Source organism: Typha latifolia, chromosome 14 (genome assembly GCF_019914945.1).
Source record: "Typha latifolia isolate L0001 chromosome 14, TyphaL0001v2, whole genome shotgun sequence".
In the NCBI taxonomy this organism is placed as follows: Eukaryota; Viridiplantae; Streptophyta; class Magnoliopsida; order Poales; family Typhaceae; genus Typha; species Typha latifolia.
The window spans coordinates 3,099,142-3,338,920 of record NC_133099.1 but is presented as its reverse complement, the minus strand read 5'-3'; the positions used below and the strand labels follow the sequence as shown (position 1 = coordinate 3,338,920).

The 239,779-nt window shown below is 36.3% G+C and overlaps 27 protein-coding genes and 3 long non-coding RNA genes across 46 annotated transcripts; 17 read left to right on the top strand and 13 right to left on the bottom strand.

Moving 5' to 3' along the window:
* The first annotated feature begins 6,086 nt into the window (after nucleotides 1-6,086).
* Nucleotides 6,087-11,480, top strand: LOC140801221 (homeobox-leucine zipper protein ROC6-like). 3 transcript variants are annotated; one of them, XM_073156233.1, is made up of 9 exons: nucleotides 6,087-6,134; nucleotides 7,281-7,501; nucleotides 7,581-7,698; nucleotides 7,869-8,516; nucleotides 8,604-8,705; nucleotides 8,783-8,986; nucleotides 9,865-10,039; nucleotides 10,110-10,480; nucleotides 10,817-11,480. In XM_073156233.1, exons 2-9 carry the CDS (start codon nucleotides 7,287-7,289, stop codon nucleotides 11,213-11,215), a joined length of 2,232 nt encoding a protein of 743 aa, XP_073012334.1. In that variant the 5' UTR covers nucleotides 6,087-6,134; nucleotides 7,281-7,286; the 3' UTR covers nucleotides 11,216-11,480. The 3 variants fall into 3 exon arrangements, with proteins under 3 accessions (XP_073012334.1, XP_073012333.1, XP_073012332.1); XM_073156232.1 differs by lacking the exon at nucleotides 6,087-6,134 and adding an exon at nucleotides 6,500-7,188; XM_073156231.1 differs by lacking the exon at nucleotides 6,087-6,134 and adding an exon at nucleotides 6,886-7,188 and having other exon boundaries at nucleotides 7,260-7,501.
* Nucleotides 11,481-25,853: 14,373 nt separating this feature from the next.
* LOC140801021 (small nuclear ribonucleoprotein SmD3b-like) lies at nucleotides 25,854-29,575 on the top strand. The gene is made up of 5 exons (XM_073156000.1): nucleotides 25,854-26,165; nucleotides 28,408-28,460; nucleotides 28,533-28,599; nucleotides 28,685-28,741; nucleotides 29,279-29,575. Exons 1-5 carry the CDS (start codon nucleotides 26,007-26,009, stop codon nucleotides 29,336-29,338), a joined length of 396 nt encoding a protein of 131 aa, XP_073012101.1. The 5' UTR covers nucleotides 25,854-26,006; the 3' UTR covers nucleotides 29,339-29,575.
* Nucleotides 29,576-35,139: 5,564 nt separating this feature from the next.
* Nucleotides 35,140-39,430, top strand: LOC140800783 (E3 ubiquitin-protein ligase At1g12760-like). 2 transcript variants are annotated; one of them, XM_073155632.1, is made up of 5 exons: nucleotides 35,140-35,875; nucleotides 36,656-36,775; nucleotides 36,878-37,010; nucleotides 37,317-37,484; nucleotides 38,967-39,430. In XM_073155632.1, the coding sequence occupies exons 1-5, from the start codon at nucleotides 35,343-35,345 to the stop codon at nucleotides 39,138-39,140; spliced, it is 1,128 nt and encodes a 375-aa protein (XP_073011733.1). In that variant the 5' UTR covers nucleotides 35,140-35,342; the 3' UTR covers nucleotides 39,141-39,430. The 2 variants fall into 2 exon arrangements, with proteins under 2 accessions (XP_073011733.1, XP_073011734.1); XM_073155633.1 differs by having other exon boundaries at nucleotides 35,177-35,875; nucleotides 37,320-37,484.
* Nucleotides 39,431-41,256: 1,826 nt separating this feature from the next.
* LOC140800782 (uncharacterized) lies at nucleotides 41,257-42,291 on the bottom strand. Its single transcript, XM_073155630.1, has one exon. The coding sequence runs from the start codon at nucleotides 42,102-42,104 to the stop codon at nucleotides 41,499-41,501; it is 606 nt and encodes a 201-aa protein (XP_073011731.1). The 5' UTR covers nucleotides 42,105-42,291; the 3' UTR covers nucleotides 41,257-41,498.
* Nucleotides 42,292-46,936: 4,645 nt separating this feature from the next.
* On the top strand, nucleotides 46,937-51,898 carry LOC140800781 (V-type proton ATPase subunit e1). The gene is made up of 3 exons (XM_073155629.1): nucleotides 46,937-47,067; nucleotides 48,136-48,183; nucleotides 51,591-51,898. The coding sequence occupies exons 1-3, from the start codon at nucleotides 46,970-46,972 to the stop codon at nucleotides 51,652-51,654; spliced, it is 210 nt and encodes a 69-aa protein (XP_073011730.1). The 5' UTR covers nucleotides 46,937-46,969; the 3' UTR covers nucleotides 51,655-51,898.
* A 3,792-nt stretch (nucleotides 51,899-55,690) lies between these two features.
* Nucleotides 55,691-57,424, bottom strand: LOC140800869 (heat stress transcription factor B-2b-like). Its single transcript, XM_073155767.1, has 2 exons — nucleotides 56,834-57,424; nucleotides 55,691-56,741 (listed from the first exon to the last, which is right to left on the bottom strand). The coding sequence occupies exons 1-2, from the start codon at nucleotides 57,083-57,085 to the stop codon at nucleotides 55,986-55,988; spliced, it is 1,008 nt and encodes a 335-aa protein (XP_073011868.1). The 5' UTR covers nucleotides 57,086-57,424; the 3' UTR covers nucleotides 55,691-55,985.
* Nucleotides 57,425-62,209: 4,785 nt separating this feature from the next.
* Nucleotides 62,210-63,007, top strand: LOC140801124 (uncharacterized). Its single transcript, XM_073156132.1, has one exon. It carries the CDS (start codon nucleotides 62,210-62,212, stop codon nucleotides 63,005-63,007), a length of 798 nt encoding a protein of 265 aa, XP_073012233.1.
* Nucleotides 63,008-63,299: 292 nt separating this feature from the next.
* On the top strand, nucleotides 63,300-71,121 carry LOC140800900 (cell division protein FtsY homolog, chloroplastic). Its single transcript, XM_073155818.1, has 11 exons — nucleotides 63,300-63,714; nucleotides 63,803-63,907; nucleotides 64,247-64,320; nucleotides 64,427-64,485; nucleotides 64,995-65,032; nucleotides 68,095-68,215; nucleotides 68,310-68,378; nucleotides 68,450-68,532; nucleotides 69,949-70,017; nucleotides 70,684-70,746; nucleotides 70,872-71,121. Exons 1-11 carry the CDS (start codon nucleotides 63,409-63,411, stop codon nucleotides 70,983-70,985), a joined length of 1,101 nt encoding a protein of 366 aa, XP_073011919.1. The 5' UTR covers nucleotides 63,300-63,408; the 3' UTR covers nucleotides 70,986-71,121.
* Nucleotides 71,122-71,878: 757 nt separating this feature from the next.
* On the bottom strand, nucleotides 71,879-76,850 carry LOC140801001 (bifunctional UDP-glucose 4-epimerase and UDP-xylose 4-epimerase 1-like). Its single transcript, XM_073155979.1, has 9 exons — nucleotides 76,446-76,850; nucleotides 76,309-76,358; nucleotides 74,231-74,366; nucleotides 74,052-74,153; nucleotides 73,696-73,923; nucleotides 72,945-73,026; nucleotides 72,765-72,847; nucleotides 72,589-72,680; nucleotides 71,879-72,288 (listed from the first exon to the last, which is right to left on the bottom strand). Exons 1-9 carry the CDS (start codon nucleotides 76,650-76,652, stop codon nucleotides 72,195-72,197), a joined length of 1,074 nt encoding a protein of 357 aa, XP_073012080.1. The 5' UTR covers nucleotides 76,653-76,850; the 3' UTR covers nucleotides 71,879-72,194.
* Nucleotides 76,851-77,986: 1,136 nt separating this feature from the next.
* LOC140801185 (histone-lysine N-methyltransferase ATXR6) lies at nucleotides 77,987-79,962 on the bottom strand. The gene is made up of 5 exons (XM_073156187.1): nucleotides 79,465-79,962; nucleotides 79,084-79,385; nucleotides 78,800-78,900; nucleotides 78,493-78,705; nucleotides 77,987-78,408 (listed from the first exon to the last, which is right to left on the bottom strand). Exons 1-5 carry the CDS (start codon nucleotides 79,721-79,723, stop codon nucleotides 78,249-78,251), a joined length of 1,035 nt encoding a protein of 344 aa, XP_073012288.1. The 5' UTR covers nucleotides 79,724-79,962; the 3' UTR covers nucleotides 77,987-78,248.
* An 890-nt stretch (nucleotides 79,963-80,852) lies between these two features.
* On the bottom strand, nucleotides 80,853-86,554 carry LOC140801381 (uncharacterized). The gene is made up of 3 exons (XM_073156470.1): nucleotides 86,081-86,554; nucleotides 84,550-84,698; nucleotides 80,853-81,137 (listed from the first exon to the last, which is right to left on the bottom strand). The coding sequence occupies exons 1-3, from the start codon at nucleotides 86,264-86,266 to the stop codon at nucleotides 80,999-81,001; spliced, it is 474 nt and encodes a 157-aa protein (XP_073012571.1). The 5' UTR covers nucleotides 86,267-86,554; the 3' UTR covers nucleotides 80,853-80,998.
* Nucleotides 86,555-93,721: 7,167 nt separating this feature from the next.
* LOC140801180 (E3 ubiquitin-protein ligase PUB23-like) lies at nucleotides 93,722-95,256 on the top strand. The gene has a single exon (XM_073156182.1). It carries the CDS (start codon nucleotides 93,816-93,818, stop codon nucleotides 95,031-95,033), a length of 1,218 nt encoding a protein of 405 aa, XP_073012283.1. The 5' UTR covers nucleotides 93,722-93,815; the 3' UTR covers nucleotides 95,034-95,256.
* A 2,300-nt stretch (nucleotides 95,257-97,556) lies between these two features.
* On the bottom strand, nucleotides 97,557-105,718 carry LOC140801345 (BTB/POZ domain-containing protein At3g05675-like). Of its 9 annotated transcripts, none has more exons than XM_073156413.1 (4): nucleotides 105,593-105,718; nucleotides 105,382-105,504; nucleotides 103,662-103,710; nucleotides 97,557-99,110 (listed from the first exon to the last, which is right to left on the bottom strand). In XM_073156413.1, exon 4 carries the CDS (start codon nucleotides 99,037-99,039, stop codon nucleotides 97,732-97,734), a length of 1,308 nt encoding a protein of 435 aa, XP_073012514.1. In that variant the 5' UTR covers nucleotides 99,040-99,110; nucleotides 103,662-103,710; nucleotides 105,382-105,504; nucleotides 105,593-105,718; the 3' UTR covers nucleotides 97,557-97,731. The 9 variants fall into 9 exon arrangements, with proteins under 9 accessions (XP_073012514.1, XP_073012515.1, XP_073012512.1 ...); XM_073156414.1 differs by having other exon boundaries at nucleotides 105,382-105,499; nucleotides 105,593-105,707; XM_073156411.1 differs by having other exon boundaries at nucleotides 105,382-105,523; nucleotides 105,613-105,707.
* A 2,444-nt stretch (nucleotides 105,719-108,162) lies between these two features.
* Nucleotides 108,163-109,560, bottom strand: LOC140800620 (uncharacterized). Its single transcript, XR_012111284.1, has 2 exons — nucleotides 109,433-109,560; nucleotides 108,163-108,758 (listed from the first exon to the last, which is right to left on the bottom strand). It is a non-coding gene; the product is annotated as an uncharacterized lncRNA (long non-coding RNA).
* A 744-nt stretch (nucleotides 109,561-110,304) lies between these two features.
* Nucleotides 110,305-111,439, bottom strand: LOC140800618 (protein yippee-like At4g27745). Its single transcript, XM_073155380.1, has 3 exons — nucleotides 111,301-111,439; nucleotides 111,067-111,183; nucleotides 110,305-110,793 (listed from the first exon to the last, which is right to left on the bottom strand). Exons 2-3 carry the CDS (start codon nucleotides 111,157-111,159, stop codon nucleotides 110,566-110,568), a joined length of 321 nt encoding a protein of 106 aa, XP_073011481.1. The 5' UTR covers nucleotides 111,160-111,183; nucleotides 111,301-111,439; the 3' UTR covers nucleotides 110,305-110,565.
* A 13,214-nt stretch (nucleotides 111,440-124,653) lies between these two features.
* LOC140801229 (oligopeptide transporter 7-like) lies at nucleotides 124,654-130,213 on the top strand. The gene is made up of 7 exons (XM_073156241.1): nucleotides 124,654-124,855; nucleotides 124,936-125,420; nucleotides 126,137-126,234; nucleotides 127,674-128,243; nucleotides 128,477-128,732; nucleotides 128,802-128,984; nucleotides 129,147-130,213. The coding sequence occupies exons 1-7, from the start codon at nucleotides 124,801-124,803 to the stop codon at nucleotides 129,762-129,764; spliced, it is 2,265 nt and encodes a 754-aa protein (XP_073012342.1). The 5' UTR covers nucleotides 124,654-124,800; the 3' UTR covers nucleotides 129,765-130,213.
* LOC140801230 (uncharacterized) lies at nucleotides 127,505-128,605 on the bottom strand. Its single transcript, XR_012111395.1, has 2 exons — nucleotides 128,466-128,605; nucleotides 127,505-128,346 (listed from the first exon to the last, which is right to left on the bottom strand). It is a non-coding gene; the product is annotated as an uncharacterized lncRNA (long non-coding RNA).
* Nucleotides 130,214-145,358: 15,145 nt separating the features above from the next.
* Nucleotides 145,359-147,348, top strand: LOC140800678 (uncharacterized). 2 transcript variants are annotated; one of them, XM_073155451.1, is made up of 2 exons: nucleotides 145,359-146,084; nucleotides 147,201-147,348. In XM_073155451.1, exons 1-2 carry the CDS (start codon nucleotides 145,434-145,436, stop codon nucleotides 147,213-147,215), a joined length of 666 nt encoding a protein of 221 aa, XP_073011552.1. In that variant the 5' UTR covers nucleotides 145,359-145,433; the 3' UTR covers nucleotides 147,216-147,348. The 2 variants fall into 2 exon arrangements, with proteins under 2 accessions (XP_073011552.1, XP_073011551.1); XM_073155450.1 differs by lacking the exon at nucleotides 147,201-147,348 and adding an exon at nucleotides 146,765-147,115.
* Nucleotides 147,349-149,004: 1,656 nt separating this feature from the next.
* Nucleotides 149,005-153,174, top strand: LOC140800677 (ras-related protein RABA4c-like). The gene is made up of 2 exons (XM_073155449.1): nucleotides 149,005-149,524; nucleotides 152,526-153,174. Exons 1-2 carry the CDS (start codon nucleotides 149,277-149,279, stop codon nucleotides 152,998-153,000), a joined length of 723 nt encoding a protein of 240 aa, XP_073011550.1. The 5' UTR covers nucleotides 149,005-149,276; the 3' UTR covers nucleotides 153,001-153,174.
* Nucleotides 153,175-153,512: 338 nt separating this feature from the next.
* LOC140800675 (uncharacterized) lies at nucleotides 153,513-154,869 on the bottom strand. Its single transcript, XM_073155445.1, has one exon. It carries the CDS (start codon nucleotides 154,867-154,869, stop codon nucleotides 153,679-153,681), a length of 1,191 nt encoding a protein of 396 aa, XP_073011546.1. The 3' UTR covers nucleotides 153,513-153,678.
* Nucleotides 154,870-154,950: 81 nt separating this feature from the next.
* On the top strand, nucleotides 154,951-159,943 carry LOC140800676 (vacuolar protein sorting-associated protein 22 homolog 1). 2 transcript variants are annotated; one of them, XM_073155447.1, is made up of 8 exons: nucleotides 154,951-155,112; nucleotides 155,465-155,526; nucleotides 155,645-155,755; nucleotides 157,742-157,877; nucleotides 158,751-158,905; nucleotides 159,081-159,188; nucleotides 159,316-159,405; nucleotides 159,501-159,943. In XM_073155447.1, the coding sequence occupies exons 2-8, from the start codon at nucleotides 155,476-155,478 to the stop codon at nucleotides 159,615-159,617; spliced, it is 768 nt and encodes a 255-aa protein (XP_073011548.1). In that variant the 5' UTR covers nucleotides 154,951-155,112; nucleotides 155,465-155,475; the 3' UTR covers nucleotides 159,618-159,943. The 2 variants fall into 2 exon arrangements, with proteins under 2 accessions (XP_073011548.1, XP_073011547.1); XM_073155446.1 differs by having other exon boundaries at nucleotides 155,462-155,526.
* A 502-nt stretch (nucleotides 159,944-160,445) lies between these two features.
* LOC140801511 (putative F-box protein At2g16290) lies at nucleotides 160,446-164,654 on the top strand. Of its 3 annotated transcripts, none has more exons than XM_073156690.1 (4): nucleotides 160,446-161,736; nucleotides 161,869-161,911; nucleotides 164,008-164,118; nucleotides 164,202-164,654. In XM_073156690.1, exon 1 carries the CDS (start codon nucleotides 160,542-160,544, stop codon nucleotides 161,625-161,627), a length of 1,086 nt encoding a protein of 361 aa, XP_073012791.1. In that variant the 5' UTR covers nucleotides 160,446-160,541; the 3' UTR covers nucleotides 161,628-161,736; nucleotides 161,869-161,911; nucleotides 164,008-164,118; nucleotides 164,202-164,654. The 3 variants fall into 3 exon arrangements, with proteins under 3 accessions (XP_073012791.1, XP_073012789.1, XP_073012790.1); XM_073156688.1 differs by having other exon boundaries at nucleotides 161,822-161,911; XM_073156689.1 differs by having other exon boundaries at nucleotides 161,822-161,911; nucleotides 163,998-164,118.
* A 1,047-nt stretch (nucleotides 164,655-165,701) lies between these two features.
* Nucleotides 165,702-174,090, bottom strand: LOC140800843 (uncharacterized). Its single transcript, XM_073155735.1, has 5 exons — nucleotides 173,652-174,090; nucleotides 171,921-172,221; nucleotides 168,365-168,523; nucleotides 167,064-167,359; nucleotides 165,702-166,246 (listed from the first exon to the last, which is right to left on the bottom strand). The coding sequence occupies exons 1-5, from the start codon at nucleotides 173,847-173,849 to the stop codon at nucleotides 166,124-166,126; spliced, it is 1,077 nt and encodes a 358-aa protein (XP_073011836.1). The 5' UTR covers nucleotides 173,850-174,090; the 3' UTR covers nucleotides 165,702-166,123.
* A 7,323-nt stretch (nucleotides 174,091-181,413) lies between these two features.
* Nucleotides 181,414-184,244, top strand: LOC140800585 (protein TILLER ANGLE CONTROL 1-like). The gene is made up of 5 exons (XM_073155334.1): nucleotides 181,414-181,667; nucleotides 181,771-181,837; nucleotides 181,923-182,581; nucleotides 182,805-182,923; nucleotides 183,860-184,244. Coding segments are annotated over exons 1-5 (852 nt in total). The 5' UTR covers nucleotides 181,414-181,661; the 3' UTR covers nucleotides 183,861-184,244.
* A 752-nt stretch (nucleotides 184,245-184,996) lies between these two features.
* On the top strand, nucleotides 184,997-186,574 carry LOC140800884 (probable 6-phosphogluconolactonase 4, chloroplastic). Its single transcript, XM_073155794.1, has 3 exons — nucleotides 184,997-185,374; nucleotides 185,461-185,596; nucleotides 185,915-186,574. Exons 1-3 carry the CDS (start codon nucleotides 185,013-185,015, stop codon nucleotides 186,401-186,403), a joined length of 987 nt encoding a protein of 328 aa, XP_073011895.1. The 5' UTR covers nucleotides 184,997-185,012; the 3' UTR covers nucleotides 186,404-186,574.
* A 4,981-nt stretch (nucleotides 186,575-191,555) lies between these two features.
* Nucleotides 191,556-199,923, top strand: LOC140801323 (rab GTPase-activating protein 22-like). Of its 2 annotated transcripts, none has more exons than XM_073156374.1 (5): nucleotides 191,556-192,299; nucleotides 193,542-193,677; nucleotides 193,838-193,887; nucleotides 198,136-198,189; nucleotides 198,483-199,923. In XM_073156374.1, exons 1-5 carry the CDS (start codon nucleotides 192,139-192,141, stop codon nucleotides 199,717-199,719), a joined length of 1,638 nt encoding a protein of 545 aa, XP_073012475.1. In that variant the 5' UTR covers nucleotides 191,556-192,138; the 3' UTR covers nucleotides 199,720-199,923. The 2 variants fall into 2 exon arrangements, with proteins under 2 accessions (XP_073012475.1, XP_073012476.1); XM_073156375.1 differs by having other exon boundaries at nucleotides 191,763-192,037.
* Nucleotides 199,924-201,172: 1,249 nt separating this feature from the next.
* Nucleotides 201,173-209,102, top strand: LOC140800784 (heat shock 70 kDa protein, mitochondrial-like). The gene is made up of 6 exons (XM_073155634.1): nucleotides 201,173-201,429; nucleotides 203,786-203,862; nucleotides 203,955-204,033; nucleotides 204,128-204,694; nucleotides 204,770-205,390; nucleotides 208,201-209,102. The coding sequence occupies exons 1-6, from the start codon at nucleotides 201,355-201,357 to the stop codon at nucleotides 208,816-208,818; spliced, it is 2,037 nt and encodes a 678-aa protein (XP_073011735.1). The 5' UTR covers nucleotides 201,173-201,354; the 3' UTR covers nucleotides 208,819-209,102.
* A 4,636-nt stretch (nucleotides 209,103-213,738) lies between these two features.
* LOC140800586 (cytochrome P450 78A9-like) lies at nucleotides 213,739-215,750 on the bottom strand. The gene is made up of 2 exons (XM_073155337.1): nucleotides 214,675-215,750; nucleotides 213,739-214,556 (listed from the first exon to the last, which is right to left on the bottom strand). Exons 1-2 carry the CDS (start codon nucleotides 215,668-215,670, stop codon nucleotides 213,933-213,935), a joined length of 1,620 nt encoding a protein of 539 aa, XP_073011438.1. The 5' UTR covers nucleotides 215,671-215,750; the 3' UTR covers nucleotides 213,739-213,932.
* Nucleotides 215,751-222,902: 7,152 nt separating this feature from the next.
* On the bottom strand, nucleotides 222,903-223,733 carry LOC140800602 (uncharacterized). The gene is made up of 2 exons (XM_073155357.1): nucleotides 223,392-223,733; nucleotides 222,903-223,303 (listed from the first exon to the last, which is right to left on the bottom strand). The coding sequence occupies exons 1-2, from the start codon at nucleotides 223,731-223,733 to the stop codon at nucleotides 223,058-223,060; spliced, it is 588 nt and encodes a 195-aa protein (XP_073011458.1). The 3' UTR covers nucleotides 222,903-223,057.
* On the top strand, nucleotides 223,060-224,015 carry LOC140800603 (uncharacterized). The gene is made up of 2 exons (XR_012111277.1): nucleotides 223,060-223,199; nucleotides 223,425-224,015. It is a non-coding gene; the product is annotated as an uncharacterized lncRNA (long non-coding RNA).
* Nucleotides 224,016-239,779: the final 15,764 nt, after the last annotated feature.

Genomic DNA, 239,779 nt, shown 5'->3' with positions numbered 1-239,779 from the left:
TATACTTTGACTGTAAAAACCGTTGCATATTTTCGTCTCATTTATTTTTGTGACACTTTAACTCTCTTAATTACCTAATATTTTTCTCCCTAGCAATATAAACGGGCAAACGGCAAACATCAAATGACATAAAACAGTGTTTTAACTTGATTTTCTTGATGAAAAGGCATTGGATTGTTTTATATAGTTATGAAAGTCAATGTGTTATAAAAAAAAGTAAACGAGATAGGTAAAAATAGGTAATAGTTTAATGGGTCTACATATAATTATTACTTATATAATAAAATGACTACAACTTTCAAAATAGTTTTAGGCACAGAAGCATGAAAGCATGAAAAATAAAAGACCGAGGAAGGATGGAGATCCTTCTTATGTGCTTTCTTGTCTCCTTGGCCTCTTTCTTCATAGACTAACCAGGCGATTTAACTGGCCAAATATAAACCTTTTTTTTTTTGAATTAATTCCTCTCAGGGTACGTGAAATCATTAGTTTCTTTTGTCTTTCTCTTCTGGATTTCAAGAGATCCGAGAACAATAAACTCTGAAAGTATCCAAAAGAAGAGAGATGCTATTTTGCTGGCAGTAGACATGAGAAATAATAAGAGAGTGAAAGTCTTTTGATCTAACTCTAAAGAAAGAGCCTGACCACAATTGTTTTGAATTCAACCATGGACACCCTTCATTTCAATTAAGGATGAGACATGGCCACGAGCTACAGTGCAATATGATTGAAATGTCTCCATTCTACTATTTATTATTATTATTATATTACTTTGCTAAGGTAGGGGGAGAAAGAGGTCCTTTCATAAGGACAAAGGCTATGATTGAAACTATAAGGTCTCCATAGATTGGGATGTGAGCTGACTAGAGTCAACATAGCATAGATATATAATATAACTTCTCAATCATTTATGTCATTAGTGAAGTTTTCTATAGCCTTTTATAAGGGCATATGATATCTTTTTTATTTAAAAGTTTAACCATATTTCGTTAACAAAGTCAAAATTTTCTAGAAGTCATGAGAGCTCAATCTAAGCCTACATATGCTTAGATTTAGAACATTGTGAGATAGTTCAATTCCTATATATGGTGGTAATATAATGATATATTTTACTGTCATAGTGCATCGTCATAAGTTATCAGAGAATGTAAATTTTAATTATTTATATTGTAAAACTTTCTCTCGTGGCTCGAAATATTTTTAATAGTGTGCGCAGACGATAGTAATAGATTAGGCTAACCAGCGAGGTTTAAACCTGTACCTCTAAGAAAAAAAAATTTAGTTCTAATACTATGTTAGGTATGTTAGGTAATCCGTTGGCATAAAATCTTAAATTGTTAGTATATAATTCATACTTTAATCTAAAAGGTTTTAATCATTTAATATATTAGTACATAATTCATACTTTCTATACTTGATTGAAGTAACGTGATCCTTAGGATTGAAATTGATGCATCTTACAATTTAGTATTTGTTATATTTGAAAATTATGCAGTGAAAAGAAAGGATGAATGAGATTTGTAAACAGTAGTACAAATTTACTTAATGTACGTAATATAATAATGAAGAGCCAAACTTTAATTCTCTCAGATGCAACTAAGAAAATAGTACGTGTTCTTTAATAAAATTAAAGATTATTAATTTTTCCTTCTTTCATATGCACTAATGAATAGTTATGATTAATAATCTTGACATCGATAGGTTAAATTATTCGTTTATTCATCGTGTGGTCAGTATTACTGATTTTTCTTAATTAACGTATTAGTTTGAAGTTATTCTATTTTGCTTCTTTTTTTTCACAGAAGTGAAAACTTAATAGTGTTATATATATTTTTTATTATCTGAGCACTAGGAGATTAGCTAACTTATTAATTTCAGTTTGTAAATAAATTAATAATATAGATCATAATGAATTAATGATGTTGACTGTGAAATTTTCAGAGTTTAATGGATTCAAGAGGCTACTTTTCACGTAGAAAAATATACGAACTTGTATTTATATGAATGTATGCAGACACGAAGTAATGAAGATCTAAGCATAAATAGATTTGCATGATTCAATGCAATATAGACTATATAAACCAATTAATTGGTCTTAAATCTTAATTGTTTATTAAATTAATGTATTCAGGAATTATGAATTTTGGCTGTTCCAGTTGTTTGTTGTTCAACAAACATATGTGGGATATAAATAGCTTACTTCAATATACACTATTCATTATTAATTTTGCAACATTTGAGTTAGTACTATTGAGATAGATATTTCTCATCCTTTTAAATGTATTAATGTATGTTTAACATGGATGCTCATGTTATATATAGCGAGCAAATATGAAAGAAAACTATTTTAATTAGACAACACTACTAAATGAGTCTTAAAACCACTAAATGAGTTCCTCATATCTTAATAAATATATATGAACTATATTACTAGATTTTTATGATGGCCTTCTTGTAAAGATATTCTCCAAAACAAATTATTGTTGGATATTTATAAATTTAGAGATTATTACATGAATAGAGTCCATGAATTATTGTCACATTAATATTGATCTCCTAATCTATTTTTTGTGACACATTGATCCTTTTAGTTACGTAAAATATCTAAAATGTACATTCCGTTAGTTCTTCGTTAGATTTTTTTGATAAAAATATTATGCAATTACTTATCACATAATCAGTTCTACGTTTCCTAGAGACCACTCTACTCTTAGTTTAGAGAAAAAGAGATGAAAATTAAAGATAAGACGGTCATTTGACGTTTTCTTTAACACCATCGAGGACTAAGAGAAATTAAATAGTTAAAATGGCAAAGTGTTGCAAAAAATAAATAATGAGGTATATGTGAAAATGAACTATATTTCGAGGGGTCTAGATATTATTACAATTTTCTTATTCTACTTTCTTTTTACCTCACAAACAAGCATGCCATAAAGATTAAAAGAAATTGTAAAGTTTAATTTCTCATGCCCTTTCCATTTTACTTTGTTAGAGATGATAGATATGGAGTTTGATTAGTTACAAAATTTTCAATTTATTTGCCCTTTCTTCAAGTTATTTTGGGCATATCTTCGAAAAAAAAAAAACTATCATCATACAAACTTACTTTCTGCATTACAATGTTCAAAATGAATCTACAGATGTGTGGTAGGTAACATTTTTTTTCTTTTTGTCCTTTGAGTTCATGTTCAAAAAGATGCTACTATGCAACTATAGCATTGACTAAACCAAATAAATGTACAACTAAACGTCGTACTCATAGTTTTATGACTTGAATTATTAATAGTATTTATGGTGGAAATTACTAGAAAAAAACCCACTATTATTGATGTGTATTACTATGTCCTTAGAGATTAACTTATTACATATGCAATGTGTAACAATTAGGGTTTTCTTTAACTAAATAATAGGGGTAATGATTACAATGGAAAATGAAATGTGCACATCACATGCATAAGTCAGCATTATTTTATTATTATTATTATTATTGTTGTTGTTGTTGTTGTTGTTAGGTTTTTATTATTGATAATTGTGAACAAAATATTCTAAGTATTTTTATGCATGTATATGAGCATTTATACAAGTCTAGAAAGTATTTGTTTTGAAAAATTGCAAGATTAATGGAGAAGAGTTTGTGAGTTCATATCGCATTCACACCGCGTTCATAGGGCGTTCACACAGACAGAGCAGCCGTTCACAAGCGCGTTCAAACGCGAGCGTAGGCGATCGCATAGACAGTAACACCACGTTCACAAGCGCGTTCAATCGCGAGCACACACGTTCGCACAAACAGTAATAATGCGTTCACAAGCGCGTTCGAACGCGAGCGCACGCATTCACACAGACAGCAACACTACGTTCACAAGTGCGTTCGAACGCGAGCTCACATGTTCGCACAGACAGTAAGTGTGTTTCTGCGCGCGTTCGAACGCAGCCTTGGCCGTTCGAATGCAACCTATGAAAATCAAGTCGCCGCGTTCAAACGAACTTGGGCCTGTTCGAACGCACCTGAGATCAAGTTAGGCCGTTCGAACGTACCCGGGCCGCGTTTGAACGCACCTGTGAAGTTTGCAATTTTTGAACTTTCGTGAGTTCGGATAAGACTTGAATTTGGCTCTATCTTGGAGATCTTATATAAGTATAGTGATGCCCTAACTCTAGGGTGGTTGGTTGAAGCAATTTGAAGTCAACTCTTAAGGCTACATCGTTTCTTCAACCAACAAGGTCCTGCTCTTCTACAAATCTTAATCTTTCGTCTTAAGGGCTATCTAGACGAAAGATCAATCTCAAGGGTTATTGAGGTTGGATATCAATCACGAGAAGCGGTGAATCGTGGGTTCTAGCGAGCAAGACTGAGAGGAACAAAGTCGTTTGAATCGACGGGTTATTTTGTGAGTCAGTCTTGTAACTGCTACTATTCTAGTGATTGGTTTTGATCCGAGTTTGGATCCATGGTTTTTTTTCCGTTTGAGTTTTTCCACGTTAAAATCTTGGCATTCATCTCTGCTTTTATTTTTTTAATATTTCTTCTAATTTTATTGAAGCAAACGAGTGATATCATTGTCTAGTGTTTAGATACATACGTGTGTCTAGATATTTTTTCAATTATTATTATTATTGTTGTTGTTGTTATTGTTGTTGTTGTTGTTATTATTATTATTAAGAGAAAAAAAAACTTAATAAGGTCCTAGCTTTTGAAGCTAAAAATATTTTGATTCTTCATTGGCAAATACATTTTCAGTAAAATACTTAAGCTTGCCAAATATGAAGATTCGATTACCCCCTTACGTTGCAGCATGACTGATTTATTGCAGTCTTTTCACATATACATCGTCTGAACAGATTGAATCTATTGCGATCTGTATGGATTCATCACTTTTAATAAAGAGATAAAAATGTTACCTTGTCTAGCCTTTTTGTCTAGATTCCAGTCTATTACATCATTGATTCATCGTTTTTAATAAAGAGATAAAAATATTACCTTGTCTAGCCGCTTTATCTAGCTCTTTGTCTAGCCTCTTCACCGACAAGTATTAATCATTTTCAATGAAATGCTTAAGCTTGCCAAATATGAAGATTCGATTACCCCCGTTACACTACAACAGGGTCAATTTATTGCGGTCTTTCCACATGTGTGTCATATGCATATATCTGGACCGATTGCGATCTATATGGATTCATCGTTTTTGATAACTAGATAAAATGTTATCTTTTGTGACCCCTTTATCTAGACTCTAGTCTACTGTATCATTGATTCATCATTTTTAATAAAGAGATAAAAGTATTACCTTGTCTAGGCTCTTTATCGAACTCTTTGTCTAGCATCTGCACCAACAAATATTAATTATTTTCAATGAAATGCTTAAGCGTGCCAAATATGAAGATTCAATTAACCCCCTTACACTACAACAGGGTCGATTAATTGTGGCCTTTCCACGTGTATGTAGATTTGGATCCGTTGAGATCAGTATGAATTCATTGCTTTTAATAAAGAGATGAAAATATTACCTTCTCTAGCCTCTTTGTTTAGACTAGAGCCTATTGCATCATAGATTCATTGCTTTTAATAAAGAGATGAAAATATTATCTCGTATAGTTTCTTTGTCTAGCCTGTAGCTTACTGAGAAACGACTTACCAACAAAGTTCATCCAAAACCCTAACAAAAAGAGGGGCAATCTAGTCAATTCCTTATAAGAACAAAGGATTGAAATAAAAAAAATCCTCACCCCTCCCCCCCATGTCATCAGTCATCACCCATTCCCCCATGCATGCATCTTTCTCAAGGACAGGTGGGCAGTGAGCTTGCAAAGGCGCGTCGAGAATGCATGCAGCCGTGCACCCGCGCGTGGAATAAATTAATCCGACAACCTGTTATCCTCCCTCGTATCCGGATACCGTATTCACACCGCTCCCCGCATTTATTCCTCCCACTTATCCTTCCATTTTTATCCACCCCACCCTTTTCCGCCCACTTACCCTTTACTCAGTTACTCCAAACCCATCGGGTTAAAATGGTAATTTCGGTCGCTTGGTTATATACTCTTTTCTGATGTCTTATAGACTCCCTCCCCCTATTCGCTGTATCTATTCCTGTGCTATCCCACATCCCTCTATTCGCTGTATCTATTCCTGTGTAAGTCCCTATCAATCCCTCTCTCTCCCTCTCTCTCTCTCTCTCTCTTAGCTTCTCTTTTCTTGGGTGGATAGTAGAATCACATATAATAGTCGTAACAATTATTTGGTAATAATCTTTAATTTATCTCCATTGTTTTGTTCCCGTGTACTCTGTCTGAAAAGAGGGAAGGGGTGGACCAGTTGACCAAAAGAGTGGAGTGTTTTGGGCTCTGGAGTCTTCGGAAGTCAGACCCACCAGCTACTTATTCACACTGAAACCCTATTATAATTTTGTTTTCTCTCTTGGGTTCTTTTGCTAATCTTTTTTTTTTTACTGGGGATGAAAGTTTCTTTTTAATTTATAATGTTATATGGTGTCTTCTTGTTATTGATTTGCGTATTATCTATGAGGAGTTCGTAGAGTCCACATGTCCGGTTTTATCTTGGCCTTTCTGCCCACCTCCTGCCACTTCTAAGCTTCTAAGTCTCCTCCATTAAATTCTCCTCCTAGAGAAGAGAAAGAGAAGGAGAAACAGATGGAGTTCTTGGAGTTGTTTTAGTTTTCGAGGATTAAGGTAGGGACTAGGGAGACGGGGAGAGAAGGAGGTTGCTAAGTTTGCGCTTGGGCTTCTTTCTCTTTCTTTCTACCCCCTAGAAGGAAGGAGGTGTTTGTAGCGAAGCCCATGCCTTTAATTGTCTTCTCTTTTTGATCTTCTATTTTGGGCACTTGCTCCTTTTGCTCCCTCCATGCCCAAGGAAAGGTTTTTGCGAAGGAGAGTGTGAGTAAAGGAAGCAACTAGGCAGTACAATTGTGTGTGTGTGTGTGTGTGTGTGAGAGAGAGAGAGAGAGAGAGAGAGAGAGAGAGAGAGAGATAATTAAGAGGAGGAAGAAAGGATTTTTTTTTTTTTTTTTGATGAGTTTCGGGGGTTTGTTCGATGGCGGATCCGGTGCTATCCCTTATGGCGGAAGCACCGCGATGCCGGCCGGTGCCGTGGCGCGACCCCGGCTGTTATCTCCGGTTATTATCCACAAACCCGGGTTTAGTAATTCACCAAGCCTTTCTCTCGGCCTGGTAAGCTGATACCTGGATATAATCCTCAATTAATTGTTTCTTTGGAAATGGGTCATGGATTTCTTGCTCAGCAAACGAATCTGGACGCCCAGGGGGACATGAGCCGGATGGGAATTCTCGGAGGCGGAGGCGGAGGAGGAGCGGGAAGCGGCGACGGTGGATCGATGGGCCGGAACAAGGAGGACGAGAACGAGAGCCGATCGGGGAGTGACAACCTCGACGGCGTCTCCGGGGACGATCTGGAGCAGGAGAACCCTCGGAAGAAGAAGAGATACCATCGGCACACCCCTCAACAAATCCAAGAACTCGAAGCGTATGTTAGCCTTCCGTTTTCTTTTACCATCCTCTCTTCTTTCTTTCGAAAGATCTCATGGCGGTGGTGATGGTGGTAGTCTTTTCAAGGAGTGCCCTCACCCTGACGAGAAGCAAAGGCTGGAGCTCAGCAAGCGGCTTTGCTTGGAGACGAGGCAGGTCAAGTTCTGGTTCCAGAACCGGCGCACTCAAATGAAGGTAGGAGAGAAGCAATCAAATCCAACTTAGTATGATAGTATCTCTCTCTCTCTCTCCTTCTCTCTCTCTCTCTCTCTCTCTTCTCTCTCTCTCTCTCTCTATATATTATCTAATTTCCTCTCGATTGATTCAATCTATGATTGTTTTATTATTATTTTTTATAATAAAAGACCCAAATCGAGCGGCATGAGAACGCGCTACTGAGGCAGGAGAACGACAAGCTCCGAGCGGAGAACATGACGATTCGCGAAGCCATGCGGAATCCTATCTGCACCAACTGTGGCGGCCCGGCGATGCTCGGCGAGGTGTCCTTAGAGGAGCAGCACCTCCGGATCGAGAACGCACGCTTGAAGGACGAGCTCGACCGGGTCTGCACCCTGGCCGGGAAGTTCCTCGGCCGCCCGATCTCCTCCCTGGCCTCCCCGATCCCGTTCATGCCGAGTGCCGCGCTGGAGCTCGGCGTCGGGACCAACGGCTTCGGCTCGCTGCCCAACTCCTTCTCGTCCATCCCCGACTTCGTGAACGCGAATGCCACCGGTAAGGAGCAGGACGGCTCGCTCGAGCGGACGATGCTGCTCGAGCTCGCCTTGGCGGCGATGGAGGAGCTGGTGAAGATGGCCCAGATGGAGGAGCCCTTGTGGATCCCGACCTTGGACCTCGGGAACGGAGGAGGGGAACGATTGAACTACGACGAGTACCACGCGGCGTTCCCCCGCGTGATCGGCCCGAGGCCGGGAGGTTTCATATCGGAGGCTTCGAGGGAGGTCGGCATGGTGATCATCAACAGCGTCGCCCTTGTGGAGACCCTCATGGATGTGGTATTATATCAAACAAAATTGTAACATTTCTTCTTTCTCTTTTTTAAACTTACTACTAAGAGGAATTGATTGGTCCTTGTGTTGCAGACTCGTTGGGCAGATATGTTCCCTTGCATGATCGCTAGGGCTACCATCACTGACATCATCTCCAGTGGCATGGGTGGTACCAGAAATGGAGCTCTCCAACTTGTGAGTCATAAAATCGATAGCCTAAGAAGATTACAATCTCATTGAGGTTTGGAGTAATTGACGATTAATGGTTTCAGATGCATGCCGAGTTCCAAGTGCTGTCCCCTTTGGTCCCAATCCGAGAGGTGAACTTCCTCCGGTTCTGCAAGCAGCATGCAGAAGGAGTTTGGGCTGTAGTGGATGTCTCCATTGATGCGGTTAGAGGAGGAGTTCTCCAACCATCAACCAGAAGGTTGCCTTCTGGTTGTGTTGTTCAAGACATGCCCAATGGCTACTCAAAGGTAATTATTTTATCTCTCTTTCTCTAGGTCAGAAATGGTACAAAGTTTTGAGTACCCAAAAAGGCTCGTTAATCTTTGAAATTTGGGTTATTGTTAATGGTTTGGTTACCTTAAGTAGCATAGATGTGACCAGAAATGGGCTCCAAAGGTCAGTATATTTTATGTTATGAATCTTTAGGGGTTGGGTTGCCTGACGACTCGGGCTTGTAATGAAAGTTAGGGGTAGTAGAAGTATATGTTTATTAATTACTTGTTAGAATGAGAAGGCGTCACCTCCGCCAAATTCTCTCCACAGAGTATTTACGAAGGTTTTAAATGGCTTAGACGCTTCTTCTACTTCCTTGGTAAAGTAAACATCACAAAACCAAGCTGCTTCTTGTCTCCATTGCATTTAATGTGGTGATGCCCTAGAATTCCTAGGGAAACACTTTGGGTATTTAATTTCCTCCTCCCTATACTACTTTGGCTCGACGGTTCCTCTCTCTAGATAGTTTACAGCTAACTTTGGATACCTTGTTCCCATCTCTCCTTTAGCCATTTTAGCTTCCTTATATATATATATATATATATATTATTTTTCCAAGATAAGGAGGGAAGAGAAGAAGAAAAATAAAAAGTAAAACAAGTCTCTCTCTCTCTCTCTCTCTCTCTTCTGAGGCGTGTTGGTGTTTTCTACTAGTCAACCCCTCTATCTCCGGCTTGTGTTATTATCTTTTTCCGGTACGCTTTGTCCTCTTATGGTGGCGTAACCTGGCATCCATGTTATCGTGTCCCGGTCTAGTCCATCAAAACAGTAATAACTAATTAGTACCAAAATCAAGATCTTTTCTTTTATTATAGTTATTGATTAGAGATTTAGTAATGGATTATTTTTTTAGGTCACTTGGGTCGAACACGCCGAGTATGACGAGACTCCGGTGCACCGCCTCTACCGCCCGCTGCTCCGCTCGGGCTTGGCTTTCGGCGCGCGGCGATGGGTCGCGACCCTGCAGCGCCAGTGCCAGTGCCTCGCCATCCTCATGTCCTCCTCCGTCCCGTCCCGTGACCACACCGGTGAGTAAATTTGATAAGTATATTCAAGAATTTGATCGTTTGAATTGATAGTTTGACATGGATGCCGTAGCGATAACGGCGAGCGGTCGGCGGAGCATGCTGAAGCTGGCGCAGCGGATGACGGACAACTTCTGCTCCGGGGTCTGCCCGTCGGCGGCGCAGAAGTGGCGGCGGCTGGAGGAGTGGGGGTGCGTCGGGGAGGAGGTGCGGGTGATGACGAGGCAGAGCGTCAGCGACCCCGGGGAGCCACCCGGGGTGGTGCTGAGCGCCGCCACGTCGGTGTGGCTCCCTGTGCCGCCGGCGCGGCTGTTCGACTTCCTCCGCGACGAGCGGCTGAGGGGCGAGTGGGACATACTATCCAACGGCGGACCGATGCAGGAGATGGCTCATATTGCCAAGGGGCAGCACCATGGCAACGCAGTCTCCCTCCTCCGTGCCAATGTAAGTTTTCTCAGTTCAGACCCTGATATTTTCTCTATTTTTATATTTTTAATCAAGATAAGTTCGAACTAGGGATTTGGAAAAGGAAGTGTTCATGTACTAACTTAACTATAGCATCTTATTCCGGAGCCTCGACGTCATGTTGAGGAAACTCCAGCTGCCAGTCGGTCCTCTTTACTAGACTTTTGCATTTTTGCGCCCTGTCGAGTTGTCTATTTTCATATGCGCCCAAAAGAGAGCGATATTCATACTATTACTCGTACTCTCTCTTTTCTTTTTTCTCGAAATTTTCAAAAGAGACCTTGAGATTTTTTTTTTTTTTCCTTGTATTTGCAGGCGGTGGGAGCGAACCAGGGCAGCATGCTGATCCTGCAAGAGACGTGCACGGACGCGTCGGCCTCCCTCGTCGTCTACGCCCCCGTCGACGTGCCGGCGATGCACCTCGTCATGAACGGCGGCGACTCCGCCTACGTGGCGCTCCTCCCATCCGGCTTCGCCATCCTCCCCTCCGGCGGCGGGCCCAACGGTCCGGCCGGCGGTGACGCGGCACCCGCCGCCGCAGACGGCGGCGGCGGTGGGTCCCTCGTCACCGTCGCGTTCCAGATCCTCGTCAACAGCTTGCCGACGGCGAAGCTGACGGTGGAGTCGGTGGAGACCGTTAACAACCTGCTTAACTGCACCATCCAGAAGATTAAGGCGGCTCTGCTACAGAATAATGAGATCGTATCTCCTTAATTAACTAGTTATCTATATTAAAAAGGTAATTAATAAGAAAATTATGTTAAGAAAAATAGAGAGAGTGAAGAGAAGAGAGGTGACTGCAGTGGGGTTGAGTCAAGAACGAACCGCGTGGATGAAGGGTGGTTCGGGTATTGACTTAGCCCCTAAAATAGTGGAAACCACAGGGACTCTCTTGTTAATTATCCAATAAATACTATGTTTGGTAAACATCTCTTTTTCTTTGAACAAAACAAGAAAAAAAAAAAGAGAATAGCTTGAAGTTTGATGTTGTCATGTTGTCATGTTGATTTGTTTGTCTTTTTGTTTCTTATTTTTTGTTATTTTTCTTTTGTTACAGTTTAGGTTACATGCAATGATTGTTAAAAAAAAAAAAATTAACTAATAAGGTCTATATTTTTTTGTTTCTTCACTGACGTACATTTGTTATCTTTTTGTTTACTATACTACTATCCTATCATCCTGGAAAAGAGAATTTGATCTTCTTTTCTATGAATTTAAGTTCATATTAAAAATCCTATATTTTAGATAATGCATAAATATTTCCTGTCATTTAATGTCTATTATTTAACAAAAATAGTACTAATGTAAAGTAATGTCAGCGTGTCTTTAGGACAGGTGGAACGGAGCATGTTTAAAACGTAATCTGTAACCTATAGTAACGCAAATATGAGGGTGTAAAATATTATTATTTCTCTTTTTATCTTAAATTCTTATAATTAATTACGTTTGCACCGCATAAACTAATCCTGATTTTTAATGGAACGCCCTAAATTTTTTTAGGTTACAATATCTTTTCTAAACTTTAGAAAAATTTAATATTATCTTTTCTGTTAGTATACCGTCAAAATAAATTTGAGGAGTTAGCTTATGTGGCGGTCATTTTAGAGGTGAAATAATCTAAATGTCTTTTATTGAGGGAAGATAACTTTATTTTATTTTGGTCCAACAATAATCGATGAGTATACCCTAGTCTTCATTTTTCATTTCTTGTTCCTTTCTTATTTCTATTCTCTCCCTCCCCGACGATGCTATTGCCCATGGCTTGTGCACCAGTGAAGTATACAATGAGGGTCTCTACTGCGATAGCACACCTCTCTCCCTCCTCCCCCTTTTCCTTGCTCTCTCTGCACCTCGACTTCATCGTTAACCTCCTTGATGTTTGCAACTCCGCCTCAGCTGCAATCAAGGGAATCTGGTAGGCTGCGGGTCCTCCATCTTCGCTACGTGCTCCACCTCCTCGATTGGGATGAGCTCGCAAATTGGGTAGTAGCGCCAAGGCACAAGTTCCATTCTTTGTCAGCGACATCAACCGTTCTAGAAGATCTCATTAGTGGTGATCCCATCATTAATCACAAAGGCTAACTTGAAGTTATCGCCATCGACTCCATCGCTGCGTTTGTGATCTTGATACACGACGTCGATGGTGCGATCATATCATCCTCACCTTTAGCTTCTCAAGTTTGGATGTTGTCGACGGTGAAGCAAGCAAGGGTAGGGCGAGGAGAGGAAGGTGGGGATATGAGCAATGGGCTTGAAATGAGGAATGGTAGCAGGGTAACTTATTTAAGAAGTTTATATAAGTTAATTGAGGGTATTTAGATAATTTTATAAGTTAATTTTTTTATGCTAGCTAAATTGATGACCTTATTAATTTGTTAGGAGTATAGTTGGTTATTACACATTTTTCATCACCGTCATTGTCTGTTTTACTTTACTCCAAAGTTTACGGATGACGTTGTAACTTAAAATATTTAGGGGGTTTATATAAAAATCGGGTATAATTCAGGGAGTGTAGATATAATTAACCTTAAATTCTTATTGTGTGTTAAAATTGCTCTTACTTTATTTATTAAGATAACTACATTTTGACTTTTTTTTCAACTTCAGCTATCCCATTCTCACATAAATCCGCTCATTTATTTTTCCTTGGCATATTGATCTTCTTAATTATTATGTGACTATCATAGTAATTAATTTTAGGTCAAATAATTATCTTATTCTTAAGAGAGAGTCATAGTGTTATATATAATAATCCCCTATTAATTCTATATTTCTGCTCTCTCTCTCATCTGCCCCTATATATTAAAATATATAAAAATTGATAATTAAAAAAAAAAACACCATACATTTTTCTTTTATTATCGATTACACTTTACTTTATAAATTTTAAAATTATACCCATATTCTACAGGTTTAATCCTAAAAACACTTTACATTAAACCTAACCTGATATAAAATAAAATAAAATAAAACCTAAATTACCCGAAAATGGGTGTGTGCATCATAAGTTACTCAATATTATTTTACCTATAGTTAAGGTAATTAATATCTATGATTATTTTCGATTAAGAAAACTAATATTAGAGAATTTTCAAGTATCCAACTTATAATGCGATAACATACGACATAAATAAAAATAAAAATAAAATACAGTGTGGTTTTGATTAATTTGCCTAAAGGTAAGAAAATTTTCTCTTTCTTTTTTCTTTCACCTATCCTCTTCTTTTTCCTCTCCTCCTCCTCCTCCTCCTCTCCCTCCTCTTCCTTCGAGGCCCACACTCTTTTAGACCCCCTCGTCCCCTCCTCGCATTAAATGCACGCTGCCAATCCAGCAGGGCTCATTTAATGCCTTCATCTGCTCCTCTGCTTCCCCTCTTCCTCCTCCTCCACCTCATTTAATACTCTCTCTCTCTCTCTCTCTCTCTCTCTCTCGTTCGAGGCAGAGAGAGAGAGAGAGAGAGAGAGAGAGAGAGAGAGATGATGAAGAACTATACTCCAACGTCATACCCCAACGCCCATCCACTGGCTCCACTTGGGTGGTACGTCCAAGTTTGTTTCTTGATTTCAGTATTCAGAGGTGTATAGATTGTTATGTCTTCATACGTCTTGAATCTTGGGAAAGTATGGGTGGGTGGGGGTGGGTTTGTCAACCACCACCAGTATTAATAAAAAAAGAAAGAAGAGAGCCACACGACGTACCAGTAGAGGATCAGAAGGATATGCTCCTTTCCTAAATAAAACCGTGGCTCACACAACTCACAAGAACTTTGCATGCCGGTTCACACGACGATTAGCGTTACCGAGGGACGTTGGAGAAAATTAATTGATTTGTAGTGCACAAGGCCATGTTTAATTATAGTTCATCGGTGGTATTTTGGAATTCTCTTTTTTTGTTATATACATTTTTGTCATGTATTTTAGACAAAATACATCACGATGTATCAAGAATACTAATTTATGTGGCAATCGGACAGGGTTAGTCGGCTTCGGATCGTGTCGGGTCATGATGATGCTGCAAATATGAATACAACTTGCTTATTAAATGGTCAGAATTTTTAAACACGAACACAACTCGATTATTAAACGGGTTAGACGAATTATAAATAAATTATTGGGTAGTATAATTTATTATAATTTACATACGTTAATTAGGTTACAAATGGGTATTATAAATAATTTTTTTAGGTTATAAATAAATTAGTAAGATTATAAGTAGATTATGGTGTCATAGGTTATGACAATAAATGCGAATACGATCTATTTAATAATCAGATTAAACACACTGTTTATGACCCGAATCAATAAACGAAATATAAATTTATTTAAAAGTCGATCGTGTTGGCTCAAATTTTAACTGCTAGTGCTAATTTATACCATATTAGTATTTGGAAATATTGTATCATCAAAATAAATAGATATACTAAAAATGGTGCCTCTATCATCTAGGTAAATGATTTTTGTGTGCTTTCTATTTATTTTACACTTGTCTTCTCATACTGTATCTTAAGCATATATACATGCATATGTATATATATATATATACATATATGTGTGTGTGCGTGTGTTTTATATTCTAATATTTCTCACTTTCGAGTTCCATACATTTTGAGAGGCTCAGAAGATTAATTTAACTTAAAAATGAGTACTATTTTTATATATTTAAATAACATAAGGGCTTAACATGCTTTAGATTGAGGATCTCTGTTTTAATATGTTTAACTTATAAACTGCTCTAAAAACTTAAGTGATTAAAAATCACTATTTGTATATCTTTTACATTCTTATCTAATCAACCAGGCAGAGAGAAAGAGAAAGAAAGAAGGAAAGAATAAATAGACAGCTCTGCGTAACAGTGGGCAATTAGTCGTTTGATAACCTCCCTGCTCCACATTTATTAGACAACAAAGTCTTCTTTTATGATTCCATTACTACTCTATCTCTCTCTCTCTCTCTCTCTCTCTCTTAAGATTTTTTTCTTGTCCTTGTTTCAAGTTTCAATCTCCATTGCTTGCTTTCTCTTTCCTAATCAATTTGATGAGCACTGTGGAAGCACAGACGAGCATTAATCATAAAACGCGTTGTACCTTAGATTTGTATTAATTATTACATAAGCAATTTACCTCTCTCTCTCTCTCTCTCTCTCTCTCTCTCTCTCTCTCTCTCTCTCTCTCTATATATATATATATATATATATATATATAGGTCGTCTGTGTTCTCTCTGATGTATATGTTTATTTCTATGTTATATATCTGGTCATCATTTACCCATAAAAACATTGCTTTTCATGTTCATATATAATTGCAGTCGAAATTTTTTAACCCTTTTCAAATTATTATTGTATCTAATTTTAAGAGAATATTTATATAATACTTTTAATTCATAGGTATTAAAGTTAACATATATATATATATATAATACCTTTATTCCGTAAAGTTTTAAGAGTGTTTAAAGGAATTATTTTATTATACTATGATTAACATTATATAGATTTTGAAGCATATTAAGTAAATTATATACAAGGGTAAAATAATTATTTTTAATCTAAAGTCAGTTTCAAATATTATTAGTTAGATTTAAGTAACGAAATGTCTAAATAGCTCAATAATTTCTGTGAAAATTATAATATATCTAAAATTACTATTATTAATAATTATTATTATTCAAATTTTTTATTATTTTTATTATTACTACAATCCTTAAATTGACAAGATTAACCCAAATATTTCCACATCCAAGACCTCAATTACTTGTGAAATAATGTCAATTTTAGAAGAAGTATTATAATTGTTAATACTAGAAGAAGAGGGCTAATAATAATATTAATTATTTTAAATATAATTTTGATATTGAAATAATAAAGAATAGTAAATTTGTAATATTTTAAATTAAATAACAAAAAAAAATCTTTGATTGGATGTAAAGAAATAAGTAGGTATTACATAATCTAGGGTAAAACAGTAATTCAAATTATTATTAAATTTATTTTTGAAATCTGTATAAAATAAGAGGAGAAAAAATGATTAACTAATATATTAGAAACAATTATTATTTAGTTGCTATGCTAGAATAAGAAAACTATTATTATTTTATAAGCTTCGATTCATTTTAGTAATAACTTTTCTCTTATTTTATAATAAAGCTGAGCATTATAATATTCTCATTCTAGAATACAAATATTATTCATCAAAATTACATCTTATACTACACACTAACTCAATTACTAATTTACCCTTAATATCTTTCCCATTAATCTACTGTATATTTAAAATAAAAAATTACTCATAGTAATTTTATTAAAAAAATATTTATTTATTTATTTATTTTAATTTATATCGCATCAAAGATAATTATTACACTTTTATTTTAAAAATACAAATAAATATAAGAAATAATAAATTAGACTTGACTTAGCTACTTGATTCGCTGTCGAATGCGCATTGCGATGCCACGGTGTCAATCCAATAGTGTCGGTCGCACCGAGTTCGCTCAAACTGTCATCAAGGATGTAAATCCATCCACATATATATATATATATATATATATATAAATTGATAGGTGTCTCGTGACACAACAATGGTCATGGATGTCCTTGTCAAAGCATGTGCATGCATATGCATGTGCATGTGCATGTGATTCTTGTACGTTTGATACATTGGCTCATGGCTTTGATGTCCCATAGTCCATAGACGAAGACTGAGATGATGACGCATCCGGGCCCACGTAGGCCCCACCCTCCCTTTTCCTATTTCCCAAAAATACCCTCCGAGAAGTTAATTTCCCATAGTCCATTAACTATTTTCGGTGCGATCCCTATATTTTGCTAATATAATGTCGACGAGACAAATCATACATCTTTCATCATATTAGACTTATTTGACAACATATCAAATCGTTGTATTAATATAACTCCAGAAATTTTGTTTCTTGCCGCGTACTTTACTTAGGCTTTAATGTTTGAAAGATAATTTTGTGATGGTTAGTAGCTGAGGCTGAGACAAAAGACATAGTGAGCAAAGTCTAGTCTTATAGTTAGAGAGTCATATTAGTTCACATTGTCTTATTTTTATATATTAAAAGAAGAAAATTATGTTACTAAACCACCATGATGATTATACTGCAAGCCAGAATTGGACATTGTATTCTTGTTTTATGAGATTTTTATAAATCACACATTATGTTTTGTCTATTTTGTGATTCGCACATTATCTTTAGGGATTTTATAACGCGACCCCTCATTTTTTCTATAATATTTATTTAATACCTTAACGTTACTTTAGCTAACTGACATTAACCATGTTATACAGTTTATATGACTATAATTTAAAGATTACTAAAATACCCTTAAAAGGTACTGACATAATCTAAATCCCCATAAAATCTTTCTTCCCCAAACTAAATCTTACCACACAAAATCTAAATCCTCTTTTATAAAACTAAACTCTACCTCACAAAATTATAATATCAAATCCCACAACCCCATAGGAATCTCCAAAATCTCTACCACGTACAAGCCTTAGAAGCTTCCCGAACTTCGCCTAATTTTCTCCATCTCTTTAGCTCAAACCCTTTTTTTTCTCCATCTTTTCCCAAATTTTCTTCATCTCCCTTCCCATCTTTGAAGTTGTAAGCAACAAAGTCTGCTTGACATTTAGGGAGCTCTAAGATCTCTATGGTTTAGAATTTGGAAGCTCTAAGATTGGCTTGGCATTTAGGCCATGTTCTCCATGGTTTGGAAAAAAGCAATAAGTATGAATGTTCAAGTTATGAATAAAATTAGAGATGAGTATAAGGACAATTTAGGAATGTTATAAATTACATAGTGGATTATAATAGAATATTCTCGTTTTGGTATCGTTCAGTTTTATTATGGTTAGGTTAAATTAAACTCATAGTGTTAAATAAATATTATAGGGAAAATAAAGGGTCGCGTTATAAAATCTCAAAGACAGAGTGTGAATCACAAAATAGGCAAAATATAGGGTGTGATTTGTAAAACTTTATTATTTTTTAGTCTTTGTATATAATACCACTCTGTTATAAAACTTTATAACGTAATTATAATTTATATATTATATTTTCACTATTTGCAAATCGAGCTCTAAAATTTAGTAAATATGTGTAGATAACATTAGGAGTTAGATTTGAACAAATACCATGAAATTATTCTATTAAGTAGAAATATTTTATTTCTAAAATAACTAAAATATTATTTAGTATGACTTGGTTGAGAATATTTTCGTAATTTTTTTTAGTATAATTAACTTAACTAAGATATTTAGTAAAGTTTAACTAACTTGCACATATTTGCTAAATCACAGGGCTTAATTTGTGACTAGTAAAAATATTGGATATAAATCATAATTTCATTAAAAGATAAGGTGCTATATGTAAATTTTTCTTGATTTTAATAATTTTTAGGGAAAGTTATTAAAAACACTGTACCTTTTGTTTATGTTATTATTCACATCATACTATATTGATATTCATTAATTCAACATCTACTAGTAGGCAGTAGCTAACCAAATAAAGAATATTTTTTTTATTTTTCAAAATAAAAAATAGAAAACCTAAACACCTTATTTGATTTTAAATAATTTTTTTCATTTATATTTGTCAGAATACCTTATTCAAGAATGCTAAGGTTATTTTACAACTATAATTATTTTAACTATTCAAACTATTATGAAAATTAATGTCAATGTGTTTTTAAGGCATTTCACACTTTCTGTAACTCCCCTACCCGGCACGGGCACGTGCATGCCCATGCGCCTACACGACACGTGCGGCGCACGTGACAAGTCTGGCGGGGCCCGTCACACACAGATACATTTCTGTGCCCATATAATTATGACATCTTTAAATAAAATCTACTAACATGTCTATATTCACATAATCCATCATCAAGTAAATCATACTATTAATTAAATAAACATGTTAATATATGAACATTCAAGTCCACAATAATATACACTAGACCACTATATAATCTGGTAGGGCTCACACAGGCCACGATAAACCATCAAGATGCAACTAAAATAACTGATACAAAAGTACACTATAATCTGACATATATTATACAAATCATCGTCTAATACAATAAAATACAAATATAACAAACCAAATAACCCTCAATTTTTATACAAATCATCATCTATATAACTCACCTTAGCATTCTAAAATATCTTCTTATGATATTTCAAGTCGCTATCACGTACCACATATCTGAGAAAGTTAGAAAAGAAATAAAAAGAGTCATGAGCAAAACACTCAGTGAATAGATCTTATCCCGAATCAGTGATGCCAAACAAAAAGTAAATTATGTACTGGATAATATGAATCACATAAGAGTATCATGCCATGATTGAGTATATGAATGTATCCTCAATAATATAAAAATAAAAGGTCGATATCATGTCATAACTGATAAAAGTATATAATTTTCGACAATGTATAAACAAATCTCTATGTCATACCGTTATCATGACTCTCTTTCAAATATAATAAATATGATGCATGCCGATCATGATTATGTTATGATATCAAATGCATTCACATATGATGTATATTTACTACTCGATAATCAGGTAATTAGATGATAATAAAATCATATGCATTTCTCAACATTTCAGTCATCAATACCGACTCGTCATAACATTATCATTGTAATGCCCCCGTCCGACAAAGGCATGTGCACGCCCACGCGCCCACACGGCACACGCGGCGCACGCGATAGGATGGCTGGGACCCGTCACGTACAAATACTCTCTTGTGCACATATAATCATGACATCATCAAATAAAACCTGCTAACCTATTCATGATCACATAATCCATCACCAAATAAATCATACTATTAACCAAATATCCTTGTTAACATATAAATATCCAAGTCCATAATAATATACGCTAGACTACTACATAATCTGGTAAAACTCACATAGGCCACAACAAACCATTAAAATACAACTGAAACAACTAATATAATAATACGCCATGATTCGGTCTGTATTAAACAAATCATCGTCTAATACAAAAGAGTACAAATATCAAATACTGCTACAACTCAATTTCTATATAAACTATTATCTATACCGTCTTGCATTTATAGCTCACTTCATATTTGCTCTAAAATATCTCATTAGGATATCTCAAGTCGGTATCAAGTTCCATAATATCTGTAGAGGATAAAAAAGAAATAAGAGAGTCATAAGCAAAAGACTCAGTGAATAGACCTTACCCCGAATCAGTGATGCCAAATAGAGAGTAAATCATGTACTGGATAATATGAATCAGAAAAAGCATCATATCATGAATGAGTATATGAATGTTCCTCAATAATACATAAATAAAAAATAGATAATATGTCATGACTGATAAATTATATCATCTTCGATAATGAATAAACAAATCTCCATGTTATACTATCATTATAACTCTCTCTCAAATATGACACATGATGCATGCCGACCATGACGATGCTAGGATATCAAATGTAACCATATATGATTTATATTGACTACTCGATAATCAGGTAATCAAATGATAATGAAATCGTATGCATTTCTCAATATTTCAGTCATCAATGTTAGCTCTATATGTCATCATCATACTAGACCACTGTGCACAGTCAACACCTGGTACCCGGTCTCAACATCTTGCCTGAAGGCTCCGAGCATACTCTGCCATCCGCAAAAGTATCTCAAATATAATCATACCCTGCCATCCGCTAAGGGTATCAACATCCATCCAGACCGGGCACCCTTCTACCTGATAGAATTCTCGTGAGGATAACTCGCCACATATGCCCTAGCGAACGGCATGTGTCTGAATGTCTACTGTGCACATAGATTAACGACCTCGGATGTAAGGCCAACAGGATCGCGACTATGTCGAGCGATCAATCATCCACCAAGCGCTTCCTAACCCTCGCGCCCACTCAGGTATCATCACGCTTTCTATCAACTATCTTATCAATCACATTTCATGTTTTCTTTCTAAATGACAGATTATATGCATATATCCAGTATAATAACAAGTCAATGCATAATAGGAATTTAGGTGGAATAGAAATCTAGAGAAAAACAATGTAATATAGTCTCCGATCATGTAGTCAACATATGCATACTTATGCTAATATATTACATGCATACTCGTGTTACAAATTAACTGGACAAAACATTATAACAGTATAATTATCTCTCATCATCCCTATTTGTCATCATCATACTCATATCCAAGTGCATGATAAAAATATGCTCAATTGCAATCATCTCTAGATAAAATCATATAATCATGCTCGAGGACAAAATATGCAAGTACATAATATATAATATATTCTAATTTGAGAAAGACGTCTAGGGGATAAGACTACTCACTGTCTGATCAGAAGACAGAAATCACGTATCTCTCACGTCCGTCAGTCAAACATCAACTCATCGTCAGGGTCCACAGGGTCTCACATAAGGGGATTCGGGATCTAAAAATATTTAAGTAGTATGTTGTTAGTCGTTTGTCTAATTAGAATATAAATGTTTATTAGGTTTAGAATCACTTCTATTTATTTTTGATTACATAACTAGGTCTATATTATAGATACGATTCAAATAATATAATTATACTATTATCATAAAATATTAGTTATAATATAAGGAGAAGAGGTCTTTTTCTTTTATATGAGAGTATTTCTAAATATATAATTATAAAATAAAATAAAATAAAATAAAATAAAAGGCTAAATAACTATAAGTATAGACAAGGTCTAATTATAATTAATTTTATAATTTATACACTATCTTGATTAATTAGGGACAATGCAGTCTTTACTCAATAAAATAATAAATAAATAACTAAATAAGCTTAGTATTTTATTTGTTGCAGAATAATCATATATAAAAAAATTAATAGAAATACTTAAAATATATATAATGAGGGTATTAGAATATAAATCTAATAATTATAATTTACAAATCTATCTATTAATCTAATAGACATATAAATAAATAAATAAATATAAGTATTACCTATATTTATACCTAATTAATCATTAATTATAAAAATTATCATTAATAAAATTATATTGAAGAATATATAATATTATTAAAATAGTTAATGTCTAAATAATCTATTTGCATTAATTAAGAAGAAAAATACCTAAATAAATAACATAAAATAAATAAATAAATAATCTTGCCATCAGTGCTAGGCCGAGCCTAGCACTGTGTAGAAAGAAGGAGAAGAAGCCGAGGAAGAAGGAGAAAAAGAAAGAAAGAAAGAAAGAAAGAAGAAGAGAAGAGGAACAAAAGAAAGAGAGAAGGTGAGGGAGGGGGTTGCGGACCCGGGCCGGCGGGGAGGTCGGCCCAGCACTGTGCAAAAAGAAGGAGAAGAAGTCGAGGAAGAAGGAAAGAAAGAAAGAAAGAAAGAAAGAAGAAGAAGAAGAAGAAGAAGAGGAGGAGAGGAAGAGAAGAAAGAGAGAAAGTGAGGGAGGAGGGGGTTGCGGACCCGGGCCGGCGGGGAGGGCACTGGCCGACCTCTCACCGGCAGCTCGTCTCCAACGAGCCCGAGCTCGGACGAGAGAGAGAGAGAGAGAGAGAGAGAGAGAGAGAGAGAGAGAGAGAGAGAGAGAGAGAGAGAGAGAGAGAGAGAGAGAGAGACGAAGAAAAGGAAAGATAGGGGGAATGAGGGATCTCATCGGCGGCGACGGCTTTGGGGAGGTGGCAGCGGGCCGACGTCGGCAACGAGGAGAGGAAGGAGTGCGAGAGATAGTAGAGAGAGTAGAGTGCGAGAGTGACCGAGAGAGAGGGAAGGCGGTGGAGGAGGGGTAGCGGCGGTGCTAGGGCCCGCATGGGCATGTGGCCGGCCACGTCGTGCCCAAAAGTAATTAATAATATTTTTTTTTAAGGTTGGGTTGTTATAATCATACTAGACCACTATGCATAGTTAACACCCCCGATACCCGATCTCAACATCCTTCTCGTAGGCTCAAAGCATACCCTGCCATACGCTAAGGGTATATCAAAATCTATCCAGATCGGGTACCTCACCAGTTAATAGAAATCACATAAGGGTAACTCACTACATGCATTCCCTTGCGAATAATAGGTGTGCGATTGTCTGTGCGCACAGACTCAATTGACCTCGGACATGGGCCACGAGATATCGCATATCAGCGACCATAATCATCACTCCAGGCACCCTTATTCCTGCGCCTACTCGGGTACCCTCATTCTTTTTCTATTAACTTTCCTATCAATAAGATTTATGCATTTCCTTCTATATGATAGATCATGTGTATATATTCAGTACTATAACAAGTCATGCATATCAGAAATTTAACTGGTAAGAAAGTCAAGAGGAAAATACTGTAATGCAGTCTCCAACCATATATCTAGCATATACATATCTCTAATAGTCCATCACATACATACTTATGCTAGAGATCATCTCGATATAAAGTCATAATAATATAATCATCCCCAATCATCTCTATATGTCATCAGCATACTCATATCCCAAATGAGTCTAATCAAATGCATAATAAAATATGCTCAACTAAAATCATCTTTATATAAGATTATATAATCATGTTGGAGGCCAAAACATGGATATACATAATTACATAATATATCATAATTTGAGAAAGACGTCTAGTGGATAAGACTACTCATATCTGATTAGAAGACACAAACCATGTATCCCTCATATTTGGCAACCGAGTGACAACTCATTGCTAACGGGGTCCACGGGGTCTCACATAAATGATTCATGATGGCGCTTAGTGGAGGTGACGACGATGGGTTTCGACAGCGGCACATCCATGAGAGAGAAAGAGAGAGTAAGAAGAGAAATAAAAGAGACTGAGAGTGAGAGATCAAAAGAGAGGGTAGAGAAGAAAAAGGGTGAGAGAGAGAGGAAGTGGGGGTGTTGGTAGCGACGATGGGGCCCGCCGCGCCAGCTGGTAGGCCAAGTTGGCGGGGTTGGTGGCTGGGGGCGCATGGCGCCCTTAGTGCACGCCACCCCCCTCCGCCCCTCCAAGCTCAGTACGAGGCCGGCCACGTCGTGCCAAGACAATTTTTTTTAAGGATAGGTTGTTACACTTTCAGTACAAGAGCGAACAATATTTATTTATATGATAGTATTTGAATAAAAAAATATAAGATGTTTTTAATAAATTTTTAATAGAGAAAATATCATTATTTTTAAAATAAAAATTTTAAATACACCTTATTTGACTTTAGGGTAAATTGTAAATAGTATTACCTTTTTGTGATGCCGGTCTATCTGATCTAATAAATAAAATTTTAATTTAGATGAAAATTTAATTTAGGATAAATTATAAATTATCCTACAATTGTATGTAAAATTAAACTATTTATAAGCTTTCATTTGTGTCACTTTACCCTCAGTAGTTTAGGCTAATACCATTAACTTTTCTATATCTGGGCAAATACAAATCTTTCACCCATATTTTAAAGATAATTGGATCACTTTTTCTTTCATAGTCATATATTAAAGGAAGATATATTATAATAGTTAGATACTAACTAAAATTTGAGGCTTGTAATCTTAGATCAGAGAAGATAAATTTGAATGTGTATTTTTTTTTTAAATTTGAAAATAGAATATGGTAAGTAAATTTAATAGGAGAAGAAGGGAATTCTAACATTTTTAGTGTTTATTACTGTAGAAAAATTATCTATGATGATTTAAAATTTTTATTATACTTCATCGTTGTTTTAGATGGAAAACTTAATATTTTAATATTAATCTAAATTATAAGGGGTAAAAGTGATATACATAAAAGTTATATTTTGATTTTATAAATTTTTTATAAATCACACCTTATATTTTACATATTTTGTAATTCATATTCCGTCTTTAAAATTTTGTAACCTAATATCTCATTTTCCCTATAACTTTTACTTAACATCTTGACATTATTTTAATAGACTACTATTAACTAAATTACTAAAATATCTGCACTGCCTCTCCTCGACCTCTCTACTCTTTCACCATCTTTCTTCATCTTCTCCCAACCATTTCTTCTCGCTGCCACTGCCTTCAGTCGTCTTCCCCTTCCTCCTCTTCTTTTTTTTTTTTGCTTTCTACATCTTCATCTTATTCTCCTTTTTCCTCCTCCTCCTCGTCTTTTCTGCCTATTCCCATCTTTTTCTTCCCCCTCTTTCTCTTTTGCCTATCATTGCTAATCCATAGTGTTAAATAAAAATTATAGAAAAAAAATGAGAGGTCCGATTACAAAATTAATAAAGACGGAGTGTGAATCATAAAAAAGTTAGGGTTTGATTTGTAAAATTCTCTTCATTTTTAAGGGTAATAATGGGGCAATTTGTAATTTACCGTTTAAGCTATTCTTCCTTCCATCCTAGGAAAAGGATACAAAGAACTCAAAATTTTGGGCTCCAACTTTCCGCAACTAGGGTTCAAGAAACCGGAAGAGGGGATCGCCAACCCGGAGAAGACGAAGTGTGCCGACTCCTAGGTCGAGATCATGAGCCGGAGTTTAGGGATCCCGGTGAAGCTTCTGCACGAGGCGGCAGGGCACGTGGTGACGGTGGAGCTGAAGAGCGGCGAGCTCTACCGCGGCAACATGATCGAGTGCGAGGACAACTGGAACTGCCAGCTCGACAACATCACCTACACCGCGAAGGTAGATGCTTTCACTCATTGGAGCTTGCTCCTATCGATCATAGATTCTTATCTCCAAGTATCGTCAATCTCTTGTATTGTCTATTTCTTCTTAGTATAATGATAGATTTGTTAGATTTTTAAGAGTTTTTGTTGATAGTAAGAGAAATGAGACTTAAGCATCCATGCGAAATTGTCGATTAGCATAGGCAAACACAGTTTCCGCAGGGCACAATGTGGGGTTATCAAAATAGTTCCTTCTATTGGTCTCTACGAGGCATTGGCATGATGTTATGTTGATCCATGCCAGTTGGTATGCTTGGCATTACATGATTTGATGCCTTTTTGTCCCATAAAGTTTTTTCTTTAGAATTGATGAACTTTTGTTTTGTCAACTTTATAGATGGACCTAAATATTGTCTTCTCCTTTGTTTGGTACATATTGAAAAGAAATTCATTTAGTATGTTTCTGTACATAGTTCATGGTTAGGGTTTATGGAGCTTTAATATTCACCCTACTTATAATCTTCTTTTTCTCCGACCGCCTGCTTTGACAAACATTAGGTTTTGATTCCATCCACCAATCTATGTTCTGCTTCTTTTCTTGAGCCTAACTTTTGAACTTAATATGTTGGGACCAACTTTCATCAATTCTCTGGTTTAAATACACTTAGATTATAAAAATATTACAATGTTTAGGAAGTTATCATCTTCCCTCTTTATTAGATTGCTTTCTTGTCTAGAAGTACTCAGGAAATTTGCTCCTTGGTTGCATGAATTGAGACAGACTACAAAGGGTTGACATCAGGTGATAGCTTATCAATTTAGGCAGTATATTAATGGAGATAAATATATACATTTTGTTAACACAACTTCCAATCTGAATATGATGATAGCAGATTCCTTAAGAGAGAGGTAACTTTAGGCAAGAAAGAAATTGTTTGGTTTTTTTCTCAATTTTCATAAAATTCTAGAATCTTAGAATATAAATAATTTATTACTAGAATATTTCATAAACATGAACAATGAATTACACCTAATAATGAAACTTTATATTTTTCTTTTGATAAAAACCCAATTTTGGAAGTCCAAAGATATTTGGTTTGACATAGTAGACTGAAATGCTTAAAAAAAAGAAGATATTTTTTTAATTATAAAAGAGTTCATTTTTCACTATGGCTCATGGAAATGAAACTCTAAACAAAATATTCGGACACACCCGTGAAAAAATTAAAAAATATATTATTTAATATAATTTACTGATATGTTAACTATGAGTTTAAAATGGCCAATTACAATTACATTTTATAAATTTGATAATAATATTTTGGTTATTTGAATGTTATTTCAGAAAAATAAAATAATAATATATGTAGGTATATGCATGCTTATAAGCCTATTTACGGGCTTACATGCATAAGCCTGCAAATGTAGCTTACAAGCTCGCAAATCAATAATTTTAAATCTTGTTATTGATAAATTTTTTAGTTTTATCATCAAAGTCAAAGGGCATTTTGGTCCATTAATTTTATGTCATCAAAGTCAAATTGTCTAACCTTTCCCTTCTTTCTATTCTTGAGCTTGATTCAAACTAAAACCTTGGGCCTGAGCTAGAGACTTGATCACTACCCTGAAATTATCAATTTAGCAGTTTTCTCTCAAAGAAGAACAACATATTGATTTTTCTTTCTGTCAGCGTCTAAGATATCTTACAAGGATATCATATGAGCTCAATTCTCTCCAATCATATTAAGCAACGTAGCAGTGTGAAAATGTTGTCATTACCTTTTCCATGACAATACTGAGTTCTGAAGGTTGCTTGGTACTCTATAATAGCTCAATATGTTAGTTTCATTGTTCTTGATGGCAAAGTACCCTCTACCTAGACATGATGGAACTCTTGTGGCATAGGTGCCATTTTAGCCCTAGTCTGTGTCACTAAAAGGAACCATTATTTGGCATCATTTATACTGGGTGACATAAATAGTAAAGGGCTTGTGCATTTTTTTTGTCGTTTCTGATTATACCTTGAATGAAAAAATAAAACTGCTTAAGGGCTTAAGCTTGAACTTGTTTGAGCCTTCCATCTTGGTACTTCTGGTCTAAACAGTTTGCCCCTGTTTTTAGCCTCTTAAAATATTTCTGTGTTTTGAATTCTTTTATTTTTGGCATATCTAATTATACCTGGAATGAAAAGATATAAATATTTAAGTTCCATGTTCAGCCAGCAATTTCTTGATTATACCTTTTCCCCTTGTTGATAGGATGGAAAAGTGTCTCAGCTTGAGCATGTTTTTATCCGAGGCAGCAAAGTGAGGTATGTTCACTATTTGCTGATATATTAGTATGTTGGTTCTCTTGTATCTTTGTTTAAATGGCCTTATTGCAGGTTTATGGTAATTCCTGATATGCTGAAAAATGCTCCAATGTTTAAGCGCTTGGATGCAAGAATCAGGGTATAAAAGACATTGTTTGTTTTTTATTTCTTTATATAATGGCGTTTCTCTTTATTTTCTTTAAAAGCAATATTCTTGCATGAAGGGCAAAAGCTCGGCTATTGGAGTTGGCCGCGGACGTGCTGTTGCTATGCGTGCTAGGGTAAGTTATATTTTCTCTACTGATCATTTCATTTGTTATAATGATCTTTAGGTAATTATTGATCAAGTCTTAGTTGGTTCCAAAACAAAATTAGTTACACTTACCTTTTTGCATAATGCCTCTTGTATGATATTATATAGAAATTTAATAGTGACTTGGTATGAGAACTTTATTGAGATTTAATAGTGACTTAGTTATCACATGCTATCCATAAGAACAGCTAACATTACATAGATGCTGACCTAGGTTCTAGAGTCGGTCTTTATTCTTGTATGACAATCTTTTGGTACTTCGGTCCTAGTCCCAGGTGGGTGGTTACACCCTATTGGGTTTCACAGTTTCCTTGATGCATTTACTGCAATAGTTATGTCCTTTTGGTTGCTTTTCTTATCATCTGTCAATATGCTGGTTTTTATTGCACCTTATTTCTCGGTAGGTATTAGGTATTGGTCTGGTTTTTATCAACTGTTTGTACATTGGATATTCTCCTCTTTGTTCATAATTTGTCTTTAAATTGTTCATCTTCTCTCAATGCAGGCACAAGCTGCTGGTCGTGGTGCTTCCACAGGTCGCGGTGTACCTCCAGTGAGGAGGTAATCACCTACCGAGCTCTTCTCCCTTACAGTTTACCGTTTGGAGGTGCTTCGCCAATGTTCATGCGCCATTGAAGGTTGAGAAGCTCTTTATCTGTCTATATACTTCCATCTCTTGTGCATTTTGATGAACCAATTGTACTGCTGGGATACCCTACTCAGTTATTCTGTCACTAATGAAACAAACACTGAAGTGCACATGAATTCACTTGGCAGCTTGATATGCTAGTCAAGTATGAAATGGCCTTTTGTGATGCACTATGTATCTACGACATAGATACAATCTGCCTACGGTCTTTGGATCACAAAGAAAAAAGAAGAGGAAGCAACCATACAATCTGCCTACGGTCTTTGCCTGTGTGCTCGTGTAACTCGTGAACTAGCTAAAAGCGAAACCGGTCCTTTTAAGATAGTGAAAAAGGAGAGGACACAGACTGGGCTTTGGGAAGATCTTATAAATACACTTACACCCCTAGATTATTACTTATTTTTATATAGATTTCCTTTACTTATTTTATATGACATTTTATTGACCTTCTCCGGTATCTAATATTTCTCACCCTTGATGGTGTTAACGGAAAATATCATGAGATCATTTTATCCTTTTCACGCAATAGTCACATGTTATTATTTTAATAGAAAAAATTAAATTGACTACTAACTCGAGGGGCATTTATGAGGTTTTATATAATAAAGACAGTCAATGTCCCATGGTAAATAAATGAATGATGGTAGAATTGAAAAATGAGTGAAATCAGTAGAATTTAGGGATAGTTTTGTCTAAACCCTCTATTTACTTTTTGTGACATTTTGATGTTCTCAATTTACCACCACTTATCAACTAAGAAAAAAAAGTAAGCAAAGAAAACAAAGGATACAGTGGCGTCGAGCGATTGGAGAGGGAATTGTTGATGAAATTGTGATCACTACATTTACGGAGAACATTAGGAACACTAAGAGGAGAGTGTAACATAGATCGTCTTCTTGGTCTAATTCTCTCGCCAGCCATTGTCTGGACCTTCAAGGTATCTGGGTGTTCATTCCCTCTAGGAGATGGGTGGAGATGGGTTATGAGGAGATGTGATCGGAAGGACACTTGACACCCTTCTAAGTCTTCCCCTCGTGAGAATTCTTCTAGTCATTTTCCTAGGTTTCTTTCTCGATTCATAGTTTCTCACTTCGACAGATGTCCTACTAACAAACCTCCTTAGAAACCTAATGTTCTTTATTCTCGTTTCATTTGTCCATTCAAAGATGTTTTACTGACACCCCTCCACCCCAAAAATGCTTCCCATTCTTTAATCTCCTTGTTCATCTTCCACTGTCCCCTCTTCTTCTCTCCTTTGTCACCACCCTTCCTATTTTGATCCTCACCCTCTTCATTTCTAGTAGGTGCCTTTGCTGCTAAGATGAGAGCCATAGGGCATCTTGTTGCAAAAACACATGTTAGCATTTTTGGTGTGAGAAGCTAGGTCATTGAAGTTTCTCATGCTCAGGTCAACCTCTGTTTGGCACTAATGTTTTGTTGTCATGCTCATGTTGTCAACCGTTGCCCCTCAAGAACTATCTTTGTTAAGCCCACTAAGGAGTTTTAGGAGTACACTAGGCCTCCTAGCTTCGGTTACGATCATTTCTAAGAAGAGGTGGAGTTGGAGAGCCTTAACGTGGTGATCTCTTGTTGGGCAACATCATGGGACTAGAAGTGCTAGTCTAGGAAGATGAACAACACCCTTTTCTTCACCCGCTCCCGGATTAGAAAAACTCTCTAGAGGGCTACCCGACATAGTACTTTGCATGCTAAAAGAGGAAAATTTCTCATCCAACCTTGGAGTAACTCTTAGAGTTAGTAGGTACCTTCTCTATGACCAATAAGGTTATGAGTTCGACTCCAACCTCAAATAATATTGTGGAGAAATTATTTGGTGATTTGGTGGTTGGCTCGATTTGGTTGATGACTCGATAGTGCAGTTTGCTTAGAGGAATAACTCGGCAGCGCAACGACTCGGAGCGGGTCTTGGCGGCGTTTGGTTCGGAGCAATTGTTCGGTAATGCATACAGTTTGGAGCTTAGACTAGGTAGCTAAAAGCTCAGTGGGGCCTAAGTGCCTCTGTATATAGGGAGGGTTGATCATTTTGTCTAGCTCATATCTAGCCTTTGGGTTCATGAATGATAAAAAAAAGAGGCGACCAAGAGAATTGTGGAGTTCTTTGGCCCGCTCGAAGTTATAGACTACTTCTGGATTTTGGGCCATCATAGCGTGTGAAGATCTGAGCAGGTTGAGGTGATGCACGTCTACTATCGACACTTGGTTAAGATCGCTATAGGTTGATTGGTGGAGGGCTTAGTTCCACTCCCTTCGTAGGCCCAACTTGATTCAGAGGTTGACTGAAATGCTTGGATTGAGGAGGCGAGGTGGTTTCAAAAACATCGTGAACAAATAAGAAAAGCAATGGCCTCTTACTGTAGGAAGAGGAGTGTTGGCTAAGAAAGAAGATCCAAATTAAGGAGGTGGGTTGAGGTCGATAGGGAGTGCTCCATTGAAGAGGAGTACTTTCGCAGAGTGGGCCTTCAAGCTCCTCTAGTAATGCCATGCTCTCGTTCATGGCCTTGCCTCCTCTTTCGGCTAAGTCCCCTCTATCGCATATGAGTGGTGACTGCATGGACGGTAATCCTATCATGCACCGTCACTTGGTATAGAAAATTTGGTTACAACATATCAGACTCTTAATGTTATGTTACAGCTTCTCGAGATAGATATATGTGAGAGTTGCCAAGCAAAAAGGTCAACCACGAAGCCCTCTCTCACTTGGCCAATCGGAGAACCTCACGTGTTTTAGTTTCTTATTATTGCCTATATCAACATTTAATGTGTTGGACCTCTTCTTGCCAATTAAGCTGCCCTTGGGCTCTCCTCCTCAGGTGGGGGCACAACCCTTATCTTTCTTTTGGGAATAATTCAAAATCTTCATAGTTGAATGATGTTCCTTTGTCCCTAATTATCTAAATAAGGAACAATTGATTTTGAATTCCTTCTACTCTCCATGGGGTATGAGGAGTGTGTGACTTGTGTCTCCAACACACCCTATGGAGCAAGTATAGCACATGAGACTTAACTTGTTGTTGGGCCTCACCAAGCCAACATCCAAAATTAGGTTGCCTTGCAAGGACTCGAATTTGATCATGCTAAGCATCGATCAGACGCAAGTGGAGTCTAATCTCTCATGCTAAAGAATCCATCTGCTTGATCATTCTTGACATCCTCAGGGCCAGATGTTTTCACTTAGATTATTCTTAAGTGGCAACTATGGTAGATGAGTTCCCGTCCAACTTCTTCAACATAGGCCATGGTCTCATGTAGGGTGATCCTCTATCGCCCTTGTTCTTCATCCTTGTCATCGATATCCTTGATAAACTTCTCATTTGCGCCTAATTGGGAGGCCTCACAAAGGGCATTGGCCTTTTCTAGACATAGTCACCATAGTCTTGCAGTTTGCCGATGACACACTCTTCCTTTCTAAGGTGACCTTCCTGTTCCTCTCCAATCTAAAGACTATCTTTGAAATTATCTCTCGGTTTTGCATTAACCTCTCTAAGTCCTGCCTCTTCTCTATGTCTCACCATGAAGATGCAACATGATTGTCCAATCTCTTTAGTTGCAAGATGACCTCATTCCCAATCTAGTACCTGGGCCTACCTTTGAGGCTCGACCCCTTAAGGCATAAGACTAGTAGTCAATTGTGGATATGGCTGAAAGGAAGCTTGCGGTGTGAATGTCTATTCACTAGTGTCAAGGTTACCCTAATTAAGTCGGTCGATTTTGCCTTTCCTTCATATTTTCTTTCCATCTTTTAGGCCTAAGACTCCATCATAAAGTAAATTGATTTAATTCGTAGGGCCTTCCTTTGGAAGGGGAGGGGTAGGTCAAATATTTCCACTAGGAAGTTAATTGGGCCACAATCTGTCGTCCATATTGCTAGGTGGTATGGAAAATTAAGACATTCGAAGATTTAATTATAGCATGCTTACCAAGTAGTGGTAGAAGCTTCTACGATTGTGCTTGTCCTCAATGTGCGCAAGGGCAATTCGACACATTTATTACAAACGACTTGTTCCTCTGAAAGATATGCTGATAAGATGCTCGACTCTTTGGAAGGGAATCCTCAAGGTTGCACATATCTTTTTTGTGGGTGCAGTGCCATCTTTCATCCGAGCAACAAAAACTTGGTTTCGTTCTGGTTTGATTGCAAGATGAGCGAGTCCCCCTCTCATTTCTAGATTTTCTTTTATTTTTCGAGCTTCCTACCAACAATTCATCCTCCTATGAGATGCTCGCAACATCAGTTGGCCTCAATATTTAGACTCTATCATTTTAGTTGAGGACAACCAAGTCAATGCCATTTATCTTTCCCTGTCCTCTTCGGTCCTTGACACCAGGTTTGGTAAAATGGTATGGAGGATCTCCCCTTCGCTACCCTAGTTTTCATAGACTCTATGCTTTTTCATGGCTCCACCAAGTTCGATTGGGTTGTCAGCCTCTGAAAATCTTCTCTTCTGAGAAAGCTGAAAGCATTCCTTTAGATGATTGCCCTTAATCAAATACACAACAAAGATGTCTTAATGAGGAAAGGGCTAGTTGACTACCTTTCTCCTCCTTGCGCAAGGTTACTAAAGTTTCAGTCATCTCATTCTCAATTGTGACTACATCAAGCCTCTTTAGAACTTTTTCTTTTCCAAGTTGGGTGTGTCCTCCCCACCATTGACAATTAAGGATTACTAGATGTAGTCGTAGTTTTCTTCTATCCATGTTCGCATTTGAAGCGCAATTGGCCATCGGTTTGATATCTTATGGTTGTTACTTTGGAGAGAGCGCAATAGCATAGTCTTTAAAAGAGACACATTTACTGCTTTTAGTCTTTGGATCTCTTCCTCCAAGATTTGGAAGCATCGGAAGCTCTCTTTTCCCATTGCTCCATGATAAGCTTCATCGAGTTCTCCACCCTAAACTGCCTTGTAACGCCTCTAATAACATTCTCTTTCTTTTTCTCTATCCCGTGTTTTTCTTTCTGTACATTTACTTTGTATAAATATAACTGAGCTAATCTCTTCTTTTTTTCTAAGAAAAGCTAGCGGAATGTATTAAATAATCATCGAGGAGTCTATATAAAAGTGAACAATAGTTCAAAAGTTGAAATGTAATTAACCCTAGAACTTTTATAGACTCTTAGGTCCCTAATTGTTTATAGCACATAAACGTAATATTACTCAAATCTATGGTATATTGTAAATTGTAGATGAAAGATAATACACAAACGGGAGATATTAAAACATTTTAAACCTAAACCATATATAATGTTAGCTGTCAAGGATGAAGGTAAGGGCCCCACCTGTGCATGGCCAACTGGTTAAGGAGGCTTCCAGAAACCCAACACGACACTACGACAGTAATGATACCTGAGAGGTATTACATATAAATACTTTTTAAGAACCAAAATGATAAAATTATAACAAATAGTGGCATTAGATAGATTAATAAAAAATGGCCCCAGAATCCCAGATGGATAATTTCTATCTAATCCAAAGGTTAAGGTATATATCTTAGGATCCTTTTTAGTTATTAACGTACCGTAACTACCAATCGTAGATCTATCCATTTCCTAAAACAACTAAACCTTCTATTATTCTAGAATAATTCATCCACCTTGTATACTTGTCCATCCCGGTATTTCTATAGCTTCTCCTATCCGGACGATGACGACTTTAACGTCCACGTCGCATTCATTCATTCGCCAAGTTACCATTTTCTATGTTCGTTAAACAACATCCGATCCTTTTTCCCGCTTCCGTCTCCCCTTTTCCTCTTCTCTATTCAGAGATACTCCTCCCAAATCCAAATTAATTTTGCGTCGCAAGCAGGGAGAAGAGGAGATTTCTAACCCCAATTTCCAATTTCTACGGTTTCTGATCTCGATCTCGATTTCGATTTCGATTTCGTACCTCCGGTTCCCGCAATGTCGGCGACGAGATCCCCGACCCCGATCGCTGGCTCCGCCATGGATCCGACGCCTCTCCTCGCCGACCGCGGCCGCCGCGGCAGCGGTGGGAGGCGGCCTCCGAGCCTCCGCGGGGCGGCCCGCTTTCTCCGCCGAGCCGGGAGCCGGCGGGTGATGCGGGAGCCGTCGATGCTGGTGCGCGAGACGGCGGCTGAGCAGCTCGAGGAGAGGCAGAGCGACTGGGCCTACTCGCGCCCCGTCGTCGTCCTCGACGTGCTCTGGAATCTCGCCTTCGTCGCCGTTGCCTGCGGGGTTCTTGTGCTAAGCAGGGAGGAGGCGCCGGCGATGCCGCTGAGGCTCTGGATAGTAGGGTACGCTCTCCAGTGCGTGCTGCATATGGTGTGCGTGTTGATCGAATTCCAGAGGAGGCACCTGGGGATGAGAGAGGAATTGGAGGAGGGGAGGGGGAGTTCGGGGCCGAGCTCGCCGAGGGATCTGGAGGAGGGTGGTGGTTATGACGGTGAGCAAGGCCAGAATGAGGAGGGAACCAGGTAAAATTGTCTGCTGGTTACTTTTTTAGGATATCGAGAATGTATCTAATTTGCTAGCTGAAGAGAAATTGAGAATATAAGCTGTATCAGGTTTCCTTTTTCTTTCTTAGATTTGGTTGATTTTTATGTTGGTACTTTAGGATGGTTGATATATCGACTTTCAGATGTTAGCTTAGCTTTATGAAATTAATAGCTATTTCTTAGATTCTTCTGGGACATTGATAACTAGATTGAATTAGTGAATACTGGTAAACTAGGACATCATTATTTCCTAATAAGCATGATCGTTAATTTGTTGCAATCAGGAAATCTGATACTACGTTTAGGTATATAGACATTAGCAAATTTGTTGCAAGGTTCAACCAGTGGTTGCAGTCCAGTGCTTACAGGTACATTAATGCTATTGTCATGAGGGCCCCTTGTTTCTTGATTCTTGAGATGTCCAGAAGGTACTCTTGAACACCTTCTTTGCATTGAGATTTTCGTTAGATCGATAAGTGCTGGCATTGCTCGGCATCTTCTCCTTGGTGAGCCAATAATTTTGTGTTTAACTAATGCCAAAGAATTGGATATGTATCCCTTTGATACTAAAACTGAGCTAAAGGTTGTTCAAATTTTTATTGTGTTGGATTAGCTCTCCATTTCCGCACCGACAAAGTATCTTGCAGTATTTCCTGCACTTATGTATCCCCGTTGGGTATATACCATCATGATCAGATTTTTAGGGTTTATCTTCTGGCTCTTTGTTGAATATATTTTTCACCACTTTTCTTTTGATAGTGTGGCAAAGCATCTGGAGTCCGCAAACACAATGTTTTCATTCATTTGGTGGATTATTGGTTTCTACTGGGTATCTGCTGGAGGCCAAGCTTTGACACATGATGCACCACAGCTGTACTGGTGCGAGATAATTACATGTTAAAAAATTTATTTTGATCTCTGTTCAAAATGTTTGCAATTTTCTAAGTCTTCTTTCTTGCATTTGTGGATTTCTTTTTGCAGGCTTTGCATAGTCTTTCTGGCATTTGATGTCTTTTTTGTCGTTTTCTGTGTTGCTCTTGCTTGCATCATTGGAATTGCTGTGTGCTGCTGTCTACCGTGTATCATTGCAATTTTATATGCTGTGGCTGATCAGGTAGACCACCTATATACAGGCCCTTCCTCTGTTATGTGATTGCATTGTGATCCTTGATGCAATTGCAGATTAGGAAATGCTCTGAATCCCCATTACTTAGAGCTATGTGCTAGTTGTAAGACTTTTAGTTCTTTACATTATCTTGCACTGTATATTTTTATAGTAGAATTATTTGTTTTTTCTTTGGACTTGTAGATTTTTCCGTGACTATGTGTTTGGCAGCAATGCTGTTTGAAGTTATTGTCAGTTAAAGGTTGCTGTACATTGGACTAAATAGTTTCTTGCTTCTCTGTTCTCTTTTAAAAGCAGGAAGGAGCATCCGATGAAGATATCCGCCAACTTCCAAAGTACAAATTCCGTACTACTGGTGGTTCAGAAAAGGTTAATGGAGAAGTACCAAGGGCTTGCAGTGGAATAATGACCGAGTGTGGCAGTGATCCACCCATTGAACATGCTCTTTCAGCAGAGGACGCAGTAAGCTATTTAACTACTCTTTAAATCTCAAGTTTGTCAATTGTGAACATTTCTGTGGCTTTCTAGGTACTAAATTCTCCCTCATTTTGGGTAATTACTAACAACTTACTACCAAAACAAGAAGCTGATTTAGCTTCAATTATTCCATATGTGCCAGAGTTTTCTCCTAACTCTATTCTGGTAATGCCCAATTATTTTAAGCATTCTCATCCTGGATATATGATGAAATACACCCGATCCTCTCCAGATCTGAAGAATTTGTGCATGATTCCTTTAAGACACTCCATTTTACTGTTGTATATCTTTGGCAGTGTTAGATTCCTCTGCTGTATGAGTTTCCATGTTTGTAAGATCACACTCATTCTTGTTTATTCTGTTACTAAGATTTTGTGATATGTCTAGAGGAAGTTCCGGGACTTAAATTTTAGTTAAAGAAATGAATCATAGCAGGTATTAGGGGCTGCACTGCACCCGGCAAATATGTTTCAGGTTAGAAACATATTTTTGATTTTACAAGGAAATTAACATAAAGTTAGAAGCTAGAGATTGAGCTCTATCTATTTTTTTTCTTTTGTGGTGTTGTTATTGGACATGATTATTTATTTCATCAGTGACTAATTATAAGTAATGGAAACTTATCATATTCTGTAGTCACCCTCAGAAAGTTTGTATGTTGATTGTTTTTCTTAATAGATGAAAATCTGAAAGAGTTCCCATAATGTCTTTGCAGATAATTTTTGTTATAAAATTATTTGATTCACATGACCATATTACTGCTTTCCACCTTTTGTCCACCTAACAGGGAACTAGCAGTCTTGTTATTTGCAATGATTAGATATTGCAGTTGGGCTATCCCTGAGTTTGTTGAGATGAATGTTTGATAAGACTAGGAACTAGAGAGTTGAGATTTACTGTACTTGATAAAGCACCAGAGCTTTAGCTATTGGAGACAAAATATTGAAAGTTTGAAACAATTGAATTTTCCTAGTGTGCAACAAGATACCTGGAGGAGTTTGTGATGATGGATAGCAGGGTTTGTTTGGCAAAGTCTAGAACTAGAAGGAAGATAGGGACCAAAAATAGCATCCAGGAGTTACGCTTACCAGTGTGCAGTAATTTGTTAGGGCTATTTCTGTATATGCTTGGATTAGCCTAATTTTCTAGCCTTCTCTGTGATAGTAGGATGTCGTCCCACTGCATGAGGTCTGGAGAGGGAAGCCCTTGTGGTTGCACAGCTGCAAGCCATACTGTTCTCTGTGTGTTCATCTATATACTAGTGAAAATGTATCATACACCTGTAATTCACCTAAATATTGATTACTTTGCTGTGGGATCATGCGTGTAGCTTAGACTTCCTCCTTTCCCTTCTGGTTTCTTTTTCCGAAGTGACAGAGACAATAAAAGATCATAGACGATCATGTTAAACCATATTCTTCTTACATATTATATTAGCATCCTCTGACAAACACTTTGGTCACACAGGAATGCTGCATCTGCCTTTCTGCCTACGATGATGGGGTGGAGCTGCGGGAACTTCCTTGCAGTCACCATTTCCACTGCACCTGCATAGATAAATGGCTATACATCAATGCCACCTGCCCGCTTTGCAAGTATAATATCATAAAAAGCAACAATAGTGGAAGAGAGGAGGTGTAGGAGGGGGTTCAAAAGCTCGGATAGGTACTCCTGCAATTCAGGTGGGTCAGCTTGTTTGGGAGGTGAGAGCCTTGCAATGCATGTTTATGTCTTTGTTTATACTATTGTAGGCATTTCATTAGTATAGTATCAAATTGAGCATGCCTGTTGTCTTACTAAGTATATAGTAAATGTACAAACTTCGAGGAATGAAGCAGAGTGGTTGCATTCAAGTGCACTAGTGACAGGATATGAATATGATGGGTTATACCTGGAAAAATAAATGAAATATAGCATCTCTTTGGCTCTAAGATGCTGAAACTTTGGTGCTTCTCTAGTTTCCCTTGTAATATTCTTTAATAGCTTTGCCAAGACATGGATAGGGTTCTTTTCATGGATGTGATGCACATGCATGCTACATTTATATTACAATGTCAATTGCGATTTAGAACATCTATTCAAAGAAGGGATTCTCAATGATAGGTAAAAGAACTCCCTTGGATTATGGTCGAATATGTTTGAATTAATAAAAAATTTAGTACAAGTATTTTTGATATGAAGAACACTAGGAATGATTTGTGTCATTTGCTTGACACATTTGGTTTATAATATAGACTGCTCTCTAGAGACGTCTCCGTTGTTGTCTTTTGGAACAGTTAAACCTTCTCGTCCAAAGAAAGACACAATAAGAACACGAACGATACTATGTGGGAAGAATACTTCATATTCATGTGTAGCTAAAAGTGTATATCAGAATTTACGGGTTACTTACACCTAAACACCTAACTATCTAATATGTTGACTCTGTTAATAGAAAACGTTAAATGACTATGTTATCCATAATTTTTTTTCCTCTAAATTATAAGTTAAAATAGTTTATAGAGTGTCTAAAATTAATTGCATAGTAATCATATAATATCTTTTAACTAAAAATCAAAAGAACAAATTACAGTAAAAGTAAATGTTGAGGGTTTATGTAAGGTTAAGGGGTCTATATGTAATTATCGCTATTTTGCAGGTCACCACTTACGTTGTGGAAAACCAATCTATTTTTAATTGGATATTGGGAAAATTTTAGCTTTCTTTTTTAGAGCATCTCCAAAGTCTCCAAATATGGCTTAAAAAATAGAGCAAGAGCACGGTGCACTCTAAAGCACGGCCGAACTTCATATATATTAAAATAATAATATAATATATATTATTATATTAGCTATTTTAAATTACTTAATAGGTTATTTTAGCGTTATTATTTTTTAATAAAAAATATATAGTTAGAAAACTCTCATCGAGATCTTTAAAATAAGACTAATATTTATTAGTTTTACAAATAATTTTAAATTACTAATTTTTTAATTAAACACATCGAAATTACATTACACGAAATAAATATTAAAATAAGTATTACAAGTCATTAACTAAAAATATTAAAATTATATTACATAAAATAAGCAGAAATTAACTAAACATAATAAAAGCAATAGATGTTTAATAGTCCGGTGACACATAATTTATTAGACTCATTTTTATAAAAAATTTAAAATTTAAATTAACTCAAAAATAATTTAATATTAGACTCATTTTAAAAGGTCTAGATGAGACTTTTATAATAGTATTATTTTTATTAAAAACTAATTATATATTCAGTTTAACTAATTAAATTATTTAATAAAGGATACAAATGGAATTAATTATTGAATATAATAATTATTGAGCAATTTTAGTATTTTTAAAAGGTTGAAATGAGTGGGGCTCTAAATTGGAGCCCCACTATTCCTAGCTCTAAATTTGGCTCTAGTTTTAGAGCCTCATTGGAGCTCAATCAGGCTCCAAATTTTTAATTTGGAGCCCGGTTGGAGTTGCTCTTATATTCTCTGTACCGTTTTGTTCGCGAAGAAAAAAAAAACTTATTTATGAATTATAATTCTTTTAAATACGTTTCAAAATTAAACACTCATTTATTTATATTATGGTTATTAAAGATAGAAATTGTGATAAAGTTATGCATGTCTTCTGAGCAAGATTATTTATGTATATATATATATATATATTAAAGACTATTTTTTAACTCATATTTATATCCACATAAATTATTTAAACATATATACAAATTTGGATATTGTGGCGGATAAAGAAAAAAGAAAACAACAATTGGGGGTTTTATCCGATCCGTTTCATCCCGTAGTGATCTGTTCAGTCTACTCGCTTATATAAAGTTGCCATTTGTACAAAGACTCACACTCTGAGTCTCTGTCCTCTTCCAGCCTCGTGTCCTTCGCTGTTTGGGAAAACGACAAAACAGACAGAGCGAACCACCGTCCTCCAAAGCGGCGCCGAAATTTCTACATTGTTCTCTTTTCTCGTATTTTTCTTCTTTCTCCATCAAAAAAGTCCTCCCGCCGTTCCGCTACGCGGGATCCAGCTGCTACTTGCCGCGGGAAACCCCGCGGCTACTGGAATCCCAATCGCCATCCTGCACCACCCCGGCTCAGGCGGCGGCGCCGCCGGAGCTTGGATCTTATCCGCTTGTCTCCCCAGGAGGCGCACCGCCATGTGGATGACGCCGTGGCCGCGCCCCCCGTGGCGCGGCGACCGGAGCGCGTAGCTGAGGCGGCGGCGGGCGGTCGGCGGGCGCAGGCCGTCGACGACGTCGGCGGACACGATGCGGCACCAGCCGAGGCTGGCGGGCCCCGCGAAGCGGCGCCTGGAAAGGACGCTGACGTAGACGGCGTCGTCGGAACCTGCCCGGAGGAAGGAGGGGCCCACGGGGATGACGAGGGTGTCGCCCCACGTGGGGCTATCGGCGCCGACCTCGTCGACGCGCGTGCGGAGGGCGACATCGTCGGATGACGTGGCGGAGGAGGAGAGGGTGACGTAAGGGCGGGGGCGGCGGCAGAGGAGGAGGGGGGAGGGCTTCTTGAGGGACTCGGCGGAGAGGACAGAGACCTCGAGGGAGAGGTCGTCGTGGTGAGGCTTCTTGGGCGACATGGCGAGGGGGTAGGGGGGTGGAGATTAATTTCGAGGGAGGAGAGGGGGATTTATGTAAACTTTAAAGGCAGGCAAGCGAGATGGGGGAAGAGAAGAGGAGAGTAGTTATGAGGTGAATAGAGAGAGAGAGAGAGGGAAGTGGATGGAGGGCGAGGGGAGAAGAATTTTTCTACGTGGAAATAATGGAGAAAAGTTGTGGAGAGTTGGCGCGTGAAACTTCCTTCACTGTTCATTCTTTTTGCGTGGAAGATGCATGCATCTTTTTTCATTTCGCACCCTGGTTTGTGTTGGTATTGGGAAATGCGAACTTGTGCGCGTTCATTATAAGGGAAATTTATCAAAAAGACCATACATTTTGTTTTAATTATGGTTTAACACTTGTATTTTACCTTTAATGCCTAAAAAAATAATATAAAATAATCTTAATATGCTGGAATAAAAATTTAAAGGGTAAGGTAAAAATAAGTCAAAAATAAGAGGTACGTTAGGTTTTTTAATTTTTTTATTTTTAAAAGTTATGAAATATTTTATATTCGGTCAGGTCTCATTAGGTCAAATCAGCTCATATTTTTCAGACAATAAAAGTATAATGCGGAGGTAGAATAATAAATAAATATTTGATAAAGTGGGAATTATAAAAAGATAAGATTTAGGCTATTTTTAATTAATTTTTCATTATAATTTACATCCTCTATTTTCGAATATCTAATTCCAAGAAAATGCATCTGTAATGTAGAATATAGAGCTACTTTATCCTTTTGATAAGAATAATATATATATCTAAATAATTATAGTGGTATGACCGTATGAGAATGGTAATAAGAACGATTTCTTATGATTGCTTATCACAATTATATTATCCAGTATATATTTTTTTCTCAAATTATTTTGTGGATAAAAGAGATCTTTTATTCCAATGCTATATCCAATCATTGGGGCTTAATTTCTACTCTATATAGGGTCTCACCGTTAAAGGAAACAAATAATTTGACTAATTGGTTAGGCCATCATCTGAATGGATTAGACTCTTTGTCTTCATTTGCATCTTGTCTTATTATCTCTCAAACTTATTTTTTTTTTCATCCATCTAAAATTTAGCACGTGACTTGCACATTAATATACAAAAAGATTGTGTTTTGACTTTTGAGGAGTATAGATACTAGCGATGAAGTTATAGATGATTGGATATGCTTTCCAACACATTTAAAATAATACTGATTAAATTTTAGATGAAAAAATATATGAGAAGAATACATATTTGTTTAATATATTTATTATCTCTTTGTTATCTGAAATCCAATCGGTACTATTTTAACTTTGTATATGATAAGGAATTCTAAACTCGACCCAGTTACACTTTAACCTAGACAGTGAGAAGATAAACTGACACAAATAAAACTACAGGGGCCCAAATGAATTTAAGTCTAATAGAACTACTAGGGGGTAAAATAAAAGATTTTTTGAATGGTATGCAAGCAGATAAAAACAAAAAAAAATTTTAAAAAAAATCTTTGTATTAGAATCTTTTGTCCATTAACTAATGATGCTGACCTGAGCAGCATAAACCTAAATCAAAGCCGGCGTGGTGGGGCCGGTCGATGGAAGGAAGCTCGCTGGTCCGGTCCAGGTTGGTTCGAGCCGGTTTCCGTTGGTGGAAGGAGTTAGTTGGTTACGCGGTTGTTTAATAGGTAGTAGAAAGCGAAAGGGAGGGGGTGGGGGGGAAAGAAACGGCATCGAAGTTGCCATTCATTCTTTCATTCGCGAACTAATAAATAGTTTATGGAGGGTTATAATTGTCAAATTGCCTTTTGGAGTTTTGTCTTAATTGCTCTTTGACTAGGCCTGTCAACTTATTATGTTTATATAATTTTGACCTTCCTACTCAAATTTCACAGTTGGAAATTAATTACTAATTAACAAGTAATCTAGTCATTAGGTTGAGATTAAAAGGTTTGATGTTTAGTTTTATAAGACTATGAGTTTATTAGTTTAATCCTCGTCAATTGACTTAGAGTTTTGAATGAGTTTTTAACTTAAGCTGAACACGAGCTAGCTTAAATTTTTTTAAGCTTAACATAAGTTAGAATTTCAACTTATTTTTTAAAAATTTGGCTTATGTTCGTGCTTAATAAATTTAATTCCGAGCTAAATAGTTAAAATGTGCGAAAATTTGCATATAACACTTTGTTTTTTTAACGTAATTGTGGTTTACACTCTACATTTTTATTATTTATAAATCGAGTTCTATAATTTAGTGAACATGTGCAAAAAATATCCTGTGTTAGATTTGGACTAACACTGTGAGAATATTACGTTACCTGTAGATATTTTATTTCTAAAATAACTAAAATATCCTTAGTATAATTTAGTTGAGGGTATTTTCGTAATTTTTTAGTATAGTTAATTTAACCCAGATATTTAGTTAAGTTAACTAATTGATCTAACGGTAGTGCGTTTTCTACATATATTTGCTAAATTATATGACTCAGATTTACGAGTAGTAAAAATATAGGGTGTAAATCATAATTTTGTTAAAAGACATGGTGTTATATGCAAATTTTCCTAAAAAATATAAGTCCGTTAATTTATAATTTTGTATAATTTAGCTAATGTTAAGATTTAATTATATTTGGATGTCTTAAACTAAAGTGGTTTTCTTATAGAAGCTTTGATTCATTTTATGTGGCACTTTTAACTCGTTGCAGTCTACCTTTCAAGAGAGATGGCCGTGAGGGATGGCTAAACCCATTTTATTATTTTACCTATGACTATAATATATAAACTTATGATTAATTGAAAATTAATCTCTCTTAATATATCTTAGCTCCTTTGGTGGTATTGGCATTCACACATTGTCTACCATAATTAAATTGTGACTTCTAATCTGATGATAATTTTTACAAATTATTTCATCCCAAATCTTTTTCATGTCTAAATTGCAGATATTTTAAAAATCCAAACCAGAAAAAAATATTAGTACAAAATAATCGGATGTTTGATAATTAATTTTGATGAGCATTTATCTTTATTGCTATTGTTAGATTAAAAAAACTAAGAATTATGCACAGATAATCACAAGGGGTTTATAGTGTAATAATTTGAAAATCAAAGGGATATTTTAAATTTTAGAAAAATCAATACTACAGCTTGTAAAAATATGCTTCCCCGGTAGAGTAATGCTAGTGATCATTTACAGTGACTTTTAAATATAATTGATGAGTAGGATATTCTCGGTGACAGGAATAAGAATATAATACATGCGAAGATAGTGGATATTATTAGAGATAAAAGTGTAATATATAAATATTTTATAGTTATTTATTATGAATTAAGATTTGGAATGATCTATTTGTAGAAAAATTATGAAATTTTTATAAGTGATATTGTAAGAAGTCAAGATTTAATGGCTTTGGAATAAAGAGATTTCGCGATTATGGTGAGAAAATACAGCTAAAACAGTGGAGAAAGGTTGAAACAAAAATATCGACTTCGCAGCAGTTCTCGAAGGGTGGTGGATGGTCGTGCGATAGTGAATGTTGGCTGCACGATTGGAGGCTTGTGAGGGAAGCTGTGGGTTAAACTTAGTAGGGTTCTTATAGTTAAGATCTACTCCTAAGAAAACAAAAGTAATATAACTCAATATTCATTCTATTATCTCGTCATAATTTTAATAAGCAAAATAATCACTCCAATTTATAAGGGTAGAGACATAATAGACCGGATCCAACTCGACCTATTGTGCATACATACACGGATTATCTATTTTAATTTTAAATTTAAAAGTAATAAATAAAATTACTTAAATAGACTCAACTTGACTTAATATTATAAGTTAATTAGTTCGTTACAATATTATCACTCAGGATTAAGAAGGACAAAAATACAATACATAAAAAGATGGCGATTATTATTTAAGCTCACGGAGGAAGATAATTCAATCCTAGCCTCCAATTTCTATCTTCTAATGGGACAGTTGGAATTGTATAATACTCAATAAAATTAATCAGAAGAATGGGTTAGTATGAACTAAAGTATAGGCCAGTCTTTTATTTTGTAACGGTAAATTAGTTTTTTAAATTTATTTCTCTCTCTTGTGTGGGAAAATGCTATATGAAAATTATAAGGACAATGACCGGTATGAGTTATAAAATCTTTAAAGATAGGGTGTTAATTAGAAAAAAAAAATGAAACGATAGGGTGCTATTTGAAAATTTTCTAATTTTTGTTTACTAACCGGCTAGCCAAGTAATATTTGTCATTTATACGTTTTAATTTACCAATGGATATAAATTTATTTTGATAACTAATTAGTTTGTATCAAATCATTGCTCTTTAGCCAAATACTATATAAATATTTGAATTCAAAACCTTTTCTTATTTGAATATTTTGACCTTTTAATTTAATATTATTTATATATAAAATCATATTATTAAGTATTTATATATTTAGTTTTAACATTATTTTCTAGTATTTAATTCCATATAAAAACCTTGAAATGTACTAAAATTCAACGTTTTTAAAGTGTTAAAATTTTCAAAACGTATTTAATTAGGACTGCATTCTACCTCCTAATTACAGAATTAAAAATTTGTAAGTAATTTAAATTCGATATTAAAAATGAAATTTAAAATTTAAATTATGGGTAATGCTATACTTATTAAATTAAAAAAAAAAAAGAGGTCCAAATACGTGAACAAAAGGTTCCACGTTAAACAGCTGGAGTGTCTGGAATCCAATCAAAACTAGTAGAAGATGTACTAATCTTTCGTGCTTCCGTGTCTGCAGACGATCCTCTCCTCTTCTTCTAATATACCGATCACATAATAGAGAAAGGGGAGAGAGAGAGAGAGAGAGAGAGAGAGAGATGGGATTCATGGTGACGAGCCTCATCTTCCTCGTGGCCGGCATGGTGGCCTCCCTCTCCGCCCGCCTTTGCTGCAATCGCGGCCCCTCCACCAATCTGTATGCCTTCTTCCCCCTCTCCCACACTTTTATTCCCCCTTCGTCCCATCTATTCTTGCCTTTTCACGAGAGATCTTAGATAGATAGGTCAACTGTAGATGTATCAGAGCTCCAAGAATCCGCCCCCTTTATATCGGAAGACGCGATCTATGGATAGAGAATTAGGCTTTATGGTTGTCATCGATAAAGATTTTTACTCGATTTAGGAGGGAATATACTGAACCCCCCAAAGAAGCGATTTTTAATACAATGTCATGTGATCTCTATGCGGGAAGGATTTGGTTTACCAGTGTTGCCGAAATTGTGATGATTAGTTTTATGATTAGGTTTGTTGTCAACTGTATTTGGAAGGCTCTCCTCCTTTTCTTTTACGTATTAAATGCAAATGTTTAGTCTTATGAATGTGGAAGAAAGAGATGCACCCATATTCACTAGGTGCTCATTCACACACTTGTGTTGGAACAACAATCTCATCATTCGAATGAGAGGCAGAGATAAGAAGTTTCTGGTGGGACACCAAGTCCTCTGCTTTAGTTTAATGTCTGGCATAATTAGATCTAACAATTATATTACAAAAGTACGCTTGCACAAACAAACAACAAATTTATCTAGACTATCAGCTCTGATTTTAGATCTGTATTATTTCGTACTGCTTAAATGATCTAGGTCAACTTAATGTTCATATCAGATTTCTGACCACCAATTGCCTTGGCTGGACTGAATTTCAGATTTCAAGCCAAGCATCATTTGGACTGGCTGCTTTCATATTCCATTCCATTCTTTGTAGGCTAAAGTGTATTTTTGGGTTCATCTTAAAGGTCATTTATCCTTCTTTAGGTTGTCGTCATTATCTTGCCATTTCCATAATTGTCTTTCTAGATTCCAGTCCATCATCATATGGTAGACTAAATCTCTAATTTGGTTGTTTAATTAAAGTTGCACTTTGAATCACTTTTGGATGTTTGTATAACTTTAGTTCGATTGAGTTTAATTCTGCATTATATCTGTTGTTTGAAGTGGGATTCTTTAATTCATTCATATTAATTTAAATGCTACTTGGTCATGCAGGTTTCACTTAACATTGGTCATGACGGCAACAGTTTGCTGTTGGATGATGTAAGTTATTTGTATTTCTTGCATTCACATATAGATCTGTTTGTCATATGTTACATCGTATTCTTCATTTAAAATTGCCAAGGATGATATTGGAGTCTATATGTAAAAGGTACATTTTACCTTTGTCTTATAGACCTATATATTGGGACAACCAGTAATGTGGTGTTGTACTAGACTAGGAGGTCTCATTGGCCCTAGCAATACCTTTCCTTACCAACTCCTAAGTCCATGTTTTCAGCGCTAGGTGTTTAGGAACACAGTAATATGCCAAAATGCAACACATTATGTACTGGGAGGTAAACGATTTTCTTAGAAAATAGCACATAAACCTGGTCTTCTGATGGACTGAGATGTCTTCAATCGTCTTGTAGAAGTTGGTAGATAGAAGATAATTTTACGTGTGCTATAATATTAATTTTACCATATGAAGGGGCTTTTTACTAATATGTTACATCCTTGTTACCTGTAAATATCAGATGTTCTTCTGAAATTTGTGTTTCTTGCAGTTCCATTTTCTCTGAAATTTGAAGCAAATAGATGGTTATTTCTCTTTTTGTTGTTGTTGATTCAAATCTTTCTCATCCATTTGAAGATCTTCACCATAAAATTAGACAATTATCCTTCAGTAAGTTTCCATTCAAGTTATGGTTTTCACAAGAAGGATAAGGCAATCTGCTAAAAACATAACAACTCTATATACATTTGTCTAGAGATTATCTGATATACCTTCCTTAGTGCCTCCCTTCCCTTCTTTTTAGATAGATCCTTAATTTATAATTTATTGTAGTGGTTCATAACATTTATAATCTTGAGAGAGGCCTCATTCATTGCTCTTAGTTTCCACACGAAATCTGTTCAGAATCTTGTTTCCAAGATGTTTCTATTTTAATAGTTAATATCAACAAAAACAAAGTATTTTACTTGAAGATCACCTAAAAAAGTTAATTTTGAAAAGGGAAAAGCAGAAGAATTGAAGGAATTTTTTTATCCATGTGATGCAGTACTTTGCATATAAGATTTAGAGTAGCCCAATTATTAAGGTTGTATTATTTGTTATCCATAAACTGCATACCATAGTCTTTCATCATATCCTTCTTGATGATGACTGAAACTGTGTTAGCTATCCATTTCTATTCTCTGAATTGCTTCATCTTTTTTTTTTAAACAACAAATGGTTTTCTGTTTTGATTTTTTGTCATAGTATCATATTGCTTTCATATAATAGAGGTGCATAAATGTCAAGAATTTATGGAGACATAATAATTGAGGAAAAAAGGAATAACAGGTTTATAATAGTAGAATGTAAGACAAGGTAGGAGGTTTGCTAGTGGTTCATTTTTATTTTTGCTGATAGGCTGCAGCAGTTGTCAGTTTATGTAAAAGTTTTACTGCAGCTTGTACCGTATTGATTGTACTTGTGATTTTGATGGGACATCTTAAGGAACAGATTTTTAAGCAGTTACATGGATAATAAAATATATCCGTCTGTCGACTTGTCCAGGCAAGACCTTATATCTAGATCTGGGTTGTTCATCTAATATGTATATAGATGGTATTATTGCTTTTCTCCACAGATATAATTGATTTAAATTAGCATGAGCACTGTAGCTTCTAATTATAGTAACTGGGCAAAACAAATGTTAGATGAAGACTTAATTCACTGGACCATACCTGCTTGTGCAAATTCATAGGACAATTGAATAAGATAAACCATAAGGGCCAATATAATGCAATCTAAGGTTGGTAAACAAATATACCACATCCACATAATCTAAGTCAAGAGTAGTGAAATTTCAAACAAGAATGAGCCTTAGAGAAATGATTGAATCAGATGCAACCTGATATGTTTAATCATAAAGAAACTCATCTCACTGAATTTTAAATTCAGAATATTAAGAGAAAATAGCGGAAGAACAGGAGACGGAAAAGAGATACCGAAACCTATCAGATGGGGAGGGGGACATCCTACTGTTTCTTTACCTACGCGTGTGAGAAGAGGATGAGACTGTCATATTGGTCTTTCAGTCCAAATCAGATCTAAACCCTTTTGATGCTGTTTCAGCATTTTCAGTGGTTCCATTGACTCCCATATTAGGAAAAAGAAAATCATGTCTTTGGGGTTGCTAATGTAACCTGTTTAATGAGTGGTTGTGTTTGTATTTTTTTGTTTCAACCTGTTAATGTTGGGAATGAATCAATGAAGTTAATCTAACCAATCTGAATCTGGCTAACCTTATTGCCACCTTTATTACTACATCCCATAGGTATGAGAGATAACATGATAATTTACTAGCTTCTTCTCATATTCATGCAAATATCTGATCAAATAATAGTAGGGGGTGGGATGTTCCAACATTACACTAAAACCTAAGGCTTCATGTATTTCTCCCATAGTTGGGTTATTGGTGGACCTGGTAGCCAATGGGTTATGCAAATTTCTGACTGTATTCTAGAATTTTTCAAAGTTAAAAACCAAATGTGGATCCAGATCCTGGTCAGATAGCACATCTGACCCATATCAGGTACTTCCTGGATATGGATCTGGGTCAGACCAGAATATATTTGACTTGTTTTCACATCTACTAACTACCTTCGCTCTTGCCCCTTTTATTCTTAAGCATGCTGGCTTCCTTGTCAGTGGCAACCACCCTCTAGTGTGGTTGATCTCTGCCTCAGTTCTGTCTCCTGTTATTCCTTTCATCTATTTATTCCTCGTTTCTTCTTCTGCTGGCAACTTTGTCCAATCATTATGGGCTTCTGTATCACAATACTTGTTTGCTTTTCAACCTCCCACGACCTTGTGGATTCTTTTTCAAGTCCTCTCTTTACCCACTTGAACATGCTGAGATATGATCGTCAACTGGGGGAAGAGGAAGGATAATTATCCCTATGCTTTTCCTGCTAAGGCATGGGTGATAAAGGTTTTGAGGTTGGACCAATCAACTAGGTACTACAAAAAGCAACATAGAGAGCTGAAAGTCATATTTGGGGTCAATAGAACAACGATACATCTGAAAGCTTCAAATTAGGCCATATATCCCCCTGTTATTGTGAAATCTCCAGATCAGATAACATTTACTTTCTGCATTTGATACTATATCTCTTCTACATGAGCAAATGGAAGATCATACTTGGGTACTTATCAACAACTGATTAATATAGGATCATTTTCTCGAGAAGGATATGGGATTTTATATACTTTCTATAATAGCATCTTGATACAGAGAAGTCATCTGACAAATGTTACTTTGTATTCGAGTTTATGTGTGTGAAAACTCGCCAAAATCAGCACATTTTGCATTTCTAATCAAGTATCTTTTAATTTAGCTGGTTATTTAGCACAGTTGTGCTATGTCAGAGCAAAATTTTTGTTCCTGTTTCTATGAATATCTTGTCTTTCTTGTCAGGTGGGCAATTGTGTATCTCGCGCAGCTGAAACCATTAATTGTTCCAATCCTCAGTGAAGAATGAGATGCTGTTCGAATTAGAGGTCCAGTTATGACACGACATTTAGCTTGTTTTGCCTTCTATTAGGTCACAGTGCGGCTTGAGGAATCATAATTCTTTTCTTTTTAAATCAAGTCTTGTGTATGGCAATTCCTACAGTGTGCTAAAACGTATTCAAACTCGATATTGTTGTGATGATAAGTTGATATTGACATCAGTCAGAAGAAAGAAAAAAATGAATAAGGGTCCTACCTGAATTTTGCATATATATTGTATGTGTAATTGTTTAAAATGAAAGATTTTTTTTCAATGCATTTGAAATGCTGCACCTTTTTTTCGATTACTTTTGGCAACGATATGTATTCTAAAATGGTCATTTTGGGTATCACATGACTACTAGATGGAAGCAATCAGAGAGAAGCAACTAACTACTTATGAGAGATTTTAGCTCCTAAATATTTAAACGGGAAACATCCATCTAGCATATTGATAATATGCAGAAGGATTTTTCTCTACGTAGCAGCGAGCTTGGAGGGAAACAACACAAAAAACTCATGAGATTAATACGAAGCGTCACAAGTCTTTACGCAAATAAAGTAATTCTTGTTCCTACGAAAACTGGCAATTTGCTACACATCTTAACCTTGGGACACTTCCCCCTTATCCGAATTTTGGGATGGTTGATGAATCCATTTGTAATATTTTGTCACCAAACACGTGACTCTCACGTGGGTACAACTCACGTGATTATCACGTGACTTGCTCGTCAATATTTCAATATAATATACAAGTAAAAATCTCACATTTATACAAATAATACAGACAAGAAGCCTATAACACCAAGGCTGCAACAAGCCCAAAATACACATCCATAACAAAAGTAAGACAAAGCCCACATAGGAGCTACAAGCTATTTAGCTTAATTTACATGAATAAAATAAGAATAAGAAGACTCAAGCCAGTCTTTGCTAGATCCGTCACGAACTTCGGCTCATCTACAAATCTGAAAATATTTCCACTAGAAGGTGGTGAGCATAAAGTCCAGCAAGTTTCTAATTTTACAGTCTAAAAGTAGTGCAATGAATGATGCTACAATAAGTAAAAATAAATATGCGCATCATGATTAAATTAATGCATCAGTATCTTATACTTATATGTTCATCTAACGCACAAATGCATTAGCAATCACTAACCTACCATGCATCAATTCGAACTATCAAGTCCTCAACTCAAGCTCACACTGAGCTCCGCCCATAGGTCATGTAAATACTATACCATATAATATGCATAATCACAGGCTACCAAATCTATAACATAAATTCATGCAGAGGTCCGCTCGTAGGCTACATCAATCCTCACACCCGTCCACACACATACCCTAAGGGACGGTAGACCCTAGTGGTAGAATCGCTAGCCCATCATCTGGCGAACAACATGATCAATTGTCTGCTACTGCAGACTAAGGACCTCAGTCGTAAACCCATCATAAGGATCAGTATAGCCACATCGATACTATCATCCGAGCCCTCGGCTCCACAATATTGCACCATCGTGCGGAAATCATAAGTCATCACTCACAGACGCCTTCACCCTGCGTCATCGGGTACTATTAGGTTTACGTCATCCCACATTTCTCTCTTTATTTTAAATACCCTAAAGGGTTTGACTCTCATCGATCGAAAGTAATTCGTCCATTGCTCGGCGAAATGGTTGCCTGATTGTCTATAATCAATAAATTAAGACCTCAAGCATGGGCCCTAATATATATAAGTATAAGAATATCCTCGCCCCTAACCCTGGCTGGGGAGGTGTCGGGTACTATCGAGACGCAGCAATCACCCCATTTATAGTTGTGCACGTGTGCATGTGACATGATATCCAACACGGCAAGCATAATGTAACATCCATCATTATCATGTTTTGCATGCTAAAAACATGATCGATCATGCCCAATAAATATGCGTAGACATCATGATATGTGAAATCTTACCGAACCGCAAAAATATAATTACTATGCATGACGTGCAATAATAACGGTAAGGAAAACATATGTATATGCATGATATGAATATGATGATTTTATAAGGTACGATATTTCATTCTCTACACTACTCCTAGATTATAGAAGTTTCACTTACCTGAACTATTTTCATAATACTAGCTGTAACTACGCCACGAGATCATTCTCATAGAGTACGGGAGTCCACCTCGATAAGAAAAGTAAATAAAAGCATGAGCACAAAATTTCTATCACTAATTAGTTAAATAATCTTATGGACATTCACTATAGGCTTTGGTAAGTCCATCTCAAAATTACCTTTATTAATCAAATAAAGCCAGCATAGCTGTACCAAGGCCTGACACGTTATTAAACGTAATAAAAAAATATTCTCCTCAAACTATCGGCCAAATCACTATTATCAAATTTACGGAAGATCGCATAGATAATATTTAATTAATAAGCTTCGACAAAAGAAAGCAATTTGCTTAATATTAATTTTCTACAATTATCTGTATTAATTCTCTAATAGGAGCAATTAATATAGATACACCCAGACCACCGACTCCTTTGATAAAATTGAATTAGCCCAAAATTATAATCAGCAAAAGTTAATATTCAATTGGAGCTAGTTCCTGATATATGTTATTTATAACGGCACTCTTAGACCAAAGTCTAATTCACTAAAATTAATTTATAAGATAATTAATAAAGCGAACACAATCTTTTTAAAAAAATGATTAAAGATTAGGGCTTAGGTTGACCAAAAAAAAAAAATACAATGACTAGCATAACTTAAAAAGATTATTAAGCCACTAATCAACTCGGCCATCTCAAGGCCAAGACAAACCCACAAAATTGGGCTCAAAGCCCCAAGGGAACTAGGCCTAAAGGCCTCATGGGCTAGGCCGTAGCCCAAACTCACCACATGGGTTGGGCTGCTTGCAGTCCAAACCCAACATAATTTTAGGTTGGGCTGCATGCCGCCCAACCACATCGCAGCACAACATGGGCTGAGCAGCAGGCAGCCCAACCACACCCCACCATGGGTTGGGTTGCACCCAGCCCAGCCCCGCCCACAAGCTGGCCACACTTAGCCCAACCCGACCCATGGGCTGGGACACGCGAGCTTCGGGCTAGGCCGCACCCAGCCCAACCCGGCGCTCGAGCTAGGTCGCACCCAACCCAACCCGGCGCTTGGGCTAGCTGCACCCAGTCCGACTACCCCCTTCTTCCTCACCTCGACCAAAAGGAGGCAAGAAGGCTAGCTGCCGGCTAACCCGGCCATCGACAACCTAGCCGAACGCACTAACATGCTCCCCTCGGCAAGCAGAAGCGAACCGAGGGGAAGTTGAGCCGCTAGAGGCGACCGGCAGCAAGCACCCACCTCGCCTTGGCCGACGGCCAAGGCTAGGGGCCACCCGACGGCATAGGCCACGAGGGCGCCGAAGGAAGCCACTGGAAGCATCCTTGTGAAAAAGGGAAGCTCATCGGATCGGCGCAGCAAGGCACGAAGCTGCCGGCCGGCTAGATCACGGTGAGACTGAGAGGACACACCAAAGGAAAGAACTCAAAATATATTAATTAATTGCATATATGACTTACCTGGAGGATCAGGCAGCTCCAGCACTTCGATCCACGAGGTCAGCGTGAGAAGAAGAAAGAGAGAGAGTGAGCTAGTGGCGAGAAGAAGGAAGAAGAAAAAAAAAAGGAAAGAAGGAGAAGAAGAAAAAAGAGAGGGGAAGAGAGGAAAGTGGCGGACGTGCACGCCCAATTTTATTATTATATTTTTCCTTCTGGTTGTTATAATCACCTATTCTATTCTTACAATTTTGCCACCTTTGCGTGGACTTTTGTAGAGATTAAGTTTGGTATAATCTGGAGAGGCTATCCTTCTTCAGGTTGTTATCGTGGTTAATTAACAACTAGCGCACATCTGGGAGCACAAAAAATAACATCTATCTTCAATAAACCAAGGAACAAGCAAACAACCCACCTCATCTTATCCAATTATGCGTTGGATGGGTCCTTTATCATTAGCGCGTAACGACGAATGACTAATACTGGCAATATCTCTCACTTTTTTATTTAGTCAGAAATCTTTTGCTGCCTCGTTACCAAATCCCAACTACCGAGAGATACATTTATATATTTCATACAACAACAAGTCAGAATTTACCGAAGTCCTAAATTACTCTTACTTTTTCCTTGGAAATGCAATTTCGTCTCCAGGAAACAACTAAATTATACATAATTACATATACCATCCAAAAAGAGAGCACCTAAGCATGTAGTGATTTCTAAATAATTCTACTTTTTCTATTCTTGTTCTGCTCCAGCTCACGTGATCGGCCGACTACCGCACGTTCGTACTATCCGGATCTCCGGCAACAATATCCGACCCGTTACAAGCCCTGTAGCTCCGATGGATCGGCTGAGGTCGGTATATGGGCCAATGTTGGTGTTCGGGTTCACCCGCTTTGTTATCGGGTTCCGGATCCGACGGCTCGGATTTCACCTCCGCCTTCTGAATTGGATCTTCCTCGTTCTCGACCCGTACCCGCTTCATCCCGATCGAGACCCCGAACAGCCTCGGGCATGTCACTTCCACCGTCTTCACCCTCTCCTCATCCGCCTCATCGCCGTCGATCCTCGCCGACATCAGTTCCAAAACCGGCGGCGCCGACACCTCCGCGTCCGATCCAGCGTCGCTGCCGCCTTGGAGCTGCTGGCTCGCGGCGTACTTTGACATCAAGCGGACGATATTGTTGCATAGGTTCTTCATCTGCCCTAATTCTCTCGAGAGCCTCTCGTTCTCTCTCTTCAGCCTCTCGTTCTCCTCCTTCAAATCCTTCTCGCTGGCGGATCCTGACGCTGACGGTGCCGGGGACGAGTTAGACGAGATAACCTGCTCTTCCCCTGAGTTCCCTGGCGATCCTGGCAGGTTCAGCGGCACGGCCACCGGAATCGCCGCCGTAACTGCCACCGCCGGCGCAGCCGCGGCCGCGGCGGAGATCTTCCGGCGGTGGATGTCACGTAGGAGCCGCTTCTCGCCCCTCCTGAAGCAATCGTTCGCGAACTCCCACCGATCCGGCACGATCTTCCTAAATCCCTATCAAGAATCCAGCAAAAACCTCGATAAGAAGCCAAAACAAGCAAGAGAGATTTCGATTTCGATCTACGAATCTAGATGGAGAAACGGACATAGGTATTGAGCTGGCGGACAAAGCTGGAGAAATTGTTGTGCTTGAAGTACTTCGGGAGGAGATCCCGGGCGAACTCGGCAGGCCGCCACACGATGAAGGTGGCTCCGTCCTCGCTCCACGAGATCACATCGTCGACGGCGGGATCGTCGACGAGCTGGTACGTCTTCGTAAGGAACGGCGTCGGAAGCGACCTCTGCGCCGCCTCAGACGGCGGCGCTGGCTCCATCTCCTTTTCAACGAGATCTCCCATATGAGATAGAGGAAGGGAGGAGGAAGGCGAGGAGATTTTAAAAGTTTCTAGAAGTCTCCAAGGTTGTTATCATAAAAAAAATGGAAAGAAAAAAAAAAGGTGAGCTCTTGAGTGGGAAAGAATGGAAAGGGTGGTGGAAGAAAGAGCGGAGGAGAAAGTCGACCACCCACCCGTACACGGAAGGGCAACTCGCGGACTTTTACTGCCAGTGACCGCATAAATTACTTACTTATGCGGGTTATAGTGTCTGCCGTATGATCTTAGTGGCGATGGGGATGCTGGTCGATGATGGAGCCACAGAGGTGATTGCATAGTAGAAGTTTATGCGGTGGATTGGATGGGTGCGAGGGGAAAGTGCGAGAAGCTTCGATTCGTAGTTTCCGGTGGAAGGTTCGGGTCGGGGAGTAGTTTACGTGCAGTCGCGCGTACGTGTCGAGAATTGGTGGTTTGGAAAGTGACAGAAGCGATAAGGTTGGTGTTGGCCGTGCGAGCTCAATAATGACGGGCGAATTTTTGAACAAATTAGCATCTAGTTACACTTCAAAATAATAAAATTTTTATAAATTACACCTTACATTTTTCTTATATTATGATTCACACTCAGACGGCGAAAGCGATGAAAACGAGGGAAAATAATAAAGGTATTTTGATAATTTGGTCGATAATAACTAATCAAAATAACGTCAATATGTTAAATGAGAATTATAAAAAAAAAATGAGGGGTCGAATTATAAAGTCCTTAAAGACGAATGTGAATCACAAAATAGATAAAATATTAGACGTGATTTATAAAAATCCCTAAAATATTTACACTAGAAATATTTAATGATTACTAAAAAAAACACTAAATTTTGAGATACTTTATTATGATTTTTAAATTTTCAAATAAGCAGTAAATCAAGTTAACGATTTATATTTAGAAGTTATTATTTCAGTCAGCGGTTCTATAACTCACTTAATCTTATATAAGTTTCAAACAAATTTGGCATACTTAAAATAGTTAAAATTTAATGCCCCCTTCACTTGTGGAATAAGGCTAATTATAGAAGAAGGATTCTAATTTTTAATGCTAGAAAAAATAAGCTAAATCACCGTAAGCTATTCTATTGTTTAGTTAAATACTAGTATAACAAGTAATAATTATATTTAACGTGACATAAAATTAGATATTAAAATAATAAAGAGAATCGATAATATTTTAAACCAAACGACGAAAATAGTCTTGGATGCAAAGTATGTCTAATCTAGAGATAAAAGAATAATTTATTAAATTAATTTATAAAAGTTGCATGAAATAAAAAAAGAGAAAATGATAAGTTAGTATAGCAGAAGAAGCTAAAGTTGTTATTTAGTTATTACACATACTGATCTTAGAAAAAGATTATTTTGATTTCACAAGTAAATGGGGCTAAGTTTGATAGGAATTTAGCAATTTTCTTTTAAATAGTCTATTTTGCATGTCTATAAGAAAAATAGATGAGCTTACAAACTCGTATAGGACTAAGTTTGCAGTCAATGAAACATTATAATAGCTCTCTGTCTCTGGTAGGTACTCTGCACTTTGGTAAATAGGGCAAAATGGAATAATGCCTTGATGGATATTCCCTCTTAGAGAGATTCTAACCTTTCTTAGTTAGTATCATGTATATATACATACACCAACCCTTCTTACCTCTTGACCTTGCTTCTATTGATTTACCTTCTTTTTCTTCATGCAATTTAAAATATCAAGATAAAAATGTTAGAATCTAGGAAGAAATATAATTATATTTATGCGATTAGGCTAAAATTTGGATTGTCTTTCTAGACTTTTGTTTGTGTTAATTAATTTTCTTATAGTTCTAGCTTATAATACAACTGTCTAGCATATGTTAATTTTAACACAAGAAGACCAAAATTTACCTTTTGTTTTACAACAACTAATTGGAAAGATATATATATATATATATATATATATATATTTTTTTTTTTTTTTTTTGTACAAGTATTTTAGTCTTATGTTTCTTTTATCTCAGAATTTTCTCACTTTAAATTTTCAAACATTGCAACTCTTTTTTTAAAAAAAAAAAGATTATATAAGTGGCAAAATTATTAGAAGTTTGATAATTTTAATTAACAATTATCTTAACTGTTAGTTTTGGATATAAAAGTTAATTGACACATAAAGATTAGAGCTATAAAGGATTAAGTGAGACCAAGAAATTTTTTGGGAGTTATATTGTTGGCCTAACCACTATAAGGTAAGATGCATTTTCTCTAAATATATATGACTTCATTTAGTTGAAAAATAAGATAATTCATGGACAGTGTTTTGCTCATTTTAATCTATGGCTTAGAGGGGCATTTTTCTTATATATATATATATATATATATATGTTTTGTGTTAGGTCGTAATACTAAAATGAAATGCAATAAATAAATAGGTATTCAATTATTAAAAAAAATGTAATATTATGAGGAAGAGTAAAGCCAAATATATAAAAAATTATTGTTTAAACACCTAACATTGTCCACATTGGACTATCTTTAGGCTTAAGTATATGGGATAAAATATATTTAATTATAGAAGAAAATAAATGCATAATTTGTCTCTTAATTATTTTTTTGTTGATAAAAGTTCCTTAATCTAGCACAAGTATATATTACCTTCTACATTATACAAATAGTAAGAGATATTTTCAGCGGTGTATGTAATTCCTAGCCATAGTACGGGATATTTTCTAGTCTCTCCAAATATTTTTCTTATATATATATATATATGCAAATAATTCTTATCCTATATATATATATATATATGGTATCCGATACTTATGCAATAAGATGTATTTATTCTTGAATTATTATTTTCTTATACGTGCTTCGCAAACGAATACATCTTACAGGACAATATGGTAATTGACATTTATATTCTTGAATATTTAAGGTGATCATTATTTTGTGCTGACTCAAAACACTGAGGCTTGGTGGCATCGATTTCAAGCTTCCATTGCAAGTTGAGTGGGACAAAATCTGCTTACATAATAGGTTGGGTCAACTCAGTAGCATATAAAACTTGAGGAGGTCTTCCTCCTTGGCAAGGTGTGTGCTATTATTGGCTTCTCCTTTAACCCGAGAAGTGGGGGTTCTAGATTGACCATTGAGGTAGTGATGATCTCTTTCAAACTCACTTCCTAGGGCCTTCCGCTTCTCCTCCCGTCTGCCGCCGGCCCTTGGCCCACGGAATGGATGGTGACACCTTAATCAAGTTCAACTAGGTGATAGCACTTTGCAAAAGCCTCAACTCCTTACTGCTCTAGTATTACCATCAAAGATGAATTTTTTTTTCCCTCTAGTTAATTATTCTTCGCAAAGTTCATATAGGAGACTCCTCCCATGGGCCTTTTTCCTTGCCTCTTTTGTTGTGAGATGATGACAAAATCTCTTTATATATTCTTGAGTGTACATGCTCGAGCTCTTATGAGATTCCTTCTTTCCAACTTAGGGTTGCCGTCTGTATATTCTGTCGTCGCTCTTAGATTACTGGACCTCTTAGAGGACAACGACTTTATAATCGAGGCTCCTACAGGCCATATACCACATTTTTGATATGTTCTAATGTCTTTTGTTGAATGAGAAGAAGAACATTAGGTTTTCAAGAAGGAGGGCCACAAGGCTATTTTTCGTGCACGGTTCCTTTAGAAAAATTTGGAGGCAAATATTTCGATGCGGCTTTAAAAATTAAAATCTTAATCCAACGGCTATAATAGTCAGTTTTTATATCCAGTACCGGTTCCAAAACCGCGTTAGATTTAATTACGTGTGTCTAACTTCCTAATTTTTTTATTATACCCTTGAAGATCTTAACTATTAGATCTTTATCAAACTAATTGATAAACAATTAACTTTACGATAGAAAAGAACGCTCAACACTTTTTTTTTCTTCTGTTAAGATTTATGTCTTAAATATAATTATACCTTAATTATAGGAGATATCATTTAATATTAAATAATTTAAATTTGATTATTTGGAGATAAACTTCAATTTAAATATAATTCTCTATCTCTATCTATTAAAATTTAATTTAAATCAATCTTAAACTAATGGGAGATATATGTAAATAATAAAAAATAATATGTACATTACTCTCAGTTAATGATATATATGTCTTTTACTTGATAAAATATTAAGAAAATATAATTATCAAAAAATAATATGTAAGATTATATATCTTAAAAAAATTACCTACTGAAATAGTAATATTTTTATTCCTATTACTTTTAAAGATCTTAACAGTTAGTATCTAATTGATAAAGAATTAAGTCTATGGCACTAAAGAACCGCTCAAATTTGGAAGTAGAAGAAAACCTCCTCCTCCATCTTCCCAAGTATCGTTTGAGGCTTTTTCTGGAATCTTCTTTCTGTAACCGATCTCCCTACTCCCTTACGCTACGGTGACGCAGGCCAAGCGCCAGGGTGGTCTCGGTGTCCAGCGACTTAGAGAAGCCAGAACTACCCACCTGGGTAAGCTGGTGTTCAAAATGCTAAATAGGGAGCAGGCGCCATGGATTAACATAATGCAGGCCAAATACGGGAGACTGCACCCGTGGGAGATGACGAAGACCCACCAACCATCCTGGATGTGGCGAGCTCTCACCAAAACAGCTTCTCAGCTAAGAATGGGATGCCGAGTGATGATAGGGAATGGCAAAGGCACTCGCGCCGCTTTCGATCCATGGCTGCATGAGGTCCCGTGGTCCAGACTGCCAAGGGTCCTGGCACCTAGGCTAATGGAAGAAAACCTGAGGGTGGCAGACCTCACCTGCGAACACCAAAGGAATCTGGGGATTTTGGTCAGAGAGGCAGGAATGGAGCTGGCCTTCGAGATCGCAACCTTCCCCATGGGTGCCGCCACCAGTGAGGACAGATGGATCTGGTGGCCGCACCCAAGGGGGACGCCTTCGGTTAAGGCGATATACCAGTCCCTGCTTCCTCAGAGCGACCAACTCTAGGCAGGGTGGAGTAACCTCTGGCAACTGCAGGTGGCTCCGAGGATCAGAGTATTCTGCTGGAAGCTCCTATGGGGTAGGCTCCCAACGCGAGCGTACCTCCACTACTTGCACATTGGCCCCGAGGATCCTTGCGCCATGTGCGGTCTGTTCAGTGAGACAAGTGAGCACCTCCTGTTCTCGTGCAGATACAGCAAGGAGGTATGGAAAACCCTGGGCACCAGAGAGAGGCTGGAGACTGCGGAGATCGATCAAGAATGGATCACCAAAGCGTGGAACGCAAGCGCGGAGGAGGATGGACGGGCAAAAGGTTTAATAGCATGCACGCTGTGGTCACTGTGGAAAAGCAGAAACGGAGTTGTGTTTAGAGGAAAGCGGTCGCCGGAACTAGCCGTGGTCCGGGCCGCGGTCGAAATGGCGGAGGAGTATCGGTGCGTAAACAAAAAGAAGAACCCGAAGCCAAGGAAGATAAGGAAGCCCTGGGAACCGCCGGAGCCGGGCTGGAGCAAAGCCAACACTGACGGAGCACTGAAAGCAGGCGCGCCCCAAGGCGGAGCAGTGGCCATATTTCGAAATGCCGATGGAGAGTTTCTTCAGGCGGGATGGGAGCCGTGCCCGGGTACCTCGGCGCTCCAAACGGAACTCTGGGCCATTAGACTGGCGTTGAAGATGGCGAGAAGAGGCTCTCGACTCGAGATAGAGTCGGACTGCACCGAGGCCATCAGATGCTTGCAGCAGCCGGAGCTCGGGCCATGGCGCGTCCGTAACCTGGCGCGCGAATGTGCGGAGCTCGCCAATGGCGTTGGTGAGGTCCGGTTATCCCACGTGGGGAGAGAAGCCAACTCGGTCGGCGGATCGGGCGGCGGCGAGGGCCAGTGTGGCATCGGGTTACTGCCAAGTGGAGCGTCTAAGCAACGCTCCACTGGAACTATGTAAGCTTTTAACTGCCGACACTGACACGTGGCGGCAAAATTTAATAAATAGCTGACCTTAGCTCTTTGCACTCAAAAAAAAAAAATACTCCCTTACACTACCTTTGACTCAATAATATAATCAGGTCTGACCTATTTTTTCTCAATATATATATATATATATATATATATATATATATATAAAGTATGTATGTAAAGTTATTCTTAAAAATATATTATACGAGGCCATATATACAATAATTGCTCGCAAATGAGAAAAGTAGATACGGATATCACCAAGTTGCACGATCCGACCCGCAAGTCCCCAGCTCATCCGTTTCCAAACTAAATTCCCACCTCACAATTTACCACCACGAAGCCATCCTCCAAAGGCGAGGAGGCCGAGAACGAGCTCGAAAGAGACGAATGGCCGCCGCTGCTTCCTCGCGGCTCCTCTTCGTCCTCTCATCTTCTCCTCCTTCTTCCAAATCTCCTTCTGCCTCCCTCCTCCTACGGCGAACTGGCGGCTCCCCTCGGTTCACGTGCTCCGCCGCCGGCCAAACCGGGTTCTTCACGAGGCTGGGCCGGCTCATCAAGGAGAAGGCGAAGAGCGACGTCGAGAAGATCTTCTCCGGCTTCTCCAAGACCCGCGAGAACCTCGCTGTCGTTGATGAGCTCCTGCTTTACTGGAACCTCGCCGACACTGACCGTGTGCTCGATGAGCTCGAAGAGGTCCTCCAAATCCCCAATTTTATCACAAGGATGGCGAATTTTGTTTTTGGAGTCTCATCTTTTTTTTTTTTTGTCGATCTTTGTGTAGGCGTTGCTGGTGTCGGACTTTGGGCCCAGAATTTCTATGAAGATTGTGGATAGCTTGAGGGACGACATATCGGCGGGGAAGCTCAAGTCGGGAACTGAGATAAAGGTAGCAAATTTTAATACCTTTTGAGTTTTTGTGCCTCTTCTATCATTACCTCGTAATGATATGATGTGGTTTATGATGTGTGCATCCTTGATACCTAATATGAAGTGTTTGGGAAGTTTCCATTTATAGAGAAAACCGCAAGATCTCATTAAAACCACCATCAATGGAGAAATTTCTCATAAACTCTCTCTTAGAGTGCTTAGCAAACTTGTGGTAAAAAATTATTTTCACTGTATGTACTGATTAGGCCCAACAGTACCATGAAAGGCTTCGACTCATTCTCGATATTTCATCACGAAACTGGATGATGGGTGTTAATGAGGGATATTGATTGTGTAGGAAGCATTGAAAAGGAGTGTTCTTGAGTTGTTGACAAGCAAAGGAAGCAAGACAGAGCTTCAGCTAGGGTTCAGGTTTTTCCTTCTAGCCTATCTGGGTCTTTGTTCTGTATTTAACTCATATTCTATTCTAACTTATTGGCTTTAAACTGCGGAGGTTTTGATGTCCTTGTGATATCAGGAAGCCAGCTGTGATCATGATTGTTGGGGTGAATGGAGGTGGAAAGACTACCTCTCTTGGTAATTCATTCTTAATCTTGCTCATTTTGTCTTTATCTTATGTTTCCTATTTCAGAAAGTGCAATTTTCTTTCAAGGCCACTTCATGTAGATATAATGAAATGTTCTTATGGTACATTTTTTGTGGGATCTTAATCCAAACCATGCAGATATGTACTCATGTTATTTTTTTTTATTGTCGGAGGAACTGAGATGTTATACCTAATTATATCACATGATTTGCTTGATTTGTTGGAGGTGCTGCATTTGCATGTTGTTTTTGCGACACTTTTCAAGACAGTTATCTATCACATTATCTGAGTATACTACAAAAGTTGTGTTGTACCAAGAGCATATTCTATAATAATTGATTCTTTCAACTTTGTCTGATTATGCTTTGCATTTGATGTGATTTAGTGCAGTATAAGTATTTACACTAAAAAAGGCATAAAATAACATCTCAAAATTTGCAAATTTGGTTAGATGCTAAGATCTTTTTTTTTTCTCATCATACATGAATCTAATTTGCAGGAAAGCTTGCTCACAGATTAAAGAATGAAGGAGTAAAGGTGAGGCTGTTCTCTTGATACATGTCTGGATCTTTGGCATTTCTCAAGAGTGAGAAAAACATTTTGTTGATTTGATCTTATCTTTCATAGTGCTGATTATTTTTCCCAGTTCACTATGACTTTTCTCAGGAAACATTTTTCTCACTAATTAGTAAAAGAGATAAATTCATCTGGCAATACTATTAAAACTAGAATTCTGAAGCCCATATTTGACAGAACCCTAGCATCAGATATGGGAAATAAAAAAGATGCTTGATTCAAGGAATTGTCACAAGCCTTCTCGAATTGGTATGAAGCCAAACTTGCATGATCAGCACTAGAAATTAGCTTATTGACAATGGGTGTCCTAAGGCAAAATTAATAATAATACTGATATGCTTGAGATAGTTGAAGCCAAAATCTTGGAAACTTTGATACCAAAATTTTCATAAGCCGTACATTCCGTGAAGTATATCATGATGCTTGATTCTCACATTGCACTAGCTTTTATGTGGTTTAGTGACTTAAATCAAAAGTTTGCATCCATTATTAAGAATGATCTCAAAGATCTTTTAGCTCTCGTTCATTTCAGGAATAATTTTTTTCTTATTCTGAAATATAACTCCTTATTTTAAAATAATAACTAAACATCATAATAACCGTATTTTATAATACAAACACTATTCATCAAAATGATATCTTATACATGACACTAACCAACTTACTAATTTATATTTGATATCTATTCCACTAATCTCCTTTATATCATATCAAAGGGTATTTATTGTAATTTTATGAAAGAAAAGATATTTTTTTTCTATTTTTTTCCTTTATTTTAATCATATTAAAGATAATTATTATACTCTTATTTTAGAATACTAGTGAACAAAGAAATTATTTCTAAAATGAAGACCTTATTTTAGGAATAACAATTATAAATATCTATTCTTGAATTCTCCTTATTCCTAAAGTGAACGACACTTAGACAATGAAGACATCACTTAGATGGTGATTTTCCTTACAAACTCTTTTCAAACCAATGGTCCCATGGGGTAAGATTTGGGCATTGGGATGAGGGAATTGAAGTTTTCTCCATTGACACATTTTCAAGGTTTGTAATGAATAAAGAAAGATGTCAAGGGATTGGGATATTGCCTGTTTCCTAGAATCTTGTTTGATTGTAGTTCGGGAGGCAACCTCCAATTAAACTGTTATTCATTATGAACGACTCATTGGTTTTGTTCTGTACTAGATAACTGAATTTAAGAACTGCACTAAATTATGGGACTTAGACATATGAGTTTGAGTAATATTCATCCAAATTAAGATGAAGAAGTTTTATTCTCGGGTCTATTGATACCTTAGACCTGTACTGGTCAGAAACTTTATATGTTATTGTGAGAGAATTAATGAATTGAAGATAGTAATTCATAATAAAGTTGGCAATGAAAAGATTTTATGGATGACAATGTCAATATATAAAAATCATGTAATACAAGAAGCGAATCAGTCGGCGAAGGAAGTCGCAAAAGGCAAAATTCTGTGCCTATCACATTCACGATATTACAAGATAAGGGGTGTATTGGTTAAGGAAGACAAAATGCGAAGCCTCAACAAAGATGAATTAGATGGGTTATTAGGTGAATAGCACGATTGACTCTCTTTCAAAATTGGAAGATGATTCACCAAGACTACAATGCGATTGGCCACCAATCAAGGTTAACAATGTATTTCACCAAGTCTAATAGTACGATTGACCACTGATTAAGGTATTTCCAGTGTGATTGACAACTGATCAAGGTTTATAAGATATTTAATATATTGGCTAAGGGAGACAGAATTCCAAGCCTCAATCATGATAATGATTATGTGATCTTCACATGATCACCTTCTTGAAAAGACTTGAAGGTTGATGCAACAACATCTGAATTATCTCCTTCTTCCTTTGTTAGTTGGTTGATCTCCAAAAGAAGATTTTGATATCCAAAATTCTGATGTCAAAAAATTTGATCTCTTGCTTTCTAAGAAAAGTAGATGGGAGGGCAGTCCGATATGTATTTATAGGTGATGAACTCAAGACATGTGAAATCTTCTCCTCTGATTCAGCTTTATCTCCAAGGAGTTGTAGTTGAACTCATATAATGAGAAAGCTTGTGTCAATGTGACATTTGAACTGTATTCTTTGAAGAACCTCGTATTAGAAGTAATGGGTTTCAGATGGATTCAAAAATTAACATCCAATGATAATTTGGCATTTGATCTTCTAGAAAAATCTCCCTTCTCAAGTCTGAGTAGAGGTTGTGCAATTGAAATTAACTTTGAACCGGTCAGTTAACTGAGTCAGATGTGGATTCGATTAAGCTTTAATACCAAATTGATTCAATGAGAGAGGGTTGAAAGTGGCAAACTCTCCTGATGAATCTTACGAGTCTATAAGTCATAAAGCGACTTGCTTATGATATAATTATATTGAATTAGATCACTTCAGTGAGTTGGATATTTGGTTGAGTCAATTAGCTACAAGAAACCCTAACTATGACTGAATTTAAGAAAGTTGGCGATAGTTTTGATTTGATGAGACCCATTGCAATGATTTGAGCTCAGTTGAGCTCATACTGGCTCAAATCACATCTGAATTTGATCAAAGATAATCCTTCAACTTCATGGAGTTCAAATCAACATAATCCAATCAAAGCGGTGCAAAGCGAATCTGACTCTTCGCCTCTGCTCTAACAGTATCAACCCTTGGATGCTTAAAAATACACCCAAATAGAACCATTTAGTGGTAATGAGCATGTTAGGTCAAAGCTTGCTAGTGTTGATATTAGTACAATTCAGACTCTTCTAATAATTCTTTAAAGGTTCTTCGTGGGAGTTACCCTCACTTGGTCATATCTACAATGTTGCTTTTTCCCCATCTTGGGACAGTAAGACCTAACATCAAGTTACCTTGGAAGTCTAATAAAATTGAATTTGTAAATTTTTTTTTTTTTGCAACATTTTCTTAAGAACAATCTTGTTGTTTTTTTAATCTTTTAGATGACCTGTCATAAAGGAACTTTTTTTTTGTCATGATGATTTAGGTACTAATGGCAGCAGGTGACACATTCAGAGCAGCAGCTAGTGAGCAGCTGGAAGTATGGGCTGAGAGAACTGGTTCAGAAATAGTTGTGGCTCAGAGTGAGAAGACCAAAGCTCCTTCAGGTATGAATTGCAAGTGCACCAAAATATTATGTGTCACTTGCTTAATTTTGGTTACAGAGTAGAAATATGCCATCTAACTTCTCTTTATTGGTAGTTCTTTCACAGGCTGTGAAAAAGGGGAAGGAGCAAGGATATGATGTAGTTTTATGTGATACATCTGGACGTACGTACACTGTTGTTCAATTCTGATTTAGTATTACGATCTGATGCATGTTTTTTCTGAACATTCTGCAGGCCTTCATACAAATTATAGCCTGATGGAAGAATTAATTACCTGCAAGAAAGCTGTGGCTAAGATCATTCCTCGTGCTCCTAATGTATGACATTCTGTCTGGAAATTTGGGAAATATTCAAAGTTTCAAACCATGCTCTTAATAAGTTGCAGCATTTTAATATCTCTTGGTCAACAAATTTATCTGTGTTTTAGTTTTATTGAAAGTCGCACTGAATTTGTGGAATATACATCACATCCATGTTTAGTTCCTTGATGATAAAACCTGTTTCTAAACATATGCTAAATAACGGTTAGCGGTTAACACATAAAATACATCTTGTACCACTGGAGGTTATAATTGAGGTTCTGCAGTTGAAAGACTTGAATGGAACAGTTTCGCGCCGATACTTGCACAAAATTGAGTGTTACGGATGAATTTTGATTATCCAGTGAAGAAACAGAAATAGAGGTAGAAGTAGAAAATAGCTGTAGCAGAAGACGGTGATAACAGAGAACAACAATAATGGTGACTGTCTTAGGGGCCCTTATCAGTTGGGAGAATAAAAGAATAAAATATGACTAATAAATGAGAGGAGATAAAAAGTGCTGCTTCTAAAAAGATTTTTTTTCATTCATGAATTATTTATACATCCCGTGAAATCCAAGGGGGTCTGTATTCTATAAACAAAGCAGCACTAAGACAATATCTTCCAGCATATATGACTCATATGTAAGATATGATGATGAGCTCAATTAAAATGGTCTGGCCTTACATAGAACTGCCAATTGTCCAAGACGTCTAATTAAGACTATTCAAAAGAAAATGATTGCAACTATGAAACTAGAAATATTTTGGCATCTTCCTGTTGATACTGGGATATCCTATCAACGACATACAAACTCGAGTTTCTGAGAAGCATATATAAAGAATGAAACTCTGATTGATTTGTATTGTAGGCTATAATGCACCATTAGTTTCTCTAGAATTTTCAACCCAATAGCATTAGCACTTGAAACTGCTCAATCTGAGTATGTGAAGTTATGGATCATCTTACAATTCTTATTTACCATATATGTTTTTCACCAACATGTTTAGATTTTATAAATAGAATAGTCAAATTCATTGAAGCAAAACTTTTGAACAAGCACATAACATAATGAGGGAGTTACTGAGTCTCACATTACTGTACTGACTAATAATGGAAAGTTTTGGGGTGTTAGCAGAAAACCTTTGTGATTGGTGATATTTGTATTGCCCCTCTCATTGTTTCACTTGCTTGCTGGTGCTTCTCATAACTGGGTTAGATACCGTCTGACCCTGTCTGGTGTTTATTCTTTTTTTTTTTTTTACTTTGTATTAGTTTATTATGCTTGGATTTACTGTATGTCATTTTGTTCTTTGCTTAAATTTAACTTTTCTCTTAATTAATTAATGCAATTCATCCATTTGGGAAACCTAATGATGATGCTAATTGATATTTACATCATCAATAACATTAGGCACCTCTACTACTTGCAGGAGATTTTGCTTGTTCTGGATGGGACGACTGGCCTGAATATGCTACAACAGGCGAGAGAGTTCAATGAAGTAACCTTCTTATCCTGAAGCATAGTCAGACATTCATGTTTTCAGCTGATGGTTATCTTTAACTATTATTTACGCATATTTTTTTATTCTCCATACTCAGGAAATTGCTAGAAACTTGCCATTCATCACATGATTTGACAACAAATGCGTTCAAACACATTTTTCTATATAGGAACAAGTACATTCTAAGATGTGCCAAAGTATGGTTTTCACTCGGCGCACATAATAGATTTCAGTTGCAAGAGAAATGGCACATATCTTATCTCAAACAAGTCAAGTTATACAAATGAATCACATGTTCCAATTTGAATTTGTTATAACTTATAAACACCAGGTCACCAGCTCTTGCAGATCAATCATCACTCAATTCTGATAGCTGTACAAGCAACAATATTGTAGCAAATGACATTAGTTTGCTATTTGATATTTATAAAACCCGAAGAAATTAATTCAAATAAGATGTCATCCTTCTTACAGTTTACAGAATAACATGAATAAACTTTTGGTCCTGTATTGATTTGTGATCCTTGCTTAGAATTTGACAAATATTTGGTGAAAACTAGATAAAGGTGTTCTAGTGACAAATACTTAAGAGTTCATTTGTCTTTTATTTCTACTGCAAGAAATTGATTCATACTATAACATTCTTCCACAAATGTATGACAGGTCGTCGGAGTTACAGGATTTATCTTGACAAAGCTGGATGGCTCTGCTCGAGGCGGCTGTGTGGTATGTCCAAATATCCTTCTAAGAAACTATACATTGTTCCTTTGCAATATATTGTGTTAGGTTGCATTAATCTTGTCTGTCCTAGACTTAGATAGCATCTAAGCTACCCGTTCTTTCTCTTGCAGGTCAGTGTGGTTGATGAACTTGGTATTCCTGTCAAGTTTGTAGGTGTTGGTGAAGGGGTGGATGACCTTCAACCTTTTGATGCTGAGGCCTTTGTTAATGCTATTTTTTCTTGAGGTGATAAAAGCCTTGTGAGGTCTCCTTTTGTACAGTAGTTTAACGATCGTAATAATACGTTTTTTTTGTTGTTAAAGATTAAGATGTAACGCTAAATTTTAATTGATTAAAATGAGTGTCTGAATTTGCGGCTTATTGCTCTATTGCAGATTTTTAAAGGTTTATGGTTTATTCCTTATTTTCAACTGTTCCAATGTTATTGATCACTTAAATAAAATCAATAGAACTAGAAGAGGCCTCCAGAACCAGTCATTTATGTTATGTTTCAAGATAGCAGTGTGGGTCAATAAACCTCCAGAACCAAAACTGCTTTAAGAAACTAAAATCCTTTTGTTTTCGCTTCATTAAAAGTAAATCCTAATTTCATCCACCAGCTATTTCCAAAAGTGGGTCATCTGTATAACACTAGAAATAAGTAGAGCTAATTTATTTTCTTCTTGCTTCCAAATTGGCTTTAATATTTCAGCACCTATTCACTTGTGAACCTTAAAAACAAATTTCTTCAATTAACTATCATTTAATCACTATTTCTTTTCTTTTTCTCTATTCTTGTCTTCTATCCATTATAAAAAATTCTTTAGTGATTTGCTAAACTATCATTCAACTTTATTTTACATCAAATATAATTATTACGCATACTAAAATATAACTAAATATTAGAATAACTTGTATCTGTATAAATTCTTTTATATTAGTATAAAAAATTAAAATAGTATTTACTTTTTTTTTTTGCAATGAACCAGGCAGAACTCACATCTATGAATCATTATCCAATACATCAACGCTTCCAATACTTGGGTGGAAGTCTTTTTTTTCTTTTCATGTAGGCTCATAGGTATGCTTCAAAAGCTAAATGCAATTATTCGTAAAGCATCGACCGCCCAGTTTAAAGTAAAACATAAATATCTCCTTGCAGTAACTCTTTTATACAGCATAAATGCATGATATCGTTCAAATTAAAAGATTCGGTCTTCATTAGCAACTTTCCAGTTTACCCACCAAATCAATTCACCCTACTTTGAAGTTTGAACTGAAAAATATATCTTTGGAAACAGTGAAGGAAGTTACACCATGCATCTGTAGTAACAGAGACATTATTCTTTAAATTATAAGATCAGCTACTTGAGTCACTTAGGACAGAGAAAGGTTGCTGTAAAACCAATAAAGCTCGCTACTATCTGGTCAGTTTAACTGAAGCTGCTGGTGTTCTATTTTCCCAGGTTGGGGCCGGTATAACCATAAGGATTCTTGCTTGCCCAATTCCACTGGTCTCTGCACATCTCTTCTATACCATACTTTGCCCTGCAATCAGATTTTCCGGTTTGACTTAGCCCTGATCAAGCCATGTACTTTTCACAGAACATAGATCAATGGAAACAAAGATAACAGAGAATGATACGCAATAAATAGATAAATAAAAGATTTTCCTTTATGTTGCATCCATGTTCCATTTCGACTTTTGATCTGAAATTAGATATATTATCGAAAGAATTTTGGATGCCAGAATTCACCCAGTATGGTGCAGTCAACATGGCAATTTGCACCGCATTACTACTATGCTGAAAAGAGATAGTTAGCTTAGAAAAGCAGAGAGAATATTACCTCCAACCCAGTTCTTCTTGAGCTTTCTCTGTGGATGCATAGACAGCTGTAGCATCACCAGGCCTCCTAGGGCATAACTTGATGGGAATTTTCTGAAAAATTCATTTAACGATGAAAGAAAAGTTGAGTTGATTTCAAATTCCTAGAATACACAGAAATGCTTATATATAACAGACCTTGCCAGATGCCTTCTCAAATGCTGCAACCATTTCAAGCACAGATGTGCCACATCCTGTCCCCAAGTTGTAGGCAACACAACCTGAAAAAAAAGCCCAAAAATGGCCACACAATGAGTGTGTGTTGTGCGTGTGCGCTTGGTAGAGAGAAAATTAGGGGGAGGAGAAACGGAAAGATACCAATATTTTCTGCAGCAAAAAGCTTTCTCAAGGCTGCTATATGACCATCAGCTAAGTCCATAACATGAATGTAATCTCGAATCTGCTCAGGGAAGAATCACAAAGATAAATTTACACCACATTGAGTTTTCTAGATAAAAGAAACCTTTTCTTTTTATAGCATCGACATAACCAATGTGAGAAAGTTTGTCCAAATAACTTCTGTAGCTCAAAGGACAAAAACATCGGATATAGGAATGTCAGAAAATGAGTATGCAAAAGAAAATTCTCAACCCATACTGGTACCTGATAGAATTACATGCTGTACAGAGTGAATGAGAAGAAAGTAATTGAGGTGAAGAAGGGCTACTGGACTATTCGATTATTCATGCAAGTCATCAATTTCAGTTAAAAAGACTATAAATTCAAGAAAATGATATGTCCAATTTATGTTGTGAAGATACTGTTATTGAAGAACAATATAGGTTCATGACGTAACCATAGATATTTATATAATTTTCACAACAGATAGCATCAGATTATAACTTCTTTAACACTTCTAGCAGTCACCATAATGGCCATCGCTTTGCCACTAAGAAATGGGTCAAGATTACTATTATTACAGTAGAACCAATATAGCAGATAATGAGATATAACTATCATGCTCAAATACGGCATGTGATTTCTTAGTCTTAATTATAAGATGTGACACTTAAGGATTATAAGGAACATTCTTAACAAGTATAACTAGAAATGGCTGAATAGTACATACCGCACTACCATCCTTAGTTGGGTAATCATAGCCATACACATTCAACTCTGGCAGCCGACCAACAGAAACTTGCTGGATGTAAGGCATCAAGTTGTTTGGAATGCCCTTGGGATCTTCACCAATTTGACCACTCTCATGAGCTCCAACAGGGTTGAAGTATCTCAATAGTATAATTCTCCACTCTGGATCAGCCTTTTGAATATCACGAGCTATCTCTTCAAGAAAAAGCTATTACACCAAAACATCCAACTGGCTAAGTGTCAAAAGCACCACGAAGTTGATTCTCCAGAAAGATCTAAGGACTTTCAAAGTGACAATGCATATTGATCTTTGTTGTAAGTTACTGTTTAACATACCTTAGTCCTACCATATGGATTCATTGCTCTTAGCTCAAAATCTTCGACACATGGAATTTTGTCAGGTTGCCCATAAACAGTGGCAGAGGATGAAAATACCATCTATTTTCACATAAATGAAAGTTTGTATAAAAGAGTCTGCAAGACAATAAATGGAAGACCAAGATGATGAGAGTCACCTTTTTACAACCATATTTTGCCATGAACTCGTACAGATTTATTGTGCCAATCAAATTGTTGTTGTAATAGAGACTAGGTTTTGCAACACTCTGTCCAACAGCTTTAAGCCCAGCAAAATGGATAACAGCATCATATCTACATTAGAAGGAACTTACTAAGTTAACAAACTAAAATGCAAAATGCAAAACTGGAGCTACCATTAAAAGAAATACTTGAAATAATGGAGAAAACATAAGAGGACTAAGTGAACGATATGGTAATCATCCTAATGTAGCCCAGGGTTGACTGAACTAAGCAGAGCTTGTGTATTCTGTCATATAAGAAAACAAACTGGTGTGGCATGTCAAGTATGACTAAGAGAAGAAGGCAAGAAGAAAGGAAAGTAAGTTAAGGTGGTTAAAAATAAGTCCCATTCAAGAGTTCGGGTGGTTCTGTAGTCTTATTTAGACAATAGAATACTAATTGACTGCCATTCCCTCATTATATTTGGTGAGGAAAGCAAATTGTTTAGCTTGACTATGTCGCTTTGATGCTTTGAGGGCTTGAAGAAAGACAAACTTTCTCATGCATATATGACGTGTGTATGACCAAGGATTGTTGTGCCAGTCATCGGCATGGCGTGACACATGGTGCAGCATTTGCCGACCATGCCGTGAGAAAAGAGGCTCCAACGCGAGCTTGGAGGGAGAGAAAAAGAGGAGAGAGGGAGAGGGAGACTATTAACTGTGTCACCCTTGCTGTCGGTCTCGACGTTCGCTCTGTCGTCCTTCTCGCCTTTGCCCGACGAGATAGATGACGGAACAATAGGGATGGCTTCACAATGATGGTGATGATTAACAGCGATCAGTAGGAGGCAAAAGGAGGGTACTGTGCAGCAACCCTCATGCCATTTTTCGATACTAGGCTTGCACAGCAAGTGTCAACTGACATGCACTGTGTCAGCTCGACTCGACAGCATCAAGATCGCATGTTGGATCACTGCCAATTGATCATCATATAGCATGATTCCAACTAAATGGAATGACAATCCTTACATATGACATTGTTGTAAGCATTGCCGATAGACGTATTTGAAAATGAAGAGAAACCCTCCATCTACTAGTTGGCACAATCATGGTTTGAAGTTTCATTCGAAATCAAGATGTTTCATCGAAATGTTTCATGTTTAGGTCCTATCCAATCCGAAATTATCTCGCTAAACTGGCATCCAATTGAAACAACCCAATAACAATATTTTTTAATTTATGTTTTTTAATTCTAAGCTGAAATTTACTTGAATCCAACTTGTATGTAACTCAATATCAACCTCATTAGATTCTGTGTGATACATTGAAAAATAAAATAAAAAGAGACTATTTATCAAAAAAATTCCAAAACCAATACATACTGAGTGAAATGTTTCGTTTTTAAACCAAGTTGAAACAAAAATCGAAACCGAAACTTTGAACTATGGGCACAATGAGGGAAAAATACTGATATATAAGTATATAACAGTGATGCTAATCTCTTTTAGTGCCAACTACAATTTACACTACACATTTGAAGAAATTGACAACAAACATACAGTCCACAAAACAAAGAGAATCAGAAAATATGCCGGTATAAGGGCAAGAAACTGATAAACTCACTCCAAGTCAGGAATTATTTGAATCATACTCTTCATTGATCTGATTTAACCTCTAAATTATGCTACTCCTTTCATTAATGGGTCAAAACTACTTGTGTGCACGAGAAGTTAGAGACACATTTTAAAGACAAATTAGTCAAGTCTTCTCATAATAGAACAGTACCAAGTTAAAAAGGAACATATGCCATATCTTAGCCTTTAGGTGACAGCTTCACATTTCCACAATCCTTGAGGTAAATCATAAGAAGAAAATACCCTAATAACTATAGATTAAAGAATCAAACCTAATATACACATATAAGTAACAAAACCGCAATGTGTTTTGATATTGTTGTACATAGTATATTATCTCGATACCCGTTCTACTAATGGATCAAAATATTCCTTCAAACGCACGATCCAATAAAAATATCTATCTAATCCTAACCAAGAGTGGAGCAAAGATCGCACCTTTTTCCAGAAAACACCTTCTCCAAGTCTTCCTTGTTCCTCAGATCGCCCTGCAACGCACCAACCAATGCACATCGAGATCGCCATATCTAGAGAGAGAAAGAGAGAAGATAGGTATAGAGAGGGAGAAGGATTACAAGGAAGAATTCGAGGTTCCGGGAGAGGGTGGGGCCGGCAAGGAGGCGAACGCGGTCGAGAGCCTCCGGGACGGAGTTGTCGAGGTTGTCGATGACCGACACGTAGAAGCCCTCCCGGAGGAGCTGGAGCACGGTGTGGGTCCCGATAAAACCGGCGCCGCCGGTCACCAAGATGCTAGTCGGCTTCTCGGATTCCGACGGAGCCATGGGAAGGGACGGGGGGGAGATAGAGAGAGAATAGAGGGAGAATAGAGGGAGACGAGGAACGGGAATAAGTTATCGGGATTTGGGAATGTGCGGAAGGGATAAGTATTAAGGAATGAGGAATAAGGAATGGGGAATAACCGAATAAGGGAGAGAAGGCACGTCTAAGCAAAGATAACTCCTCTCTTTCTCCGTTTCTCTGAGTGCAGGCAGTTATGGAACGTTTTGCTTAGACGTGCGGTGTAGTAGAGTGGGGGCCAGCTGCCACTTGCCAAGTATAGGTTACTTTCCATGTACGGTCTTTTTATCCACTGTTTTCCTGGATTTGGGACATTTATCAAAACAAATTTGCACTAAAAACATACTTAATTTTCATTTTTATCACCTAATCCTATTAAATTTTTTTTTTCATGTAAGTCTGTTTTTTTATTCCAAATTTATCCATTTATCATTTAGTGCCTCGTTATAAAATAATGGAAACCGTAAAAGATATTTTTTTTTCTTTTCTTCTTTCGTCTAGTTATTTGAACGGCGGATGAAATATGAATTGAAACTTTGCTAGAAAAACTTTCATTTATTTAGAGTGAGAGAGTATGCTTTCAATGCTTTTCTTCACTATGAGTTTGAGTTTGTTTTGGAATTGCCAGCTATTTCTTTTGCTTTGTGTCAATCCAATAAACTAGTTAGATCTATTCCTTTAGGAATATGTGGATACTATAAAGTCTTGTAGATGAGAAGATATTTATAGCTCTTTAACATGTCCTTATTTGGTTCCAAACAGGGGAAATCCAAATTAAAAAAAAATAGAACTACAAGTCTATCTCATAGATCAAACTATTGATAAAACTGTTAATATGTTTTTTTGCAGGAGACAAGGATACATTTATAGCTCAAATAATGGCCTTCTCTGTTTGACAGTGATGCAGTTAGTATGGTACTCAGGATTTCTTCCTATGTATTAAGGCTGTGATGATTTATATGTTTTTATCATTGTATCAATTGTGTGTGACTGAGGCATGTATACTTGGAGCAATTAAATGCCTTTCATAATGAAATAAATATTAAGCACTAATAGAAAGCATAAAAGAATAAAGAAACGTTTATAATTGATTGATTGTATAAAGGATGAGGTCTTCTCCTCAGGAGAGAAAACAATCAGAGAATAAGTTTTTAATTTAAAGAAGGAAAAGAAAATTTCTATGAGCAAAAATCTTAGAAAAGTGCCACTCTTTTCTTTCTGCATCTTTTTCCATAAATTTGAAGGTGAAATGAGAGAAACTTTTTCCTGTAAAGTATTACTTGATACTGTACTTCAGATAGCTTAACTACAATATTAATTGATGGAAAAGGGATTTCATATTAATGAATGGGGCATAATAAATAATGGGCTTAAGCTCTTAGTTTGATTTGGACTCCACTATACATTAGCATTGAAGTTTCTTCTTCCCTATTGCTCTCTTTGAAAAATGTGTCTGATGCATTACAATCATGAAATATACTATCACCCTGTTCCATTTATCCCCAAAAGAAAGTAAAATAAAAGAATACATTTGCATCCTATATCCCACTTTCTAGTACCAAGAATTCTCAACAGAAGATCTACACAAAGTGTTGAGTTGGATACTCCTGCTCAGAGCCATTGTAGTCATAATACAGCCTCTCGCCCTTCGAAATGTCTCTAATTGCGATCAATAAAACGCGGCATTCGCCATCAACATCAAATCTAACACACTTCAGATTCTGCTTCTTTTTACCATCCCTGCATTTTTTTCACCAAAATTAGATGAATTAGCATCTTAAGTACTGAATTCTGATTGCAGCAGTAGGGGATGAATTTTCTTACGGCGTGTGATTGTTGATTCCGTTAATGAACCGTGCGATATTGCTACGCTTATCGGGGCAAATTACAAGGCTTTTTGATGGGTCCTTTGCTGACAACAAGGTCATCATGCTATCGCCTTCGTCATGCTCTCGATTGTTTAAGAAATCGACATCACCGACATACTCTGTGATAATTGTTAGGTCCTTGATGAATCTATCTGCCTCAACTGTAAACCTGCTCTCATTCACCCATAATCCAATTCAGTAACTAGCAATGGCATTGAGGAAATTGAGGAAAAGGCAATGTAGTTGGAGAAAAAAAAACTAACCCTTCCAGTGAATCATAAACAACCAACAGAGGAGGGCATTCTCCTCTCTCCATCATTCTCTTGCAGAAGTTTAAGGTTTCAGCATCCTCTTTTGACAGTACCTGAGATAAATCACAGGCCCCATGAAGCAAATTTAGTAGCCATACTTGCACGATTCTTGCATCAAGATCGTGGTCAATCTCCACCATTTCACAGTTGACATAGACCCAACTCCCAAATGATCAAAAACACCAAATATATCAAAGAAAAAGACGAACTTTATCAATGCATCAAAGACCATATACCTGCATCCCTCCCTGCTCGAGAGCGGCACAATTGGAGGACCTCGGGGCCATGCCGGAAAAGTAAGTGAGCTCATTGCTAAAGACGGCCCCCGTGGCCGTTAACGCCGTGGCCAGAGATGCCATCTGCTCCAATCTCCGATTTGGGTCATCGCTCGGATTAAAAGGCAAGAGCTTTCTCTTCTTCTTCGCCGCCAACAATGCCCCTGTCCTCTTCTTCCTCTTTCTGCAACCCGCCTTCTCGTCACCGTGATTCCTCTGGATTCGGAAGAAGTCCACGATTTTTGTCTGGATTAGAGGAAACTCTGCAAATCATAGTAGAAATGTGAGAAGATAAGTTGATGGAATAGGGGTTAAGGAGGCGGACAAGAGTGGGAATAGTACGCTTGGGCTTGGTGTGGGTGGAGCAAGAAGGGCAGAACCAGAGGCCTTTGGGGACGCAGACGAGGATAGGCCGAAGGCAGAAGAGGTGGAAGCCGCAGTTGCAGCGGTCGCAGAGGAGGAGCTCGGCGGCGGAGTCGCCGGACCCGCATTGCTCGCAGTGGATGGCTTCGATGGGGTCGTCTTCTCCGGCTCCGGCACGAGGTGATTGCCGGCGAGATGGCGCTTGCGTTCGCCTCCGGAAGGGGGTCTTGGGGGCCATGGATGGATCGAGAGAGAGAGGTAAAGGCGTTTGAGCTTTGGAAACAGTGGATTCTTAAAGGATGGCCGGGGAGGAAGAAGGAATAGTTTGGTTTCGCGCGCAAAATTTTTGCGATCTCGCGGGAAGCGACGGATATGGCGCGAAGTGGGTTCGGACTTCGGAAATTATTTTGGGCGATAATTAGGGCTGTCAAAATAATCTAAGCCGAGCTCGTATTTGGAACGAGTCAAATCAGGCTCAGGCGCTCAGCACAATAAGGCCTAGTTTATTTTAGGAATAAAGTTAATTTTTTTATTATTTTTAAAATAAAATTTTTACTTTAGAAATAGTTATTTTTATGTTTACTTGTATTCTAAAATAAGAATGTAATAATTATCTTTAATATAATGTAAAGTGAATAAAAATATAAAAAATAAATATTTTATTTTTTATAAAATTATTATAAATACTTTTTAATTTGATACCAAGTAGATTGATGAAATAAATTTTAAAGTAAAATAGTAATTAGATTAGTGTGTAGTATAAAATATAATTTTAATGAATAGTATTTATATTCTAAAATAAAATTATTATAATATTTAATTAGTATTTTAGAATAAAAAGTTGTAATTCTGAAATAAAAAAAATGCTATTCCTAAAGCGAATGAGGATTAGGCTCTGTCTGTATATATAATACATAGTAAATCAGGCTTAAGATCCAATTTCAAATTTGATTCGAGCTAAATTCAGACTTAGAATAGGTTTTGATTTGAAATTGGCTCGAGCTCCAAATAAGGTTGAATGGAAAATAATCACTCCAAGCTTGCTTTAGCTTAAGCTCAAGTCAAATATAAGCCAAGCTTGAACAGAGCTCAATGAAGCTTAGCTCGATTACACCCCCCTGGGGTTTGGATTATGGCTGGATCAATTAAAGAGTTTTTCGCACACAGGCTTTGTGAGTGAGCAGTAGGCATGAGCAAACTTATTATTCGTGTTGAGATTGATCAAATGCTAGGTAGACAAAATTAAACCCATTAAAGAAGAACAATAATAATAAACTGTGCAGCATCCAGCCAATGGATGTAGTTTTGCAGATGAAATCATAGAATGCAGTCAAGAAAACTAAGCACACTAGAGCAGCACAGCACCATAAATAATATAGTTCCTTGATAGTTTTGTACAGAATTACAGAACATAGGCAAAACTCACTACAGTTTATATAGAAGTGTATCGGTATCAAGCTATCAACCATGACACTAGATAAAATTGACACTTTTTCTTCATATGGATTGCTTCTCAACTACCCGCATTGATTCCGAAGATGCGAACTTTGTGCATGTTGGGGAACTTAGCAACCACCAGAACAAACACAGCTAGAGTATTGAAGAAAAGCATTGGGTGTTGATAGTCAGTTGTGTGAGAGGCTATCAGGTACCTGACAAAATTTTGAAGAGGAATCTATTAACCATATGAAAAAAGATCGGCATAATAAAAGAAGCAATAAATTAACAGAACCCTTCACTTAAAAGCTTTTGAATTTCTAATGACTCTAAATGAAAGATTATTAGATGTTGGTTGCATAAGCCAATAGAACTACTAATAAATGCAAATTGTACTTGACCTAAAAAGTATTGAGAATGACAGTTATGTTATAATTCGACCAATTAGTAGATGGGATAACTCTGATACTACTACTGCTTTGAGACTTTAATAACTAGGATCAAGTTGCAAGTTGCAACAGCTGTCATCATGCTCGCTTCTGGTGCTTTGAGGCCTTAACAATTAAGAAGATTCTGTACTTCGTAGGGTAGCAGATCTCAATGTAGAAAACTAAGTAAGATGAGATTTATGTCATCGTCAAAAATTAAGCATGCTTCTTTCTGAGAAATGCATGTACAAGAAAATACATCCACAAGCTATCCTGAGAAGATGGAACACAAAGAGCACTGAAGAAAACTTGCAAGCATAAGGCTCACATGTGCTACTGCTATCATTAGTATCTGCCTTGCCCACAAGAACATTTATATTTGGTTGATATAGATAATAATTACGTCTTTCAAAAAGAGCTATCAATAAGATACACATATAACATGTTTCACACAAGAGAAGGTAAATGTTCTAGTGCTGCTAGTCCCTAAGGGTATGGCCTGGAACAGGTTGTGTCAAATATGATAAAGCCCCGAGCACAAGTATGACCGATCAAGTGCTCTTAAACTTTCTTTCACTGGAGTCTAGGTCAATCATATCTGAAACAATCTAGTTTGATGCCCTAGATTATTGTGAAATGTGACCTGCAGATCCATATGGAATGCCAGATCCAGTGCAGACAATTTTAAAATATTTATTGCACAACTGTATTGAGAAACCAGATCCAGGCTCCTGACATTTAGGTTATTCTATTCTGGTTCTTTTATTATACAAGGTCCTAGGCCATCCATGAAATTATGCAATATCACTGTCTGAAGTGTCACAGGAAGGCAACTTTGGGCCAGATTCCTGACCCAACCCCAGGTCTTGTTGAGTCAACAAGTCCCATCAAGACTTTTGACCAAACTCAGAAGTGCATCTACCCAGCAAGTTGGGTAAAATGGGTAACAGTGTTGGGTTGGATTCAGGTCAATATGTCACTCAAACATTCAAATAATACTTAATAAATATAGAGCCTTGTATTCTTGTATACTAGAGTAGTTAAGCATCAATAAGAAGCCATTCCCTGTATTCCCTTCCAAGTTGCTTACTTTCTCTGCTGTTACCAGCACAAAAAACTGAAGTGGGTGACTCCTAACTACTACAACAAAGGATCTAGATCAGAATTGTTCACAACAAGTTTGGAATCTCTGTTTCACTTTGGTTTCAGTGCCTAAAACTAAACGTTTTGGGGGTTCTTGAAAACTGGCAAATATACGGTTTCAGTTTCAGTGCTTTTTCAGCGTAATACTAGAGATAACAGACAATCCAAAAATTACTCAGGAATACAGAACAAGCCAATTAGACCAAGGCACTTACTTGACAAACAAATTGATTAATGGATCAGAGAAAAGTATGCTGATTTTGTCTTAAAATACACATGGTTTGAAGCCATTTCTCGAAAATTGATTAGTGGTACATACATCAATTGAATTTTTGTATTTTCAACAAAAGTGTTTCTCTTTTTCTACTTTAATGTGGCCATTTGGCTGATGTTATAGTGCATATATTCTACTCATGCCTTAATACTCAATTATGATGTGATTATGCATGGAGTTATCACACCTTGCAAATGATGTTGCAAACAGATTCAATTGCTATGGCACAACATTTGAACCTATGCTAGTCTTGCAACTGCAACTCAAAGCATCTGGGACAATGTAGCCTAAAAAGCCCTACATGCCATCATTCAGAGGCTCTTTGCAGGAAAGCGCATTGTGCAGTCTGTATTCTCCAAGAATCCATTCACTCTTATTCTTCACTTCTTTAGATTCACTATGTCCGAGCTGATATCACGTCAAAACTCATCCAAATCGAAGCTCTAGTCATCTCTCTTTATGCTCACCTCTCAGGTCAAGAGGAAAATGAGTGACGAGATCTATCCATCTTTGCCACATGCCACTTTGCTCTTCTATAACTCCTCTCCTAAGTTAAGAGTTCATTAATCCCAATGCATGGCCCTGCTTAGGAGGCTTTCGAGGCAGCACTCTCCTCCCTATGTCACCACTAAGGTGAGCCTCTGCGCATTCCTTCTACCAATTAGCTCTAAACAGTGAGTAATCATAATGGGATTATGCATGGAGAGATCACACCTTGCAAATGATTTTGCAAACAGATTCAATTGCTATGGCACTACATTTGAACCTATACTAGTCTTGCAACCGCATCTCAAAGCATCTGTGACTATGTAAGCCTAAACAGCCCTACATGCCATCATTCAGTGGCTCTTTGCAGGAAAGCGCATGTGCAGTCTGTATTCTCCCAAGAATCCATCCGTTCTTATTCTTCACTTCTTTAGAGTCACTATGTCCGAGCTGATCACATCAACAACTCATCCAAATCGAAGCTCTCAATCATCTCGTCAAGAGGAAAATGAGTGACGAGATCTATCCATCTCTGCCACATGCCTCCCACCACTGCCTCAAACACTTGAACCACCCCCTTAACCCCTTTCATTGTCCTCCAATTATTTGCCTCAAAATCTTCAATCCTCATTTCTACCCCACTGTCATCACAAGTTACAGCATTGCCAACATCCTCTCGTTATCTGGCATTGGGTGGTCTTAGTGCTATCACACAAAGCTCTCTTTTTCAGACCACAGTTTCTTGATGAAATGTGACAGATAGATAGAAATGTCTCACTACAACTGTCTATCTGCTCATTTCATAATATCAAGACCTAGAACTGGTCAAGCAACATCTGTTAAAAGGTAAAACAAAAAATCCAAGGAAAACTAAACTTTAGGCAGTGCAATCTAGAGGCAATTTATGAATTAGATGTCGTTTAGCAAACTTATAGTTCATAACAGCTAAGGAAGACCAATTTTTGATAAAACAAAAGGTGTACTCTTAAACAGAAAGATGCAACACAAATAGCTCATATGGGATGCAGCAGGATTAGAGAACAAAACCATACATGCAAATTGTTTTCACTAAAAACAATTATTTGGGATAGCAGATGAATGTGGCTTAGGTAAGACATGATTCTAGATAATGCAAGCTGAGCTTTAAGTTGATCAATGATTAGCCTCTTTTAGGTTAACATCCCATCTTAAAAATTGAATTGGCAGGTCACTTTGCCAACAAGCTGGTGAGTAATTACTAATAAATTCCATAACTAAAAGAAATAATCATAAAGATACTAAATGCAGCATACTCACAGGACTACAGGAACAACGGTCAAAAACTTCCTGTTACGTGTAAGTTGCTTGCCATTATCCATCTGCTCCCACCAAGTCAAAGTATTGTAGATTCCCTGGTCTTCAGCAAAAGGAGTTCCCTTCTTCCAATGGAAGAACTGATATGTAACCTGAATCACAATTAAATAACATGGTATATTAGAATAAAGAGAACATGAGAGATAATATAGGATTCAAGAAAGCAAGAAATGAAGAAATTTCTAGACTGCGAATGCATTATGTCAGTGGATGAAATTCCATGACAGATAAGTACCTGGCTAAAAGATTCTTATTGAGTTGGAAATAAATATGTTAAACAACGAGGTAAGAATGACTTTCTAGGGCGACACAAACAGGAAAACTGTCAACTACTCAGTCTTGGCGTAAGAATGGCTTAATATATAACCTGGGCAACCAGCAAGGCTCAACCATCACATAATGATTCAAATATACGAGAAGCAAGCTCGAATGAACAGGCAGCTAAGGTACTATTTTCCTAGCATACCACTGACTTGGTTGAGGTTTGAAATAACCTAGGCAACTAGCTAGGTCCAATCTTCAGAAAATAGACATTTTAGAGTCATAAAAATGAAAAAGAAGACAAAGAAATCAAATCTCTACATTTCAAATAAAGTTAACATCAAATGCAACAAAGAATTTATTCTGCTACCTCTTGCCCTAGTTCAGTATCTACATGATTTACCAATAGCTATCTCCTTTATGCTTTCTGAGAGGTCAATCGCATCGTACAGACACATCAATAAGAATATACGAATAAATCCAAAGACATGCAGTTACAATTAATTTGTTTATAAGAATATCTAGGTCTTAGGAGGATTCTCATTTATTTGTGAGTCTCGACCAAAAAATTCACTCAGCATAAAGGCATATTTGGAAGTGAGAAACTGTAAAATTTTGAAGACAAAATGTATGCCATCTGCACAGATTTATTATCAATCTCATTACCTCTAAGCTGCCAAAAGTTAAAACATTTAACAGTACTATAAGAGTTCTCATGAATGATTTACCACGATAAGAATATAAAAACGTGATAGTGTGAAAAAAACAAAAACAGATGGATCTAAGAGAGGAACAAGTGCCATGAAGGTCCATGAAGGTCCTACAGGGATCTACTCCAGTTATCTTTACCCCAAAGTTAAATTCAAAGTAACCAAATCCACCGTGAAACCCTAGGTTTTCAAGGGTCACATATTCACAATGATCTTAGATAACCAAAAAAAATCCCCTTTTTTGTTGTGCCTAATTACAACTATGTAAGTCACTTTACCTCCTGTCACAAAAACCCATCAATTTGAAACACTTCCTTCCGTGACTTGCTTAATTTTAAACAGAGATTAAAAAGGCATCTATTTCTAATGGAAATAGATCCTGCCTTTTCTTCTCAACCAAGAAGCCCATTACCCAATTCCTCGATACCAAATCCCATGTCCACCGAAATCAAAAGGGGGAAATCAATAATCATAAAAAAAAACACAAAATTAAGCACCCATACCACGAAGTGGGAGAGATTAACGATTGTCCAGGCCATTCCAGGCGTACAACCGAAGACGGAGAGCACGATGAGCCAAGAGAAGAAGAGGATTAGTATGTAGGTGGTCCAAACTCCGGGGTACATGAACCACTCGGTGTTCTTGTTCAGATCCGGAGGCGGTGAAGTCTGCACGTAGAGTTTCGCCATCTCCTCCAAGTTTCTACTGATCCAAGAGCTGCCTCCTTGGAAAGATTTCTCCTTTAACGGCTAAACGAGGGAAAGATTCGAGCTTTGGGCGAGAGATAGGGTAGATGACGTCGAGAGTAGAAGATGAAGAGCGATTTATAGGATTTTGGGCGTAGTTTTCAGGAGACAAGCAAGAGAGAGAGAGAGAGAGAGAGAGAGAGAGAGAGAGAGGAGCGAGAAGGGTGGGAGGAGGAAACGGTGGACTTGTTCTTTTCGGGTGGACGTCGACAATGACAGATCGTATGCACTACTGGATGTAAGAACTTCCTACATTAATATTAATAATATTATTATTTTTTTAAAAAGTTTTCATATTACATTATATGTCAATGAAATACACATGGAAAAGTACTACTAAAAAGAGAAAGATTCAAGTCATGGCTTTGATTAAATTATACTTAGAGCATGTTAATAATTTGGGTAGGCATATTCAAGTTAATAAATCACAGAAAGAAAAAGAAATATATGTATAATTTTTAAATAAATAAGATTTCTAATCACTCAAGTAGATAAGAAGGTTACAATTAAAAGAGTGACTGAAATTAAAATCTTAAAAACCAAACAGCAAGAGTGAGGTAAAATGTTACATAAAAATATCTCTTTTAGTCAAATTTAAATAATTAAATAAACAGTAATGCAGTGTGTAAAATTTAATAGAAAAAAAGAGAGTCATAGTGGTATATATATATATATATATATTTTTTTTTTTTCTTTTCTTTTCTTTTCGTGCTTTTAAGGACCAAAGGAATGGGTAAGAATGAGACCTTGACATTTGAGAATAAGGACATCTGACTGATAGTGGTATGAAAAGACTGCCATGGAAATAGTCCTTTGTTTACCATAAGGCTGGCCAAGAATGATGTTCTAATGACCAAAAAGCAAGTTTAACTCCTTGAAATTGATAGAATTCTACTACTCTTCTAGGTTAACAGTAGATTATTTTCTTATCATAAGAGTATACCTAAGAGTTATAATTAACTGAGAAAATTTTATTTTACCTATTATTTTCGTTTCAGCCATTTAATTTGATTCAAACACTATTTTTTTTTTGTTTTTATTAGATCACTTTATAATAATTTAGGTGGATAACTCTGCCTATCCTTCTTATTAGGAGGCTAGTTGGGATGATTATTCTTCCTTTTGCTAAAGCAAAGACCTATTTTCGAATCAAAGAGAGAGATCTTAGGCCAAAAGAGTGGACTGTGGACTCTGGTGCTATAATATTTATTATATATATAGAGTACAAAATAAATTATTTCCCATCTTATAAGAATTTTTATTTGTTTAGGGAAAAAAAGAAATGGATTAATTAGCTTTCCCGGTTATAATAAGAACTGCTGACATTAGTAGCCAAAATAGGCACCAGAGAAGTGTGGGAAGGAGCCCTGCAAGGTGTATCTTAGAACAATCGATTGGTTGCATTATATGATTATTATGTTCTTACGAGCCATTTAAGAATTTGGAGTTTATTTCTCAATAAAATCAACTTTTTGTGAATTTTTTTGTAGCTTCAATTTTAGAATAAGTATTCTAATTTGTAACATTAGAATAGTAGTATAAGCTATTTTATTGCTTAGTTGAATGCTAGTATATTTAATATGATATAAAGTTAATATTAAAGTAATAAAGAATAGTGAATTTGTATTTTGAATTGGCAATATTTTAAATTAAATAATAAAAATACCCTTGATTATATGTAATGTAATAGTAGTAATTAGGTATTGTCCAATATAGGGTAAAATAATAATTTTAGATTACCATTAAATTAATTTAAGAATTGTATGGAATAAGAGCAAATAAAATAATAAATTAGTATACCGTAAGAAATTAAGTTGTTGTTTAGTTACTAAACCGTCAGATCGAGTTAACAAATATCCCACATGATCTTTTCAACCTACTACTCTTTGATCAGAACTATAGAGAATTACCTTATGAAAATCTAAGACAGCGAATAAAGTGAGCAAAGCAGTGGCATCAACCGGTTATGTATGTTCGATTGTAAGCTTGCGAATAAAGAGGCTTATTTCAAGAAGGCTATTCTTATTCCACATGCGAACGGGTCTTTTTCTTTTGTTTGCTAATTTTTTTAGTTTATTTATTAATCCTTTTCCATGGGGCCAGCTCCTTTGTTGATGTTTGCTGGGCAAAATATTTTCCAAGTATATCTTGGGTCCATCTCACGGAAGCCTAATATTCTAATCTTAATTCTTGGGCCTTAGAGCCCAAGCCCATTTCATATGGGCTTGGGCTTGGCAACAAGTCTATTGTACAGGACTGTAATTTTCTTTTTTGGACAAATATAAGTAGTTTTTTCTGCTCTTTCTCGTAAAAAGAAAAATAAAATAAAATAAAATAATTCCTATTAAATTATTGTTAAAATAAACAGACACATATAAATCACTAAATTACCATTCATTCTTGAAATTTAGATTGTAAACATATTTTTTTCCTGTACTATAATTTTGGGTTAACATTGGATAGCTTTAGAATAATTTTAAACAATTTGTAAAATCTTCCCAGAATCTAAGTTTTGTCATAGTTGTGATTAATTTGATTCAAATGAAATGATATAATCTTTTAGAAAGCATAATGATCTCAGTGACAATTATAATATTTTGAAGAATGTAATGATAATTATAAAAAAAATTTTAAAAATTTAGTGACAATTATGTAAAAATTATTAATTTTTTATTAGATCATCACAATAGTAGGATAGTTCCCAAGATGAAACTATATATATATATATATATATATTATAATTTGAGCTTTTACTGTTCTTTGTTCTAAACTAAGGTTAAACCAACCCAACCCAAGCCCAAAACTCTAGGCTTACATTCTTGATCATTCTTACTTTAAAAAAAAATTATATGATCCTTACTTTTGGAAAAAAAAACAACTTTATATGATAAAATGAGAATTTTATCAAAATTATTCTACATCTTACTTTTATTATCATTAACATGCTATCATTTTTATTTTTAACTTCAACCTAATGACTGCCGACGTAATATAGAATCTTCTATTATTCTTATAAATAAAAAAAATTAAAAGATCAAAATTACCTCTCATTTTATTTTAAAATTCGGTTCCTTTTTAAGATTATTTTGTATTTACGGTTATCTTACCTTATTTATATGGCAATTGACTGTTAAGAAAATTATAACTATAGTATTTTTGAGGCATTAAAAGTAAAATATATGGATAGAATGATAAATATCCATTTCATAGAATGTTATAATAAAAGAAAAATATAAGTGTTTTTTATAATCTTTTCTAAATCAATATATGTGATTATATATATATGCATGTATAGCAAAGTGATTCTAATTCCTACTTTCTGATACATAAATTATTAGACTATCTTCCTTATTTTTCCTTCAAACCTATTAATCGATAACCTTTTTTTTAATTAACCTAAAAATAAACTCAAACTAAGGCTTACAATTTAATCTATTAAGTGAGAGTTTATTAGTCTATGTAAACATTTCTTTTAAAATATTTTTCCTCTTCTTTTCTGATCATTTTACAACACCAAGAATAGAATCCAATTCGGTCCAAAAGTTTAAAATATTAGGTTATAGATTTCATTTTTCCTCTCTTTCCTGTGTGACACTATATTCTTACATATGATAAGTTTTGCTTGGTTAATTAGGTTATTAATTTATTAAGTCAGGACCTTGACTTCCATTGCCATTTATTTAATCTTATCAACTATTAATCTAGACTTTGAGAGTAACTTGTTACTAATTTGATGCATAGTACTAATTAAACATTCCTTTCATCATTCCTTGTTTCTTTGATTTTATATTCACCTTGGTAAACCCTAGGTTCATAATCAAAATCGGCTTATAATGTCAATTCTAAATATATAACATGGCACTAGATATCTCCTAGTTAAAAGGGAAAGAAAACACAAACATTGCTCGTATATAAGGCTGTCAAAATAATCAAGCTCAACTCGTATTTGGTCAATAAATTTTGATTTTATTACATGTATATGTCAATAGATTCAATTTTATTACATGTTTGGTTTGATTTTGTAAAGTGGAAACCACTCAGAATTTAATTTAAGTTTGATTCAAACTAGATTCAATTTAAACCCGAATATTCAACATTTAGGTTACGCTCGAACTTATTTATTAAGTGGTTTGAAATACACTCAGAGCTCGGCTCAAACTCAAAACAAGCTCAAATTGAAAATAATCAATCAAAATCTAATATTTTCACTCAGGCTCAAAATATTTAAAGCTAAATATGAAAATAACTTAGCTCGATCAAGCTCAGCTCAACTGCAGCCTGGTAATCTAACAATTAGATGGAGTGATTAATGCAATAATGCTTATTTAGAATTTGGCCATTTTAATTTGACATACTAAAGAAGACTTAGATTACTAACAAAAATACTCCAAAATTACTCCATGGGATACTTGAAAATAATTGACTAAGATAAGTGTGGGTGATCCAATCCTATGGGGGCAAGCCCACAAGTTTAAACCAAATTCATGACAGTTGACTAGAATACAACCTAACATTAACCAATTTGTACACTTCAAAATTGGAACATTTCTCTTGCTATTAAGGATCAAAACACCCTCAAAATGAACTAAAGATGAAAATTAGAGTGCTATAGCTTCATTTTAAAATTCACTGAATTTTGATTCGAAGAAGTGAGATAAAGTATTACTATCATTTTATATCTATAGTTGATTTCACTCAGCTGTACGTTAAATATAGAAATCGAATGATAAATATCAAAATAAAAATATAGAATGTGATTATAAATTTCTCTTTATTTTAATGAATGTGACCCTATAAACTCTCTTCACAGCAATTGCACTAGCAAATCACTTAACCTACTTGAAATTTAAAATTAGAAAAATTATATTTTACACTGTTGTATTGTTTATTATTGTTCACACTCTATCTTGGCGACATGCTCTCAAAGACCCATTTTTATATTTTGCTTAAAAAGACTCTTTGTAATAAGATAACATAGAAGTCCCAATACTTTGTCTTTTATTAGTTAAATACCAAATAAACCTCCCACCATTGATTTTATTTTTATTTTTTATGATCTTATCTTAAGTTTAGAATAATTTAGAGGAACAAAATAGTAAGAAAATGGGAAAAGAACTCAAAATTCTATTAGGCTTGTGGGCAGAGAGAAATAGAAAATGAGTGATTTGGTGACAGATGAACAACACCTTAAATTTAAATAATACTTAGTCTTAATCTCTGTGTCCTTTTGTAGCCGTAATAATACTACCACCAAACAAACTTTGACCAGCCCCCAAATCCTTATCTTTTTGGTCAACTCCCTAATTGGGAAAGTTCACCCACTCCTACGTGGCAAACAACCACTCCTTGCAGCTTTGACTTTGGCAGAAGCCATTTGATCCTCAACGTGCTTTAATAAATATATGAAGCATAAATCTTTGAACAGTTAGTTCAATGGTTCACGTATAGAATACTTAATTGATGGACAGTTTAGTATATTATACGAAAAAGATAGAGTACTATTAAATACTAAACTGTTCAATGGTTTATGGATAATATAGACCGCTGAATAGTTTAGCTGCTCTTTAGATCAAATGATCTCGCGATTTAGTTAGCCAAAAGAGATCCCTTTCAGTGGTAATAAGGTTCGATAGGTCAAGACTCATTATGATAAAAGAAAAAACTGATTCTTTTTATCTTTATTATCTTTCACACTTTTGCCTGTGAATTGTTATTATGCGAACTCTATATTTTGCTTTTATTTTCTCAAAAATATTCAAAGTTAGTAACATTTCTCGAAAGTTGATAGAAATTATTAGAAAGGAAAACAAAAAGTTTGAATTAACCTAACAAATGTTGATTTAATAGAATTTCTAACAAAATTTGATCTTTATTTTCTATCCCTATATACGCTGAGCTTGGTCTATTACAACCAAAATATTCTAATTTTTCTTGTAAAATTTGAAACTAATCAAAAGCCGATCTAACAACCGTTTTATTATTTATTTATTTATTTATTTATTTGCATATGAGAGGAGACTACAATATTCTTATAGCCCTAACTAACCCTCCCTTAAACCTAAAATATTCTTCTCTATACTCTTTTGTTTCCAAATAAATATATATTTTGTATTAAATTAAATGATGCCCAACTTTTTAGGGCAAAAGTTTTGAGAAAAGATGTAGCTGAAATTGAGTGCATTTATTTTTCTTTTTTCCTATCTCTATCAACATCAAAGCAAGCAGAGTCATTAAAATCTAAAAGGCGAAAAAAGAGCAAGAAAAAAAGAAAAAAAAAAGAAAAAAAGAAAAATCTACATTATTTTTCATGTACCTCTTCACATACACGTAGCACTATCCCTTTCAAAATCAAGATGGCACAAAAGGTTGACTTTGACTAAGCCCTCGATCACCGTCGAAATATATTAGTCGGCAAATCACCAGCCATCCGATCTGGTCTTCTGAAAGGAAAATATATTTACGGGTAATCTCATGATCCAAAAAGTCTCATTCAAATTAAAGTAGGGTCAGAAAAGATAACTACTACTTTATTTCCTCCCATGACTTCCTTGTGATATAGTTTCTAAGTTTTCTTCTGTGTCATTAAATCCTACCTATTCCATGCCCAAATTTGGTCTCTAGTTTGACCAACTACCTCTTAGTTAGTCATTAATGATGAAAAAAGAATGGAAATGTTTACATAACACCCTATGTTTTAGTGTGATTAACTGCCATACTATGGGTTAAGAAGTTACCAAAATAAGTTTGAGAAAGATATTCTTGAAGAAGTTAGCATTTTAGGTAGAGGTATTTTGGAAATTAAGGAAAGTGGAGCAGGTCAAATAAGGGTAGTTTAGGTATTTTAGGTGTTAATCTTAGCTTTCCTAACATTAGAGTTAATAGACAATTCAACACCTATAGAAAGACTAATGGTTAAATTTAGATGAAAAATAATAAAATAGTGGAATAACACATGCACTCATAGAGAGGGTTAGAGGTGTCTTAATTATATAATTATTAATAAATATAAGGTGTTATTTCCAAAAAAATTTGTCAAGTCAAATGATTCAATAAGAACTATTAATAAATTAGTTATATTTTATTTTTTTCTTAGCTATCTATTTTTTTTATAAAAAAATAAAAAATAATAATAAATTGGTAGAAGTTGACACTCCTATTATTATTAAGAAAAAAGTTATAAGAATAAGTAATAAAAAATACTTAAATTTTAATTTTTTATCAATTAATTTAGTCACATATGTAAAATATCTTATATACCCTTTAATATATCAAATGATGAAAATTATTTTTAATAACTAATTGGTTAGTATGGAATCATTGCTCTTATATATATATATATATATATATATATATATATATATATATATATATATATATCTGTATCAAGTAGTCTACAAGTCTTCTTCTACCTCTCAATTAAATGTTGTTGTTGTTCTTCTTCTTCATCACATCCCATGAGTAGGAGGGCGAGGTAACAAGAAGAGAAGGGCAAATGGATGGGGTTGAGATACCCCGTTACTTCCTATGCCCTATCTCTCTCCAGATCATGGAGGATCCGGTCACCGTCTCCACCGGCGTCTCCTACGACAGAGCCAGCATCGATCTGTGGCTCACCGCCTACGGCCGTGACACGTGTCCGGCCACCAACCAGCCGCTGGCCGACCGGACTCTAACCCCCAACTCCACCCTCCTCCGCCTCATCCGATCCTGGGCAGCCGACAACAAGCCCCCGTCTGCCGCCGCCGACGGCGGCTCCGAAAAGCCCACGCTAGACGCCTCGGAAATCGCTCGCGAGCTCGGCGGCCGCGGCGGAGTCGAAGGCCAGCTGAAAGCTCTCAGAAAGATCAAGTCTTCGCTGCAAGATGACTTCCACGCCATGGCTTGCATGGAGAAGGCCGGCGTGATCACGCTCGTTGCGTCCCTGATCACAAAGACGAAAATACCCTTACCATCACCCCTCCTGCATAACCCTTCCCTCGTCGTCAACGAGGCCACGGACGTCCTTCACCACCTCAAGCCACCCGCACGAGTTTTAAAGCAGCTCGCCGAGAGTCGGAACGGCGAGCTCATCTCGTCTCTCTCGCTGGTGCTGAACAGAGGATCGTACCGCGCCAGGATTCACGCCTCCCTTCTACTAAAGTCTATACTTCGGGTGGTCGATGACGTCCACAAGTTTGAGCTCCCCCGTGATCTCTTCGACGGAGTCGTGGAAATACTCAAAGACCAAAACCTAGGGCGGCCCACAAACTTGGCATTGCTCAAGATCTTGGCAGAGGTCTTGCCTTACGGCAAGAACCGCACCAGGGCCATCGAGGCCGGGGCGGTGGCGTTGATCGTGGAGTTATTGATGGAGGACGACGACGACCGGAGAAAATGCGAGGCGATGCTGTACATATTGGAATCAGCTTGCACGACCGCAGAGGGGCGGGCGGCGCTGGTGGGTCACCCGGCGGGGGTGGCGGCCGTGGTCGGTAAGGTGCTGCGGGCGTCGAGCGCCGTCACGGAGCGCGCGGTGAGGGTGCTAGGGTTGGTGTGCAGGTATTGCAGGATAGCAGAGGAGATGATGGAGGTCGGCGGAGTGGCGAAGATGTGCATGGTGGTGCAGGTGGAGGGGAGTCGGAAGAGCAAGGAGGTGGCGAAGGAGATACTAGGGTTGCATTTGGAGACTTGGAGGAAGATGCCTTGCTTCCCTTCTTATTGCTTTCCATGAAGCTTTAGGGTTTTGATGGCTTGGATATATATACATACGTACCTTTCTATAGTTTTTGTGTGTGTGTGTGTGTGTTTGTGAATATGTGTGGCTTTATTTGTTTCTTTTCTTTTTCGTTTTATTTCCTTGTTTTCTTTGAAATAGTGAAGCAATTATCAGAAGGACTACTTGTTGAACGGTATCTATCCTTTTATATAACTATATATGTTTGGGATTGATTTCATGAATCCTTTCAATGAGACTATGAGAGCATCTGTTATCTATCATAATTAATATTTTGTGCTAAAGTTTAATGCTTGATGATTCAGAGAAAGGACAAGTATTACATGAATTCATTTTATATATAGCATGGATTAATGTGTTTGTCATCACATTTGGTACAGCTTGATGCATATTGTGTTAATGAATTATCAACATTGATACATGAGAAGTATTTATGATCACCATTATTGGTGCATATATACCACTAGGAATTAAATGTATTTTAAAGAAATCTAATTTAGAGCCTCTTTTATCACTTTTGTATCTCTTATTTTTTATCCCTAGGTTATTGGCTCTCAAACTAGAGAATCCAACAAAAATTAGAGACATCATAAGATTAGAATCTAGGAAAATTTATCTAAAACACTCTAGGATTGCTTCTGTTATCTCTCATGCCTTAATTTTGAAGATTTATTATTCAGCCCTTCTATTTTGCTTTTAATTCTTCAAAAATACTCTGAGTTTAACTTAACCCAGCATCAATAGATCAATTATATATAGAATATTTACTTTCAAAATTAAAACAATTAATGACCCAAAGTACCTGTCATGAGCTAACTCACTATCTTCAAACTCTACTCATTCTTCCCTCACTTCTCCCCCACCCATTAAACCACATTTTCTTCTTCTTCTTCTTCTTCTTTTGCCATCTCTCATCTCTTCACTCTCTCACCCGTTTCAACTCGTGGGCAAGACTCAAAACTTTGCTCGAGAGTGGTCTTGTTCGATGAAGTTCTTAATACTTATAAGTCGAGGTGAACAGATAAGAGATGCTAAAAGGGAAGGAGAAAAATTAATAGGGTGGGAGTGGGGATAGAGAGGATGGGAGGAAGATTACGTAAAGTTAAGGAAGAAGATAATGAGACGGCTTATAAGAGATGAGGTGGTGTTTGGCTTGATTTGTATGAGCTCCTTAATTAGAGGTATAAATATTATTTTACATCTATGCTTAATTTAACTCAAATATATGATGTCAGGGCATTTTTAAGCCATTAAAAACAAAATGTTGAGGCGAGTGATAAATATCTACGTGATAGAGTATAAATAATAATAAAAGTAAAATATAGGGACTGCATATGTTAAGAACATATAGGCGAGTGATAAATAATAATTAGAGGTATTAATATAGGCGAGTGATAAATAATAATTAGAGGTATTAATTTCTAGTGTTAAAAAGACTTTTATTTTAACACTCAAAGCTTGTAGAGATATATACCACTGAGCCAAGGTTCCTCATGCCACAATCTTTAGTTCATAGTAATATATAATCAATCCATCCTAAAATCTATAATTTCTTCTTATAGATAACTATATAAGATATTATACCGATAAAAAATATTTCTATATATAAAGGGCCTAACTAGTTACGTGTACTATCTTTCCTTCCATGTATTATATTATTATCTTATTGATAATTATACTCCTGTATGTCTTCGTTACAGCAATAAAAGACATTTTCAAGGTTCAATAGCATATCGAGAATAGGTCACCTTTATGCATGCTAATATAATGTGCATCTTAGTTTTCTTGTGTAACAGTATACTAATTGAGAACTTAAAACATCTCTTATTTATGTGTATACTCCTCTAAAGTTAATATTTAAGTACATATATACGCTTCAAAATGTTTGTTTAATTTTGGTTTGCACAACTATTCTCCCAATTACTTTTTAATACATATAAGGTTAAGCCTCAACAATATAGTAGAAAAAATAAAAAAAATATCATTAAATAAGAGAACTGTATGAAAACTAGAAGATAAAAATGTCAAATGAGTTGGCTCAGGACTCTACCACTCTTCTCTGATGGTCAAGAGGTAATTATCATAAAGCCATTTCACTAATGTGATGCAAAATATGGAGATCATCACCTCAGACCAAGATTTATATAGTGTTCAAGCTAACATAAACAGAGTAGCAACTAGCAAGCATGCATGCACTAAATATACTTTGGAATGACTACTAGAAGCTAGTAGTTGAAGATTCATGGCAATACAACACAAAGATTGCATCACCATCATCTAATGTGAGGTTAGGTTCTCCTAAAACAAGCTCTCAATACTAGTTAAATTTAATGAGAAATTAATAAACAACGCAATGATGCAAAAAGTAATGTAATATCTTTCTGTCATCTTTATCATACAAAGGCATGAGGCATCAAATCAATGAAGAAACCAACAATTTAGACAACATTTTAGAAAAGAAACATTCTTCACATCAAAACTTGCATACGAAGAGAAGCTTGCATCAAATATAAGCAGATGTAAGCTTGAATAGAAGCACTGCCATACTTCATTGCTGCCTTCTTATAACTCATTATATAAAAAGTTTAGTTGGCCTCCTACTGGAGAAATAAAAACAACCACCAAAAATCTTTTATGACCAATTTATCGAGCTTAGTTCATCTAAATAGGACATAAATTAAACTGTGATATCAGATTACAATCTCACAGATTGATTGCCAACTCCATTGAGGCCTACCATCAGCCTCCTCTTTGCAGTTTTGGTCCTGTAGCTCCACACATCAAATGCCTCACTTAGATCAGGGTAGTTCAACTGCTCGCTACGGTTGATCCAGTCTGCTAAAACATCTGCTTGATCACTAGATGGCAATGCCAGCACCAGAGAAACAATTGCACCCTCAATATTCTGACACAGATCGCCGTCCATCTTATAAGAGAACATCTCATCCTCTGCATTCTTGGAATCCAGCAAAGGCTTCATCTTCCTTATGTATGGAAGCCATGTCTTAAGGAACTGAATCCTGGATGGTGCTGGAAGAATTACACTGCCATAACCAATAGCTTCCAAAGCCTTTCCAGTCACTTCTATCAGCTTAGCTTTCACTGCCCACAAGCTACAATCATATTTTTCATCTTGGAGTACTTCCAGGACATGATCAGAGATATGCATCCAGCTGGAAATGAAGTCCTTCATTAAATCAAATTTAGAAAGTATATTGCAGATCCACTCAAGGTCTGACAGGCTTTGCAACACTCTCTGCTCGGACTGCTCAGGTGATTTATCATATTCTGGGACCAGTAAATCTAGAGCCATCTTGAATGTGGTAAACATCTTTTCAAGGCTGCTCTGCAGCTCACACTTCACATCTTCATCCACAGCAACCAGAGGAGTTTCTTCATCATCCAGAAGCATGTATTCAATTTGTTCCTGAGCAGAAGTCTTCAGTTCAACTGAGAGTGGAGGGGAGGAAGTGTCCATTGTTGTAGCAAAGCGGATGGCAGATAGGAAAACATTCTTTATGGCATTTGTATTGACAGGCTGTATACGAGACAATATAGGCAAGGCTTCTGGGCCTAGGGATGGAACTAATTTTACAATCTCTCCCTCCTCCTTTTCGTCCCAAGGTACAGCCTCTAAATACTGGATGCAGCTACGCATTATGGATTCACATTGAAGAGTAACTGATGCTTGAAGAATACCAAGGGTAGATTTAACAGAATCCCACGAGTCTAAAAGTGAATCTTGTGAGAGATATAGCAGTTTCAAGAGTTTAGCATAATGGTCATACTTGGATCGTGAGCACTGAATTTCAATACAATCATTAGAGAGACTGTGACGATTTCTAGAAAACCAATCTGCAAAAACTTGCTCTCTTTTTGTCAGAATGAATGAGTGGCAGTGAAACCACTCTGGTCTCCTATCCTTGTTTCTTAAATGAACAATGATATCACTCGTTGTTTGATCACCGAACTTGTATGTCTCAGCTTCCTTGTATTGGTCCATATGCTCGTTGAATTTCTTATGAAATTCATTCTCAACATGTGCAGTGAGGTGCTCTTCTAGATGCTACATGACTGCAGGAAGAGAATGAACTGCCTTCAGTTTTCAGTTCCCAGTTAAAGAAATAAACTCAAACATGGCACAAAATATGCCTACAGTATATATATATATATATATATGCAACAAGCGGTCTTTCCAACACGCTTTACAAAGATCTGAAAGTTGATAATCTATTATAAAATTAGGAATTTTACAAATCACACCTTACATTTTATCTATTTTGTGATTCACACCCTGTTTTTGAGATTTTTGTAACCCGACCTCTATTTTTTCTTTATAATTTTCATTTAATACCCTCCATTAATTTAAACGTACTAGCAAAGAAATATTCCGTTATAATATATAAAATAATTTATATATACCTAAATTACCCATGCCTTCATAAAAAAAAGGACAGAGAGGGAGAAAAATAATGTTGAGGATATTTTAGTAATTTAGTTGATATCAATTAGTCAAAATAACGCTAGGGTGTTAAATGAGAATTATAGAGAAAAAAGAAGGGTCAGGTTACAAAATCGTCAAAGACAAGTGTCAATCATAAGATAGGTAAAATGTAAGATGTGATTTATAAAATACCCTAAAAATTCTTAGAAATGTCTCTCCTAACTTATCCAATCATTGGTAGAATATTTAGGTGACCAGGAAGAAATTAATGTAGTATATACAGGATAACTAATATTTCCAACAAACTCTAAAGAGAACCTAAGTTGATATTCTACAATAAAAGTTAATGGGTAATTTTATATTTCCCTATTAAAATGAATTTAGGTGCACTACTAGGAAATTGTTCTTCCTATTTATTCTGTAACACAAAAAAAAAAAAAAATTCAGCGCACAAGCCATGCGCGTGCACTCCAACCGCAGCACACTCGCCAAGCACCTGCGCTGACTTCTTCCACTCTTCCCCCACATCTCACAGTTAGTCGCTAGAGGCGGGAGAGATAGGCACCGGAGTGGAGTTCGGACTCCATTCCGCCCCCTCCCCCTTGTCTCTATAAAAACCTAACCCGTCGACCCTTTTCTTTTTCCCAACCACTCTTTTCTCCCTCATTCCTTTCTTTCTCTCTCTTTTCTTTGTTTCGTGCCGCCAAAGAGCTTGATGAGGGCTGCGGATCACCGGAGCACCGGCGGACCAAACTAACCCTGCAGTCTGATCCACAGACCCATTACTGTACGAGGAGAATCTCGAGATTCAGGAGGAGTCCAAGAGTTAGACAGATTCTAGAGATATTTCAAGCGAGTTAGATCATATGTTAGTCTATGAATGATGTAATTATTGTGATGATAATTACTTTATGTCATTATTTATTATTTTTACATGCATTATTTATTATTTATCCCTTTATTTATGATAGACTCCATACTTAGTTATGACATGTTATCTTGATAATCATGATGTAATAAGGTAATAGAAGACATGACACCACATACACATATCATTATTAGTCTAGTCCCAATTAGGCAGTACTATTCTCACCCGCTCAGCCCAGGGTTAAGAGTAGAGTGTATTATATAGCATTATCATATTAACGGTCTACAGTTGAGCTTGTTAGCTGCTGAAGCATTTAGGTGATTATATTGCCTTGTTTGGAAACTAGTATAAGATTATAGTAGAAAGATGTTTGAGAGATAGGGTTATAGGGTTATAGCTCTAACAGTATCCGATGATGCAAGGTCAGAGCGTCCATTGAGCTATGACCTCTTTCCCACTATATGCGATGATTCTGCTATGTGCGATGATTCTGCTATAAGTAATGATTATGCTATATGTAATGATTTACTAGAGCGGTAATGATGTTGATGATGATAGGCCTACGACTGAAGTCTTTAGTCTAATGACCATAGACAATTGGTCATATGCAACGTCGCCAAAAATATACGGGCAATATTACTACTAGATGACTAGTCCTCATTATTATATTTGCTATGTGGATTATGACATCATTGACATGGTTGTTATGTGGATTATGACACATTGAGTTATGATGATATTATGCAGTTATGTGTGTTATGAGTAAATAAAAATTTGTTGCAAATTACATTGTACACATTTACCTCGATATGTTGATAATTATGAACATGCATTTCTATTTATCATGCAATACATTGTTCATAGACTATTATTAGATTCTACTTGCTAGGTCATGTGCTCACCGTCTTTTTTGTAGAAACATTTCAGAATTAAATATGAAGGATGTTGATATCGAAGAATAGCGGATTTATTTTCTTATTAGTATTGCTTATTCTTTTCTTCCTGGTTAGACTTTAGTCCCTGCGAGAGTTTTTATGTTTTAAGTTTATATATGGACATATATTCCTGGAGGCTTGTTGAGGCCTGTGATACTTGTAATTTTTTATTATTTGCTTAAATTGTTATGGTATTTTAGATCTATTTTAGATACTTTATGAGAATATTACACTAGCAGGTTATGTGAGAGTCACGTGAATTTTTTCCACATAAAAGACACATGATTTTTGGAGGTTGATGTTTCATATTCAATCATCAGAAGGATATATGGATTCAAGAGGTAGGGACTGATTACATACCAAAACACTTTGTGAGCCAAATACAATCAGGATAGCCCACATCTTCAACATCAAATGACCAAGGTAAAAAAGAATTACAGTCTACATATGCACGAAAATCTTCATATTAAATGAAATTATTCTGAAAAGGAGGGAGAAATTAACAAAGCAACAGATAGCTTAATATTGTTAGTTATATCTTTATGCCCAAATTCCTTTTCTAGTTAAGACAAAATATAACGTAGGACAATGTAGGGGTCCTACAATTTGATGGTGAATCTTCTAATAGAGATAAATAAAGAGGTACAAAAAAGGTAAAAGATGAAGAGAACAAGAGAGTGATAATTTAGAGAGAAAGATAATAGATAAGGAATAAGAGGGAGAAAGAGAAAGAGATAGCACCTACCCAAAAGAAACTTCTTTTCGTAATTTCATCATCTGCTTGTCAGATGTAGCTTTTTATAGGAATAATCTAAAATACACTTTTAATCTAAGAGGACTCTTTAGGTTACTTAAACAAACCCTAATGTACACTATTTAGGACTCCTTCAAAATAATAATAAAATATTCGTCGGCACTATTCCCTGCTACAATGCCGACAATTACAGTACCATGAATAGTATGATGCTAGATTACTTTCAGAAAAATAAATAAGTCTAATAACCCTTAGTATAAGACTATATAAAATCTACTAGATTTTTGTCTTCCATCATCTCTATCTTATAGTAGATAAACTACAAGCAATATCAGGGCACTGTTTTGATGTTATGATGGACCTCCAGAATGAAGAATCAATAATCTAAATATAAATGGTGTACCAACCAACTTTAAAAAGTTGGTACTTGGTTCGATACCTCTCCTATGATGATGGAGATCGTAGGATCGACTCTAACCAATGTATTGTAGCAACAATAATTGGTTAGGTGGAGATGGCTTTGATGGCTTGGCTTGGTTCGATGGTGCGTAGGCTTCGACAAGCTCGGCAGCACGATGGTTTCAAGAGATGGCTCGGCGGCATGATAACTTGGAACAATGGCTCAGCGACATTTAGCTCAAAGCGCAATAGCTTGGAGCCTATACTAAGTGGTTTAGTATATTGGGTAAAAAACTTTGTAGGCCCCAAGTATCTTTGTATCAAGAGAGGATTGACTTTTTATCCAAACCATATCTAGACTTTGAGCTTTTTAATGATTAAAAAGGAAAATATAAGTGGCGTCATAATCAGAAAAATTAGTCAAAGACTCAAAATGGCACACCCACAACTGAGGATAAGAGGTTGTCTTCAGTGAGATAGAGTTTTATTATAAGTCTCTACATACTTGAAACAATGTGAGAATGATATCACTACATCTGGGTCTCTTCTAAGGAATGGAGTACCTGGGAAACAAAGTTGCAAAAAATATGGTGGTAATTAATATCAGCAATTCTCTCAAGAAATAATGGAATTTGTACTGGAATAGAAGTTGACCACATGCGATGGATAAGGCAAAATAACAGTGCTGATATATTAGAAAATCCTTGAACCAGGCTAGACAAAATTAAAACCAGTACTTTACCAACACTAAGCAATCAATCTAGTTGATGCGACATGTAAAATTGACAATGGTGATACCAATTGTCACATCCAACTTTTAAATATAGAAAGAGGGATATAAATTCAGCTCAGCTATATGAACACAAATAGCTAAAAAGTAGTTCTCAACTGTAGAACAGTTGTAGTATGGAGGAACTTAATAACTTGCAAATATGATAAATTTTACATATATCACTTCTCTACTGCATGCAGATACAGAAGATTATAACATAGGACCCATTCATAGTAAAAGGTCAGCAACTGATACGGAAAGCATAACTGCTCCTGTATTGCAAGCATAATTTGCAACCAAACAGTGAGAAGGTAAATAGTATACTAGAAGAGTCGTTTGCATAACTCATAAACAAATTAAAATACAAAGATATTCTTAATGCCCGTTTATAATGTAAGCAATCTGTCCAACAATATAAAACTTTATATATATATATATAACTTTTGTTCTTACTTTCTAGTTTTCTTCAGAGTCTACCTCCTTTTCGTTTGTTATGGTTTTGCTAGATATAATGCCAAGGAATCAAGAAGATCAGTCAGTAAGAGTTGCATAAATTAGAAAGAGGAACTGATACATGTAGCTCAGTAAAGATAAATATAGTATTGTTTGTTTGTTCACATAAAAGATAAAACATCCCAAAGAAAGACAATTGTCCATGTTCAGCTTCAACTTAAGCAATGTAATTCTTTACAGAGATGGTCCCAATAACTATAAACCAAAATAAATCTAAGAAGAAGTTCTATTCATAATTTCTCTTTCCAAATTGTGTCTTTGTTTGTTTCAAGTTGTCTGAGGTAATTAAAAGAAAACTTGAGTCATTCAGCAATATAAATATAACATAAACTTGAGAGATTAGCAAAAGAAATGTAAAGATGAGTCAACAGCATCATTATCAAGGGTAACCTATAGTGAACTATGAAGTTGAACTGTATGACGATACCTTAGAAGGTAACCAGGACAATGTCTTTCACATCCTATCAAGAATGGCATCCAGCATCTATTATGGTTCAGCACTAGTTGATTCATGGTTATTTAGTTATCTTAACAGCATGTCACATGCATTACCTGTGAGTGTGCTCCACCAGTAGTAGTAATCATAGTTATACAGAAAAGAACATCAAACAGGAAGTCATCAAAAAAGGGATAAATGGTGACATAGGCAAAAACACTGGAGTAGCATATCAGTGAAAAAAAAGCCAAAATACTAGAATTTGATAGATGAGGATTTTGGCATCAGGAGAGATAAAAATGTGACAAATACATCCAAAGCTATGTACTGCATGCTACAAACAGTTACTAAATGAAAGCTACAGATCTCTATACATAATAAATTAATTTCTTTTGGAACCAAGTAATCCTGAAATGTCGATAAGAGGCCACACCTGATAAAGAGATTCTTTCTGCTTTAAGAGCTATAATAGTAGAAAATCATAAGTAGGCTTAATAACTTTATCCTGAAGAAGGCTCTTATGATACATATCCACAGAATATAGTCTTGGATTGTAAAATAATACGACAGAAAAAATTTACTATATACTTAGCCATGATATTAAACTATCTTGCCTCATTCAATGTACCAAATATTACTTAAATATAATCTTCCTCACCTAAATCTACAAATCCCAGTTGTCAGAAGAAAAAGCCCAAGCAAAAGGAACGTGTTATCACATAATACTTGATATCGCGTGTAAGCCAATCAGGCAACATTCGACATAAAAATAACACTTAATGCTATCTTAATGTTCCACACACAGACTGCACAAATCTAAAATACCAGCATGATAGACTGAACAAATTTAAAATACCAGCACGCTTTCAGGTAATGGTATCAAGAACATTCCTTTACAACTTTACTAAAAAAAAACTATTCTAGAATCTAACTCCTTATCTCTATTATATGAACTCCAAAGGACGAAACCATGCAACATCCAGAAAACTCTCCAACCATCCAGTCCTAATCTGATCTTGACCAAACAAGCTCAAAACTGCTAACTTTCCTCCATAAAACGCCATTGCCCCCATCCCCCCACCCCCTCCCCCAAAAAAAAAAAACTATTCTCTTCCACTTCCAAAACCATCCTTTCTAAGAATCGGACCAGCCTAGTTAACAAAGACGAGACTTTTTACTAACCAGATTAAGGAAACACCAACAGAAGCCAAAAAAGAATCATACCTCAGTGAGATGGGTTCCTCACTCCTGCAATTATCGTCGTGCCCAGAGAAGAGATACGAACCAAAAGAGGCAGCTTTGTCCTCCTCCCCCTCCTTCTCCTCCTCCTCCTCCGCTCTACCTTTACTGACACAGCCAACAAAACCTGAAGCGAAACAAAATGGGAAAGGGAAGCGAGGCGAAAGAGTAAATAGAGACGGAAAAGATTTAAAACCTCGGGTCAGAGCTCCTCACATACGATTGGTTGCTTTCCGGAGATGCACTCCACCTGTTCGACGGAAGTTCCACTCACCCTACAACGTCAACCATCCAATTGCCCCGCTTAGAGGAAATTAAAAATGAACCCTTGTTTGTACTTTATATAGATGTGGACACATGCGTGTGTGTGTGTAAGAAAAATTATAGTGTTAGTACTTCATTTGATTGATTAGCATCTCAAAGATAAATTATACTGCAACTTGTTCTCCAAGTAGTAAATTTCTTCTGCCCATGTTGGTGAAAGTTGCCACTAATGTGGTCTTGTTTTGCTAAAAGAGAGTATCACTATTTTCACACTATGTACTTTAGCATCATGGTTGTTGTCACTTTAGGGGTTTATATCCCATGGAAGGATCTTTGGGAGGTCTCTGGAATACAAAAATTATTAATTCTATTCATACACGTGTCGACCGTTTCGCATTAGTTAGATTATATTATTTAATTTTTTACGAAGAATAACTTCTACGTGAGACGCTCTTCTCCAAAACTTTTATAACACCTGCATTCGACCGGATAATTGAACCTTGAGCTCATTGTAAGGAGTGAAGTTTTTATATCACTTTGATACTTTTTTTTTAATTTTTTGGTTTAGACGGTTTAGAGTTTGATAGTTTTTGAGTCTTGGTAGTCCCCCATTGCCATAGAAATTAAACTTTCCATTTCTTCTTCATATATTTTGTGATTATTATTGTTATTATAATACTAAACCTTGAGGCTATATTTAATGCCTGAAAAAATAATTAAAAAAAGTAAAAGAAATTGCGAAAGCAACCTTATATGTATTCGATTTCTATACAAAGAAGAATTTTCTTCTCTGAGACGCTCTCTTTTAAAAACTTTTATAACGACTACATCCGACAACATATTTGACCCTCAAGATTATTTTGATAATTTTAATTTTTTGTTGATTTCTTAAAGTTTTCATAGAAAGGCCTGAGAAGTATCAAAACTTCCCATTTCTTCCTCATTTCCTTTATTTTTTTTTTCTTCCTCATCTTTGTCTAATTTCTTTGAACTTGGAAGTTGGTCTTCTTCTTCTTCATTTTTTCTTTTCTGAGTACTAACTTAAGAATTTGTTGAGGCACCAATTAAACTTAGGTCATGGAAGGTTGGGGCAATTGAGAAAGAGGCAAGGAAGCATTCTCAAAGCATTTGGAACACCATTCAAGAACTTTGGCAGTAGGATATGCTAAAATTGGTTCCCAATTCAGCAACTTGGCCACTAGGAGTTGCTAACATAGAATTTTCACTGCGTATAAAATTTTGGGCCAGTTGACAATCATCTTTTTAAGGGTCATAATCATAGTTGAGCTCTCATATTAAGATGCCACTTGTTGTCGTGTGGTTGCTTCTCCATTCTGAATCTAGATATGAATTCTAAAACTAGAAATTGCTGCACTCAGATAACAGAATCTACCTCTAAATTTAGCTTTTCTGTTTTTTAAAAAAAAAAAACTATTAGCTTACTAGTTTTATATATCCAATGGAAGTAAAGAAAATCAAAATTTTTTCTACTTTAATGAGTAGGTAATGTGGCACTTATTTTGGTTAGATTGACTGTTCCATGGCGCAGCCTGAGTAAGAGGAACTGGATCATATCGGTACTAATTAGATGGCGGTAAAATCATATCGGTATTCATATTCATATTTTTCTTCGAATATTGATAGTGAATTTAATTTTCATATTCGCCGGGTACAATCATAGATAAGGATTGGATATTGAATATACTTGTGATATAATTACTGAAATCTCCAGACAATTAGTAAATATATATATAATTTTGACTAGAGATTCATATAAAAATATAAAAATATTTTATATCACTATTTTTATAGTATTCTAAATTAAATAATATGTGGATATTGCTTCGAACATTATTCGTCAACTCATATTCATATATGCATAGACTACTCGAATATGGATACAAATTTGAATATTAAAACGGATAGAAAAATCTCAATCTATATCTAACAAAATTCGGATATGGATAAGTCTGAAATCTCAACCTAAATCCTACCGATTTTCACCCCTAAGCCTGACTGTTCAAGCCTTAAAAACAATCTCCTCGACAATGAGAATACTGCATACATCCTGTTGCTAGTTATAATTTACATACACTGCTCAGCAGAAAGCCAAAAATGTTCAAGATGGACGACAAAAATAAATGTTCATTCTGCAGTACTAAAATGCAATCTGAAAATTGTATTAGTTTGATTTCAAGGTGTAAGAGCATCATGAACAACATAGCAGTATAAAGACAGCCAGATAGAGATATGCATCAAAAGATGTAAAGAATCAAACACGATTATTCATTACTTCCATCTATTTACTCAACCACTAATCCAGTGACCTGTTTTCTCTTTGCTTTCTATTTCTGCAAGTAGAACAGAAATTTGTAGGATAGGACAACAAGAATGGTTCAAATCAACATGAAACTCAGGCAATCGAAGACTACATCATGAAATCTCTGTGAATACTTCAGTAGATAGTAAGGCTCCTGTTAAAGAAGGTAGAATTTCAGAAGATTGAGAAATGATCACCTTGGTCACCAGGACACCTTCAGCATCAATTCCCATTCATGACTGAAATTAAGGAAGTTCATCTATTACATTCATAAGCTAGTAAAATATTCCATACCAGTAGCCAGTTGTCCATAGAAAGCTACTACACGAAATGCAGTTCTCATTGCACTCCCACTCTATTCAGTTATATAGTACAGACATTCATATCTGTGGTAAAGCTAGAGTTATCAGAAAAAGATGCTAGGCAAGTAAAAGGACATGTTACTAATTTTCTGCATGACATCATTTAGTTCCAATCACCAGCATATGGATGTTTCTACTAAGTGACTCGGTGGTTCTTCCTGCAGGTGGTAGACATTTTTGACTTCCAACCAAAAGACATTTCTGCACATTGCATGAGTTTCACCAAAGATCTAAGTTTGGCAGTTTATGCAGTTCATTTGGTGGTTTTACCTTGTTCCAGCTAGCTTACATCAGTTCCCTCAGGCTTCAACCTGGAGAAAGCTCAACATATTGCCTGAAACTCATATAACGGAAGAACTGAAACCATGTTTTCTGAGATGCTCTTGAGAGGGGATTCAACTATTCAAAGCTTCTCTCTATGAAAGAAGAGTGAACAAACCATATACCAATACGTCAGCTTCTTAGGGTGAGATTTAGCCTTGGAAGGTAAAAGTGTAAGCAAGAAATTTGTGTATTCATACTGTGAGCTTATAGATAACTTAAAAGCTAACTTGTTAAATTTGATGATACAAAACTAGCATTTAAATCAAGCCATATCATTATTAACATATAAATACTTTCTTATTTTGGACACCTACTTGCACTCTTGAAGTCTACTTACATAAGCGGTCTAATAAACCACCTTAAGTAGCAGAATGCAGTAATATTATGCATCATAGATTGTCACAACTTTCTCTAACAATAGTTGCCCATGATACATAAGATCATTGCTATAATCTTTCTGGAAAAAAGATCATTATTCCTCAACTCCTTCTAATGTGCAATGATGAAAGATTCCATCTCAGAAATGCTGCCCATTTTTATCACCACTATGTTTCCAGATAAGGTCACTTCTACCTGAGATGAAACACTCTGTTCTGGGCTCAGTTTTTTTCCTTCTCATCTAAACATGAAAAATCATTTTCCTATGACACTGTCATCCTAACAATCATACATTAAACATAAAGGATCAAGATCATTTATTTCTTGGGCACTTGTAAATGACTTCTACATTCATGAAATACCATAATACCATCAGTATGAGTTATACCTTATCACCTCTGTAACCATAAAGGGTCAATCGGACCTGCTAATTCACCCTATTTTATGAGCATAATACATGGTCCCTGACATAAGGGCATAATGGAGACTGTTTCACCAGGTTTATGCCCTCATTCTCTGTCAAAGAAGCATAAGTGTGAGTCCCTCATGGTGAAAGATAGTCATACAATTGTAGTACAAGGATGAGCAAACTAACATCAAATAAATTTTGAGTCCTATTAGGAAACTTTGGGAGTACATGATCAAGCACAAGTAACCAAATGAATGGGTGCGGTGCATTTCAAACCAGTTAGTTTGTATTAGATAGTCCATTTCTACAGTTTATTCAGAGAGGTTTCATGACAAAAAAATCAAAGTTACAGAAGAAACCAACAGTCTTAGCCTAGGATATTTGGTCCCTTCATGGAAGCTATAAAATGATTTTAGATTAACAATAAAGAAAATAAACCAAAACTAGCACTTACAGATAAATTTGGCGACCAATAACTCAAAAGTCAGCTTGTCAAAAAAGTAGATTTTCTATTCTAGCATATATTTAAAAAAGAAGTTGGTGCAGCTCAAAAGTACTTAAGACAGTCAACAGAGACAATTCACACATTAGTCATAAGTCATAACCATCAAATAATTGCAGGAGGTCTCAAATTCAAGAGAACTTCCCTAAAATCATGATAGGAAAAATTTTGGAGAAGGAAGAAAGATATAAAATAAATAAATAAATAGAATGTCTAATGAAAGAGATTTGCAACGATAAACTGAGTAATCTCTATGTATCCTTTTGGGTTCATAGTTTATGTTTATTCCCATGAAACTGTGAGTAGTATACTACATACCATCACTAGAAAGGCAGTTTAGAACTAGATAGAGGATGACAAACCTTATTTCTGATAAAGCGTGACACATTCACTATGATCATTAGACAGTAGAACAAAATCAACAGTTACCAGAGATCCACTACATGAACTTAATTGTCGCATCAAAGCAAGGATGCAAAACAAGTAGAGACTGAATCTATATTTAAACAGTTACTTATGAGCACAAAGGGGAACATAAAACACAGAAGACTGCATTATATGTACACTTTGTGTGCATCACAAGCATTACCAATACTGCAGTTCATGAGAACTACCAATTCTCCTTGACAATCTTTGACTTCTCAAAAATGTACTTCCCTTCCTTGTACTTCTGTGACTGCTCATAAGCTCTTTCATACTTCCAACCCAATACTTCACGGCAATCGCCACAATAAATATCGGCAACCGTATGCAGTCCTGTCATGAGCTGCCTGTCCTCCTTTTGCCCCATGATTATGTTCATTGCATGCGAAAACAAGAAGGCACGCCCATTTCTTCCCTAATCCGATTCGTATGGCAATGCAATAAAGACAGAATCATTCACCAAGTAAGAGCACAACAATTAAATGCAACCGAACTATACTTCAATTAAAATGACTATTTGCATTCACTAATTAAGCTACGTCGCTCGAATTAATATGCAAGTTGAATAATATTTGTATTCTTCGAATTTCATACGCAGCAATCCTTAATTCCATAACAAACATGGTGATCAAAAGATAGAAAGAAAAAGAAAATTCCCAACTTTGCGAGAGTTTTGTTAAAAATTAACCTGAAAAGACTTAGAGATGATATCATCGTGAAGAGAGACATGGTTCCGGCAGTTGCAGCAGCTATAAACTCTAGGGCCGACTAATTCCGCCATGGACAAACTCTCAGCTCTCTACAACTAGAAAAAAAAAATACAAGGTTCGGTCAGAATCTCACAAAGATATCAACAAGGTAACATTACTATGATCAGGTAATCAAAAGGGTAAAAACCAATAAACCCAATAGGAAGACTCACTCCAAGATCAAAGCAAAAGAAAAGATTTGAACTATTTCTACTCTCTCTCTCTCTCTCTCTCTCTGATTGATAATTTGATTCAGAATAGGGGAAGAAGCTACTGGAAAGTGGAAAGCAAACAGCCAAATAGCAATCGGATAAGAAGGATTGCAAGATTTGGTAACGGAAGCAACAAATTAGTGAGAAGGACGATCGGGGTGAAACCGTTAAAGTTACAAAAAGCACCGAGATGAGGTGATTTTGATAAAAAGCCATTTATTAGATAATTTGCACGAAAAATAATTATTTCGAAATGCTAACTCTCGTCTGTTGCTTAAACTCTGAAAGTAAAATACCACTATTCTCTTATAACTAAAAAATTAGAAAAATATTTTTTTTCTCGAAAAAAAACTTTCTTCTATTTCTTTCATGTCAATCTTTCTCATTTTTACATTTGAACATTAAAAAGCTTAGCAAAAGGTTAAAATATTAATAGTTTTGACGGAATATTATCTTCATCGTTAGTTTTGGAAGAAAAAATTACCCGTCACATATAAAGTTTATGGATACTGGGATTAGAACCTCGCAAAAAATTAGGTATCTTGATAAGCACCTTTTAGCTAAGATTAGTGATATGGAACCCTTGTTATCTGTGTAAAAGTATAATACTAGGGATAAAGCTGTGCATTTATAAGGACACTATAAAGAACTCAATCTAAAGCATTTTAATGACTCCCAAAAAGAGAATAAATTTTGAGGTTTTCTTATGGAATGGGACTGATTCCTTTGCTTAAAAGGCCTGGAGAATCAAATATCGATGGTAGACAAGCGGAGTATGATTCTAAGGTCTTGATCAATACTTTAGGCCCTCTCAAGCTATTTCTTCGAGCATCTCTCTCTCTCTTTCTCTCTCTCTCTCTTTCGTTGTACTTTAAACTTTAGGACTAACTTGATATGATTCGGACTAATGTAATTGTTAGATTTTCTTTATCTAAAAATAATACAGTTTTAGTAGCACTGAAATTTTTTGCTATAAATAAATTACAAAATAATGAAACTATTCATATCGTCTTCAAATCATACTATATTTTCATAGCCGTTAATTATGTGTTTCTGAGACTAGGTTTGTACCTAAGGGTGAGTTAATAAATGTTTAAGTTTGAATTATTGGAGGGCAAGTTGAAATGGGGCAAATCTACAAGGGATAAATAATAATTTCCCCTATATAGCTGTTTATAATTTGATATTAGGATGTGGAGTCATATCTTGCCCATTCTGGACACTTGATATAGAGATTGACTATTTAAGAAATTCAAAAATTTCTTAGCAAATATCAAGGAGAGTTAATTTTTTTTATCTTATCTATTGTCTATGATTTGAAGGAACAGTTACCATTGTGAAGGAAGTTGGTTGTGGTGATCAAGAGTCTATTGAACCAAATAAACTATGTTGATGTAGCCTATGAATGATTAATTTATAATTTACACCAACATGGTTTGTGATTAAGCTAACATTCAGAGTGACTCCTTGCTTAACCCCCTCTTATAATTCTAACATTCAAACAACTGTCTGATAGACATTAAGTTAAATATTAAATAAGTAAAATACCCTTTCTGTTTGCATCAATTGATTAGAAAAGTAATATTTTTGTAAATTTTAGTTTGTCTTTATTCTTCTTACATCTCATTTTTTTCAACATAAGTTAAAACTAGAAGGAGTCAAATAAAAGTGCACTTTAGCTTGTTTCAACTTGAGCAGAGGAATGAACTTTGAGGGAATCATTGTCATCTAATCCACCTTCCAGGAAATTCTGCTTGCTCCCACTTCCAGTTGTTGCCTATTGATTGGTAATTGTGAATATAACTTCCAATAGTTGCCTATCAGAGCTGTTCGATGCCCATAGTGTATATGCAAATAAGAGGATATAGTATCAGATATGAAGAATATCGATAAGCATCCCTTTGTTCATCAACGCTGTGTCATCGGTTTCTCCACAAGCTTCTTCACCCTCTTCAAAGCTTAAGCTTCAGTAGTTTAATCTTCAAAGCTTCACAAGAGAGCAGTGTCATCAACAATTAGTGCTCTCCATATGTTCAGAACATTGCCCAAAATTGTCTTTAGAAGCTTGGCCCTTTTTTTCGAGCCACACCAACCAATTCTGGATGCCTGCATATGCTTCTTTATTACTTGCGAGTATACAAAAAAGAAAAGAAAATATAAAATGTTAACTTCTTGGGAATCAAATCTTTAGCACAACAAACAACAGACATCATGCCATTTGAACTACTCTATTACGAAACTTGGATAAGAAATTAGAAATGTCAATCTTGTCTGAAATACTTATCAATGTTCAGATTACGTATGTATTGTTATGAACTAGATCTGGACTGATATATTAGTAGAAAAAGTGTGATATGTTTATGAGTGATAGCCTCACAAATTAGGATTATTTTGGCTCTGGTTTTACGTGATTCCAAGTTCAGGTTGAAAAGATAATAATGAAATAGTGCAGAAATATTGAAATTGAATAGAATTATAAATATCCGATGTTACGGCGATCGTCGGAGGGTGGCGGACGACCAAGAGTGATGGGGGACGACCGTAAGGTAGGGTAGTTCATAAAAGAAGATGATGATTAGGGTTTTAAAAAAGAAGTTGGGCGGTAATAGAGGTGATGATAGAAGATTAATTTAGTTCTATTCCTAATTTACACTTATGATTATTCTTATGTTACTCTTACTCCTAAGTCAATTCTTTAATGGATGATTAAATAAAAGAGTCCAATCCGTCATATATAGAGGTGAGTTCTACTAGGACTAGTCCTAAAGGCTTACACGACTCGAAATGTTCTAAGAATTGCCCAAAATTAGGTATCTTGATAAGCACCAATATGGTTTGTGATTAAGTGGGTCAAGGGCTTGATAAGTACTCTGTCTATGCCAGTTTGCAGGAACCCCACCATCATCAGGGTGGTGCCAACATCTGCCATGGTATCAACAGTCGAAACAGTAACTCCCATTGACCACGACGTCCTTGTGGCCTATAACATAGCATGTCTCAAGTGAGTCAAATAAACAAGAATGAGTAACATCTTATTCACTATTCTTCATGGATCATGCACTCAATAAATCTTTCTCATATACCTTTTCAGGGAGTCCTAGTCTTGAGCTTAGACTGCATCTTAACCATTATGCATAGAAGCTACTTACTACCAGTTATATCGTGCCTAAGAGTTATGCTTTATGCTTCTCTTGGAAAAGAATACCTCTACACCATCCAAGACTTATATCTCCTTGTCCATCAACACTGCCATAGGTTTTTTCCAGGAAGGAATAGATCAACAGCTTCTCTACTTATAAGCTTCAGTACTGTCAATCCCAAAGCTTTCCATAATAGTAGAATTAATTGATCGGTCATCACTGCTGTCAACAACTGGAGCTCTTGATATGTTTCGAAAGTTTATTCCAGTGTCTTCATATGACGCAAGACCTTCACGAATTAGAGCAACATCAAAGATAGGTAGAAAATCTGTGACTCTCTTTGTGACACATGGACAACTCTGGTTTTTATTTCCGTCAACTACGTATATATTCTGTGACAAATACAGGATATAGAGAAGGTAAAATTCTAGTGAACGTCATTTACAACCAATAGACACAATGACATCTAAGCTATGCTACCATAAAATCATTAAAACAAATAATAGATGTTTTAGCCTAGTATCTTATAATGAAGGTCACCTTGCAGATACAAATAGTAGTTACTTCAGATGGTTGACAGTATTGAAGCAAAACAGATGCACAAGAGATGCATGTGAGTAGTGGAACAATATAATATAAAGATTCTTTGTGTTCAGTTAATATAATAAAGACAACTACACTGTTAATTTCAGAGAAATATATCGTCTTTTAGCACTCTTCATCTGAAGGATCAACGTGGCAGATACAATTGAATTTGCTCATTATTTCTTTCAGGGAAGCCTCTTCATGAGTTTCTTCAATTGAATTACTGCAAAAGGACAAAGTATTATATATATGTGTGTGGAAGTGCAGGAGGTGAAAATAAGATCCAGGAAATACATATTTGACCTTAACAACATTCCATGTTCCTTTTGTGAATTTTTTCATGAAAAATGTATGATGAGGAAACTATCTGCTTGAGAAAAATTTATATACATTTTATGTGTAATACCTGGTGTGAGGGTAGGACGAATGCACCAAATGCCAATTATATCTCAAACACTGTGAACCAAAACATTTTATAAGTGAAGATGTGCAGGGGAAAATTAAGTATAACAAAGATTTAGAGAGTCAGATGCTAATTAAGAGCTAATCAGCTGAACTTCTGAAAAGTGACCAAAGCATCAAATATAATGCCGACAATATTTTCCTAAACTTCTATAATTGACCTCTAATTAGGAAACAAGGGTCACTGAATTGTGATTTAAAATGGACTTAGTCACAAACTTTATGAAAATGCTACATATGGGATTCATTGTTGGAACAGATTACGTCTCTAGACTGATATGCTAAAGTGACAATCGGTATATGATTTAGGACATTGTAGTAAGATCCCTGTAGATCATTCATAATTATTTGATCCCTCAAGAAACTCAAGAATGCCATCTTTGGTTATGATGAAAGTTGGTGATGACATTGTGAGAGTACTATTAAGCACTCATTTGTTCTCCGTCAATTCTCATCTATATTGCTTTGTTTTTGAACATTTTTTTATCAAGATTCTAAACTAGGTATTTGGATCGAGATTGGTCATCCGAAAAAACGACACATCGACCGTATCAGATCATACTATTTTTTAATTACGTAAAATTTTAAATACTATTTAAAAAATACAGATTGATTTCTAAAAAATTAGAAAATATGACAAGAAAATAAGAAAATAGAAATACTCACATATGAGCCTAAATCTTAAAAAATATATTAATTTACTCTAAAGACAAAACTTTAATAAATAATGAGTTGGCTCTCGTAAATTCTTGTGATCTTCGTTATCATAATTACCATAAGTTTATAAATAATGATGCCTAGAATCTAGTGCTCCCAAAAGTGATTGCATCATTCTAGTCATATATATGATCTTATTGTGTTTGAGAAAGATAATAATCATCATATGAATCTTGTGTCTAAGAATGCTAAGGATAATAACCAGTATATGAATCTTGTGACAACTCTAAACAACAAATACTTGATGCACTATAATTATAGAGAGCAACATCTTCATGATGACGTCGATAATATGTATGTACATCATCAATTTCTCTGTCTTCAATCCTTATGTCTCATTGACTTTCTTTAGAAAATGTAGAACGGACGACTTCATCGCTAGGTATATCATTTTAATCATTAGGGTTATCACTGAATTAATGGGAGTGTAGCATACCAAGCACAAGGTCAGGCAACATCTGAAAAATTATTGGGAAGAATGCGACAACTCAGCTGAGGATCTAAGGTTTTCTTATGCAACTGCTTCGTTGGCACTCTACCTATTAGAAGTATCCTGAAGAAGCATAGTCTAGGCATAGAAGCCACCTACTACCATGCTGAATCGCTCGAGCACACTTTCATGGACTGCAACTTCACCCATGCTGCTTGTTTTTGTAGTCAGTTTGGTTTTAGGCTTGGAGGAAGATCCGATCGCTTTGAAAACTGGATTTCTTTATTGAGCTAAGACGACGCATGGTTGCAGCATCCTGTGGGAAATATGGAAGGCATGCTGTGAAAGAGTGTTTAGAGGCACCCTAGCAGACCTAATTAAAATGGTCGCTCATGCAGAGACAAACGTTGCCAAGATGGAGATCGTTGTGCATGGGTAGTTCCATCACATCATGCAAATCAATCTCACAGACCTTACCCCGCAAGCTAACGACCTCCTCCTTTGGATGGACGCTGCATGGCGAGGGGAACAAGATAGTGGAGTTGGCATTTGTGTTACTTGGTAGGAGAAGCATGTGAGGTTTGGGAGGTCAAATTATTTGAATAACTGCGGCAATACGTTAATGGAGAAACATGGGCCATTCTTGAAGGTTTCAAGGTCTTGGTGGTAGCCAGAGGAGGTGTGAATAAGTGGATATTCAACAATTGTCAAAGTGCAGTTGAAGCAATTAATTGCTAAATAAAGTGCTAGGACTAGAATATTATACCTCTAATTTAAGATTGTAATAGGTGAATGACTCTCAATCCTAGTATAAGGTATGCTATACTAGTTGTTGTAACAATTTGGATGTACATTGTTTAGCTCGCCATGCCATCCACTAGCATGCTAAAGTGGTATGGACGGGCTCTTCACTAGATCAAATATATAATCATATTTACCACTGAATACATTCATCTACATATGGTCCTTTATAAAATAAAGATAAGAACTTTAAGAAAATCAAAGTTTTTCTTTGATTTATAAAATTTGAAGTATAATATATATAATCAAGCACCACAATAGGAAGAGATATCAAGGGTGATAAAATAGATCCCAAATTAGATTTTCTTAAGTAAGATATGCTCAATTCCTAATGACACACGTCGATATGGGTGGCCATGAGAGTATTGAGATCATGGTTTTCAGTTTTGGCCGATCCCAGCCGAAACCCGATCCGTTTTGAGCGGGATCAACCATTTTAGCCGATCCCAACCGAAACAGGTGGGAACGGGTCGGATCCGACCCAAATCCGACCCGGGGAACATTAATAATTGATGTCTCCACACCCCACCTACCTCTCTCTCCCTTTTCCTCTCTCTCTTTTCTTTCTCTCTCTCTTTTCTTTCTCTCTCTTTCTCTCTTTTCTTTCTTTCTCTCCTTTCTTTCTTTCTTTTTCTCATCAGCAATGGAGTAGATCTCCGGTGACCTCGACCTCCGGCGACGTTCTTCGACGAACTCGATCTTCGACGACCTTAGGTAATTTTTTTTCAGTTTTTAATTTTTTTTTCATTGTGCAGCAACTGCACAGCCACTGCAGCAGCTGTTGCAGCACCAGCAGTGGTAGCAGCACCTGGTGTTGCTGCAACTGATGCTGCTTATACAGTTATGCCTCATAAATTTTAAATTATTTTATATTTTATTTTGATTTTTGTTTATGTTTTTTAGTTGCAGAGTTAAAATATTAATGGCTCCAAAAGAGAAGTCATATGATACTGACATTGGGTGTCAATATTACAACACTATTGGGCAAGATAAAAGACTTGTTAAATTCAACTGGTGTGGAAAGGAAATTAGTGGTGGTGTCAGCCGTTTGAAAGAACATTTAGCTAGAAGATAAGGAAATGTATTAGCTTGCACTCAAGTGTCCTTGAAAGTTAAAAAATAGATGTTGGCTCATTTAATTGGCAAAAAAAGGATAAACAATCTGCACAACAAAGAGAGTCAATGGTTCGTGAAGAATTGATGCATAATCCTGTACACATTGATGATGATAACAATGAGCAAAATGAAAAGGATGAGGAGGAGAGACAGATGAGGAGGACAATGAAAGAGAGCAGAAATATGCATAGAGAAGAGGAAGAGATGAGAAGAAACACTAGTGGTAACTTTTAGAGATCTAAATTAGTTAATATACGAGGAGAGAGAGAATATGAGGGCAGTAGTTCTACCCATAGAACTCCTGGTGTTACAGCAGAGTCTAGAAATATTAGACCAATGGATACATATCTTTAGAAAAAAAGTGTCGTACACAGACTTCCATCAAGACAGCTCTCAAAGGAATTACAAATGCAAAGAAACACATTGGTAGGGCTATCTCTAAATTTTTCTTCTACAACCATATTCATTTCAATGTAGTTGATAGTCCTTACTATCATACTATGGTGGATGCTATACAATCTGTAGGGACTGGTGTTCCGTCTCCTAGTTCAAATGATATTGCTACTAACTATCTTGACTCAGAGGTAGATGAACTTCATATTTACATTGAGGCATTTAAACGGTATTGGGATGAATTTGGTTGTACACTGATGTGTAATGGGTGGAAGACACAAAAAAGAAGAAATATAATTAATTTCTTAGTGTACTCTGGCATGGGGACAATATTTTTAAAGTCTGTGGATGCTACTGCTCATTTAAAAAATGCAGATTATATTTGTTAGTTGATGGATGAGGTGGTACAAGAAATCGGTAAAAAAAAAAGTTGTCAAAGTGGTTACTGATAATGGGGCAAATTATAAAGCTGCTGAAAATTTACTGACGATAAAAAGACCTCATTTATATTGGACGTCATGTGCTGCACATTGTATTTATCTAATGTTAGAGGATATTGTAAAAGAGTCTGAAATTGACGTGATCATACGTGAAGGTCAAAGGTTAACAAATTTTATATATAACCATGGTTGGGTTCTTAATTTACTCAGGCATATGACTGGTGGTAGAGAGATCATAAGACCCGGCGTCACTAGATTTGCTACTCACTTTTTAGCCTTGGAGAGCATCATGCGTTACAAGGATGATATTATGAGGATGTTTACATCACAAGAGTGGTCTATAAAAATTAAGAATATGAAACCTAAAGATAAATTTTTTGGTGAAACTTAGAAAAATATGGCTCTTGGAAATGTATTTTGGGATAATATTACAATTACAACCGCAGTATTTGAGTCTTTTGTCAAAATATTAAGACTTGTAGACAGTGATGACAAGTCTAAGATGGGTTTCTTATATGAGACAATGGACATAGCAAAATAATCAATAAAAAAAATGTGGACCAAAGTTATAGAAAGTGGTGGAAGATAATTGATTCTAAATGGAACAAACAACTATATAGAGATAAACACGCTGCTGGTAAGCATGCTTTTAAGTTTTAAGTTTTAATTTACTAATTTACTTTTATTTATGAATATTTAAAAATTTGAATGCTTACAAATTTTAAATTTCTACAGGATATTTTCTTAATCCAAGATTTTAATTTTCTAAAAATGTCAATAATGATAGTGAATTCTTGTTGGGAGTTAGAAAGGTAATCAGCAAGCTTGAGCCTGATATTCATTAACAAATCCTTTATAATAAAGAAGTGAGTTATGATTCAATTAAATAATTTTATTATTATTTGTTTCAAGTTTTAACTTTCAATATAATCAGCATGCAATAGGCTAATAATATATTTCTGATTTCAGATGGAGAGATACAGATTGAGAGCTGAGCAATTCAGTACTGCTAAAGTTACTGCAACTATATCTCATAACACTCCAGCTGAATGGTGGTCTATCTATCGATGGGAGGAAGCATCAAATTTGATGTCAATAGCAAAGAAAATTTTAAGTCAAACTGTATCTTCATCACAGTGTGAAAGAAATTGGACTACTTTCTCCTTAATCCATACAAAACATTCAACTGATTGACAATGGAAAGATTGAAGTTAGTTTTTTGTCATTATAATATGAGGTTGAGGAAGAGAAATTTAAGAAGAAAGGCATAAAATGAACAACTAATTGATTTAAATTATGTTTTTAATGAAAAAGACCCTTTGACTCCATGGATCAGAGAAATAGAAGACAGGTTATTAGATAATAGAAGATAGGTTATTAGATAACAGAGATAACCTATAGTTAGATGAGATATTAGGAGAGACCATGACGAGGGCAGAGGCTGGTACGAGTTGTTCAGCAGCAAGAGATAGTATATCTACTAGTACTAGTCATAGTCCTGATATGGTGGTGAGATCGTTCTATCTACATTTGTTGAGGAAAGTCAAAGAAGCATAAGGATTGAAGACAGAGAAACTGATTATGTATATACATATCAGCGACATCGTCATGAGAATGTTGCTTTCTATGATTATGGTACATCGAGTATTTATTGTTTGGAGCCATCACAAGATCCATATGCTAGTTATTATCCTTAGTATCGTCAGTATTCTCAGCCACAAGATCCAAATGCTGGTTATTATCCTCCTCAGATGCAAGTCACAACACACGATCCATACAATATGACTAATATAATAGAATAACTTTTTGGAGCATCAGGTCCCAGACATTAATATTTACAAATTTATGGTGATTATGATGATGAAGACTATATAAATTTATGAGAACCAGCTCGGTATTCATCAAAGTTTTAAATTTTGAGTAAGTTAATATATTTTTTAATATGTGAGTAATTTTTGTTTTTTTTATTTTTTATCATTTTTTTTAATTTTTCTACATTTTTCTGCATTTTTAAATAATATTTAGAATTTTATATAATTAAAAAATAATCCGATCCGATACAAACGGCCGATATACGTATCGTTATTCTGGACGACCGATATCGATCCCGATTGGGAACCTTGATTGAGATGCTTTCCCCATATTGGTGTTGATATTTCACTGCCACAATTCGTATTGACCCATATTGTTTACTATAATTTTTTGCTTGTATACCTTGTTTATATGTCCCTCCAAAATTGATATTTATACATATACTCTTTAAAGAACTTGATTTGTATATGGATACTCCTAAAAATTCTTGTTTTTTGCATGTATACATACCTTATAAAAGTTAACAGTTGATCCACGTAATAGTAAAAAGATAAAACAACTTTCTACATTTTTCATACATGACTCTTAATTAGGAACATATTTGTCTTTTCATCTATAAATAGTTCAAATTTTAACATATAATTATTAATAAGTAACTAGAAGAGTATAAGGGTATACAAAGCGAACAAAGAGCTTTCATGGGTATACCATACACATGCAAAAAAATACTAAATGAGATACTTATTGCAAAAAAGCTCCTCCTTTCCTTTAAGCCATATTTGCACTATTCCGCCTGCTTATAAAAATGATTTTTTTTGTCTTGCAAGAAGGGAAAAGTGAGAAGAAGAAGGCTGTTCTAATCAAAGGAATAGAATACTTGGAATATTAGCAAAAGGAATAGACTGTTCTGCAATAAGGTCGACATATAGGCAATTATTTGCACAGACACACAAAAAAAAAAAAAAAAAATTGATGAGTTGTCTCTCACCTCATCTCCAGCATCCCAGTTCCTTGCAGCTTCTTTGTACCTTACCGCCTGTACGAAGATAAAATCATCATCCTCCACGGTATCGAGTTTCTCACAGGCATTTCCTCGAACAGCTCCTGTGCAAACGTAGCAACAAGGGTAAACGACGTATTAGAAGGGAACTGATGTAAAGCGTAGAAAGTTGAGATCGCTTATTTGGGGTGCGATAATATGTCGAGGCAAACAAAACTATATAAAGGAGAAATTATAGTTTTACCCCCATGAACTATGGCTAATATGCAAGCCAGTAAATTCTCGAATTTTGACCAATATACCAGAGTTTTTGACCCACGTAGATACACACATACCAATTACCGAGTCTTATTGGATGTAAAAATTAAATTATTATCTGAATTAGCGATTTTATTAAATATAAAATAGTAATTTTATGAATATAATTTTAAGCTCAAGTCGATCAATAAATAATTTCAAGTCTTAATCAATTCAAATTTAAGCTTGATTTAGATTTGAATTAAACCTATATTTGTGACCAAGCTTGAATTGAAATTATTTCAATTCGACTTAATTTCAAGCTAATTTTGAGTCTAATAAAGCTTGATTTAGACTTGAATCAAGCTTAAATAAGTTAAAAATATAAACTAATAGACTTAAAATATAAGTGTACATAACAATCCACTTAAGTAAATCTTAAAATATAATAGAATTATAATATAATATATATATTATTTTGAGTCTTATCAAGTTTATTTGAACGAGCTTGACTTTAAAGTTAATTTTAAAGATAAGCACAGTTAAACTCATTATTTAGGGCCTAAGTAACATCAGTTAGATTCGGATCCTTTTCTTACGAAAAGTAGGTTATGGAAACCGACAAAAGATTCTAATTCCTAGTTGGCCATACAACGTGACGCTAAACGAAGAACACGGTGTCATGCAACGAATAATTATAAAACACCTCAATCAATACATCATGATATAAAATGGACGTTTGCTTCTTAAGGACACAAACAAGAAAAAAAAGAAAGAAAGGGAGTAAAAATCTATAGCTAAAAACACCAGAATTTTTCTTGGGTTAACTTTAACCTAATTACAACTGACAAATTATAGTATATTTAATTAAAAGTTAAATACCCATCATTTAGTTTTTCAATTTTTTTTTTTACTCTTATTATGTTTTTGAATACAGTAGAATGTCATATTAGGTTTAATAATTTTTTCTAAATAAGAATGAGAAAGAGTAATTAGCATTCACGTTTCATATCAACTATCTAAATGGATCGATACGTCACAAAATGTCATTCCCGTTCCTTGAAAATAAATTGGATTAAATCTAAACAGTTTCGATTTGTTTTGCCAATATGGTTTGAGATTTAAATTTGTAATCATATTAAATAAACTATATAGATAAAGATATGAGTGTGGGAATTTACTATCTAAATCAATATTCGTATATCTATATAATTTGAGATACTATAGAAAAAGTAGTATAAAAGATTGTTATGAATGTAATTAAGTTTACTATTCGTATCTAAATCCTGGTGGAAGAAAGATTATAATTACGAATATAATTTTACCACTGTCTAATTAGTGAAATCTCTTTTTCCGAGGCAAATACTAATCGTATGGCTAACTCTTTTTTTATGTTGAAATTTTCTTTTCGTTGTCACATGCTTGGAAAATAGCACATCCATTAATTATTATTGGTCCCATAAAATAATAATCGCATCGCTGTATCACTATGATGGCCCACCTTCTTTGTTTTCATATCTCAAGTTGGACGTATCCTATCTATTATAATATAAAATATAAAAGTTACCTTTCTAATAACTTTAATTTTTAGAATAAAGGTTTCTGTCGTATCTATTTTTACTTGAAAATATAAAACTCCAGCTTAAACTTTTAAAGTATTTGATGAGCCTGAGCCACAATCGAGCTATAAATGAGTCTATTTTCAACCCTCAAAATTATTGTATTTAAATTTATTTAGCTCACCCTTTGCTAGAAATTGATTTCACGCTAAGCGGGTTAAAATTAGGATTCAATATGAGCCAACCCGTCTAATTGGTGCGTGTCTGCATATTAATCACACATATTTGATGATCTCGATTGCATTTGAAAAACACATAGAATTAGGGCGAGTGAGAAGTTGCTTGTCGATTGCCTGTGCTAAATCTCAACCCCAATATCCGTGCCTATTCCGGTGATATGGCAACGGGATTAACACTAGATTTTCATTGAACCAAACTAGTATAATTTTTTTTGTCAAAAGAAAAGAAAAACAAAACATTATGGATGACTACTAAATTGTTTCATATAAAAGCGTAATACAGAGAAAAGCTGATCATGCTTATTGTTTTGACCGTGTGTAAGTTTTTCTAGCAAACTATAGTTACTTACAAATATAGCATAACTTGTACCCATCAAGCAATCAATAACATTACGTAACTTCTCTCTCTCTCTCTCTTTCCTAGCTACCACCAGATACCAATATGGAATCTCCAAAGATATAGAAGCTCTAGAAAACCAAAGCCAAAAAGGGAATCTACCTACCATTCTTTGGAGAAGGACGCAAACTCAATGGGATCCGATGGAGAAGAACAAGACCACCATGATCAAATCACCGCTCCTCTATGTAAGAATAAGATTAACCCATCTCTAATCTCTCTAATCCTCTATCTATATTAATTAATGAATTAATTAACAACCATGCAGTGGTCGCTTCCGGCCCCTCTACCTCCTCCTCCGGCGGCGGGGGGAAAGAGGAGGAGGAGAACTCCCCCATCGAGCAGGTGGCGCTGACCGTGCCGGTTAGCGACGACCCGTCGATCCCGGCGTTGACTTTCCGGATGTGGGTGCTGGGGACGGCATCGTGCGCGCTGCTGTCGTTCCTGAACCAGTTCTTCTGGTACCGGAAGGAGCCGTTGACCATTACGTCAATCTCGGCGCAGATCGCGGTGGTGCCGCTCGGGCGGCTGATGGCGGCGGTCGTCACCGACCGCGTGTTCTTCGAGGGTCGGGCGTGGCAGTTCACCCTCAACCCCGGGCCCTTTAACATGAAGGAGCACGTCCTCATCACCATCTTCGCCAACTCCGGCGCCGGGACCGTCTACGCCATCCACGTCATCACCGCCGTTAAGGTCTTCTACAGGCAGCATATCACCTTCTTCGTCTCGCTCCTCGTCGTCCTCACCACGCAGGTACTATAGATTCATTTGATCCAAAAGCTTAATAAATATTAGTTTTTTTTAATTTTCCTCGCTAAAGATTTACATATAATTTTTGGAAAATATAATTCTTTTTTTTTCTGGAAGATTTATTATTTTAATGCTAGAAAAATGTTCAATCTCTTATCAAGATTGAAACTTGTGAAAAGAATGGGATTGAAACTTGTGGGGTTAATTACAAGCTGGATATTATATATTTTATATTTCTCGGTCATTTATTGTGCCTCAGAATTTTAATAAATGCTCATCTTAAGTTGGAGAGTGATAAAGAGCTTTTATTTTATTTGTTTCTTTTCAAATCGGAATGAACAATTTTTTTTTTTGGCGTACAATTTCATGTTAATTAACCAAAATTTCCCAGAAGTTTTATATGTTAGATAAGGGAATATCTTTATATATATATATATATAGAACATTCTTAATATATATTCATTTAATTTTTTTTTTTTAAAAATTATAGATCTACTTTTTGTGGCTAGAAAGGCATTCAATCTCACCAATTATTGGTTAAGCACGGCAATTTTATGTGATTTGGACTACAAACTGTACATTAAATATTTAATCAAATATATATAGTACTTTCGTTATCATTGATATATATATATATATATATAGATCATTTTTTTAAACTTGAATATAAAATGTATAGTCCATATCTACAAATAATAATATTATTATTTATGATGTAGGTGTTGGGATTTGGATGGGCGGGAATATTCCGGCGGTATCTGGTGGAGCCGGCGACCATGTGGTGGCCTTACAACTTGGTGCAGGTGTCCCTGTTCAGGTATTGTATGGATATTTTTGTTACTTAATTTATATCCTAAATTGCCATATTTTAATTTCTACTTACCACGTAATTTTCTTTACAACTTAATCAAACTCTAATTCTCACGTTGACATGGTGTTATAAATTAATCTATCATGTAACATACTTGCTATGGAAAATGATTTAATTAGGCCCCAAAAGGCCACCTCTATTTGATCTTTATTAAGCCTCATGAAGAAGGAAAAGGATTGATTTAATCAATGAAAATAAAATTAGCATGTAATCATGTGTGATCTATTATAGACATAAAGTTAGAATAAAAACTAGCCCTCTCTAATATATAGATCCACAAATTAAGCCGAACCTTATGAAAAAAAAATTATAATAATGAGTTCAAATATAAAACACTCTAAATAGAAAATTTATTAAATATCAACACGCAAATAACCAAATCTATTATCTCTATCACAGATAGGTAAAATACTTATTAATGGTTTCTCATTGATTTTTGTTCTTGTTTTTCCTAGAAATTCAGATTATTCTGTCGGTTGTTAAAATTAATACTGGCTCACGTAGTTATAAGCAACAGCTTAAACTTAAATGAGTTGCAAGTGGGTTGGTCATAAAGAGGTATCTTTGGAGGTAGGTTTGTAATGTCAAACTAGTAGTATAAATTATTTCGACTTGTCTGAAGGGAATAATTAGTGCTTGCAATCAACAAATATAAGGCCAATTCTAACCTAACAAAACAATTGGAGATCCCGAACTAACCCTAGATTAGGGTGTTAATCAGGTTGACACTTCTCTGTTTCTAGTACAAACCAACCACGTGCCTGGATAATGACAGGTAATTAAGACAATATTAACACCTTGATTTGGTTGGATGAGGTAAATCTTTTCAAGGAACACAAGTATGTGAATAACATTGAAGAATTGAAAAATATATTGTTACCTTCAAAGATACTTGTTATAGAAATGAAGTAGATCTATCAAATAGGAAAGCATGCATGCAGTTGACGTTTAAGAAGTGAGATTAAAAAAATACTACCTAGCTGTATAGGTATCTATAAACTAATAAAAGTGTTATTTATATATGCATACGCAACTTGATTTGGATCCACTTTGACCAACTCGAGTTGAAATAAAGTTGCCCTGGATTGGAGACAATAGAAGCATCAATGGGGGCAGTAAGGCCACATTGCAAATGCTGAACTTTGAAGAACACTATAGTACTGCTGTCACTTGCTAGAAAGATTTAAAAACATCAGCAGAACATTGCTAAAGAACATGACCAGGAATTTGTCTAAAAGTCAATAATTATGAATATGCAGTATTGAGGAACTCAGCAATCTTGTTGAAACTTTCAGATTTGACATGAAATACTGGACAAGCTTATGCCAAAGAATGGTAGGACATGAGAAATACTTACAATTAACATGGCAGAATCTTCTCTACAGGGCACTCCATGAGAAGGAAGAGAGGCGAAAAGGGGGGTTAACTCGCAACCAGTTCTTCATGGTGGCCTTCATTTGCAGCTTTGCCTATTATGTTCTCCCAGGCTACATCTTCCAGATGTTAACCTCCCTCTCTTGGATCTGTTGGATATTTCCCCACTCAGTCCTTGCTCAGCAGCTTGGCTCAGGGCTCTACGGCCTTGGCATTGGCGCCATCGGACTCGACTGGTCTACCATCTCCTCTTACCTTGGCAGCCCACTTGCCAGCCCCTGGTTTGCAACTGCTAATGTTGCAGCTGGATTCATCCTCATCATGTATGTCATCACCCCCACTGCTTATTGGCTAAACCTTTACAAGGCCAAAACTTTCCCCATCTTCTCAGATGGATTATTTACATCCACTGGTCAGAACTACAACATCTCTAGCATCATAGACTCTGATTTCCACCTTGATGTTGAGGCCTATGAGAAGAATGGCCCGCTTTATTTGAGCACCTTCTTTGCGATGACTTATGGTGTCGGCTTTGCGTCACTTACTGCTACAATTTCCCATGTTCTCCTCTTCCACGGAAGGTAATTTACCTTTGCTCTTTATATTGTCATCATCTAGCTCTTTTGGTTGCATGAAACTGGTCTGCAAGTCTATTTGCTTTGCTACAGAAGTCACTCGAAACACCTGTTTTTGAAGAGAATACCAAATAGTGTTTGTTGACAACTGGGAAAATTCAATTATGTTCAACTGGTAACGAATAATCTAGGTAACTAGGAAGGAGTAATAACCATGTAATCAATCACCTCTGTTGTAGGGAAGTTTGGCAGATGAGCAAGTCAGCATTCCAAGAAAAGAAGATGGATGTGCACACAAGGCTCATGAGTAGATATAAACAGGTTCCAGAGTGGTGGTTTGTTTGCATCCTTATTGCCAATATTGCACTCACAGTATTTGCATGTGAGTATTACATTGACCAACTACAATTGCCATGGTGGGGTGTTTTGCTTGCCTGTGCTCTTGCCATCTTCTTCACTCTTCCCATTGGAATCATCACAGCAACTACAAATCAGGTACATTGGATGTCTTAGATAGTTCATTTCCAAGTAAAACTGTAAAATTTCTTTCGTTGAATGAAACAGACGCCAGGCTTAAACATCATTACAGAGTATATCATGGGCTACTTGTACCCTGGACGCCCAGTAGCAAATATGTGCTTCAAGGTTTATGGGTACATCAGCATGACACAGGCCTTGACATTTTTGCAAGATTTCAAACTGGGGCATTACATGAAGATTCCACCCAGAACTATGTTCATGGCTCAGGTCAGTTTCCACTCTTAATCTTTAGCTGTTAATGCCTTTGCATTGTTACCATCTCAAATAAGGCTGAACTTCTTAAAATAAAATGATGCAAGAAGATTACCAGGTAAGTTTGGAAAATGCTGATTGCCTCCATAAAAGCTGACTGACTGAATAAACAAACAGGTGGTTGGAACCCTCATAGCTGCATTTGTGTATCTCGGAACTGCATGGTGGCTCATGGACACAATCCCAAACATTTGCAACACTGAACTCCTCTCTTCAGACAGCCCATGGACATGCCCGAGTGACCATGTGTTCTTTGATGCTTCAGTCATATGGGGTCTTATTGGTCCTCGCAGAATCTTTGGAGACCTTGGTTACTACTCAGCCATCAATTGGTCCTTCCTGATTGGGGCAATCGCTCCTCTCCTCGTCTGGCTCGCCCACAAGGCTTTCCCACGGCAAGGATGGATACGCTTCATCAACATGCCAGTTTTGATTGGGGCCACTGGAATGATGCCTCCTGCGACAGCCGTCAACTACACCACTTGGATTCTTGTAGGTTTCTTCTCAGGCTTTGTGGTCTACAGATACCGGCGCGACTGGTGGCAGAGGCACAACTATCTACTATCAGGTGCCCTGGATGCTGGATTGGCATTCATGGCAGTGTTGCTTTATCTGTGCTTGGGGCTGGAGAATGTTAGCTTGAATTGGTGGGGCAACGACTTGGATGGATGTCCTCTGGCTTCTTGCCCCACTGCAAAGGGTATTGTTGTCGAGGGATGTCCAGTTTCCTCCTGATCCTGCTTTGATATGTACATAACAGAATACAAGATATGATATTGGATTGATTTCAATGTAGTTAAATGAGAAATAACATCTCAAAGGAGTGGATTTATTGCCAACAAGCCTGCAGTCGGACTAGTCTTAATGAAAGATGGATCACTATGATCATCCATGAAATAGCAATGTTCAGTGATCAAATTAGTACATACTTGTTCTGGAGAAGAAGCAACAGATTAAGAATGTTTGATAGTCATGCTTTCCTTTTTCTCAATAAGAAGATGATACTTCTTCCCTTTAGTTACTTTTCTGTTACATTAGCAGAGAGCTTGAAAGCACATTATGGTAATACCTCTTATTTCAAACCAAGAATTTCTAATTGTACCTGTATAAATCAAATGATATGTGCTGTGTACCCTTGTTTGGAAGATTGATGATAAATGGCAAATTGATGTATTGTTCTTCAAGTATTAGATAATTGCTTTGTTATGGTCAAGTAACAATCCAGGAGCAGGAGTTAAGACTTAAGATGGTGATCTTCTATACCAAAACATAACTTGTAAACACTAAATATCAAAGCAGTGCTTCAAGGAAAAAAAAAACTCATCTGAAATCTGATGCAGTACAGCAATTTCAATTTACTGATCCTTATCATGCACTTCTATGTTGTATTCCTTGTTTTTATTTTTCTTCACCTCTTCTTTTACTAAATAAAGGTCTCACCACCAAATCTAATAACCACTTACTCCAGCGTCTAATGTTTTCTTTTTAATTTATTATTACACAGTTCCTAATCTTTATACATATCTAGAGTGAATCAAATCTTTTTCACTTTAAACCTCCACTAAAGTGTTTACACCAAGTTTCTATTTTCAGGCGCTTCATGCGTAAGAGAATAAAATTTCACAAATTAAACAAAGAAAGGAAAAAGAATACAAAACCATATAGAAGAAATTACGTTCTAGGGATTTATCCTCACATTTCTCAAACTTCCCAAGATCCGGGTGAGTAGACAACAATCCAGTTATAGAAATATTTCCATCACATCCACATCATCATATCATAGAGAAGGGAGAAACTAGAGCGTACACTATTTCCAGATCCAAATATTAAACTTGATTTGATCAAATCAAAAGAAGAAAGAGGAAAACAATATGTTAGATCATCTTGCGACAAGGGGAAGGCAGATCGACGCAAGTAGTGAAACACAGAGAGAAGGATTATGGGTTGGATTTTACTAGTCGAATATCAGCACACAGATCCACTCATTTTATACATATCCAAAATGAAATCAGCAAAGAAAAAAAGAGTAATGCTATGTTTACAAACATTCTACAAACACTATTGATATCGCATCATCCTTATCATTGATAATTTCTCTCTCTATCTCATACCAATCACTATTAACGATCAGGATGATGCCACATTATCTTCTTTATAAACTGTTTGTAAGCATAGCATCATTCAATAAAAGAAAAGATCAGCAAAGAAAATTATAAAGTAGGCAGACTTCCATATCAATGTTCACTTTTTTCATTTCTTTTGGAAAGTTGTATTTAACACTTGCCCTTTTAAGTATTTGTAGTTTATACCCTGTGTTTTCAATATTTACAAATCGGGCCTTACGTTTTATAAAACATTTGCAAAAAATACCCTAGTTTAGGTTAATACTAACATTGTTTAGTCAGATGGCATAAAAAGGAAATATCCTATCTATTGCAAAACATTTTTTTTTAAATGTCTAAAATGTTCCTATCTTCATTCTTTCTTTTAGGGTGCTGGCACAATCTACCCACTACCCAACTAAAGATCAAGTGTGGACCCCAGGTCCCCGATATCATTGTTTTAAAGTACCCCAAAATATATATAATAATAGAAATCTTATACATCAAACTTTGTTATTTTTGCAATTTGCCTCTTCCTAGTGTTATATACTTAATAGTCATTAGATTCCATTATTCTATAGACTTATAACTAATTGTAATATACCCTCCTCTTTCTATTATACACTTTTTAATAAAAATATTGTTTAGGCAAATGGGTGTTTATGTCTTCTAATTTTCGGTCAAGTTAAGTTAACAGCAAAATAATAGCGCTGATTACTGCAAAAAGGGTGAAAACAGTATTAGATCCTTTATTCAATAATAACTTGCACCAAATTATCTAAAAAACACATAATTTGTATCAAACCTAATATGATCTGTAAATGTTATGATCCGACCACGTGGAGTTAAGTCGAGTTGAGTCAAGTTAGTTAGTTGGCAAAATTTATTTCGCCTTGTTACTTTATTTTTATTTCAACCCCTCCTTTTTCTGCCTGCCTAAATCGATCCCTGCTTTTTATATTTGCTATCTACTATACATTCTGTATGTTAGCTATTGTCACAGAGACTAACTTACTTCAGGTTAAACTAACCCACGGTACTCAAATTACTAGTATATCTTTGGATATTCATATCCATACCCGTTAGTAAACCCAACCCATTTACATTTAGTAAAACCCATCTTTTCTCAATCTCTCATCTGAAAACCCTATCTTTCTCATCCAAAAACCCCATTCCCCAATCTCTCTTCTAATCTCCCTTTCCCAATCTATCTTCACTGATCTTTCTTCCCCAATTTCTCTTTCTCTTCTAATCTTAAGATTTACTTAGACATTCTTGAAGAGAAAGGCGAAGGTGCTAGTTATTGAGCTCTCTTCTCCAATCTCTCTTCCCTAGTTCACCAGAATGGGGAGATAATCTTTTTCTTACCCTAGAGAGAGACCTACAGTAGAGATGATATTTTTCTTTCTTACCCTAGAGATGATCTTTTTCCTTGCCCCAAAGAAAGACCAAGCAAAAAATTGAGGATGACCTATGGTAGATATTAGTAAATTATGATGGGCATTTTTGGTATTTGAGAAGTTATGTCTTAAAAAAACTAAAAAAATGGCATTCTGTCATGTTCCATCGGGTTAAAGCTAACCCGAGGGCTTTTTTAAAAACTTACTATAAAAAGCAAGGGTCGATTTAGGAAGGCATAAAAAGGAGTCGAAACAAAAATAAGACAAAAAGAAGGGAGCGAAATAAAATTTTCCTTAGTTAGTTAGATATATCATATTGTTTTAAGTTTCAAATAAATAAAATAATCCGCATGTGGATCTGATCTGTTAGGGTTTTTACTTCTATAAATAGGAGTGAACATGTGTTGGTTATAATCATTGAATGAATCTGAGTTTAGCAAAAATTATTCTTTGTCTTCATCTTTAATTATAGTTATTAGATTGCATTTATCTTCATAAAAGTAGATCATAACCCTAGACCCATCTTCAAGCATCCAAACTCTAGTCATCATCTTTTTCTAGTAGTCACCCTACCTTACTGGGCACTACCATCCTAGCCACCACCTTCCTCTAGCAGCCACCCTACTTTACAGTCGTCCACCACCAACCTTGACCGTCTGCCACCCTCCGATGACCGCTAAAACATCGGATATTTACTACTCTATCTTATTTAGACATTCCTCCACTCTTTCATTTATAATTTTTCATCTCGACGTTGGATTCATGTGAAACCATTGGAACCCTAAGTCACGAGGTTACTATCACATAAATTTTTATAACTTTCTTACATTCAAATCGGTCCAGATCTAGTTCATAACAGTAAATTATTTTCAAATAAAATTGCTCCAAATATATCCATCGTGCCCACTCAAACCTAATAATCACAGAGTGCAATAATGTTTAAGTTGCATTGGCATCAAAATTCTACATCAAAGGGAGACTAACATGATAAGCAGAGCCATTTTCTGCATGTCTTCCTTTCCATTGAGACATTAATCTGAATAAGATTGAAGACAGAAGGAACTTGCTCAAATATTGAATATCTTGTAAGGATAACAAACAACTCACAATGCATCTTCATTCCTTCGACCCGATTCTCATAATTTATCTATTAGAGAGGTTGCGATAAATAATTCAATCACATGTCACCTGCAACAGAAAACAACAGAGAACAAAGTCAAGACAAACGTAAAAGAAGTCCTAATAATGAGGTAGACAATAGCATGTCATGTTAGAAGCCTCACCTTCGGATAAACTGGTTATCCTCACTGGTTCACATGATTGTCCAAAAATGCTTTGACCAGATTGCTGAAGTTCACATTAACATATTCAGCAACAGCATATTCTCTAATGATTCTGAGGACTTCATGTTTCAGAATCTCTTTCTTCAAAGAAGAATTGTATAGAAAGTACAGAGACCCAAGTGTATAATTCGACAAATAGGTCGTGACTTACCATTATACATTTGACTCTGTGCCCTTCCTATAGCCGATTGACTATCGCAATGTATGCAAATTGCGGACACAGGTTTTGGCCACATAAGAATATCTTCTAAGAAATTTCGAAGCCATTATGCTTCTTTTTCAGCCTTATCTAATGCTATGAATTCAGATTCCATAGTAGATCTAGCTATACATGTTTGTTTAGAAAATTTCCATGAAATAGATGCACCTCCAAGTGTAAAGACATATCCGCTCGTGAATTTGGTATCTTTTGTATCAGAAATCTAGTTTGCATCACTGTACCCTTCAATTCCAGTGATCACTGTCTGGATCACTTGTATATCTACTCAGTTTACTCACGGAGTACGCAATATCCGAACGAGTGCAATTCATGACGTACATCAAACTGCCTATTATCCGAGAATATTCTAACTGAGATATACATTCACCTGTATTCTTTGTGAGATGAAGATTCACATCTACAAGTGTTCTGGCTATATTGTTATTATCTTTATCAAATTTATCGAGCAATTTCTCAATATAATGTGATTGAGATATAACATACCCTTCAGTTGCTTTAGTGATCTTTATACCAAGAATCACATCTGCAACTCCCATATCTTTCATATCGAACTTGTTAGCCAACATGTTCTTGGTAGCTTTAATGACATTAATATTGCTACCGGTTATTATCATGCCATCCACATATAGATATACAATGATATAATTATCTGAAGTGCATTTCACATAAACACATTTATCACATTCATTAATGTGATGTGAAAACCATTTGACATCATAACTAAGTCAAAATTTTCATGCCATTGTTTAGGTGCTTGTTTAAGCCCATAAAGAGACTTAACTAATTTGCATACCTTTCTCTCTTGTCCTGGAGTCACAAACCCTTCGGGTCGTTCCATATAGATTTCTTCATTTAATTCGTCATTTAAGAATACAGTTTTCACATCCATCTGAAATATTTCCAGATTATATTATGTCTCTAGAGCAATTATTAATCGGATAGACGTTATTCTTGTTACAGGTGAATATATATCAAAGTAATATATTCCCTCTGTCTGTCTATATCCTTTGACTATAAGTCTCGCCTTGTATTTGTTAATTGAACCATCTGCTTTCATCTTCCTTTTGAATATCGATTTGTAACCCAAAGGTTTACACCCTCGTGGAAGATCCACCAATTCCCAGGTATGATTTTGCAAAATGGATTCAACTTCACTATCAATGGCTTCTTTCCATAAAAAAGCTTCAGGAGTAGACATTGCTTCTTTATAACTCTGAGGTTCTTTTTCTAACAAATATGTTAGAAAATCAGGACCAAAAGACGTAGAAGTCCTTGCCCTCTTACTTCGTTTATGTTTATTATCATTTCCTTCTTGCATAGACTCTTGGTCCTGCTTATTTTCATAAGTTCTTTTGAGAGAACTTACTTCTGATGTAGATTTATATAGAAATATATTCTCAAAGAATGATGCATTCTTAAACTCAATAATTGTATTCTCATGTACCTCAGAATTATCTGATTTGTGAACCAGGAATCGATATGCACTACTATTATGAGCATAACCAATGAATATACAATCAATAGTTTTAGGTCTAATTTTTGTTCTTTTAAGAACTAGAATTGCAACATTTGCTAGGCACCCCCACACTCTTAAGAATTTATTGCTAGGTTCTCGATCTTTTCATAACTCATAAAGTGTTTTATCCAATTTCTTATGGGGTAACCAGTTGAGAATGTGATTTGCAGAAAGCAAAACTTCCCCCCACAAATTCTGAGGTAAACTAGAACTTATTAACATGACATTCATCATCTCTTTCAGAGTTCTATTCTTACGTTCAGCAATGCCATTTTGCTGTGGAGCGTAAGGAGCCTATGTTTGATGAATAATTCCATTTTCTGCATATATTTGTGCAAATGGTGACTCATATTTACCACCTCTATCACTTCTTAGCATTTTAATCTTTCTGCAAAGTTGGTTCTTAACCTCAATTTTGAAATGTATAAACATTTCTAATGCCTCATCTTTGCTTCTTAGCAAATACACATAATAGTATTTTGTGCAATCGTCAATAAAAGTAATAAAATACTTTTTTCCACCTCTAGTTTGAACAAATTTCAAATCATATACATCGGTATGTATAAGTTCTAGAGGTTATGTACTTCGTTCAATGGAATGAAACGAAGTATTAGCCAATTTGGCTTCAACACATATTTCACATTTTTATTTAAATCAAATTGAAAATTAGGCAATATGTTAAGATTAATTCATCTACGCAATGTACCATAATTAACATGTCATAATCTACCATGCCAAATTTCACAAGACTCAAGCAAATAAGAAGAAGATTCCTCTTTATTTATTCTTGGCGTTACAGTCATTACATTCATCTTAAAGAGGTTATTTGACAAGTAGCCCCTTCCAACATACATGCTATTTTTTGTAAGTATAAACTTATCAGACTCAAACACCAACTTAAAACCTTTCTTACTGAAACACCCACTTCCAAAAATTCACGTGTTCCTCATGTGGAGCATGTCCACGTGATTCCCACGTGACCTGTCAGTGAAATAATTTCACCAAGTATCTGAATAAGTCAAGAAATACCATAATAATCTAACAAATAATCCAGAATTATAATATCACAGGCCTCAACAAGCCTCTAGGAATACAAGTCCATCACAAATTTGTTAAAACATAAATACCGTCGCAGGGACTAAGTCCAACTGGAAATAATAGAATAAACAAATGTTAAAAAAAATAAAGGAAATGAATCTGCTACTCCTCGGTGTCCGCATCCTCTATAATCATCTCTGAAATATTTTCACCAAAAATGACGGTGAGCACGGGGCTCATTAAGTAAAATCTAATAATAATCTAAGAATATTACATGATAAATAAAAATGCAACTCATAACATGTCAGGAAAAAAAAATGTACATTATGACTTTTAGTAGCTTCCTTCATTATAGTTCATTTTACATAAAAATCCGCACAGAAGTCGAGTCACAATAACATATCTCATAAACACCATAAAAATCGAGGGGGGCTAGTTAGCTAGCGGTATTATCGCCTATACATGCCTGGCGACGCTGCATATGACCGGTTGTCTGTGGCCATCAGACTAAGGACCCCAGTCGTAGGCCTCTCAACACCGTTCTAGTAATTATCGCACAAAGCGAAATCATCACATACGACTGATAAGAGCACACATCTCAATAGACGCCCTGACCCTGCGTCCTCGGGTACCGCTAGAACTACAATCCCTACCTCTCAATCATCTTTTCTAATATCATACTAGTCAAGTCTCCAACTAGGGCAGTGTAATCACCTGAATGCTCCACCAGCTACCGACCTCAGGTGTGGGCCGCTAATATAATACTATATAATATACACTCTACCCCTAACCCCGGGTTGAGTGGGTAAAAGGGCACTGCCTAACTGGGACTTGACTAACAGTGATACGTGCACGTGGTGCCATGACCTCTATTATTTATTTAACATAATCATCACAATAACAGATATTATAAGCAAGCATAAAGTCTATCACACATGTGCATTAAGTGATAAATAATGCAAGTAAGAATTGACATGTAACTAAATGCAAAGATGAAATGTCATATAAGTCTCACAAGTAAGAAAACGACATTTAATTATTACAGGTAAGAATTGACATAAGTATGCATGTATCAAAGACTATTATAGAATTCTACTCGCCTAAGTTATTCCTGGAATCCGTCTTACTCTCCTAATCAGTCGGCTCTTCTTGATTTTCGAGATTCTTCCCGCACAATAATGGATCTAATAATTTATAAATAAAATAAACATAAGATTAATGAACTTATAAACTAATCATCTTGTTGTATAAACTTAAGTTTGATTCTCTAGGTCCGAGATATTATTTGTCTTAATTAAAAAAATGATAATGGTCATTTAGAGACGTTCACATTGTAAATGTGAAGGTAATTGAAAAGAATTCAAATACCTATTTTGATTTTGTATAGTTCCTAATTTTATTAATAACAAGGTTGAGAAAATTATAATAATTACAATTTAGGTAGCTAACAGAATTTAATAAAAAAAAAGACTCATAATAAATTAGTCTAGGGTTAAAATGTTAAAGGTTGGGCTGGGCTCAAGGCCCAGCAATTTAGGTGAGAGTGAGAGAGGGAGAGTGGGCTGCAGACCTACACTGCGGCCCCACCGGACTGAGGTAGTGGACTGGGCTCAAAAGCCCAGTCCAACAGAATGAGGAGTCAAAAGTGCTCTGGACTGGCTCAAGGGCCCAGTCCAGCAAGGTGAGAAGGTGGACTGGACTCCAAAGCCCAGTCAGACAAAAGAGGACGTGGGCTGCGGGGCCTACCGCAGCCTACCAGAAACTAAGGGGGTGGACTGGGCTCCAGAGCCCAGTCCACCGAGACCTTAGAGAAAAAGGGGTCTGAGGACCTGGGCTGCAGCACAACCCACGCCACAGCCTAGAGAGAGACCACCTTCTCCTCGTTCTCCTTGCCAGAGAAGGAGAAATAGAGGAGAAAGGGATAGTGCTGCTAGTTATCCTCGTCACCGGCAACTCCTCCCCAAGTCGACTAGGGTGCAGGAGTGATCAGATCCTCCGGCTAGCGCGGCCGGAGAGAGAGAGAGAGTTGAGGAACTCCATGGCCGGCGGCCATGGAGTTTTCAACTTAGAGCTAGGTGGGCTCGAAGCCCTCTTCTCGGGTACCTACCTCTTCCAAGTGAAAAGGTGGGTCAGCCAAGGTTGATGAGTGAGGCCACCACCGCCGGTGGTGGCCGCTTGTGCTGAAGAAACCCAGCGGTGGGAGGCGACATGGCATCGCCTTCCTCATGCCCTGTAGGGACCCAATTTGGGTACCCACAGCAAGGGGTTGAAGCGGGAAAACTTCCCGGACCAGTGGGTGGTCGACCCGAGGTCGCTGGTCGGCGAATTTCCCCGGCGGAAGAAGATGAAAATAAAATCGTAATTACGCATGATTAATTAGGCTATTTTCAAATTGAACTAAAGAGGGGGTGAAGGCTAACCTGAGGATCGAGGTGAGGGGGGTTTTGGTTGATTGCCGGTGCTCCGGTGACTTGCTGCCCGCGACGAGGACTTCGGCAGCTCGGAAAAGAAAAGAGAGGAGGGAAGAGCGAAGAAGAGGAAATTGCGAAAAAGAGGGAAACTCGAGGGGAAGGAGAGGAGATTAAATAGAGAAGAGGTGGAGAGGGCAACGGAGTAGAGTTAACTCCACTCCGGCGCACCTCTCTCCCACCTCTCGCAACTGACTGCGAGAGGTGGGGGAGGGGGAAGAAGGAGTCAGCGCACGCGCCAATGCATGCGCTGCGGTTAGGGTGCACGCGCATGGCGCGTGCACTAAATTTTTTTTTTTATTTTTATTTTTATTTTAACGGGTGTTACACTTACTCAATAATGATCCCGAAACCAGATTTTTTCGAATGTCAGGCACATGCATTACATCATTAAGAGTAAGTTCTTTTCCTGAAGTCAATTTTAACACGACCTTCTCTATTCCTTCCACCTTGGAAGTTGCTGAATTGCCCATATAAAGTTTTTTATCTGTTGCTGTTTGATAAGATGAAAGTATCCACCTATTGGCACAAATGTGTCGAGTAGCTCCAGTGTCTACCCACCATTCTTTAGGATTACCACCAATCAGGTTTACTTCCGAGACAATAGCGGAGAGGTGCATGTCATCGATATCAGAATGAAGGTTTTCCACTTCAGTTACATTGGCTTGTGGTTTCTTCTTTTCAGAGTTCTCCTTCTTTGAGTTCTCCTTCTTTTTTCGCAAACGACAGTCCTGAGCATGATGCCCTTGCTTGTCACAGACGTAACATTTGCCCTTAAACTTCTTTGCATTGGCACTTTTAGAGTCTTCACTGGTATGCTACATTTTCTTGTCCTTTGTGAACTCCACAACATTTGCCTTTGACACGTACTGGCTTCCAATTTTCTTTTCAGCAGTACGATTGTCTTCTTCACTCCTCAATCTGACAATAAGTCCTTCAAGTGTCATTTCCTTGCGCTTGTGTTTTAGGTAATTTTTGAAATCCCTCCAAGATGGTGGCAGTTTTTCTATAATAGCCGCCACTTGGAATGATTCATTAATCACCATCCCTTCAGCATGAATCTCATGAATTATCACTTGAAGATCTTACAACTGGTTAATCACTGGTTTAGTGTCAACCATCTTGTACTCAAGAAATTTACCGACTATAAATTTCTTTGCACCGGCATCTTCTGTCTCGTACTTCTTGTCTAAAGATTCCCATAATTTCTTAGACGTTTTTACTAAACTATATACGTTATACAACGAGTTGTCCAGTCCATTGAGAATATAGTTTCGGCAAAGGAAGTCGGCGTGCTTCCACGCATCCACTGCAATAATTACTTGCCTATCAGTTTCCTCCTTTCGGAGTTCAGGCACATCTTCATGTAAGAATTTAGCCAAATTCAAGGTGGTCAGATAAAAGAGCATTTTCTGTTGCCATATCTTAAATTCTGCACCACAGAACTTCTCAGACTTTTCTCTACGAACTGTAGGTACTGGAGGAGCAGTGATAGGCGAAATAGTACCCTTTACTATTTCAGCCATCTAAAAGATTGAAAGAAAAATAGAAATCTGATCAGAAGAAAAGAACACTAATTGGAATCAGAGTAACAACCAAAGAATTGGTCTTAAGATTGTTGGCAGTAACAATCTGATTCTAAAGAGTCACAAAAAAAATCTAATCAAAACAAATAAATTAAATAAGATTGTTGGCGGTAACTCACTTTTCTTTATTTTTCATTGCCATGATACCCACTTTAGAGCCAATTTTCATTCACTTCTCTTCATGGATTTGACTAAGTGAATATATGACAGTAAAGTAATCTTTGAGCTAAATTAATTCCACTATTAAACCATCATTAATAATGTGTGGGCCCCACTTAAAATTTAGCTCAAAGTTAATAAAAAATTCATGTCAAATACATGAAATTACCAACAGTTTGTCGAATGGAAATCTTAAAGTTTCATTTACCTTCTTTATTCAGGACAAGTTAAAATAGACAATATACATTTTTCAGGTCAAGATACTTGCAGTATTTTTAACTGGACTACATAAGCATTGTATGATCAGTAGAATTCCACCAACCTGAATAATAATCACAGGATTTGCTGGGTCTGAAGTGTAGTAAGCACATTGTCATTTTATGTCAAAAAAAGCAAAACACATGCAAAGAACAAACCCCAAGTATTATAATCTGGATATATTGCCACCTAACATTCATATCTTTCTTCTCTTGAATTGGATGGAATCAATCACTACTGATTTAATTCTTGATCAAATTTTTTATCTCTATATTAAAATGAAAGATACATGTAAGGGACGAACATAATACAATCTCACCAGAACATGAATTACATATTCCACCGATGCCAATTTCTGAGTTTTTCATTTGGTTCTGTTATGCAGTCCAGAAACAACTCCAAAATATTTAGCTGATTACACAGTATATATATACATATTAAATTTGGAACAATAAGGACTCCAAGTTTAATGTCCACAAAATTGAAACAGTTTAGTACTTGGCATAGAAATGCATAATTGTAAGGATCATATGTAAAGTTCACCAAGTTTGCGACAATTCTCTCTTTTGATTCTATTGCATATGTGAAAATAGAAGTGCATAAGCTCAAATAACATCGAGTTCAACAAGTTCTAAATTGTGATGATTCTAAGAGTTATAGAAATGCTACAATAGCCAATATGTTATATCATATCCATGCGTATATGTCCACATCTAACATATGGCAAATTCATTATATCCAGGCATGATGTGAACATACCCATATGTCACGTTGTGCTCCAGTTATATGCTTTCATACAGAAGTCCATACTAGCAGCCTACACAAAACTAAGCTAAGAGTAACTCTAAGAAACATCATTCTTATCTTATGAATGGCAGACATGTTACTCTTGCAGTAAAACCTAAAGAAGTACCAATAGAATTTCTGTCTAACTTTGAATATCTGATTTGCCTTCTCAACCTAGAGCTCTATAACAGGTACATGGAGATAGAATTTACTTTCCAGGGCACAGAAGAGAAAGATTCAGCTGTTGACATGCCATTTGGCATGGCAAAGGCAAGATTGGCTCTCAGCCAAGCCTGCATGGTCTTCTACTATGCCTCATCAAAGATATCGCAGTATCACACTGAATTTCTTATGATTGCTGTAACCCAACTATTGCGAAAATAAGAATTTCATACTGAGAAAAATAAAAATATACATGGAGAACAAAAATTCTGCCAGAAATGCTATGCCATATGCCCGTGGATACGACATATCATATTAGATGAAATGAAATGAAACATGAATATAATTATGTAACTGTTGCATTCAACTCATTCTACTTATGCTATCTTGCAAAGAGAAGAATCTTTCCCACAAATGCAACTATTTTGATCTGAGTGGAAACAAAGCAAACATAATATCTATCAACAAATTTGTAAAATGTAATTTTCTGAATTCACAAAATCCAGAAAACAAGAAACAAGTGAGAGACGAATAATAAAGAGAACTAGCAACATTTACCTTCATTAGTTGCAATCTGGAACTCGTTTACAAGATCCTGCAACAAATACCAAAGTAATGAGTAAAACTACAGAAAATAAAGAGAAAATAATTATAATGACTTTAATAGCCATGCCTACAAGTACACATCAAAGACAAAAATATGAACAATGTTCATCAATCAAAGCATTCTTACACGCAAATAAAACTAGATACATTGGTTTCTAGCTACTCTAATTTAAGAATCTCAAGCATAACTTCGACACACTATAATCTGCTAGCATTTGTTATGACTTATGATCCTAGTTATCACCCAAGTATATAGTGCATCTAACATCTCGGGTGTTCGATTGTATTGATTTGGGTAGTAATAGTAGCAAAGTGGAATACATAGGCATATACGAATCATCGAGAGAGGGAAAAACCTGAAGGTATTGGGCCCTTGGGGTGCTATATCTTCCAGTGCGCTCAAGTCTGCCTTTGATCGTTGGTAAACATCATCTTGAACAGCTGACCGCAAACGAACGCTACATGTATTGACTGGTTTATCGCAATCAGCAATCTATAAAGAAAGTTCACAAGAATAATCAATAGTGTTCGAATTCGAGGAGGCAAAAGAACCTCGCTCTGGCATTCCATCGAACAGAGTTACCTGCAAAACGAAATCCTCGTCGACTATGCCACCGGCAAACTCGGATTTCACGATGAGCCTAGAGCTTCGCAGGAATGATTGTTGTCAATTTGTCATAATATCATGCAAATCCGCCAACGGCCGCGAAGGCGGCAACGGCGGGAGGAAGGGCGCGGGCGCCACCCGAAGCCTACGAGCTTTGGTCCAATCTGATCAAAATAATAGTTTACTTTATGAATATTTATCCTAAATTTGGCTTTATTTGTAGAGTAAACTAAGAGTGCTTATGGAAATTTGTCCGGGAGTGATAAATATTAAGAATAAATTAATAATTAGGTTGGTGTGTGATTTGAGATGTAATTTTGATGAATAGTATTTATATTTTAAAACTAAATTATGATGATGTTAAATAAGAAGTAGTATTTCATAATAAAAAAAATATTAAACTCACGATAAATTTCAATTCTCCCCGTAATTGATATTTAGTACTTTTTTTTATTAAAACACTGTACGTAACTTCGCTATTACCGTCTATCATCAAAGATTCCGCCAGAAACCCCGAAATAGTTTTAGTAGTAGTTGAATATCAATTATTAAGTTAATCCGTACTGCATGTTCTCGAAAAGACACATAATTAAATAAACAATTTTTACAAGTTACGCCCTATATTTTACATATTTGGTGATTCAAACATCATCTTTAAGAATTTTGTAACCCAAACTTTTTTTCTATAATTTTTATTAACACCTTGCATTATTTTAATTAGTTGATATTAATTAAATTACTAAAATATCCTTATCCTCCCGTCTCCTCCTCTCTATTATTTCATAATCTTATTTCGTCTTCCCCCAGCTACTTCTTCTCATCGTCGTCATCGCTGCTACCACCACTTTTCCTTGTCTTCCCCCTCTAGCCCTCCTCTTCTTTTTCCTTCTCCTCATTTTCTACCTATTTTAGAGAATGATGGGAGAGAACAAAGAAGATAGATAATTTAGATAATTTATAAATTATTTACTATATTATAATGAAATATTTTTTTGTTGGCACCATTTAAATTAATCCAATGTGTTAAATAAAAATTATAGAGAAAAAAGAATGATCAAATTACGAAATACTCAAAAATAATATGTGAATCATAAAATAGGTAAAATATAGGGTGTAATTTTTAAAATTTCTTTTAAAATATCATAATTACCGCTTTTAAAATTTAAGGTAAATTTTAATTATGATTAGTTAGATTTAAATTAGTAAATTCATATATTTAAAAAAGCACAATAATTTTAGTGACAAATATAATAATTTAAGAGTTTTGGTCAGCACTTATATAAAAACTAATTTTTTTTCCCTCAACAAGAATACTACTTCCCTGTAGTTATTATGGTGTTCCCTTAACAAAGAGTTTCGGAAGCAATGTAGTGTTTGCATTGATCTAGCGAGACTCAGAATTGTTGTTTATATGAAGCATACTAGAGAGGGGAAATATACGGTTGCCAAAATGGCAACTTGCCCTTGGTTACCCGTGCATTGGACCATACTACAATCGATAAATTTTTATTTTTTTTTCAGATACCTAAATTAGCTCTACATCTACGAGAATTTTTATTTTTAATTTAAAGATTCATTAAAACTTTGGCGATAAGCCCAAAAAGAGGTTGGATTGTTGCAGCACTATTAGCTTCCTATAGACATGTTTAATATCTATGTTTCTGAATAAGTTATTGGAGTTCTTTATATCACAGAGTATGTTCTTCACAAACCAATGTGCTTCTCTATTTTTTATCGCAAAGAGTGCAGCCAGAGAGGCAATCTTAATGATCAAGTTCTGAATTTCTAACTTTCTCGCTTGCATGGCCTCTCTCAGCGCCCAGGTTTCGATGAACATAGCATTACTGTATCTAATAGGAGCTCTACTTGTAAAATTAATTGATATAAGTAATTATATATTTTTTTTAAAATAATATTTTTGATAATTAAATCTAAACTGTTGGTGTTGAATGATAAATAAATATATCAGTAAAGTAGGATGCAAGTAATAATAAAATTAAAATATATAAAAGTAATCCCTTTAATTTGCGGACGCAAATATTTCTATGCTATTATTATTAAAGAGATAAGTAACATGTGATGTGAATATCTACTCCTCATCTCTTCTCACCTCCTCTTATTCCATTTCCGTCCACCTTCTCTTTCTCTCCAAAATGGACGCCATCTCCAACCCCACCTCCTCCCTCCTCCCAACCTCCTTCCTCCAATCCAACCCCAAAGACTCCCCAAACCTCCTCAATCTCCATCGCCCAATAACTCACCACAAACAACTCCACCAATACTTCACCCTCCTCTCCGCCAAACCCCCTCCCCCGCCTCTCCCTTTCCCTCTCCCCAACCTCTCTCCTCCCCTCAAACCCCGACCCCAACTACCTCCCGAGCAAACCCTAACCCACCGCCGCGCCGCCACCGGCTACGCGGCCGCCCTCGCTGACGCCGCCAGCTGCGACGGCGTCCTCGCAGCGGCCGGTCGCGACGCACGGCGGTTGATGCGGCGGGTGGGCGCCGTCCTCACCGATCCGGCCGCCGGGGATGATAGGAAGGCGGCGGCCGTGGTGGACGCGGCGGGGGGAGGGATGTACGGGAAGTTGGTGGCGCTGGTGCGGATGCTGGTGAGGAAGGGGAAGGTGGGGTTGGTTCGGGAGGTGATGGAGGAGTTTGGGAGGATCTGTGCTCAGCTGAGCGGGGCGGCGGCGACGGCGGCGGAGGTGGTGGTGGTGGCGGCGGAGAGGAGGATGGAGGAGGCGGAGTTGGCCGGGATCGCGAGGGCGGTGCAGAGGAAGAGTGGAGCGGAGAAGGTGAAGGTGAGGCACCTCTTTGCTTTACAGTGAAATTTCTCAGTACAATGGAAGCTCTTTGCTTACATTTGGCAAACTCGCCCTCAATATTCATAGTGTTGCAATAGATGCAAGAAAAATTAGTTATTTTAGTTGTATTTAGTAGTGTCTACTGGAGTTTTATTATTAGCCAAATTCCACTAGATAATAAAAGCAGACACCTCCAAGTGAGTCTCGTACATCAATTGCAAACATTCAACAGTTTTAACTATGTTCACTTTAAAATTCTACGACCTATGTGTCGAGTGTAATCGGAGTCATCAAATATATGTAGTGTATTAATATGCATTTAATGCCTACAAGGATGACTCACACGAACCCTGCTCAATATAACAATATAATTCAAGTGGATTTAATTTTAAGTTGTTTTGCAACACTGAGTTACAGTTTATAAAGGTGGAAAGGTACTTTAGCCTTGTTATTTCTGTGGGTAGTGGCAGCTTTAAAATAAAGCCAGTGGGCTCACTGAGCCAAGCTCTAAATGAGCCGAGCCGAGTTGAGTTGATTTTCTGAACTCAAATATATTAGGCTCGATATTATAGCAATATGTATATATATGTATCGAACTCTCTCTCAAATCCTCACTGATCATCTCCCTATCTCTCCTCTCTCTCTCTCTCTCCATCCCTTTGTCGAACCTCGAGCAGTACCGGGACAAGGGTTAGGGTTTCAACAAGGGACTTTGTGAGGCCACAACAAAGGCGAGTGTGACTGGTTGTATAAACGATGGAGAGCACTGCTCTAGCCAATGTGAGAGCTCTGCGAAGAGCCAAAAACTCATTCAACTAAACGCTTTGTCGCTCTACTCTTGAGCAAGCTCTTCTCGCCACCGGTGAGGGCCGAACTGTCTGCTTCCTTATCGACGATGGAGGAAGCAATTAGATACTCTTACAAATGCTTTTATGTATGAAATTGACACTTTGAATTAAAACAAATGCTTTTATGTATGAAATTGGCACTTTGAATTCAATACTCTTACATGAAAAATTATGCTAAAAGATATCGTTTAGATAATAAAGAGTTACATCTTACAAATGTTTTGCCAAAGCTTACCTTAGTATATTGGGTTGCTGTCATTGTAAGGTGGACTACTTGTGATACAAAAAAGAAACAGAAAGAAAGAGAAGAGTTGGCCCTTGTTGTAATAAGCACCCGACAAGCTTCTCACATGCCAAGTATCAGTATGAGACTATGAGTACAAAGAGCAAACCATATAAGTGTTTTCAAATGGCATTGTGTTGAGTTTTGTACGCCTGGACAACATATGAAAATAATCTGAGGCAAGGTGTAGAGCATGCTTAACCATGTCATTATACCATCTCCATAGTTTTAACAAGACCTGCTTAGTCGTCTATTATTTGTCATGATCATGATGAGGGTTTTGAGATTATCATTGATACAATGCAATAATGCAATATATATATGTATATATATATATATATATATATATATATATATATAAGTCTGTTATAATCCTTTCTAAACTATTGCTCATTTTTATATAGATTCTCACTTCTTTTTTTGTGACACTTAAACTATTTCAACAATCTAATATCTCCCAACTCGTTGACAGTGTGGATGAAAACTATTAAATGACCATTTCTTTCTCAAATATTTTTTTTCCCTCTCCTGCTTCTCTAAATAAGAGTAAAACAGCTCTTAGACACCTAAAATTGATCACATAACAATTAAGAGAGATTTTTTAATGAAAAATATTAAATAGACACCTAATAAAAGAGGTATTTTAGAGTTTTACAGGGTTGAGGAGGTTTAGGTGTAATAATCCCTATCAAAAATAAAAGAGAAAGTGTGTAAACATGTAGTGATATTAATTAGGTTAACGGGCGATGAGAAAAATGATGCATAAATCATTATTATGATATTCTAGTTCTAATAATATGTTAATTCACTAACTATTCTAAAAATTTAAGTTGTTAGAAAACAATAATTTTTATATTTTATATTCTAACATAACATGGCCCAAAAATATTAGTTAGAAGATGTGATGAGATGACTAAGTAGTTTGCATTGCTGAATTGCTGGTTGTTAGAGACTTATAGTGAAAGCTACACTACTAATCAGGTGAGAGGAAGATTAATTGCAAACTAGGCTTAATTGAGAATGACTTCTGATTGGACTCAAGAAAATTGAAAGTAATGTCTTACCTTCATACTTGAGAGAAAAGTTTGAGATATGAAGCATTAAGTTTGTAGCAATAACAACTAACATCACCATCTTAGTGAAACCTGACATGAAATGGAGTTACTTAAAAATTAAACCTAATTAATTAAACAACAGTTCACATAAAAGAAAAGGAGGTTCATCAACTCAGCCTGGGCCATGCTTCTACTTTCTCCATTTTTATATCGTTAAATGGCATAATTAGTACGCACAAAAGTTCATCAAAGAAGAACGAAAAAGAAGGCCAGCTAATACTTGGAGTGATTGCTCCACAGTGGAGCAGGTTGGCCACCCTAGGATTTCATTTAAATTTTCTTGCTCTTATTAAAGTTAAAATCACCTAACTCTAAGATCAAATAAGGTACTTTTAATTATTTGTTTTTTAACTTTTAAAATTAAGTAACAGAACAGTCAGCTATTGCTCGATTATTAAAGTTAATCTGGAGTATTTCCGATCGTGGGAAAGGTAGTAAGATGTTTTTTTGATAATTTTTTCAAAAGTTATCAATACCTATTAAACCAACTACTAAATAGTATCTTGAATATTACAAACTACAGTCCAATAAATACTCAGTAATCTCCTAATTTGGACCAGTTCTAGTCCGTAATCCAAAATCCAAAATCCAAAATCCAAATTGACCCCAACTCATTTGTCTCTGTTATGCATTCAATAATAAAAGGACTCTTCTACCATGACGACTCCTTTGTACAAGCAAAGCAAGCAACCAAGCATGCTTCTTTACAAAACTAACCTTCTCCCCAAAAGGAAAACATCAATCACTAGTTCCCACCTAAACTCTAGTCCTCTTGTCTTCTCCTCCTTCTTCTTCTTCTTCTTCTTCTTCTTCTTCTTCTTCTTTTTGTGTTTCTCCTATATATTTCTCCCACACCAACTACCACTCTTCCCTCAAGAAGAATTGAATAAAGATAGCCAGTGTTATTAGAGATAAAAGAAGTAGAAGTAGAAGAAGAGAGATCATGGGGAGAGAGGATCAGGAAGGCAAGAACTGGGAGGAGGAGAAGGAGGTGGAGATAGACTATGTGTTCAAGATAGTGGTGGTGGGGGATTCTGCAGTTGGGAAGACGCAGCTCCTGGGGAGGTTCACAAAAGATGAGTTCTTCCTTGATTCCAAGTCCACCATTGGGGTGGAGTTCCAGACTCGGACGCTGACCCTTAACAGGAAGCACATCAAGGCCCAGATTTGGGACACTGCTGGTCAAGAGAGGTATGGTTCTAATTTCTTTCTCTTCTCATCCCCCCCACTAGATTCACTATAGATTGTTAATATTGATCAGGTCACCATAGTTAGAAGCAGTTGCTGCTTGGTATTTTCTTAATTCAACTATTAGACCCTATATTTAACACACTGCTTCTATGTAGAAAATTTTCTTACCCCCCCCAAGAATCTTTCTTTTGGGAAGAACTAGTAGATAGATGAACACACACAAAATTAAAAAGGTTATAAGGAAGATTGGGGAGAGTTGCTAGAGCAAACAGTTACGTAATCCTGGGATTAGAGCACCAAGTTTAGTGGTCCATGGTGGTTTTAATATCTAAAATTAAAGACGTATTTGACTGCCCTTTGTGTGTGACCTGTAACTGTCACTTGTGGGTCCAGTAACGAATCAATCCGTGTCCCAATGTTTTATACGATATCAGATTTGTTGTTCCTTTGCTCTCTCGTTCTAACGCGTTTATCTTTTTTTTCTTTCTTTCTTTTTTCTCTTTTCCCTTGGAGTCACGGCAATGGAATTTTTAGAGGACGATTTACCTCTCAATAGTTTTGTTTGTATTCTTTTATCACTTTATACCTTTGTCGTGTAAGCTAAAGTGTAACCCATAGTTTTTTATCATCATATTTAATTAAATTATAAGTCAAATTTAAAAATATGTATTAAATATAAAATTATAGAAAATTAAATAAGTTTTTTAACATATTAAAAATAAAATTGTATAACAAATTAAAAATTTGTTGGTTTGCCAGTGCAGTTGCTTTGGTTATAAAGACAACTATGACATCCAACAACCCTGATGAACATATTGGCAAATGGATAAGAATTTTTTTTTAATTGAAAAAGAAAAGGATAAGAATTTATTGCAATGGATACTTGGCATGTGATCTATTATCCTGTAGAACAATTAAAATGAAAAGAATTTTACTGTATCGTCGTTTACATTTTAACTAACTGCACTTGCCAAATGACAAAATTAGAATATTTTATGTATATACCTCTCAAAACACTTGGTTTTTGTATGGATACCTTTTAAAACCTTCAATTTTTGTGTGGATACATTGCTCTCGAATCATAACATTTTTGTTGTTTTATCTCTTAAATGCTTCAGATTTTAATATATATATATATATAGAGAGAGAGAGAGAGAGAGAGAGAGAGAGTAATCAGAAGTGTTATGTTTTGAAGGGTTTTCATGCAAATATGAAATTTAAAAGTGTATATAAGTAAAGAAGGAGCTTCAAAAGTATACATGTAAACAAGTACCATTAAGTTAGTATAAGTGAAAATTAAACTCAAATCGCCCTTTAAGCAATAAAAGCAAAAGATAGGAGTTGGGCCATAATAAAGGACTAAAAGGCAGGGTGTAAATAATAATAAACACAAATGTAGTGTGTTATTTGTCAATTTTACTAAAATAAAATGCCAAAAGAAAGTTATGTTCAACACAAGGCTGCAAAGAATCTGCAAAAGGTTCTGAAACAATTCAAAATAAGTACAAGTTACAACCATAATAGTTTGTCAATATTCTCAAAAACCATAATAGTTTGTCAACTCTCTATAATACAGACAGCCAAACAGCACTTAGTTATTTTTCATTGTATCTTTACCACCCCTATGGTTTTTGACTTATATTAGCTGCACATACTGTTTTCTTTTCTTTTCTTTTCACTGAGTAAATTATGCATACTGTTTATACTACCAGTATTCCAATTCAATGGACTCTTTGCTGTAATTAATGGACACACAAATACATGGACAAGTAAAAAAAAATTTTAAGTAATCAACAACTTATGAATCTTATTGTCAAAATTGACAGGGATTTTAATGCATGTCATCATCAGACTCTGATATTGATTTCTAAAAGCAAGATATGCTGGAGTACAGGAGAGACACATTAGCTTGCACACTAAGTTATTGCTCAATTTAAAATAATACCTGGAATACACTTGTAACATATTAAATATAGTAAGCTCCTGATCATTTGATCAACTATAGATAGAATTAGAGAACTTTTCCAAAGACATACAAGAATGAAAGCAAGTATATCATATGTAACCACAACAAATGCTGAAGGAAACTGATGCTTATCTCTCTATCTGGAGTGGAACAGTTACCTTGCAAATCTACTCATCCATATAATTTGCAATTTTGGTATGGATTCTCCTGCTCAGAATATTTAATCTTTTAAAGCATCTGACCTTAGGTTGACCAGAATCATCAAACTTCAGAGGGAGAAGCCAGCCATACATGTTTCAGAGAGATCCTAGCTGCTCCTTTTGGACAGATAATATCATGATGTCCTTTAAGACTTAGGACACAACCTAATCGACTAGTCCGGTTGAAATAATATGCATGTTAATATAGAGAAGACACCAAAGGAATAAATACACTTCAGAATGCTGGGAATCAACAATAGTAGCTTAGATTTACATAGCTTTATGTACAGCCTTTGCTTGTATCATAGTTTTATGTAAGCCATTGCCAAGAATATCCAGATATTTGATGTAGCATCACTTCAATGGAAACAAGTGTTATTGTCACATAAATTTACATAACTTTTAGGCAATTTCTTGTCAAGTATTTTCCACCTCTAATAGAAATTCTTGTCTTAGTGATAAATAAATTTGAAGAATAAATATCAAATATCTGAAACTGCCTCATAAGAGTAAACCATGTTAGAATTAGATGCAGGTTGAATCACATGCAGGTTGCTTTCATATAAATGATTTGTACTTAAAGCTGCAGTGCTGCACTGACAAATAATATAGGCAGACAGTAGTATTTTGATGCGTGATCATCAAAGCTGTAACTGTCTGAACCTTATTCTAATTACGGATTAGCACACCTAATATCCAAAACCCAGTGAATATTGATGTCTGACATTCTAGTATCTAATGAAGAAATCCCAACCTAACTAACTAAAACAAAACCTTTAAGTAAAAAGGGCAACAACTTGCTCTGTCTTCTCATTGGTATAGGTCTTGAATGCAGGTACAGAGCAGTGACCAGTGCTTATTACAGAGGAGCACTTGGTGCCATGCTAGTCTACGACGTCACAAGGAGACAAACATTTGATCACGTAGCAAGGTGGGTTGAAGAACTGCGAGCCCACGCCGACAAGTCTATCGTTGTCATGCTGATCGGAAACAAGGCTGACCTTACTCAGAAAAGGGCGGTCTCAACAGAAGAAGCTATTGAATTTGCAGAGGAACAAGGACTGTTCTTTTCCGAGGCATCTGCTCTTACTGGAGAACATGTGGAAAGAGCTTTCCTGAGCCTTATAGATGAGATATTCGCAGTAGTTTCAAGGAAGGCTATGGAGTTGGATGAAGCAAGAAAGATGAATGGTGGAAATGAATCAAAAGATATTTTGGTGCTAAAAGGAACCAAGGTATCAGTGCTGTCTGAGGTTTCTATGATGGAAACCAGTGCTATGAGGAAAGGATCTCAGTGTGCTTGTGTGTGACTCCTGTGCATAGTTTTGTAATGTCTACTTGGTTATGATGGTAAGTGACAGCATTTAGAAGTCACAGTCCATTTGTTGATGACAAGGGTTTGAGAAGAAAGCATGTTTGGCTTTGTGTAAATTGAATTTAGATATGATTTCATGCTTTCAATATGATTTTTATTCAGTGAAAAATCTGGGTATTACACACTAGGCATAGAAACTATTGGAAAATTACAATTATACATTTAAACTTTCTTCTTGAAACAGTGAACATGTTATAAGTGTATTATATGATCTAGCACTACTGCATTTGATATTTTTGCAATCTTATTAAGAGGAAGTCAATGATTTTGTCTGACACTGAATAAAAGTGCTGCTTTACTGTTCTCTAATGTCTTCAAAACCTAGAATGGTAGCTTTAAAGCAGAGTATATTAGAGGACTTAAATCATAATTTTTTCTATTAAAAGACCCAATCTCAACTTAAAATTGCAAGGTAAGTAGAAAATTTAAGCTAGAGTGACGCTATTATTGACTCCAAAGAAAAGCAATGTTACTAGCTCAGGCATTCTAACAAACAACTTACATGCAACCATTCTTCTCCCTCCCTCCCTCCCTCCTTCCGTTCTACGATCAAAAACCGAAAAAGGAATACAAATGGAAGGGAAAACCAAGAACAAGTTGTTAAAATGCCTACTTACTCACTCCAGTACTTATCGTCGTCCGGCTTCTCCTCTTCCCCGTCCTCCTCCCCAATCTCCACCTCTGCGCTCTTAAACCTTCTCACGTCCTCCACTGCGGCCTTCCGAAACATCCCGACGTCGACCGCGCCGGCCACCATGTGATATCCCCTCAGCTTAAGCTGTTCCGGGGCATCGTGCGGCATCGCGAACCCTCCCAAGTAAACCCTCTTCTCCTTCCTTCCCACCATACCCAACACTCTCCTTTCCGCCTCCTTCACTGCCTCCCTCACCTTCCGGTTCCCCGGGTCCCACAAGTACCCCATGCTCGCGCTCAGATCCAACGGCCCCATCTGCACCACGTCGACCCCGTCGACGGCCGCGATCGCCTCGATCTCTGCCACCGCCGCCGCCGTCTCCACCTGGATCATTATCAAGGTCTCCTCCTCGCACCTTGCTAGGTAGCTGTCGTCCATCCCGTACGCGGACGCGCGCACGACGGTGTGCGCGGACCCCCGCACGCCGCGGGGCGGGAAGCGGCAGTAGGAGACGGCGAGCTCGGCTTCGCGGGGAGAGCAGACGGAGGGGAACATGACGCCGGCGGGGCCGAGGTCGAGGGCCTTCTTGGCCCAGGCGGGGGAGGAGTCAGGAAGGCGGAGAATCGCCGGGGTACCGACGGCGGCGAGGGCACGGAGGCAGGGGAGAGCGTCGGAGATGCCGCCGGGCCCGTGCTCCATGTCGACGACGACGTAGTCGTAGCCGGCGAGGCCGGCGATCTCGGCGAGGGTGGGGGATGAGGAGAGGAGGAAGAGGCCGTAGAGGACCTCGCCGGCGGCGAGGCGGGACTTTAGGTTTACGCGGGTGGATTCGAGATCAGCGGATATGGCGGCGGCGGAGGAGGAGGAGGAGAGGATGGCCTTGAGAGGCGGCGGAGAAGAGAAGCTTCGTGCGCATCGGGAGGGGAGAGAGAGGGAGATGGGGGTCAGGATTTGGTGCGATCGGAGGAGAAGAGAAGAGGGGGTTTTGAGGGTTAGAGTTTTGGGAGAGAAGAGTAAGGCGCTAGCATGGGAAGTGGCGGAGATAGCCGCCATGGGAGAGAGTGGAGAGAGGAGAGTGGAAGAGTGGAGAGGGCGAGGACAACGGCGTGTTATGGGTAGGTTTTGAAGGTTTAGTAAGACCCGATCCGATACGGTTGGGGCATAACGCATGAACGCATCGAAACGCCGATTTTTCCCATGATACGGGTCCAATGCGGGTCGGATAATGTTAGGATTTTGATCAGCATCCGATATCGGGGCATCAAAGGGTCGATGTCCTCGTTCCCCAATCCAACCGAAGGCTTCTCTCCCCCACGCGTCTTCATCATCTCCGGCGATCCGAACATCGGTGGATCCGCGCTGCTCCAAGGTGGATCCATCGGATCAAAGTAAGGCGAGGTGCTCTCCGGCGAGGTCGGTGCTTTTTTTTGTATTATTTTTCTTGCTTTTGGTTTCTCTCCTCTCTCTCTCTCTCTCCTTTTCTCTTTCTTTTCTCACTCCGCGGTGAGTAATCTAATTTTTTTTCTTTCTCCTTTCATTTTTACTGAACTTTTTTTATTTTTCCTGCATATGTATGATTTTTTTAGAATTATACATAATTAAACGATAGTTCGATAGCAAAACGAAGGTCGAGACGAGTAAATAGCAACCTTTCTCTCTGTACTTCGCTTAATGCCTCTTAGTATATTCCCCAGAGAGCAAAGGTTCAGCCTTTACATTTGCTCTACATCAAAATTAATACAATCCTGTATATTTCTTACAGCAGGTCTTGAGAAAATGAGAAGACGACCAGGGATTTCGGGTTTGCAGAGTGCAGCAGCTACTCGGGTATTCCCCCCTTTTCCCTTCATTTTCATTCATAATTTCTCAGAATGCTAGTCAAGATTTTGTCCCCTTTAAGTGATTTCCTTCTCTCTTTTTCTTTTCTTTTTATCAATAATCTCAGGATCAATATCGGTTAGTTGGTGAAAATGTTGCCAAGATAAGAACAGATCTCATGAAGGAACAACTTGAAACATTTCGATCTCAATTAGAAGATTTTGCTCGCAAACATAAGGTGATAATTTTTTCTTTCCTGTTCTTTTTTTTTTGTGTGGTACTTATCTGTTTTATTTTTGCCGAATGCTTATATGCAAGTCGATACTTATCTTATTTGGTACTCCGCTAGGGTCTTTTGTCAGTGGAATAATTCCACAATGCCGTCACCTTCTCCTTTAACTTTTGCTTCGATGGGCACTAAGATTTCAATTTACGTAGCCAGTAAGTTAATTAAGTTTTACGTCTTGATTTGTAGAAATGGGTTTATTGATACATATATCTGGGAGAACTTATATTTGCGAAAATATTCAACAAAGAAAAAGGAAATAGATGAGAGGATTTTGCAATAAGCTCTAGTTGATTCACGCTCTTGGCTTTCTGAATTTTATGTGATACTAAGGTCTTGTGCCTGAAGAAGCATTTGTTTTTTTTTTCCAAGATAGAACAAAGTGCAATGTAACAGTTCTACAATAAGGATGGAGAATAATTTACTGATTCTTGTACTATTTCTTATTTATTCACTGACCTACAAGGAAAGGAACATGATTCACAGTTAGTGTGCTAGAGCTATGTATATTATAGTATTGAATTAAAAATCTGAACTTTTAGCTACTTTATTATTTATAGTTGGTAGAAATCTATTCTAATCATATTTCACAACATACAAATACAAGGCCTTTAAGCTTGAACATAGATATAGGATGTGTAATAATAGATAGACCATCATGCCAACTCAGGAAATTGCATTGAGAAAACTGATGTCATATCACTACATATATTGTTGATTGTGATGCCACTTTATCATGCTCGGCATGTACCATGTCTACCATTTATCAACATAGATATGGAGCTTATACAGATACTCCAATACTCCTACTTTGTATGACTCAAGGTTTCTTTAACCTCAGAGCAGCTTATACCCATGTCTACCATTTATTAACCTAGATATGGAGCATATTTGGATACTCTTCCTAGTTGGTAGGCTCAAGGTTTCTTCAACCCCAGAGCAGCTTATGACTTATGAGTACTTAGTGAAGCTTAAACAACTTAAATTAAGTGTAAGAGAGGAGTACAAATTAAAAAGACCTGAAAATGGGCTAAATTTAGGGTTTAGTTTGGATTATGTTGATATTTTTCAATGAGTCATCTCTAATTCCTTTGAATAGTATAAAATTTTGGGTCAAACTAAGTTGAATATCTATTTTTTTGGGATCAATAATGACAAGGTATCTCTACACACTTGCGCAGTATGGGGAATGCAAGATGATTTGCTTTGGAAAAAAAGGTTTTCTGATTTCCTCTATGTTGAGCTATCCTTAATTCCTTCCTAATTTAAGTCTCTGAAAAATAAGCCATCTATCATCCCAGTAATTGAAATCACATTCCTTTTAAATTACACCTTGGTGATGTACCTCACATGTACAAATTTCAAAGTTCTCTGCTTTTAGTGCTTGCACTTTGCACCATTTTTAAGTTTACCAACTTGTAGTGCTCTTTCTTGGGATTTTTCCTTTTATATGGGACCTGATTATGTGATGTATTAGATGCGATGTACCCCACAAAAGATCTCACTTCAATAGAATGCTGATACAAATACCCGGACATTGAAAGGATTTTAGTATTCTGACTCAGTTGCAATCAAGGTAAACATGAATGAATTCCCTTTTCCTCTGAAGAAATTTGGAGGAGCTTAAACTGAACTTGAGGAAAGGATGCACTTAGTAGAGATGGGAACAGACATGCAAAAATTTAATAAGCAATAACTGTCGTTTGTTTCGCCATACTTGAATTCAATGGAGTTATTACTCTTTTACTGGTTTGTACATTCTCTTCTCTTTTATCAACCCAATCTGACACCATCATGCTTGATAAATGTATACTTGAAAATGCTACAAGATTTAACATTTAAGTTTGAGCTTTCTGTGATTCAAATTTGCAACTCCTAAAGACTACATATCAAGTTTAAATATTCCTTAGAAAGTTACTATATCTTGTGGCAATCCAGAATGACATCCGTAAGAACCCTACATTCAGAGCGCAGTTCCATGAGATGTGTGCAAAAGTTGGTGTGGATCCCTTAGCTTCTAATAAGGGAGTTTGGGCAGAGCTTTTAGGGATTGGTGACTTCTACTATGAGCTGGGTTGGTATTTTTTTTGTCTTGTCCATAATTATACTGCAATATCTATGTAAGCTTTAAGTTGTTTGGATTTGCTCCCATATTTATCTTGATGATTGAATGAATTACAACAGTATGCTCTAGAAAATTGGCAAGTGGGACAGAAACTAGAAAGATGAACTTTTTAATCAATTTTCAATTTCTTTCTATTTCAGTCCCTGTACTGGGATCTCCTAATTTGGATTGTACCTGTTATAGCTTGGAAGACTTTGTTTATATGAAGTTGGTTAGATTTGGTCTCACAATTTATATTCCAATAAGATATTTTTGCATTTCTGCATCACATACACTTTAGTTGAGCCACATGATGGAGATCTTATGATCTTTATCATATGTCCAGTTAAAATAATTCTTTATCATCAAAGTATGCAAGGTAAGCATGCCAAGTAGACTTTCAGAGGGTGATCTATCGTTTGGTTGGTAAGTGTTGGTTGTCAGATATAGCATTGATACTTGGATTTCAACATATCAGTGCAACTAATGGGCTGAAGTACCATACCTCATGTAGAAATGTCAAAACTAATCCGAAAAGTTACTTATAAGTTATCAGCAGATCATCTAAGCAGATTACGCAAGTGGACACATACCTATGCAGGAATGTATACTTTGCATTACGTATTCTGTTTATTTCCTTACTAGGTTATAAGTATGTTTCCTGTAAAAACAGACAATTCATGTTTAAAACATTTCTCACCCTTCAAAGTTCATACCATATTGGGTTCAAATTTCATTCTCTCTCATGTATCATTGCTTGCATCTGGAAAAAAACATCTTTTTCCATCATGGAAGTATTACTTAGAATTTCCTCTTTTTAATTGGAACTGTTTGATGAGGCAGGAGTTCAGATTGTTGACATATGCATGGCAACCAGATCAACCAATGGTGGTCTGATCAGTTTGCAGGAGCTTTGCACTCTACTCTGTCAAAAGAGAAAAGCTGCTCGGGATCCAGTATCCGAAGATGACTGCCTGCGTGCTATAAGTAAGCTAAAGGTGAGAAACTAAAGTTAATGATTTTATTTTTGCAAGTTAGCTTCGCATGTACGTTTGGCTTATTATTCTTTTGGCACCACCTCTTGCATTCCAAGCCATATAGGATCTTGGTTTACTCATGGAATATCTAATTAAAAATTAGGTCCTGATGAACTTCTGGTACATGAACTTTCAGGTCTTGGGTAGTGGTTTTGGAGTAATTTCAATTGGGAAAAGAAAACTAATTCGATCTGTTCCTACTGAGTTGAACAGAGACCATAATGAAATTTTGGAAGTGGCTCAGGTTTGTTCTTCTTCAGAACTTTTGATACATAAGGCTTTTTGGTACTTGCATGTATTCTTCTCAGGTCTTGGGTAGTGTTTGCACCTTTTGAACATAATGAGGTAGTAGCAATGTTACTATCATGCAGGGTCAGGGCTATGCAACTGTAGAGCAGGTTGAGAAGACGCTTTCATGGTCCTCGGGCCGTGCAGCTGATGCACTTGAAACTTTGTTGAAAGTAAGCATCGCAAATGGACTGATATGTCCCTTATATATATGTATGTATTACTTTTTTCTTGTATACTTACTGATTCTTCGTATCGGTTAATCCAGGAAGGACTTGCTATGATTGATGATGGTCATAGAGATGGAAAGCGCCGTTATTGGTTCCCCTGTGTTGCTCCCATTTCTGTGGCTGCTGGATCTGATGGATTGGGTATTGATTCTTAATTATGCATGTCTCTAATTTGTTCACCCTGGTGTACATTCTCAAGAAATTCCAAACGAAGATTCAAGGCAACCACCTGCATAGAAGCAAATTCTGTGTGTTTTTTTTCTTTTTCTATGCTTCAAGCTGTTGAAATTATTTTGAACAAGAAAATTTTCTTTCTGGCAGCTACTGGCCTATTGTATGATAGATCTCGTGGAACAAGATTCTTTTATCTTTTTCTCATAGCGATCTCAATTTGGAATTTTGGATGTCTAGGCCATGATTTTGTAATTGAATAAGTTTGGCATAAGAATTAGGTGAATTGAAAGTTCCATCTTCTACTTAACTTCAAATAAATCCTTGTCAACTATTGAACCAATCATCTGCTCTTCTTTCACTCATTTATTCTGACCATCTTTTTCTTTGACGGTATCTTTTGCTAAAATTTCCATGACAGTTAGAGAAGCATTATCTTAGCTAAGTAATGATGTCTTTAAGTACATGATTAGTCAATAGGCAACGGTAATAAATTTGTGGATTGATCTTTCCACTTATTTAATAAATAATAGGATACAAATACATGTATAAGAATCAAAGGCCACATATATAAATATACATCACGAACTTTGCATTTATAATTGTGACGGAAGATGTAATACAATTTTAGCCATTGAATAATGCTTCGAGATTCGCAAAAGCTCATTCCAGTTATTACCTTGAGCTCAAACTTTTCTAAGCGACCAATCTCAAATGATGCTACCGGATGGCATCCGACCCGTATCCGAATGATGCTTAACGGGTCGGATTGACAAACGTATTCCTTCTTCGTGTGGCGCCGCCGCCTACGACTTGCTCTGCTGGTCCTCCTCAAAACCCTTCTTTTGCTCCCGCTCCCTCCTGTCCACTGAAAGAGAAGTAGGAGGAAGGAGGAAGGAGAGGAAAACATGAAGACGCGAAGGAGGCAATTCGTCGAACAATTGACGAGCGAAATCTCGTATCTCGAATTCAATCTCAATCCTACTAAGAAATCGGAGGAAGAGGAGAGGGATTGGTCCGGCCTAATCGACTCCATGCTCATCTCCATCCTCGGCCGCCTCGAAACCCTAGAAGACTTCTTCTCCTTCCGCGGCGTGTGCCGCAACTGGCGCTCGATCTCCTCCCCTTGCCCCGAAACCCTCGCCTCGCAATCTCCTCTCATCCTCCTCACCCGCTTCCCGAGCTACACCGAGACCTTCTTCGATATCTCCCGCCGCCGCCTATACAATTTCCAGCTCCCCTGGCGTCTCTACTCCCGCTTCTCCCTCGCCTTCTCCCACGGCTTCCTCGTCACCTCCACCGAGCCCCCCCGCTCCAGGATCCTCCTCTGGAACCTCTTCTCCGGCGACCATATCCGCCTCCCCAGATCCCCCGAGCCGTTCCGCCGCGTGATCTTGTCCTCGCCGCCCTCGTCGCCGCAATGTTTGATGGTTTTGTTCCACCCCGGCAATTCTACAATCCAATTTAGCTGGTTGGGAGATTCACTGTGGAATGTGCACTCCTGGGGCCCTGCACATTTAATCCACGATATGATCTTTTTCCAGGGAAGGCTCTTTGCACTGATTAATGGCCGCCTCGCATTAGTGGATCTTGTCCCTTGCCCCCAATTTACGCTTTTGGGAGATTCATTGGATGTGGAATGGAAACGGAACAGTCAAAGGTTTCTAGCCAAGTCTGGCGAGGAGCTGTTGCTGGTTTGTTGTTTCGAGTTCAGTATCTTCAGATGGGATTTCGGCGGTGGTGGGTGGGTGGAGCTGAAGAGTTTGGATGGAAGGGCTCTTTTTATTGGATTGGGAGGGTTTGCGGCATCCGTGGTGCCTCCTTGCTTGGGAGTCAGAGAGAATTGTGTCTACTTTGCAGGAAGGAATGCAGATGGGTGGTGTGAGTTCTCCTTAAAGGATAGGTGCCTCGAGACTGTCTCTGTTGCTTCACCTGGTTTGCTTAGAAGTCAGACCTCTTTACCACCTATTTGGGTTCTGCCAAGCCTGCCCTAAATTAGCCTAAAAATTTCTTTCTTAGAACAGAAGGCTTTATTGAAATCGGCTCGCAGGGTACATTTGGATAGCTTGAAGGCATCAACGATGGAATTTTGTTAGATATCTGGTATGCCGTTTGCCTTCTTGACTATGCATTGTGTGTTCTTATACAAGATAATCCTTGTTTTATCTAGGATTAAATTATTGTGCAGTACTTTTGTGGTTGCAATCACACACAAGAGTAGCCTTTGTGTTGCAGTTTGTGCTTTGGTGGACAAGACTCGCCAAGTGATTTGTAAGAAGTGAGTTCCTTTTATCTGAACTTTGGGTTTGAAACTTTTACTATTATTATTAGAAGTGATATTTTCATATGAAAAATATTGATCATGTGGTGCCTCTTGACATTAGTACTTCTATACCTCATACCATTTCACATTTCGTTATTAACACTTATTAAATAATCTAATTCCTAATCCATAAAATCTCATGCAGAGTCTATGTAGATGACTAAATATTATCCTCATGGTAGACTCATCAAAGTAATATTTTTCTGTACTGGCTTGATATTTTTCTCTATATGAGAGTAATGGATTGCTGCATATGGCGTGAAACTTTCATGGCAGCTTTGTTGCTCATTTTCTAGTTCATTTTCAGGTGGGGAAAATGATGTAATACTGTTTTTATTTGATGGGAATTATTTGTTTCATTGATTCCAACAGCTTGAACCTCTAAGGACTGGGCTACTCATTGGTCATTGCCTGGTATTTCTTGACAGAATGGTTGCAAAGAGTCTTTTTTTCGTAAGATAGAGTATATGATTTCCCGGATGTCGAATTGCTTCTTAATCTTACCTCATATTAGGGGTGTAAACGATCAGGCTCGGCTTGAAATTACCTTTGAGCCTTATAATTCTGCTGAAGCTCGGCTCAACTCAACTCGAGCCGAGCTCGAGCTGAGCCTAAATAAGTCCAAGCTAAGCTCGAGCTTGATTAGAGGATGAGGTGGTGGCAGTGTGGATGGCGGCTTGCCGAAGGAGTAGGAGACGGATGGAAGAGGAGGCGACGACATGCTGATAGAGGAGGAGGCCGGAGGAGATGGTCAATGGAGGAGGAGAAGGAAGTTGACAGAGTGGAGGAAGAAAAGGAGGCCGACGCCGAGCCCAACACCGATGGAGGAGGTCGTCAAAAGACACCGGAGAAGGAGGCCGACGGAGAGGAGGTGGCGAGGGCTTACCAATGGAGGCCGACGGAGAGGAGAATGGGGTGGGTGATGGGTGATGGGTAGGGTGGGGTGGGGTGGGTGACACGATGAGAGTGATGAGTCAAGCTATCAAGCATATCGAGCTAAGTCTGAGCGAGTCGACTCCAGCTCAGGCTCGGCTCAATATTAATTTTGAGCCAGTTTTAACGGTTCGGCTCGGCTCCACCAGAGCTGAGCTGAGCTGAGCCCGAGTCGCTCGTCAAGCTTGACAACCCTACCTCCTATCTTCTGGATGGTGAATTGCTTGATGCTACATTAGTGAACCAAGTGAAAACAATATTTTGGTTTACTGATTTCTAACTTGTGTAATTATGTACTGCTCTAATACCTCAGGTCATGCATTTGTGATTTGCTTGAGACAAGTTTTATCCGTTAGTGTTGACTGTTGATATTCAACATAGTATCTTAGGTTACCTGAAGACCCTTATGCAATTATTATAGGTTTTTCAAGACTCAGCAGGAACTAAACCCATCAAACCCTTACAATCTTTTATTCGTATAAGAACCGTACAAATATTTCGAATTGCTAATGTATAGGTATAGCAACTTGAACAAAAACGGCAGTGCAATACTATGTTTATGGAAGTTCAGGTATATCCATTGCCTGCAAAACAATCTATTTATGTGCATATGTAGTACACCTACTGTTCTATAATTTGAAGAAGGGCTACATAGTGTAAATATATCTTATAGGTTAGTGCCCTGTAACAAGAGAACAAGATGTCATCTAAGAAAATCATGAGATGAGAAGAAGTATAAATTTATGATGGCTAGTTGAATATGTATGTGACATTTTATTGAAACTCATGTGATTCTCACAATTTAAACTGTAACTTGAAGTCTGTCTCCTATGAAAAGATACGCATGTTTGACTGCCTGTACAAATTATCAAGTTTAAGTTTTCTTCGTACACTTCTTTTGTGATGAAGCCATTTGGAGAGCTTAAATGTTTTCCTTTATGTAGTGATACATACATTTACTTTGTAACTTAACCTGATACGTACTTTTTACTGGAAAGCAGTAGCTCATCTTTTACATTTAGCATACAGGGAGTCAATAATTACATGCAATTTATTAGTTTGGTCAAATTGGAGGTCCATACTAGTTCTTGATTTAAATTGTGGTAAGCTTGCTGCAGGTTCAACATGAAACTCACATTCAGGAACCACAAAAGAGATATATTCGTGCGTCAAACTTTTTTTTCCAGTAAATTTCAGCAGAGCTCGGCAGCGACTTGCTGATTGAAAGAGTAAGGAATGTCTCCCCACTTCCACACAGAAACAATTTAGACTTAAATTCTAATCTAATTTGTTATGGGTTGAAAACTTTCAGATGCATCCAAGTACTGAACTGAGAGTGAAGTGATCGATAGCCAGTTATGAAGAGCATCCATCCAACCAAATGGCTCTGGTGAACTAAGAAATGAAGCTCCATTCTCTGTTTAATTGAAGAATGCCTTCAGCTTTTCAAACAGCATTTCACTCTGATTCAAGGGTTGGAACGTATACAAAGAACAATGCCTTGTCAGGTTGTAAATCGTCGTTTTCATATAATCTTTTTGGGGAGAAGGGGAAAGGTATTGATTGTTGGTAGAGTAGCTTTAATGTAGTGAAGGAGAAAGCTCTTCTTTTTCTAAGAAAAGAAGCAGTTCGTTCGTTTTTCACCAATGTTTCACACTTCTATCCGAGCTTGTGATTATTCTTGACAACCCTAAAACGAACAGTGGAGCCAAAGGACTTGCAATTGCAAAGATCCATTAGTTCAGCACTTGATCATACATTACCATGGAACCTTCTTATGCTTGATCCTGTTCTGCTGGTGTTGTTAAAGGGTAAACGAACTTAGCATTGGCGTTTGGTTGTGGAATAAGAACTCCTGTCCATGGATTAGGGATTTCTTATTCATGATTTGTAGCCAAAAACCACCTAAATTTCCGTTTGGTATCTTAAAAAATAGAGACCAAATAGGTGTTAATTAACTGAGATTATAAAAAAAGAACTATGATAAATATGGTTTGCCACCCAACTTTACCCTCAACCCTCACTTAAATGACATTTGAAATGGCCTGATAAATTAAACTGAGCTCAGGTCGTTGCTTAGTACTTTTTTTTAGCAAATAAGAGTTTTAATTTATACAAAATAAAAATAGAGAGCTTTATTTATAATATAGTCAAAATGTAGGGTGTTGTTTGTAATTTCTCTAAATATTAGAGGTGAATCTGATAATTATGGTAAATAGTATAATATCTTTCTATATATATAATAAAATTACAAATATCTACTATACATAAAACCACAATTAAGAGCAATTTGATTATTCCTCTCCCTATCCTTACTGTTATAATTAAACACCTTACTTTTATCCAACATAATTATGAATTCTATCCGCATTTTTTTTTCTTATAAACATCAAACAAAAAGTTAGGAAAGCACAATCTTTTCTCTAACAATAAATACCTACTTTATCCCTATCCTTAATTTTTCTTATTACGCAACCAAATTGGAGTTGATATAAGAGAGTCAAAGAGATGACTTGGCTACGTCTATAGTTAGTTTATATAATTACTAAAATACCCCTAAAAGTAAAGAATACCAAGACATTTTTTAAAACATCAAGGGCATTTTAAATACCCCCTTCTTATTCATATGTTGACAACCAAAGACCCCCATGGTTATAATTATATTCCCCGAATACCGCAACCAATAATTATATTCTCCTAATACTGCAACCAAACACAGAGGCGAATAAGAACAACTCTCCTCAAAACCATGGATAAAAGATAAGTACAACACTATCCATAAGTTACATTATTCTTTACTGTCTATTCAACATGCCACGAAATATCCTTTTGCATTCCTTGTGAATAAACACACTAGCATAACGAGCTTAGTACATAAATAATATTGTACATCGTTCTCATGTTAAAGTCCAAAATAATGCTGGTCTATCTAAGATGTCCAATCCTGTTCAGATTTCTGTTTTCCATCTAATTTCTGGTTGGATAAACTTAGTGGACTTACAAGGATAATTAAATGAAACAGCAAGAGTTTGGACAAGTAGAAAATGAAGACTCAGACCAGCACAACTTCAAAACAAAATTTACCATGCTGATATCTGCACCTGCGTACAAAGTGAACATCAATTGAAACCATCCCTAGTGACTTGAGGGGAAAAAAGGTCTTCGCCTTCAGCTTCAACTGTCTTGTGATATCCGAGACATAAGCTTATTTATCTTGGAAAAGGCACTCTGGTCCTAGTCTTCATCTAGATCTGTTGGTGACTGCAGCGCCGATCTGAGCCGGCTTGCTGATCTCTTCCCCTTTCTAGAGGTTGATAGTACTTTCTCAAGGTCAGATTGCCGTAATGGTCTTACTCTCTGCAACATGCAGCAGAAGTGACAAGTGCAATGGTATAAATCAAACAATAGCTAGTGTTAAAATTTTAATCCATGAGTGGTTTATCTAACATTTGCTCTAACCTTAGTAAAGTTTTTATCTCAAGTTTAAACATATTAATATATTCCAAAGTACCATTATATACCAAACAGAATGACAATATTCCATTGAGGAATCCAATGAGAAAATCTAATACTTTGTGTTCAAGGAAAACTTTCTTACCATTTACATAAAAAATGATTCCCTCATGGAACAGGACAAAAAATTTGTTCAAATTTGAAGTAGCTGGGAGGTCATATAAGGTATCTAATCTGATAAGATTATGACAGCTTGTGAACGGCATGATTTTTCCAAAGTATTTTCAAGACTGAGATGAATGACATGAGCTATAATTGCAAGAAGTTTTTAGTTGTTACATATATGGATAAAACTCACAAAAGTTACATATTGAAATGAGGCAAGACAACACAAGCATCATATGTAGTTATTCTGTAAACTTATCATCCAACATTAGAGATTCAACTAAACATGATTGTCTACTTAGGCACTCATGTGATGAACCAAAATAAAATTGTAAATCTCTATCCTTGGAAAGTTACGTTCTTTTATTGGTTATTTGTGCAAACTTATGATGAACGAAACAAAAATCAATATTCTATAACATTTCTCTAACAATAACAGTTAAGCAGATAATACACAGAGAAACTTAACAATCATAGCAGAATTTACACAACATGGTTTACCTAGGTAGTTTCATTTTATGATGAAAATCGTATCCATGGAAAAAAAATTACTTACATTACTTGTCCTTCCATTCTTTTCATCATTCAGCAACTCCCTGATAGGGAAGTAGGCTGCTTGCTTGCACAGCTCAAGTATGTCTGAACCAGTGAAACCCACACACAAGCTGGCTATGTAATCAAAATCAATGTTTTCCTCTACTTTTTCGTCCTTCAGAACAATCTTTAGAATCTTGGTTCGTTCATTTTGATCAGGAATACCAATTTCAAAGGTCTGTGTAAATCGTCTAAGTATTGCCTCATCCAATTCTGATGGCCGGTTTGTGGCAGCAAGAACCATCACACGTGCATTTTCTATGACAGCACAATAGAAGCTACTATGAGTCTTACGACTCCTTCAAACAGCATAGGGAAGAAATCAACGTATACAGTTCAGAAAAGACATTCATAAAAAAATTAGAAAAAGAAATCCAGAGGATTTAACTCTTTGTGGTTATCACACACAAAAAGAAAAACTACAGCTGAAACAACAAAAACAACAACAACAAATCCTTTAGTCCCAACTATTTGGTGTCAGTTGGTAACAACATAAATTCCAATTATATGGTTTCAGTTAAATTTGTCCTTCCTTTTTGCTATAGATTTCCAATTGGGTCCATACTGTAGGTTAACCTATGATATCATATTTCTGCTCATTGTTTCAGAGATCCATCTTTAAGTCCCATTTGGTTTTCTTTTTCCCCATTCATGGCACATTCATCTTTGACTTAATCACTTCTCAGGCAACTTTGATTTCATGAGTTTTGTCGGACATGACAGTCATGCAAACAACTTCGCCATCTTGAAAAGGTGACACTTCAACTTGCCCCACTTACCATGTTCTTGGAACAACCCTCATCTTTATTAACAACCTAGTCTCAGGAACAGTCATAATTTAAGCATGTTATTTCTACCTGTTCCAATATTATCAATGACATCTTCTATAACACAATTGCAATACTTTTCCCCCCTTTTTGCCTTCATAAGAAAGGATTCAGAATTTATCCACTATTACCATCCTAGTACACTGTTTACACAATACTCATCTCCCTTTCTATCAATGTCAGTTTCCTTTTGGAGATAAGCAAGTAGTGACTAATCTCTTAAAAAAACATTCTTATGAGCCATGGTGTTAATTATTTGAAAAACTATACTGCTAGCATAGAATTACTAGAGATCTAAGAAGGTCAAACTAGCTAGTAAAAGCACAATAAATTGAACTAATAAAATAGCAACCCAATCAAAATATTTCAGTTTTTTAAGACCAAATTTTTGGCAGAAAAAATGTTGACATTCAAGACTGAGTTCCAACATACTCACTGTCTGTGGTGAAACCATCCCATAATGACATAAACTCGGTCTTCATATTAGTCATGGCTTCGTGATCTGTTGTACGTCGCTGTCCTAAGAAACTGTCGACTTCGTCAATGAAAATAATAGCAGGCTGGAGCTTGTAAGCAAGACTGAATACAGCAGCCACTGAAGTCAATGAAGACAATTCAGAAAGTTTTCATGAAAAATCTCAAAATAACATTAAATTCAGAAAATAAAAAGGAAGTATAGTTTATCAGGAAAGTAGCTACAACAATGAACATGCTTACAAACATATGAAAATAAATAAACTAGCTACAGACTGCTATCTCCTCAAATTATTGTAAACAAAAGTACCTCAACAGAATGCGAAAGGAAAGAATCTAAGGTTGCTCAATTGGTTTGTGGATAAGTCAAATAGTGAGGACATCCAGAGAATGATACTCCATCAAATTTCCTTGCACTGGTGATTAAATTTCCACTAGAATGGATAACAAAATTTACCTTCAATTCACAATCTAGATTCAATCACAAGAAAGAGGTAATGGATATGAATAGGTATCAATTTTGGCCTGAGATAGACCGATCAAAATTCCCATCCAAACTATTAGGTGTTCCACAACCGCACGGGAGATAACATTTAAGAAACATATCGGTCATGCTGTCTAAGAAAAAAATGAAAATTGCTTACTTATACCCAACACATTTGCCATGTAGACAACCTGACAGTGACACTATTCTGTTTAGAAAAGTAGAAACGCAACTAGAACAATTAAACTGTGTATTAGAAATTCAGAAGAAGAGAGTTCGCCATTTCATCTTCTTCATATAAATATATAATAACATGCATTTATGACCATAGGCTGGACTGCATGAAATTTTATTAGCAATATCTTAGTCTTACCACTTCTAACATCTAAACCTCCTTCATACCTAGAAAAATATATTACAACAGTACACTTGTAAGAAACAAAAGTAGCAACACGATTACTTCTTTTCTGACCACAATCAACAGAAAATTCATAATGACCAGGAAACGACAAGTCACATCACCTCCAAAAATTCTGAGCACTTCAAGTTCAACTAATTTTCCTTTTAAATTTCAATGGCTTACTAGATCTTATAATATTGTCATCTTGTTTCCATGGCACGACCCCTAACAGGTATACATTGACTACTCAAAGAAGTCATTAGCTCCAAACTAGGTAAAAAATGGCAAGCACATATGTCATCTTAGAAAGTCATATTATGATGCATACATTTTTGTGATACTTGAGCATTTTCCAAAGCCACTTTCTTACTTCATGTGTTTCTATTAACAAACTACATAAAAAATGAAGATGTTCTAAGATTCTACGAGAGTCTATAATATGTACTAGCCTACATTATTCTTTTTCCATTTACTACTTGAGAACTTGAAATTTGAATATCAATTGCATTTGTAGGAATCCCGGATTTGAGCTACTTTTATTCTCTGGCGACGTAGTGTCATTGAGATGGATTGAACATGCTAAACACAGAATGTCATCTTTCCCCAATCTAAGACTATCCCCCATAAACAGAGGAATTCAAGGATAGTTTTTCCAAAGCACATGAGCCTAAATAGCAATCAAGAAAGTGGATAGCTCTACTACCCAACGCCTTATAGTTTTCTCCAAGTAGCTTTCTTATGTGGTGTTTGCATTGATTGAAAACACCTTAAGTAGAATAGTTGTCATCTTCCCATCCAATGGACCATATGTTGAGGAATTTTCCAATGGCTACTTCTAGATTGCAAGACCCCGAATTGCAGCAAAAGGTAGACAACTCTACTGATCAACAGGCCTTTAAGGCTTTTATTTAGAGTAACTCTGCCATAAGATTTTCCATATTTCAGTATAGGCACTAATTTATATAGGGTAGATTTAGGTTAATAGGCGTAGGAAGAAAATATAAACTCCTCTACCATCTTCTCATCACTCATTAGATGTCTAGCTAGTATATAGGGTAGATTTAGCATGGATCCCAAAATTGGCCGATCTGGATCAGGATCGTCCAAATCTGATCCGGATCCGGATAGGTTAATTGATCCCAATCCAAACCTAAAACCAGTTTAGTGAATGGTTTCAGTCTGCGATCGGTAAGTTTTGGTCATATTAGCAAGATTGCTAATCTATCTCGACCATATCAGTCAAAACTCGGCTGAAACTAAATTTTTAAATATTCAATTCGAATCTAAAATATATCTAACATATAATTGATATCTTCAGTTGCATTATTTCCAAGTTTTTAGTTTTTGCCCTCTATCTCTCACACGTACTCTCCTCCCACCCCTCACACTTCATCGAGCTCATCCAGTGATCGATCCGATGGGCCCCTCCAGCTACTTTGCACTTTGATAAACTTGGATAAGTGTTTTTGTTTCTCATTCTCTTATTTCTTTCTCACCCATTCTTGAACTTCTCTTTTCTTACTGCTACAAATTAATAATGAAGAGATATTTCTCCTTCAATGTTGTTTTGCAATAGTAATTTACAAGTACAAAAATTTGTCAAATTCAAATCGAAATTTATCATAATTTTTAGTTAATTTTTTCTTCTAAGTTCTTAGGCTTCATATGTGACTAACTTTTATTTTCTTATTTTTCTGTTATTTTTTCTAAATTTTTTAAAAAATTATATCTTTAAATAACATTTAAAATTTTACATAATTAAACAAATCTAATCTAATACAAGTGGCTGATAAAATCGATATAGTTTATACGACCAATACGACTGATACGTATCATTTTTTCTAACTACTAGTCTTGATTCCATTACCAAGTTCCAGAACCTTGCATATTGGTGCAAAATCCTGGTATTTCCAGTATGAGAAAGATGAAAGAAATTAACTAAATTCATTAACAAGTAGATCACAGTGCACATTCCCAATCAAATATAAGGTTTGTTAACTAGGAAATAGAATGTCATAAATAAACCACTTATTATCCTGCATGGTCATAGTGATGTAATATTTGCATTAAACAAAAACCCATGTATATCTGTCACCTATACTTGTGATATCGTTTTCTGTTTTGACATTGACAAGAGGGTTCAAACCTATTTTTGGTTATCCCTGTAATGCAAAACAATGCTGTATGCACAGTGTTACGCCTGAAACATTGCGTCAAAACAACAGTCCAAAGAAGAGCTCCCTGAACCATGCTACTGAGAGGAATAGGAGGCTGAAGGCATCAAGTTGGTATGGCCTCAATGGCAGTAGTTCAAAAAAGCTCTGCATGAGAGAGTGACTTTTGTCATTGGGGCATTACTTTGTACATCCTCCTTTTCATATTGCTTTCTGAAATCATTGTTTTTCTTATATTTAATCAATTTCAATAAGAATATTCACATAAGAAATAGTGAAAATGCAACATAATGCTGGCACTTGCAGAAATCTCATAAACATGATTTCGTTACATCACGATAAATGCAAGTAAATAATTTATCTAAAGTCCCAAAGCAGGCATATCTAATCTACTACATGATTGAACATATATTATCCCAATACACTGCCATATCATGAAGGACAAGAATAGTACACTTACCAAGTTTTTGAGCATCACCAAACCATTTGCTCATTAAATTAGAAACCCTAACATTGATAAAAACAGCTCCAGACTCTTTTGCGATGGCCTTTGCAAGCATTGTCTTCCCAGTTCCTGGTGGTCCATACAAGAGCACTCCCTTCTGAGGACTAAGAAGGCTTCCATGTGCAAATATTTCCGGACGACGAAGAGGAAGGATGACTAATTCAAATAACGCTCGTTTCACATGTTCTAGACCACCAATAGAATCAAACTCCATATCGATATGATCAGGATTGATTACATCGCAAGCTATCACATCCTACAAAGTCATTATATATATCCTTATAAAATATTCTCTAGAATTCCAGTAGTAGAGAAAGCATATAATTATGAATAAATCATGTACCATGGTACTCCCTAAAAGTCCTAAGGAAGTCAGAAGCACGTTGCATGTAGGAAGAAAAAAAGAGAACTGTAGTGCTATATATGAGCATTCCCAGGGCATTTAAACAAAATGCTTTGGCATTTGCCAACAGTGGTATCAATACAACATCTTCCAAAGGGGTTTTATTTCACTAGGTCAAAGGAAATTCACATGGAGAGTACTGGATAACAATTTTAATGAGATCAATGACATGAAAGAATCATAGCTTTATGATAAGCTAGGACTTCACATGTGGTTAGGCCCTGAGGTGGCATAGCTTGCTACTGCAAGCCACAGAAACCTTGTGCAGAATGCTTACACCCCATTAGAATTTGTGACAAAAAAAAAAATAAAAGCTGCCTATCAAGAAATAGAGGTCACAATTGCTTCCAAGGCTGTGTAATATTAGCAGGTTCATCTTGTGAACAAATGATTCCAGGTTGTCAGTAAGCCACCTCATCTATCTGGATTATAGCTAGGTCAATGCAGTATTCATAACCTTCACAAAAACTGGCTGGATTGACACTGACTGGATAAATTTGGCACGGATACCAAGCACTCAGGATCCTTAAGTGTAACAAATACAACATTTGTGTTGGGTTACTCCAACTATATGAAATGCTTGTGCCATACAACTTCTCAAAGGATTAAAGGAAATAGTGGATTATGCAACTGATGGTCAAAACAATCTATTCTAGATGTATTTAGCATATAAAAAGTTTGAAAAAATTTTCCAGCAGCAAATTACAATAAGATGTCACCTGTCAGAGACTCAGAAATGTCAGAAGTAATGACATACTAAAACAAGGAGATTGAGTTGTTCTCAATAGTAAGGACTACAAATTTCTTTGGTTGTGTTCATACCTTTCAAATTTTGATATTTATGTGTCTATACATCTAAAATACTATATTTGTGTTGTGCACCCCTCAAAATTTTACATTTACGCGTATACCCTTCTAAAGGCCCTTTATTTGCGTGTATACACCGAGCATTACACAAATGGAGGAGTATACACGCAAAAATTTAATGATTTTGAGGGGTGAAACATGAAAATAAGAAACGTCAGAGGGGTACACATGAAAAAACTGAAGGAAAAAAAAAGTTTGGTTAAATCTGAAGTTCGTAATGGCATTGCAAATCTAAGAAATTTTGGTGTCCGTTACGTACAGCATCTAAATGTTTCATTTATTTGTATTGAGCAATAAGAAGCAACATCTCGTCATATCATAAAAAAGAAAAAGAAACAACATTGGGTTAGTTTTCATATAGGCATTTGATCGAACATTTTGCAGGCATCAAAATCGCAAGGGGCAAGTAGCCGGACCTCGTAAGGGGTGGTATTGATGAGAGGGCGGCCGAGTCGTTTGGCGATCTCCTTCTTTTGCTGAAGGGCTTTCTTGGACGATTCGCGGTTGGGGTCGAGGTGGCGGAGGCCGACGAAGAGGACGAGGGAGCTCAGCGCCGCGCTCACCGCGTAGAGAACAAGCTCCTGCAACAACCGCGACTCCGATGCCCTCCTCATCCTCTCCTTCTTCTCCTACTCCTCCTCCTTCCCCCAACTCCTCTACTTATCTTCTCGATTTCTCTGCTCTCGTTTGATTTCAGGTAGGTGTTTGAAAGGAGACGCGAAATGGATGGATGGATGGATTGAAGGATGGAGAAGACGAGAGAGCGGTCAGAAAGGCATGACTTTCTGAGGTCCGGACTACGTGGCGAGCAAACACACGACGACTTGGGATGGTGTGAGTTCGACACGACCGAATGGTGCATCGAGATCAAGTCAATAGTATAAAATACGACGTTTACGAGAATTTTATAATGTAATCGTAAAATAAAATTATAAAAAAATAACATTTTCTAAAAAAATTTGCATATAACATCCGCCTTTTAATGAAATTATGGTTAACCCCCTATATTTTTAGCAAATATTTGGAGACAATACTTAGATGAGTTAGTTAGTTAAATTAACTATACTAAAAAAATTATGAAAATACCCTCAATCAAGTCATACAAGAGTATTTTAGTCATTTTAGATATAAGGGTATTTTAGTTATTTTAGAAATAAAATATCTTTAGTTGACGAAATATTCTCGTGATGCTAATTTAAATATAATCAAGAATATTTTATGTATATATTCGCTAAATTATAAGGATCAATTTGTAGATAATTTAAATATAGGGTGTAAACCACAATTAAGTTACATGGTGTTATATATATATATATATATATATATATATATATATATATATATATATATATATATATATGGGTATTTTATTATTTGACCCCTCTATTTTACTTTTATTACCTCTCAAAAAGTTGATTTTTTACGTAATGGCCACTAAAGTTTTTTTAAGTATTATAATCGTTGTTACATTTATATTAAATTTTATAATTGGCACCGAAATCTTTTGTCTATGTAAGAGTTGCATTATAGTTACTTTTTGGTGGAATATTTAAAATTTCTAATGGATAGTTCTTAAAGTTAACAAATGCAATTTCTCAAAAAAAGAAATTTAATGAATGCAAATAATAATTAAAATACCCTTTTTGATGTTTAGAGTGCAAAATATTTATCTCAATTTTTTATTGTAAAAGTAATCGCTTTATTGTATTATGATGATACCAAATAATATTGGGTTGTCCTCCAATCATTTTAAGCAATTTATTCAATGGCAAAATAATTTTTTTTTCTTAATCTAAATTTATTCCAATAGTGATTAGTTAGATTTAAGCAATAATAATATTTAAAAGAATCTAGTGACAATTATGTAAAAGTCCTAAAATAACAAAAAAGAACTAAGGATATTTATCAAAAGCATCTTATATTTTATCTTTATTTTCAGTTAACCCATATATTTTATTCTTAATACCTCAAGATGTTATTTTTAAAATAAAAAAAATAAAATACATAAAATATTCCTCATTAATCTTAAAATATGAATCTTCTTTTATTTTTACCTTATCCTTAAAAAAACTTATCCAAAATATTAATTACATCTATAGTAATTATTTTTGAGAAATTTAAAGTAAATGAGAGGAATCACCTAATGGTTATATAAACTAACTCATCTATATTATAACTCTAAATTAGGAAGACAAACATTATAAAATATTTTTGATACAATAAAAATCAAAATATATGGGTACTTTAGAATTATGTTCTTTAAAAAAAATAGATTAGAATATTCGTGGAAACCATTTGAGAAACCGGGTTTAGAAAGTCCCTTTTTTTTTAATTTTCTTATTAATATATAATAATAATAAAATATCATCACTCCATTAGACATGTAAACCAATCAGGACTCATATATTTGCCATTGAAAAGTTTTAAAATATAGTATTTATATTTGATTATTTTATCTTATCAAACCGTTAAAACATTATACTTATAAAATATAATCATCATTTTTTCAAATAACCACCTAAACTTTAATCTTATAGTGAAAAGCCTCATCCTCATCTTAGAAGAATTTTGGAAGAATTGCTTCCTAATCCTTCATAGAAATATTCTATGAAGAAAAAGAATAAAAGAATATAATAAAACTATCTTTGATGAACAAAATTGGAGGCAAAATTTCAAAATTATACCTAACAAAGGAGAAGCTGAATAGAAAATAAATTGAAAATAAGACTGAAATCCAGGTGGTGATATGCAAAAGTTGTCCTAAGTGTACTAATATTTTCTATTTTTTAGTGGTGTTTTTTCTATAGATCACCTCATATTTTAAAAGTCAATAAATTATTTATAAGAATAAATATGATATTTCCTTCTTGGTGGCATTTATAAAAGAGTACAAATGTTTTTTTAAGATGAATATGATCTTGAAAGATTGTAAGGATTTTTATTTTTTGATTTTTAATGGCAACCTAAATCAACTCTAAAATAGTGTAAGTATATATATATATGTTACGAACCGGCCTAATCTGATTCGCAACAGTTCTGAAATTTAGATCCAAGCTTGATAGCCCTCCAATGGGTAGATGGATGCTAGAGTTAGTTCTTAATGTGAATGGAGAGAAGTTGATGTGAAATAAGGTGGTTAGAAGCTAGAAGAGGCCGACTAAAGACTTGGGCAGTGGAAGAAGGGATGTGAGAGAGGGCGCTAATAGCTAGAAACAATAGAGAAGAAAATAAGGCAAAAGGCAATTCCAATAACAAGATAATTCCTCAATTAGGATTTCCTCCACATATATATAGAGACTCACCTTAAGAACTCCTTAATTAACATAAAAATACTTCAAATAATTCTAACAATCCCTAACTTAACCCATACTTTCACCGCGATGCGTTCGACGCAACCGATCGCGTTCAAACTCGAACTTTTCGTTCTTTGTCGATGCGAACGTGATGTAGGCGTTCGAACGACCGCGTTCGAACGCACCCTAGCAAAAATTAATTTTATTGATTCAACTTTACTCAACTAGATAAATAGGTTTATTACAAGGAACCCAATGTCACGAGTGGAGCCAATATGGATCGGATCGTATCAATATATTATTTTCTAACAAAAAAAATACTTCTTATCTATTAAATTATAATTTTTTCTCTATCCTACTATTTAGTATCAGTTTACTCCTCCTATGAACAAAAAACATATAAATCTTCTCCAATACTTTTAAAAACCTACCTCCCAAACTCCTTTTTAATATTAATTTTTAAAAAATATTTGTGGCAGTCCATTTGTAAAAGATCACAAATTAATTATAAACTAATAGGCAAAGGTTGTGATAGAACAAGGAAGATCCAATTGGAATCCAAAGCTTAGACTTTCATCTAGCAAAATAAATAAAGATAGAAAAAGAGAGAGCTTGATATCATTGATATCTTATATTTTAGAAAAGCTAATCAAAAGCATTGTAACTTTTGGAGTTATTATTATGCACACTTTACAATATGAATATTTTAAGCAAAATATTTTACTCTTAGTTTTCTTAATGACTAGTTATCGTCTAAATAAGTTAAAGCATCTATAAATGTAAAATGACTTTAATATTGAGTTTTTAACCAAACTAGCTCTGTTCAAATTTATTTTTATCAAAGTAGACTATCCTTAAACTTATTACCAAATAGGGTTTAATTTACTGTAGCCTTAATAAAAACGCTAAACTAATTAGTGTTTTATCTCTAATTAAAAATGTTAATTAGTTTAGCATTTTTGTCTTATCCTAAAATGCTTATTAGTTTAATATTTTATATATATAAATTTTTTTAACTTAATATTTCAGCAGTTAAGAAAAAAATTACCTCAAGATAAAAACGTTGAATAGATTACCGTTTTTAAAAACGCTAATTAGTTTAGCCTTTTTATCAAGGTTATGGTAAATTAGATCCCATTTGATAATAAATTTTAGAGAGAGTGTAAGTTTGGTCAAAACCTCTTTAATATTTCCAAACAAGTTTTTTTAGTTTTCTTATATCCATTTAAAGTTTCTCACAATATGCCCTATATTTTAGTTAAATTTGAATTCCAATACAAATTCGATCACCAAATTTTAATCTGCCTCAAATCTCAAATGGGAACACTCACAGTCAATATCTAGCACAACCGGCAAAGAACTTTTGTGATCACTATCATAAAATTAGAAAAGAGCAAAGAGAAAGGAAGAGAGAAAAAAAAGTTTTAAATAAAACTATCAATCAATTTCAGAAGAAAATAATATGTTCTCCAACACACACCATTACTAGGAATTACATCAATCGTTCTTCTTCCTTTCCTCTTATTTCTTTCAATCAATTTACACAATCATCTTACACTCTCTTGTTTCAAAGAATTTTTGGCCATGATGGGGTCCCAGTCGAGATACTGCCCACTGTATCCATTATCCCAGATGGGTATATCCCAGAACGAACAAAATTAGAACAAGGTCGACGACACGAAGAAGAGCCTAATTAATCCCCATGCTCCAAAGACGTTAATTATAGCAGCAGGTGCAATGCAAGCATCTGTGCTTGAAGCTAGCCCTTGATCGTTGACAGAAGGCAACAAGACGAAGTGGGCAATTTGTCAGTAGGCCATGCAGATGAAGGGGACTAATGAAACCTTTCTTGCCACCTTTTGCCTCAAGCTAGTGTCGCTTTTAGAACACCTACAGTACTTCTATCATGCAAAGACATTGAATTGGGAAGGATATATCACCCCCTTCCCCCTGTTTGCTTACATTCTTTTGACATTATTGTGTAGGGTGTGTGGCTTATGTTCTACCTAACTCTGGATTCAGAGTGCCTTGATCTTTGTCGTGTAGGCCGAGATAAAACGGTCATTCCGTTGATTTATCTATCGTGTATAGATATGCGAGGATATCATGTTAGATAATCAGTTGACGGACAAACAATGTATACCTTATCTTTTTTACATTGAGACCCTATCCATCTTTCCAGTGATGGTGTCTGAAATCCTAATCCAATGCATGCATGTGAGCTAGTGGCTTCTTGACACATCTCAATTAACAAGGCAAGACTTAGCAAAGCTAATGAAGGAGAGGGACACTTTTGGCTAAGTTTGGGTGATGGAGCAATTGCACCAAGAAGGCCAAGTCCTCCTTCCCTTTGGGCCACACCTCCTCTGTGAATTGTTGTGATGCCAATTTCATGTTTGGACCCTACAATATAATGATTGCTTCACTATAGCAAATGGCATCATATGCCTCAGCATAGACATACAACTACAACCCTCCCTACATTGCTCATGCTCTCTACTGCTACTACTACTGACATCTATTGGCTTCAAACAAGCAAGATTTTAACAACAGAAAGCATTTTTTTGATACTTTCTCCCTTTTTTTCTGTTTAGCACGAGAGCTTGTACTGTTACTCCTTAATACTTTTTCTATTGTTTAGTCTGTATTTCAGCCAAGCTTGGAGATTGTTTGAGGTATCAAGTTGTAACAAATCATCTATGAGCATTTCTTAAGCACTTCCTTTGATAGCCAAGGTGAGTGCATTCTATTTGTATTTTGAGAGTTTGGTATAATAAGATAAAGTTTAAAGGAATGATTTGTATTATTATATGTCCTTAATAATCTAAACTTCTGGGTTAATCAGTTATCTAGCATGGTATTTGAGACTGATAGAAATGGACATTTTAAAAATATGATTTACATTATTAGTCTGTTAACTAATAGGTTAAGCTTTTGACTCGACTGGTTATCGAACAATAAAAATCTCAAACATATTAAGAATATTGTTGTTTTTCTTTCTTTTATATATAACACATTAGCTCCAATAATAGAGAAGAGATATGGATGAGCAATATCACTATCTTTCAAGGAAAGTGGATAACTCACTCTAAAGCACTGAGTATTTTATTTTAAGCTAAATTTTTTAATCCAAGGATACGGTTGGAATATACAACGAAGATACGATAGGGATACGGTATAGGATATGTTTTAAATGTTATTGATAATAATGGATTGGATATTGGATCAGTAAAGTAGTTTAAACCCGCTAAGCTTATTAAGTGATGGAATAGAATACGATCGATCAAAATTATCTCCTTTCTTCCTACATGTTCTCTAGTTGACTCCATCCTCTCTCCACACCTTGACGAGCTTCGACAGAGTGTTCTCCATTTATTCTCTCTCATGTAGGTAAGTTTTTTTTCTTCTCTGTATTCTTTTCATCGTCCCTTTTATCTTTACCCCTCGTTTCTATCTAAATCTTAAACCCTAAACTTTAGTGTTTGTTATTTTTTTTTCTTTTTCCCTCTATAGTTGTCGAATATTTCTTTATTCTCTTTTTTAGCTCTTCTCATTGTCTTTCAATTTTCTCTTTTTCTCATAAATCTCTCTGTTTGATTGATACTCTACTAGATTGTGTTAGATTATGCTAGATTGTGTTAGAAATCATTTATCTTTTTTGCTTTTTTTTGTCCTACATGATGTATATGTTATGTTTTACTTCTTACAAATATAAATGTATAGATCATCATTAAAATCTAAATAATATTTTTCATATCCGTATGATATGCTTAAGGGGACATTAGGATAATGATAGCACTTAGGAACAATTGATCACTCTGGAAAAAAAATCCAGACCTTTTGGAAAATTGACTTGATGACCAATTGATTTTTGTTGTTTATCTAATAATGGAGAAGATGATTGGATAAGTAATTACCATAATTTTACTTAATCACATCTAATTTATCCATTTCTCTTGACATCTCCGATCCTTATCCTCTTAATTTTAAGTGCATCTCTTAGAGTTAGGCTTTATACCTTACTAATCACATTTATGAATGCATATTATTACTCGAGTGTCAACTGTCCTGTAACCAAACACGTTTTAATTCTGTAAGGTCCCATTCGCTTTGTAGAATAAGAATGGAATAGAAATAAGATTTACTCTGGTATAGGAAGTAAATAATTATTTATCTCAATACTAAGTAATAATATCTATTTCTCTCTCCTTAGTTTATACCTTCAAATTATTTCAATTGAAAATGAGTAAGAATTACTAATTTTCCCTCGAGGAATTCCACTCAGATTACATAAAATTAATATTAAAATAAAGAGAAATCAATAGTAAAATTATATTAGAAAGCTTTAATTACACAAGTATAATTATTATACAATACAAACTAAACTAGCATATAATCAAATAGTAGAATAACTTATATTGATATAAGCTCTCTTATGCTAGTATAAGAAAGGGTTTAATTCTACTTTATACTTTAGACCTTCTAAACTATCACCCATTCACATAACTCTCTTGATTTTTTTTTGACACATCGACCCCGATAAACTATATTTTTTATCCATAAGGTCTCACGTACAAATCATATGAGCACTCTTATTTTGGAAGAAAAAAATCTATATGTCACGAAAGAAAAAGATAATTAAAAAAGTATATGAAAAATAATAATAGTTTAGAGTGTCTAAGTGTAATTATTTCAGTAAGAAATTACAAAAGCTATAATAGTATTGGTCGTTATTATATATCGTAGAGACAGGCGAAGATCATGAGTGGGGTTGTTCCTAGCTAACTCGAGCCATAAGATGAACAGGACCACAAACACATGGGATGTTCGATCGATTAGATTCTAAGTGACTAGTCCTTGTCCTTTGACCAGGAACCCTATCTGCAATTGACCAAACTCTGGAGGGCATTTGCTCTCCCAACCAACGTAGCCCTAACGAATCAACTCCCCCTCAATCGAGCCAAACCGAACCCAACCAAATCTCGTCCCTTTTTGCCCGGGGACCGTCTTCCTACCCTTCTCCTATGTCTCCTTTATAAACCCCTTATCAACTACTTTGGCCCCTTCATCGCTCTTCTTACACTTTGTAGAATCGCCACTCCCACTCATCTCGATCACAAGATCGATCTCACCATGAAGGTAAGCAGACATCATAGAATCTCTCTATATATGTGTATGTGCACATAGAAGATATGTTGCAATGGTTAATGTATGTCGAGTCTTAATGTCTTAATGTGATCAGATCTTCAGTTGGTTGCATCGACAGCTGAATCCTACCGTGAATTACTCCCACATTTCTCACAACAAAGGTAAATGAGAAGGGTGGGTTTCTTTTTATATTTGATGTTTTGTATTCTGACGCTCATTTGTGTGTGTGTGTGTTTGTGTGTGTAGATGTTTTCAATGGCGTGGTCGAGGAGAAGGAGGAGAGCGTGCGGGAGAACGCGGCGGAGCGCGACACGCAGGCGTTGCTGCTGCACGACGTCTTGCTGAACGGAATCCTGACGATCGGGACGTTGGGGCACCAGCTCGAGGAGGAGTTCCTCGTCGAGGCGGAGAAGGAGAAGGAGAAGGAGAAGGAGAAGGTGGAGGAGAAGGAGAAGGTGGAGGAGGTGGTGATCAAAGAAGGAGAGGTGAGAGGAGGAGCCACGATGTTTGTGGTGGCAAGCAAAGCGACGCTGGAGTCGCTGAAGAAGAAGAAGCCAGCTGCGCTGGTTGTGAGGGAGGAGAGGTGCGAGGAGGCTGCAATGCAGGTGGATGCAGTGAAGGATGAGTACTGTGAGGAGGATTTGATTGAGATCCAGGAGAAGCCACTGCTGAAGGAGTACGACGAGAGGATGATGAGTGGGAGTGGGAGAGGGAGGACGACGCTCGCCGACTTGTTCGCCGCCGAAGCGTTTGTGGCGAAGGAAGAGAGGAAGGAGAGCGGCGAGAAGGCCGACGACGGCGGAGGTGTCCCGGTGGTGAAGGTTGTGTGCTGCATGGAGAAGGAGCAGATCAAGAAAGGAGAGAAGTCTGCACCAGGCTCGTCAACTGCAAGAAAACTAAATCGAGTATAGTTTTGCTTTTCTTCTACTTTCCCCTCAAATTAGGCAATTCATAGATAGTAAATACTAATAACTCGGTGACCAAGTAAAATGGAGAAATAAATAGTGATAGAATTTATTAATAGTTTTGGGTTACTTTTGTTTTTATTTTTATTTTTATTTTTAAAAAAATCAATTACTAACTTTTTATTTTTCTCTATTCTTTTATAATTTTGCATAAAATGGGTAGCTGATGAGGAGGATGGTGAGGAAGAAGATTCACCCAGTGCAGATCAACAGTCGATGCAACACCGAGAAGCCTCTGATAATGATGACGGCTTCGCCGATCGACACCAGTCAATCTGTGTGGTAAATTTCTTTTCTTCTATTTTAAGTTAATATCTTTTGAAAGTACAAATAAATTCAGCAGCATTGGATTCTATTACGGAGGAATTGGGATAAAGGTGAATTATATGATCTGTTATGAACCAAAAGGGTTTGCTCATAGATAGATGAGACTTTTAACTGAGCACAGAGGGGCCACCATGTTAGCAAACTCTACTGAAACATGTGGAAAATAAAGTGAGAACTACTTTACAATGGTGGGGTATAAACTTCATTATAGCACAAATGAGTAAAGCCTAACTAAGGCTGTAGAATATGCTTATTCTTGTTTCCTACCAAATGTTTGGCAATGGCTTACCTCTAGGTGATTAAACCAATTTGAATGGGAAAATTTTATAATCAAGAGAAGTGTTACTTACAAGGAAATCCATAAAGTATTGTTTCTTTTTTATATTAAATTTCTTATTTATTGTTTAGCACTTAGAACTCTCAAATACTACAAATTCTCCCTAATTAATGGCACCAACGCTCTCGAATTTTCTTTTTCTATCTAAAATGCGAGGAAAGCCGTGATAATCGGATCGGATTAGTCAAGTTCTAGTTAAGTCGACTTCGAATCGAGTTAAGGTAATATAAACAGGAACGTCTCATTTATTTAATCCTTTAAATTTTTTTTTTTTTTTGCTTATGTCTAACACATTTTGTATCACATGTTAAACACTATCTTTAATTGATCTACTTCTTATATGTGCAGGTAACTATGAATTAAATTCTAGATTGGCATACTTCATTACTAGTTGAATAGCCAATTAATATTTCCAGCAAAAAATATCAGACCTAAAATGTTTGTTTCATAGCATAATAGACAATATTTATTTAAGAAACCTCATTTTTCTTAACCTTATCATAGCATATCAGACAATATTTAATTCTTTTTTCTTTGTCTTTAATTCTTTTTAGAGGTGAAGGTAAATGTTGCTCTTGGCATTAGTACTTCATCAAATAAGCATGTGAAGTGGAACAAGATTGGCGGCTCTCCTCTCTTCATCATCTACATTGTTTGCAACTGTTGGAGTGCTGGTTGAAGTGCATATGTGATTGTAGAAATGTTTTTATGACTACTAATGGTGTTCACATCAATGTAGTAATTTTACAAGTGTTATCACATTTGTGTTGTAATGTGTAATAAGGGGGACTTATTTTCCTTGTGCTATTTTGTATGATATCATACTCTATGATATTAAGAAGAAGAAAAAAAAAAGATTGTGTGTGTGTGTGTGTATTTGTGAGTTATTTTTTCTTTTTCCGAAATAATATTTACTACTGTGAGACAAAAATTATCAAATTTTGTTCTCTTCGTGAGATGTTCTTCATAATTATGGTGTTCACTTTTATATCATAGGCCTGAGCCATATATTCTTTCTCCCTCGTCCTCTCCTCTTGCTCAATTACAATTGAATCTAATAAAAATTGTATCTTTACGCAAAATATCACTGTCAAAAAATAAAGTAGAGAAAAGAGATTCGCCAACTACCAAGAAAAAGTTAAAGTTATTTCCGAGAAGAAGGGGAAGAAGGTGATAGACATTTAACCATAAGCTAATGTGTGCTCAATTACTCATCATATATAGTCTTAAAAGAAATTACTTAATGTTCTAATTTATTGTATATATATAATTTTTTAAAAATAAGTGGATCATCGTTATGCTAGCTTAAATGGGATTCTATTTGAACCCACATGACTCAATTTAGTTGTCATTCTTAGATTCTAGGATTAAATATATTTTATCATCATATATTTATGCTCTAAATTATTTTAGATATAATAATAAAAATTATGCATATTTTGGTCACGTGATTTTAAAATTTTGCTAATTTTGTTTAACAAACACGAGGGAATATTTTAGTTATTTGACTTCAATTAATTTTGATAGAAAATTAATTATTACACTCATATATATTAATCTAAGATTTTTTTAAATATCTAGATTTTAACTGCCCCTTCGTACTATGGAAAGACCATCTTTCCCTTCCAATGCAATCCAGCCGTTCATCGAGATCTCAACGGATATAAATAACAGCATCTCACCTTCACCAACTTTCCACACTATAACATGATTTCCTCCGCCATCTCTTCTTCTCCCACCTCTCTCTCTCCCTTCCGGCCCCGAAAACCTCTTCCGACTCCTAGGGTTCCGGCAATCCTCCGGTCGGAGGTTCACCCGAAAGCCGTACTACCTTTGAAACCCATTTCCCTCTCCCCCCTCATCCGACCGAGCCGGAGACAGCTGCCCTCCATGGCCTCCTCCGCTGCCGCCGCCGCCACCTCATCCAAGAACCTGATGGTATTCGACGACGAGGAGGAGCTCTCCGTGTCGCTGGCGAAGTACACGGCGGATCTGTCGGAGAAGTTTGCTAAGGAGAGGGGCGCGTTCACGGTCGTCCTCTCCGGCGGATCGCTGATCAAATCACTCAGGTGGGATGACTTGGTCAGATTAAGGCAATTTTTCTTTATGTGCTCGTATTAAAGCTTAATTTGGGTTTGTGGTTGGGTTGTTGCAGGAAGTTGTTGGAGTCTCCGTATTTGGAATCCGTGGACTGGTCGAGGTGGCATGTCTTCTGGGTGGATGAGAGGGTTGTGCCAAAGGATCACGAAGATAGCAATTACAAGCTAGCGTTTGATGGATTCCTTTCCAAGGTAGAAAAAGCTTCAATTTTTACTGAACTTTCTGGGAATTTGTGTGACTGTAGAGATATTTGATTCGATACGTTCAGCTAATTGACCATCTGTATAGGATCAAACTTGGACCTTGAAATGAAAATTAGAGCCTTTAGGATTCTGCATTATTTAATTGGATAATTTCATAGCTGATTCGCACTTCATAGTTCAATTTCATGTTGATTGAAACCACATGTGTCATTTGCATATCAACGAACCGATGTGTTATTAACTTACCCAAGTGTTCATAGTTGGAACTGCTCTAGAGATGATTCAGTTCTTCTTTTCCAAACGTAGGTCCCAATTCTGCCAGCCCAGGTTTATGCCATAAATGACTCTCTATCAGCTGAGGGCGCTGCTGATGACTATGAAAACTGTTTGAAGCAACTTGTCAATGATGGGGTGATTGCAGTATCAACAGCTTCTGGTTTCCCGAAGTTTGATCTCATGCTGTTGGGAATGGGCCCTGATGGTCATGTAGCATCACTTTTCCCGGGGCACCCTCTCACTAAAGAGAACCAGCGGTGGGTTACTTTCATAAAGGACTCTCCAAAGCCACCACCTGAAAGAATAACATTCACATTTCCTGTGATCAACTCGTCTGCTTATATTGCACTTGTGGTCACTGGAGCTGGTAAAGCTGGTGCAGTGCACAAGGCTCTTTCGGACGAGCAGGGTTCATCTGATTTGCTCCCTGTCGAGATGGTTTCACTTCAAGATGGGGAGTTCACATGGTTCACTGACAAAGCAGCAGTCTCAGTGTTGCAGGATAAAGCAAGCTTGTGATGATGTAAGTTGAAGATTATGGTAATAACTATTTAAATAATAAGTATGTTGAGCTCCAAAATTTTCCAGTGTTATGAATATTGTTTGGCATGTATTTGCATCTACTAGAGAAATCTGTATGAACTATGAAGGAAAATAATGGATGCCTAAGTAGGATGTTGGTTTCAAAAATGAACTTGACAACCTTTCTTCTATTTTAATTTCATGAATATATCCATGTTATAATCTATATTCCTTTAGCGATGCAGATGACAGAATTTATGTGTTTAATGGTCTCAACTCGCAAATGTACTGAGTACATAAAGTTATAATGCGAGTAAAATAGTACCAAATTGAGAATGTGACTAGTCTTTGTTATTTCTTTTTGAGATATCAATGCAACCATGGTGCCGACTTCCAGTCGCACATATTTTCTTGTGGTGTGCATAGTTGTGTCTACACGATCTTCAAAATTTAAGGTGAACTTCAATGTTCTGCTGTCCTGCAATCATGAAGGTATATACAATCACCATCTTTTGGTTGTCTAATTAGTTGTCATATGGAATTGTTATGTGCATTCTTTGATAAGATAAATAAGTCTGAGAGTATCCTTTGCGGCTGAAGATCATCCTAGGATGTATTTTTGAAAGAAGTATCTTCAAATGTCAGATTGGATTCAATCTCATACTTGATTGAGATGATTGCTTTAATTTTGGATTTTCAGGAATTATAATTTCATCACCTTTCCATTGTGATACATTTATATTCCACAACTGTACTCTCTTTAATTTGTTGGATCGGTAGTTTAGAGACAATTACTCTAAACATGTTTGTCCACTAGTTGATTTTGGACTTCTGGATCTGCTGATCGGTGTCATCTATGACCATATTAGGTTTTTCCCCTTTTGCATGTTAAATAAACTTCTTTTAGTCAAGGAGATTGGTATTTGTTGCTTATAGCTACACTGCTTCAAAAAAGCTTTTATCTGTATTACAATATTTTTCCTCTGATGTGGTAATCATCCCTTACTGATAAATCATTTTTCCCCTATCAACTCAATATTTTAAGTATACATTGTTATTGTTGTGCTGGAATACGGGATTCGACTCTTAAGAGTAATTGTGATTGAATTATGGAATGATTTTTTTTACCCTTAGGATATGGATTGGCATTTTAATGAATGACAAAATTAACTCAAAATGATGATGTGATGATGTTAAATGGTCTGAAAACTCTTAAGCATTATATATCATGGTTTGACACAATCAATTTCATAGTGAGTTTTTTTATTTTTTCTTACAGGAAGGACAATAATTCCTAAATAATCAAATATAGTTTGAAACTTGTCCTTTTGCACCCTACTTTACCTATTGGATGGTTCATAATGTTGAACCAACATTATCTGACATACCATGACATACCCCTACCCCATATCATAATTGGCAGTCCACTAGTTTATGCCGGGTCAAAACACATTCTGCTCCAACCCTATGCCCTTTTTTATCATGAGCATGTGAATTTTACTTCTGTGCAAATCTCAGAAACCAGATTATTGATAAATGGCACAAGAGATACATCTTTTGATGAATTCCTGAAATAGGCTAAATAGTCTAATCTCCTGCTGCGCTTCTTGAATATATACTATGGATCCCAAGCTAGTGCCTGGTTCCATATTTGATACTTCTACATGAACATCAATGCTCCTTTTTTGTTTCTTTTTCGTTTCCTTTTCTATGAAGTCAGATTCTTTTTTGATGGCCTTTCAGGTTATACATTTAATACTTATTAGCAGTGCCTTCACATGTGCAAGTCACTGAGCTTGTTCTTTCACTATGTTGATTTATGCTAGAAAATGGGGGAGATGTTGGTTTTTAAAGAGCTGGAGGTTGTACATAGAGTTGCATTGCCTTAAAATCTTTCCCTCCCTCTTTTGACTCATAAATTTAAGTTGTTTCAAGAGGACCTCCCTCTAGCTAAGTACATTGTCAAGTAACTATCAAATATCTTCCAGCATTTAGAACTAAGTAGCAACAATTGCATACATACTTCACAACTTGTTGGAAGGTGAGGATGTTCTATGATGCATCATATAACTTGCTGTCCAAAATTTGTTATTCATCCAAGTGCTTTCTTTACTGCATAGCTGTTTAATAAAGTTTTAATGCCATTTATGAGGATTTTATGCTCACAAGTTCCTTGTTGACCAAGAAATGTTACTTTTTTATTTTTTTGCTAGAACATGAGCTCCAAATAATTTTGTTTTCTTTGTCCTATAAGCATACAGGACATCTTTGCAGCATATTCTGTTATATGGTTTTGATTTATTCCATTAGTCATGAGAAGAGTTTATATTGTTGGAACTTAAGATATTTGTTAGTTGTTGTTTGTCCACTGGATGGGTCCTTTTCCTTGAAACAAAAGTATAGCAATGCAAAGTTAAAGTTCTCTACCTGTGACTTCCCATCAAGGTGGGCCTCCATTGATGCTTCCTGTTTACAACATAAAGTAACACATGAGGAATCCTATTTGCTTGCCAAAAGGTTTGGATTTTATCTGGAACCTCTCTTGAATAGTTAAATAAGGCCACTCTTGAGCTTCATGTGAAATCTTTTAAGTCTCATGTGCAGGAGAAGCAAATGCGTGTGGTCCTGAACAAGGTCCCCAATGTATGATCCTCTTAAAAGCCTTATTTGCTAAATTAGAGTTGTGTCCTCTATTGATTAAGACTCCCATAAGATGAATACTTGATAGTAAAAGTGGTGCCATCTTTGTTCTCATGCTTGTTAATGAAAATTGTCACTGCATTCTTTAAAATATTAAAATCTTTCGACGGAATTATTATTATAATTATTTTTAAGAGAATATTCTTAATAGATTATTTATAAAGTTAATAAATATATATAATTAAAATATCCTTCTTTTTTTAAATTTTAGAGTGTAAATATTATTAACAATTTTTGTCTCACAGAAAATAATATATATTTCATTGTACTATAATATTAGGTATAATATTGGGTAGCTTTTAAATTATTTGTAATAATTTATCCAAACTGTGTTTTAATTCTGATCAATTAGATTTAATTAACAGAATGACATTTTCAAAAACACAATGATTTTGATGGCAACTATATAAAAATTATCATCTTTAATTGTTTGTGTTTGTGTCTTTATTTGTCATTAGAGGCCAAATTGCAAACCAAGAGAGATTTGTTAGATTGTGACACAAGAGACATTGCTCTTGTACTGGAATGCCACCAATGTAGTGAACCATTCTAATAATAGACTTTATAGTACAAGTTTTTTCACTTGGAATGTTTTGGTTCACCAATATTTGAATTTTTATTTAAGTACCAACAATGCCATCCTTGTCTCTCTCCAGTAATAAATATTATAATAAAGTGCAATTTTATCAGGGTTAATTATATTTTTATGTACAACTGGTCAACTGCTCATTTATTTTTTATAGCACTTTGACCCACTCAATTATCTTAAATATCTCAAACACTCAGCTTCATTACTAATGACTAATTTTAAATGCTACAAGGAACAGTTTGGATAAATGAGGAGTTCAATACGTAATATTAAAAAATAATTGGTGATAGTTTGGGATCTAAATAAAATGAACCTATTTTTGTATCAATAAATATTTTTTGTCTGATTATTATTACCGGCTTATCCTTATTTTTCAATAAGAATATCAGCAGTAATATTTGGATAAAAATTTCACTTATCTACTATTATTTCTACTGAAAACCTATTTATATGATGTGCAGAGATTGGAAATGGATATAAATCTGGAATTTTTCTTCTAGATTAATATTTTTTTCCCTCAATATACAAATTTTTCTACCAATAATACTAACTGGACATAGTTTTTCTTAAATTGCTCTAATGTATAGATACACTTATAAATACTAAAGAGGACATTTCATTAGAATTACACGTATAATTACGTTTTTTTAATCTTTTCTGAATAATAAAAGGTTGGATTAATTACATTTAGATCACTTAAACTATAGCTCATTTCATATAATCATCTTAACCTTAGTTTTTTTTTTCTATTTTTTTCTTCTCTAGCAGACGATATAATCCTTTTTAACTGAAAAATCTACTAGATAAGTAACGAAAAAAAAAGCATTCCTAAAGTTCTATATATTTATAGAGGTTAATATATTACTAAACATAAATGAGAGTTGCCTATGTGAAAATGATGCAAATATATATATATACACATATTAGACTATTATTAGGTGTGACTTGGCTGGACTATCTTTTGGACTCAAATTTCTCCCAATTTTTTGGATAAAATATTAGAATAAGTATTTCAAATAGGCTTGCTCCACTTGTTCAGATGGAATACTCTATCTAGATCTTAACATAATATATAATTTAAATGTCTTTATTATCCAGTGGTGTAGAATGGTTTTGTTAAATCTTTTAAAATAAAATGCCAAAAATCCAATGTGAGCTCATTGCTGGAGTAGTCGTCTCCTGCTCTAATTAGGTGGAAATTTAGGAGAAGCCGCACAATCCATCCAGGTTAATTTGGGCTTGTAATTGGATGAGCGCTAGCGTATTAATTATATATATTCATAATCATACTTGAAATCAATTAGTGTGGATCCGTAAGATAAAAAAAAATACAATTATGACTATTAGATGCACACAATCAATATGTTGATATGCATCTAACAGTGAATCAGAACTGGCCGAAATTGAACTCCTCAAACCTTAGCCCTAGACTTAAAAATAACAGGGTGTCTTAACTGACCCAGCACAAGCCAAATTAAAAACATGAGACATTTAAAAATAGTTGAAAAATTCAAACAAAAAAAGAGGCTCCCATCAAAATCCCTTCTTTATTTATATATCCTCTAAAGTTAATATTTAGTTGTATAGTCTCAAAATATATATTATTTGTATAAAAAATTCATAAAAATTAGAATAAGAATAGTTTCATCTTTTTATGTCTAACTTATTTAGATTTTAGTAGTTAGTTAACTCCAAGGGGTATTTATGTAAAAATAAATGTTTTTAAAAAGTATATATATGTAAATATCAAATTTAGAGAGGCCTATAAATAAATATGAGACTTTGGAAGGGCATGCATGCAAAAAGACCCTAAAATAAATTATTTATATTCAATGCATGAGTGAAGAAGAGCATGATTGATGGGTCTCTCTCTCTCTCTCTCTCTCTCTCTCTCTCTCTCTCTCTCTCTCTCTCTCTCTCTCTATAGAATAGTAGTTGTTATTCGCGTCACATGTCCTCTTTTACTAAAACAAAGCACATTATTCCACTGATCCCAAGCCCCCCCTCTCTCTCTCTCTCTCTCTCTCTCTCTCTCTCTCTATAACCCCGTCGGTGGCCAAACACACCACTCTCCTCTTTCTCTCTCTCCTCTCAGTACGACAAGGAAGTCGAGCGATCGAGGGATATAGAGAGGGAGAGGGGGGGAGGAATAGTTAGATTGGTTAATGGTAGAAGCGGTGGGGATTGGAAGAGGCGAGGCAATCGATGGTCGTGATAGGTGGCTTCTCCGGCGGCGGCGGTGGAGGCGGGCAGTGGAATGTTGGGGTGGTGGTGGCGATGGGTGTGACGGCCCTGGCCGGCGTCGCCGTGGCCGCCACCCTTGCCCTCTCCTCCTCTCGTAGGTAAAGACCCAAGTCACTGAACTCGTAAAGATCCCTCTTTTCGTTGTCCCCGTCGTGGATTCTGGTAGTTTAGAGAGAGATCGGTGAAGAAATAGTTATAAATGAAAGCTTTGAGACGGTCCAATACGTCGTCGTCTTCCACGTCGTCGCCGCCCTCCTCCTCGTCCTCGCCTCCCTCTTCGTCGTGGATCCATTTGCGATCGCTTTTAGTTGTGGCCTCTTCGTCTTCCTCCTCTTCGGCTTCCTCTCCTGTTCCCGATCGGTGAGTCCGCCCCCTTTGCTCCTTTTTTGGTAATAAAAATTGTTTATCTTTTGGAGAATATAAAATGTTTGCCCTCCTCGATTCTTTCCTTGTTTTCCTTTGTTAAGTGCCGGCCTTGGAATCTGCTGTCCCTTGTTTCCTACTCTTCCACAGCCTTGAAATTGCGATTGTAAAAGATGGTACCAAATTAGTGGAATTAGATCTTTTTTTTCTTCATAAAATAGCTTTAGTTTTCTGTGAAGTAGAGTAATTTTGACGCTAGAATGTAAATGGTTTTTGGGTACGTTGTGGATCTCTGATATTTCTGCTTCCTGATAATTGGACTCTGATTACTTCAGTTGGACGTCTTCCTTCATAATGGAAGAGATCTAGCCTAAAACTTTTGGTTCATGGTATTTTATCTATACGTTGGACAATTGGATCTTAATTAAATTTGGCAACAGAGACTAGTTCTTTGCATTGTTATTCTGCCATCAGGCGTCCTTGTAAAGTTGTAATGACCGGATTTTGCAGTTATTTGAGTTAAAACATTATTGGTATATGTACCAGTAATTCAAATATAAAAATTGCTTAGAAAGGTGAACCCCAACCATTATAAGATCTTCACATTCTGAAGGTTCATTTAGATATATGAGTCTCTGATACTATATAACAGCTTGCCCTTACACTTGGATTTATATTTTTTCCTGGGTATATAGGTTTCCTTTATTTTAATGTGAAGAGAATTGTCCTTGAATAACGAGGAGTAGACATGAATTGATTATTATTATGTTTGAAGTTATAAATCCTCTAACATTTGAAACAGATTTGCAAATAAATTCATATAGTTTCTTTCACAGTTAAAAGAACATTGGATTCTCCCATCTCAGCCTTTTTAGGTCAAGTCCTCAAACTATAGTAATGTACTTAAATTTTATTGGGGCAGTGATGGCCCATTTATTTCACCAAATCCTTTGGGTTACTTTCGCCAATCTTGTTGAAGATTATTCAATCCTCCATCTTGTTCTAGTGATCTAATTGACACTTAGATTTTCTCTTCTTGTTCTTATTGCTCTTCAGTTGATAAATTTCTGCCGTCTAGTCTTCAGTATGACTTTGGATTATTATTTTGTGGTCATCTGTGGAAGTCCATTGGTCTTTGAAACACAAAGAACTCTGCAAGTTATTCATTTACTTAGTTTCTCATTTCCTTTTTCCCTTATGCTTCTTGGTTGACCAAGAATATGACTGCACTATTTCCAGAGGAAGCCTTAAATCACCATGGTCACGAAGAAAAAGAAAACGTGCGCTTTCTCGTCGGCAATGGTACTCTCTATTTTCGGCAAATGGAAGGCTTCGTGATGGAGGGGTGAAGTTTTTAAAAAAAGTCCGCAGTGGAGTATGTACATATTATGCTTGACCTAAATGGTTCACCTATATAATTACTGGTTCAATTCTAGTCAGTGCAGTACACTACTTCGTGATTGCCAATTTTCTGAGATCCTGTACTTATTTTTGGGTCTATGCTAACAGTAGCTTATTTGTCCTTATGATTACAGGGAATTGAGCCAAGCATCAGGGCTGAAGTTTGGCCTTTTCTCCTTGGAGTGTAAGATACCTGATCTCTCAGTTGTTCACTTATTTCTTTCTTTACTGAGACTCGGTTTACTTTACACCTTGTTAAATTATGGTTGTTTTCCTTTTGTATATCAATTTATATAGGTTGTGAATAATTATTGCCAATAGTCATGGAATACAATATATGTCCTGGGTGTTTAGCTTTGTATATGAACCTTGGGAATTGACATTATGTTTTCATTCATTGACAATGACTGTCAAATAAGAATCAGTTGATATTTCTCCCTATCCTCTGATATTTTAATTGTTGATGACAATGGGGCAGTAGAATGCTACCTCTCCAAATGCCCTGCATGTATTAAAACTAACATTTGGTGAATAGCCAAACAAAGAGAAGATTACAATACTGAAAATCCTATGATAGTTATTTAAGTTCTTGACTTGGGCATAATTGAGTTAACTTTGGAAGATTACTAGATTGCCGTATTTTCTCGTCTAAATTTTAGGTAGTTTATAAATGTAAGGATGGTGGGGCTCTGATACCAGATTGATGGGGCTCTAATACCAAATTGATGGGTTCTTGTACCAAAGGATAGGCTACGAAATGATTCCTTCAAGATCTAGATTTATTGTTAGAATCAGTCCGCGCAACCGTGAGAAAATATTCGTCAAATATTCTCCTATAGTCAGAAAATTACGAAACCAAATGGATTAGATCCGTAACTCCCTGGTCTACAATTTTCGTATTTATGCCCTTCGTAGATTCGAACTGTAACTAAGACGAAAACACGAAAGAACGCGGGTGATGATGGAGGTGACGGGTGGAGTGGATGTTGGGGTTATGAATGAGTATGGAGATGAAGGTGGATGTGGATGTGTGATGTTGTTTAAGGGATGTAGAAGAAGGGGAAGAAGTGGTCGAGATCCCGAAGAAGAAGGGGGAATCGATAGTCGAAGGAGATTAGAAGTTAGGAGAGACCTTGCAAACGGTAGAGGTGGAAGGATGGTGAAGAGGGAGGAGGGAGATTAGGGTAGATAGATGATAGAGAGGCAAGAAATTAATATTTCAATAACATTCTGAATTTGGTTGCCATCCACATATTTATAGATGCTAGCCAACAAGTCCTAAAACAATAAGTAACCCTAATTGTAGAGGATTTCCGTCGATCGCGTTCGAGCGCACAAAAAGCATACTCTGTATGTGCAAACGCGATGCAGACGTTCAAACGCGGCATTCGAACTCGCCCGAGCATGTTCGAACGTGCATTTCACGTTCTCTGTATTTGCGAACCTGATCCATGCGTTCGTAAGAGCGTTCGAACGCGACCCCTCCTGTATTTGAACGCAACTTACAGGAATTTTATTTTAATAAAAATAAACAACTAATGCAGTAAGAAAAGATCCTAACTAAATGTATCAAAGGAGTCTCAGGTAGTTTTATGAAAACATTTAGATGCATTACTGTAAGGTTAGTTAGAAATTGTACTTTATGTAAAAAGGTTTCTTGTCTTGTCAAATGGGATGAGAAACTCTTCAGAGCTAGAAAGTTTTCTAGATTTGTGTTTCTAAAAGTAAGGATGCATATGGCAAATAATTTTTATATAATTTACCTTCTGTTAATCTATTCATCTCATTTTTTGTGGAATGCACATATCTACATCTCTTCCTTTTGTTGTTGCAAAGTATAATATTTACAGCTGAAAGCAACTTAGCCCTTGATATGATATAATAAGATCTGAAATTTATCTCATGTAGCACCTTCTTTTTTGGGTTATATCAAACTTAATGTAACCTTATGGAGAGTTCTTGTCTTCTTGAGCCAACTTAAGGTTTTGATTTCTTCTAGCACCCTTATTACAAGTACTTATAGGAAAGTATGCACTTTGCCATTAAATTTACGAAAAGAAGAAATATATAGAGCACTCAAGGATGGTCTAATAGATTTTCTTTTTTTCCCCAGATATTAAGTTGAAATCCAGTGATTTATCCCTGAACTCATTGGTATTTACGAGACAAATAGGGAATTTCCACTTAAATCTAGTAATCTACTAGAGAAGAGGAAATTTGTAAAGTATTCAAGGATGAGCTGAAAAGTTCTTTTCTTTCAGAGATTTTAAAGTGAGAGAAGACATCTTTGAATTCTAGATATTTATGCTGCACTAATGAATAATAGGCCTGTTGAACAGCGGTGTTGTCCTTGCAGAGAAATAATTAGGCCCTTTGTCCTATACTTAAGGGTCCAATATCTGGGTTACATCAATAATATCTTTGTAGTGCCCTTTTGTCTGATACTGTATTTTTCTTCTTTTCTCATCTCCTCTCCCTTAAATTGCAGGAGACAATAACTTGGCAGCAATTTGTGAATGTTTCTTGAGTTGATGGTTGCTAGATTTTGAGAGGTTTAGGCAAATTATACTATGATATAAAATCCTATATAAATTGGATGAATGTTTTCAAAGGTTGTGTTAATGTAGGAAAGAAGGAGATCATTAGTCATTACTTGAACAACCTTGTATAGGAAAATAAGATGACTGCCCACGACTTTTGCCTACCTACGTCTAAATTTCCTTAGTCAACCCTATTGAGCTTAATGGCTTAACCTATATCAGGTTGTTGAACAATCCATCCTTAGATATCATGTAACTGGAACCATTTCTAAAACCTTGAAACAATACCTTGGATGCGTGGAACCTCAAAATTTGTGTGATACCTTTTTATATAGCCCTTCAACTTTCAAGTAACTTTGATGTGGCAATTTGTTAGACACATTAAGTTATAAAAACCTAAGCTAAGGCCTGCCACAAGACATGCCAGGTCTTCTATAGGGACCTTATCAGTTGGATCTTCTTGAGTGCATCAAGTAAAAACGGAAGGTGCTCAGAACTGTATTACTTCAGTCCCTACTGCAAGATGTTAAAATACTAAAATCTGCCATGAAATCTTAGCAAACCTACTATATCTGATGGATTTGGTGTTTGGCATGCACGTCCATGCTTTTGGTGTTTCAACAAGAATTTAGGTGCAAAGCAGGCATTACAAACTATTTCTGTAGTCAAACTAATATAGTATGTCAAGCTTTTTTGATAGTTTCTTATGATCAAGCGGACAAACTTAGTTGAACACTTGATTTACTAACTTCAATATTGACCTTCACTATGATATGAAAGTCGAAAGGAGCAGTTATAAGATCAGATAGATGAAGAATATGCTCTCAAAACCCTACTAACTCAATAGAGTATATGAAAATGGCAGTAAATTACATGTGAGATATTCAAGGAGAATATATGAATATACAATTTTTGAAGCTGATTTCCTTTTGGATTGGGTTTAAGAAGCGCAAGGGTCTTTACCAATTGACAATACCCAGCTTTTATTCTACAATTTTCAAAACCAACAACAAAAATGGTGAGACCTTTCAATTAACTGGAGCAGCTAGATGCATAATTTTCTGCCATCAAATCTAGTTTCTCACTATCCTCTAGTAAGGTAAGAGTGGTCCAATATTTTGTCTATGCTTCAAGACAATTTTATTACATTTATTCTCTTCCCCTTTAAATGTGTCGTGCACTTGCACATAGGTGCTCAAAAGTTTTACTAAGCTATCTAATGCAGATTAGTGTTTATCAGATTGGGATTGGTTGAGAAAGTATATATTAGGCATATCACTTGACAGACATTAGGTTCCCATTCACTTCAAAAATAATTTTTTCCTTATTATGAAATACAACCCCTTATTCCAAAATAATAGTTAAAAGATTACAAATATTATTCATCAAAATTACATCTTATACCACGCACTTAATTCAATTATCAATTTGCCTTTGATATCTATCCCATTAATTTACATTCCTTATATTCCTTGGCTGATTTAACTTAGTAAAAAGTGTTGCTATAAATGGATCGAAATGCCTAACTTATAAAAAAGACTGATCCACTTAGCTAACACAGCAATTCATGGATCTATCTTGAAATTAGGATCCTTTGGAGTTTAATACAACTATGGCAGTGAATTTCTGATTAGTTACAATTGGGATTTGTATTTCTTAAGATATGTGTACTATTGGTATAATACACTTTGTCTACTTTTAGCACTCTTGTAAATTGCATTATCTATGCAAATATTTATAAACAGTTTACTTTTGTTCAGCATAAGAGGCTGTGTTTAGAATTTTGCAGAAGTTATTGTCGCTGGATTGATTTGTTTCTCATCAAAATATAGTTAATGCTGTGCTATTAAGGTTTGGACTTGTTAACAAGTTCATGATTTTCCATTTTGCAGCTATGATTTGGATAGCTCGGAGGCTGAACGTAATATCATTAAAATAAAGAAAAGGTAACTTATTAAGGTGCCTGTCCTCTTTCTGCTCATTTTTGTGCTATGCTGCTATTGTCTGCTGCATTAGATTAAATAAACATGTGCACTGTTTTCATGAGCATGATGAAACATGTTCCAAATCCTACTGATCGTAGCTTGTTTTACTGTTTCATCTCCACCACTTCCCCAGAATAAGATGTAACCATAGTAATCAGAAGGGAATGTTATTAGTTTGATATTAGATTGGTTTTATCCTGTCTATTTCAGTGGGATAAGCTAACACAACTTAGCCTTTCCTCCATGTTCTACAGGAAAGAGTATGAAAAGCTGAGGCGGCATTGCCAGCAACTTTTAGTTCATTACAAGAAGGGAAATGGGTTGAAGGTAATTGATGAGCTCAGTAGTGAAGAGAGCCCTGGTTTCAGTGAGGGTCTTGAATCTCCTGGTTTTGAAGATCTCGGTTCGTGTGCTTCTATCCCCACTGAGGAAGTGAACCCACAAGATTGTGAGGTGGACCCATCAGTGGTTGGAAAAGCTGCTGCCTCCAATTTATTTACAGAAGAAGATAAGAGTGGGATAACCTACGTCGATTCATATGCGGCAGAGACAGAATCTTCAGATTCTGAATCATCTGATGAAGAAGATCCAGAAAGCATTGCCTTGTCCTCCATTGAAAGGAGTTCAGATCATGATCTTACATATACCAGGAGTGCTTCATTCAAAGTCGACTTTTTTAACTCCAATCGAACATCTGAGGACTTTGCAACGTGGCAACGCATCATTCGTCTGGATGCCATCAGGGTTGATGCAGAATGGATCCTGCACTCTCCACATCAAGCTACAATATCTGAAGAGAAGGCACTACAAGCTGCTTTATCTGTTGGGCTGAAGGACTACGATCACTTGGAGCCGTGCATGATTTACCATGCCGCCCGGTTGGTTGCAGTGCTTGAGGCGTATGCAGTCTACGATCCGGAGATTGGCTACTGTCAGGGTATGAGTGACCTCCTATCACCCATAGCTGCAGTGGTGGAGGATGATCACGAAGCCTTCTGGTGCTTTGTTGGTTTTATGAGGAAAGCTCGGCACAACTTTAGGCTTGATGAGGTAGGAATCCGGAGACAGTTGAAGATTGTGTCCAAGATCATCAAGTGCAAAGACTCCCACCTTTATAGGCACCTCGAGAAGTTGCAAGCTGAGGACTGCTTCTTTGTGTACAGAATGGTAGTCGTTCTCTTTCGAAGAGAACTCACATTCGAGCAGACTGTGTGCCTATGGGAGGTCATGTGGGCTGACCAGGCAGCGATCCGGACAGGAATTGGGAAGTCTGCATGGGGAAGAATAATGTTGAGGGCTCCACCAACTGATGATTTGCTGCTGTATGCCATCGCTGCATGTGTTTTGCAGCGGAGAAAGCTGATTATTGAGAAGTACAGCAGCATGGATGAGATTTTGAGGGAGTGCAATAGCATGGCTGGGCAGCTGGATGTGTGGAGGCTTTTGGATAATGCCCATGATCTGGTTGTCAATCTTCATCAGAAAATCTGATGGCCATGTTTCCTCTCTTCTTTCCTTCAAACCGTCTTTACAGCCTCTACAACTCATCAAGATGTTTCATTTCAGTATCTTAATTTGATTCTCAATGTTATCTCACCAGCTTTCTTCATTTGGTGGCATAAAGGTGCCGCAAATGTATAACTATTTCTCATTGTTTTGTCTTTTATAGTGGCAAAATTAGGTTTTAAGATCCAACCTCTTGTTTTACTTCCGCAGTTTGTATCGATGATTCTTCTGGATGGTCTACCTTAAACGTGGAAATTGGTTTAGACTGATTCAGGAACCTTTGGAAACATAGTCGGGAGAAAGCATATGAATACGCTCGATATGAAAAGTAAAGGGCTTATTATACCTTCATCATTTCTTTTTAGTCCTATGCTCACTAACTAATACATAGCTTGTGTACAGTAGTTCTTTTCTTGCCAATTCTTGTTTCATTTTCATTAACTTTGATAGATTTTTCCTCCTATCCATAATTGCTCTCCGAGCACATTGTTAGAAGCACATCCACATCAGTATATTGATTGTGCACATCTGATAAATCTTTGATCGAGCCTTTGGTGTAAAGATCGAGCAGATTAGTCGACACAATAAATTACCATGACTTGCCACACCATTATATATTATTGGTGTTGGATTATTGCATGTAATGTAATTGTGCTTCTTCTTATTAAAAAAAGAATGTGAGTTTTTGACAAAACTAGCCCACTTTTACATTCTATTTATCTAAATGAATCTTTATCTCAAACTTAATACTAAAATGTGTCCATGTCATTATAGCTCTACTCTTCGGGTGCTTTACATTTAGAAAATGCCGTAGAGTTGAGCATTTATTAGAAAACATCAAAAAAAAATTAAAAAGTAAAATTTGGAAGAGCTGCGATCATATAAGTTTTTTTTTTTAATCTCATAATAATATATTTTATGATTAAATAGACAACTGAGTACAAAGTTACGACGCTACAAATTTTTTCTTTAATATAATTAAGTTTCAATCAAAATCATTATCGTTATTTTTCTTTTTTTTTATAACATCGTATTATATGTCCAAAATGTATTATTAATTGGAAAATTGTGATACAGAGATAAGTAGTTCAATATCTTAATAAGACATTAAATAATTTAATATTTATAACAATAAAATACCTAATTATTTAATATTTTATGTACATCCCCTTTTCTTAGTAAAGGACTGAATTTTTTAGCCTTTTTTTTAAAATATTAATATTTTATATTAGTGTTTTACGTTTGGCGAAATAAAATGCTTAACAATTTAGCATATTTTACTCGGGGCTACAAGGAAATAGATTTTTTTTGGTATTAAGTTTAAGATTTTAGTTTATTTGTATTAAGTTTAAGATTATTAATTTATTTAAAAAAAGTCTAGTTTGGTAAATAAAAAACAATTTAAAAAATAAAAATAAAAACTCAAAACAGGTTGCAAGGCTTGAGCTTGAACCTGCTCACCGCTTACCATTCATTTTCTAGGGCACAAATCACACTGCCCTTCGGTCCTTCCTAAAAGCTCAATCGAACCCCCCTCACTCGTAGCTCCGCTCTCCGGTCTCCATACCCCACCTCTAAACCCTAAACCCTCTTCTCCTTCTCGTCGGAAACCGGAGAGAAATGGCGACTTCCGTCCTTCTCCGCGCCATGAGGCGGCGAGAGCTCTCGTCATCTCTCTCATCTTCCCTCGGATCCGTAAGCTCTCCTCCTTCTCCCTTATCCTTTTGTTCCGTCTCGGATCCGTAAGCTCATGCTTCACTCTTCCTGCGGGTATTCAGTTCATTTCTCGTTTCTGGTTACTATATCTTACTAGGACGTCGGGTATCTTGTCCGGTTCATAAAGATCATGGAGTGGTAGGTCAGGAATTTTTGAATGAGTTGTTGGAAGAAGGTTTGGATTATAGTACATGAATTTTACTATTTTCTTATTTGTTACTCTATGGAGTTCTGTCGTTGTTCTTGCTCTGTGAAGAGTCTTAGCTTGTAATCATGTACTTAAAATTTTAATACCACATACTCATTAGTCTTGGAGTAGATTTCGGCCCTTTATAATACTAGTGAGGGAGGATAGATTCACAAATGATTGTCTATAGGTGGATAGTGGATCAAGATGGAAATGGACAGAAACGGGGGTGTTTTTGTTTTGAGAGTTTGGGTATGTCCTCTGGCGGATTTGTTTGAGTTGATAATTTTGTTACTATGTTCACACATCTGTGGTTTGAGATGGGTGTATACGAGTCTGATTACCAGATGCCAGATTTGCAAAGTAATATTTTTATTTTCATCTGATTTTTACTGTAACATTGTTAGGATGTATGCTTCTTTCAAGTCATTATTCTTGATGAGATAGTTTTATTCCTTCTCGTTGCTGTAATGTTGTGTTTTGTTTCTTCTTTTTGAATATTAGAGTTGACCATGTAAGCATCTGCATTTTTTCAATCAATATTCCATTTCTCTAATACTCATAATATCATCAGATACATATGTGATCTGATAGAAATAATTGGGACATTTTTATCAATGTTCTTGTTTTAGGTCAATAGATTCTTAGGGTTCAAGTTGTTGTTTGAAGTTTAGATAACTAAAGTTATTGACTTTTCATATTTAAATACTCATGTTATGTATGTTGACATTATACACTATCACTTCATGCAATCAAAGATATTGGCACCGGAATATATGGAAATGAAGTAATAGTAGGGGCTGTCATATATGTTGGAAACGTGCTGATTTTGTTGTTCATAATTGTCCTGATTCTCTAATGTCTTTGTTTTGCAACAAATATTTCATATATGTATGAGATAATGATGAAAGTACATTTCAAAATCCCAAATATAGGATTAGAGGATGTCCTTGAGATAAGTTTAATTTAATTCTTAGTTTATATTCTAATCTTAGAGGATGTCCTAGATCTTATTCTGTTATATTGATTTTTTATTTGTTGATTTCGGGAAATCTTTTCATTGGATCTGACTCCTTAGACTTCTACGTTTGCGATGATTTTAAGCAGAGTTTTTCCGGTAGAACATTTAAAATTGGGATTATTGGCATTCTCTTATTTTGTTAATGATATGCATTCTTGTGCTGTGTTGTATGTTGTCCATCAATGGTTGCGATGATCTAGGATTTGAGCTTGTCTTTTCAGTCCATGGTATGAGTGGTTCAGTGGAGCCTTTATTAGATTATGCAGTTGTATTATATGAAATTTCTAGAGTTTGTCATCTTTCTTCTTTTTCCCTTGTTTTACAGAATTGTGGAATGAAATCTAATTGATTACATGCAATTTTCTAGCTGCATCCTTCTTTGCCTCTCTCACTGAATTATGAAAGAAAATTTTATTTGAATCTCTTCTTCATTTTGCTTAATTTTCATTTTTTTTTGTTGAATTGCCTTTAGCTTCTTTTTCATCAAGTGTACTTGGGACTTCTGTTGTGCATTGAGAAGGATTTGCCTGTGGTTCAAATGATGAGTTTTGATTGTTAGTCATGCCTTTTCTCTTGTAATTTAGTTTTTTTTTTATTCTTTTATGTTTTGGTTAATTTCTATTTCACAGTATTAATTATACATTACTATCTTTGGTCTTAAATTTTTTGTGACGTGCTGAGGATATTGCTTGCATTCATAACTTCTTTTCTCTTCTTGATTCTATATTTGGGACTGGAATGTTTTGTAGAATAAATGGAGGAATGTTGTGCAATGTTATATAAAAAGATAAATCATGTGATAGTTTGACTGTATCTTTGATTCTCTGATATATATGAATTATCCTAAACTACTGGATGGGCAAGTTCAAAATTGTTCTTAATCCAGCAGTCAAATCATTTTGTTAACATTGTTATGTAATCAAATGTAAAACTTACTCATTGATTACCTATTTAGTACATCTTCAGAGAGTCATTATTCTGCATTGGTGGTTTGTTGCTCTCCTATTTTGTGATGCCAAACTAGAATGGAAAATGTTATTTATCTGATTTCTGAATAGTATAGTTGTAAAATGCTTATTTGATAATATTACGATATGCTGCATAATCCTGCTTTGTTGGTTGTGCAGTTTTCTGGTAATGCAAGTGCATCATGGGCTGGTTCCTCTTTGGGCTATAAATGGGCAAGTCTTGTCAGACCATTTAGGTATAATATAAAAGAGTTAAAGTCAACATCAGGTTATTTGAATTGCTTATTTCATAATTTCGTTTAATTGGAATGGATTCTTGATTTTTCAGTTCGAAACCAGCTGGGAATGATGTTATTGGAATTGATTTGGGGACTACAAATTCCTGTGTTTCTGTTATGGAGGGAAAGGTTTGAATCCTTTGATCTTCTTTCAGTTGTTTCTAGCTACTTTAACTTCTCCTCATGCTTACAATTTTCTTTCCTTTATCTATTTTACTTTCAGAATCCTAAGGTGATAGAGAATTCTGAAGGAGCCCGTACTACACCATCTGTTGTGGCTTTTAATCAGAAAGGAGAACTTCTTGTTGGCACTCCAGCCAAACGTCAGGCAGTAACCAATCCAACCAACACCGTTTTTGGGACCAAGCGATTGATAGGTCGCCGTTTCGATGATCCTCAGACACAGAAGGAGATGAAAATGGTTCCCTACAAGATAGTCAAGGCTCCTAATGGAGATGCATGGGTTGAAGCAAATGGTCAACAATACTCACCTAGCCAGATCGGTGCTTTCGTTTTGACTAAGATGAAAGAAACTGCTGAATCTTATCTTGGAAAGTCTGTCTCCAAGGCAGTAATCACTGTTCCAGCATATTTTAATGATGCCCAGAGGCAGGCAACTAAAGATGCAGGGAGAATTGCTGGTTTAGATGTACAGAGAATAATCAATGAGCCAACTGCTGCTGCACTTTCATATGGATTAAATAATAGGGAGGGTCTCATTGCAGTATTTGATCTTGGAGGTGGAACTTTTGATGTTTCAATCTTAGAGATATCTAGTGGTGTATTTGAGGTATGTATGATGCCTGGAAGGTCTGTTCCTTTGTATCTTAGATCTAGAATGATATGATATGGTTCTTGGTTTCAGGTGAAAGCAACAAATGGTGATACTTTCTTGGGCGGAGAGGATTTTGACAATACTCTGTTGGAGTTCTTGGTGAGTGAGTTTAAGAGAACAGATGCTATAGATCTTTCAAAAGACAGGCTGGCACTTCAAAGACTACGAGAAGCAGCTGAGAAAGCCAAAATTGAGCTTTCATCAACATCACAGACAGAGATTAATTTACCATTTATAACAGCTGATGCTTCAGGAGCAAAGCATTTGAATATTACTCTGACAAGATCAAAATTTGAGAGTCTTGTGAATAGCTTGATTGAAAGGACCATTAACCCATGTAAAAGCTGTTTGAAGGATGCTGGCATAACAGTTAAGGAAGTTGATGAGGTTCTTCTTGTAGGTGGGATGACGAGAGTCCCAAAAGTTCAGGAAATTGTTTCTGATATTTTTGGGAAGGCTCCAAGCAAGGGAGTAAATCCAGATGAAGCTGTTGCAATGGGAGCTGCTATTCAAGGTGGCATTCTTCGTGGAGATGTCAAAGAGTTGCTCCTATTAGATGTCACCCCCTTGTCACTTGGTATAGAGACCCTTGGTGGAATCTTTACAAGGTTGATCAACAGGAATACTACCATTCCTACAAAAAAGAGTCAGGTAAAATTTTACATCATATTAGAAAGAAACCTTAGTGTTAAGCTTGGTGATCTTTCAAGGACTGTCGTGCTGAAGGCATGTGCCTTGCCAATACCCAATTGGCACGGCACGTGCTGGTCGACACGGTTTTTGGTTTGAATGTACATATTAAAGCTTACATTAGACTTTTTATCCTTGGATAATGTTGTAAATAACCTAGTTTATTAAAGATATAGCTATAACCAAACATGGTTTAACACATAGTATAATTGAATATATTCATTAATTGACAATAGTTCAACAATTAAAATTAAAACCTAGCTAAATGTAGTTTTTTGCTGAAATTTTAGTTAAAAATTATTAAGTTTGAATTTCAAATCAACTTATATAGAGTTAATCTATATTGATTTTGACCCAGTTTGAATGAATTTGATATTATTAACTTCAGACTCTTTTGAAATTTGGGAAAGATGATTCCTACATTTTGAATAGTATTTTTCATAGATCTAATAAAATTGAGCTAGATCTATTATTTTTATACCCCAAATTAGTTATTGGGTACATCCCATGCTGGGTGCTGATAGTTCATCTGCATGGCAAATGTTGGTTGGCACTCTTGTGCTGACTGGCACAACCATCCTTACTTTACTAAGCCCATATTATGAGTATTTACAGCTTGTCTAGATTGCTAGTTGACCTGTGCAAAACCATAAATTACTATTTGCATATGTAGTTAGCTGTCTGATTCCAAAGAAAGCTATCATTAAAGTAGGTGGAATATAACTTGCTACTGTTGGACTGAACTGAAGCATATTGATGTTGGAGACTCAAATGTTAGTTGGATCAGTAACTCTATCAGATAAAGATAAAGTAGGGCTACTACTCTTATTGATGTTGGAGAATTGAATCTTAGTTGGACTGGTATCTCTACTAGATAAAGTAAAGTTACTACTCTATCTAGACATCTTCATGTGATAGGGGATACAGGATAACATGAACACATTGATATGGAAAATTGTAACAACTATGATATGGGTTGGCAAAGATAAGGAAGCAAGCAGTTGTATGAAGGTATATTACTAGCTTTAAGAGTACGCTGTAGATTGTTAATGCTTGTCTCTTGAATAATTTATAAAACCTAGGAATTACTTAACATCATTATTTGTTCAACTAGAAGATGGTATCATTCACAAGTAACGCTAAGGACAAAAGAAAACATCATAAGTTGGAGATGGAAAGAGAAAAAAAGGGCATTTGCATAGGTAGACACTAACAAATTGCTTTTGCATCTGTACGTTTTGGACAAAAAATAGAGTATGATTTCATCAATGGAGATGCGGACAGTTTCCAAGTTCGAAGGATGCATTTTTCTAAGCTCTTACTTTTGAATGTGCATATTTAAAAACATTAGTCCTTTGGAGAGTATGTATGCAAATTACCTTTTAGAGAGCTAAGAAATCATTTTCTGAATGATAGATATGCAAAAGAACAAAAAAAGGAAAAAAAAAAAGAATAGAAGGATAAAACACACTCATAGAAGTGTAATGACCTATTGTAGTGAGAGCAACATTCATATTTGGACAATGAAAATTTTATTTATCTTTGTCTCAGAGTAGAATAACTCTTCAATGCTTGAAATTTTCAGTTGAATGCTCACTAGAAAAGGAAATATCTTTCTTCATTTGCCAGTAAGCAAGTGCCAAGTATGCAAGAATGTATGCTCGAATAGTGACTGCCTAGCTATGATAATGTGTTTAAAATGTTTAAGTAGCTACTGATCTCCATTCTGTGCCAAATGACCTACCATTTCTACTACCATTAAAATTTTATGAAAGGTAACTTATGTGACCATATATATATATATATATATTGTGAGCTATAAATAGCCTTATCATCCTTGTTATTGCTGTTATAACTTATCATTTCCTTCAAAAAGTGAAACATCTAGGGTGTTACAAAAAGTATCTTGGCACTTATACAGCCGCCCAATCCCCAATAAGGACTGTTGCATTAGGTAGCTTGACATCAACATAAAACATTCGTTAAGAAAACTTGTAATAGAATCTTAATGCACTAAATAGAGATCAATGGAGAAAAAAGGTCGGTATAGCCAACTTCAAATATTTGGGATTAAGGATTGGTTGCTAACTTGCTATAGTTATCATAGGATACTTGAGAGTAATTGATATACACATCTGAATCATAAATTATCATTATTAAAATAGACAGCATTTACCATGTTGAATTATGTCTATTAGCCACATTCTGCCGGCAATATCAAAATGTTTGAATCCCTTTTGTGTTATTTCCTTAGAAACTGATAAATATTTGTTTGCCGTCTTCTGTTCACAATATTTTTTTTCCGTATTCTTTCTGAAGTGGAATGGTGCTGGAGAAAATGCTATTGTCGTGTGCTTTTGAAGTACTTAAGTTATCAGCATTGAGTGTAATAATATGTATGACAGCTAAAACATCTCTCTTTTACTTGTTTGGCTTGCATGTTTTTCCATTCTTATCAGGGGTTATCAACTCATCGTCTGTTAGTGTGAATTTGAACTCATGTACTTCACATATAAGAAAAGAAGGATAGTATTTTAAGTTAATTAGATGCTGGAGGATGTTGTATTCTTTGATCTTTTATCTATATGTTAGAAGACCCTAATATTCTTGTTTTAGATTCTTCCACCTTACATATGAATCATGTAATATTTTTATTAACCTGTGATGTTGCAAAATGTAATGTTTGAAGTATACTGCATTTTACTGCATTTTTCCATCCTTGATTAAGTTGCTAGAGGACTTTAAGCATTGACGTTGATGCTTTCTTTCAGGTATTCTCTACAGCAGCTGACAACCAGACTCAGGTTGGTGTCCGTGTGCTGCAAGGTGAGCGTGAAATGGCTGCGGACAACAAGTCCTTGGGTGAGTTTGAGCTTGTGGGCATTCCCCCAGCTCCAAGAGGCATGCCACAGATTGAGGTCACATTCGACATTGATGCCAATGGGATTGTGACAGTCTCCGCGAAAGATAAGGCCACAGGAAAGGAGCAGCAGATCACTATTCGCTCATCTGGAGGGCTTTCAGAAGATGAGATTGAGAAAATGGTCAAGGAAGCTGAGCTACATGCTCAGAAAGATCAGGAGAGGAAAGCTCTGATTGATATCAAGAACAATGCGGATACCACTATTTATAGTATCGAGAAGAGCTTAAATGAATACAGGGACAAGATTCCTGCTGAGGTAGCTTCAGAGATCGAGTCAGCGATAGCTGATCTTCGCCAAGAGATGGCGGGAGACAGTGTCGACCAGATAAGGGCAAAGCTTGATGCCGCAAACAAAGCCGTCTCAAAGATTGGGGAGCACATGAGCAAAGGTTCAGGTGGATCATCTGGTGGACCTCAGGGTAGTGATCAGGCCCCCGAGGCAGAGTATGAAGAGGCAAAGAAGTAATTACATTAGCTGCTAATATATTCCTTAACAATTATTAATGATTACAAGTTGGCATCATGCATCACGGTGCTTAAATTCTGCTAGAGGATATGTCCCTTGTTAAATTTTGCATCTTTCTTCCTTGTGTAATAAGAAAACTACCATATTAGGCAGTGCTGGTGACATTTGATTTTGAACTTAACAAATCAAATGGTATGTCCCACAATCAATTGTTTGAGTCGTTTTCTTTTTCCATGGCTTTGTACGTTATCTAGTAATGCTCGAATCTTTCGAGTATTCAGAAATGTGTCACTTTCGCTTCCTTGTTTGATTTATATTTTGTTCTAGATCATAATGATTCAGATTGCTATCACCATCTATCTAGCATCTGGAAGGGAAGCTAGAGAGTATTCTATTATTCTGTTTGAAGATGGTTAACTTTCCTTGAATCAGAGCAATCAACCGTGTAATTATATGTTTAATTTTTTTTTTATGTTAATACCCTTCTACAATCTCTTTTACGTGTATACTCTTCAAAATTTAATATCTGCTTTGCATATATATATATATATATTTCAATAAACTTGGTTTTTGTATGATTCTCTTAAACTCTTGTTTTTTACAAACCCTGCGAGCCTCACTAATTAACTATAAAAAGACGAAAATTTTTCTTTAATCTTGTTTTTATACATTTATTTCAATTAAGAATACTAATGTCATTTTATCCACCAAGTTATTAAAATTTGAACTGGTAGATTTCAGAAAGTAGCATGAAGGATTCTCAAAAAAAAAAATATAACATGAAGGATGTCAGACACAAACTATGAACTTTAAAGGGTCTACACACAAGAGGATACACATAAATTAAAAAAAAAAAAATACTTTGAAGCGGTATACATATGAAAAATAGAAAAAGAAAAACAAATACACACATTAAAAAAAAAAATCCCCAAAGAATTTCCCCTTTAGCGAGATCACCCTTTCACTGGTGGCCCCAGAATTGAATCTTTCAATTCCAAGCTTTGCAATATCTGCTAACAGAAAGCTTTCCCTTTTCTCAAGCAACTCAGTTAAAATAAGTCCCCTCTCAAATTTAGTATACAAAAATAAAGACCAAAGGATTATTTAATTTGGGGGTGGCACTGGCATATCAACACCACAATCTGAATCTTGTTGTTCATGAATCTAAGTAGCACCAAATGAGTTCCAACTTAATGCTCACCCTCATTGTCTTACTTTATACGAAAAGAATATTATCAGAAACTACATGGCATTATCTTTTTCTAAACTTTCAGCCTCTTTTTAACAGAGTGTATCATCTAAAAGAGATATGGTAGAGATCCTGAATGTATTTAATTCTCACTTGCAAATTCTTCAACTGAATCTTTTTATATATGATATTTGCAGCTTTTAAAACGTATCTTAATATATAATGCTACTATTTAATTGAGGTTGCTCTTCCCAATTATCAAATGTGGATGACCCCATCTTTGATTTACTTGCATTATTAAAGTCTAAGCTTGTCAAGTGCCTTGCTCTAATTTGCTTTCAACTAGAACTTAATACTAATCATTTAGTATTAGACAAATTTATCAAAATCACCCTAAATTTTATCTTAATTAGCAATTATATCCTACCATATTGATATTTAACATTGGAAATCTATATTTAACTTTTGATGCCTCAAAACTCAAAAGCACTCTTGAATTAAGTTACTTTTAAGGATAGCAAGAAATATTCCTTTGTTATCCTTAAAATCTTGTTCCCCCTTTCAATTTTACATTAAATCTTAAAATACTTCCTCAATGGCATTAATATTGTTTTGTAACTATAGTTCAGAAAATTAACACCAATTAAAGGGATTGAATGACGGATATCTATAAGATACGGTGAATGATAATAAAGGTAAAACATACGGTGTTTTTGATAAATTTTTCTTAATTTTACTGTCATTGTCTTAGGACTATAACAACTAACCTAACACTAAACTTATCTAAGTGTCTTAATTATGCTCTTATGTCATGCTCTTCATTGGATTTGCTCTATCCTTCAAATCTTTTTTTTTTTTGATTGTCCTCTATCCTTCAAATCATTTCATCAGGAGAGTTTCTAAATTCTTTGGAGAGGTTGTGGTTCTCTACACCGAAGGCAGTAGAAGTTTCATACAACCTGTTGACATGGCAGTAGCAACCAAATAGTTCTACAAAACATATCCAAGTTTGTAGGAATTCCCTGCACCCAGATCTGTATAGGATCTGTTGGGGTATACACAGGGATATGCCAAGAAAAAAAAATTCGATGCTTTTAAAATCAAGTTGGACAAACCAAACAACTCTACTAGAATTGATAGGTACCTTTTCCATGACCAAGGAGGTCATGGGTTCAACTCCAACCTCAAATAATATTGTAGAGAAATTGTTTGGTGGTTGGTAGTTTAGTGGCTTGACTCGATTCGGTTAATAGCTCGGCAGTGCGGTTAGCTTGGAGGAACAGCTTGGCAACGTAACGACTTGGAGCAGATTTCAACGGCATTTGATTCAAAGCAATTGTTCGGCGATGCATATAGCTTAAAGTTTAGACTAGGCAGCTAAAAGCTCAGTGGAGCCTAAGTGCCTCTGTATCTAGGGAGGGTTTGCCCTTTGTCTAGCCTATATCTAGCCTTCGGGCTTATGAATAAAAAAAAAATTCAAGTTGGACAAACTTAGTCTGATGCCATTGGCAAAAGGTCTTAATATCTTTCATTGTTTTTATGATCATTGGTGGATACCTCCCTTTCAATTTTTTTGTGTTCTTAGATTCCAAACTCCAGAGTAGTTTAGACTTTAAAGAAGCTTCTCCTCTCTTAAAATCCAATAGAACTAACCATTTGATGTAGCTGCGGAGCCATAGTGGAAGAATACATCACCAAGATGAATTTTGAATTTAAATGTTGTATAATTAAAGGGAGGCATCATCTTACTCTGCAACAGTGTTAATTGTTGGAAGATTTTAGGGCATTCCATCCTTCAATGAGGTTTGCAGTTTGACTTGCATAATTATATATCTTTGTCATTCACCATGACATGCACCTACTTCTACTGGTCCAAGATGTTGGGTATTTGTTGATAATATAAGTGGGTTAGTAAAAAAAAATCTTTGGAGATAAGATATGATTATATGTTTCAAATAAGTTTGTCATAAAATTCATTTAGCACATGATATGTATTGTTGATCCATCATCTAATAGTTTAAAATTGTGAATCAATCCGTTAACATGACATCAGAGTTTTCTTTTATATTTTTAAGGTCGTGGTTTTAAATCCGATTAGCCCAGATTGTTTCCTAGTTTCTAATATTGCAATATAGTGAGCCGCATATCTTATTATTTCTTTACGTGCACATATACGACATTATGACATATATTATTTGGTCTGTTATCTATCAACTTAAGTTTTTTTAGTTTACTAATTACCTTATATTTTTGTCTTACATTTAACTTTCACTCAAATTATACTTAATTTATTTTCTGCAAGATATTCAACTCTACCCCAAATAATCACTTCACTGTTTTACACCCAAAAAATGGACATCCAGTTGTTTGTGTATAATAATATAGCTAAAAGTTAGCTAAGATCACTCACTACTTGCATCCATTATTGTATGCAAGTTGATAGCATGCCACTATTTAATAAGAAGAGGTGTGTTATAGTACCTTATATAACGATAAGATCAGATAAAAATCTATAAGTGTGACAAAACTTTCAATGAAAGCAACAAGAAGCAGCAAAACCACTCAACCAGTAAATATTGTACCCAAGAAATGATGTGTTGATAGTGGTGTTCTCATGAGATGCTTTCTTGCTCATATCCTAGTTGTTGTGATTGATATAAGTTATGCTTGTCTCTTTTCTCTTGTTTACAATTGGAAACTATCAATTCTTCTTTTCATTAAGAAGTTAAATAATTTACGCAAGAGATTAAAAATGAGAGTACGATTTCAACTCTTCACAGACTCCGGCACTTTCGTGATAAACCCTAGCCTAGCTCTCACTTTTAGAAAGGAAAAAAATAAAAATATGCGGTATGCAAAACCCTAATACCATTAAGGTTTAATGATTTAATCCGTGCTGATGAATTGTTGAAATAAGATTCTACGATATCTTATAAACTATTTTACTTTTAAAAGAAAAAAGAAAATATAACCGGTACTTTCGATAAACTTTTTTTTTTCCTCTCTTTTATAGATTATTATACAATTTCAACCTTTGGATAAAGAGAAAGTTATTAGAAAGTAAAACTTAGGAATTAGTCAACTTGTTCTTAATCTTGTATTTATGTTAGCCTTCCTACCTACCTACCAGTAGATGGATGAATCCAGGTCTTCCATAGTTAGGTGTGAAGTCTCTCTCAGTACGTTTTGAGGTTTATGTATGCATATTGATGGTAAGTGTTGAGGTGGATGACAGCAACTATATATTCAGAGATCGAATACACACGTGAGGTTATGTTGGATTTTGTTTTGTTCCACATCTTCTGCTGTGTGGTCTCCAGACTATAAGGAGTTGTTTGCCAATAAGAGGAGGGGATCTCAATAACATTTCATTACCATTAACATGGTGACATGATTATCTTGATGAGTCATGCAAGACTTAATTGTTGACCATTTGTGTGGTGATGGAGACCTAATATTATGTTTCTTGTTGTTATCGTTGTTGTTGTTATTGTTGTTGTTGTTGTTGTTGTTGTTGTTGCTGTTGTTTGAAATAATGAGCAGTGTGATTCGGTGTAGGTCGATTTCTGGTAGGCATGCTCGTTGAAAAAGGCGAACTCAGATTTTATTTTCTCTTCTCCGGAAACTATTTAATACATAAATTTAAGTGATGCAGGGTTTAAAATGAAAAATGATTACTGGGTAATGTGATAGTATTTTTGTACTTGCTGAATAAAAAAGAGATAATAATAATAATAATAATAATAACTTAGAGAAAAAAGAAGAAGTATGTACATACATGCAAACTCTATATAAAGAAAAAAGAAAAGGAAGCCTTAAAACAAGAAAGGAAAGGGCACTCAAGCTTACAAAATAGATCAGCAAGCAATATCATACATAATTTACAATTTACACCCTCCAAACCAGGAATATCATACACGCCATTCTAACTTAACCTGCGCCGCGGCCTCAGCGTAACCTTCAGCGGGGCGGCCATCTCACAGGACAGCCTCAGGACTTCTCCCAGATGGACGCGTGTCCCATCGGCCGGCGGCAGCCACTGGAACTCGTGCAGCAAGTACGCCAGCCAGTAGCTGACCGTGGCCATCGCCAGGGCCTTCCCCGGGCAGCTCCGCCTGCCCGAGCCAAACGGAGCCAGCCTCAGGTCCGAACCCGTTACCGGTAACTCGACCGGCCCGACTCCGACGAACCGGCCCGGCCTGAACTCATCCGGCTCGTCCCACACGCGCGGGTCGTGCGTGATGGCCCACATGTTGACCATGGCGGTGGTGCCAGCTGGCACGAGGTGGCCAGCCACGCGGACGTCCGACGTGGCGAGGCGGGCCCAGGAGAGGAGTGGGCCCGGGGGGTGGAGTCGGAGGACTTCCTTGACGACCGCTTGGAGGTAAGCGAGGTAAGCGGTGTCGCGTTCGGTCACCGCCCGGTGCGGTGTCACGACCCGGTCGAGCTCCTCGTGGACCAGCGCCTGCACGTCCTGGTGGAGCACCAGCCGCGCGAGCACCCACTCTATCAGCACCGCCACGGTGTCCGTACCGCGAAATATCATCTCCTGCGAGGGGAGGGGGGGACGTATTTTTTGCAATTAAGACCATTCTTTCCTGTTGAGGGCGTGATGTGCCAAAAAAAAAAAAAAAGAGACCTTATATTTATTTTAATAAGTAACTTACCCAGAGAACCGCAACCATGTCGGGATCGGATAGCATATCGCTTCCCTTCAGGGACAGCAGAACGTCGACAAAATCACGAGCGGTCTCCTCCTCCTTATCGTTTCCGGCTCGGTGCTCGTCAATGATCCGGTTCACGAAGCGGTTCACTCTGGGGACGAGCCGGTCGCACCTGGACCGGATGCGCTGCAAGTCGAACCGGGCCAGGAACGGCAGATGGTCCGACCAATTAACCCGGCCCAGGAGATGGTATCCTTCTTCCACCATCGATCTCAACTCCTCCATCTCCGCGCTCTCGTCCTCGATCTCGTACTTCTTCCCGAAAACGGACCACATGATGTTGTTCAGCGACGCTAGTTTAATTACCTTCCTGACCTCGACTTGGTGGGCCCCGGTGAGGAGGACATCACTACTCTTCAGGGCTTTAACCATTTGGGCCGCGATCTCCGAACGGTGCACCGCCGAGGCCGTGATTTGCTTCGGGGAGAAGAGATGGACGGCGGCGATGCGGCGGAGCGACCGCCAGTAGACGCCGTACGGGGCGAAGCCGATGGCGCGGTGGAACATGAGCCCGTAGGCCGATTCTTTTACGGGCCGGTCGGCGAAGGCCGAGCTGGTTAGGATATCCCTAGCGACATCTGGGTCGGCGGTCACGACAGCCCGAGTGTCGCCGAGGGTGAACGCCATCAGCCGTTTGGCTCCGGTTGCGTCAGCGACGGCGGCCAGCTTTCGATGCGCTAAGCCGGCCATGAGGCTCATAGAGCCTAAGACCGGGAGACCCCTGGGCCCAGGGATATAATGATCCCCGAAGCTCAGGGGCCATCCCGTGCTCCGCCAGTACCTCCCCCATGCTGGGCCGCCGGGAGCGACCCAGTGGAGGACGGAGCTGGCGAAGCTGGCGAGAAGAAAGACGAGACAGACGAAGAGGAGGCAGGAAGGGTATGAGTCAACGGTTGGAGAAGGAGACAGGATCGACCTGCTTCCCACTACGGACTCCATTTGTGTGCGTGTGTTTCTTTTCTGAGACTCAGGTTTACTCTCTCCCTTTTAGTACCCAAGCGGAACACTCGAGTATCTATGAAAAGGACGAGGGGGGTCTGTTGCTCCTTTTATAGGGTCTAACAAATTAACTCGACGTAAATATTTGCCTAAAAACCATTGATACACAACTTTTTATTAGTAAAAAAAAAAAGTGTACAATAATGGAAGTAAAAGCGGAAGAATTTCTTTTACCGCGGAGGGCGGAGCGCCGCCAGAACAACGAGAGGACAAAGTAACGGAACGGAAAACAACGTCCGGAGGGGAGTAGAGAGTCCGCCACGTGGTGGTCGTGTGGCGGTATACTGTCGGATGCCACTGGTAGGAGGCTCACGTGAAGCCCACGCCGCACTGTACCGCCATGGGGCACGAATCACGAGGCCGTGTCGAGTAAATCTGTCTCCCTGTCTCTTACGTGTCGTGAAGTAAATGGCGATCGGACTGCACCGAACATGGGGCACCAGACTAGATCGTCCCCACGTAAACTCCTCTCGGGTCGCAGGAGAATGTCGATTCTGCCCTCCTTGCATCAGAGATGGCATCATTAAATGATTATATATATATATATATATAAACGTATTAAGGAGCTCATCAGTTAACTACTAAGAAGTATTAATACTCGAGTTGTTGGCTTCGTGCCTTGGTGTATACTTGTATGCATGTCGTAGTTGTGACGACACTATAATAATATTGAGTTCCATATGAATTGCGTATAGATATAGTTATAGTGGGAAAGCTCGAGACTATCAACCACAAACATGCATATGACATACATATTATATATATATGTTCGTCAAAACTTGTGAATCAAGCACGTAGTATACGTTTTGTTCTATGGAAAATGCTCACATAATTGGCCTATTACTTAAAACTAACTCGTTGGGAAGTTACAGTTGGTTGATAGGCATTGGTTTTATTGATAATTAATTAGAGGTTTGTTGCTATTATATTCTATGCTGCTTGCAACTACAATTACTTTTGGGAAAAAAAAAGAATTTATCACTTGATGCAAATGAATGAGAGAGAGTGAACACCTTAATATGTTATTCTATAAATCTTATATCTTTACCTTTTCTGATTTTATCTCATACTTGGGAAGAAAGTTATAGTCTTAGCAAGACTAGGTCTTTCTAATCGACAGCAAGAAAAGGTCTTTCTAAGAGAATAACAAGAGAGAATTATTCCATATCCATGAAGAAATCTTTTAAGATTAGGTCCTGGGTCCCTATTAATTGATACGTCCAATGTGACCATGACATGATCATCTTTAAAGGTCAGAGCATCAAAAGAGAGAATAAATGCAGTCATGCTACTTAGACTTATGTGGTGGTGCAATTAATACCGACAAATACTACGCAATGCTTTTAAGTTTAGATCATTTTTAGATCTTTCTTATTCAACAGAGTTGTTAAGGATCATATATATGTAATATCTCATATAAAATACCATCTTGTATTGGCTTAGCTTTTTTGCAAAAAATATTTTTAAAATCAAGTATATTTCAGTACTTTGCACTGAAGTCCAACTCTGTATATATTTATAACTCAACTTGAGTTCATGGTTTCCACCATTGAAAGTAACACCAAATCTTAAGACAAATTAGCTAGCTGGAAGTATATATTGAAATTATAGTCTAGTTGTTTTATATCTATTAGATTAATTCTACTGGCATCGAAGACTTAGTCCGCTACTCATATATATATGAAGTAGAAGCATTGTTCTTTTCTTTCTTTTTCTATGAATAAGATATGCATCAACAAAACAGTATTTAACAAAATTTAGAAAAGGTCTTTACTCATCCAAGTCAGAGGTCAACTAGTTGAGCACTAATCAATTAGTTCAGATTCCATCCTAACCAAGTAAAATCTAGTAGTGGACCTCCATTGCAATGAGAACGATCAAATTGTAGCTATATAAGATTGTACTTAGATTTTGTTAGATATCCTCTCATGGTATTCGGATACCATCCTTCAGATTTACTTTATATATTCAAAGTGTAACCCTAAAGTAACTCCTCATATGGCTATTTTGATGTGGTCTAATATATACTTTGGGTTGTTGCAACTATGATCACTTAGATTTAGGTAGAATATGCTTGTCATTTGGTTCTTTGTGACATAGCAAGTTGTTGGTTGAAACATTCCTGAGAACCATTTAAACTAGTGATTTTCATGATCATGAAGAGAGCCATATATACTATGGAGCCCATTAAACACCCAAAAGATCAAACCTACCTTAAAGTGACTTTATTTGAGTTTGTATCTTTGTCACTTGTCATAGCCAAGAAAAAATTTCAAACACCTTAAGGCCACTATCATTTCACTTTCTTGCATCCAAGAAAGGCCACTGTGACTATAACAAGAAATTTTCATCTCTCGCCAGTCCTATTTCTTCAAATGTTTTGAGGGAGTCATAAAATTAATTTGTAGGATTGAAATTGTATTTCTAGGATGGCTTAAGATTTTAGAGTAATTAGCGAATTAGCACTTGAATAGTGATTGTGAAAGTAAGTGTTGATTGAGAGAGAAAAAATTTCAAGTGGAGATGTAAATGAGCCAAGCCTGAGCAAAATATTTTTAAGCTGTAAATTAGCCAAGCCTATTTTTCAAGTCTTAAATGAGCCGGCTTCGGCTCTTCTAATAATTATAAATTATACATAGTATATATATATAATTTAAGTTTATCGAACTGAGCTGGGGATAAATTTCAAACCTAAGCTAAAAATTCATGCTTAATTTAGCTCAATTCGAGATGAGCTCGAGCCGTGCCCCAATTTAATTTTGACAGCCCTATCTCCAAGAGTCCAAGGTAGGGTAAGAGAGATCTTGCCGGATCCCTAATGGGCCCTTTATGAATTAGGTGCCAGATCTTTGTGTCCAAATGTTTCTTCCCTGATGCAACTAGTGTCCAAGAATTGGTGGGACCCAAATGTGATTAGGGTTCTTTGAGGATGCTTGCTGTTGGCATGATATGTGTGGAGAATAACTGGTATATATAATCCTAGCTAGTTAATTGCCTGGAAACATTTCTAGCCACAAGTGATTTTTCTTTTTATTTTTTATTTTCTTTTTCAGCATGAGGGCTCGTAGGTTAATCATATGATAAAAACTAAAGGCTAATCCTAAATAATTAGATTAATCTTTTCAAGAAAATGGTCACCTGCTACTTTTTAGTATCGGATTCAAACTAATGACATCGTATTATGAATTAGTAAGACTCAACTATCATGCTCGACGATTAGCCTAATCATAAGTGGTTCTAGCAGCATACTAGATAATTGGAGATATTATGTGAGAAAAAATTGGAACAAAATAATTGTGTTATAGTCTTAGCAAAAGTTATGAAATGAGCATTAAAATGGTTAGACATGATGAAAGGGAAATTACTTTGGTTCTCAAGTTTACCCGTACATGTATTTTATACGTATGAACGTAGACGAGACAGCGGTCGGCAAACAATCAGAGTATTCACTACAACAAACAATTTTCATTAACGACACGATATAAATTCATCGGATAATAAAAAATACGTATATCTGATGAAATAGTTATATTGCTATTTAGGAATCATTGGTTTTCGAGAGAATTTATAAAGCTTGTGGAAAGAATTAGACATAATCAAACTGCACTTGATTGAACTAAAAGCTCAAGAAAGTTGGGCCTTGGTCACTCAAAAGGCCTGGATTGGATTCTTCAAACCAGGCTAAGCTTTGTATTTAACACCATATCTTTTTATATATTTATTATTTAAAACTATCTTTTTACAATTTACCCCCTCTCGTTGGCCACTAAGTTTTCCCTTCGTAAGACTACATTTATATGATGAAAATAGTGCTAATCTTTCCATTAATGGCCGACTAATAATTATATTTTAGTACTCGAGGTTTTGTATAAAGTGCAATTTCCCCCTGTTATTTATATATATTTTTTAATATTTGCTGCCTCGCATTAGGTTAAAAGAAAAAGAATGTTTCATCTAGATCATCTTATTTGTTTATTAAACATGACTAAATTATCTAAAATGCTCCTATTTTCTTCCCTTTTTTCTTTTAAGGCGCAATGATATTATTCTTTTAGGTTAAATATATTTTAACAATCAATCCATATACATACGATTAAAATAGAATCATTAATTTTTTTTATTAAATTTAACAGAATAATATTAAAATAATCAAAATATTTGTCGTGTTTATTAGATAATATCGGTATATGACTAAAATAGCCATAATGTGCAGTTAAATTTAATAGAAAAATTAATGGTCTCATTTTAGTTATAAGTATAGAGACTAGTTTAAGATTTTTTAAAATATAAAGAATTATTTGGGAATAAGTAGGTAGTACTAAAATATATCTAACCCTATATATTCTTTTTTAAGGCGCAATAATCTTAAAAATCCAATCCGGATTCGGATCAGACCAAGTTAACAAATTTCCACCTGATCCGACCCGGTTACGCCCCTACTTCGCGGGAACTTTTGAAAACCTAAATAGGAAATCCGAACACTATTCTCTGTGATCCCAGGCCCAGGTAGGGTTTTGCTTCTTTGGGCTCCAAATCTATCAATGCCTTCGTTGCGAGATCGATCTGATGTTTTTAATACGATGGAGGAATGCGACATCGAAGTGCATCAAGGTGATCTTCTGAATTCGTCTTTGTTTATGACCCAAATCTATTGCTTATCGTAAAAGATAAACATATTATCATTTGCAATCTGATGTCTTGGCTTCATGGAGTGAAAGATCTCCATTCTTAAACCCTAGTTCTCATTTGCTAGATGACCAGTCAAAATGGGAATATCTGGAATTTGCCCATTATTGACTTTGACGGTAACTTTAACTGGTTCCCAAAATGTAACTAGTTTCTTAGGCTATATAAATGATATGTCACACCAATTTTTCGTCCAGATGGTTTTTTTTTTCAAATTTTATAGGCAAAGATATATTTAACGCCATTATAGTTTGGCCGAAATTCAAAGTGCTCACCATAAACTTTAATTTTGTTGACACTTACCACTCTTTGTAGATTTTACTTATGCGCAACCATTACCTTTTGCATCCAGAGACAATGGCAAGCGTAATTTTTTATCAAAACGTGGAAGTTTTTGATATATTTGCCCTTTCTCTTTTCTCTTTTTGAGATGCTTGCAATCTCCAAAATTTAGAGAAGAGCGAGATTTGAAGTGAAAGAAGTGTAAAACTTGTACATTTTTATAAGATAAAAACTAGTTAGTTGTTAATTAGAAAGGATATTTTGGTCCTTTTATATCAAATCTAACGGCTGTTAGGCAATTACAGATACGCTAAAAAGTTCATGGGGGTACTTTGAACTTTGATCAGACCACCAGGGGGAAATATGTTTTCCCCCCCTTTTGCTATCTTTTTGGGCTAATAGTTTGCACTTCCCATCTTTTTGTTCAGAAGTCAGGAGTTCGATCAACCTCAGTAGAAGTTTATGATTTACTTGGATGCCATCGGTTCTTATTATCGAAAAAGTTTTATTTTCCATCTCACAGAAAACCGTTTTCCTCTGCTTAGCCATATACCTTTCTGGAGGTATTTTAGTGATAGGTATTGGACCATCCTGTTTGGTCAAGTACCTAGTGGGTAAACTCCTATTTTCCTTTCATTAGTGTATTTCCTAACAAGTTCCAGTATGGCATTTTAGATGGCCACAACGTTTGGATCATGGTGATGGATACATTAGGATTTTAATGAGGACTTTCCAGGATCATTGGCAATGACTTCGATGGATCATGCTTCCCAAGTCTTCAATATGCAAGTGATTGACAATTCTTTTCCTTGACAAAGGTGACATTCAGCTATTCTATTCAAGTTTTCCTGGAGATGATACTAGAATAATCATCAATTGGTAGCATAAACACTTATTACTTATACCATTTATTGTGACAGAAGAGCCATTCTGATCTTTATCTGTGTACTGAACATATTGAAATTATGAACCCTGACCTGATGTAATTATAGAAGGTTAGGGCCACATCTTAAAACCATTTAATTGGTTAATTTCTTTAGATATGGATGACATGGTTAATAACAATTGATATTGTTTCCACCTGTGATCATATATTAACCACTGTACTTGGCATTTATGCATAGAGGTAAACAAAATTGTGGTAACAAGGTGTAATTTGTACTGCATAATCATAAATGGTTTGAATAAAAAAGTTCTTGCTTGGAGAAGATGTCCTTTTGAAACAAAAACAACTGTGTTTTGAAAGAGAGCTATGATATAGTGCCACTAGAGGAAACAGGAGCTAGGACTGACATGATGCAGTTTACTGTAATTCATTCTTGAATCACACAATTCTTACAAAGTGTTGTGCATGACTTCTCGCACAAAATGGAACTCATCTTAGAGAGAACACCAAAGCTAGGAAAGCAATGGGCGGTAGCTTGATTATTTTCCTCACCGGAGGACAGATAATTTTTCAAGTTATCTTCAGTAACATAAAAGAATTACTCAATTCGCTTCTATTTCCCCAATTCCACTCTCTTAATTATAATAATCAACTTTATTTTGGGTGATATGGTATACATGGAGGAACAATCAGAAGACAACTAAATCTCTTATGTTTCTATTAGGTATACTGATGATCAGTTCAACTGGAATGTATACATGGAGACGTGATGTACATATATATATATATATATATATATCATACTTGGCTTGTGATTAGAGTAAGTTTGATTATATGCATATGAATTCAATGATGGAGAGATTTAGTTGTCTTTTCATGTTTAAAAGATGTTATCTTTCCTAGTTGGATGGTCTTTGACATCTTCAAATTGGTTAAGAACTGAGTTGCATAATTTGCAGGCACATATTTTATGTTTTGCTGCAAATAAGGTTTATGTTCTTGATTGTATATTCATTTCTTCATATATCGTCTTTTTGTTGGGTTATTTTTCATGTTTCGACTTTCTTCTGAGTATTGATATGCTAATCATTATAATTTCATACTAATTTTAGTGTTGCCTCGTTGATTTACTTAAAATGGTACTAGCAAAGTGGTTGGGGAAGTACTCCATCCCATATCTCAAGAAAATTTAGCAGTCTATCAAAGACTTGGCCAACTGTACTTTGCATCAAATTACCCATATCTCTTCATTTTAAGCAGATCCCTTAGTGAATGCTTCTATACATGGATGAACAATCAGAAGACAATTCACATGTCATTCAGTGTTGATTTGGCTTTAATTATTAAAATTTCATCAGATTAGCAAGAAGAAAAAGGTCCAAGCTTTCACGCAGATTCTGAATCTATAGTTATTTACATCAGCACTATGGATATTTCAACTCTCTTTCATTTCAATTCAATTGACTGGTGAGTTTATTCATTCATAGGCCAAAACTCCCACCACTGCGGAGAACTGGTAGACTGATCTGGAGGCCAGCTTGACTGCAGAGAAAGCTGCTGCTCAGCTGCTGTGCAAATGAACTTCTTGTCTTCCTCATCCTCTTCTCTTGCCAAGGTAGACTTCTTTTCAGCTTCGCAATACCCATGGCCACCGTCATGATCACCGTTCTTCTTGCTTCCCTCTCGCGGATCTTTAATTTGTTCAACTAGCAGTTGCAACTGCACACAATTGAGCATAGATATGTTATCACTAGTACAAGTTGCATTGCAATGCTTGATGACGGTATCTGAATTCTATGAAACCTACCTGTTTGACGAGTACTTGCTTCTCTTTCTTCAGCGACTCGAAGCTGGAGCGCAGCGCATCATATTCCGTCCTGAGGGCACCGTACTCCCTCTCAAGCTGCTTCGACTTCCACCGTGCCCGCTTGTTCTGGAACCATATGGCGACCTGGCGAGGCTGCAGGCCGAGCTCGCTCGCCAGCTGCAGCTTCTGCCTCGGGTCCAGCTTCGCCCGCGTCTCAAACATAGACTCCAATGACTTAATCTGCTCCTCGCTGAACCGCCGCTTCTTGTCGCCCCTCGGGCCGCCACCGCCCCCCTGCATTGGATCCATCCAGCTGCAGGAGTCTCCCTCCTCGCTCTCCATTGCAGTGTAGGTGATGAGCTTTCCAAGAGGAGGCTTCTAAATTCTGCAAGTGTGGATGAATGCATCTAGAAAAGGCATTGTGGAGGATGTACACCTGTTTGGGGAGGACTGCATGACTGTCTTGTTAATTGCTTGAAAGTAACAGCTGAGCCAATGGATGCTGCTAACGTCGGAAAATTAGCTTCCCCGTGTCTCTGTCAAACCCCGGTTCCTTGGAGCATCTCTTTCTTTTATTATCCTCCTGGTAAAAATAATAAATAAAGTTAATCCTCCATTTAACCTTTTGATTCTTCTTAGTAGTGCTTTGACTTTATCATATATAATACGGATATATACACATATATCCCTCCCATCTGCTGTGTTTTTGCTCTGTTTTTTTTCTCTCAAAAGCATCGTATCATATCATTAGTCCATTTAATTATTTACATATAATGATCGTAATGCCTGCCTTCAGTTAGTTAATCACATCACAATTCTAAAGGTAGCAAAAATTAATGTTATAAAGGAGTTTTTTAAGCTTAGACTTTTGTATATAGCTAATATTGAAACCTATAACATATTAAAAGATATTATCATACACTCTATGTTATAATAATGTGAAATTAAAATTATGAAAACAAAATGAATTGGAGAAAGCGACCATTATATTTGTCTTCCTGCGAAAACCGACAAAGGTGGGCCAGCTCAGAAGTATGATGTGATCATTATTTTTGTTCCCTTATGGGATTAACAATAATAATTATTAATTAATAATAATAATAATAATAGTTCTGATGGGAAAGCATGTCCTTTCTAGAAGTTGCCAGCTGTCCCAGTGCGGAGGTGTTAGCCAGGGAGTGATCCACGCGGCAGCATGTAATTGTTCCCTACACTGTCCGGCCGGTAGTGACAGGTCATCGTCTTGTTCTTCGTCGGGCCCACGCGGTGGTGGTCACGTTTGCTTCGTTTTGGCATTTTGCTATAAAGATTCTTATTTTCTTAGGCGTAGTTGAGGCATTGACATCTCATATATTTATTATTTTTTTAAAATAAAAATGTAGCCAAAAATAAAACTAGTTTTTGGAATTGCTAAGCTTCCTCCGTTAGGGTTTGAGGCCTCATTAGGCACCGTCACCTCAACCTTCTCCTTCTTCTCCAGGCCTGTGGTCGTCGCTCGTACCTTCTTCTTTTTTTTGCCTCATTAGGCACCGTCACCTCAACCTTCTCCTTCTTCTCCATGCCTGTAGTTGTCGCTCATACCTTCTTTTTTTTGCATTGCTCTTTCTCGCTCTTCTTCGTTGTTCCTCCTTTTAAGACCGGCGGTGGGAGAAATAGAGTTAGGTTTGCTAATGAAAATAGGAGTGCTGGGATGGAAGATTCTTCACTTACCGTTATTTTCTAATTTTTTTTTTATTCTAGGCTTCTTTGCTCCCCATCATTGAGGCAGCTGCCCACCCTCTATGCCACTGTTGCCTCTCCACTCCACTACCATCACTCTCAAACTCTTATTGTTGCCAACGAATATGTTGTGATATTGGCTTGTGATGAGCCACAAAGTTCCTATTTTTTTTTTCTTTTTTACTTCTGTGTTTATGTAGGTGTGCTTCCTGACTACCGGATCTACAATGGTCATGATGCAAATATAAAATTCTAGATCCTTTGTGACACTATAGCAGCTTGGGCTATATTTCTGGCTTATTTCTATCTGTACTTTGGACAATGCAGTATATTTTTCTACTGTGCTATTAGTTTTTACTAAGTTGCCAGACCTTTGTTTAAACTATCTTTTTCTTTTGTGTATCAGGCTTGTACTTATTCACTTGGAATGAATAAAACTTCTGGCACACGGGCATTTAATAAAAAAAAATAATCTAATATATTAATGTAGCTTACAAAATTATAAACATATCTTTTAGTGCTCTAATTTTTTACTTCAATTTTTTTGCCCCTATGAAGAAAGATAAGCAAAGATTGTACGAGTGTCTGGTCTAGTAGTTGCTAAGAAGTACAGAAGCAGTAGATATGTCGGTGAGCATTGTCTATCTTGGTATTAGATTTAGTCTAAAAGACTTCCATGAGACCATGTTTAATGTCTTACTATGAATCTAACATCTAGCGATCTACAAGCTTAGAATGTTCAATTTTAATCCTAGGAAGCATGGTAATAACAATTTGAAAATTAGAAGTTGTCACTTATTTTCTCAAAAATCAAAAACTTACTTATTGTCCAAAAAATAGTGAGAATTTAAGGTGTCTGAGTTAAACCATTACAGGAGAGTCCAACATCTAACTTTTCAATAAAAGATCTCGTGTCTCAATCACTAGAGTGGTGCTTGCTTCAGACTTAAGAATTTTTCCTTGGAACTTGGTTAAAGAACACTAACCATATTTAGTAAATAAATGATAGTATTTCTTAATCAAGTATAGAAGTGAGAGATGAGAGAGAAAAATAAGTTTGAATTTGTTTAAATAATAGTAAAAGAGTTTTTACGTTACAAATTTACTTTTGATATGGCTTGCTGATAGGAACTGATCCTATGGTAATATTGGTCGTGATAGTGGTGGGCAGTGGAATCGGTGAAAAGGATAATGGTGATGTGGGCGATTTAGTGAAGGTGTTGGCGATAGTGACGATGGTATGAGAATGTCGAATATTAGAGGGGAAGATGATTGAGGAGGAGGTTGGCCCTACGTGTCTAGGGGAAGTAACTGTAGGAAGGGAGAAAAAGGCTGACTCTATAGGTCTAGAGGAATCAGTAGTTGAAAGAGGGAGGAGGGACGACAACCTTGGAGAGGATGGCAGCCTAGCTTGAGAGAATAAGAGAGGAATGAGATCGAGAGAAGAGAGAAAAGAATTAATATATCTTTCAAAGATATAAAAGTGGCTACCCTCCACATATTTATTTGGAGGCTAAACATAATTGCTTCAAATTACTTAAGCTCTAAATCAAATAAATAATTAAAATAACCTCCAGTAGGATTTAATCAGCATCAAACGTTCGAACATCATTGGCCATGTGTTCGGACATCTTGACGAAGGCTGCTCTCATATTCAGACGCTATCGGTCGGACGTTCGAATGCCTCGACAAAAAGTTATTTTCGAATTTGGGCACTCAAATATTGTTAGTCAGAATCCAAACACTTCAATGATGTCACGAAGCTAAGGTGTTCGAACGTTCTTAACCGTGTTCAATTGCCTGAGTCTAAAATCACAAGCTCTCAAAAAATTAGTAAACAACTCATCCTAATCAAGTTGACTCGACTCAACGAACTCAATGTCTTGCATGAGGTATCCTTTTTCTTAGGAAGTACTCCTCTTCCATCGTAACTAAGACGTGAAAAAAAATAGCATCTAAAAAACTACCAACGGCTTATACAGTTATACCGGTGCAACAAACAAAATATAAAAACCCTCAACGTCTCACACCAGTGCACCAAAAAAAAAAAAATTATAAAAAAAATAATAATCCACTTAGCTCTAAGTTCTTAATTTGTTCTTACCTAGGTTTTAAAAGGTGAGAGACAAGAGAAAAATAGGAAAGAAGGACTTCTTTTTAAACGAATATCCTAACTACTACTCTTTGTTTGGACTCTTAACAAAATTCTTTGCATTCTGATTGATGAAATCTTGTAGTGTTCAAGTTGTTTGTTTGTTTCGTAAAAATACCTTCCAAGAAGAAGCAACCCGTAAACCTAATAATATTATTTTATTTCTGGGGCCAGTTGAATAATCTTTTGGCAACTTTCTATATATTTGATTAATTGGTCAAACCCCACATATATATATTTTTTATATTCGATTATTTTGATCACTCGGTCGTATATGTTGGTTATTGGATTCGGATTTCTAGACTATTTATTTGGGGCACAAGAAGAATTGGGCCCAAGGCCCATGAGTTATGCTTTTATTAACCTCAAAAATAAATAGAAGAGAAATTAGTATGTAACACCCTGCTTTACAACGTAATTATGGTTTACATCCTATATTTTTACTATTTTTAAATCGAGCCATATGATTTAGCGAAATATGTGTAGAAAATACTCTGAGTTAAATTTGAACTAACACCGTTAAATCGATATATTATATTTTTAAAATAACTAAAATACTCTTGGTGTGACTTGGTTAAAGATATTTTATAATTTTCTTAGTATAGTTAACTTAACTAATAGATTTAGTTAAGTTTAATTAATTAATCTACAGGGGGATAATTTTTGCACAGCGTAAACTATAATTTTATTAAATGAAAAGAGAAAGTTACTTAGAAACCACTGCAAACACAAGTGGAAATAGTAATTTATAAGGGCATTGCTGTCATTTCATATATGCATATATATAATTAATTTAACTTATCTAACCAAATTCATGCAATCTAAATACCTTACTAACGTGGATCCATCCACTCCCCTCTGGTACTCGGCAAATCCTAGCGGCATTTCGTCGAACGCCTTCGGCATCCAAAACAAGCACTCTTTGGCTCATCGAGAACGAGTGCGTCGCAAACGCCGGCGCCACCGTCGTCACCACCTCCTCCTCCTCCTCCTTGGTTTCGTACACAAAATACACAACTCATCACCATACCCGACACCCCTCCTCGACTTTATTGCCGTAATCTTAGGCCGAGAAGCTCCGACATAAGGCGGCGAGAAGGCCTCCAAGCTCAACTCCGTAGGAAATAGCACTCCGGAGAACTAGTACTTCACGTTTGGATTGCTTCCACCTATCAACAATCTTCCATCCGGCATCTAGTGTCCAGTGGATTTATGACATCAAACTCGTTATTCTTGATGTTATAAATCACTGGATGCAACAGTGGCTCTCTTCCCATCCCCCACCCGGCCGCCCCTCTCGACGCGCCGTTGATTATAAGCCCGTCTTCTCGGGTAGGAAGCAACATCATGTCTCCCGTCGCTCCGCCGATCGGCATCCCTTCCATTTCCCACTGGGGCGAAGTGTCCGTAATGACCAACCTCCCGCATGGCCGCATGTCTTCGACGCCGGCAAGAACGTGCGGTTCGTTGCCTTCGAGTAGTTAAGAATCCGATGTCGACCCGCCGCATATCATGACCTCCGGTCTCGCATTTAATTACCTTCTCTTCGATCGAAGCGGGAGTAAGGCCGATGAGCCCGAGCTCGGATAGTTTCGGGAAACGCCAACCGGTGGCATATCGGAGAAATTTTGTACTACTTTATGGTTGATGTAGTCTAACAAGATACTTAGAGTTAGCAAATAGGAAGAGATGTCCATCGGTGGATAAGTGTACAAATGGGTCTAAGTTATTCTACAACTCAGGGTGTCGCCCAGTTCTCATCAAACTTGAATTGATATTAATTCCGAGTTAATTATTCTAATTCAAACTAAATTTGAGCTAATTTCGAGCTCAAGCCTACTGATCAATAAGAAATTTCAAGTCTAAATTAATTCAAGCAAAATTTCAAACCTGATTAAGCCTAAATTAAATTTAATTGACTTAAATTAAACTTTAATAAGATCTAATTTAAAAATATAAGTTAATAGAATCAAAATTTAGAACTAGACTCTATACCATAAAAGAACATAGCAATTCATTTAAATAAATCTTATAATATAATAAAATTATTAAGTCTTATTGAGTTTATTTGATCGAGCGGCTCATAATCAAGCTTGACTTGAAACTATTTTTAAAGTTATTTTTAAAATCAAGCTCAGCTCAGCTCATTTTTTAGCCGAGCTCGATCTAGCCGGCTTAATTATTTTAACAACGCAACTCGAACTCCGAATTGCAGTTCGGATTCTTGAGCACGAACTCGTAGCTGAATTGCCCTCGGCCGCCGACTACAATTATATTTCCATTGGGGTAGTATATGGTTGGTCGCGTACCAAGAGACCGTCGCACGTGGAGAGGAACCGGACGGCCCGGTCGCCGTCGTTGAACCCCAGGGGTCTGCACCAGCGTGCCGTTCGGCGAGAGGGATCCGGACGAGTACCACGTGTCAGTCAGGACGGGTCGAACGCCGCGGCGTGGGCGATGCAGTCGTGAGGGAGGGCGAGGGAGAGGTTGGACGCGCCAAACTCCCCGTGCGGTCGAAGGCGACGAACTTGTCGTCGGGGAGTAAGGCTACGTGCATGGTGGCGGAGATGCCGATGCTTCGCTTTGGATTGGGTAATGGAGAAGGTGAGAAAGGGAAGTGTTGATATGATGGTGGTCGATGTTGCCATTGGGATAAAAGAAGATTATAATCAATGGCAGCTTACGTGGTGGATAATGGAGGGATATTATTGGGTGTTGGGAGTGGTAGGTATGCAAGTTTGTACTACTGGTGCATAGTATTGGAAGATGATGAGAAGCATCTAGTGGTGCTTGGCATGATTTGATTGGTTTGCAGAGGAGTTGGAGTTGTACGTACGATATGGAATGGAACCACGTAGGGTAACTTTTGGTTGGGTGGCGAGAAGTAGTGCTCAAAGTTCGTGCATGTTGCAGACCAAATTAAGAGATTGGGCCTACTCTTGAGATTAATTTCGTTGTAAATAGTTGAGGGGCTCGAAGTGGGTCTGGCCTTACTCGAACCTCGGTGAGTTTACTAAACCTATGGTTTATTTTATTTTATTTTTAGAGTAAGTGGCCTGGCCGCAGTTATGTACTAAACCTATGGTTTTTTTTTTGTTTTCTCCTGCGGTGTGTTTCGTAAAAGCTGACTCTAATTTGGACATGGTCCGATTCAAGCCTAAGATGGTAATGGGCGGCATGGGCTATGCTTTTGCGTGTCTGACCCATTATGCCCTTTTTATGAAAACTAACTAAAATATTGCCCATAGTGGCCCATTATGGTCAGTCTGATAAGATATAATTTTTTTTAAAATCTGACTTGTTACACTTGGTCTGTTATGCTTGACTTGAGCCCGATATCTCACAGGTTAATAAGAGGTAATGAGCTATAATATTCTAGCCTAATTCAAATCTAGCCTGACTCAAATGATTAGTGTGTTGTGATATAAACAAATATTCAAGCTCAATCATCACGAACCTAGCCCAGTCCACTCGACAATCACCTCTACTTCTATTAGTCTTAGAATTTTGGTCTTTCGTAACTATTTAATTCGTATTGAGACTATGAGATATTGGGCTCAGGCTTAATGGCTAGGGAGGAGAGGCATTCTCCCTCCTTCCTTCACTCATTCTCCTATCTGTAGCTTCTTCTTAGTCCTCATCCTTTGTCACCCTCCCCCTTTCGCTGCTTATTTCATCATCCTTCTCATCCATCTTCGCGTCGTTCTCTCTCCCACACTCTTTTTCGCTAACGCTTCCAGTTGTCTTCTCTCTCCGTTGCAAGATCCTTGGTATGTCATTGTTCCCTCATTAATTCCCTACAGTCGCTCCAATCAGATCTAGCTTCGTCGCTGGATCCACACCACACATTCCTCCTTCGAGCTCAACCTCCCTCCATGACGCTGCTTCAATCCTTTTTGTCCCCTCGAATCCCTCTCTCCTTGGCCTCCTTCACCCACTCCCTTCATTGTTGTCGTTGAAGCATCGATCCGTCCTCTCCTTCTCTTTGATTCCTTTCCAGCAGCTGGTATTGCTTTGCTCACTATATCGGTGAGGGCCCGATGGGTGAGGTACAAGTCTACAACTTGTACAGATAGCAATATGTGCTTGCTTGGTGTCTAATTTGATTGTTTCAATGATCAATAATCAAAATTTTCATAGTGCTTTTGTTGGTTTATAGCTTTGTTTTCTTTGTTTAGTTTTAGGATGTTGTAGAAGTTATCTTCTTTTATGTTATTTCTTGGTAGATTCTCAATGTCGTGTCTTTGACTGCTAGATTAACGAAAGAAGAAGGTTGACTTAAGGCGCTTTGCTCTAATAAATTTATAAGAATCATTCATCAATTTGTTTATTATTTATGCTCTTGAGCCTAATGCTTTAATTTTGTTGTAGTGTTATATATTATATGTTAAATATGGAGTTCGTGTTAAAAGAGTTATCACTCTATCTCTCCTCCTCTATGTGTATCATGATGTTTTGTTGTAATTTCTAATACGGGCTTTCCTTTTAAAAAAAATTCTATTGAGACCATAAATGTTTATTTCATGTAGAAATTTCATAAAATATCTATTAGTTTTGGTAGTAATATTCCAGCGCTTGATCACTTTTATGTAGACGGTTGCAAATATGAGTAATTCGTATTGTTCAGCTTAATTCAGCTTTTGCCTCTAATGCTTCTTCCATGAAGATTTTCCTTTCCTAGAAGGGTTTTGAAATTTCATTCATGTTAGCACGCATTGTGTCTAACAATATTTAATTTTGGGTGGGATCGCAATAATCAAATTAACGCATGACATTAGTGTGTGTGTGTGTGTGTGTATATATATATATATATATAGAGAGAGAGAGAGAGAGAGAGAGAGAGAGAGAGAGAGAGAGAGAGAGAGAGAGAGATTTAAAGGTCCCTTCATAAACTAGTCAAGTTTCAAGATCCCTTCTCCAGAAAGACATTTCTCCAGCGTGACTCCATTAAAAGTCTAAGCTCTCGTGTCCACCACCATCTCCCCCCCCCCCCCCCCTCACACCCTCACAAGGTTCAATGAACTGAAACAAAGAATAGTGGTAGACGAATCAAGAACATGACTTTTGTCTTTGTTCCATCTCTTGAGAACTCATATAGCGTACTGACTAAACTGGATGCATGCATTCAGCTTTTTCTTTTTCTTTTTTAATTTTCGAAATGAAACAAAAACACACGAGTTAGTTTAATTTTAGTAGGAATATATTAATATATATATATATATTGTTTTCTTATAATAATTGTGATTTAAATCTTTGTATTTATATTATACGTTTGATTCATGCGTATCCCTAAGCAGAAAGTATATTGGGTATAATAATTTAGTTATTTTTTATACGTGTTGAGATTGAGATCATGTGTATTTTTAGAGAAAGTAAGATTTGACAATTGTTCATAAATAAAAGAGAATTAATCTATAAACGACGATTCCTTAATAGAGTTAGAAAGGTTTTAGTTTGATAATCAATAGACCAAAAAATTTAAACAGACACGTTACCTAATCAACAATAATATAACACAAAAATTGATCAAAGACTCTATATATTTAGCTTATATTATCGTTCAATACTCCACTATGTCGTTAGTTTTCTTAATAGATATAAAATGACATGCAATTCTAATAAAAAATATTTTTTATTCTATCGCTCCAAGTATTTTGAAGACATTAAAAGCAGACATCCTTAAAATTTCCTAATTAATTAGCTTCATTAAGAAAAAAAAGGTAAATTATGCTAGACCAAAGATGGTGAGATTTTGCCCACTGCTACAAACAGTGGAGTTGAGGGGGGATGGATCCAGCCGGGAAATTAATAGAAGGATCCAAAGAGGGAGATGTTCATAAGACATTAAGACCCATACCTCTCATTCGTCTGTAGCAGCTGTCTGAAATCAAACAGGAATCATCTCTTCGTCCACAAGATAGGCCTCCACGCTTATGCTACGTTCACACAATTCACAGCCGCAGTAGAAGACAGTACTTCTTGTGACCACTGCGGATCGGCAGGCCAAGATACATTGAATGGCATTAAGAGAGGAGGTGGTAGTAGTAGTAGCAGTAATAGTAGTAGTAGTAGTAGTACATTTAGCCAGAGAGATGGTGAGCTGAACAAAGTGGGGGACGTGAAGGTGGACTTAGTTTGTACTTTGTAGATTGATAGATTCCTACTTTTATCCGTTTTCCTCCCCCACTTACAAGTGTTAAATGCTATGTGAGTAAAGAAGTCAAAAGACAAAACAAAATGAAAAATATGGCGATCCACGAATGGTGGTCGGTAGATGAAGGAATTTTTAAGGTAGATTTCTCTTCCCCCTTCCGTTCGATTCCAAAGCACTCTCTCAATCCATGCCGATGTTTTAGTACGTGGGAATGCTAAAAAAATAAGTTAAAATAAACTCTGTTGTAGTGTTGTTTTTGTGTGAATTATATAGGGTTTTTTTTTAATGTATACATACTTATATGCCTCTCTAAAATATATTTGGATACTTTTCAAGTTAAGTCTCAGTTTTAATTGAAAAATGATTAAAAAAAAGTATATATTGTTAACCAAGAGATTTATGAAAACTAAGGATAATGATATTTTGGTTTTTTTTTTTTTTTTTTTTTTTGAGTTGTTTAAATTAGTCAGTTAAATGTAAACAAATAAAGATTTTAAAGGGCAAACATAGGAAAAAAATAACATGTAGATATGTTTTCGAGGGGTATATATGCATATTAACCTTAGAGTTACAATACAAATAAACTAGAGTTATATATACTATAGCAATTATCACCTCCCATTCCTCTTCTCCTCTTGGTTACAGAGAATTAGAACCCAAGAAGTGGCATGGAAACACACCAAACACCCAAGAGAAGGCCAGGAAGTAGTACTACTCCAGATGCCATAAACAATCTCCCAGATGAGTGCATCATCATCATCTTTAGCTTCCTCATACGTACCCGAGACCGCTGCTCCTGCTCCGCCGTGTCGAGGAGGTGGTTTCGTCTCCAGGCCTCCATGCTCAAATCCGACTTCCAACTCCACTATCACCTTCCTCCAACCCACCAAGTATCTCGCCATCTCGTCGACGCTTCCGATCTCAGACTGGCCGCCATGGTGGTCGGCATCGGCTCGAACGAGGACTTGACTCACCTCTCTCTGATGGGTAGTCTCTCTTCTCGTTACCGACTCACAAACAAAGGCGTTAGTGTTGTCTCTCGAGTTTGCAACAAGTTGAAGTCCATCGCAATATCCAACTGCTTTGGTATCGGAAATGAAGGTGTCTCTGCAATCGCTTATAACTGCGGCGCGTTGGAGAAGCTCGAGCTAACAAACTCGCTATTAATCACCGACGACGATCTAGTTCTTGTCGCTGCCAACTGCCCGAATCTATCGTCGCTGAGCTTAGACGCGTGCCCGTTAATCGGGAACAAGTCGCTGCACGCCGTCGCCAGGTGCTCGACTCGGTTGAAGTCGTTGGCACTGGCGAGTTGTCCGTCGATCCAAGACTCCGGCATCGTCTGCGTCGTCGCACACCGGCCGGAGCTATCCAAGCTCAAGATCGCATGCATGAAGGTAGGAGATGTCGTGCTCAAAGCGATCGCGCACTACCGGAGATCGATAAAGACTCTACACCTAGAGTCAATTTGCGGCGTGACGGCGGAGGGCTACCTCTGGCTCGGGGCGGCGAAGGGCCTCACCAACCTCGCGTTGATCTCATGCGCTGGTGCAACCGATCTCGCCATCGACAACTTGAACAACTCGAGCTTCGCTGGACTCAAGAGTTTGGTGATCAAGAATTGTGCGACGTTGACGGAAGTGGGACTGATCACCATGACGGCATCAACTCAAAAGCTCGAGAGCCTTCATTTGGACGCGTTCAACGAGAGCATAAGCGACGGTGGACTCATGGAAGTGATAGCAAACTGCGGTAGAACTCTAAGGTTGCTGACACTGGCGAGGTGCAGGTTTTATAAAGGAGGGAAGTATGAGTCAAATGATCGAATTCTTCACGAACAATGTCAATTGCAAAGAATGAGATTGGATCGATGCAGTGGGATTAATGTGGACGAGTTCCTAGCTTCGCTCGGTAAGACGTGCAGAAATCTGCAGGAGATTAGCCTCCTGGGATTGGACTCGGTCACGGATTTGGGAATCGGGCACCTTATGGATCAATTAAGAGGGAACAATAGGATCACACGTGTGGACCTGACCGAGTCGACTCGGATTGGGGACAGAACCGTGTGGGCTATCACTAGGGAGTGTGGGGCTAGACTTCGCATGTTGGGTCTGAGTGGGTGCACACGTGTGACTGACAGGGGGTTCGGCGTGATCGGGACCAGATGCCCTAATTTGGTCGGGCTCGATTTGAGCGGGACCGGGATCGGGGACAAGGCGGTGAGGCGGCTGGCGGAGTCGGATCCTTCGAATCTCGAGGAGATTTCACTAGCCGGATGCGGTCGAATCACGGACCGGAGTTTGACTGCGATCGAGATGTCGATGATGCCGAGTTTGGAGCGAGTCAATTTGGTGGGCTGCACCGGATTGAGTCGGTATGGGCTTGATTGGTTCAGGAGTCAGGGGTACTTGATAAACTAGTGAACATTAATGCTTTATTTTATTTATGGGCTAGTCAATGTATTATGTTTCTTTTAAAGGAATTAGTATTTAGTCGTGTGATGTCTGATTAAACTTAGGACTAATTATAATTAAAGACACCGCTCTCTTTTAAAGAAAAAAAACTTCATTAAAATTTGGAAGTTAAATGACGACCTTTATACTTAACAGCTTAGTCAAACCCGTACACTACCAAAAGACAACCGTTAAATTTTTAGTTAGGTTAAAATGGATTCAATAACGGGTCGCTCCTCAAACAATTAACGGCATGATTTATTTTTTCTTCTAATTTCAAATTCACTTATTCCACCCCTGCCCAAGAACGCGAGATTATTGTGCAAGCTCAGTTTAGGATAAGAATACATGAATTTGGTGCATATATTAAGATAGATGGATTCCCAGTGACTTATGAAAAGTGTTTAATGACATCAAAGAATAATAGGGAGATTGTTGAATATCATTTCTCATAATTTTATCCCACATTAGCAAGTATAGTCTGTATAGATTCTTAGTCTTTTATTATATGTTATCTTTAAGTTGAATTTTAATATTATCTGTCAATAGATATGATCATCAAGCAGGCCGGGCTGGGCTGGGCTTGGCTAGAAAAGTTTAACTGTTATCGTCTGTCGGCCCATGAGAGATCGGACTGGTTGGCCACCTTTTAGCTATTTTTAGAAAAAAAATACTCTTAGCTTATTTTTAAAAAAATATTTCTATTCTTCTATTTTTTAGAAAAAAAATATATATTAAAAATTTTAAATAGTATAGAGAGTATTGTACAAACTGGGCTGATCACTGATTGAATATGTGTGCTAAAAAAAAAGAGTAAAGCGATACAGTATCAAAATTCTCGTTGGTCTTCACAGTAGCAGAACGGGCGGGCTACACAAGTGAGCCAAACAGGTGAGCTTTCAGATCGGGCCGGGTAAGTAAAGGGCTAGCCTATGCCACCTATGGGTAGTTTGGGCTTGGGTCGAGCACGGGGAGCTAGGCCATTTAACGAGGTTTAGTTGCCAAACACCATTTTGCTTGAATTAGGACTTTCCTGTCTCCTAACAGAGCTATTTCAGTCTGCATTAAGTTGTCTTAAATAATCTACCCAAAATTATGCCTTAAACACGTGTAATAGCAAGTGTTGATTTTACTGCAGCAAATGCTAAAACTAATTTTTTTTTACTCGAATTAATTTTATTGTTCGAATCTGTTCTCACCAAGACTCTTTCATAAGTAGTGTCACTTTGGTCATAAATTATTCTAAATTTTATAATATATTTCCGAGTATTTTATTTCCACATATTTATCATTACATTAAATTACACTAATAAATTTAAGTGGCAAATATATAAAAATCCGTAAGCTTTAAAAATTAAAAAAAAAAGAATGACATTTAAGACACATTCAAGTGCGTTGAAAGGGAACAACTTGGCGAGGGAATTAGAGCTATTAAGTAGCGAGACAAGATGATGTGATTTGCACAAATGGACCGGAGGCAAATGCCATTAATGCCATTAATGCCATTAATGCTTTGCTTTTTTTCTTTTCTTTTATTCTCCTTCTTGCTTTAGCTTTAGGAGGAAAGCAACGTCAACCATCCCACTGAATTATTGCACTCTTCTTTTGTTCTAATTTAGAGTTTTTAGCCAAATTAGCCCTTCCAAATATTTATTTTACACACTTACTATATTTTAAGTCCTTTAAAAGAATGTAATAAATTTCTTTATAAGTTGAAATAGTTGAAAACTCTCTTATTAATATAAAATAATCATTCCCTAGTTTATATAATAAAGTTAACAATACTAAGCTTTTAATTTGATGGTCATTTTCTGTTGAAGTTTGTGGAGGGATTTGACTTGCCGAACCTTCTACTGGTTAATAGGATGAAAGAGATATTAGAAAGGTTAATCCCTTGATTAATGAAATTAAAGAGAAACATAATTCATGTAAATTATTAGTGGATTAAGAGAAAAATACATCTTACACTAGATTGAACATGCTTACACTCTATAATAATATAAAATTCACAGTAATTACTTTAGTTTATAGTTATTACTCTCGTAATTTATAGTTATTACCTTACTTCTTCAGAGTAATTACTTTTATAATGGCAGTTAGAAAATCGTAATTCACATATATAATTTGTATATAACTTAGAATTGTTTTATATGTTACATAAATATGTGTGAGAGCATATTTTACTGCCCATATCTTTTCGAGCCAAAAGTTATAGAGTAATATAATGAAAAATGTCATCTAATTTGTAAAATATTTTATAAATTAATTAAATATATGCAAGAAAGAGCAAATATTTATTACCGTTTGCATCACGGATACAAAAATAACATAATAGTACATTTTAAAAATAAGAGAAATTTACATATAACACTCTATATTTTAATAAAATTATAGTTTACGCCCTATATTTTTATTATTTATAAATCGAGCCATATGATTTAGCAAATATATGCAAAAAATACTCTGCCGTTAAAGATTCGTTAGATCCATTAGTTAAACTTAACCAAGTCCCTAGGTTAAGTTAACTATACCGGAAAAATTACAAAAATACTATTAGCTAAATTATACTTACCCAACATATATATGGATATTTTAGTGATTTAAAAAAAATTAATTTGACGAAATATTCTCATCTTCGCAAACAGTGTTAGTTCAAATCTAACCCAGGATACTTTCTATACATATTCACTAAATTATAGGGCTCGATTTATAAATAGTGAAAATGTAGGGTATAAACTATAATTTTTTTAAAATGTATGGTGTTATATAGTTATTAAACATTTATTGCTGTCTCCATATTTTAGAGGCAAAAGTGACATAATAGTATAATTTACAAATAAATAAATAAATAAATACATAGCATACTTCTCCTATTTCGTGTCAATAAAAAAGTAGTCACAATTAACTAGTAACGGCAGAAATGACCATAAATTAGAAGAATTAAAAAATAAAAGAAAGACCACCTTAAACGAAGTTGACCAGGAAAAGATTAAAATTAGTTCACAGGCTATTTTGCTATAAGAAGGCAAATTCGTAACTAAGACTAGACCTACACGAATTCCACTGCAAGTCTCGTTGATCATAATCTCTAGGTCAAGGGCAATATCGTAATAACACCAGTCAAGCCTCCCACCAGCTCCTCACGTGATAATTTTGAATTTTTTTTTAACCTCATTCGTTATCCAATTGTAATAGTAATTAGCAGGAGAGCACATTTTTTTTAAATAAAAAAAGAGGACACTTCCGAAATTATCACTATTTTTAGGTACTTTTCTGAAAAAAAAATTTGTGTGGTTGATTTATAGTAGCAAATTAAAAATTTTCTTTCTTTCTTCTAAAACATAAAGAAAACATGTTAATATAGTTATCCAAGTGACTTACATGTGATAATTTATAAATAAAAAATATAATAAAAATTTAATGAAAGGATGTGTGAGATATTTTTAATAATTCAGGGATCTATATAATTAAGGGAGTCTAAGTATAAATAACTCATAAAAAAGAATATTTGTAAAATTTATAGATTAACATGGAAGTATTTGCCATTTACTATAAATAAATTATGAATAAATTACAAATTGCCTCCTATAATTATGCCTAAAATCAAATTACTCCTAAACTTCCATTTCTATTACTTTGGCCCAATATAGTTTACACTTATAAAATTGTTAATTTTTCCAATCCAAGATAGTAAAAAAAAAAATATTGAAAGAAATTTTCCCACCACACTAAATATTACAATATGAGAATTGCCCTTTTTTAATTAAATTTTACTATGTTATCTTATTTTTTAAAATTTAAAATACGATACACTTTTAAACTCTTCTATTCTTTTTCTAATATAGGATTTTTAAATATTAGTTAATATATAATTATCACAATGTAACTCCTATTAAATATATCATCATGG

Coding starts and splice junctions, on each gene's coding strand:
- LOC140801345 (XM_073156413.1), bottom strand. CDS start 99,039: ATGGACCAATACAAGGAAGCTGAGACATACAAGTTCGGTGATCAAACA.
- LOC140800618 (XM_073155380.1), bottom strand. CDS start 111,159: ATGGCGGAATTAGTCGGCCCTAGAGTTTATAGCTGCTGCAACTGCCGG. Junction 110,794..111,066: donor TCATCTCTAAGTCTTTTCAG/GTTAATTTTTAA, acceptor GAATCGGATTAG/GGAAGAAATGGGCGTGCCTT.
- LOC140801185 (XM_073156187.1), bottom strand. CDS start 79,723: ATGGCCCCCAAGACCCCCTTCCGGAGGCGAACGCAAGCGCCATCTCGC. Junction 79,386..79,464: donor CACCCACACCAAGCCCAAGC/GTACTATTCCCA, acceptor TATGATTTGCAG/AGTTTCCTCTAATCCAGACA. Junction 78,706..78,799: donor GTTTATGATTCACTGGAAGG/GTTAGTTTTTTT, acceptor GAATGAGAGCAG/GTTTACAGTTGAGGCAGATA.
- LOC140801001 (XM_073155979.1), bottom strand. CDS start 76,652: ATGGCTCCGTCGGAATCCGAGAAGCCGACTAGCATCTTGGTGACCGGC. Junction 74,367..76,308: donor AAGGTGTTTTCTGGAAAAAG/GTGCGATCTTTG, acceptor CTTCTAATGTAG/ATATGATGCTGTTATCCATT. Junction 73,924..74,051: donor ATCCATATGGTAGGACTAAG/GTATGTTAAACA, acceptor TTGGTGTAATAG/CTTTTTCTTGAAGAGATAGC.
- LOC140800676 (XM_073155447.1), top strand. CDS start 155,476: ATGAGAAGACGACCAGGGATTTCGGGTTTGCAGAGTGCAGCAGCTACT. Junction 155,527..155,644: donor AGAGTGCAGCAGCTACTCGG/GTATTCCCCCCT, acceptor CAATAATCTCAG/GATCAATATCGGTTAGTTGG. Junction 155,756..157,741: donor ATTTTGCTCGCAAACATAAG/GTGATAATTTTT, acceptor GTGGCAATCCAG/AATGACATCCGTAAGAACCC.
- LOC140800677 (XM_073155449.1), top strand. CDS start 149,277: ATGGGGAGAGAGGATCAGGAAGGCAAGAACTGGGAGGAGGAGAAGGAG. Junction 149,525..152,525: donor GACACTGCTGGTCAAGAGAG/GTATGGTTCTAA, acceptor TCTTGAATGCAG/GTACAGAGCAGTGACCAGTG.
- LOC140800869 (XM_073155767.1), bottom strand. CDS start 57,085: ATGGGAGATCTCGTTGAAAAGGAGATGGAGCCAGCGCCGCCGTCTGAG. Junction 56,742..56,833: donor TCCGCCAGCTCAATACCTAT/GTCCGTTTCTCC, acceptor GATTCTTGATAG/GGATTTAGGAAGATCGTGCC.
- LOC140800782 (XM_073155630.1), bottom strand. CDS start 42,104: ATGTCGCCCAAGAAGCCTCACCACGACGACCTCTCCCTCGAGGTCTCT.
- LOC140800784 (XM_073155634.1), top strand. CDS start 201,355: ATGGCGACTTCCGTCCTTCTCCGCGCCATGAGGCGGCGAGAGCTCTCG. Junction 203,863..203,954: donor AGTCTTGTCAGACCATTTAG/GTATAATATAAA, acceptor TTGATTTTTCAG/TTCGAAACCAGCTGGGAATG. Junction 204,695..204,769: donor TATCTAGTGGTGTATTTGAG/GTATGTATGATG, acceptor TCTTGGTTTCAG/GTGAAAGCAACAAATGGTGA.
- LOC140800586 (XM_073155337.1), bottom strand. CDS start 215,670: ATGGAGTCCGTAGTGGGAAGCAGGTCGATCCTGTCTCCTTCTCCAACC. Junction 214,557..214,674: donor ACATGGTTGCGGTTCTCTGG/GTAAGTTACTTA, acceptor CTCCCCTCGCAG/GAGATGATATTTCGCGGTAC.
- LOC140800884 (XM_073155794.1), top strand. CDS start 185,013: ATGATTTCCTCCGCCATCTCTTCTTCTCCCACCTCTCTCTCTCCCTTC. Junction 185,375..185,460: donor TCGCTGATCAAATCACTCAG/GTGGGATGACTT, acceptor GGGTTGTTGCAG/GAAGTTGTTGGAGTCTCCGT. Junction 185,597..185,914: donor TTGATGGATTCCTTTCCAAG/GTAGAAAAAGCT, acceptor TTCCAAACGTAG/GTCCCAATTCTGCCAGCCCA.
- LOC140801323 (XM_073156374.1), top strand. CDS start 192,139: ATGAAAGCTTTGAGACGGTCCAATACGTCGTCGTCTTCCACGTCGTCG. Junction 193,888..198,135: donor TGGCCTTTTCTCCTTGGAGT/GTAAGATACCTG, acceptor TCCATTTTGCAG/CTATGATTTGGATAGCTCGG. Junction 198,190..198,482: donor ATCATTAAAATAAAGAAAAG/GTAACTTATTAA, acceptor CATGTTCTACAG/GAAAGAGTATGAAAAGCTGA.
- LOC140801021 (XM_073156000.1), top strand. CDS start 26,007: ATGAGCCGGAGTTTAGGGATCCCGGTGAAGCTTCTGCACGAGGCGGCA. Junction 28,600..28,684: donor GCTTGGATGCAAGAATCAGG/GTATAAAAGACA, acceptor TCTTGCATGAAG/GGCAAAAGCTCGGCTATTGG. Junction 28,742..29,278: donor CTGTTGCTATGCGTGCTAGG/GTAAGTTATATT, acceptor CTCTCAATGCAG/GCACAAGCTGCTGGTCGTGG.
- LOC140800783 (XM_073155632.1), top strand. CDS start 35,343: ATGTCGGCGACGAGATCCCCGACCCCGATCGCTGGCTCCGCCATGGAT. Junction 35,876..36,655: donor CAGAATGAGGAGGGAACCAG/GTAAAATTGTCT, acceptor TTCTTTTGATAG/TGTGGCAAAGCATCTGGAGT. Junction 37,011..37,316: donor TATATGCTGTGGCTGATCAG/GTAGACCACCTA, acceptor CTCTTTTAAAAG/CAGGAAGGAGCATCCGATGA.
- LOC140800781 (XM_073155629.1), top strand. CDS start 46,970: ATGGGATTCATGGTGACGAGCCTCATCTTCCTCGTGGCCGGCATGGTG. Junction 47,068..48,135: donor CGCGGCCCCTCCACCAATCT/GTATGCCTTCTT, acceptor TTGGTCATGCAG/GTTTCACTTAACATTGGTCA. Junction 48,184..51,590: donor ACAGTTTGCTGTTGGATGAT/GTAAGTTATTTG, acceptor CTTTCTTGTCAG/GTGGGCAATTGTGTATCTCG.
- LOC140801124 (XM_073156132.1), top strand. CDS start 62,210: ATGTGCGGTCTGTTCAGTGAGACAAGTGAGCACCTCCTGTTCTCGTGC.
- LOC140800678 (XM_073155450.1), top strand. CDS start 145,434: ATGGACGCCATCTCCAACCCCACCTCCTCCCTCCTCCCAACCTCCTTC.
- LOC140800675 (XM_073155445.1), bottom strand. CDS start 154,869: ATGCGTTATGCCCCAACCGTATCGGATCGGGTCTTACTAAACCTTCAA.
- LOC140800602 (XM_073155357.1), bottom strand. CDS start 223,733: ATGGAGAGCGAGGAGGGAGACTCCTGCAGCTGGATGGATCCAATGCAG. Junction 223,304..223,391: donor AGCAAGTACTCGTCAAACAG/GTAGGTTTCATA, acceptor AATTGTGTGCAG/TTGCAACTGCTAGTTGAACA.
- LOC140801180 (XM_073156182.1), top strand. CDS start 93,816: ATGGATGGGGTTGAGATACCCCGTTACTTCCTATGCCCTATCTCTCTC.
- LOC140801229 (XM_073156241.1), top strand. CDS start 124,801: ATGGGATCCGATGGAGAAGAACAAGACCACCATGATCAAATCACCGCT. Junction 124,856..124,935: donor TCAAATCACCGCTCCTCTAT/GTAAGAATAAGA, acceptor ACAACCATGCAG/TGGTCGCTTCCGGCCCCTCT. Junction 128,733..128,801: donor TCACAGCAACTACAAATCAG/GTACATTGGATG, acceptor TGAATGAAACAG/ACGCCAGGCTTAAACATCAT.
- LOC140800900 (XM_073155818.1), top strand. CDS start 63,409: ATGGCCGCCGCTGCTTCCTCGCGGCTCCTCTTCGTCCTCTCATCTTCT. Junction 64,486..64,994: donor TGGAAAGACTACCTCTCTTG/GTAATTCATTCT, acceptor TCTAATTTGCAG/GAAAGCTTGCTCACAGATTA. Junction 68,216..68,309: donor GAAGACCAAAGCTCCTTCAG/GTATGAATTGCA, acceptor CTTTATTGGTAG/TTCTTTCACAGGCTGTGAAA.
- LOC140800585 (XM_073155334.1), top strand. Junction 181,838..181,922: donor CCACATTTCTCACAACAAAG/GTAAATGAGAAG, acceptor TTGTGTGTGTAG/ATGTTTTCAATGGCGTGGTC. Junction 182,582..182,804: donor CTGCAAGAAAACTAAATCGA/GTATAGTTTTGC, acceptor TAAAATGGGTAG/CTGATGAGGAGGATGGTGAG.
- LOC140801511 (XM_073156690.1), top strand. CDS start 160,542: ATGAAGACGCGAAGGAGGCAATTCGTCGAACAATTGACGAGCGAAATC.
- LOC140800843 (XM_073155735.1), bottom strand. CDS start 173,849: ATGAGGAGGGCATCGGAGTCGCGGTTGTTGCAGGAGCTTGTTCTCTAC. Junction 172,222..173,651: donor TCAATACCACCCCTTACGAG/GTCCGGCTACTT, acceptor ATGACTTTGTAG/GATGTGATAGCTTGCGATGT. Junction 168,524..171,920: donor TGGTGATGCTCAAAAACTTG/GTAAGTGTACTA, acceptor CATTGACTTCAG/TGGCTGCTGTATTCAGTCTT.
- LOC140801221 (XM_073156231.1), top strand. CDS start 7,030: ATGAGTTTCGGGGGTTTGTTCGATGGCGGATCCGGTGCTATCCCTTAT. Junction 7,189..7,259: donor CAAGCCTTTCTCTCGGCCTG/GTAAGCTGATAC, acceptor TTTCTTGCTCAG/CAAACGAATCTGGACGCCCA. Junction 8,706..8,782: donor GAAATGGAGCTCTCCAACTT/GTGAGTCATAAA, acceptor TAATGGTTTCAG/ATGCATGCCGAGTTCCAAGT.
- LOC140801381 (XM_073156470.1), bottom strand. CDS start 86,266: ATGGCGAAACTCTACGTGCAGACTTCACCGCCTCCGGATCTGAACAAG. Junction 84,699..86,080: donor TTAATCTCTCCCACTTCGTG/GTATGGGTGCTT, acceptor ATTGTGATTCAG/GTTACATATCAGTTCTTCCA. Junction 81,138..84,549: donor ACCGTTGTTCCTGTAGTCCT/GTGAGTATGCTG, acceptor AAATTTTGTCAG/GTACCTGATAGCCTCTCACA.